This window comes from Pseudoliparis swirei, chromosome 19, assembly GCF_029220125.1.
Source record: "Pseudoliparis swirei isolate HS2019 ecotype Mariana Trench chromosome 19, NWPU_hadal_v1, whole genome shotgun sequence".
Taxonomy (NCBI): Eukaryota; Metazoa; Chordata; class Actinopteri; order Perciformes; family Liparidae; genus Pseudoliparis; species Pseudoliparis swirei.
The window spans coordinates 10,757,660-11,046,017 of NC_079406.1; the positions used below are offsets into that span (position 1 = coordinate 10,757,660).

At 41.4% G+C, this 288,358-nt stretch overlaps 8 protein-coding genes and 2 long non-coding RNA genes across 26 annotated transcripts; 7 read left to right on the top strand and 3 right to left on the bottom strand.

Moving 5' to 3' along the window:
• Positions 1 to 7,103: 7,103 nt before the first annotated feature.
• On the top strand, positions 7,104 to 38,924 carry LOC130210140 (F-BAR and double SH3 domains protein 1-like). The gene is made up of 21 exons (XM_056440129.1): positions 7,104 to 7,124; positions 12,242 to 12,339; positions 12,485 to 12,530; positions 13,715 to 13,788; positions 14,803 to 14,947; positions 15,086 to 15,222; positions 22,434 to 22,497; positions 25,749 to 25,877; positions 26,621 to 26,743; positions 28,429 to 28,524; positions 28,801 to 28,917; positions 29,132 to 29,236; positions 30,335 to 30,490; positions 31,018 to 31,143; positions 31,750 to 31,833; positions 33,309 to 33,453; positions 37,049 to 37,149; positions 38,037 to 38,144; positions 38,351 to 38,501; positions 38,635 to 38,690; positions 38,874 to 38,924. The coding sequence occupies exons 1-21, from the start codon at positions 7,104 to 7,106 to the stop codon at positions 38,922 to 38,924; spliced, it is 2,133 nt and encodes a 710-aa protein (XP_056296104.1).
• Positions 38,925 to 43,374: 4,450 nt separating this feature from the next.
• Positions 43,375 to 47,049, bottom strand: LOC130209449 (uncharacterized). 2 transcript variants are annotated; one of them, XR_008834613.1, is made up of 4 exons: positions 46,740 to 47,049; positions 46,335 to 46,497; positions 44,909 to 44,997; positions 43,375 to 43,931 (listed from the first exon to the last, which is right to left on the bottom strand). It is a non-coding gene; the product is annotated as an uncharacterized LOC130209449 (long non-coding RNA). The 2 variants fall into 2 exon arrangements; XR_008834612.1 differs by lacking the exon at positions 43,375 to 43,931 and adding an exon at positions 44,242 to 44,325.
• Positions 47,050 to 59,026: 11,977 nt separating this feature from the next.
• On the bottom strand, positions 59,027 to 86,939 carry rell2 (RELT like 2). Of its 3 annotated transcripts, none has more exons than XM_056439093.1 (6): positions 86,901 to 86,939; positions 70,422 to 70,494; positions 68,412 to 68,474; positions 68,075 to 68,129; positions 67,122 to 67,298; positions 59,027 to 67,040 (listed from the first exon to the last, which is right to left on the bottom strand). In XM_056439093.1, the coding sequence occupies exons 2-6, from the start codon at positions 70,465 to 70,467 to the stop codon at positions 65,375 to 65,377; spliced, it is 2,007 nt and encodes a 668-aa protein (XP_056295068.1). In that variant the 5' UTR covers positions 70,468 to 70,494; positions 86,901 to 86,939; the 3' UTR covers positions 59,027 to 65,374. The 3 variants fall into 3 exon arrangements, with proteins under 3 accessions (XP_056295068.1, XP_056295067.1, XP_056295069.1); XM_056439092.1 differs by lacking the exon at positions 86,901 to 86,939 and adding an exon at positions 74,540 to 74,581 and having other exon boundaries at positions 70,422 to 70,631; XM_056439094.1 differs by lacking the exon at positions 86,901 to 86,939 and having other exon boundaries at positions 66,952 to 67,040; positions 67,122 to 67,207; positions 70,422 to 70,868.
• An 877-nt stretch (positions 86,940 to 87,816) lies between these two features.
• On the top strand, positions 87,817 to 108,897 carry trappc11 (trafficking protein particle complex subunit 11). 2 transcript variants are annotated; one of them, XM_056439161.1, is made up of 30 exons: positions 87,817 to 88,153; positions 88,717 to 88,945; positions 90,362 to 90,531; positions 91,282 to 91,352; positions 91,630 to 91,744; positions 92,103 to 92,202; positions 92,297 to 92,370; positions 92,800 to 92,896; positions 93,274 to 93,407; positions 93,928 to 94,069; positions 94,548 to 94,638; positions 94,753 to 94,832; positions 95,389 to 95,467; positions 98,981 to 99,035; positions 99,354 to 99,499; positions 100,071 to 100,132; positions 100,323 to 100,455; positions 100,801 to 100,931; positions 101,504 to 101,629; positions 101,816 to 102,009; positions 102,148 to 102,296; positions 102,404 to 102,525; positions 103,225 to 103,344; positions 103,697 to 103,762; positions 104,027 to 104,183; positions 104,269 to 104,380; positions 105,452 to 105,543; positions 105,702 to 105,835; positions 108,065 to 108,232; positions 108,490 to 108,897. In XM_056439161.1, the coding sequence occupies exons 2-30, from the start codon at positions 88,739 to 88,741 to the stop codon at positions 108,532 to 108,534; spliced, it is 3,372 nt and encodes a 1,123-aa protein (XP_056295136.1). In that variant the 5' UTR covers positions 87,817 to 88,153; positions 88,717 to 88,738; the 3' UTR covers positions 108,535 to 108,897. The 2 variants fall into 2 exon arrangements, with proteins under 2 accessions (XP_056295136.1, XP_056295137.1); XM_056439162.1 differs by having other exon boundaries at positions 91,288 to 91,352.
• A 1,474-nt stretch (positions 108,898 to 110,371) lies between these two features.
• On the top strand, positions 110,372 to 122,787 carry spdl1 (spindle apparatus coiled-coil protein 1). 4 transcript variants are annotated; one of them, XM_056440117.1, is made up of 14 exons: positions 110,372 to 110,453; positions 111,334 to 111,533; positions 111,869 to 112,045; positions 113,065 to 113,259; positions 113,387 to 113,536; positions 114,545 to 114,643; positions 115,512 to 115,622; positions 115,714 to 115,854; positions 116,099 to 116,205; positions 117,350 to 117,470; positions 118,259 to 118,325; positions 118,474 to 118,659; positions 119,544 to 119,613; positions 122,459 to 122,787. In XM_056440117.1, the coding sequence occupies exons 2-14, from the start codon at positions 111,372 to 111,374 to the stop codon at positions 122,604 to 122,606; spliced, it is 1,734 nt and encodes a 577-aa protein (XP_056296092.1). In that variant the 5' UTR covers positions 110,372 to 110,453; positions 111,334 to 111,371; the 3' UTR covers positions 122,607 to 122,787. The 4 variants fall into 4 exon arrangements, with proteins under 4 accessions (XP_056296092.1, XP_056296095.1, XP_056296093.1 ...); XM_056440120.1 differs by having other exon boundaries at positions 115,714 to 115,848; XM_056440118.1 differs by lacking the exon at positions 110,372 to 110,453 and adding an exon at positions 110,490 to 110,842.
• Positions 122,788 to 128,698: 5,911 nt separating this feature from the next.
• On the top strand, positions 128,699 to 135,550 carry sil1 (SIL1 nucleotide exchange factor). Its single transcript, XM_056439556.1, has 11 exons — positions 128,699 to 128,928; positions 129,229 to 129,367; positions 129,444 to 129,549; positions 129,721 to 129,814; positions 130,980 to 131,066; positions 131,489 to 131,584; positions 131,684 to 131,805; positions 132,074 to 132,170; positions 132,275 to 132,439; positions 133,703 to 133,879; positions 135,093 to 135,550. The coding sequence occupies exons 1-11, from the start codon at positions 128,842 to 128,844 to the stop codon at positions 135,288 to 135,290; spliced, it is 1,368 nt and encodes a 455-aa protein (XP_056295531.1). The 5' UTR covers positions 128,699 to 128,841; the 3' UTR covers positions 135,291 to 135,550.
• Positions 135,551 to 136,088: 538 nt separating this feature from the next.
• Positions 136,089 to 141,204, top strand: LOC130209745 (UV-stimulated scaffold protein A-like). 2 transcript variants are annotated; one of them, XM_056439558.1, is made up of 6 exons: positions 136,090 to 136,192; positions 136,510 to 136,597; positions 137,298 to 137,425; positions 138,653 to 138,806; positions 139,353 to 139,529; positions 140,747 to 141,204. In XM_056439558.1, the coding sequence occupies exons 3-6, from the start codon at positions 137,310 to 137,312 to the stop codon at positions 140,942 to 140,944; spliced, it is 645 nt and encodes a 214-aa protein (XP_056295533.1). In that variant the 5' UTR covers positions 136,090 to 136,192; positions 136,510 to 136,597; positions 137,298 to 137,309; the 3' UTR covers positions 140,945 to 141,204. The 2 variants fall into 2 exon arrangements, with proteins under 2 accessions (XP_056295532.1, XP_056295533.1); XM_056439557.1 differs by lacking the exon at positions 136,510 to 136,597 and having other exon boundaries at positions 136,089 to 136,192.
• A 508-nt stretch (positions 141,205 to 141,712) lies between these two features.
• Positions 141,713 to 184,623, top strand: uvssa (UV-stimulated scaffold protein A). 7 transcript variants are annotated; one of them, XM_056439144.1, is made up of 16 exons: positions 141,715 to 141,844; positions 142,162 to 142,249; positions 142,948 to 143,075; positions 144,305 to 144,458; positions 144,840 to 145,016; positions 146,005 to 146,125; positions 146,338 to 146,703; positions 148,065 to 148,174; positions 149,601 to 149,729; positions 165,735 to 165,855; positions 170,041 to 170,239; positions 171,516 to 171,647; positions 174,464 to 174,647; positions 174,740 to 174,851; positions 183,062 to 183,236; positions 183,515 to 184,623. In XM_056439144.1, the coding sequence occupies exons 3-16, from the start codon at positions 142,960 to 142,962 to the stop codon at positions 183,606 to 183,608; spliced, it is 2,190 nt and encodes a 729-aa protein (XP_056295119.1). In that variant the 5' UTR covers positions 141,715 to 141,844; positions 142,162 to 142,249; positions 142,948 to 142,959; the 3' UTR covers positions 183,609 to 184,623. The 7 variants fall into 7 exon arrangements, with proteins under 7 accessions (XP_056295124.1, XP_056295119.1, XP_056295120.1 ...); XM_056439145.1 differs by lacking the exon at positions 142,162 to 142,249 and having other exon boundaries at positions 142,931 to 143,075; XM_056439143.1 differs by lacking the exon at positions 142,162 to 142,249.
• Positions 184,624 to 202,875: 18,252 nt separating this feature from the next.
• nkx1.2lb (NK1 transcription factor related 2-like,b) lies at positions 202,876 to 209,261 on the bottom strand. Its single transcript, XM_056439984.1, has 3 exons — positions 209,001 to 209,261; positions 207,213 to 207,429; positions 202,876 to 203,606 (listed from the first exon to the last, which is right to left on the bottom strand). The coding sequence occupies exons 1-3, from the start codon at positions 209,259 to 209,261 to the stop codon at positions 202,876 to 202,878; spliced, it is 1,209 nt and encodes a 402-aa protein (XP_056295959.1).
• Positions 209,262 to 246,995: 37,734 nt separating this feature from the next.
• LOC130209762 (uncharacterized) lies at positions 246,996 to 249,033 on the top strand. 3 transcript variants are annotated; one of them, XR_008834690.1, is made up of 5 exons: positions 247,001 to 247,121; positions 248,033 to 248,091; positions 248,170 to 248,273; positions 248,410 to 248,505; positions 248,645 to 249,033. It is a non-coding gene; the product is annotated as an uncharacterized LOC130209762 (long non-coding RNA). The 3 variants fall into 3 exon arrangements; XR_008834689.1 differs by having other exon boundaries at positions 246,996 to 247,121; positions 248,170 to 248,505; XR_008834691.1 differs by lacking the exon at positions 247,001 to 247,121 and adding an exon at positions 247,164 to 247,310 and having other exon boundaries at positions 248,170 to 248,505.
• Positions 249,034 to 288,358: the final 39,325 nt, after the last annotated feature.

Genomic DNA, 288,358 nt, shown 5'->3' on the forward strand with positions numbered 1-288,358 from the left:
CACTCTGGGCGCTTTAACTTCTCATTCACCCATTCTTTATTCTAATGGGAGTGGCTACCATGTAATGTGCCACCTGCCCATCAGGACTAACTAACATTCATACTCTGCAGGAACTGCGGGAACTTGGGGGTTAAGTCGGAGCCAGAGATTGACCACCGATCGCCGAAAGGACGACACGAACCCTGAGTTGACAATTATGATCTAAGCACAGGGCTTTCCCAGCTCTAGAGCTTATGGCAAACACACACGTTTTTTTTGGCACACCTGAAGCTAATGTGAAAACCCTGCCGTGGATAAACTGGCTGGATGAAAACATAACTTCAGTTTTATCCACAGATTTAAAAATGGACGAGGAGGAAATCTCTGGTTTGCTTTCCTATGTGCAGTGACGGCCAAGTCTTCACAGAGGGAAGGAAATGCCGTGACAGTCATACACAGTCAGATCTCACTGATATGTGGCTAGCAACATCACACACATGCTGCATCACTCTTGCCACCATGTCAGGATCCTGTTGAGTAAAGATCCTCTTGTGTGGGAGCATCGAACCATGGACACAGTGTAGGGATTCCCCAAATGTTTGGAAATGTCACATCCTGATGTGTTAAAAGCTGCAAACCTGCTGCCCATCCTTTGACAAAGCATTAGGAGAAGGTCCAGGCTTGTACAACAGGATGCAGGACAAGATTTAGAAAACTAATACAGATGTAGACAAAAATAATTGGCTGGACCTTTACATTGACCTAGTCTGGACCAGAAACACAGGTCAAGTCCAAAAACATTCGAATAATAATAATAGCATTTTCATTGTGAGCAAGGAGTTCTGTAGTCATCCTGACAACTCTATTAGCTATAGTTGGGTCTTCTTCCTCCTCTACAAATATGCTGCCTCTACTGCTGCTGCCTTTATTCATCTCTTTTCATCCGGCATCCTCTAAATGCAGAGGCATGCACGAGTTCAGCAGCAATTTGAGGGACTTGGGAAAGAGCGTGCAGGTAAGGTGGCATAATTCTGATTAGATATTGCATGTTTCTTACCTTCCATACAGGCCAGGGAATAAACCGTCCTTAAATGTTTTTTTATGATCTCCAGCTCATTTAATGACTGACAGTAAGTAATCAGATGTTAACAATGAATAAATTGGACCACAAGCATGCAAAAGAAAACATTTAAAGTAATCTTTTATCTTTTAATTTTCCACTTCTCTACATTAACAGGTGTTACATCACTCCACTGATTTAGTAATTTCCCTTTTTACTTGATGTTTATTTAATATGATACATTAGTGCAGTATTGATTATATTAGGTAGTATTTTTTGGGTATTGTGTGGTGTGTGTGTGTGTGAGCTTCGTGGTGAATCTAGACTAAGCAATCAAAAGCAGTGGGGTGATGGTAAAAGTTCCCCTTGTAATATCATTGACAAACACTGAAGACTGTTTCCAGGGATGTAAGATGTACCCTTCTCACTTCATTAGGCAACTTACGTCATATAGGCAACATGGATAACTGATAATGTTGTGGGTAATAGATAAGTGATTAAACATGTGCAAGCAGCTTATTACTTGCTGCTGCTGGGACTTCATCTTTTGACCAAATTGATGATGATTGTGTTTCTTTAACTTTATTTATTGTTTGGATTGACAGAACTGTTCTGAGAACTGCAGCTCGATTCACATTACTGTAAGTATATTATGATGTTCTGCATTTCTTTTCTTTGCCATAATCTGTTTCTTTTCTAACTCTGACTCACAAAACTCTGCCACTCGCTCTTTTTTGCATCCTTACTCTTTGCCCTGCCATAAATCGAAGACGATACTCTGAGTCTTCACCGATTGTTTTCACTTCGAACTATTGTTCATCATTAATTTTGCCTTTTACTCCTGAGAATACAATGGCACTCTGTATTATGCGTTTAAAAATGCTCTATTCTACAGTGTTCACACACATTGTTAGCACCAAGCATTTACCACTTCCTCTTCACTTTGCTATTATCTGATCTGAATCCTTTTCAGTTATTCCTGCATCGCTTTGTTGTCTTGTAAATGCAATATTTTTCTAATCCTTTTTTACATGTGTGTTAGAGCTAATTAATGCATTTCTTTCATAAGTCTTGATCCAACTCCCTACATGTGCATTTAACATTCAAGTAAATTAATGCATTTGTAGTGTAGTAACTCTTAAACTAAGATAAGTTATAGTGTTAAATAAAAATGCTAATTTTAAATTATAGAAGGAATTGATAACAACAAACAAGGCACATCAGGCTGGTTGAATGAACTGGAATTAATATTTGGTCAAATGTTTACCCAATCCCTTTATATTATCTCCTCAGGATGGAACCTGCAATTGTTTGAACCTCACCGAGTTTAAAGAGGTGAGTAATGTTTTTTTGTTTGTTCGAGTATAAGAGAGAGAGAGAGAGAGAGAGAGAGAGAGAGCTGATTGTTATTATTAACATTAGATGACCTATTATATCATTGATATTTGTTTATATGTATTACATAAAAACAAAGTTATGAAACAGACAGCGCTTTTATTTACTGGATGTTTGGGGTGAGGCTTTACCAGTTTTAGAAAATGTAGATACAAGCTTTTTGAGCCATAGAGAGATTGACCACCGTGATTACTATAAGTAATTACTGGTATTGCTGTAAGCATTTTTCCTATGTGTTAACTGTCTTGACATTTTAGAAAATGTAATAGAGAAAGTCAGATGGAAACAATTTAAATCTTAAACTCTGAGCATCCAGCAAAGAGATAACCCATAAAACATGTTTAATTTACTTCAGCTCAAAGACAGGAAGCAGATAAGAACCTCTCAGAAGTCCTTTCGGCAGTGTGTGATTAACCAGCCTTAACCAGTGTGTGAAATACATCATTGAGGACCTTGATTGACGCTTGAGACCCCCTATAAGCCTTAATTGCCTCCAATCATCAGATAATATGTGTCACATGCAATTGCCACTAAAATGTATGAAAGCATACCCAGCAATTTTCATAATTCCAAATGCTAAATTATTTATTTACAAATATGAACAGCGAGATGTTCTGCCGTATATGACCCAGCCTGCCAGAGCTGCAACAGTGCCCAATTTGGAATCAATATGGACAACTTAAAATTAATGTGACATGTATATATTTACTTTCACAATCAAACATTTTATCTGGAAGGGACTTGTCCAAATAGATTGTGGCTATCAAATGGCTCTCGAATCAAATTAATAGGCGATATATGTGGGCGTTCATGTGTTCTGAAGTTTCTATGTCTGCCCTCTGGAAAGGAATGTGCCTCTCCTGGTTATGCTATCAAAGCCCTGCAGTCCCTGCACAAAAGTATTTCCCATCAGGAAGCCATAAAGCATCTTATCAGGGCACTGACAAAGTGGAAAACCTTTTCACAGTGTTGGGTAAGTGATCATGGTTGAGAATTGTATCTGCGTGTAAATATAACAACACAAGTGTTTGAATGGCTGGGAATGTGAATGAAGTCTTGATGGGCAGGTGGTACCTTGCATGGTAGCCCTGTCATCAGTGTATGGATGTGTATGAATGTGTGAATGATAGCATGAAGTGTAAAGCACCTGTAAAGTTTGGTTTACATTTTGTACTTCCTTGTCATTTGCAAGTGCCTTCATAATTTCCAGATATTCATTTGGTAAAAGTAAATGGACTTGCAATACAAATGCAATTCCATTTACCATTTCCATTGGCTATTAAATCTATCAAATCGTTCATGTACTATAAACCTGTCAATGTTTAAATAAAAAAATAAGAATAGCAATAGAGTGGTGAGACTGAAGCATACTGTAAATGTCCACTAAAAACCAAAAAATTAACTGAAGGGTTGCAAAATGAATTAACATTAATATCCATGTAATTTCTCCTTTCAGGAAAATATGACCTTATGTTCGTTGCCTGTGAACCTCTCACCAAAAAACCTTCATAAGAAACTGGAACACCTGGCACAACTGAAAAGCTCAAGTAAATAACCTCAGTTCACCACAGATCTGCGGTGACCTGTGCACCTGTTTCTTCAGTAATCATCATTCTAATTAATTTACATTCAGCAATGACATATATTCTGCAGTCATCAGTGTGATCACTGTATGTATAGTGGTCTGACTTTCTTAAAGTATTTTATTCAAGCTGGTTACGGAACAGATATTCTCACTATTTTTAAAGCATAATTTGGAATAAGAATGCACAGTTATTTTGGTAGATTTTCATTCATATAAAAAGCTAGGTAAAGAAAGACCCACATTTTTTTAAAAGTGAGAAACACGTGTTGGACAGGTTTGACAATATTAGTAACATTCAATTGATTTAAAAAAAGCTTGCCATGTATTTTTTTTAGGTTTTTACTCAGTTGCCCAGATGGATCAGAATGAGTACCCTGGTTTCCTAAAATTATGTTTCCATAAAAAAAAATGCATTGCCAGTTAAATTTTTTCGAAGGATCCCTATTTTCCACCAGATTATATTTGTTTTTGACGTACAAAATACATTTCTAATCACAAAAAGGATGTTGGGTGGATGGATAGAAACACAAGATAACTGTTGGTGTCTCAATAAAATTTGACTTATCTTTATTCATATCTTAACTTAGATAATATACCAAACATACATATTTCATAACATTGTAGGAAAAGAGTGTGGTTAATGTTTATTTGACGACTTGAGTCAACGTGAATGACAAAATAGTCCCCTTAACTCGCATGACTCAAGTGACTAACGACACTAATAACGTCCGTGACTTACGACCAATATAAAAAAATATTAACGTTTATTTATTTTAATTTTTTAGATATTCAAAGTCGAGTCTCAGTGGTCTTAAACATTGAAACAACTGAGCTGAATCAGATAGTAGGTAAAGTCAAATGAGTACATAATTAAATGAAATATATCTTATATGTAAGAATTGATCGCGATCAATTCACCTCATGAATATGCATCATACATTTGACTAAGTCCTCTTAGTGTGCTGCATTATTAATATTTAGATGTATGACAATAGTAGGTTTGTAAATTACTAATTGTTTTTCGACAATATTGATGCTGACCATGAAATACAATGTATGTTTGCAAATGTATTGTTTTGTATTATTTATGGTATTTATTATTAATTTATCGTTGTTTGGCATACGTCAATTGATTTAGCTTTTCATTATTTGTCTCCATATGGGTGTGGAAAAACAACAGTTGAAATTCCGATAGTAAATAATGTTAAAGATTGAACAGTGATGTACACAGATCCTTGTTATTAGATTATACCACCATCCCACCTAAATAACCAGGTCCTTGTTTTTAGGTTCTTATGTAACTTTTTATTTAATTTGTTTGTGTATCACTTTGTCAACTCTTACTTAGTGCCGCAACAATAAAATTATTATTGTCATTAATCCAGTATGTTGGTCCTTTGTTATATTCCTTAACTATATATATATATATATATATATATATATATATATACAGGACTGTCTCAGAAAATTAGAATATTGTGATAAAGTTCTTTATTTTCTGTAATGCAATTAAAAAAACAAAAATGTCATGCATTCTGGATTCATTACAAATCAACTGAAATATTGCAAGCCTTTTATTCTTATAATATTGCTGATTATGGCTTACAGCTTAAGAAAACTCTAAAATCCTGTCCCATAAAATTTTAATATTTCCTCAGACCAAGTAAAAAAAAAGATTTATAACAGCTGAGTGTTTGTCAAGGCTCAGGAAACCCTTGCAGGTGTTTCGAGTTAATTAGACAATTCAAGTGATTTGTTTAATACCCTACTAGTATACTTTTTCATGATATTCTAATATTTAGAGATAGGATATTTGAGTTTTCTTAAGCTGTAAGCCATAATCAGCAATATTAAAAGAATAAAAGGCTTGCAATATTTCAGTTGATTTGTAATGAATCCAGAATGCATGACATTTTTGTTTTTTTAATTGCATTACAGAAAATAAAGAACTTCATCACAATATTCTAATTTTCTGAGACAGTCCTGTATGTAGGAGACTATTACAGTTGATCTCCGAAGAGAATGTATGCAATTAGTTATGATAATAATTGAATGGAAGTGATCATTCTGATGGAGACTGCAGCGTATAGAGGGCTGCAGGAATGATTTACCTTGTCAATGGGGGTTTTAAAGGTTTTTTTTAACATCCTGTCAAGTGGCTAAATGAGACCACAACATTTCATCACACCATCCACAGTATATAACCTCCACAGCCTTGTTATTGAGTATACTTGTGCTTATGAGACTGTGGTGTAGTTTGTTTCTTGCCAACATTAGCTTTTTACTTTTGCTGATTGCATTATGCTTAGTAAATCCTCACAGTGGTGAAAAGGGTTTAAGAATTATAAACGTTTTTGTCAGAGAGCTTTTTTTCTGTAAAAACCTAGTATACAATTGGCTTTTTGTCAAGGGAATCAGTGTGTTGCTAAATTTCGGGGTTGACCTATCAACCCAAATACCTTTTCTTGTTAGGCGTCTCTCCTAGTTAACATATCAAGTGGGCGTAAAGCCGATGGAGGTGGTTGGGGTGGATGTACCGGTCCAATAAACACAGGACTGTTGTTTGTGTCTAAAGTCAACAATAACAAATAACTTAACTGACGACACATAAGTTAATGAACAAATGTACTTACTTTTTATTTTTATTTTTAAACCTAATTAAGATTTTGTTTGCCTAAATCTAACCAAACTTTGAATGTTTAAACGTTAACCTTGGGTTAAGTGACGGTTGAAACAGCTCAACTGCATCATAAACAACAGTGACATCAGTTGCTTCTGTCCATACGGGTAGAGGGATCCTCCTCTGTTGCTCTCCTGAAGGTGTCTTCCCTTTTTCAAACGTCAAAGCTTTATGATCAAGAACACTTTGTGGCTTTGTGACTTGTTCTATTGTTTAATGATGTAGCCACTGATCTCTGTTGCCCTCTGTAGGCGTTCTCAAAGACAGCACCAGAGAGAGAGAGACAAAGAGAGAGAGAGAGACAGAGAGAGAGAGAGAGAGAGAGAGAATATGTGCAAATACTGAGGAAGTAGCAGTAATGTAACATCAACAGAGAGAAAAAGGGAGACTATCAGCAACCAGCTATGCAGCCACCACCCAGAAAGGTAAGGTACCATAGACTACTGGGCAAGAAGAGTTAATATTTATGTTTAGAGTGTGACACTATGTGTCTCTATACTACTTTAATCTCTGCTTCTCTGGCACACCGTCCTTTTAAAGTTAATAACTTTCCCTTTAATACTTAGACAACAAAATATGCATTTTACATAGCGTTCTTCCAAGAGATCATACTGTTTTCAATAGTGGATGCATTTTCTGTAAAAGCATCTGTCTGCAAGTATTAAAAAGATTTTTTGTGAATGCCAATAACAGAACCGAAACTTGAAGTATTTTTTACATGTTCTAAATAAATGCTAAACAAGCTAAACGTGACATTACATCTCGCACACTAGTTGGAGTTGGACTTATATTAGAATTAAGATGACTCCTATGAAAGCAATTACTGTCTCTGTAAGCCATACCTAATTTTACAATTTATGGTTGGCAACATTTGTCATTTTGCTTTAATTTCTGACTTTGATAGAGATTAAGTGTGTTACTGGTAAAATGGAAAAGGGAACAATTACAATTCCAGCAGCACAACAGTAATTTTCAAAAACCTTTACCATAAACCTTTTTAGCAATGATTTTTTTATGTTGTTTGGAAAGCTTTATGATTGTTATTACCTCTTAAGAAATTACGAATTGTTACTCTTAAAAACTACATTTGAATATCATATAAATGAACACCTAACACTAGTTGACATAATTTTTTTAAAATTAAAGATAACTTCAATATTTCAAATGATGAAAGAAGAAGACAAATGTTCTTAGGATGTGACTGTGAATATGTTAAGAACGCCTAGGTTGGCCTTTGATTTACAAACTTCTACCATCAGCAAATTTAATGTTGTCATGAAGTCTTACGGTTGTTTCGAATGAAGAGCCTATCTAATGGCTGTTTAATCACATCTGTAGAATAAAAAGGTGTGGTCATAATATGAACTTAAGTGGGTGGGTTATTGTTTGTTCTCAAATGTAATTTTAAGAATTTAGTCCTGGTAGGTATTAGAAAAAAGTGTGTGTTAAGAGGTTGTCTCTGGAGTTTTGGGCTGTGTCCGAAATTCCATATATAATAGTTTTCAGAATGTTCATAATAGTTAAATTTTTTGTTTGAAGGCCATGGAGAAAAACAGTAAGGGCCTGTGTCCACATATCATCTTTTTCTGACAGAAGCTGTAGTTCTACAGCTACCCTCCGAACACTTTTACAAATATTTCTATTTTCTATTTCAATGTCTCAAGGATTCAAGGATCATTAATTTCCATTATGCAACACAGGGATGCAGAGTGATACAACAAACACATAAAAAACTAAACAAAAACAGTGGTACTATCTGGAAAACATTTTCATCATCCATCCATCCCTCCATTATCAGCCACTATCAGAAAGGTCCTACATTTTCACCAAGACTGTCCGGTGCAGCGCCTGTTTTCCTGCTGCAGCCGCACCAATCCGCCTGTCGATCTCCTGCTCCAAGTTGCCCTCATTTGCGAACAAGACCCCAAGATGCTTGAACTCCTGAGCTTGCGGTAGGCACTCCTTCCCCACGTGGATGGAGCAATCCACCGGTTTCTGGCAGAGCACCATGGCCTCAGATTTGAAGGCGATGACTCTTATTCAATTCAGTTCAATTCAATTTATTTGTATAGCACATTTTCACAAATTACAAATTTGTATTAGAGTGCTTTACAATCTGTACATATAGACATCCCAGTCCCAAAACCTCACATCGGATCAGAAAAAACTCCCAAACAACACACGGGGAAAAAAGGGAAGAAACCTTCAGGAGAGCAACAGAGGAGGATCCCTCTCCAGGATGGACAGGTGCAATCGATGTAATGTGTACAGAAGGAATCATTACACACAAATTAAAACACAGTAACAACAGTGTATGAATAGTTGGTAGTAGGCATATTCCACGATCCAGACCTCGATGATCCAATTCAATTCAGTTCATTTGTATAGCCCAATTTCACAAATTATAAATTTGTCTCGGAGTGCTTTACAATCTGTACACATAGACATCCCTGCCCCAAAACCTCGAATCGGATCAGGAAAAACTCCCAAATAACCCTTCAGGGGGAAAAAAAGGGAAGAAACCTTCAGGAGAGCAACAGAGGAGGATCCCTCTCCAGGATGGACAGGTGAAATAGATGTAATGTGTACAGAAGGACAGATTTAGAGTTAAAATACATTCAATGAATGTGACAGAGTGTATGGATAGTTCATAGTAGGCATATTCCACGATGGAGACCTCCACGATCCATCAGGCAGATGGAGGTAGAGAGGCGGAGTGGACTGAGTCTTAACAGTGGGCGGAGTCTCAACAGTGGGCGGAGTCTCAACAGGACAGTGGCGTAGTCATGAGCAGGAATTCCACGACCCAGACCTCGATGATCCATCAGGCAGATAGGATTTATGCCGTCTCATAGGGTCCGATGACCTTATTAGACGTGAAGTCAAAAGGACTCCGGGAAGAAAGCAGAGTTAGTAATGTATGATTGAGAGATGAAAATTCATCCCTAAGGAGAGAAAAAAAGAGGAGATAGGTGCTCAGTGCATCCTAAAACGTCCCCCGGCAGCTATAAGCCTATAGCAGCATATCAAGGGGCTGGACCAGGGCAAACTTGATTCAGCCCTAACTATAAGCTCTGTCAAAGAGGAAAGTCTTAAGTCTACTCTTAAACGAGGTGACTCTGCCTCCCGGACTGAAATTGGAAGCTGGTTCCATAAAAGAGGAGCTTGATAACTAAAGGCTCTGGCTCCCATTCTACTTTTTAAGACTCTAGGAACTACAAGTAGTCCCGCATTTAGTGAGCGTAGCTCTCTAGTGGGGCAATATGGTACTACAAGCTCCTTAAGATATGATGGTGCATCACCAATCAAGGCTTATAGGATCTATGACATCTCATAGGGTCCATCGAACCCTATGAGACGTGAAGTCAAAAGGACTCCGGGGAGAAAGCAGAGTTAGTATTGTGCAATAGAAAGCTGAAAATTCATCCACAAGGAGGGAGAAAAGAAGAGAGAGGTGCTCAGTGTATCCTAAACGTCCCCCAGCAGTCTATAAGCCTATAGCAGCATATCAAGGGGCTGGACCAGGGCAAACCTGATTCAGCCCTAACTATATGCCCGCCGCTCGGCTACAAAACGCCACAGTGAATGCCGGAGGTCACGGTCCAAAGAGGCCAACAGGACCATATCAGAGAGACAATCCTGAGATCCCCGAACCTGATGTTCTCTGCCTCCCAGCTGCGCCCAGATATCCGTTCCGTGAAAGTCACCCCATACTACCGCAGTACCCACTACAAAAACGGCAAAGGGACCCGGTCGAAAGCCTTCTCCAAGTCTACAAATGTAGACTGGTTGGGCAAACTCCCAGGACTCCTCCAGTAGTCTTGCAAGGGTAAAGAGCTGGTTCCCTGTTCCACAACCAAGACGAAAACCGCACTGCTCCTCTTGAATCTGAGGTGAGCACACTCTCCGCGCCCCCCGTTTGAAGATGGGAACTATCACCCCGGTCTGCCAGTCCATGGGCACTGTTCCTGACATTGAAAAGGCAAGTCAGGGCTTCCGCATCTCAGGGCAGATGACCTTCCGACCACAGCTCCTAGTGGCCGCGTCCACAATAGAGGCTTTGAACATGGTCCTCCCGGATTCTGCCCTTGAGAAGTTCTTCCGGAGGTGGGAGTTGAAGACCTCCCGAATAGGATACTCCGCCTGACATTCCCAGTTCACCTTCACTACACGTTTGGGCTTGCCATGTCTTCTAGTCGGCTCCCCCGCCATCTGATCCAACTCAGATGGCGGGGTGATGATACAATTACAAAGTCAATCATTGATCTCCATTCTAAGGTATTCTGGTACCAGGTACACTTTTTTGTCACCTTATGTTCCAACATAGTGTTTGTTACGGACAAATAATCAATAGCGCGACACCGCTCGGGTTCAGATTGGGCAAGCCGTTCCTCCCAATCACTCCCCGCTTGATTTTCTCTGTCATTGCCCACGGAAGCATTACAGTTTCCAAGGAGGACTATGGAGTTGGCGGGCGGCACCCTTTCCAGGACCCCACTCACCGACTCCAAGAAGGCCGGATACTCCGAACTGCTGTTTGGTGCATAAGCAAAAACAACAGTCAGAGCCTTACTCACCGCAATCCATTGGTGCTCCGAAGCAAGCTCCAACACAGCAGCGCTCAGACGAGGGCCTGGACAACTCCAGAAATGGATAGAGTCCAACCCTTCTCCAGGAGCTTGGCTCCAGAGTCAGTGCTGTTCGTGGACTTGAGCCCAACTATATCTAGCTGGTGCCGGCCACCACCTGCACCAGCTCTGGCTCTTTTCCCGCTAGCGAGGTCACGTTCCAGGTCCCTATGCTGCCAGCAATCAGTTCCTCCAGGCCCCCTGCCCGGCCTGCCACCGGGTCTACATAGCACCGAACCCCATTTCTTGTCCCTGCTATAAGCTATAAGCGCATTATTTCTCCATAATAGTCAAAGAGTGTTTCTTCAATTCATGAAATGATTTGATCATGTATTTGACTAACTACTGTTCTGTAGAACAGTAGGTGTGAAACAGTATAACGGCAAAAAGATTACTGACTTAACAGTGTTGTTTGATAACAAATCTTGACTGATGGCTAGTAATGGGGGAAGTCTAATAGAATATACATTGAATAATTATTTTACTTTTAAGGAGGAGTAGTAACAGGAAATAAGTTATAGTTTATAAGTCCTACATTCAAAATGTTTATAAAGTACATAAAAATATACTTAAAGTACCAAAAACAAAATACTTAGTATGTGTGTACGTATGTTTGTATGTGTGTGTCTGTGCTTGTATGCATGTGCATGTGTGCGTGTGTATGTGCGTTTGTGTGCGTGTATATCTGTGTGTGTGCTTGCCTGCCGTGCATGTGAATGTGCTTGCGTGCGTGCGTGTGTGCATTTGTACATGCTTGCGTGTGTGTACATGTGTGTGCTTGCCTGCGTGTACTTGTGTGTGTGTGTGTGTGCGTGTGTGCGTGCTTGCCTGCGTGTGTATGTGCGTGTGTGTGCGTGCGTGCGTCCCTGTGTGTGTGCTTGCGTCTGTGTGTATGTGTGTATGTGTACGTGCAGGTAAAGGAGAGCCAACAGGTGAAACTGCTGTTCTCAGAGCAGCTCAGCAAATTACAGACAAAACAGCATCAGGACACAGAACTGCTGGAGGAGATCAGGTACGATGTTTACCAGACTATGGAAATCTGCATGAAATCCTCCCATTGTGCAACAGAGGGTCATATGCAAAAAGATAGATGGAGAGTGAGATCATGTCAAATGGCATGTCTGTTGATGCTCTCTGTTGTGTCCCTGTTCCCTAAGGACTTTCAGTAAGCAGCGAGCAGCTATAGAGAAAGAGTATGGTCAGGTGAGTACACATAAGCTATTCTAGTACACTATTAGTCCTATTACTGGAACTTTTTCTTTTCTACTGGAAATGCTCATGCTTTATTGATTTGAGATCCCATATCAGAGCCTGAGTGCTGTGTTGTTGTTTGTTTCCCTTCTCACTTAGTGTGTGTGTTTGTATCTCTTAATAGAGATTTTTCTCTATTTTTGTATTTTTGTTGTGAAGTAACTTGGTGGACTACAACCCCATTAAAGAAATTTACAAGTACAAGTGATCTCATCGTTTAGATGTGATAAAAGTGATCCCATATTTTACATTCAATCTCTTAGCTGGCGTACCAAGTTCTTACCTTCTCATGAAATCTCTAAAGAGAGCTTCATGTCTTGTTTGCACAATGGTGAAGAATGTTCCATATATGTGTGTTTGAACATCTGGTGTGTTTTACCAATCTGGTAATTACAAAAATCTGATTACACACGAACATTGTGGGTATTAGCCTTCCTTTTGGGGATGCATGTCCCGATGACATAATAATTCTACTTTAGGGTGAAGACTTTTTGGTTTAAGTTTAGGGTAAGGAAAGGCTACGGTTAAGGTTAGGGTAAGTGTCAGGATTAACCTGGAAATGGTTATGGTTTTGATTAGGATAAGTCGATAAGAAATTAATGTAACTAAATGTACATGTCCCCAAATGTCATGTGTGTGTGTGTGTGTGTGTTTGTGTGTGTTTGTGTGTGTGTGTGTGTGTGTAGCCAACTCTAGCTTTGCAGGAAATATAAACACAATCTCCTGATCACAGTTGTTGAATTCCTGCCGCCTGAAATGACAGCTGAAAGGTTTTGATTTTTGGTTATAAATCAAAGATTTTGTGATGGTGTGCAGCTCCAAAAATCTTGAACATAAATCATGGCCAATTTCAATATGAGAATAGCAAGTCAAAGAAGTAACAACATATACAAATAACGCAATGTACACAGCTTCATGCAAGTTTAGAGACGAAGAGGTCAGAATGAAATACCGAGAACCAAAGACACAAGACCTTTCTAGTTGATGAATGTAAATACAGAATAATGCAAGGCATTGTGGGAACATCATCATGAGCTTAATGAACACCTTTTATGAGAAAGACCAAAAGTAGCGCCTTCGTAGTTATATTTTCCAGTCGTTTCTTGAGGTGATCTGGTGGTAAACTGCATTTTCAGGCTCTTCAGAGATTAGCAGTCCAGTCCCAGAAAAGAGACTGGCAAAGAGGAAATACAGATGCTATCACATCTGGGTAACAACAAAACACACACACACACACACACACACACACACACACACACACACACACACACACACACACACACACACACACACACACATACTGTGCCCAGCCTTCTCAACTGCTTTCTGTTTAATTTTTTTGAAGATTACTTTATTTACCGAAACCAACAACTAGACTGATTGTTTTTAAGTCATTTTCAGTAAGTATGGAACATTGTTGTTGTGGAAATATAGCATGCATCTCTTCCACTGCAATGCATTACTGTCAGAGAACATGCATTGATTAGCCAGATGCTAATATTGTACAATATTGAAACCAGGCATAATTGTGATTGCCAAAGTCATTTTTAGACACACAAACTATAAGGAATCATTAAAAAAACACACTTGAAAAGTGAAAGTTATGACCCCTTTGATTGTCGGCTTATGCCAGAGAAAAGAAAGTGGGTTGTAGCAAAGGTCCTTGCCTTTAGAAAGAAGGCGAGACATCGACGTCCGCGGGGAGTGAAAGAGGTTAAGATGATAATGCATGATAGCCTCTGGTAATCGACTGTGACAAACTATTAGGCACTGAGTCAATATATTTTCATATATTTGGACACCTTGAAGGACATTCTCGAAGCCCTACAAGAGTCTAGGACAATAACACTAGAGAAGGTTGTGTTTCATATGCGAGCACAAAACAAATAACTGAACACACCTGCATGACCTAAATACTTTTCTTTGTTGCAGGTCAAACTTATTAAAGGATGGTCACAGCCATATATTTTGCCTTCATGCTGGTCAAGTGGCAATTGGATACATGAGCAGGAATATGTCCATTATGGCTATTTACATTATAATAACTAAGGAACATAATACAGGCATGTCTCTCCATTGCAGATATTAGTACCAGTATTGATCATATTCACATATATTTACAGGGAGGTGATTAGATTTGCACTGACACTGACTGAGCTTTTAGAAATAACTTTAAAGTCCATTTAATCAGCGAATGTCAGTTCATTTCTGTGTGTGTTTTCAGAAGTGTGTTTGGTGTGTGGCGGTCAGTGGTAGATGTTACAGCTCAGTCTGCAGCATTACGACTAGCTGCTGCAGAGGAATACCGAAAGCTGATTGGACAAGCATCCAGAAGTCATCGCAATGCAAAGGACGTCCGAACTAAGAAAGTGAGGGAGCTGCAGATAGTAAACCAGTATACAAATACTTACTGACACACTACACTTAGCCATCAGTGTCTACCAAAGGACACTGATGGCTGAATGGATATTTGTTGTTGTTTGTGCATTTGTGTGTGTACGTGTAAGGGCCTGGAGCAGCTCCAAAGGGTACAAGGGGAAGTGGTGGATGCTTTGCAGGAGCTCCACGGGATCAAGAAGAGCTACCACCAACTCAGTCATAATGCCAATGTTGCCAGAGAGAAAGCTGCTGATGCCCAGACCAGGTAAACCAAACACATGCAAAAGATCAGTGGCTTCATTTAAAGGGGTAATAGACACATTTCGTAGCCTCCCTCCTACTCCCCTTAACGTTTCTGAGTATTATTATTAATATTGGTTCCTTTTTCCCTGTTCGTCGGGACTTTCAACATGCACAGGCTGCTTCTCCCTCGCTGCAACCAACACAACCTATGAAGGTAGAAATACACCAAATCCATATGTGGAGCTGGCCGCAAGTTCTATGATGAATACGACCCGGGGTGTTGTCTGACCATTCACCGTATAAGAATTTGCACAATCCTTACTCAACCTCAACTTCATGCAAATTAAGTTCTTACAATTTAAAAAGTCTGCACAAAAAAAAGCCCTGCCAACCTGCCGGAGCAAAACTGAAAGGCAAACAATGACAGAGCAGGAGTAGTTCACAGTTGTTTTATTAGTACAGAACCAAGGGTTGGAATGGTAAGGCTCAGAGTTTGGCTGGACAGGACGTGGGAGAAGAGTGTGTCGGGTAGGTCAGAGAGAATCCGGAACACATAGTTACCAATGGAAGCACGAAGAAAACATTTAAAAAAGGTAAACAAAGAGGACACTAAATTACATTTACACAACAACTTTAAGGATTAAAGATGGGACATGAAAACACATGAAATCAGAAGAATGCAAGCATCACATTTATTCATCAAACATTTAGTTTTGTTATTGAATACAAATCAGGCCTAACAATCAGTTGAGGACTGAGGTGAAAAGCTGAGGTAGAACAACTGTGGGGCTTGATGAGTGGATGGGTTGCATGTATGCCGGTTAATTGGCAGCAGGAGGGCAGGGAGAGTGCCCAGGCAGACAGACAGACACAAACCAACACACAAACAAACACACACACACACACACACACGATAAAACGGATATGAGGAGGAAAGGCACAGCAGAGATCATGACAAATTGAGCATTTACAGTATTTTCCCCTGAGATCACATCTCATGGCAGACATAATTGTATAGGGAAAGTAAGGCCTATAAGGAAGCAATCTGAAAGCAGATGGTGTCAATATGTTAAAGCTATTACATTGTGTAATCAATATTTACTTCATGATAATACATTTAGCAAATAATGTGTCTTTTGCAACTTTAAGAAGAGGCACATCCATACACACATAAGCAATATATGAGACAGTGTTATGGCGTCAGATTTATGTCATATGTTGCAAGCATGATAAAACATGCTCATGGGCAAATTATATTTTTTCATACAAGCATATATTGACTGCCACTCGCTTAATAGTGGAACACTTGGTGGATGAAAGCAGCAGGAGGTTGGTGCTCAAAAGCAGTCAAAGTTCATGGACAATGTTAAAATGACTGATGTTGAATATTATCTGCCCATTATTGTTTTTGTTGCTGCTGTTTACATTCCATATGATGCAAATTATAAAAATGCTCTACAGGAATGTACTGTTGTTTTTGTTTTGTTCATCATTTGTGTTTGTTGTGTTACAGATAGGCTACACCTGAGTTTCATTGTGCATCCCTATGTTGCATAATGACAATAAAGGATCCTTGAGTCCCCTTAAAAAAATAGAGAAAGTCTACGTGGCAATTTGTTATAAAGTGATAAACTGAACATCAAATTGGCTACTTATTGGAATTAAATTCCGTTAGTGTGATCTAATTAGCTCTATACCAAAACATTAACATCTGAATAGCCACAACTTCCTTGTGAAGTGTGTTCTCACTTCTATTTTAGAAGCATTACTTTGCTTTGCACATATTGTGAATCTTAATGGTTACTTTCTCGCATTAAATCCTCCAAACTAATTTTGTAACAACGAAGAGTTCAAAAACAGTTCTTTGGAAGAAAAAGAGGCAGTTTATACAGTTAATATGCTTATAATTAGTACATGTGATCAAAAGATGAAAAGTAAGTCATGTAATTCAGGCCTGACCAGGGCCACACTGCCTGTGTTGGGAGCAGCACATGTTCAGTTTATTTTGTATAGCCCAATATCGCAAATTACAAATTTGCCTCAGAGGGCTTTACAATCTGTACACATACGACATCCCTGTCCCAGGACCTCACATCGGATCAGGAAAAACTCCCAAAAAATAGAAAAAAACCTTTCACAGGGAAAAAAGGGAAGAAACCTTCAGGAGAGCAACAGAGGAGGATCCCTCTCCCCGGATGGACAGAAGCAATATATGTCATGTGTACAGAAGGAATCATTTCAAAGTTACAACACATTCAATGAGTATGACAGAGTGTATGAATAGTTTGTGGTAGGCATGGACCACGATCCAGACCTCCATGATTCATCAGGTAGATCGAGGTAGAGAGGAGGAGTGGGCAGGGCATCAGTAGGGCCATGGCATCAGACCCAGTCAGGTCCAATGGACCCTATGAGATGTGAAGTCACAAGGACTCCGGGGAGGAAGCAGAGTTAATAATATGCAAGATTGTGACAGGTGTCAAGCCATCACTGGTAGGTTCTCCTTGTCAGCACCAATGAATGAGTAGTCGGAGGGATACTTGGTAATATCTTTTATTACTTCCGACCCCAGACAGTGTCTCTGCTCGGCACTCTCCCATCTTCCTCCTGTCCAGCTCCTTTATGCAGACAAAGCCTCGCAGATACACAAACACAGATTGTCATCAGCTGGTCTGATTGTCATCAGACCAGCTGATGACAATCAGACACCGTTCCCTGAACCACACCCCCGCTCCACCCACTCTGCAGCCGAGCTTAAACACACCCCGCTGCCACATACCTCCACCGCCCGACTTCGGCCGGGGCAACATCCGGCCTAACCTACTCCCCCTCCCCCCCATGAGAGCGGGAGAGGAAGTCGGCCACGACCATCTGTGTCCCCGGCCTATGGATCACCTTGAAATTAAAAGGCTGTAAAGCCAGATACCACCGAGTGATTCGGGCGTTGGTATCTTTCATGCGGTGGAGCCATTGGAGCGGGCGTGGTCCGACCAGAGGGTGAATGAGCGTCCCAGGAGGTAGTAGCGCAGGGAGTCGACCGCCCACCGGATGGCGAGGCACTCCTTCTCCACCGTGCTGTACCTGCCTCCCTCTCCGACAGCTTGCGGCTGATGTACAGCACGGGCGGTCAAACCCTCTACCTGCTGGGACAAAACGGCCCCCAGCCCTCTGTTCGACGCATCAGTCTGCAGAGTAAAAGGGAGAGAGAAGTTAGGTGTGTGAAGGAGTGGTTCCCCACAGAGAGCTTGCTTTACCTCCTCAAACACCAACTGGCACCGCTCCGTCCACTGGACCGGATCTGAGGCACCTTTCCGGGTCAGGTCAGTCAAGGGGCTGGTCAGCTCCGCAAAGTTCGGGATGAACTGCCTGTAATAGCCCGCCAGCCCCAAAAACTGCCTCACCTCTTTTTTAGTCTTGGGCCGCGGGCAGGCTGCGATGGCGGCGGTCTTGTCCACCTGAGGGCGCACCTGCCCGGCGCCCAAGTGGTACCCCAGATACCGTACCTCCCTCCGTCCAACTGCACACTTCCCCGGGTTGGCCGTGGCCCGCCTGCCTCAGGGACTCCAGCACGCGACCACCCGCTGCACATGCTCCGCCCAGGTGGTGCTGTGTATGATCACATCATCCAGGTAGGCGGCAGCATATGCAGCGTCGGACGCAGCACCCGTCCATGAGGCGTTGAAAGGTGGCTGGGGCTCCGAACAACCCAAAGGGAAGCGTGGTGAATTGGTATAACCCAAACGGAGTGGAGAAGGCCGTTTTTTCCTTAGACTCTGGCGACAGAGGAATCTGCCAGTAGCCCTTGGTTAAATCCAGTGTCGTAAAGAAACACGCAGTGCCCAGTCGGTCCAGGAGCTCATCGACCCGGGGCATTGGGTAAGCATCGAACCGTGACACATCGTTCACCCTGCGATAGTCCACGCAGAACCGAATAGACCCATCCTTCTTGACCACAAGAACAATGGGGCTACACCAGACACTGTGGGACTCTTCTATTACCCCCATCTCCAGCATTGCAGCCAATTCCCGCTGAACCACCTTTCTCTTGTGTTCAGGTAACCTGTAGGGTCGTAAACGCACCGTCACGCCCGGAGGAGTCTCAATCTCATGCTCTATGAGGTTTGTGCATCCTGGAAGGAGAGAGAACACATCAGCAAACTGCTTCTGCAACCGGGCAATGTCTGTTTTCTGGGTCCCGGAGAGACGGTCTTCACAAAGGAGCGAGGCCGGATTGGTGGATTTTGGGACCTCAGGCCCCAGCTCCTCTCTCTCAGATACCGAGGACACCAGAGAAACAGACTCCGCCTCCCTCCATGCTTTTAGGAGGTTGAGGTGGTAAATCTGTGTAGCTCCGCCCCTATCAGAACGCACCACCTCATAGTCGACATCCCCCACTCGCCGTGTGACCACAAAGGACCCTTGCCACTTGGCGAGGAGTTTAGAGCTGGAAGAAGGAAGCAATACAAGTACCTTCTCTCCCGGTGTGAATTGTCTCAGCCTGGCACCTCTGTTGTACAGCCGCTGCTGACGCTCCTGGGCCTGGAGCAAATTCTCACGTGACAGCTGACCTAGTGTGTGGAGCTTTGCTCGCAGGTCCAGGACGTGTTGGATCTCGTTTTTACTGGTGCTCGGCCCCTCCTCCCAGTTTTCTTTAATGAGGTCGAGCACCCCCCGTGGAGTCCTGCCGAACAAAAGTTCAAAGAGAGAAAATCCCGTGGAGGCCTGGGGAACCTCCCGTACTGCAAACAACAGAGAGTCAAGCCATTTATCCCAATTACGTTCATCGTCATTAATAAATTTACGGATCATGGACTTCAAAGTCTTATTCAGACGCTCCACCAGACCGTCTGTCTGTGGGTGGTACACACTGGTCCGAATAGACTTGATGCCCAGTAAACCGTAAAGTTCTCAGTGTTCTTGACATGAAATGGGTGCCCTGGTCAGTCAGAATCTCTTTCGGGATTCCGACTCGGGAGATGACCTGAAACAGCGCCTGCGCGACACTCTTTGCAGAAATGTTGCGCAAGGGCACCGCCTCTGGGTATCGTGTTGCGTAATCCACGAAGACTAACACAAAGCGATATCCGCGTGCACTCCGGTGAAATGGCCCGATGAGGTCCATAGCGATTCGCTCAAATGGAACCTCCATTAATGGCAGAGGGCGCAAAGGTGCCCTCGGAATGGCCGGAGGGTTTACCAATTGACACTCCGGGCAGGACGCACACCCACGGCGCACATCCGCCCGGATGCCCGGCCAATAAAATCGGGTCATTATCCGGTCCAGAGTTTTATCATATCCCATGTTACCAGCCTGGAAAACCATTTCCCGGCGGCTCTTCGGCACCAGCAACTGGGTGCTTTCCTGCCCTGTGTGAGTGTCACGGCTCACTCTGTACAGTCTGTCCCTGATCAATGTGAAGTGCGGATATGTCTGCGCTGCGTCAGGGCGCACCAGCTGACCATCAATTCGTATCACTTGGTCAAAGGCTGAGCGTAGAGTATCATCCCGAGACTGCTCGAGTGGAAAATCTTCCATGGAGTGAAACTCGGGAGCCGGAGGAGTCTCCCTAGGAGGCTCCGCCGGTTCCCCCTCCCCGTCTGCAGTGTCGGACAACCTCGCGTCACCGCTGAGCACGGCGCACACACCGCATGACCCTGTCTGCCGTGAACGCACCCCCGCAGCCTTCCCCATTAACTTGTCAAAGCCCGGCCAATCGGTTCCCAAGGGACTACCTGTGGGTTGGGAAGGGTGCCGGTGTTTGCTGGGGCCTGTATGGGTCGCGTCAGTGGCCGCGTCGGCCTGGCTGGAGCCAGTGAGCTGTCGCTGTCCACCTGCCCGCCGGGGTGCACCGCCAGGTGATCCTCCGCCAGTGCAATGGCGGCCTCCAGCGACGTGGGGCCGTGACAGCGGACCCACTCTGCTGTTCCGGTCGGCAGCCCCTCCACGAACTGCTCCCTGACGACCTTCTCCACCGCCGCCTGCGCCCCTCCGGAGTTCCCGGGCTGTAGCCATCTGGTGGCGGCGTCCTTCAGCTGGTGTGCGTAGGCAAACGGCCGGTCTTTGGGTCCCAGCGTTGCCTCCCGGAACCTCCGCTGGTGGTCCTGCGGAGTCAGTCCCAGCCGATCAATGACGGTTTTACGCACAGCCGTGTAATTGTGCCGCGCTGTCGGGGACAGCGACAGCGCCGCTGTCTGCGCCTCCCCGGTGAGAAGAGGCAGTAGACGGACCGCCCACTCCCCCGCCGGCCAGCCACACGCCTCCGCCATCACCTCAAACGTTTCCAGAAACGATTGAACGTCATCTGCCTGAGTCATCTTCGAGACCTCCACCCCCGCCCAGGGTGGAGGGTTTGGTGGAGCCGCAGCTGTCCGGGCGGCGAGCCGCTCCAGGGCTTCCGTCTGCCTCTCTGCCTGGGCCAGGAGTGCCCCCAAGAGTTGCCGGTTTGCCTCTGTCTGGTCCCGTTGAAAAGCTGCCATCCCCTCCAGCATCTGCCCCAGCACCATCAATAGCTGGGTCGGCAGATCTGAGTGTTGCCGGCTGCTCTCCATGTGCTTTTCCAAAAAAAAACAATTCTTTTTTTTTTCTCCAAAAAAAACCCCTCCACGTTTGGCTCCAGATTGGCTCCAGTGTGACAGGTGTCAAGCCGTCACTGGTAGGTTCTCCTTGTCAGCACCAATGAATGAGTAGTCGGAGGGATACTTGGTAATATCTTTTATTACTTCCGACCCCAGACAGTGTCTCTGCTCGGCACTCTCCCATCTTCCTCCTGTCCAGCTCCTTTATGGAGACAAAGCCTCGCAGATACACAAACACAGATTGTCATCAGACCAGCTGATGACAATCAGACACCGTTCCCTGAACCACACCCCCGCTCCACCCACTCTGCAGCCGAGCTTAAACACACCCCGCTGCCACAAAGATGAAAATTCATCCACAAGTAGAGAGAGAAGAGGCGATAGGTGCTCAGTGTATCCTAAAATGTCCCCCAGCAACCTATAAGCCTATAAGCCACATGTGCATTGCGGAACCTTATGCTTTTTATTTCGACACCTAAATCAACATGTTAGATCATCCAGAGGTTGTGTGTCTCTTCTAGAGATGTAAGGTTTATTTTCTTTGCAAAAGTAGACAGTCTCAGATAGTGTGGCAACACTATGTATTGTGTCATTGTATTGTATTTTATTTTATTTACATCTTACATGTCATCAATATGTTTTGATTGTGTCTTCCAGAGCCAGAAAGAGTGAACATGGGATTTTCCACTTTAAAACAGGAATACATAAGATGACCACGAAGGTATGAATCTAAAACTAACTATGTTATAATAGTTGTACTTCATAACAGAAATGAGCTACATAACTACTACGATAAGACCATACTGTGCCTTTGGTCCCTAAATGGAAGTTTCAGTCATAACATTTATTTCAATTACATTTTTCAATTCAAAATATCGGTAGGGGGGGCATCAGCAGGGCCTTGGCAGGAGGCTAGGGCCAACGGGTAGGAGGCATCACGAAGGAGGTGGGACCAATGAGGCCAGGCCTTTGAGGCAGGAGGCACAAAGAAGGAGGCAAGGCCATTGGGAAGGAGGCCAGGCCCAGGCCAGGGCTGGATGCAGGAAGCAGGGGCAAGGATTCAGGACCCAGGAGCCCGGACCAGCTTCAGACACAACCAGGTCCAATGGTCCCTATGAGGCGAGAAGTCACAAAGACCCCGGGGAAGAAGTAGAGTTAGTAATGTGCAATGAAGAGCCTTGAATTCGTCCATAAGGAGAGTGAGACGAGGAGAGAGCGTCTCCTAAAACATCCTCCAGCAACCTATAAGCCTATAGCAGCATATCTAGGGGCTGTGTCTGACCCCCAGACTGAAAGTGGAAAATGGTTCCATAAAAGAGGAGCTTGATAACTGAAGGCTTTGGCTCCCATCCTCATCCTACTTTTTAGGATTGTAGGAACCAAAAGTAGTTCCGTATTTAGTGAGTGCAGCTCTCTCGTGGGGCAATATGGTACTACAAGCTCCTTAAGATATGATTTCTCACCAATTAAGGCTTTCTAGGTGAGGAGAATAATTTCAAATGTGATTATTGATTTTACAGGGAGCCAGTGCAGAGCAGCTAATAAAGGGGAAATGTGATCTATTTTCTTAATTTGTGAGAGTACACAGGCTGCAGCATTCTGGATTAACTGGCTGGATTTAAGAGATTTATTAGATCAGCCGGATGAAAAGGTATTTGCAGTAATCTGGTCTAGAAGTAACAAACGTGTCCAGTTTTTCTGCATCTTTTTCAGACAAGATGTGCCTGATTTTTTAAATGTTACGTCGTAGATGAAAACATGCAGACCTTGAGATTTGCTTCACGTGGGAGTTAAAGGACAAGTCCTGATCAAAGAGGTAATGCTGAGATGTTCTAAGGTGTTTTTGCCAGGGCAATGCAAACTACAGAAATTACATCATCAAATAATTGATCTCTGAGGTGTTCAGGGATGAGTAAAATAACTTCAGTTTTGTCTGAGTTTAACATCAGGAAGTTGCAGGTCATCCATGTTTTTATGTCTTTAAGACATGCTTGGATTTTAGTGAGCTGGTTGGACTCCTCTGGTTTCATTGATAGATATAATTGAGTATTATCTGCAGAACAATGAAAGTTTATGGAGTGTTTCCTGATAATATTGCCAAAAGGAAGCATTGCTAAGGTAAATAAAATTGGTCCAAGCACAGAACCTTGTGGAACTCCATGACTGACGTTGGTGGTCATCGAGGCTTCATCGTTTAAAAAAACAAATTGAAATAAGATTTAAGTGCGGTAACTGAAATGCCAATTGACTGATCCCGTCTCTGTAATAGGATGTCATGGTCAATGGTGTTGAACGCAGCAGTAAGGTCTAAAAAAAATAATACAGAGATGAGTCCTTTATCAGCACGAAGGTCTAACAAAACAAGTACAGAGATGAGTCCTTATATGATGCAATTAGGAGGTCATTGGTTATATTCACCTGTGCTGTCTATATGCTGTGGTGTTTTCTAAATCCTGACTGAAACTCCTCAAATAAACTATTATGACGTAGAAAGTCACACATCTGATTTCCGACTACTTTCTCAACGATCTTAGAGAGGAAGGGAAAGTTAGAGATCGGTCTGTAATTAGCCCACACTAATGATGCTCAGATGTGCACCGCTGCTGTGATTTTTGAAATTCCCCCACTGTGGGACAAATAAAGGAATATCATATCATATCATATCAACACCTCTGGATCAAGAGTGGGCTTCTTCATGAGACATTTAATTACAGCTACTTTGAACATTCAACTCAACCTAATCCATATATGAGTCCAGTCAACTTTATTTATACAGTATAGCCAAAAAATCACAAATTTGATAATATGAGGTGAACTAGAAATATTCCCTTGCTGGCAGATATACATGGCTATGAGTAAGCAGTCTTACTCACATTTAAGACAACTTGATTTTAAGCTATGTTTATTTTCAATTAGTTTTGCCTCTTTAAATACAGTCAGATCATCATGAGCACAATATTTTATTTGTATATAATGCAAGGCTGTTTAATTTATGAAGGATTGTTCAAAAACAGGGTGCAACTACAGGGCCCCCTCAACTTGTTGTCCAGCTAAATAAAGCTTGAGTCATAGAAAAACATTAAAACAATCTTACCAAACATGTTCAGCTTCTAACATAATAGCAAGCAGAGTTGCTTGTGTCCACCTGATTAATGTAAGTCCACTATTTTCCTCCTTTTCATTTATTTTCGTTTTAGTTTCTAGTTTGGTTTCCTCTGTCAGCTGAAGTAAATAGGAAATATCTGTCTCTTTAGCTGCAAAATGCTCCACTATATGCCGCTGCTACTTTCTGCTGTTTGGAGCTGAGCAGGTAGTGCAAACTGGATTTATCTTCAGTTTACTTGAATCCCTGGCGACAGGGTTAATGATAATGCAGCGGTCACACTGTAGAGTGACATTTGCTCGTCCACAAGAGATACTGTAGATGAGGGCCTGAAGTTTGGTGACAGACAATTTGTGAGTGTAGCTGAACTGGTGTAGCTGCAAGCTAGCATTTTTTGTTTTTTGTTAAAGAAGAAGTCAAACTGTCTGCACAACATTGATATTTTGTTAAGCAGTTTTTACACCAACAGAGGAAAGAAAATTGAATGATACAACACAACAAACAAGTTATCTGTTGTCTCAAGCATAAGCACAGCTGATAATTATCCTTTAAAATGCTGGTGTGCCTTAAAGACAAAACATTTAACAAACAAAAAATACATTTGGTATCAGGGACGGATATGTTTAAATTATTCTGCAGCTTCTTACACTACCCTTACCAAAGTGTAGTGTACACATACTGTAGTGTACACTTACCCAAGTGTAGTGTAATAACCTATAATTAAATAGTCTTAAAACGAAGGGAAGTTGTCATAAATGCATTACAGTAATGGAAGTGGTCTATTTTGTCTATATTTGATCCTATTTTAATGTTAAAGTTTGTCATGTTGGTTGCATGTTTCACTTGAAAAAAAAGCAATGTGTGTACAGCTCAGTTCCAGGTTAAGAGAGTGCGACAACCGCTTGACTGAAGTTCGTAATGAGTATCTGCTGACGTTATCAGCAGTCAACGGCCAGTATCAACACTACTACACTGATGACTTGCCACATATTATGAAGGTAACGCAAGCCCCCCCCCCCCACACACACACACAAAAGGAATCTCAAACCAGTTTGAGTTGTGTATCTGATAAAACAGTGACCACGACATTTCCTGACATGTTTTCTCTGTGCAGTCGACAAAACACAGACTCTTCCCTGATTCACTCAATATATACATTTCCAGCCTTTACTCCTAAAAATGTTATTCCCACACACAATACTGCATTTCTCGGGGGAAATGTATCTCCCAATTAGGGAGACGGTCCTGGTCTCCCAGGAGACAGCCGTTTGTGTCCCATGTGAAACCAAGTAAAAATTGGCCTATTTCAATTTAAGTCTGTAGCTTAATTTAAATAACGTAACATACTTATTTTATGATGAATTATTTTATTTTTACTAAACCTAACCAACTAGATTTGTTGCATTTTTGTTTTGTTTTAAGTTACGTTAACCTGGTAGGAGAAAATAGGTTTCCATAGAAATGTAATTGAGAATCCAGTTGTATAGGAAGCTAATTTTATCGAAGACGGTTAACATTTCTGTTGCCAAAATCAAATTGCTGTCATAATCTCTTCTTTTTTGACATTAAATAACATTTTAAATAAAAAAATACCATAGCTATCGTCATAATAAGCTGTTACTCACTAACGAAAAGTTCACAGGTGAGGCCTCCAAAATGTTATTCAGTCACACTTTGTTAGATAAGTTTTGACAATTTGAAATAATGAAAACTGAAACTTGTATTATTTTTCTCTCATCAGCAAATGGACGGTGATGATTACGATGATTTAAGGAGCCATTTTACCCTGCTGTGTGGAACAGAGATGGACACCTGTCTGGCTGTACACAAACTATACAGTACAGTATGGGAGAGTGTTGCTAAGGTATGTGTTTATATGTGCAGACAGCATTCTGTATCCAGTATAGCCATCGGTATTCATGTCATAACGGAGATATCGTATCTACCAGTTTCATTAACTAAAGCGCTGACAATCATATTTGGAGGTTATGGATTGCAGTTAGTCCACCTAAGGTGATGGATGGATGGATGGGTCAAGTAAACACAGGATATTCACCCAGGAGTCCGCTGTATGTGTGTCTTATGTGAAATCAAATATCATTGACTCATGTTTCTTAAACTTACCATACGCATGATTGGAAGCATTTCTATTGCCTCTTCAAGGCCTTCGATCGGGACTGCATGATCAGCTGTAACTGTAGTATGAGCGCATTGCAGGCCAATGTAAGAAATATGACGTGATAAAATGATACAACTGGCATAAAAACAAATATAAAGTGCATGAAAATACAACCCACCATTACGGCGAGTTACTGGGAGCCCTGAGCTTGTTTCTCTGCAACGAGCCGGTCATATCTCGGGGTAGCATATCCAGTCTACTCCGTAACTTAGTTTTGGTCGCTGTAAATGTAGAAAAACTGCTTCATAAAGAAAGGATGTTGGAAATGGAAGCAGGATTTTTCAGTGCTTTTTTGCCAATCTCAGGATATTCTGCCTTGATTTTAAACAAGAACACCGGCAGTATTGAAACTTACTTTTAAAGCCATCTTCAGTCACTCATTGTTGCTAGCTTGTGGGTTTACGGATGTATCCGGTCATTTTTCAAAATAAAACATCTTTCTGACCTTGGTAATCGATGAAAAAAAAATTCTTTCTTTTTGTAATGATACAAACATAAACTAGAAATTACTTCCGCTTATTTTTACACAGCAATAGTTTACAGCTATGTTAATGGTCTGAATATCAAATTTAAAAGACGTAAAACAAAATTGTTATAATGTTTTGCTAAACCTACCAAGTGTTTCCCTCGGAATTTAATTTATAATGCAGTTTATTTGTTTGGGTACAAAGAAATGTAGGAGATGGGGTTGTTAACAGTGGCCCCTGTGAAACCGACACAAGATATTTCTCACCTTGTTTCTTAAACGACGGGGGTTACAGCAAGGTTAAAATATTGGGAAAAAGCAGGATTGCAGAAAGGTGGAAATAAAAAAATAATTATCCACGGGAGACTTTTTTTTATGTCAGGGTAATAAGAGATACAATAAAAGTTGGGATATATTGTTAGTGTTCATGGGAAAGAATGGGGCTTAGAGAGGCTTACTGGTTTCTAGATAAAAGGAACAAAAGTTTACATGAGAAAATGTAACACGTACACAAAATGTCTCAACTAATGTAGCAACTTAGTGATATCTGAGGAACATCCTCTCATAAGTTGATCCCTTCAACATGTGATTGGGTGGAAAGCATTTAACACCTAGGTATTTAGCTTTTTGATGTTACAAGAGTGGCACAGATGGAAACACTGGGTTTTTGTCCACCCACACCCAATGACAGAGTGCAATTTGGTATCCAGTTTGGTTTGAAACTATGTCTGATATGTGTTGTTTTGTTTGATTGAGGTGCACCCACAGACCTTTCCTATATTGTCAGAGCAAACATTTTGAAACCTCTCGAACAAATTCTGAATATGTTTATCTTAAAAAGTATAGAGTATGAGGAATTGTTTTGTTTTTCCTGGTAAACATTGATTGGTTGCTGTATTGCCAGGTGACCAGAGAAAGAAACGTTCTGCAGTTTCTCCAAGAATCTATCTTCTTCAGCAAAATCCCCGAATTCACCTTCCAGCCAGCTTCACATGACAAGGTGTGCTCAAATGTTTGTGTGAAGGAACTCCGGGGGGACTCATTTAGATATTGGAAGGAATTGACGAGAATGTTTATCATTAAGCCTAAACAATAAATAGGCATGTCTTCAGGAGTATGTAATATGTATGTATATAATAACTTTATAATACAAGGGAGTCCAGTGTAAGAAAACCTTTGTTATTAATAATGTATAAAGGGGCAAAGTATTGACTTGTACTGGATGACACACAGAAAGCTTAGGAATTAATAATATGTTTGTCCCTTTTTTGTGCAGGTGTCTTCTCTACAGGAGGTTTGTGCTTCAGAAGCAAAGGGCTGGCTGGTGAAGGAGGCCAAGAAATGGGCTACAAAAGCTGCTAAAGACTACAAGATCATCACCCATGGAGAAAGGGTGAGATTTTGATTCGAAAGTAAGGAAGCCAAGATACTCCTGAGCTAATAAATGCTTGATGCAGTGGCCCTCAGAATGTTTTCTTCTGGAAATAGAGTTTTTATATTATTATTATTATTATTATTACTGAATTCATGTATTATGGGCAGGCCATAAAAGAGTAAAGCTTTTATGGCCAGATAATTGTTTATCTCTGTCTTTCTTTCTCTGTCAGGCTCTACAGATGTTAGAGAGACGGTTGAAGCTCTTATCAGGGGAGACGGGATTCAGTGTGGAGCAGAAAATAGCAGAGGTGCAGGACAGTGTCAGGAAAGCCAAGGTATAAAAATAATAATACAAAATGTGTGAGTTAGTCACAATAATGTCCTGGCAGAAAATTATTCTATTTAAGGCAAACAAACAGGACTTTCACCCTGGAGATCGCTTGTAAAATGTGAAATTGCAACCTGAATGTTTTGTAAACCTTTCTCTGATAATGACAATTACCTCTGTTTATCTGTTAGAACAGAATCCTTAACCAGTGTGATCAAATACATTTCCCCATTCATTGCATTTCATTTAGCTGACACTTTTACTCAAAACAACTTACAATAAGTGCATTCAAACATTGGACTACTAACGAAAGTTATGTATGTAACTATGTGTCTATGAATCCTGGATGACTGCAAGAGGTGGTGCTAGCACTGGATATGTTTTCCGTCTCGCTCACGAGCACTCTGCTAGCTATAACAGCAGCAATGTTATCGAGGTAAATGTACACACCATCAGTATCGACTTAACCTCACTAGCGTCCCACCAGTTAGCCTGATCGGGACACTCTGCTCACTGAAAGTTGGTCGCAACCGTATAGCAATACAGCTACACTGAGCGGACACGCTCTTGTTAGTGCTCCACTCGATTAGCAGGAGCGAGAGCGCTCTGCCAACCGTGGAATCTGCTGTCATAGAAAACAATGTTATTCTATCTCCCCCGTTGACGCTTCACAGTGTTAAGGTGGCCAACCTGGTGAAGACCGGGGATTGGTGTGTCCTCCAGTTCGGCTCGATCGTTCGGTCTGAACATAGAAAACGCACCGTCTCTTTCCTAAGATACAGCTTGTTGCAACCTTTGGAGGGCGAGAGACCCGCAACTCCGACCAGTGGTCAGAGATTATGAAATGTTTAGGTTTATACAAATCCTGTGTACTACACAACTATATATTAGTAGATGGCACTCTTATAGCAACTGGCTCTGGATAGGGCCATTTGTATTTTTGCGTTGGCCAACGTAGTTCTTCTAAATATACCAGAAGAATTAAGGAAAATAAAGAGTTCATAAAGTGATTTGACAATTTAAAAAAGTAAGAACAAAAACCTTGATTCTGTCTGTGTGTGTGATGGTCTGATTGATTGTGTGTTTCGTTTTCTTTCTGTCACAGCTCAGCAAGGTGAAGGCAGAAGCCCGTCTGACTTTGATGTCGAACAGCGTCACAGGAATTGAGCTCTGGCTTCACAACGCCATGAACCAGGCAGAAGAGGAGCTGGAGAGAGAGAGACACCTCAGTGAACAGAGGAAGTCTACTGAGGACTTTTCAGTATGTTAACCCACATAGAATCATGAATGTACTCAGAAAGCTAATCACTAGTGTTTTTAATCGAATGTTACTCAAACTGCAAGAAATAGAGTATTTGTTGGGAATTATTTTCAGGAGTGAAGTAGCAGGACGTTTTATGTGGGATTGAGTCAACACAAACAAAGTGTGTGTTCCAAAATGGAGCTCTATGGAATAAAGAAAAATTAAATATGAGGCTTTGATACACACACACAGTCCAGTTGATAGGGTACATACATACACTCTTATTAAGACCTGTTAATAGGAAAAATATAGTATTTCACCCAGACATGTCCTTTAAAAGTCAAATTTGTCAAGAACTGACACAGCCATGGAGAGATAAAAACATTCTATTTATTCAAAATGTTTTATTCCATTGCTCAGTGAGGTGGGCTTTGGGTCTCTGATGTAAAATAAAAATAACAAAGAAGGGTAACATTGGAGGGTGAACCATATTGAGAAAAAATATGTGAGATACCTCGCCGAAAGTTTTCATTGTCTTTTTTTAGGAGGATGAGTTTGAGCTGACTGAATTTGAGGACTACGATGAGAATGGAGACATCTTTGCAGATCCAGTGTCAGCATCTGGAGTTTGTATTTACCCTGTAGCCTGCAGAGTGGTCTATGGCTATCAGGTAGATATCAATGAAATATTCACTTGTGCAGTTAAGAGGTGGTTTAGCTCTGCAAAAGAAAAAAAGCATCTCTAATCTTAAGGTCAGGGCTTCACATAGTCCCATTCAGAACTCACTCTCACTGCTTTTTAAATGAACAAAACCACGCAATTCTCAAATATGTCAACATGACAACTTGACACCTCTCTTTTCCCTGTGGTCATGACTATATGTAAAAGTAAAGTGAAGTTATAGGCTAGAACATTTTGAGAAATCAACAAGGTCGAAGAAGAGGAAGTCAAAATCCCTCATCTGCCTACAGTTTTAAAATCCTGCTTTGTAGTTTGATCTGTGGCAATAGGTCATACATCTGGTGATATAGAAACAGTATATCTGATGTTGTTAAAATATTAAAGGTCATCCTATTATACACAGAGTTGACCTTCTCTGTAATCAGGTTAAGCTGTTGGAAAAGATACAGAATCTTGTATTATGAGAAAATCTTTTTTTTTTATACAAATTGAACTGTAGTTGTATTTAGTGGACAGTGTTTCCGTGTATATATAATGCTGCAGCTGTGAGATGTTTGAAGAATTCTTGATGACTAAAGAATGTTACTTCCTGTAGGCCAGCCAGTCAGATGAGCTGTCAATTGTGGAAGGGGAGGAGCTTCAAGTAATTGAGGATGGAGACATGGAGGACTGGCTGAAGGTAGTTTGGTAGTTTGGGTTGGTTATATTGCAATCTTATATGTCATATGTAAAGGATCCTCCTGCTGGGGGCGGCTGTAGCTCAGTGGGGTAAGGGGGTCGTCCTGCAACCCCAAGGTTGTCGGTTCGATCCCGGCTTTCCTCTTTAGTTGCAAGTCGAAGTGTCCTTGAGCAAGGCACTGAACCCCCAGTTGCTTCCTGGGCGCATCACTGCAGCCCACTGCTCCTTAATAACTAAGGATGGGTTAAATGCAGAGAACTAATTTCCCCTTGGGGATTAATAAAGTATATATCTGTATATATCTTATCATCTGTCAGATACATCTATAAGTACACCTCTCTCAGCTCTGTCTTTCGCTCACATAGCTTTTCCTACCAAAGCTATGCTGATGGCACCCAACTGATCCTATCGTTTCCCCAATCTGAAACACAGGTAGCAACACAAATCTCTGCCTGTCTGACTGAAATCTGTCAGTGGATGTCTGCACACTACCTGAAAGTCAACCCTGCCCTGACAAGACTGAACTACTTTTCCTTCCAGGGAAAAGCTCTCCCAACCATGACCTGACTCCCACTTTCAACAACTCCATGTCAGCCCCGACCCCAACTGCCAGGAAGCTCGGTTTGACACTCGACAGTCAAATCTCCCTATCTGCCAACATAACTGCAACAACAAGTTCCTGGACAGGTCGCCAGTCCAGGGTGTACAGACAACCATTCATTCTCACATTCACACCTACGGGCAATTTAGAAATCAATTAACCTGAGCTGCAGGTCTTTGGACTATGGCGACAGAGCTATCAAACTTAATTTCACATAATCCTTAAGCACTAAACACTGCTAATGGACTCAACATTTACTGTAACAGGATATTGTACACCCAGGATAATGTAAACCCATGACTTTAAAACCTGCTGCGCCTCAGCATCTGCCTCTTTATCCTTGTTTCTTTGACCTCTTCCCCTCTGCCGCCACTTCCAAAGCGAAGGTCAGCTCTATTCTGTCGCGTCTAATCTCCACGCAGTGGATCTCTGACCAACGTTTAGTCTGCTCTCCACCTTGAGCCAGAGCTCCGACTGCGGGTTGAAGGCAGCAGTATATTCAGATCTGGATCTATTCGCAGTGGGGTGGTTGCTGTGGGAGGCCGCACTGGATTCTAAGCTGATGGGCTTCTGGTGAACCTGGAAGATTTTGTATGATTTGCCGTGGAATCGGATCCGCTGCCGCTGATGATTTAGGTTTAGGAATAAGGAGTGACTATACAGAAATAAATATACTCTTGCTGATGATCTCATGCATTTATCTAGATCTTAATATAGAGCCATCAGTATTCAATTTAGAATATTTAATGTCATAACCGGTTAAAAGCTCCTTTCATTAAATATAATACATTCTGTAGTTTTTATTTAATTAATTAAAGAGTGCATGTTTTCCAGTGTCTCATCTTTATCTCTATTTGGTCATGTCTCTGTCCAGGTGTGTAACTCCTGTGGTCAGGTGGGGTATGTTCCTGAACGTTATGTGCAGTTACTGTGTCTACCGGCAGAGGATACCACTCAACTAAACAGTTCTTTCAGCGCCAACTCATCCACCGGGGATAAAGATAGGGCACGGAGCAGAGGTCAGTCTTTAGTATGTGTTATTTACTGTACTGGTGAATGTGTCCAGTACTTATATATGGTATTTGAAACACAGTCTCGCGTAAGCATGTAATGCAGAGTGGCTCAAATTGGCTGCCAGTGTTTGACCCCCGAACATGACATGAAATGCAATTATCCACAATCTATACTTTTGATAGATTACATTTCATACACTAGGTCAGTGGTTCTCAAATGGGGGTACATGTACCCCTGGAGCTACACAAAGGCACTCCAAGGGGTAGGTGAGATTTCTTTTGAATATATTTAGGGTCCTCGTGACGACTTCGTCGTAGAGGAACCTATTGTTTTTCAAGGAATTATTTTTCTCTTGCAGCGAAAGTGTTTTTGGGGCCTTTATCATATCCCATACGTTATCAAATTTAACATGCATATCAGGACTGGTGAAAAATTAGATATTTTAGAGTTCTCGCATTTGGGTATAAAATAATTGCGATAGCGCCCCCTTGCAGTAGAAAGGCTGCCTTTTTTGAAAACTATGACCGATTATTCTAAAATTTGGTTTACAGGTTCAGTTGGACCTGCTCTACAAATAAGTTAATTGTGGCCATCAAATGCGCCTACTTAGATTTCCTGCCATTTTGAATTTTGTAAAAAATATATATATATACTTTTCTCCAAAACACTTTGTCCGATTCATATGAAAATAGATGTCCGTGGTTCATTATTGGTTCAATGACATCGTATCATTTTTTGGGGCCTTTTTCATGTTTTGAGCAGTTGTAAAACAGTCAACTCCTCCTAGAGCTTGTACCCGATTCATTCCAAACTTGGCCAGTATGATCTTAACCCTTGTGTTGCCTTCGGGTCATTTTGACCCGATTCAATATTTAACCCTCCTGTCGCCTTTGGGTCAATTTGACCCGATTCAATGTTTAATGTCGGTGTTCTTTCGGGAGTCAACAAACAAACATAAAGTACCTCACACTTAAACTTGGAAAACAATATTAATTCTAATAATTTTCTGGAGATTTTAATAGCTGGGGTCATATTGACCTCAAGGGTAAAATATGTTAGTACATATAAAGGTAACAGGAGGGTTAAACATTGAATCGGGTCATATTGACCCGAAGGCGACAGGAGGGTGAAACATTGAATCGGGTCAAATTGACCCGAAGGCAACACAAGGGTTAAGACCTTTGCAGTGAAAAATCTTTGAAAGATTTAAAAAATATTAAATTATGTGCGGTGGGTCGAACGGCAAAAAACACCATTCGCCATAAAAATGTAAGTTGATGTAACTCGCTCATACATTACATAATCGCCTCCATATTTCTCATATATCATGACATACTGAGCCTGAAGACATCCATATGCTAATTTTGAAATGTTGTCATAGCGCCACATAGTGGCAAGAGGAAGTTACATGTTTTCTAATTGTATACCCTTCTCCTCACAGATTATTCAGATCCCTCTCAAAATATGCCAGAATAGATTTAAGACCTTGATAATGCTTCCCTGTGAAGTGTGGCAAGTCGTAGCATCGGCTAAATTTGATCCTTCGCCGTGAACAAATAAACAATGTAACATGCTCGAAACGTGACTAAACTTGGCACACACATTTAAAGTCAAATATGTAGTGCCCTGATATGATTTGAATGCTTCAGAATGGCATTATGGCTCGATAGCGCCCCCTAAATGAATTTCCGTTCAAAAGCCCACGTTGTTTGCCCGCAATGACTAATTGACTCAAAATGTAGCATACATATCCGCTTAAACCTGCTCTACAAAAAATATCATTATGACCATAAGCTACGTCTACTTAGATTCTCCGCCATTTCTTATTTCGTAAAAAACACATCCTTTGCAATTCATACACAACTTGTTATGGTTCATTATTGGTTCAATGCCATCAAAATCTTTAAAAGATTATTGATATCTAATTGTGTTCAGAGGATATGGTCCAATGAACATCTACCGGTTGTGGTCTAATATGTAAAGACTCCTTACTTCCAAATTACATGGCCTATCCTCATTAAATGTCTAGTTTATGTCTTCATGGCATCCTTAAACGTACCCTATTTTGTTCATAATATTTGAACATTAGGGGGCGCTACAATAAATCGCTCAACTCCTCCTAGACATTAAACCCGATTCATACCAAAGTCGGGCAGTATGGTCTTGAGACCTTTGCCGTGAAAAATCTTTGAAAGATTTTAAACATATTAAACTATGTGCGATCTCAAGACCGGCAAAGAAACACCATTCGCCATGAAAATGCAAGTTTATGTTACTCTGCCATACATTATCTAATCTGCTCCATATTTCTCATATGTCATGACATACTGACACTGAAGACATTCATATGCTAATTTTGAATTCTAGTCATAGCGCCACCGAGTGGCCAAAGCAAATCAGCCTAAAACGCATCGGATTCACATGTAATTCACATGACGTGGTCTAGACTTTACGTAGATACACATGATGCATGTATATGTTCGCATTATCACAGCGCCACCTCTTGGCTCAGCTGGACTTTGTTGAATCTAGCCCAGACTTGTCATGCTTCTTACAAGTCATGGCCTGTCAACAAGTCAACAAGCATATTTTCACTCGGAGTCAAAGCGCCACCGACTTGCACACTAAAATCAGTGTCGCATGACAAACGGTAAGACGCCGGGGGAGGCCGGCGTCCGGCCAGCACCCCTGACTTGCGAAGGAGGAACAAGGACCCGCACATCGCTGCTTGCAGCTTTTATTTAAATTAGCATTCGTTCAAAAATCTTTTAAAAGTAAGTGTAAGTTCAGAAACTGATTTTTATATATTCTATATTAAGTCAGACACTGATAGCACAGCGCTGTGTATTACATCTGTTTTTCAACCAAAAATGTTGTCCTCTGGTTAGGGGGTGGATTCCGGAAAAAAGGTTGAGAACCACAGCACTAGGTTACTGCTCTAAACTGGGCGTCCCTATGTCATGTTAGGAATTCCAACTTGTGGCAAACAACTAGTTGCATGTCATTTCACAACCAGTGGCACCTCTGCAGTGTTGCAGAAATAACGTTCTATCGTCAGTGCTGTTCGTTAAAGTGAACTATTTTGGTGGACAACTCTGCAGATTAATGTTCGAGTGAGATGTGAGCATTTCCCCCAGCCCTCTATCTGGCTCTCTAAACTGATGTGATGTGCACGAAGAATTGATTCAATAAAGTAATATCATGTGTGTGTGTCAGGTGTGTCCCTGACTAAGGATTCACATCGTCAAATCGGATTGGTCAAGTCTTGCCAAATGTCCAAATGTTTACAACTGTTTAATCATAGTTTTATTTTGTTTTCGGCTCATTGAATAAATGTGCTTACATTTTACTTTTGCTTATATTTTTCCATTTCTATAAATACATGTAGAATATCTTTACACTTCAATAAGCAAGAATCAAATGCAAAGACAGTTATTTAACAATATGTCTGGGAGTAGTTACATTTATACAGTGTTACAGTTACAACCGGCCCTTTGAGGGCAGCCATGATACTGATGTGGCCCCTAATCTAATAGTTAACTTCTCGGGTTCACCCCTAGTCTGTGTAAATAATCAACTTTCACTTAAATCTTGTGTTAGGTGTAGCCAGAGCTCTGTACTCCTACCAGGCCCAGAGTGCAGAGGAGCTTTCCTTCCAGGAGGGGACACTAATTCACCTGATTTGCTGTCAACACGCAGAGGTGTGTATTATCCGTATTAATTAATTATCTTTGCAGACTTCAAAATGTCACATTCCATCGCTCTCGGGTAAATTGTTAAGTCGTAAAATGATGTATTAAGCTAATCCAGATTTACTTAGGCGCTCTGTGGCTGTAGTAGCCTATGGCTCGACTTTCATCAGTCTCAGCTTGATGCCAGTATTGTGGCTTACCTTAGGCTAACTACACTTACATGTTTTCTTTTAAAAACTCTGTAAAAAAAAATGCATCTCACATGACCATTCACGTACACTTTGCCTGACGTTGGAAACAGGAGGCATGTTTTTTACACACTGAGGTTCCTTTAGTTGCAGAATATACAGCGGAGGAAAAACGGTAATGTTGAAGAGAGGGACCAGAGATTTATTTGCTTGGAACGACGACGAGGTCAAACTGTTGATGCTTGATGAATCAGGGAAGGTCCCGTCGGGAATGCTAAGACCCAATCAAGTGATATTGAAATTCACAACACCCCTCAACTGCTGAACAATTTTATGCTTAAACAAAAGTAGCTGGGTGTAAAAGTTCATTCTAGATCTTTGGCACAACCGTTTAAAAACATTATTACCTTAAGGTCCACTTACTATCTTTTTCCAGAGGTCTCAACCACACCTCATCATCTCCACCAGCAATCAGAGGCTGTTCTCAGTCATCATAACACAGAAGCATGATAACTAAGAAATCAAATTGGTGATCACGGCCATGAGATGTTGATTAAAGTTCTAAAAAAGCTAGTATTTGTAGAAAGAATAGATGGGCTCATGAGTTAGTGCTGGAATTGTTCTTACTTGGAACAATCCATTTGTTCTATTCTTTCTTTTTGTTTGTGTATCTTACTAAATTGTATACATGAATGTTTTGTTTTGCAGGTGGATGATGGGTTTTGGGAGGGAGAGTTGAATGGACAGATCGGTCTCTTCCCATCGTTGGTGGTGGAGCTTGTTCATAATGAAGGGGAGGTGGAGAATAAGGAGGAGGTGAGACTGTATTTTCCTGATTCATGGTCCTGTAATCCTGTAAATCATGACTTTTGTAGATGATATTACAAAAATCACTTAATGCTAAAAGTTGTATACCACTTACCCTCTGACATTTGCCCAACTCCACTAATTTCTGTTTATTTTATTTTTTGATTGTATATATATATATATATATATATATATACTTTAATTATTTTCTCCAGCCTCTCCCACCTACTTCCACGGCTCCTTCCTCTCCCTCCTTCCCACTCCCTTCCAACCCTGGCTGTAGTTTAGCTCTTAGTGCTACTCCCCCTGGCTGGGTAGGGAACAAACAGCAGGTCTTTACCCCAAGGCTCCCAGACAACTCAATTGGTGAGTTGGGTCATACTCCAGCCAGAGAGTAGTGTTTGTCGCTTCATGTGCTTCATTTCTAATGTCAGTTGTTCCTAAACTAAATGTGTTAGTTAAATGTTAAAGGCTGTCAGTCTGTGTGTTGTCCCATCAGACCATGCGGACAGCAACCGCAATTCTCCAGACTTCTCCAGCAGTCGACTAAGACCGGTATGTGCTCTTTAGAAAAAGAAGAAGAAAAAAAATCCTCTGTATTTATGCATATTGTTTGGGGAACAAGTAAATGGAGAAATGAGGATTGGGCAATGTTGGGTCTAATTGTATTAATTATCTTTGAACTGACAGTGAAACATGATAATCTTCACATTTGTGTCTTCACTCTGTACTGTTTAGTGTCGAGCTCCTCCTCCTCCTCCATCACAGAAGCCTTCACCTCAATCTTGAGGCAAAGACTGGAGTATATTGTTATATATGAAGTGTATGGTCCAAAGAAACACTGCTTTTGAGATGTTTATTGTTGTTGTTTATTTGTTTGCTTTTGTATTTCTTAGGTTTTCCCACTGGTCAACTTTGTCGTAATGTGATGTGAATTTACAGCAGATAGCATTCGATTCCATTATCCATACCGCTTATACTCATTAGGGTTGCGGGGCACTGGAGCCGATCCCAGCTGGCATAAAGCGAAGGCAGGGTTCACCCTGGACAGGCCGCCAGTCCATCCAGGGCACATATAGAGAGATAGACAACTCACATTCACACCTATGGGCAATTTAGAGATCAATTGTGGGAGGAAGCTGGAGAACCCAGAGGGAACCCATGCTGCCATGGGGAGAACATGCTCCACACAGAAGGACAGCCCAGACTGGGAATTGAACCCACGGCCCTCTTGCTGTGAGGTGAGAGTGCTAGCCACTACACCACAGTGCCACCCAGCAGAGAGAATAATCAATGATAAGTCACAGAGAACAGTGGAACTTAGAATTAACAGTAGAACAAAGTGTATAGCTGCTTACCGTAAATATTCAGTGTAAGTGAAATAACATTAACATTTATGTCAGAGAGGTTATGAAAACATTTTAGCATACAAGAAAAGTCTGGTAGCATCACAGGCAACTTTTACTTTTTATGAAACGAAAGTACAAACAAATTAATAACTTTATATAAATGCCGGGGCGATTTCTTGAAAAGAAAATTCACAGTCTGGGATGTGTCAATGATTAGCAACAACATTGAATTGCATACAGTAGCATTAACTCTAGTGGCAAATTATGCACAATGGTTAAAAATGTTAAACAATATTAGCTTTTCTTTGTAAATACTTTGTAAATGTATCTTCATATCTTGTGGCTTTCGATTAATTGCTTTAACACAATCTGAAGGAATATATAAAGAAAGTGAAGAAAACATTCATCAAGACTTAATAGTCTTTTCCTACATGAAAACTAATATACTCTATCAAATTGTGTCTTCAATTACATTGAATTTGTATTCAATGTGGGTATAGTCATGACTTTACCCAAAGTTTGTATTCCATCTCTATGTAGTTAATAGTATTATTTTGCATTTTAGTCTAATTAACCATTTAACCTTTTGCAAAACATAATTTCTATGTCAATTTGTATTACTGTTTTGTAGATTACTTCATATATTTTTATTTAATTAAAATAATGGTGCATCATACCAATATGTTATATGTTACCATGTGGGTGTAATATAATTTTTCTTTTCTTCCTGTATCAATGGCCTGTATCATGTCGTGATGTCATCAAGCTCAACAAGACCTACAACAGACGCTCGCAGTGGTTTGAAAAACATACTTATGGTATTTATTGTATTAGAGTAAATTGTGATACATCTGCATATTTACAAGTGTCTCACACCACCAGCATTTGGAGTATACTGTACATATGTTCCAGGCCGGGCTAGTGAGAATAAATTCTATATCCAAAAATAAAACGTTAACCCCCTGATTTTATGACGCTGGTTGATCAAATCTGGGAATTTGAAGTGATTATAGAATATGGAGCAAACTCAGTTTAGAGGTTTTTAGCTTTTTAGTGGTGCTTCAATTTGAGTATAGTTCAATAGTTGCTGATCTTTGTAATGCTTTGACATACAGTCAGGTCCATAAATATTTGGACATTGACACAATTTTCATAGTTTTGGCTCTGTACACCACCACAATGGATTTTGAATGAAACACTCAAGATGTGCTTTAAGTGCAGACTTTCAACATTAATTTGAGGGTCTTTACATCCATATCAGGTGAACGGTGTAGGAATTACAACACATTTTATACGTGGACCCTCCTTTTTAAGGGATCAAAAGTAATTGGACAAACTAACATAATTATCATTCAAAATCCATTGTGGTGGTGTACAGAGCCAAAATGCTGAAAATTGTGTCAATGTCCAAATATTTATGGACCTGACTGTAATTGAAACTTTGTGTTGCTGCCCCAGCAACAGCATATATTGCAAATTACCTAAATGTGTTTCTTATTGTTCCCATTATTTAAAAAAATTGAGTAAAACAAAAATAGTTTGTATTTCCATGTCGTAGATGCCTAGAAAGTGGAGCTTTTGGTTGAACTGGATTTTGTTCCCTTGTCAGTATTCATACATGTATACTGTTGTTGGTGTGGCTGATTGTGACTGCCTGGAACCTATGATGGAAGCACAAATCATTTCATCATTGTGAAAAGGTTACAACTACCAAAAATAACAGCAACAGTGGATATAGTAGAATAATGATGATAATACAATATGTAATGGTATTGGCAATAGTAATTGCAATGCAACTATTTATAATAATAATAATGATAATACATAATGATAAGGTGTTGGACAGGACCAGGGTCCAGCTAAAATAACGATCCATGTAAACCTGTGAGGAGAGAAAGCACAAAGACTCTGGAGAAGGAGCAAAGTTAGTAATGTGCTCCTTCTCCAGGAGCTCATTACTAACTTTAAGTCAAGACATTACTAATAGAGACATGTATTCGTCCATTATAGTTAATTCAATTCTATTCAGTTTATTTGTATAGCCCAATTTCACAAATTACAAATTTGTCTCGGAGTGCTTTACAATCTGTACACATAGACATCCCTGCCACAAAACCTCACATCGGACCAGGAAAAACTCCCAAATAACCCTTCAGGGGGAGAAAAAAGGGAAGAAACCTTCAGAAGAGCAACAGAGGAGGATCCCTCTCCAGGATGGACAGGTGCAATAGATGTAATGTGTACAGAAGGACAGATTTAGAGTTAAAATACATTCAATGAATATGACAGAGTGTATGAATAGTTCATAGTAGGCATATTCCACGATGGAGACCTCCACGATCCATCAGGCAGATGGCGGTGGGGAGGAGGAGTGGGCGGAGTCTCAATAGTGGGCGGAGTCTCAACAGGATAGTGGCGTAGTCAGTAGCAGGAATTCCAAGACCCAGACCTCGATGATCCATCAGGCAGATAGGATCAATGTCGTCTCATAGGGTCCGATGACCCCATGAGACGTGAAGTCACAAGGACTCCGGGGAGAAAGCAGGGTTAGTAATGTGTGATGGAGAGATGAAAATTCATCCCTTAGGAGAGAAAAGAGGAGATAGGTGCTCAGTGCATCCTAAAACGTCCCCCGGCAGCTATAAGCCTATAGCAGCATATCAAGGGGCTGGACCAGGGCAAACCTGATTCAGCCCTAACTATAAGCTCTGTCAAAGAGGAAAGTCTTAAGTCTACTCTTAAATGAGGTGACTGTGTCTGCCTCCCGGACTGAAATTGGAAGCTGGTTCCATAAAAGAGGAGCTTGATAACTAAAGGCTCTGACTCCCATTCTACTTTTTAAGTCTCTAGGAACTACAAGTAGTCCCGCATTTAGTGAGCGCAGCTCTCTAGTGGGGCAATATGGTACTACAAGCTCCTTAAGATATGATGGTGCATCACCAATCAAGGCTTTGTACGTTAAGAGAAGAATTTTAAAAGTGATTCTTGATTTTACTGGGAGCCAGTGCAGAGCAGCTAGTGCAGGAGTGATGTGATCTCTTTTCTTAGTTTTAGTGAGAATACGAGCTGCAGCATTCTGGATCAACTGCACTGTAAAATGTAATAAGTTAACTTTACTTGAAAAAGGTGAGGAAACCGATTGCCTCAAATTTTCTAAGTAAAGTAGCTCAATAATTTTAAGTTCTTAAAACTAAAAATAAATGAGTTTTGGCAACTGATGTAATTGGAGTAAACATAAGTTCAGTCAACTCATAATATGTCATTTCAGACAACTTAAAAGATATGAGTGAAGGTAACTTAAAAATCTTTAATCATGTAATAAGTTGACTTCACTTGAAAAAGGTGAGGAAACCGATTGCCTCAAAATTTCTAAGTAAAATAGCTCAATAACTTTAAGTTCTTAAAACTAAAAATAAATGAGTTTCGGCAACTGATGTAATTGGAGTAAACATAAATTAAGTCAACTCATAATCTGTCAGTTCAGACAACTTAAAAGATTCGAGTGAAGGTAACTTAAAAATCTTTAAGTATGTAATAAGTTGACTTTACTTGAAAAAGGTGAGGAAACCGATTGCCTCAACATTTCTAAGTAAAGTAGCTCAATAATTTTAAGTTCTTAAAGCTAAAAGAAACTAAGTTTAGGCAACTCATGTAATTGCAGTAAACATTAGTATAGTTAACTTAACAATTATTAGTTACTAGGTTAACTTAAAAAAGACAACTTAAAAGATCAAAGTTATATTAAGCAAACAGTACTAATAAGAACTAGTTAACTTTACTAGTCAATGAGATCCCATTACTTAGAAATAGTGAGGAAACCGATTGCCTTAAAATGATCAAGTAAGCTGAACTAAAAACTGTAAGTTGTTGAAACAAAAGTAGGAGAACAGTTACAATGGAAGACGTTTATTTAGAAGAAAAACACATGTTTTAAAACTCAAACAACGTGCCTAAAACGCTGAACATGTTGCCAGATTAGGTTTTGTAACGCAGAAATATGATGAACACAGCGTTTTCGGCATTTGCTAAATTTCACGACAGAAAAACAACAAAAACAGACATTTTCTAGAAAAGAGTTCAATTGGAGATAGAAGGGTGAAGTTCTCGGGCCTGACTGCACATCATGAACACAGTCCCTTATGGCATCAGTAGATTTTTGAATGATTGTATTTTAGGGTTTTTGGTCCAAGTGAGAAGCACTCTATGAATAAATTCAGAAGGTGTTCCTCACTAGTTGAGGATACTCCAAATTCAGGGGTAAATAAGTCCGAAGAGTAGCCACACGGCACGGGGAAGATTATCACGGTCACCATCACGACTGCTCCTCCCAAAACGATGGCAGTAGCTGTAGACTCCAGGTCCAGCGATTGAGGAGAGGCCACGATGTCTTCAGCACCGTCAGGGTCCCAATGGAGGTGTGGGACACGTCCAGAAGGTCATCAGAGTCCTAATAACAAGAGCAGCATAAAAAACACAATTACATGTCAAATTTCACGTTGCATTTCTATGGTAGAACACACAATGGTTACTTGGATTCTGATATTATTAGATAATCAAGTGAAAGATGCTCAGGAGTGAGTGCGATGATTAATTCATTGATCATGTGATTCACTGAATGATTGCAAAAGCTAATAATAAAGAATATGAATTATCATATTTACAAATAGGGATATTTGAATGGAACAACAATAATAGAGCAAATGTAAACAACAGAATGTAGAAGGGCCTGAGAACAGGTCGATGCAGTTGCATCACAACACGCCCCGATCAGGACCCGTTGGTGGCTTCTGCTGTGTTTTCATAGGGTCAAGTCGAAGCTTCACGCCATCCTAAACTCACACCTTCAATAAAGAAAGACCAAAGTTTAATACGTGGGCAACCAACCATATTCGTGGTAAACATCCACATTTCTTTGTCACTGCTGCTTCTGGGAAATGTGCTCCTACCACAGGAGGCTGAACAGGTACCTACCATCTTCAGCCATCACACCTGCATCATATTGGCTGCTCCTGAACCTCCTGTGGCAGTAGAGCGAGCATATTGCCCAAAAGCAACAAAGAAATAGCGATGTTACAAGTGAAAACCCATTTTTGGTAACAGGAGATATTAGTAGAACCCCTCTACCATCATGCAAACATGTGAAGGTGTACAGATGCCCATTTAGGTGTGATATGATTTGTAATTTTTTATTTTGAAGGCCTTTGGGTTTTGAATGGGGCGACTAGAGAGCTGCAACTGGACCCGACTGGAAAGACGGGAGATCCCACTAAAAGGGCCCCAATCAGGGATAAGTGAATCAAAAAGTATAGAAGCACTGATTGGAAGAGAAGTAGCCAATACCAAAAGATTAACAGGCAGAACACATGAGATATATTGGGCATCCTGTGGTGTGGAATTAAATAATTTTGACTAAAGTCGACTTACAAATTCTTGAAGAAGTCTGCGTTGTCATCTCCAAGGATGACGGGAGAGCCACGGAGGACTGCTGTTCACCTCCCAGTCACATCTGTACTCTAAAAAAACATTTAAAACACACACAATTCACAAGTGTTAAAGGACAATCATTTGACAGCTCTGCATCATACCTGCAAACTCATGAGGGGTGAAAAAGGTGACAACGGGGGGGGGGGGGGGGTGCAGGTGATTTTTTTTCTTTTGTCACCACACCACATCCACGTTGTTTGAAGCCTCAAAGCTTTTAGAACCACAACTACAGTCATTTTATTGTTCTGACCACAAATCTAAATAATGATAATAAACAGTTTAAGAACAAAAGGTTCTCCGCTCTGACTCAGCCCTATAATGATAGTAATAACAAATATACATTGTCATTATATATAATATGGTTAAAGTCATTCATGAACCAACTTCCTTTTTTTTGCCTGAACAGTCCTCATGGACTTCTCCTTGAATCTGTTCTGTCTCTACCTGTTTGTCACGATACTCATATTATAACTTCTATACATATTACATACCTGCCATAAATATCATGATACCCGATACCAGAATTCAATACACCATACAAACAATATGGTACCATAATTACGAGACTGGTATATTTATCTATAATAGTAATAAATAAAACATCTGTATGGTTCACTTTTTACCAACTTTTTCAACACTTAACAAATGACAGTAATATGAGTATTCATACAGCCAGATATGAATGAAACTACATGGTTCCATCATAGCATTGATGATCCACTATGAGGCCGTTAGTCTCTGACCAGATGATACACAGTTCATCAGGATGAGCAGCTGGAGAGTTACACAACTTTACAGACTGAAACATTTCACTTCTGGCATCTTTTTATTCTTTAAGCCGAAGTCGGTCTCTAAAGCTGCGCCACTTCTCTCGCTGTGAGCTGCGCAGTGTGCGCAGACAGCTCGGCACGGAGCAGCGCGTGCGCTCTGATCGCTCTCTTAATGAAGTATTGATACTAAAAATATGCTAAATCACATCGTGTTTAACGTACGGGTACTTTGTTAGCATCGCTACACCGTGCAGCGTGACAGGAGTAGATGTAGCGGGCTAACATTCAAGCTAACCTGAACCCCCAAACGCTGTGGACATCTGAACGCTGATTGGCCGAGACGCGACACGTCCCATCAAAGATGTTTTATTGCGAAGAGCAACACTTCACACTTTTCTCCGCGTCTCACTGCAATCTCAACGGCAGCGGGCCAGGTGACCCCCCCCCCCCAAAAAAAAAACTCTTCGGATGACCTATTTTGAGTTCAAAACGGTGAATTTCACCGAAAGGTGACAAGTTTGCAGGTATGCTGCATGCAATGCTGTGACACTACTTTATTAACCACATAAAGAAAAATGACTGCTTGAGAAACTTACCCCAGGTGTGACTTGTTGCAGATATTCAAGTTTCTGTCCGACACTTTCCCCCTCTGGGTTTTGAACTTCTCCAGGAAGCGAGGAGTGTATTTGTCGAGATCTTTGAAGAACTCTGATTGCAACTCAGATTTTTGCTTGATAAGCGACAGAACTCAGCCAGAATCTAACGGAAAGAGAAATAAATTAATATTTAGTCATATTAGACCTACAGTATACACATTACAACATACTACATCACACTGGGCAGAAAACTAGTGGCTTCTAGATTGAACAGATTACATCAGCTCCCCTCATCGTTCCTTCATGGTCGTCACAGGAGACACTCTGTGTGAAGACATGGACTCAATCTGGCAACGCTTCCATGTGTTATGCAGTAGTGTGTAGAAGAAAATAAGCAATACTTACAATTCATTGCCAGGTTTTTCAAAGCCTACAAAAGAAACAACAAAAGCAATTAGTCAAACTGCAAATAACTCCTCGTCAAGATGCATTTTTACGGCTAAAAAGCCATCAGTTTAATGGAAGATTTCACAGACAAATATGATTACAAATGCTTATCCTAGATATAGATAGATAGATAGATTGAAGTCATAAATAGTCTGTAGGGAGGTTGGCAGGGAGCTTAGTTTCAAACTTGCTATTGGTTATAATGGATGTCATTTCCATTAAATATCACAAAATAAGAAATGATGTTCAAGTAAAAAATAAAAAAACGTTGTACCACATTCGCTGTGGCCGAGAAGTTCTCCATCATACGGTTGTGGTTGAATTATTCCTCGTTACTGTAGTGTTATGGAATAATAGGGTTTTGAGCCCGTTGTATCTCCAAGTATCTTTTTTAGCTTAACAATACATAACACCGTGACTGACTGGATTCGGGTAACTCCAAGAGCGGGCCGCCGACTGTACACGCCCCCCCTCTGATCACACATGCCTTCGTATCACTCCGCATGTCTATAAAGTAGTACCATTACATTATAGTTACATTGAACCTGACATTGCATTCACTCTTAACTCAGTGACAGTAGCGTTGTGTGACGTAGTGCTGCGTTAATGCACACGAGTGAGACAGCCACGACGATGTCCGCCATTAACATTGTGACTTGTTTGTTTTGACGGTCGAGCTAGCTTACATTAAACGCTTCGTAAAGTTAACATTCAACTACGAATATACATATGAACAATATGGCGAAGATACGACGATGTTTACTAAGGACATGAACGGCAAAACGTTATTGAGACGCTGAAACTTACCTTAAAGTAACTCGCACACCTGCACTGCCTTCTCGCTGCCGCCAATCCGTCTCCGCCAAAGAACGTCTTCAGTGGTCGACTGCGCATGCGTATTCGAGCCGAGTGCTGCCGAGTGCGGCCGAGTTTCTTCCGAGTCCGCCTCACTCATTTTTTTAAAGTAAAGCTAACTTGAGATAATAAGTTTAATAACTTTACTCACCAAAAAGTGTTCTTTACTAAGTTTCTTAAAGTAAGGTCAACAAAGTAAGCAGAAATGAGTAAAGTGGTTATCGAGGCGTCATCGTTTACAAATACAAACTGAGATCGATCTGATAAATAGGATTTAAACCAACTTAGTGCCGTGCCTGAAATGCCAATCGACTGCTCCAGTCTCTGTAATAGGATGTCATGGTCAATGGTGTCGAATGCAGCACTAAGGTCTAACAAAACCAGCACAGAGAGGAGTCCTTTATCTGATGCCATTAGGAGGTCATTTGTTATTTCACCAGTGCTGTCTCGGTGCTGTGGTGTTTTCTAAATCCTGACTGAAACTCCTCAAATAAACAATTATGATGTAGAAAGTCACACAACTGATTTGCGACCACTTTCTCAAGGATCTTCGAGAGGAAGGGGAGGTTATAGATCGGTCTGTAGTTAGCCAACACCTCTGGATCCAGAGTGGGCTTCTTCAGGAGCGGTTTAATGACAGCTACTTTGAAGGAATGTGGTACGTGGCCTGTTAGCAGAGACACATTGATAATATCTAATAGAGAGCTGCCAATTAAAGGCAAAACGTCTTTCAGCAGCCTTGTCGGGATGGGGTCCAAGAGACAGGTAGACGGGTTAGAAGTAGAAACCGTTGAAGATAATTGGTCACGGTTGATGGGAGAAAAGCCCTCCAAATATACACCAGGGCATACAGCGGTTTCCAAGGCCATTCCACTTGAGGACAGATTGGCACTGGTTAAGGGCAAGAGATTATTAATCTTGTCCCTAATAGTTAAAATCTTTTCATTAAAGAAGTTCATAAAGTCATTACCACTGAGGTTTATAGGAATACTCGGCTCCACAGAGCTGTGACTCTCTGTCAGCCTGGCTACAGTGCTGAAGAGAAACCTGGGGTTGTTCTTATTTTTCACTATTACTGATGAGCAGTGGTGTATAGTAACGAAGTAGAAGTACTTCGTTACTTTACTTAAGTAGTTTTTTTGGGTATCTGTACTTTATTTTACTACTTATATTTCTGTTTACTTTTACTTTTACTTCACTACATTTTGCAATGAAAACTTGTACTTTCACTCCGATACATTTCCCCTGAAACAGTATCGTTACTCGTTACTACGGAAAAAAATAATCATGAGAAACATCGGGGACTGTTGTGGAACACACCGCAGCGCACCTGAACGCAGCACATCGGGGACTGTTGTGGAACACACCGCAGCGCACCTGAACGCAGCACGAGCACCAGGTTGGGGATCAGTGGTCCTTGCCGCCTGTTTTCTCTTCCCAGTGATGCCCAGGATGCTAGCGAGCGGCTACAGATACGACTCGTTTCATGTGGAGCAGCAATGGAAGCTACTCGAACAACCACGGGGACCAAGATCAACGTCCGTGGCCATATTTGGGCGAACTCTTTTCTTTTGTCGGAGTGAAAGTTTCTTCCTACGGATGAAGTGCCTCTTATGCCGACCGAAAGCTACGGAGATACTGGCCTTCAACAACTCACCAACCTCAGGAAACACATTGAGGTAAATTAAGATTAATCCCATGAGCCGCAACGTTAATGTTTAGTCATCATAAACCTGTTAAGATATCTAGCAGTGTTGTCCTCAGGATTGTAGTAAGTTATATCTTTGGCAGGAGAGGGGGGGGCAGGTGTCTGATTGTCCTACGCATGTTGTACGTTAGGCTAACGTTCGCTAGCTATCGTCAATTAAATGAGACAATTAGCAGGGCTCTCAAGTTTTGAAGACAGGCAAGCGTGACATTTCCATCAGCACCCGATGCTCACCTGTGCGCGCATCGCAGCTGAGCGTTGCGCGCGCTGTCATCGAGCCGAGAAGAGTTGTTGACTGGGGGGGGGGACGGACGGACTGACTGTTGTTGTGTTTAACTACAGAGATACAAGTACATATTCACAAATCAACTCTGGATGCACGGACAGTGCATGAAACTAAATGTATGAACCTCAAATTAAAACAAACTATTTTGTACAAAACTGTTGGTTGGGGTCATGACATGTTAGGAAGTGTTATTAATTCTATCATGTCTGTAATACTCTCACTTTATTTCAGGAATGGACTACATCAAGCAGCACATGGAAGAACCCTCCCTGCAGCTAGGTGATGCCACCAGGTCCAGTTCATCTGATGAAGAGGACTTCTTCTTCGTCATCTCAAGCCATGACAGCAGCAAACAGCTGGATGGAGACGTGGATCACTTTGACTTGCTGAAATGCTTCCCAACTGTGTGCTGCTGTCTGTGAAGCTAGACACACTCTACCTGCACCATCAGGGCCTGTGAAGCTAGACACACTCTACCTGCACCACCAGGGCCTGTGAAGCTAGACACACTCTACCTGCATCAGGGCCTGTGAAGCTAGACACACTCCACCTGCACCAGGGCCTGTGAAGCTAGACACACTCCACCTGCATCAGGGCCTGTGAAGCTAGACACACTCTACCTGCACCACCAGGGCCTGTGAAGCTAGACACACTCTACCTGCACCACCAGGGCCTGTGAAGCTAGACACACTCCACCTGCACCAGGGCCTGTGACGCTAGACACACTCTACCTGCACCACCAGGGCCTGTGAAGCTAGACACACTCTACCTGCATCAGGGCCTGTGAAGCTAGACACACTCTACCTGCACCAGGGCCTGTGAAGCTAGACACACTCTACCTGCATCAGGGCCTGTGAAGCTAGACACACTCTACCTGCACCAGGGCCTGTGAAGCTAGACACACTCTACCTGCACCAGGGCCTGTGAAGCTAGACACACTCTACCTGCATCAGGGCCTGTGAAGCTAGACACACTCCACCTGCACCAGGGCCTGTGAAGCTAGACACACTCTACCTGCACCAGGGTCTGTGAAGCTAGACACACTCTACCTGCATCAGGGCCTGTGAAGCTAGACACACTCTACCTGCATCAGGGCCTGTGAAGCTAGACACACTCTACCTGCACCATCAGGGCCTGAGAAGCTAGACACACTCTACCTGCATCAGGGCCTGTGAAGCTAGACACACTCTACCTGCATCAGGGCCTGTGAAGCTAGACACACTCTACCTGCATCAGGGCCTGTGAAGCTAGACACACTCTACCTGCATCAGGGCCTGTGAAGCTAGACACACTCTACCTGCACCATCAGGGCCTGTGAAGCTAGACACACTCTACCTGCATCAGGGTCTGTGAAGCTAGACACACTCTACCTGCACCATGTGAACGGCTCTTCAGCATCGCAGGACTCGTCTTCAGCCCCAGAAGAGCGACACTGACATCTGTCCATTTTGAAAATCAACTTCTTTTGAAGATGAGCAATACATTTTTCACTTTAAAGTGATGATTCTGGTTGTTACTTTTGGTTCTGCTTTTTTCTGTGTTAATCGTGTTTTTATATTTTAGTAATTTCATTGTATTCATATATTGCTAAGTTCATCCTAGCTCATACTCCTTGTTCATGGCGGCGACAGCACCCAAACAAATAAACTTCATAATTCTCAAAATTCTGACCTTGTTTTTTTATTAACATTTACTTTTACTTTTACTTTCAATACTTAAGTACATTTAATATCAGAAAATTACTTTTGATACTTAAGTACAAAAAAAATCAGATACTTTAATACTTTTACTCAAGTAGTATTCTCATAGGTGACTTTTACTTTTACTTGAGTAATTTTCCAGTCAAGTATCTTTACTTTTACTCAAGTATGACTTTAGGGTACTTTATACACCACTGCTGATGAGTAATAGGCTGCTCTGGCATTACGGAGGGCCTTCTTATAAGTTTTAAGACTATCTCGCCAAACTAAGCGGGATTCTTCCAGATGAGTTGAACGCCATATGCTTTCAACATTTCGTGACGTCTGCTTCAGTTTGCGGGTCTGAGGGTTATACCAGGGAGCAAACCTCCTCTTCCTCACTGTCTTCTTCTTCAGAGGGGCTATCGAGTCCAGTGTCATTCTCAGTGAGCCTGTGGCACTATCAACAAGATGATCAATCTGGGACGGACTAAAGTTAGACCAGGAGTCCTCTGTTATATTGAGACGTGGTATCGAATCAAATGCAGAAGGAATCGCTTCTTTAAATTTAGCTACAGCACTGTCAGTCAGTGCGTTTACATGATGGTATAATTCGAATCTTGCTTTAGTCGGACTATGCTATCTTTTGGGGGATCTGCTGTTATCCCAATATACATGGCAGTGAGTAATTCGAATCATTGGCCGAAAGCATGTCATATCCGATACGATAGGCGGCGCTGTTTTCATTACAACTCGTGGTGATAGCCATTTCCGCTTGACCTCTTCACCACCACCAACAACAAAATTTCGAGAAAGATGGCGAACAGAGAGCGGTGACTACATCCCTCTACTATTCTTCCATGGTGTTAATAGGAGTACAGCGAATGCAAATGGCGCTATTGGCTGAGTTGATAACGGAGAGAAGACGCCGTCGCCGAAGGTACACGGAGAATTTAATTTATCGTCTCTTTCGACTTCCGGGTCACGACATGGGAGGGAGGAGGGCGGCGGGATCTCGAGCATGCGCAAAGACGCAAAGTCCAGTTCCGAATCGAATTCAGAGTTACATGCCGCGAGAGTCGAATTATCAACTGGATCGGACCGAGCTATCCAGGGGTGTTAATCGGACCGAAGTCGGACCGCACATAGTCCGACGAAGGTGTTTACATGAAACGGATAATTCGATTTCAGTCCGACTAAGCCAGTTTTTCGATTGCATGTAAACGCACTGAATTAGACATCTGGTGTAGAAACTTTTGACTAACGGTGTACACTCCGGTAGTATACATTCAAAAGTTATGAGGTTGTGGTCTGACAGAAGAGGATTCTGTGGGAAGACCTTCAAATGCTCAATGTCAACGCCATAAGTAAGAACAAGATCAAGCGTATGGCCAAAGCTGTGAGTGGGTTTCTGTACTCTCTGACAGAAGCCAATCGAGTCCAACAATGAGATGAATGCAGCACCTAGGCAATCATTATCAACATCCACATGGATATTAAAATCTCCTACAATAATAACTTTATCAGTTTTAAGAACCAAACTTGATATAAATTCTGAAAATTCAGATATAAACTCTGTATATGGACCTGGTGGCCGGTACAGAATCACAAATAGAATTGGCTGTAGTGTTTTCCAGGTTGGATGTGAAAGACTAAGAACAAGGCTTTCAAATGAGTTGTTGTGTAATTTAGGTTTAGGATTAATTAATAGGCTCGAGTCAAAGATGGCTGCTACTCCACCTCCTCGACCGGTGCCTCGAGGAATGTGAGTATTAATATGACTTGGAGGAGTCGATTCATTTAAGCAGACATATTCTTCATGGCTCAGCCAGGTTTCAGTTGGACAACATAAATCAATGTGATTATCTGATATTAAATCATTTAGTAACACAGCTTTAGATGACAGAGATCTAATATTTAGGAGACCACATTTAATAGTCCTGTTTTGTTGCACTGCGGAAATAATGGTGTTAACTTGTATAAGGTTATTGTGTACGACTCCTCTTCTGCTTTCTTTTGATAGAATTAATTTAAGTTTAAGTGGCCGTGGGACAGACACAGTCTCTATGGAGCTCTGGGAGGGACTGGGTGAGAGGGGACGGAGGCCCCGGGGGAGGGATGTGCTATGGGGGACACTGGGTGACAGGGGCGTGGGGCTACTCTGTTTCTGCTTTATGACATTAACCCTGCGTTGTCACAGATATGGCTGTCCGTTGATCAACTTGGTTATGTTTGCAGAAACGAGACGCGCTCCGTCCAACGTGGGATGGATGCCGTCTCTCTTCATCAGATCAGGCTTTCCCCAGAAAGTCTTCCAGTTGTCTACGTAGCCCACATTATTCGCTGGGCTGTCTCAGGTTTGCCCTGGTCCTAGCCCTTAGATAGGCTGCTGGGGGATATTTTAGAATGCACTGAGTTTCTCTCTCTCTCTCTTTATGGACAAATTCACATCTCTTCATTGCAAATACTTCTTCCCCGGAGTTTTTGTGCCTTCACAGGGTCCATTGGATCTGGCTGTGCCTGGATCCAGTGCTGGCTCCTGGCCCTTGACTCATTGCCCCTACTTCCTACATACTGGCCCTGGCCTGGCCTCCTTCCTCATTAGCCATGCCTCGTAATTGGGCCCACCTCCTTTGTGATGCCTCGTGGCCCTTCCTCCTGCCATGGCCCTGCTGATGGCCCTCCTCTTTACCTCCTTCTGTTTATATGGATCATGGTCCTTGCCTACTCCTTATTATTAATAAATTCTGTCATATTCATTGAATGTGTTGTAACTCTCTAACGCTTTTAAAAAACATTATTTATTGATATACTGACATGTTGTGTTTAAGATACAGAATTAACGAACCCAATACTTACTTAAAACAAAATCTTTTAAACCAAGGTAATTAAAGCCTTTTTTTTTTTTTTTACAATGGATTGATTTTGCGCTCTCCAAACGGTTTCTTTAGGGGTCAACCCGCCAACAAGGCCAACATAGGTGACCTGAAAGACAAAATAAATGTAAAAAAAGGCAAACCCCAAAATAATTACCAATGATAAATTCCGATAGTGTCAGTGACTTATTTTCTCACATCCTTCTAAATAATAAAAAAACACATTAACTAATAACAAAGGGCACAAGGACAAAAATACTTTTTGGGGAATGATATTAACACGGAGAAACGCTCCAATGCATATGACATCCAAAAAGTCCACATTTGTCACCTAAACTTGGTAAGACTTGACAAAAGTAGAGAAATATTGGCTTAAAGTGTATCTCCATGTATGTGGAGTTATTTGTAAAGCTCAGAAGTCATGTTGGAATACTAAAATACAATAAGTCACAAACTAAAGGGTCATATATAATTTTAAAAGGATCACTGGCAAGCCTCAATAGTAGTAGTCATGAAAGAAGACATATACATCATAGTCTCATAAGGTCTCGACATGCAAAATCTTACTCTACCAATTTCTCTTCAAAATCTGCATCCACAGATACGTTTGTCTCCACCTCCACAAAGTTCTTCAAGAGTCCAATCCTGAAACATCGGACAGTTCTGCTGCACTGGTCTGGCTCTGCAGCTGGAGAAGTATGACTTTGCTGCTCCTTAATGATTTAATTGATCCTGTGTCAGGATCTCACGATGCAATGCTAAAAAATAGATTGCAACACAAAACTTTGTGGCTCTATTATTTTTGAGATACTGTACAACATATACTTAATGAAAAGAAAAAGAAAAAAGAAAGGACAGCGTATACTGTGTCCCCAACCAATTACTGCCAACTCTGTTGTGTGTGTGTGTATGTGTGTGTTTGTGTGTGTGTGTGTTGATGGACAGTTGTTTAAGTGAGTTCAGCGTCATCTACTGGTCTTTTCTTTGGTTGCAGTTAAAGGGTACGACTACTACGACTATACTTCTACTTCTACTACTACTACTACTTCTACTACTATACTTCTACTTCTACTTCCACTGCTACTACGTCTACTATGTCTACTACTACTACTACTACTAATACTACTAGTGCTGTGAAAAATAACGCGTTAACTCAGTTAATTCAATTACAGGTTTAACTAGTTTTTTTTTTTTTACGCATTTAACGCATGCGCAGAATGAGCTTCCAATCCGTCTGTTGTTGGTCGTCGGGACGAAAAAAAAGTCACTTGCAAAATGAGCTTCCAATCCACCACTTCAATCTGAACTCTGTCCGCTCTCATGCAGACGGTATGTTCATCGGTAATGATCCTTCCGCAGGTTCACCTACGGAAACCTTGTTACGACTTTTACTTCCTGTAGATCAGGGGTCTCAACACGTCGATCGCGACCTGCCAGTCGATCGCGGCGTAGTGTTGGTAGCCCCCTGACATGTTCTCTATAGCACGTCTTTGTTCTTTTATTAAACTAAACGTCTGTTGTTGATCGTATCTCCACAGCAGCATGTCATCTCTGTCTCTTCGCGTTGCGTTAACACTTATCGATCTCCGTCTGGCGCGCCACAGAGCTCCGTGCGCGCGCATCGGGACCGAGCAAAAAAAAAGTCACTTGTCAATCTATAGCCCTTTAAATAAATAAAAAAGTTGATATTTCTTATGTTTGACACAGTGAAAAACACCCTGGGGTCAAATTGACCCCAAAGAACACCGACATTAAACATTGAATGGGGTCAAATTGATCCGAAAGGTAACAGGAGGGTTAAACATTCTGTTTAGGATGAAGATGTATTTATGTTCCATATGGAAGAAAACTGCTAAATAACTGCTGAGTTGCAGCACCATTGTATAGAAGAATGTATAAATGTATATATCCGTCTTTTGTCATAAATCTCTATGTTCTCACAAAATATACCGAGAATATCGGTAATATGTGATTAATCATGATTAATCCACAAAAACCTGTGATTAACCCGATTAAAATTTTTAATCGTTTCACAGCCCTAAATACTACTAATACTTTTACTATCATTGAGGTAAACAACTTTGTATTATAACAGTGCACTGATTTGTGGCTTGTGGCAGCGGGGTGTGTTTAGGCTTGGCTGCAGAGTGGGTGGAGCGGGGGTGTGGTTCAGGGAACGGTGTCTGATTGTCATCAGCTGGACGAATTGGTAAGCAGTCCAGCTGATGACAATCTGTGTTTGTGTATCTGCGAGGCTGTCTCTATAAAGGAGCTGGACAGACTGAAGACGAGAGTGGAGAGAAGAGACACAGTCTGCGGTCCGAACACAATAAAAGTTATTCCTGCATATCACTCTGGCTGCTCATTCCGTGGTGCTTATCGGGGGAACCTACTGCTGACGGCTAGAAACCTGTCAGATGGCTTCATGTACTTTTATCATGTCTGTCTTGTGGTCTGTGTTGATTGTAATGTGAGTCAAGATGAATGCCTCACTTTCCAAGGGTACAAATAAAGTAACCTGAACCTACTACTACTGAGGTCTATAGCAATACACTGCTCCACAGAGCTACTTCTACTTCTACTACTCCTACTAGGCCTACTACTGGAATACACAGCTCCACAGAGCTGCTACTACTTAAACTACTACATTACATCAAGCTAACACATTTATCCAAATTGACTTCATATATAAATGTAATCATAGCCTACACCCTGGACACAGCTACGGAGTGCGATTCAGGGTAAAGTGTCTGGCTCAAGGACACATCGACTCTGGCTAGGGATCAAGCCGCCGATGCTCCGATTGAAGGACGGACCTGCTAACCACTGACCCACAGTCACCACTACTACTAAGGTCTTTAAAAATACATGATTTGTTATACATTGTTATTTTTGTCTTTATCAGATCAACACACACACAACAAAATATCAAATATATGTTGATGTGGGAAATTGATTTGTAATTACTCTCTTTTGTTCAGTGTCTGGATCTGCTGGGATGCAGACAGACAGAGAGACAGAGCGACAGGCAGGCAGAGACAGGCAGAGTGAGAGAGACATACAGACAGAGAGAGACAGGCAGAGAGACTGAGAGACAGACAGACAGGCAGAGAGAGAGAGAGACAGATTCCTCGTCCTCAGTTAATGTTGATTGTATTTTCATCTTTTAATTGCAACGTTATTTTCTTTTTTCTTATTTTTTTTGCAGAAAAAACAAACAATATCTGACATTAAAGCGGTAAATAAATGGGGTATAATCTAAGAATGTAAAGTCCTACATTTATAGGAATAGTAGGCTAGAACTTTTATTTTTTCTTATATTATTAAATCCTAAATTTACAAGAAATGGAAAAGGCGTCAGCTGTTAGCTGCTATCGTTATCCTTTAGCGGTTAGAGTTAGTGTTAGCTTCTACCGTTAGTTGCTAGTGTTAGGCTTTAGCGGCTAGTGTTAGCCTTTAGCTGCTTCAGTTAGTTGCTATAGTGAGCTCCTAGCTGTTAGCTCCCCAGCAGGTCCAGACAGACTGAACAAAAGAGATTTTTCTCTACTATTGATGAGTAATAGGACAAGTTTTGGTGACTGCATGCAAACGACAGGACAGACATTGGACATATACTGTGACTTGTGTCCACTATGAATGTGCTGGTTATTGAAGAGAGGAAAATCAAGTCTCACAGGTCTGTGTTGAATTATATGGCTACTGATAGCTGCAGCATTATGACTGATCATATTTTTCATATATATGTTTCTATATTTGCAATGCAATAACATAAATGATTTAGACAATTGAACCGACAGTGGCTCAGTGGTAGAGCAGGGTCGTCCTTCAATCTGTGGATCAGCGATTAAATCCCCGGCTCCACCAGTCCATGTAGAAGTGTCCTTGGGCCAGACACTTAATCCCTAATTCCAAATCCCAAATATGTTGATGACACAGCAGTCTATGGATGGATTTTCTGTGGTGATGAAGGTGAATGATAGACCTGTGGATATGTCATGTGTTTGGTGACCAGAAGGGGGTGCCCTAGACTATTATAATCACACTTTGAAACATCCATCAAGTACATTTCAAAACATTAACGGGTCATGAACCTATCAAAATGTATTTCCAGAGTAGTGTTTTATAATTTATTGGAGAAGAGAAAAAAGTTCAAACAGCCCAACAAAATATTTGGAGGCAAAAGAACGACATGCATTGAAAATGAAATTGGGTCAGCAGTCTCTCCGCATCATGGTTGCTTTCCCATGAAGGACAGGAAATGATGCTGAGACCTGACCTGAATCCTTTGAACTTTGTCTGATAAACTCCTTCTGTTCTAGGTGTCTGGAGAAGGAGGATCCAGAGCTGAAGGTCTGGGTGTACTGGACTTGGCTGCAAATCTTAACAAATGAAGATTCCCTTCTACACTGTAATAAAAATCAATGTGGTTCAACTTAAAAACATAAGTAGAATTGCTGCCTTAGACTTTCTAGTGTAGTCAAATTGGATTTACAATTTGATACAACTCATGATCGTTAGTTCACTTTAGGTTTCGATTGCTCTCTGTAAGTTCACTTGACTGTATAGTACAACTTAGTTCAACTTAGCAATCTAAGTTCAAAATATATATAACTTATCATCATGCATTCTGTTCACTTGTCCAAATAAGTAATGTCAACTTAGCAATGAAAGTTAAAAATACATATAACTTAACATCATGCATTCTGTTCACTTGTCTAAATAAGTAATGTCAATTCTTATATAAGTTAGAAGGAAGTTGACATTACTTTCCTAGTTAATGTGACTTCAAAGTATGCATCATTTCAAATGAAATTTTAGTTATAAGAAACACCATGTTTTGTGGCAAACAAATCATATTTATTGCATTAAAACAAAGTTTACATAAAAACATGTAGGTCCCCAACAACTTCCACACTGTGGTTAAACAGAATATTAATAAAAAGTTCAGACTCGGAGAAAAACCTTAGAAGTCAATGTAAACAGTAAAGAAATCAGTAGAAACAAATGTGTCCAACTTTCAGGATTTCATGGCATCTTGTCATGTGTTGTCAAAGCGAGAGCGAGGACCAAATGCCAACACTACTTCCTAACCAATATTTAATCCTGAATTACAGGTAACACAGGATAACAAACACGAACCAAACGGTACGACGCCGAACTGGGGTATGATACAAACAGGGTTTAAATACACAGGCAAGGTGAAGGTGATTGGACAACGGGGAACGAGACACAGGTGGACACAGTGAGGGCGGGACCAGCAATCACACAGAAGGAAACAATCAGGACCAGGGCAGACAATCACAGGGAGACAGATGACATAAGGACTTCAAAATAAGACACAAAACGAGACAGAAACTCCAGGTCATGACACATCTGGCAAGGAACTAACTCTCCACTCGAAACATGTATATACTATAATATTCTAATTTATTGAATAAAAGACTACTCGTGAATGTGTTGAAGTGAGAATGTGCTTAACATGTAAATGTATGAAAAACCCAGAACATTCAGAACAATTTGAACAGGAACAAGACAGGATTTAGCTAACCGTCAGTCCTTTGTTTACACTTTGTAGGCTACCTGAGATGTTTGTTTCTCAGTCGATGTACTCGGGCAGAGGCTTGGTCTGCTGGTTTGATTTTAATCACCACTCGCTGGAGAAACTCAAAGGAATAGTTCATGTCTGATGGATACTCAAGATTCACACAGTAGGCCTACATAATTCCCATAAGCATGGCAAAGCTGCTTGGAATATCTTTTAAATTGTGGAGCACAATAGTCTCTGCAATGTTGAAAACTGTGCGTGGAAATGCATCTTGTGCATTTCCACTCACAGTTTCTGGCCCACTTTCATAGCCGATTAGAAGGCCGACTTGCATCCCCTTCATCGCTGAACTGACGTACTGCGGAGGGTCCGGGTCACATTTGTGATCCGGCTGTCAAAAACGTATTGATCCGCTTCGTGGTTTAGGTTAGTTTGCCGTCTGGTTTTTACATTGATGCAGCGGAGCAGACAGACAGCGCGCGTTTTGCGACGTGGTACGGCCCGATTATACATAACTTTAAGACTCAATACAATTTAAATGGATTAGTTGACATTTTATAATTTAATGGGGGTCCAATGGAAATGCAATCGCTTGTAAATTCTCAAGTGGCCGTTTGAGGAACAGCAGTTTTTGATAACCATAATTATAACTCACAGTATTAAGTTCAATTGACTTCTTGAAAATTAAAATGTATTGAACTGGCTTAAAAACCTGAGTTGGACAACCGAAAACTTAAACAACTTTAGTTGTAATTGTATAAATCATAATGATAAGTTGAAGTAAATTACAGAACGATGTTATCATGACTTATTGTTCAAATCCTTTTTTACAGTGTAGGGTTTGATGTCACCATTGTGTTAACATTCTTAATGTTAAAGATGAGTTTACTAAAAATCTATAAATTAACTACTTTTTTATTTATTACCATAACCTAATTGTTTTCTGTGAAGGAAATGTCCTTCACTTTTAAGATTTGGTTAAATTTCAGAGGCAGATACCTCAAAACCTGAGCAGCCATAAAACCAAAACTATCTGCATGACCAACCAAGTAATTGTAGGCGATACAATTCAATTAAATTCAATTCAATTCAGTTTATTTGTATAGCCCAATTTCACAAATTATAAATTTGTCTCGGAGTGCTTTACAATCTGTACACATAGACATCCCTGTCTCAAAACCTCACATCGGATCAGGAAAAACTCCCAAATAACCCTTCAGGGGGGAAAAAAGGGAAGAAACCTTCAGGAGAGCAACAGAGGAGGATCCCTCTCCCTGGATGGACAGATGCAACAGATGTCATGTGTACAGAAGGAATCATTACAGAGTTAAAACTCATTGAATGAATATGACAGAGTGTATGAATAGTTCATAGTAGGCATATTCCACGATGGAGACCTCCACGATCCATCAGGCAGATGGAGGTAGAGAGGAGGAGTGGGCGGAGTCTCAACAGGGCAGTGGCGTAGTTGGTAGACACTATTATATATAGATACACTATTGTAAAATAAAATTGTTCCTTTTTTATTTTGAGTTCAACATTACAATATTCACCATTGTTATAAGGCAACACTCTTAAAGTTTTGAGAATAACTTTGAAATATCTATGGACAAAGGTTGTACTGTAACAAAATAACGCCATCACCAACAACAACAACAGTGCAACAAAAAAGGAGAATTAAATGTGGACTCTTAAATATTAGATATCTGTCAGCTAAAGCTGTATTAGTACATTATTTAATATCAGACAGTCATATTGTTTTATTTTGTCCAATTTAAACCTGCTGATTCGTGAAGTGTATGTAAGCCTAAATAAATTAACACTACCAAGATCATTATTATTATACAATTTCACTGTTGCTGTTATTGTTGGTAGTCATAACTTTTTTATCATGACTACTCTCATTAGATGAATCATTTGTCATATTCAATGAATGTGTTGTAACTCTGTTTTGTTGTTCATTCTAGACACATGACATATATTGCTTCTTTGCTCTCCTGAAGGTTTCTTAACTTTTTCTCCCCGATAAAGTTTTTTTTTGTGGGTGTCTGTGTGGAAATGTGGGGGAGGGAGGGATGAACTGAATGTGTGACATAGCAGTATCTGTTTTCTCCCTTTGTATTGTATTCCAAACAAACACTTAAGGAACTGAATGTGTGACATATCAATACTTCACATTATTGCTTTAATAGTTGTTTCTTTGTCTTATCCTTAATTGCCATAATATTAAGGCAAAGCTAACCATTATAGGAGGCTGCTTTTTTCTTCTTCATTTATCAGAGTGGTTTTGAAGCCAATTTATGTCATGACATTTTATGAAAAACATTTGTTAAAAACATGGATCTTTTTTTGTAATTTTAGCTAACATTTCTAAGGACAATGATTGTGCTTGTATGATCTACAGCAGTACAATTTATGAGCAGTCAAACAAAACCTGAATCTTGTGAAAACTAATGGGATGTAATTACAATTCTTCAGACATTCTTAATTAAACCACGGTTATTTTTAACCACAAACACTATGGATCAAGCCTTTCTATTGTTATAATGACCATGTTATTGTTATAGTTTTGTATTTAGAGTAGAGACGCAGTACAGGTGAAGTTGTGGATAGTTTATGTATAACATCATACCCCTGTAAGTATGAGTATGATTCTGCGTTACAAGTTATAATTGAAAATACATATCATACTTGAAAATATCTAATTCTTAAGTTTCACAGCTTTAAGGACAGCAGAGTTTATTATGTGTAAGAGTCAGGTCTCTGCAGTCTGAGAGCTTATTTCACATATGGGGCTGATCCACTGTATTGCATTGACATGTACTTGACATCCATCACTTTTTATCATTGTTTTTGGACTATCCTGACTTAATTCATGTTGAACACATTACATTCATGAGAAGAGAAATGTATTGTGAATAACAAGCAGAACAAAAACTTTTTCTGATTGTGAATACATTTTATAAACTACTGTAACTGGAGTGACAGGTATACAGTAATTGCAGTGTATTTACCAATGGACATGTCTGATTAGACTTGTATAAGATCATACTACTACAGGCGTATTGTTGTGACTACTCTCTATGGTTACATCAATGACTGCTGACTTGATCTGTTGTGGTAATAAGAAAAGAAAGCACTTGTCCACCACCGAATAAGATTCCTGTTCAAAACAACCAGTAGTGGTGGGAAACCAATGAGAGATCAAGTCCTTATTTCTTCACGAGCACTAACTTGTGGGAATCTGTACAGGTGGGGGTGAATCTGTGGGGCCATTGTGAACATCCATAAGTGTATACTCTCATAGGCAACACAGTTTCACTAATACCAACACTTGGTCAGTGGATGCTTTAAACCAGTGGTCGCCAACCCGTCGATCGCGATCGACCGGTCGATCTCGGAGACGTTCCCTGTCGATCTCCAAAATAAAATGAAAATAAATTCAGAAACACATTGGTCCTTGTTTTCGAACATTTTCTGAAGTGTCTTCTGAAATGTTTTCTTTCTGACTGGAAGATTGACGTCAGAAAACATCTCCGCCTGATTCATGAACGCCTGAAAACGGGTTCGCTTACACAGCCGTGTTGTCAGCTGTGCTCCTGAAAGAGGGGAACGTACCACTACAGGTGGGACGCAGGGGGAAATGCAGAAAGACCTTGATTTCACATATTACACAAGCTCAAAGTACACCGACATAAAACTAAGTCATCAATAAATAAATGTTGAAATGCCTGTACCTTCGTGTACATGTTTACGTTACGACATTAACAGGTTACGCCTGCGCATGCGCGACAGCCGAGATTCTTGGCGACTTGCCAGGTCTTACCTCGGTGAGTTGGGCTTTTCTGCGGTTGTCCTTCAAAACAAAAGCTCAACATTGAGGTTTTTTTTCTTGTCTGATAGAGCAATCTGGTTTACTTGAAAGTGATTGCAATTGCATTTATTCTATTATTTGAAAAGGGACAGATGCAGGAGTCACAAATGGTGATTCTCATATTTATTATTATGATAATTATTTAAATCTGAGGATGTCTGTTGAGTTGATGTGAATGTAATCACCAACGGTCTGAGTTCAGAATCAATCCCAGATGAGAAAACTTCCATGAATACCAAATTTGCCCCGAAAAACTCGTCAGTGGAGTTGAGAAAATCACCAAATCAAAGACCAGGAGCTGGATTACTGACACAGCTGACAGACGGCCTCAGACTGGCTGTCTGTGATTATGAACTAACTACAAGCTCACAGACAGAGTTCAGTCACAGCATCACACTGACTTGAGTCACATGGCTTGATGGCATTGTGATGAGAGCTGAACTTACATGAGTTGCACTGACTGATCATGTTGTCAGTGTTGTGCTGTAACTGGATTGGATTACATTTATTGTCATTGCTAGAGTACAGGTACAGAGGCAACGAAATATAAATAAATACAACATTTATATTGGTAGTTCATCCAGCTGCTCATTGCAAATGTGTTTTTTCTTGTTCATATTGTGTGCGGTTAACAAATATCTTACTTGTTATATTACACTTAAATTCTGTGTTCCTGGTCCCATCAATTTGAACGCTGGACCCAAATGACAATTAGGCCAAATAAAAAGTTGTAAGTCCAGTCTGGACCGTCGTTTTCTCTCAACGCCTCAATAGGTAGATCTTGCCGGTCATGAAGGCGGAGGTCAGGGATCTTGGGCTCAAAAAGGTTGGTGACCACTGCTTTAAACTGTGATGCTCTAGTTACCCCTCTAGCATAAGTTGTGGAAGCTTTTCTATTTCTTCTTGTTACATGCCGTTTTTTAAGTTTACTTTAGGCAACTCAAAATAAGTAAAATAAATAATAATTAAAACAATTTGTAATGCTTGTTAACTCACTTATTGACTTCACTAACAGCATTTGTGAGTTAACACACTGACTATGTGTTGGTAGTTGTAAGGGAGATTGGTTGACATGGTCCCGCTAAATTTAGAGAAAAACAGGTTTTTTACCCGACCATATACTGCACAATAAAAGCTACTACAATATTGGGGCATATTGCATATTTACAAAACTGAGACATCTCCACTGTTTCTTCTGTGTGCCTGTGCTGTAAGTCTTGATTTACAATTAGCAGGATCAATAGATGAGATTAGGGGTGGCCAGCCCTTAGCACATCTATACATCAATAATTAGTCATGATTGTTTCCAATCAATTAATTAATTAATCAGACAGCTCTGTTTAAAGATTCAAATGTAATCAGGCCATAAATTAAGCACCTATCAGCCAACTGTGATCATTATTTAGTCAAAGGAAAGCTCCTCCGTAATCTGCCGGTAAAATCAATTATAAAATCTAAAACACAAAAGCATGGTCTGCAAAAAAGGTTAACTATGATGTAAAGTATGTGTTATTTGTGATGAAAAGGCTAAAACATGCAACCTCCATTATATTGTGGAAGATAATCTGATGTTTTTCAACGAGTCAACCAGCTAGTCAGTTAACCAGCCAGTCCAGTTTTGTTGCAACACATTCGCTGCTGTGGTTACATAATTAAAGGCATGTTCATAATGACTTTATTTGATTATTTTTACATTTCCTGCCACTCTTTACTTCTTTCTGAATGCTCAAATATCTCCATATGAGACTCCACCTATCATTCCTGTTTTGACTAAATTGTCAACATCTTCTCCAACTCCTCCTCCACCTTCTCTACTTCTTCCACCTGTATCACTTTGCAGTCCCTAATATCTTCCATCTCCACCATATCATCCTTCTCTTGGCTCACCCTTGGTTTAACCTCTGCTCTAGGAGTCTCTTCACATTGACTTTCACAATGTCCAACACCGGAAACATAAATCTCATCTCCTTGACCAATAGCTGGATTAATTCCTGCTTTTTCTGATTCAACCCCGAGTTCAGAAGTTGCGCCTCTCTGTTCATTTATTGAAGTCAAGGATATTTCCTGCTCCATCATGGTAACTGAAAACTCTCTCTTGCTGTCAGGGCTGGCTTTGATGATGGTCACACTGTTTATTCTGCTTCCTATAGGTGAGGAGAGGGACAGTGGACTGGAAGGTGACAGAGGCAAACTGCTCAGTCTTTTTTCAGTGGGAGAGTAAAGGGCAGAACCTTTCGAAGGTCCCTCAACTGGTGAAAGTATAACTGTTTTCAGAAGTCCTACTCTCGATATTTCAGTTTCTTCTTTTGTCTTCAGGGTTCTGGCTCCTTCTAGCTCTTGTTCATTTAAATAAACTGTATCCCCTCTGTTCATAGATGCTACAGACATCACACTTCCTGACTTCAAAGTCAGACGAGGTGAACTTATAAAGGAGAGGTTTTGGTCAGCTGGAGAAGAAGAGGGGGTTTGTGGTGAAACTGGCATTGTGTCAAGTTTGGAGCTAGCAGTAAGAGCAGGTAAATGAATTGGCGCTTGTAATGGACTTGCACTTTTTTCAAAGGATGAAGATAGAACAGGGGTCTGGCTAGACATCACTGTGCCTGATGGGAGTTTGGGGCTTGAGGAAAAGGCTGTTTTTCCAGCCTCTGATTGTGTATTTCTTGAGCTTAGTTTGGGGCTTGGTGTGACTCCCACCGTTGAGATGAGCATTTTTAATGAAGAAGATGAAGAAGGGGTCTTGATTGGTAAGCTTATTAAATCTAAGCTTGCACCAAAACTTGATTCCAGATCTGGGCTGAAGCTTGGGTCACAGGGAGTTTCAGTAACTGAAAAACCTGGACTTGAACAGGGTTCAAGTTGACCAATAGGAATGAGAGGAGTGGATCCAGGAATGGGGGCAATGGATGTAGAGGTCTGGAACGGACCGGGATCATATGCTTCCTCCATTTTTAACACCTTATCCTCAACAACATCTCTTTGTTTTTCTGTTGTCTTCAATGAATGTTCAGATAAAGCAGGAGATGGAATGAGAAGAGAGCCCGGGGCAGAAGGCTTGGTTTCAGGTTTGATACCAGGTTTAGTATCACTTCCGTTGACTTCAATGTTCTCTGCCGGCAACAGTTCCTCCAGCACTACAGGTTGCTGCTGAATAGCGAATCTAATACATCCGGTCTCCCTTCCGGTCCCTTCTCTTACTTTCATGCCAACGGGGTCGCTGCCCCGCCTTAACCCAAAGATGGTTACACTCTTCCTGCGTTTCCCCACGTTCACAGTTGAGCCCTCTGAAGGCGATTGGACATCCTTGAACATGCTTCTTAGATTGTACCCGCCTTCCTTCTGTTCCTCGCTGTCCTTGGATTGGTCCAGCTGGTCTCCTGAACTGACCAATGGATTAGGACCTCCGTGGAGCTTCTTATCAGTGTGCGTCACCCGGAATCTAAAAGGTTTTGGTACAATCAGGATTAAATATTTCTGCCACTCTATCCAAACTTAATGCTTAAGTGGTTGCATTTACTACCTGCCAACAGAGAAGACAGTCTGCTCTCCCGGTCGTTGTTTAAAGCGGGTGGGTCGACTTTGTCTTCGGCCCTTTTTAGATCGGACCTGAGCACAGAGGTGACAGGAGTTGTGGTCGGAGCCTGAGTGGACTGTGTGGTGATGGGGAGGAATACCACCAACAGACTCCTTACGCAACCTGGACATCAACATTATTATTAGTATTACCATGAACATTATTCTTATTCTAGCATATGTGTATAGTATGTAATGTGTCTAGTCTAAAGCTAGAATTATACTTCTCCGCGCTGCATGCAAGCGAATAAGCGGTAGAGGGACTGTATAGCGCTTTTCTAGACATTCACACACTGATGGGAGGAGCTACCATGTGAGGTGCCACCTGCCCATAAGGACTAACTAACCATAGGCACAGCTACAAGAGCAATTGGAGGTTAAGTGTCTTGCCCAAGGACACATCGACATGGGCTAGCGGAACCAGGGATTGAACCACGGATTCACTGATTTTAAGGAGGACCCCGCTCAAAACTGAGCCACAATTGCCCAGTGTTATCAGGCAAATCGTGTTTGGCAATGTTAAACAATTTAAGTTAGATATTGCAATTGGTTTCATTTGTCAGAATATTAACAGTGATGATGACAAGGCAAAATCAGATTACAATTACAATTGTTCCCCCTTGACATTGTTGTGAGGCATAAGTTAACACAAGTTGAATGCTGTTTTCAAAATGATGGATTATATTGCATATAGTATTCAGATAAAGGAAACCGTGTGATTGCTCAGTGACATTCAAGCTACTTATGTTGGAAAATACATTGTTCACGTTCATTTTAGGAGATCCCAGGATTTGTGGAGCATGAGGCTAAAACATAAAAAAGTTGTGTCCTTGTGACATTACCATGCAGTTAACAGACATACAATGTATCACACTAAAACAGGTTGTTGGATGAACTTACCTTGGGTCATGTTGCACATGGTTTCCAAACATTTCATTGAATGCTTCCATGTTAGCTGGAGGAAACAACAGAAAGAACCAATGAAAGTCAAGTAATGGTAGATACATACTGATATCCTCTGATCAGAATAAAGTTGCAGGGCAAATGCATTATCTAATGCAGGGTGTGTGTATCATTTTCATTCATCGCATGTATCATTCCCAAAACAGGATCTGGATACAGATAACAGAATAGCAGCAATGTAGTAAAAAGATGAATGTTGATGAATTATAATTGAACATGAAGTAAATTAAACGATATTCAATCCAAACTACTATTCAGCAAATTCTTTGGTCACCTTCATTTTCAATAATGCATTTGAGGATCTGCTCCACTGTGTCCTGGTTCTCCTCATCCTCCTCTGAAACACAGCAGAACAACAAACAGATTAAACTCTCAGCCTTTACATTTTGCAGTCCCTTTAGCCAAACACCATGCCTAAACTGTCGACTTCACAGCAAAGAGACAAAAGGTTGGAGCTAGCCCTCAGTTCAATGGTGTATTGGTCAGTGTGGTAAGTATTACTAAAAATAGTCTGCTCAGAGTATGATGATCAGTACTATAAAATAGATATTATGCCATTCAGAAAAGTCCAAGTTCTACTATCTTTAACTGTGTAAGCATATGTGTTTTTGTGTATAAAAGTGTGTGAATCCTCATACAGTTGTATGTGAGTGAGTTTATGTTTGACTAAATCAGTTTGTGTGAGAGCACTTGTGATAGAGACTTTAAAGAAGACCACAAAGTGTTGTGAGTGTTTGTGTATTGAGTGTTGTAGATGAAAAAAGACCAGGAGAGAGAGAGAAAGAGATCAAGAGAGAGAGAGAGAAAGAGAAAGAGGTGGCACTGCAACCCTGAACTTAGACATAAACCGCAAGAGGTGTGCGTGAATACAAAAATGTAAAACTGGAGAGACAACAAAGAATTTTGTTGGAAAGGGCCGATGACGATTTTAAATTGAAGTAAGGATAAGAAGCCTTGTTTATGATCAAAGTACAAACCGGTGATGGGACAACAGTGCTTTTACGTCAGGTCCTGCTCCTCAGATGCCCCGTCGGGAATGGTGGTTGTTGAGTAAAAATATAACTCTTATTTCAATGGTATATTACAGCTCAAATAATCTATATTCATCACACTTTTGGTGCCAGGTAGTTTTTTTGGTTTTGTTTTCCACTGCATCATCTTCATAACGGCACAGACACATATTGGCTGTGTCTACTACCGGACACTTGAGCACTTGGAGCACTGCCTTTCAGTGCTTAGGGCGCCACACTGACAAAACCAGCAGCATTCAGTGCACTGAAAGTACCCGGATGGCGCACTGCAAACGGGCAAAAAATGTAGTGTAAAACGATGGACACTACTCGCCCTAAACGGCCGCCATCTTGGCTATGTAGCGGAAGAGGAGGAGCCCTTTCGCCAGCTTTTCATTTTATTTCTAAAACAATGGCGGACGAGATGGCTACGGAAGCACAAGCGGTAGACCACACACCCACATGGGGTGGAGAAAGGGGTAAACAAGGGACAAAAAGAGGGCAAGAATTGCATTCATTTTGTCAGTTTAAGTTTCGAGGGTATCGCAAGCATATTTGCGTACGTCACTCCCGGCTTAATTTCGCGGGTGCCGTGAACAGATTTGCGTCCGTCACTTCCGCCAAATGGTTAACATAAGTGTTCCATTTGATACAGCACTTATCAGCCACGCAGTGCACTACAGATGTCAGTGCACTGTATTGCAGTGTACTTCGTAAAGTGTCCGGTAGTAGACACAGCCATTGTCTTCTTGCGCTTGGCAACCAAAGAGTCTGCACCTAATCAATTGACCATGGCTGGTTTTCTGGGATGTCACTTTTAAAATATTTCGATCAAGTAAATAAATATGTATGTAGCTATTGTAGGTGGCCTTGCTTTTTGAAAATGGCAGGTGTCCCCAGTATTGGCTCAGCTCGCATAGAACCTCTACCAAAGTGATACAAATAAAGTACTACGGTACTTCCCAAAATGTTTGTTAATGGAAAACCAAAAAAGGGAAAGCCAGTATTTTGTTTGACCATGTTATCAATACCGTATTTGTATTTTAGTGCACCCTCACTGCCTAGTAAATGCCCATTCCTTTCAACACGCAGACTTTCTGCTATAAATGTGTGGTCTTCAAGTCCTTTATAACCCTGATGACACTACAGTACTTCTACAGAGCCCACAAACAGTATGCACAGGCTGAATAGCACTCCCCAAGACTAGTAAATTGAATGAAATCTGTTGAGTGTCATTTAAGTACTTGTTACCTCCTTGTCTATTCTCAACCCACCGTCTACGTTTCCTTCAAGCTTCTTCTCCTCCTTTTCATCGTCCATGTCTCCAGTGCGGAAGCGGTAGCCCTTCTTCTTCAGCAGGTGGCAGACGAGGAAGCCGAGCAGTCCGGTTAGGAAGAAGAGGAAGACCACCACAAAGATTATGTAGGGCGGGGGATGATCCACCACCTCAGATGCTTCTAATTCCGTCATAATGTAGGTTTGGTCTGAGTCATGAAGAGAGAAAGATTAGATTTAATAATTTCCTGGTACTTTCAGAGTTTCAATTATTAAAGTGAGAACATGTTGTTGAGGTGGCACAGTTTTAATTGGTTCTCAGTCGTTTAAGAGGATTTTTAGGATTTAAATAAATAAAATAATGAGAGCAAATACCACATAACATATCAAATATAGTGCATCAACTCTTTCTCAACAAAGCAAACAAAAAAATATTAAGCGAGTGTAAAAACTGAGGTTTTATCAAATTATATAGTTTACATACAGCAGTTCCAGTGTTCAAATACATGAATGGAAATGTGATGGAGAGTTTGTATGAGGATAATAAAGAAAATTTAAGCTAGTGGTAACACCTGAGTCAACTGAGACAATGTATGAGTTTTAAAAAAACATAGAGGCTTCGTGGTTGGTTCAAACCATCAACACGCCTTCTGTTGCAGACTGGTCAACAAGAGTAGGTCTAGGAAACAGAGAAAGGGAGGAAGAGCTCCATATAAAGTGAGCCTTCAGATATTAAAAAGAAAAGAATGTAAAAAAGAGAGGTTCCAGCCTGCCTGCCCTCCATCCTGGACTTGTAAACCTCCAGAGTCAAGAAACGGGCTGTACAAATCATACAAGCTGTTCCAACTCCTCCTCTCTGGGTGCTACAGACCCCTGTACGCCAAAACCAACAGACACAGGAACAGCTTCTTTCCACTGGCTGTTACTCTAATGAAATTTTAGGATACACTGAGCTCCTCTTTTCTCTTCTCTCTCTCCTTATGGATGAACTTACATCTCTTAGATAGGAGAATGTTGATGTACTACAGTGGGAACACCTCACGTGTGTCAGACACGTAGCGACCATAGGGAAGGCATTCCTAAAAAACGCCCATCTAACGATGGAGCACCAGACTGTTGTACATTCCACTCACGGAGTATTGCCGTTTCTACAGTCAAATGCCTTAAGCCTTTTGACAAAGACACACATATATGTTGAGGCCTCAGCTAAAAACATGGCAACACAGATGGGCAATGGGGAGGAGCATGTATGTGTAGAGGCAATGGACCATGAAATTAAATTGCACCAGACATTAGAAAGAGCCAGAGAAAGAACCACTGATTGACCCAGATAACACCTACTACTGCGACAGACACAGACACTAGACCGAGAGATAGTGGCGTCTTATGCGGTAGTGAGAAGAGCACCTAAGGGCTGGGAGATAGTAAGAACAGGCATAGCTCCACAACCAGCTTCAGCACAAACAGCAGAATTAACAGCAAGCAGAACACATAGACCTGTGCCATTAAGACGAAAAGGTTTTGTGACCAGTAACGGTTCCCCAGTAAAACACTTACAACCTTTGTTGGACCTTTATCATGCCCTAAAAGAACCCAAACAAGTAGCAGTGATGAAGTGCAAAGGACATCAGACATATGCCTCCGAGATAGTGAAGGGGAACAATGCAGCAAACCAAGCAGCTGTCTTAGCTGCTTGGTTTGCTGCATTGTTCCCGGATGATGCCGGATGATTCAGGAAACAGAAGAACCAGAGAAGGATAGATTAGACTCAGACCACATCAGAAGATTGCAAGAACAGGCAGTACCAACAGAGGAACAGGCTTGGATAGAAAAGGGAGCGAGAAAAGATGAGGAAGGGATATGGAGAAACTATAAAAGAAAAGTAGTTATGTTGAATATGTTGTGTCAGGAAGCACATAGCAGAGATTTTACAGACATGGGAATTGATGGTATTTGTTGGTATGTGTGGATCCATTCTCTCGATGGGTCCCCACAAAGTCAGAGCGGGCAGCAGTTGTAATAAGGGAACTCATACCCCGATGTTGCACTCCAGAAGTAATAAGATCAGACAGTGACTCACATTTCTCGAATACAGAACTATAAGAAATAGAGACAACATTTGGTATCACTCGTAAGTATGGAGTATACCATCCGGCGTCTCAGGGACTAGTAGAAAGGGCAAATAGGACCATAAAAGAGGGACTAGGGAAAGTATGAGCATACACTAAATTTAACTGGATTGAGGCTCTCCCAATTGTACTATATGGAATTAGGTCAAGTTAGGAATAAGTCCCTATGAAGTACTTACGGGTAGGAAAATGCCATGTCCACTGACCTCTACCTTGCCGACCACAGTGAGTCAGTTGCAACACCAGCATATGGAAATATCAGATTACATGAGGAAGTTGAACAATGCTGTCATGAGTATCTCTCAACAGGTAACAGAGATCCTGTTCGAAGGAAAAGAAGGGGAGGGTGCTTCTGTGGAAGTGGATGACTGGATACTGAGGAAAGTAGCCAGATTCAACTGGCCGGCTCCCTGCTGGGAATGACCGTATAAGGTTGCACTGTGGAAAGTTGTGGTTGAAAGAAGATAAAATAAGTAATTGGATACACAAGTCGCATTGTGCTCGAGCTCTAACCCCAAAAGACAGAACATTAGCCCAAGTCAGGAGTGATTTAAAAGAGCTGGACCAGGAGGCAAGAGCCTCAGAGAAAAAGGAGAATGTTTCTGAAGACAAGGAAGAGTCAAGGTATAACAAGCAAGAAGGGCATAGCCAAATGAAAAAAATAAGATTAAGAAAGACAGACTCTAGTTTTAATACCAGCAAGGGAAACAGGGCCTATCCAATAAACGTACAAGTTAACACCAAACTCAAAAATGAGTTGTTAGCCATCCTAGCACTGGTAATGATAGTAGATCTAGGATTAGGAATACTCAGGACCCTGTTATAGTGAAAACTGCAATAGGGTGTAACACACGAGTCAATTTATTTGTCCTCCTAACCATAAGTCTTTCAGAAGGTGGGAACTCAAACTGAAGAACTTAGACTAGCCAGAAAATAAAATCATAACGTCCTCGAACAAGCACCAAGTCTTCCATGCAAAGAGTAAAAATAAGCAGGGTCTGGGTCTCAGGCTTTCTGATCTGCCCCCCCCCCCTTTTCTCACAGGAGGGGGACCCTTGTCCCTCTCTGATTGTAACAACACGATGTGTGTGTGTGTGTGTGTGTGTGTGTGTGTGTGTGTGTGTGTGTGTGTGTGTGTGTGTGTGTGTGTGTGTGTTGCGTTTGTGTGAGGCGCAGTAGCTAAACTGAGAGGCAGACATAATATTTCTTATCAGGCAAATTCTTCAGCTTCTACGTGCTGTTTATTCTGAGGTTTGACGGGCCCTGGACAGGACAGTCCCTTGAATAATTCAGATTAATATTTAACAACACGCACACACGGAAAAGGCTTCTGTGATAGGGTGATTTTATACTGTTTTCGATTGTACCATACTATGCGCTTGGAGGATTATCCACTAGAATGAGAGGGTTACAAATACATAGGGATAACGGTGTCTAGTACGAGGGTTATATGAAGATCCTGGATATAGGTGGGTTTTTAGTTTAGCTTTTTATACAAGCTTTTAGGCTGTTAGAGATTTCCACTCTGTTAAATAGGACACACACATATAGTAACAAAGTGCTAAAGCTCAGTGTAGCTCAGTGGGGAGAGTGGTTGCGTGTCAAAGTCTCCAATAGCAACTCACTGAACCCCCAGTTGCTCCATGCCCGCTTCACTGCAGCCCACTGCTCCTTAATAACTAAGGATGGGTTAAATGCAGAGATTTCATATATGTATAGAACTATATGTAATATGCTCAAGTTTACTTTACATAATAAATTATGTAAAAGGGGGATTGATAAGATAATCCTTTTATCCTTATATTCTTGTGTTCTTGTCAGGTTACTCAAGTTCAGAATAACAACTAACGTAGCAGCTGTAATTTGTGTCTGGGAAAAGTCACTGGGGAATGTTGGGTTGTCTGCTTCTCAAGAATAGATGTGTGCCTTGTACCACAACAGTCATGTATGTTATTGGTATGGTATATTGATACGACAAAAGTACGGACCATTCTTGTGAGAAGAGGTGAGGAGATGGAATGCGCCGCCTCCTTGACAGCTGCACAATTGCACATTACTAACTCTATTTCCTCCCCGGAGTCTTTGTGCCTTCTCGTCTAATACGATCCATTGAACCTGGCTGTGTCTGAAGCTGGTCCTGAGTCCTGACTCCTTGCCCCTGCTTCCTGCATCCAGCCTCTGGCCTGGGCCTGGCCTCCTTCCCAATGGCCCTGCCTCCTTCTTTGTGCCTCCTGCCTCAAGGGCCTGGCCTCATTGGTCCAGCCTCTTTTGCGATGCCCCCTGCCTGGTGTTCCAGCCTCCTGCCATGGCCCTGCTGATGGCAGGAGGCTGGAACACCGGTTAGAAAACTTATGAGCTCAACTGTTACACTGTTTATGAACAGAGAATGGCACAACACAGCTTAAAAGCTACAATATCTTCCTTTATTTTGGTCGCTCCCTGATGTCTGCCAGGCTCACAAGATGAGAGGTAATTGACAAATAATCTATTTCCTCGCTTTTGTCAAAACAGCTTCAAAAACAAAATGAAAAAGCTAGGTTGAACACATGTGCCATTCTCTTTGTTGTAGGTCTCCTCAGGAAAGTCTGCAGAAATGCAAATGCACAGGAGAATTTATAAAGGTCTCAAATGTCTGCGAAAGAGCATTCAAACACAGTGGGACAGAACTAAAAGCTCTATCCTATTTGTATTCACACCAAACCTGCATCGGTCAATTTCAGTGTGCCAGCTCGTTTGTGACAGTTTGATTAAATACAAATGGGTTTAAGAATGTACACATGATAATAATAATAATAATAATAATAATAATAATAATATATTCCATTTGTAAGGCACTCTTCATCCAAGAAACTCAGAGTGCCACAGAGCCAGTACATAGTTAAAACTATAACAAAAAACGAATATTTGAAACAATCAAAAGTCAACTAAAAGTGACTATTGGATGAAGATATTATTAAGTAAAAATATAAGGTTTTATTATTACTTCACTTCATGGCTTTGAAACAAAATGTAATTTTAAGTAATATTAAGTAAATAATGCATATTCCAAAGTAAAAACATTTTTTTTAAAGGTCCAGGTATTGCCTCAGCAATGTAATATTGGCTTATATCTGGGCAAACACTGTACAACACATTAAATTCCCCCCCAAAAAGCCAGTAGTCTGCTTAACGAAAGAAAGGTGAACAGATAAAAGAAGCATCAATAGATGCCACAAAGTGCATGACATGCACACTGTATACTGTATACAATATATTGTCATGGTGTACGTACTTTAAAGACCTTTTTTTAAATATGCAATTTGTGTAATTTTGCTACAGCTATAAACTCTCCTTGCAATGCACAGGCTTTGCAACACACAGAAATCGTGTAGCCTCTGTGTTTATGCCTGCTAGTTGTCAAATAGATAGTTCTTCTTACCAAGTTTCTGCCGATCAACGGTGGACACATCCGAACATGTGAAAGTCAATGTGGAGTGGCAAACACAGAAAACAAGCTATTGAGATTTGGTTGATAAACAATGTAAAAATGTGTGCATTGGATAAGAAGCTCCCCCGCCCCCACCCCCACCCCCACACCCTGCACAGTGGTTCCCCTTAGCCCCACCTTTTCTGTCTATACACAGAGGCCTAGAGTCAGTGTGTGAGAAGAAAAATATTAAATAGGGGAATTTCTCCTCAGGTACTGTACATATTAAATATATTTATATATATGGTTAACATATGTATATCATTATGTGTATACGACACAAAACAGAACATATACAGGCTAGAGACTTTGAGTTTACATATAGCAGCTTATCAGTGTTGCCCTCCCACTGGCTTATCAGTTTCCCTGTGAGGTCAGTTTTCTGACGTAATGTTATACACACCCGTTCACACACATACACACACACGCACACAACCGCACACACGTTTGTCAGCATTTTCTCCCTCAGAAATGTTTTAGGGTGGTTAAGCATTGATAGTAGGCTTATATTCTGCGAATATGACCAAGTTGATCACCGGACTTAATCCATGACAACCCAGGGTTCAGATCAGGAACGGGGAGCAGAGTTGTAGTTTAACACCCTTCTCTGCTCTTCCATTCGAGCAGTTACCCACCCATGACTCTAGAGTAGAGACTGTGTCTGTCCCACGGCCACTTCAATTAAATAAATCAAAAGTAAGCAGAAGAGGAGTCGTACACAATAACCTTATACAAGTTAACACCATTATTTCAGCAGTGCAACAAAACAGGTCTATTAAATGTGGTCTCCTAAATATTCGATCTCTGTCATCTAAAGCTGTGTTACTAAATGATTTAATATCAGATAATCACATTGATTTATGTTGCCTAACAGAAACCTGGCTGAGCCATGAAGAATATGTCTGCCTAAATGAATCGACTCCTCCAAGTCATATTAATACTCACATTCCTCGAGGCACCGGTCGAGGAGGTGGAGTAGCAGCCATCTTTGAATCGAGCCTATTAATTAATCCTCAACCAAAATTACACTACACCTCATTTGAAAGCCTTGTTCTTAGTCTTTCACATCCAACCTGGAAAACACTACAGCCAATTCGATTTGTGATTCTGTACCGGCCACCAGGTCCATATTCAGAGTTTATATCTGAATTCTCAGAATTTATATCAAGTTTGGTTCTTAAAACTGATAAAGTTATTATTGTTGGAGATTTTAATATCCATGTGGATGTTGATAATGATTGCCTTAGTGCTGCATTCATCTCCTTGTTGGACTCGATTGGCTTCTGTCAGAGAGTACAGAAACCCACTCACAGCTTTGGCCACACGCTTGATCTTGTTCTTACTTATGGCATTGACATTGAGCATTTGAACGTCTTCCCACAGAATCCTCTTCTGTCAGACCACAACCTCATAACTTGTGAATTTATACTACCGGAGTGTACTCCGTTAGTCAAAAGTTTCTACACCAGATGTCTAACTGACAGTGCTGTAGCTAAATTTAAAGAAGCGATTCCTTCTGTATTTGATTCGATACCACGTCTCAATATAACAGAGGACTCCTGGTCTAACTTTAGTCCGTCCCAGATTGATCATCTTGTTGACAGTGCCACAGGCTCTCTGAGAATGACACTGGACTCGATAGCCCCTCTGAAGAAGAAGACAGTGAGGAAGAGGAGGTTTGCTCCCTGGTATAACCCTCAGACCCGCAAACTGAAGCAAACGTCATGAAAGCTTGAACGCATATGGCGTTCAACTAATCTCGAAGAATCCCGCTTAGTTTGGCGAGATAGTCTTAAAACATATAAGAAGGACCTCCGTAATGCCAGAGCAGCCTATTACTCATCAGTAATAGAAAAAAATAAGAACAACCCCAGGTTTCTCTTCAGCACTGTAGCCAGGCTGACAGAGAGTCACAGCTCTGTGGAGCCGAGCATTCCTATAAACCTCAGTGGTAATGACTTTATGAACTTCTTTAATGAAAAGATTTTAACTATTAGGGACAAGATTAATATTCTCTTGCCCATAACCAGTGCCAATCTGTCCTCAAGTGGAATGGCCTTGGAAACCGCTGTATGCCCTGGTGTATATTTGGAGGGCTTTTCTCCTATCAACCGTGACCAATTATCTTCAACGGTTTCTACTTCGAACACGTCTACCTGTCTCTTGGACCCCATCCCGACGAGGCTGCTTAAAGACGTTTTGCCTTTAATTGGCGGCTCTCTATTAGATATTATCAATGTGTCTCTGCTAACAGGCCATGTACCACACTCCTTCAAAGTGGCTGTTATTAAACCTCTCCTGAAGAAGCCCACTCTGGATCCAGAGGTGTTGGCTAACTACAGACCGATCTCTAACCTCCCCTTCCTCTCCAAGATCCTTGAGAAAGTGGTCGCAAATCAGTTGTGCGACTTTCTACATCATAATAGTTTATTTGAGAAATTTCAATCAGGATTTAGAAAACACCACAGCACCGAGACAGCACTGGTGAAAATTACAAATGACCTCTTAATGGCGGCAGATAAAGGACTCATCTCTGTCCTGGTTTTGTTAGACCTTAGTGCTGCATTCGACACCATTAACCATGACATCCTGTTACAGAGACTGGAGCAGTCGATTGGCATTTCAGGCACGGCACTAATTTGGTTTAAATCCTATTTATCAGATCGATCTCAGTTTGTATTTGTAAACGATGACGCCTCGATAACCACCAACATTAATCACGGAGTTCCACAAGGTTCTGTGCTTGGACCAATTTTATTTACTTTATACATGCTTCCTTTGGGCAATATTATCAGGAAACACTCCATAAACTTTCATTGTTATGCAGATGATACTCAACTATATTTATCGATAAAACCAGAGGAGAGCAACCAACTCAGTAAAATTCAAGCATGTTTTAAAGACATAAAAACATGGATGACCTGCAACTTCTTGATGTTAAACTCAGACAAAACCGAAGTAATTTTAATCGGCCCTGATCACCTCAGAGATCAATTATCTGGTGATGTGGTTTCTGTAGACGGCATTCCCCTAGCATCCAACACCACTGTAAAGAATCTTGGCGTTATCTTTGATCGGGACTTGTCCTTTAACTCCCACGTAAAGCAAATCTCAAGGACTGCATTCTTTCATCTACGTAATATTTCAAAAATCAGGCACATCTTGTCTCAAAAAGATGCAGAAAATTGGTTCACGCGTTCGTTACTTGAGACTGGATTACTGCAACTCCTTATTATCAGGCTGCTCTAATAAATCTCTTAGGTCCCTCCAGTTGATCCAGAATGCTGCAGCTCGTGTTCTCACTAAAACTAAGAAAAGAGATCACATCACTCCTGCACTAGCTGCTCTGCACTGGCTCCCAGTAAAATCAAGAATCACTTTTAAAATTCTTCTCTTAACGTACAAAGCCTTGATTGGTGATGCACCGTCATATCTTAAGGAGCTTGTAGTACCATATTGCCCCACTAGAGAGCTACGCTCACTAAATGCGGGACTACTTGTAGTTCCTAGAGTCTTAAAAAGTAGAATGGGAGCCAGAGCCTTTAGTTATCAAGCTCCTCTTTTATGGAACCAGCTTCCAATTTCAGTCCGGGAGGCAGACGCAGTCACCTCGTTTAAGAGTAGACTTAAGACTTTCCTCTTTGACAGAGCTTATAGTTAGGGCTGAATCAGGTTTGCCCTGGTCCAGCCCCTTGATATGCTGCTATAGGCTTATAGCTGCCGGGGGACGTTTTAGGATGCACTGAGTACCTATCTCCTCTTTTTTCTCCCCTTAAGGATGAATTTTCATCTCTCAATCACACGTTACTAACTCTGCTTTCTCCCCGGAGTCCTTTTGACTTCACGTCTCATGGGGTCATCGGACCCTATGAGACGGCATAGATCCTATCTGCCTGATGGATCATCGAGGTCTGGGTCGTGGAATTCCTGCTCCTGACTACGCCACTGTCCTGTTGAGACTCCGCCCACTGTTGAGACTCCGCCTCCTCCTCCCCACCGCCATCTGCCTGATGGATCGTGGAGGTCTCCATCGTGGAATATGCCTACTATGAACTATTCATACACTCTGTCACATTCATTGAATGTATTTTAACTCTAAATCTGTCCTTCTGTACACATTACATCTATTGCATCTGTCCATCCTGGAGAGGGATCCTCCTCTGTTGCTCTCCTGCAGGTTTCTTCCCTTTTTTCCCCCTGAAGGGTTATTTGGGAGTTTTTCCTGGTCCGATGTGAGGTTTTGGGGCAGGGATGTCTATGTGTACAGATTGTAAAGCACTCCGAGACAAATTTGTAATTTGTGAAATTGGGCTATACAAATAAACTGAATTGAATTGAATTATATACTCAATCATTAGCACTCACCACTGAATATCTTCAAAACAATTAATTTTTACATCACCGTCTTTGTGAAATCCAGATAAATGTTTAATTCACAGCAGAGTGGTATAATGATGATGAATACATTAAATCCAATGCTCAGCTCCATGTATTCACAGTGTAGTTGGTCTGTAGCAACTAACATAATGTTTGACATGGTACTGTACACAAAAGTACATCTTTTTTCTATTACCTATTCTTAATCTAGATTGTGTTGGTGGGAGTTGCATAGTTTTATAGATACCTGTTAAGAAAACAGAAGACAAAGCAACAATGACTGAGACCATGCAGACAACGGTCCATACATAGCCATGCTATCGTTGTACAGCTACTAGAGACAACAATTTACCGTGAAAATGAACATGTCCAACTTCAATTAAATTCAGTTTATATAGCCCAAAATCACACATTAAAGATGTGCCTCAGTGGGCTTTCATCTGGCCATTGTCCAGGCTGTCCAGACCCTGGCCATGGGATTGGTTACGGAGGTCCAGGCCAAGACATATGAGGCAGAAGAAGAGGCAGAGGATGACGTTGCAGATTACGGGCCCACCAATAGGCAGAGATGAGCCCTATCTCTGCCACCAGAGAGGCCATTGGGCTGCTGAGTGTCCACAGAGGAGTGACTGACACTCCTGAGGAGCACAAAGACAACTTATGTCTGACGGACCCCACAAGCCTTCCAGGGAAAGGCTCTCCCACCCACAACCTGACTACCCACGACCTGACTACAACTTTCAACATCATCCGCTTCAAAACATTGGTTCTTGCGTGCCGTGCTACGAACGGATCGAGCCCCGTCTACATCCAGGATGTGGTCAAGCCTTCCAGCCCACTCCGTTCACTCCACTCGGCATCAGCCAATCGACTTGTGTCTCCATTTCTTCGAGCTAATCACTTGACAAAATCAAGATTGTTTGCTGTCCTGACACCTCAGTGGTGGAACAAACTCCCCACTGACATCAGAACAGCAGAAAGTCTCTACATCTTCTGCCGGAAACTAAAAACACATCTTTTCCAACTATATCTTGAATAAAAACAGATTTGCACTTCAGTGGCACTTGAATAGCACCTACTTATGATATTTTTGTACTTTGGCTTTATGAAATGTTACTTTCTTGATTTTTGTTGTTCTGAGTTTGTACTCATGGTTGAATGCACTTATTGTAAGTCCCTTTGGATAAAAGTGTCTGCTAAATGATATGTAAAGAGGGGGCATGCCGAGAGAGAGGGAGACATCCTCCTGCAAAATGGAAGAGATTACATACATACACAGCATATGAGATTACATACATACGCAGCATATGTAATAAAGAAAAGCTTGCTCCACTAACTGCACCACACACACATAGACCCACGGCTGAACAGCTGAAACTGATACAGGATGCAATCACACATTTAGAATAGGCATCAAAGTCAGTTGCAGGAACATCTACAAAATAACCACTCTGTGTTTTAGAAGATTACTAGAAACTATTTTGATAGTAGTGGGATTTGAAATTGTTTTCCTTCAAGATTCAGGAGCCATACACTCAGTTGTAGGAACAACAGATTTGCCTCACCCTAAACTTAGTGGGCAATGTGTCTATTCTGTTGTAACCTCAGGGTTGACATTAAAGGACAAATTCACGGTTCCACTCACGTTTCCACTGTACACAAACATAAGGAGCTCTTTCCAGCAAGAACAAAGCATGCATTTGTGTCCTCATACGTCTGTCTTGAAAACTCATTGGGCAGAGACTTGATGCTGACATTAGGCATCAGTTTGATTTCCACACCAGGTGGTTTAAAAGTCGTATACACACTCCCACCAACATGACCCTGGTCCAACATAGCCCTTCACACTTATCCCCATTCCAGTGGCTCAGGAGATGAGAAATCCCTGTGCCTTTGTCGGGCCTAAGGCAGATCACATGAACCTCACATATATGGACTGCACAGAACACGTGTCTCGAAACAGAGATTTTTAATTTTCCATGATTATACTCTTCACATGTGTTGGTCTCATCAGAGATGTGCAGCTTCTGTAATCCTCAGACACTCAAGAACAGCTGCTCGAGGTGGAGTCTGGGACTTGAACAAGTAGTTGTCCAAGTGTCAGACTGATCACAGGGAAGCAACAGGTGATCTTCAGGTGATGAATTCAGCGCGCACAGGTATTTACAAGAAACCATTCCATACTCGCACAGATGTGTGCCAGGAAGCCTTACGCTCTTTGGATTTGTCTGATGTTCACAAGCCACACGCTGCCTCACTTCTCCCTGACGCCTCCAGTTTTCTGGAATTTTCTCTTCTCTCTGGGCGATGGGTGAATATGACGTAGGCCTCATTAGAAAGTCACAGCCTTATTTCGGCCTGCTCCTCGTTTTTGGCTTTGCCAACATCACTATCTACTTAAACAATAAGCTATTGGTGGCATAACTCCTGTGTTTAACTCGTAATCATCCCTTGCAATAACTCACCTGTAGCAGGAACTACACACGCTTATTCGTCAACTTTCAATAAACGTCTCCAAAAAACATCTTGTCTAGAGTGTATTATAATAAAGGCACAGGCAGAGACAACATAGGATCTATGCCGTCTCATAGGGTCATCGGACCCTATGAGACGGCATAGATCCTATCTGCCTGATGGATCATCGAGGTCTGGGTCATGGAATTCCTGCTCCTGACTACGCCACTGTCCTGTTGAGACTCCGCCCACTCCTCCTCTCTACCTCCATCTGCCTGATGGATCGTGGAGGTCTCCTTCGTGGAATATGCCTACTATGAACTATTCATACACTCTGTCATATTCATTGAATGTATTTTAACTCTAAATCTGTCCTTCTGTACACATTACATCTATTGCACCTGTCCATCCTGGAGAGGGATCCTCCTCTGTTGCTCTCCTGAAGGTTTCTTCCCTTTTTTCCCCCTGAAGGGTTATTTGGGAGTTTTTCCTGATCCGATGTGAGGTTTTGTGGCAGGGATGTCTATGTGTACAGATTGTAAAGCACTCCGAGACTAATTTGTAATTTGTGAAATTGGGCTATACAAATAAACTGAATTGAATACCATGGATGTGAAAGAATAGTGGAAACACATGCCCAGGCTCTCTCCCTGACACACACTTGCAACTTAAAGAGGCACAGTGTCACGGCGCTATTAGAGTGGACCCAAAAGCACGACTCAGACAGGAGTAACAAAGAATACTGTCGTTGGTTGGAAACAGGCTGGGTCAAAACCGGGAGATCAGTTGAAGAAGCAAACAAGTCCAAAAAGGGACAGGGCAGAGAATCAGAGGTCAGGGCAGGCAGGCAGGGTCAGAACAGGCAGGTCAGGAATATACTCTAATAACGCTGGAGAACTTGGCACGAAAACACAAGACAATCTGGCAGAGGACAAGTGGAAGTGAGGGAGCTAAATAGTGAGGGACTAATGAGGGGATGGGCTGCAGGTGAGAAGGGCGTGAGGACCAGGTGAAGGGAATGAGGGACTAACGAGGGAGTGATCAGAGGCAGGTGAGGGGAGTTGGATTGACGAGATGGTGTGACAGGATGAAAACAACTATTACAAAAAGGAAGGCGTGGAGCTAAACTGTTACACACAGAGCTAAAAGAAGCCGAGAGATGACTCAGCATCATCATCATGACCTTGATCGCCTCCCAGTGGCGTGTGTGTGTGTGTGTGTGTCTGTGTCTTTGTGTCTGTGTCTTTGTGTCTGTGTGTCTGTGCAGTGTTTTACGGCAGCATTGCGTTGCTCAGCATATACAGTGAAGGAGGGACGGGAATGTTGGTGTGTGTGTGTGTGTGTGTGTGTGTGTGTGTGTGTGTGTGTGTGTGTGTGTGTGTGTGTGTGTGTGTGTGTGTGTGTGTGTGTGTGTGTGTGTGTGTGAATATCATTACGTCAGAGAACTGACATCTCAGGGATCTAAAACAGTTTGTAAGCATGTTCACACAGAGGACACACGGTGGGGTTGCTGCACCTTTTATCTGAACACCATTGGCTGTGGTGATGCAGTTAAGCCATACCAGTGAATGTTTTAAAGGACATGAGAGATGTGGAGTGCGTGTTGGAATTAGTCAAATCTAGAGTGAGCTAACTACACGGAATTACCACTGACACTGACTGAGTTATCTGTTAGCGGTGGAGTTATCCCTGGTTACTGAGAGGACCGTTGTCAGGTCAGGTGCCACTCCATTATCCATGTTGCTTTATTATTGTTATTCTGCTGTTCATTTAGTCCTCAGTGGCATGAGAAAGGCACTGTACAAATCAGACAAATGGGAGGTGACCTTTGTTCGATCACCTCCTGTATGTCTAAGGAAGGCTGCTGCTATAAATGAAGATTTCTACTCTATGCTTCCCTTTGTGCTTCTGACATTACTTACTTAATGGGAATTGCAATAAAGAATATCATGACTAACCATAACCATGCTTACAATTTTTGGGGACAAAATGAATCCATAGTTGTGTCTAACTCACAAACAAAAGCATATATATATATAGACTCCAACTACCCCTTTAACCCTTGTGTTGCCTTAGGGTCATTTTGACCCTAAGGCAACACAAGGGTTAAATATTTGTATGAATCCGTCACACTTTATGAGAGTAAATCCCTGTCTTCCCTTGTTTGTGTGAATCCTATACAGTCCAAACCCCATGCAAATAATTCAAACATTCATACATTTCACATTAACTGCAAAAATAAGATTCCATTGTATTTGTTTTCTTTCTTGTCCAGATTTTTCCTCATCTTCCGCTCAATGCATGCAAGTGGAATATATTCCAGACAGCAAGCCTCCACACACCCATGTTTAAATAGGAATAAGCAGGTATGATGAATGAATGTATTCATCTTCTGTAATAAATAGGCTAGTAATTATGTATTCAGTTTTAATGGTCAAATACATTTATAGCGCAAACCTAAAAAATGTACCCAATCAAATGGTTAAGAACCTTGTCATCCTAAAAATGTGCAAACTAACTGCAGATGTGAATGAATAATTACACAGATAGAATATCCCATTAAGTGACAATCTCTTGGATTTTTATTTAAATAAATGTATGTTATAAGTATACTGTTATAATTACAATGGTGAAATTATTCTAATATTTATATATTTGCAGTATTACAAACTGTGTGTAGTGACATACACGGACAAAATGATGTATCACACCTTTTCTCCATCACACAAACAAAATTAAACAATGCACACAATGTCTGGAAAATAGCATTTCCGTCTGGACATTTGTTTCGATTCCAGAATGCTAACATTTTGTTTTCACTCAACAATAGAAATGTTAAATCAACCAGGACTCACATCTTACCACTTTGAAGGAAACATGTGTTAGCAATATATCTTGTATGTGTTATTCTCTTCTCCTTCCTAAACATGGGACACATAACTTCTCTATTTAAAACACCACTTGTATGAACATTACACTAGATTGTATGAACAGTAATCAGTTATTACTGTTGACAGAAATAGTAAGCCTTCTCCCCATGGCTTACGGCCGACACATTGGGCGGCTGTATAGCTCAGTGAGGGGGTTGTCCTGCAACCCCAAGGTCGTCGAGTCGAACCCCGCTCTCCCCATTAGTTGCAATTCGAAGTGTACATAAGCAAATCACTGAACCCATGCAGTTACTCCGCGGGCGCATCACTGCAGCCCACTGCTCCTTAATAACTAAGGATGGGTTAAATGCAGAGAATACATTTCGTTGCCTGTTTACCTGTAGGGCTACTCTGTGCAATGACAATGAGTCCAATCCAATGAACTACATCAACATCATCAGTGCCATCTGATATGACTACTTCACGTGTGAGACAGCTACTTTGCGCTTTTTCCCACGACTGAAGCCGACTCGTCCAGGAGCGTTCTTGAACGGTCCTACTTTAGTTCTCCGCCCCTCTGCACCAGCCGCTCCTTTACGACGGCTGGACTGGCCTATTAGTTGGAGCTCACACTGGAGCGCTAGGTTACACACACACACACACACACACACACACACACACACACGCGCACACACACACACACACACACACACACACACACACACACACACACACACACACACATTAAATGAACCACCATATCCACGGAGTCTACCTTTAGCATAGCACGGTTGGAAGCTGAGAGCATGCCAACATTTCTAAAGTTTACGTTCGTAAACGTTGATATTTGTAGATTGATTCAAATAAAGCCGAATTGATTCTCCATGCATTCCTGACACACATTGGGTTTGCATATATTCCGTTCTTCGTTTCACTGCATCGTCCTCATCATCATCATCGTCAGCGACCTTCTCCTTATCAATAACAGCTGGACCAGCGTCATCTCCATCTCCTCAGGCACACTGCCACGGTCACCTGTCACCCCCAACACTATAAAGCACACAGCGAGCCCTTATCTGAGCCCTGAAGGTGACATATGCTACTGAATGAGTCAGTAAGCTAGACTTAGACAACTGGTCCTGAGACACTACAAAACAGAGACATCTAGCCAGGATACTCCACCTTCAGTCAGACAAGCTCCGGTGTTCCAGTTGCTGAGACGCAATCCCATGGCTGGAGCCGACTCCGCGTCCTCTGCGCGGAGAAAGAGGACGGGGGCAGAATGGTAGGAGGCTGGGAGGCATCTGTCTGTCTGCTCCACGGGTACTCATGCTGCACATTTCAATGCAACCTGTATGTATCCAGATAGTCAGCTGAGCTCCACGCAGCTTCACATGGACTGAACTATGCGGCCAAATTACCTATAACCCACCCATCCAAGTAGCCTATGTTCGCAGACCACAACGTATTTTACGATGTACCGATAACTAATATTGATTGTAGCCTACATATAGTGAAAAATAACCATTGCTTTTCTGATGATCAGCTTCATTAAATGACTTATTGTTTTTAGAAAAATATAACCAGAGCCACACTAAATTCCTCCCAGTCCCAGGGTAGGCTACAACATTTCCACCCACATATTCATTTCATTCAATACATAAACAAATACAATGTTCCCATATTCTGCTGTTTTAGACCGAATTAAATATGTTCTGTCTTTGTTTCATCAAGTGGAAGCTCCGTCCAACCAGGAATATACACAGGTTACATTTAAAAACAGTGTGTCTGTAGCCCACTGTGTGATGGTGATAGATTGTTTTAAGACGTTGAAGAGACAGGATTATCATTATTAATTCTAATTATTTTCATCATCATTATTATGATTCGTTGATACAATAAAGTATTCAATTAAATTAAATTCAGTTTATTTGTATAGCCCATTTTCACAAATTACAAATTTGTCTCAGAGTGCTTTACAATCTATGTAATCATTGTCAAATTGTTTTTAAATAACGTTAGTATTTTATTTTGAAAAGTCGAACCAGGATGTCTTTCAAGTTCCGCCACTGGTAGCTAACTGGCTAGCTAGGCTGTTATTGCTTCAGCAAGAGCTGCTAAATTCGTTATTTATCGTTCTGTCGACTTTGACTTTTCGGCGAGCAGCCTTCGGCCGGTAACCGGCGCTGAGCCGTGGCTAACACATGACTAGGCAGCTGGACCTAAAAAAACATTGACGAATTGACAAATGTGCGAGTTGGATTCGCAACCTCACCCACTATACTAGCTAGCTTTATCTGTTCAGCTAACGCTAAGCTCTATCGACGCCTCCTCTGGTCTACACACAGCCTATGACGTGCAGCTAACTTAGCACATCCAACCAAGCTAGCAGTACCTAACAACGTTACCCCTTCACACGAAGTAATGCCACCGAGGTATGTTCTTGTTTATTGTAATGTCATCTAACGTAGCTAATTACTTCATCAGTGCAAGTAGCGTTAGCAGTTAGGTTATCTCACTTCCGCTTTCGTCTTGACGGTTACGAATTAACTTTCATAGCAAATCATTTTGTCACCTGTGTCTTAAATTTACGTTACAATAAATGTGTGTACAAATGAGTTTTCCTCGTCAACAGTCGAGCTTTAGTCTGTTGGAAGTAAGGTGGAAAAAAACCTAACGTTCCTACGCGTTAGCTGCAAGTCTTGTGACCTGCAGGCTGATGTCCATAAAGGCTGTCTGTTCTAGCTTGGTGCTTCGATGAGGATTATATATGAAATACCCCTCACGAAATAAAAACATTTTGTCAATAAATGTTATTTAGTGGAACACCTTGTTCAGTTTGGCTGCAAAATGTCTGAACAGAAAATTCATAGATTTATATAAAAGCATTATTTTTAACCTCGCTGTACTCTGGTATATGCTAGAGTAAAATAATCCATGGAAATGTGTTTCCCTGAAAGATGTTTCTGTTGCAGTGATGTTGCTCTGTCCTGTGCAGGTGAATCCACTGTTAAACCAACATGATGGCAGGTTCCCAGTGGGATCTTCCTCCAGAGCTTTGTTGTCGCCCCATGGCCTTTGTTGCTCTAACTGGTCTGGATGTAGTGTACAATGCTGTGCATCGGGCCATTTGGGATGCCTTCTGCGCCAACCGGCGAGCAGACCGAGTGCCTATCTCTTTCAAAGTCCTTCCAGGAGACCATGAATACCCCAAATGTCGCACAAAGGTAAGCATTGGCTAGAGCAGTGGTTCTCAAACTGTGGGGCACAACCCTCAAGTGGGGCGCTGATATATTACAAAAGTACATGTACATTTTTACGTTACGGCGTTAACAGGTTACGCTTGCGATCGCGACGTCACAAATGGTGCACAGACCATTGCAGGGAAAAGGAAGGGCTTGCACGTGCTGATCAAGAGTCTCTCTCCAAATGTGCAATGGACACAGTCATACACAGAAAAGCGCTAGATGTACCGTGAACCAAGGTTTTGACCGATGCTATTGGCGTGGTCAATTTCATAAAAATAAGGTTCCGAAAGCACCACTGTTTTCACTCTGTGAGGAGATGGACGCCTTCAGCTCGTTCACACGAAGCTCGATGGCTCTCACGAGGAAACGTGTTGTCGCTAATCTTTGAGCTCAGAGACATTAAATATCCGTCATATGATGTCATATATCATACAGGACATTATAATACAATTGAAATTTTACACATATTATCCATGCACATATTATTCTGAAAAGAGTAGGTGGACTCTGTTTATCATTTATTTTATCTTTGTAATGTTACTTATGTATATACTTTTTGGAGTCAAATGTATTAATTCAATTATAATTATTAAGTTTGCTGATGAATAATTTCTGATGAAATTGGCCTATCTTAGTGACCTATTTGGAAAGCTGAATGAATTAAATCTTCATTTTCAAGGCAAAGAGCAGCACCATCCTCAGCTGCAGACCAGATCAGGTTTCACTGAAGCTGAGATGTGGGTCAGGTGACTCGCTCAAGTGAATATTGATTCCTTTGAGGGAATTTAAACTAATAGGGATGCAACTTGATGGCTCACACATATCTGCACTCATTTTGTTTTGCACATTATTGTTTTGGAAAGATATTTAGTCTAAAACTCTTTAATGCCAAATATTTGAACTTGTTTTGTTTAGTTTTTCCCAGGTTGCACTTATTGTTATTATCTTGAAAAGATATCCAGTGCAAAACATGTTAATTGCAGCCACAATAAGCTATTTGCCAAATATTATTTATTTTTTGCACAAATTTATTAAAAACATTTTTGTCTGATGGACTAATTTGGTTTAATTAAAAGTGATTGCAATTTTCTTTATTCTATTATTTGAAAAAGCACACATGGAGTCACATAAAGTTGTTATTTCAATACAAATTCAGCGTGGACCATTTAGTTACAATTTTGTTAGTGTTGGGCCACGGACATTTTCCTTCCGAAGTGGGGCGCGACAATGAGTTTTAGAAGCACTGGACTAGAGAGATCTAGAAGTTCATCAACAATGGAAAAACATATAATCGCAAAAAGAGTTGTGAAGGCTTTATTTGAGGTCAGTGTTGCAATCAATGCAGTAAGTATACTTTTTTTTAAAAAGTGGTGTATCCTCTCTCTTCCTGTCTAGCGAACATCCTATGAGTGGTACATCCCCAAAGGCATCCTGAAAACAAGTTGGATGAATAAACATCTGAACCTGGTTCCAGCTCTGGTTGTTCTTTTCTACGAACTGGACTGGGACGACCCACAATGGAAAGAGAAACAATCTGAATGTGCAACTAAAGTGGAGATTGTCAGGTGGGACTCCATGTTTTTTTTACCTTCAGAAAGTTAATCGAATTGAGAAAATATTGGGGGCTAGCAGCAAAAAAGAAGGTGGATGCTTTAGGTTGAATTTTGAACTGGCTATATTTGGTCTATTTGAACTGTTGTGTGTGGGGGGTTGCTGTGATGTTTTTTTTTTTCATCAGATACTATGTTGTCATGGATATTCAGCATTTGTCTTTCAGATCAACTTCCGTTATCCATTTAAAAAAATTAAGTTTACAAAAAATGATGAAACACTAAATAAATACTTGGTCATGCATCTCTGCTTGTGTCACTTATGTTGCATAGTTCAAATTGTGCTTAACTTAAAATACAACATCTTTATGCTACACAAGAAACACAAGACTTTATGTTATACTAGAAACTCAACAGTCATTTATGTAACGGAAGAAACGCAACACTCTTATGCAACACTTTTATGCTACACAAGAAACGCAACACTTCTTCATGCTACACAAGAAACTCAGGTCTGGCTGGGGAGTTGGAAGTAGTTGGTGATCGTCTCAAGGCCCGCTTCACTTAATCTAGCCAATGCACTTCCTTTTCTGATAGTGATGATGAGTGTATGTCTACCATAACCTCGTCCATACGTGATGTAGCACAAAGGTGCAAAGACTACAAATAAAAAAATAAAAAGAATTGTTCAAGGGAGCTGCTGCTGCTGAATGCACCACCGACTCAGACTTTCATCTCCAGTCATAGTGTTGTGTTTGCCCTCAGGACCAGTCTTCAGGGCAGGAACACCAAGGTGGCTGTGGTTCTCATCCAGAAGAAAACTCCTCTACCCCCAGGTAAAGTCATCTAATGAATTGTATTTAAGTTCTGCATATGTGTCTTATATCACCTCTCTTTCTGCTTTACAACATTGTGTTGTACGCACAAGGGTTCTGTGTCCACTGGAAAACCCAAACTAATTTATTTAAAACTACAACATTTTGAATGGTCAACAAAGCTAGCGTTAGACATTAGGCTGCATCTTTAAACTGTTAAACTCAACCTAAGCCAATGACTGTCTGTTTCCTCTTTATTTTTCCTGCCAGAACATGACTTATTTTCTTGTTTGTACAGGAGAGGACCTGGTAGCATCAGAGAGAGCAGCTACTCTTTGTAATGCCTGTGATCTGTCTGGAAAGAGTCTCTTTGTACTGCCACACACCGACCACTTAGTGGGCTACATTATAAGGTAGTTCATTCACTTATGTAATATAGATCAGACAAAATGATACATATCCATGTAGATAGCTATTTTGCAATTCATAAACTAATTGTCCAAATGGCATTGACCATTTGGCACTCCAATTCAAGTTTGTGTTTTTATTACATGAGGCCTTTAGTCTATTCATTGTGATGCAATTTGGCATACACTTGCCACATGGTGGAAATGCATTCTTATTAATATTGTGACATTGAAGTCTCTTTCAATGTAGTGCATTCTTCTCACCAAAATAAAATAAATGCTTGTCAAATATGTGCAGAAAATAAATATTTGAAATCTCTTCCAAACATTATGTGTTTATTAAACAGAATTTATAATTCTGTAGGTTGGAGAATGCTTTCTACGAACATGCTCAGACTTCCTACTACACTGAGATCCGTCGAGTCAAATCGCATAAAGAGTTCCTTAACAAGACAACACATCAGGTAGGATGGGGTTCATGCATGCAAACACACAAACACACATACTCTTAAGTGGCGTATCCTCACACTGTCTTCTTCCTCTCTCTGATGTTCCTAGCTGCTGTTTGTCAGACACCAGTTTAAGATTGCCTTCTTCAGTGAGCTGAAACAGGACACCCAGAATGCTCTCAAGTAAGTCTGAGCCTATAGACTCATAATGGAAACCATGATACTCTCTTGTTTGTTGTCTGCTCCTTGCAGGACTATGAGACATAATATTTTCAACAGTGTTTTCCATCAGCAGATTGAAGTGAACAATAAGTGTAAGATCTCATGAAAAATGTATTGCATTAACAAATGTCTGGTAATGGGGACATTCTTATTGCCTATTACTATTGTCATAATTAGAGGTGACCAACTACTGTCTCTCAAAGACCAGAAGACGCCTATCTAATACCATGACATTAAATCTTGTCGTTTCGCAACCTGAAGAAATAATTGAATTGGCGGCTTCTTACCGAAGCATTCAATATGAATGGCTGCTGGTAGTATAGATACATGTAGACCTAAATGTTGTATTCTAGGCGTTTCTCTTATTTTGTAAGTTTGTTTGTTCCGTAGGTACTACAGAACTGCATACAGTCTCGTTCATGAGCTCAGGGCCCATGAGACCAACATGCTGGAAATCAAAACTATGGCAGGATTCATCAACTATAAGGTACATTTACATTTGTCTGTTTGTAGTGCTCTGATCACACACCTGTGACAAGATATCTCAAAGTGTAGGCACTGCTTGTCAGCCAGAAGTGTACACAGATGAGATTCTGAGTTACTCTGTGTTCAGCAAAAAACTTGCAGGAATTTGTTTGATAAAATTGAGTTCAACTTAGGGGGCTTATCAACTGATAATTAAAATCATCAGTGTTAAAGGGATGGTTCAGATTTTTAGAAATGGGGTTGTATGAGGTACTTGGAAAGTGTACTACCTACAGTATATGCACCTAAATAATCAATTACACTTTTAGTGTACACTTTACCTTCGAACTGTCATTTCTCTCTCCTAACTTTCTTAATGTCTCTTTCTTTCCTCTTTAGATCTGTCGTCTGTGTTTCCAGCATAACACTCCTCTCGATGCTATCGCCCAGTTTAGGAAGCACATTGACCTTTGTAAAAAGAAGATCGGCAGTGCTGAACTGGCATTTGAGCACTCTGCATGGATGTCTAAACAGTAAGATACACACTATTTATCACACCCTGTGTTTAAATGGACTGTCTGTACTTGTATAGTGCTTTTGCTCTTGAACTCTACATGTCGTCATTCACCAATTCATACAATCATGGGAGGGACTACCATGCAAGGTGCCTTCTGCCCATCAGCATTATCTATAGTGTAGGCACAGCAAGGGGAGCAATTTGGATTCAACTGCATTCCAGTTGCTAGAGCAGTGTATTATTCTCCTCGCGTTGGATTGAGGCGACGGGACTGTAGTGTGCTTTACCTAGCTAGTTCTTGTCTCATTTGTGGTCTGATTAACACTAAGTATAAATATTGATATTTTAAAAACCGTTGCAAGGGAACGCACATGTTTCTCAAGAGAATGCAAAAGTATTTTATCTTTTTTATTTATTTATCTTTGTTACTTCTCCCCTGTTAGTGCTCTAGTTATTAGTCATTTTTGTACCGATCTTTATGCATGATGAAGGCAGACTTGTACATCTAATGTATAATGTAATTTGCTTCTTCATAGGTTCCAGTCGTTTGGTGAGCTGTTTGATGAAGCGATAAAGTTGGGTCTGACAGCCATCCAGACCCAGAACCCTGGTTTCTACTACCAACAAGCTGCCTGTTATAGCCAGGACAGGAAACAACTGGCACAGCAGCTTTGTCAGGTGATAAAGCTGCAGCTACTGTTACTACTTCTCGAAGGATCATGTTGAAAATCAAAGAGGTGTATACCTGATGCAAACAGCCAGCCTTCATAGAGAGGGAAAGACACGATAACGTTAAGATACAGTCTCTACTGGAAGACATTCATAGTGTTGCTCTTGGTTGTTAACATGAAGAGTGACAGAAATAGTTGTGTAAAGAATTAAACACAATTTCTGTTGTTTTAAAAGTAAGTGCTTGAGGCTGCAAGTTTTAAGATTTAATCTCAATAAATTCTTCAAGAATTAAGGTGCAAAAAAAGAAATCCAATATTATTTTTACAATTCTACAAGAATTAAGGTGCAAAAAAAGAAAGCCAATAATATTCACCACCTTAAACCTGAATGAATAAAACGTTATATAATAATAATAATTATGTACCATCTTTCCCATAAAACACCAGTTAATTATTTATTTGGATTGACTGGTTGGTTGTTCTAGGCTGGAGCATCTCCCTCTTCTGAACCAGGGGACACCCATACTGGGGGACTGGACTTCTATGGCCAGAGACCATGGAGACAAGGCCACCAGAGTATGTTCTCACACACATGACACCCACAGGCCATTAATGATGATACATTAAGTGTATCTGACAGTATTAGAGCTGTATGGGTAAAACATGGCTTCTGTACTGTTGCATTTACAGGTATTGATCCTCCAGATGCAGAGAAAGAGAAGACTGGGATTCTGGCCCTGCAGATCAAAGAGAGAGATGTTCCACATTCTGTAAGATTTCACAGCTGTAGTCAAATTGTAGCAGTTAGAGATCTCAAAAACACGAGTTCTTTAAAGTATATGTAATTATAGCATCTTTCAAATTATTCCAATGTTTTTTGTTTGTAGAAAAGAAGACAATCCCAGTGAAAATGTGTGCAGTTTCTGTGTAATGGTCTGCATTACCATCAGCCACTGTCTTTTTTGTTGTTGCCATGACTGGAGGGTGGCACATTGCAGATATTTCTAATTCTAAACAGTGGCTTTAATTTTTTAACCCACGCTTGAAATATTGTTGTTGTTGTTTGGATGTGTGTTTACATACTGAGCAACAGCAGAGTAAATATTGGTCAGTTTTGTAGAGTGCTTTTAAGCTAGGAAAGTTTCACAGTAGCATTGTTTTCAATTGTGAGAAATGGAAGTTCTCAGTACCTTCAACACAAAATGTTCCACAGTTTTCAGAATGATACACCTCCTGCTGTCAAATATTAATCTAACACGCAGCAAAGCCCCATATAAAAAAAGTACTGCTTTACTGAACCATGCCTCTCTGTATTTGCCCCAACAGGAGCTGATAATAGCACTTCTCAGTAATGCTGTTGCTCAGTTTAAGAAATACAAATGCCCTCGAATGAAGAGTCACCTCAGTGAGTATCGTCGTGCTCTTTTAATATCCACAGGTCCTTTTATGCCTCCACTCTGGCTACAGGGGTTTCCAAAGGATGCTACAGCAAAATTAGAAATTTTGGTTTGAATTATTATTGAAGGCACAATATGTTATTCTTCTGGTTAGTATTTTAAAGTGAGTAGAATTATTGATGCCTTCTCTTTTTCCGGCCTTGTGCATACGTAGATGTAAACACCTGCACTCACCAGGTAGACTTTTTTGAGGCTTAAGTGTACCACTTAGGATATGAAAGTTGTCGTAGTTATGTGAGGAGAGATCCTTAACCCTTGTGTTGCCTTAGGGTCATTTCGACCCGAATCAATATTACACCCTCCCCCCGCCTTTGGGTCATTTTGACCCGATTCAATGTTTAACCCTCCTGTTACCTTTATATTTACTAGCATATTTTACCCTTTGGGTTCAATTTGACGCCAGCAATTAAAACCTCCAGAAAATTATTAGAATTAATATTGTTTTCCAAGTTTAAGTGTGAGGCACTTTATGTTTGTTTGTTGACTACCGAAAGAACACCGACATTAAACATTGAATGGGGTCAAATTAATCCTCAGGCGGGGGGAGGGTGTAATATTGATTGGGGTCAAAATGACCCTAAGGCAACACAAGGGTTAAATAATCCTTCTGGTCAGTTATGTCACCAAGCGTCACGTTGTTCTATGCCATGATTAAGGTAAGACTCCAACCTGAGTTGCAGCTTGTTTTGGAGACATGTTAATGAGGGCTTTTAAGACAAGGCTTGAGAGAGACCAGGATCAGCCTTCTAGATTACTTGACAGTGATATCTGCTGAAGGAACCATATGTGGCCTTAATAATAATAATAATAATAATCATTTATTTTATTTAGCGCTTCTCAAGTGACCCGAAGTCGCTTTACAGAGGCCAGAGTCATACACACATACAGTCATCCCGGTGGTGGTACGCTACATCAGTAGCCACAGCTGCCCTGGGGCAGACTGACGGAAGCGTGGCAGCCAATCAGCGCCTACGGCCCCTCCGACCACCACCAACATTCATTCACATCCATACAAACCGGGGTGAGGCTGCGGTGCATGTCTTTATGATGGTGGGGGAAACCGGAGTACCCGGAGGAAACCCACGCAGACACGAGGAGAACATGCAAACTCCACACAGAAAGGACCTGGAACGACCGGGACGACCGGGATTCGAACCCAGAGCCTTCTTGCTGTGAGGCGACAGTGCTAACCACTGAGCCACCGTGCTGCCTTATCAAGACGCAAGCCAGCTTTTATTTAGGTCATATTGTCCACGAGCCATAATTTATTTATTAATATTTTAGAAATACTGTGGTATATTTTGTATTATTTATTTACTCGTAGAGAATGTGATGACCTTTCACCTCAGTCATGGAAAGTTTCTGGTAATGTCTTCGTAAAAATGTGTATGATTAGCAACAACATTACTTTTGATGCATTGCTCTTTCACAGCAGCATTAACCCTAGTGCAGGGGTCACCAACCTTTATGAAACCGAGAGCTACTTCAAGGGTGCAAAATAATACGAAGGGCTACTTGTTTGATATAAACTTCCGAATAACTAATTTGCACAGATCCACTTTTAATAATGAGTCGCCATACTCCACGTGGTTTGATGAAAGCTGAAGCTTTTATTCAATTCAGTTTGTTTTTTATAGCCCAATATTACAAATGTGCCTCAGATGGCTTTACAATCTGTACACATACAACATCCCTGTCCAAGGACCTCACATCGGATCAGGAAAAACTCCCCAAAAAATGGAAAACACCCTTTGACAGGGAAAAATGGGAAGAAACCTTCAGGAGAGCAACATAGGAGGATCCCTCTCCAGATGCAATAGACGTCATGTGTACGTAAGGAATTAGTACAGCAGAGTAACAACACATTAGATGAGTATGACAGAGTGTATGAATAGTTGGTAGTAGGCATGGACCACGATCCAGACCCAGGAGTGGGCGGGGCATCAGCAGGGCCATGGCATCAGACCCAGTCAATGGACCCTATGAGATGTGAAGTCATAAGGACTCTGTGGAGGAAGCAGAGTTAATAATGTGCATTGGTGAGATGTAAATTCATCCATAAGTAGAGAGAGAAGAGGAGATGGATGCTCAGCGTATCTTAAAACGTCCCCCAGCAGCCTATACGCCTATAGCAGCATATCGAGGGGCTGGACCCTAGATATGCTGAGACCTGATTCAGCCCTCATTTTAAGCGCTATCAAAGAGGAAAGTCTTAAGTCTACTCTTAAATGAGGTGACTGTGTCTGCCTCCCCGACTGAAGGTGGAAGCTGGTTCCATAAAAGAAGAGCTTGATAACTGAAGGCTCTGGCTCCAATCCAACTTTTTAAGACTAAGAACCACAAGCAGCCCGACATTTAGTGAGCGCAGCTCTAATGGGGCAATATGGTACTACGGTCTTTTGATTCTACTGACCAACATTGTAAACTGATCTAATTAAGAACATAGATTTTGCCGAAAACACGTACAGTAATTCTAAACATTTTAAGAACAATAGGTCCCCTGCTCCGACTGTCAGTGTTCGGGCCCTAATGATAATAAGCAGCATGGCTATCTTTGCAAGCGCCCCCAGATATCCATTGTTAGAGACTGAATTTCAGGGTTATAGTGATATTTTCTGCTCATTTGGACACCATCACTGAGATAAAGATGAACTAGTTCAGTGTCAACTATACCATTCAATGGAAAACAATATAATAATAATATATATTAATGCAAAGAATAGAGAGACGTTGATAGTTATTTCTTTTATTTCTAATTCTCTCGTTCACACTCGCTCACTGGAGACAGTTTCTAAGTTTCCCATTCATTTGCCTCAAGTAAACCTAAATGTAAGCAGCTAACAATCGGTAAGAACTACTGATATTATATATTTATATAGCCACACTCTAACTACCTGGACTTACAGGTCACTCCGTGCATCATTTACTTTGAGCTAACCTCATTGGCTGTAATCCTGACTCTTTGAGAGCGACATTGCTTGCAGAGGGAGAAAGGCAGCGCAGCAGCCTCTCCAAAGTCCTAGTGCCCCGGGATAATGGCCATTTTTTTGTTTTGTTTTTTTGACGGAGCTTTATGTTGACTATTTGTAGAACATGGCTTGCTGGCAACTCACGTGGTCCCTGTGGGCGACAAGGCGCCCGCAGGCACCGTGTTAGCTACCTCTGCCCTAGTGGAAACCACAACGTTGAAATCAGCGCTACAGTTTGAAAGGCGATATAATAGAATGCATGATGTTATGCTGAAATGGCCTTTTGATGAAACATTTTGGTTGTAGTGGGCACATTTTTGTCATTAAGGTGCTGGGTGTCTGTTTTTAGGATCTGAGGTTTAACCTAAAAAATGTAATCAAACAAAACTGATAGTGCCAGAATGTATTCCATATGCATTAACACAGCCAGCTTTACTTTTTATGTTTTACCTCGTCTCACACCCTATTTGTCTAATTTTGTCTCCTTTGCAGTGGTGCAGATGGGAGAGGAATACTACTATGCTAAAGACTACACCAAAGCCCTTAAGTAAGTCTAAATGCATGCTGCAAAATGACAATCACACTGCTCCAAAAGGTCTTGGGGTAACCTGAAAGGGATAGTTCACATGAACTTGGTTATTACAGTTTGCCATGAAAAAGAAAATACTCACTTTTTGTGTTCATTCACAGTTTGTATCTTGAAAACATGGCATATACACCCTCTTTGTGGAAATTGGATGCGAATGAGCGATGAGCCCGTCTTGAGTGGCCAAAATCTATTTTCCAAATGACACTATTCACATTTGGAGTTAGTGAGATTGTTTGTAAAACAATATATGAGTATTTGTATGTGTTTTCCGATCAGGCTGTTGGACTATGTGATGTGCGACTATCGCACAGAGCGATGGTGGGGCCTCCTGACTGCCATATTGACCACCGCTCTGCGCTGTGCTTATCTGATGGCCAGTGTTAAAGACTACATCATATACTGCATGGAGCTGCTGGGCAGAGGTAAGAAAGAAGGCTAAACTGAGCGGTTATAAGCCAATCCATGTTGTTTACCTTTGGCATGAAGGTTGGCATTAAGATTTTTTTTTTTTTTTATCAATACAAACTGTCTATTTTACCTACAGTTGATAGATTTCTGTGGTATTTAGATTTTTTTTGCATTCCAAGTATGGCATTAAATGTGGACAACATGGCTTTAAGTTACAATGAAATGTCCATTTGATACAACAATAATTCATCATGATGTTTGAATTATTGGTTTACGCTAAACTTCTCAAAAGTGAGACCACTCATATGTGATGGTTAGTTGAACCTGACACTAAGACTCAAAACAACAATTAATCAAGTAGAACAAGTAAACTACAAAACACAACAAGTAATTGGTCCTGTAAAACTTTTATTTTGATAAATGGAAGAACTTGTTCTGTTCTAGGTTTTTGGCCAAATGCTTCTTCCAGTCTGTTCCTTACCTGTTTCCAAAGTTGATATCCTAAGATTTATAAATAAATAATTTCACCACAAAATCAAACAGTTATATGGTAGAATATATCATTTTTGAGTCCTTGTCTTCTAGCTTCAACCTTGAAGGAGGAACACAAGTTGAGGATTGAGAAGAATCTCATCCAAGTCCTGATGGTGAGTAGAAGGATAGCAGCCGGCTCAACACAACATGCAAATCAAGTATCCATTCAGGAAATATCAAAGAACTAAGCCATGTCAGAATGTTACTTTATGCACTGACGAAATGATTTCAATGCAATACATAAAAGCATAATTTTACATTGAATTTTATTCATACATACTTTAATTATCTTTCTGTTTTTAGAATGAGGTCCCTGACGCTGAGCCGGAGTGTGATCCATCCTCTGACGTTGCAGCCAGGTCGCTGTGGAACGACCGCATGGCTTTGGCTGGTTCAAATGAGCTTACTATAGAAGTGCAGGACTACATCACATTCAGTGAGCAATACACAATCACTCAAAGATTCACACTTAAAACTAAATGTTATTCTCCTCAATGTTGGTGTATATGAAGAATAATTATACCAGTTCTGCCAGTAAAAGAACAGATATTGATTTAAAGCTGAATAGAATTTCATACTTCAAACAATTAGATGGTTTTTGTTTTCTTCTTTCTGGGCAATTGGAATTAAGCCGCCCTCAAGCATTAAAAACTGAGGTTGATAATGAATATCCGAAAGCAAAGTTCTGTGGGGAACACTAGAACAAGCACTCAGTACTGTAATATGATTTAGATATGTCTTAAGAGTATTTGAAAATGTTCTTTCTCTCGCTCCCCCCTAGTTCAGTGTAAGGCCAAGTTCCAGTGTCCCAGTTTCCATGTTGATCAGCCCATTCAACTCCAGGTCTTCCTCCGTGCCGACGGTCCTCATCCTGTATCTTTCAAAAAGCTGGCTGTCAGCCTCAGTAACCAGGTACTCTCCACACAAATGTAATTCAAGGCAGAACATATTGCTTGTTGAATTTTCACGACAAAAACAAGACATAATAACTTTTTAATATATATTTAGTTATGCTTGAATCCAATAATAGATCCAACTCTGATTTCCATCAGTTATTTTTTTGTTTGTTTCAACGAGATAGGCTTTTATGATGTAATTATCCATCATCAGTGGTTAACCTGCAGTAGCACACCTGGAGAAGTACCAGGACATGAGCAAATGAATGTACTGCTGTGGATAAGGGAAACGGCAAACATATTTTAGACACCTGAAAATTAAATATCATTACATTACATTACATGTCATTTAGCAGACGGTTTTATCCAAAGCGACTTACAATAAGTGCATTCAACCTAGAGTACAAACTAAGAACAACAACAATACAGATATCGGTTGAAGTGTACTCTTCTCTCAAACATGAGCATGTTCAAAGGGTTAGGAAATGGGCCTGTGACATAGGCAGTCTATGTCACAGGCCCATTTCCTAACCCTTTGTTCTTTTAAATGTTAAAAAAGTTAAAGTTTGTGTGTGTGTGTGTGTGTAGGAGTACAACCAGTGGTGTGTGGTAGAGTCTGCCGGTCAGGAGAGTATGAGCCTTTTGCCGGGAAAAACTAAAAGCCACAACTTCAGCTTTGTAGCGAAGACCGACGACGTTGGCAAGAAGATTGAGGTGAGGTGGAATGCGGGAGACAGAAAGAAGAAAAAAAAATTCACACTCATCAGATCAGGAACCACCCCCCCCTCACCCCCCAAAGAAAATATTATGGCTAGAGGTGTCAAGCAGGACCCAGGCGACAGGGCCCCGGAGGCGGTGCCGATGGTCACTGACTTTATGTTTGTTGTTATGCACCTTTAGCTGACCGGTATTGAGCTGATGCTGGGCAGTGACAGTGGCCGCTGTGTGTTTCTGAACTGGAGAGGGGCGGGTGGAGATGCAGCCTCTACCCATGAAGCCTTGCAGGCTAGCAGGTCATCACGACAATGGGGACGGGAGGTGGAGGCACGTAAAGAGCTGGACTGGGACAGCTTGACCATGCAGCAAAGTACCATGTAAGGCTTTGTTCAGGCACAGTACAACGCCAGTATTCCTGGAAAGTTATTATATCATTTGTCACTTTCTACAACATCAGATCTTTTCTCAACAGAAGTTTGAAGTGTTTGTGTGTTTGCTCCTGTTTTGTTGTTTAGGATCATCTCCAGAGTCCCAAAGATCTCTGTTCAGCTTCGCCACCAGCCTCCTGCACTAAACAATGAAATGTACTGCATCAATCTCACTATCCAATCACAGGAGGCTGTCGTTGCAAAGGGTGTCAAACTGACAGCTGGCCTTAAACCAGGTACACTGAAACTAAAACTTCTCAAGTAGTGAACCTCATTTAAAATGTATGGCATAATTTCTGTGTTTAGTTTATGATTTTGTGTTTGTCTTGGTTTATCTGTCCAGGCCAGGATGCCAATCTAGGCCAGACCACGCACGTGTCCCTCGATGGCTCAAAGGTTTGTGATGACACTGCACCTGCTTTGCTCCCTGACGTTCCTCTAGGAGATCTGAAACCAGGAGAAAAGGTACCCACAAACACACACACATTCAAAAAGAACCATTATGCCACCCTAAGGACATGTTGGGCCTTTTTTATTATTATTATTTGTCATTATTATTATTTTATAATTCAGGCTATGTTGATGCATAGTTTGGAAGTTCAACACTGATATTATACAAACATTCTGAAGTCATAACCTATCCTATTTATTGTTTTGAGTGAATTTTTCCATATTTATTTATTTAGGTAAGATTACTTTGATTTATAATGTATATATGGTCTGTAAAGGAGTGGTGCAGTAATGATAGATTTTTATTGGCCAATCACGGAGGTTATCATCATGTTTTTTTTCTCTGGATTTTGAATGAGTCCAGCAAATAAGCAATGAGTTAAATACAAGTTTATGTCATTTTTGTTGAATATTTGCCTTTAAAAAAAATCCACTATTGGTCAACCCGGACTTCAGTCAACATTTCCGTACGGTTGCGATGTCACAATTATACAATATTTAGACAATTTTAACTGTTTCCCAGTTTGTTTCCTGGTTTCCAGTGTATGTAAACGACATCAGCTGAAGCGGAAAGCCAAGTGGGAGTTTCTCTCTAGAGAAACTTGTGTAACAAAATGTTCTGCACTGTATATTTCTTATATATACACCTGCCTCACGTTCTCCACAGTCAATATTAGTTATTGTTGGATTGGATGTGCGTGTGTTTTTCTGCAGTTGGAGAGATGCGTATATGTGAATTGCGTGTCAACTGGATCAAGGGTGTTCCTGTTTCATGTGGCCTACAGCATCGACACCACAGTGGAAGGACGTCGGATTGTCTGCAAATGTCATAAGGTAGAGAAGCTCATCTGACCTGCAGGCAGAGCTGATAGTTGGCACAGATTTGTGTATGTTATAAATAGTAAATGGACCTGCATTTGTACAGCACTTTTCTAGTCTTCTGACCACTCAGAGCACTTTAAAGCTACATGACTTAATTCAACCATTCAAACACTGAAGGGAGGAGCTAAGGTTCCACCTGCACATCAGCGGAAACTAACATGCACACATCCATTCATACACTGTAGGCTACGGGAGCAATTTGGGGTTAAGTGTCTTACCCGAGACAGGTTGTCTCACGCATGTTTCAATTACACATGCTTGGAGCTTTTTTCATTTGGTTTACTCTTCACTTGTTGTCTTTCAGGATGAGACGGTTACCATAGAAACAGTGGTCCCATTTGAGGTGTCTGTCAAGTTTGTATCCACCAAGGTCTGTAGCTGGTACTTTTATTTGTTTATCAACAAAGCAGGTGTGCCAGAGGGCTTTTAGTTTGTAAAAAATGTTATATACTAATGCAGTTTGCTGCCACAAACACTTTGGCATTGACTATTGAACCAGTGACTATGTAGTTTGAAACGGGCAGAGAATATATCTTTTGACAAATAGTATTTTTTAGTGATTCTCTTCAGTGAGAACTAACAGAAAAATATGAGTTATCGATGAGAGTTATAATCATGATTGTTATGATTTTAGTTTGAGCCACTGGACCAGGTGGCGGTGGACATCCCCTTCCTGTTGATGACAGACATCCTGTCATTGTCACCATGGCCTCTTCTGCTGGCCTCTTCTTCTCTGGAGCTGATTACGATGAGCACAAACACACAACAGCTGCAGTCACAGCTACAGGAAGGTACCTGAGCATTTACAATCAAAGCTGTAAAAAAAAAAAAAAAAAAAGATTATAAATCCAATGACGACAATGTTTGTGTGATCAGTCATTTTGCAGACAGACGAGTGTGCCAGTGAGTGTTTCTGTCTCCGGTGTCCAGCGCTGGCCAACAGCAATAACACTGTAGCTACAGGACAGTACCTGATATCATGGAGGAGGTATGTACATGCACATAAATTCAAGAGTGGTCATCAGTGGCTTTGAAGAAAAATTCTGCGTCTTTTTATGTGGATGTCTCATCGGTGTTGATGATAAAGTGTGTGTGTCAGAAAATTAGATTTTACAGATGCAAAATCTGTTTATCCTGCATTCAGCAGCGCCATTTGACACAGTTGGATGCAAGGTATAGCTACAGGCTGCTTTATTCGCTTGTATTGCAAAGCAGAGGTAGGTATCCCAAAATATGAGTCTCTGTGTGTCATAAGCCATTTGACAGTGTTTTGGCTGACTCAGATATTAAGCTGTATTTCTTTGAGTATACAGGGGGGGGGGGGGTGCTAGTGGGAGTGTGCTCACCTGTGCACGCGCACATGTCTGCGCATCAGAGCTCTGCGGCGCGCGAGACGGAGAGCAGAGAAGTGTTAACGTGACACGTAGAGACAGAAATGACATGCTGTTGTGTAGAGACGATCAATAACAGACGGCTGTTTAGTTTGTTTAATAAAAGAACAAAGACGTCTTTAAGAAAAGGGACTTTAAATTACTTCTGCTGTAATCTGGCGCTATAGAGAAAATTACAGGCTGGCGGGCGGAGATTTCAGGGGGGCGTGCCGCCACCATTATAGAATGGTAGGGGAAACGCTGAATAGTAATAAGATACTTATAATCGTGTAAGAATACTGTTAAAGTTACTACAAGGAACTTTTAACTGGTTATCAAAAAGTGTCAGTTTCAGACTGATATCGCCTACATGAGTAAACCAGACCATGAGCAAGCTATTTCTATCGAGTTATTCTTAATGATTGTCAACGGTGCCATTGTGTCTGATTCCGATCGAAATCAGATGAAATGATGCAGGTTTACCAGAAACATAAAAACGCAATACGAAATAGTCACATAAGTATTTAGTGTTGATAGTATCAAATGCTGGGACACGGATATCGTGCCTAGAACATTTTGCTTCAATTGACTACAATTAACATCAATACTGATTGGACATCCACATAAAAGGTGTCGCATTCAAAAAATGTTATTAATAATTTACATTTATTTTTTACTCTGTTCTGCAGAAAGTCCTCCAGTGCCAACAGTCCTTTCATCCAAACTGTCATCACTCTACCTCATGTCATCCTGGAGTCTGTTCCTCTTTACATCCACGCTGGTTAGTCACGTGAATACAGGCATAATATACACTGTAAACTTATCGCTCTGATCTTAAAAGGGTTAATAAGTTTGCACACACTGCATATATTTTCTATATTGTCCTTTTTCGTGTTATATGTTATCATTTTATTTATACATATCTTTGTTTTGGTGAAGAGCTCCCATCATACGGGCGAGTCCGGGAGTCTCTTTCAGTTCGCTACCACATCGAAAACAGAACGTCTCTGGTGCAGGAGGTGGTGATGGCTGTTGAACCGTCTGATGCCTTCATGTTCTCTGGACTCAAACAGGTACATTTCTGCTCATAAAACAAGCAACCAGAATTCACTTTGAAGCAGACCAAGATAAGACTGTTAGCATGAAATGAAAAGATCCATTTAAGAGAAGCAGACCTGGAAAAACAAATGGAAAAATAATTTGACGCCACACTTATTCCACATTTCCACCAATGAAATATGAGTAGAAACTCTGGAAACAGACACCGAATTTGGAATTTTAAAATTAAAAGTTCATTATTTGAGAATAGTAAAAAAAAAAAAAATGTTTAGTTCAATTCAATTCAGTTTATTATAGCCCATTTTCACAAATTACTAATTTGTCTCAGAGTGCTTTACAATCTGTACATATAGACATCCCAGTCCCAGAACCTCACATCGGATCAGGAAAAACTCCCAAATAACTCTTCACGGGGAAAAAAGGGAAGAAACCTTTAGGAGAGCAACAGAGGAGGATCCCTCTCCAGGATGGACAGGTGTTATATATGCCATGTGTACAGACGGAATCATTATACACAAATTAAAACACAGTAACAACACAATCAATGAATATGACAGTGTATGAATAGTTCGCAGTAGGCATATTCCATGATATAGACCTCCACGGTCCATCAGGCAGATGGAGGTAGAGAGGTAGAGAGGAGGAGTGGGCGGAGTCTCAACAGGGCCATGGCATAGTTGGTAGTAGGCATATTCCACGATCCAGAACCTCGATGATCCATCAGGCAGATAGGATCTATGACCGAACCGATGGACCCTATGAGACGTGAAGTCAAAAGAACTCCGGGGAGGAAGCAGATTTAGTAATCTGCAATAGAGAGATGAAAATTCATCCATAAGGAGAGAGAAAAGAAGAGATAGGTGCTCAGTGTATCCTAAAACTTCCCCCAGCAGCCTATAAGCCTATCACAGCATATCAAGTGGCTGGACCAGGGCAAACCTGATTCAGCCCTAACTATAAGCTTTGTCAAAGAGGAAAGTCTTGAGTCTACTCTTAAACGAGGTGACTGTGTCTGCCTCCCGGACTGAAGGTGAAGCTGGTTCCCTAAAAGAGGAACTTGATAACTGAAGGCTCTGGCTCCCATCCTACTTTTTAAGACTCTAGGGACCACAAGTAGCCCCGCATTTAGTGAGCGTAGCTCTAGTGGGGCAATATGGTAATACAAGCTCCTTAAGATATGATGGAGCGTCACCAATCAAGGCTTTGTACGTTAAGAGAAGACTTTTAAAAGTGATTCTTTATTTTACAGGGAGTCAGTGCAGAGCAGCTAGTGCAGGAGTGATGTGATCTCTTTTCTTAGTTTTAGTGAGAACACGAGCTGCAGCATTCTGGATCAACTGGAGGGACCTCAGAGACTTATTAGAGCAGCCTGATAATAAGGAGTTGCAATGCCAATTGACTGATCCAGTCTCTGTAATCGGATGTCATGGTCAATGGTGTCGAATGCAGCTCTAAGGTCTAACAAGACCAGTACAGAGATGAGTCCTTTATCTGATGCCATTAGGAGGTCATTTGTTATTTCCCCAGTGCTGTCTCGGTGCTGTGGTGTTTTCTAAATCCTGACTGAATCTCCTCAAATAAACTATTATGATGTAGAAAGTCACACAACTGATTTGCGACCACTTTCTCAAGGATCTTGGAGAGAAAGGGGAGGTTAGAGATCCGTCTGTAGTTAGCCAACACCTCTGGATCCAGAGTGGGCTTCTTCAGGAGAGGTTTAATGACAGTTGCTTTAAAGGAATGTGCCTGATGGCCTGTTATCAAAGACAAATTGATAATATCTAATAGAGAGCTGCCAATTAAAGGCAGAACGTCTTTAAGCAGACTCGTCGGGATGTCCAAGAGACAGGTAGACGTGTTAGAAGTAGAAACCGTTGAAGATAATTGGTCAAGGTTGAAGGAAGAAAAGCCATCCAAATATAGTTGGGTTCAGATTCCCATCAAGTTTGGTTCAGTTCATGAAGAACCAGAATCTAGCCAGTGGAGTTTGTTCAGCTCATACAAGGGAAAACAATTTAATGTTTATCATGTCAATAAATGTGTGAACAGCATCTCTAAAAAAAAAGTTGTATACTTCTCTGTTTAAGTGTCATGAAGAAAGTTGTACTGTATAGATTGCTCCATTTTATAAATAGAGTCTTCTATATAACTTTTGTATATACATTTTTTATCAAACAATGCTGACAGTTGTTGTACTATTACTTTTGAACTGTTACAAACTTGTATTCATTGCGCATGTGCAGGTACGTCTGCGTATCCTTCCGGACTCAGAGCAGCAGATGCTGTATAACTATTACCCTCTGATGGCTGGGTACCAAACATTACCACAGCTCAACATCAGCCTGCCCCGCTGCCTGACCACCAACACACACACACTGAGACGCTTCCTGCCCCAACGCATCTTTGTCAAGGTGATTCAGCTGCACCACTGCATCATTGCTCTCTGAATGTGTGAACATGTTCTGGAGGGTATACTGTGGTCAGTGGTTAGCAGGTCCATCTTTCAATCAGTGGATCACCGCCCTAGTCGATGTGTTCTTGAGCTAGACACTTAACCCTGAATTGATCCCTGTAGCTGTTCTACGTTGTATGATTGTAAGTCACTTTGAATAAAAGTGTCAGCTAAACGTAATGTAATATTCAGCGTGCTCTTTCCTTTTCCCCTCAGCCTCAGGGTCGACAGCTGGATGAGGCCTCAATTGCTGCAGCTTGAGAAGAACAGATAAACTGCTTACTGTAAATATGAGAGCAAAGCAACATTGTGTGGATTGTTCTAGATGTATGGCACTATTAACCTGTGACAATATTAACACAAGTTGTTTGTTTTACATTGTTCTATAAAAACACACCAGGAAAACCATGGGTTTCCAAAAAATCAGGAGGAAATTGTTTCTGTTCAGTCAGTGTGATGACTTAATGAGCACGATGGTTGGCGAATGAATTGATAAACTAATGTTCATTTAACAATTAAAATCACGTATGGATTTGATGGAAGCAAAGTTGAAATTTGGGTTGAGTGTAATAAATAAAAATCTAATGTATTGAAAGTTTAAATAAATGGAAGTAATGTAAACTAGTTGTGTTTATGTTCTTGTCCTTTATGTTCTTGACTGTTGGCAGTGTTTAAGTCTACTCTTTTTCCACTGCTCGTGTGACAAGATGTAAACACACTTCCATGCACCACAGAAATGTCAACGTTACCTTCAGCAGTATTTGCCTGCACACGCTGCATGCTGTTATTGGCAGGGGTTAAACAACCATGCAAAATAATACGAAAAGAGAAAATACATTAAGGCAGGATATGCTGAAACAGAGCTGGCAACACACTAATGGTGGGTCAGAAGTGAAGCTAGAGTGGGATTGTTTATGTATAAGTCCAAAAATTGTAAATGTGTGCATATAATAACTTTTTCAAGTTTAGAATGTAACCATATGTTCTGCTGTGTAATAGTGAGCAGCCACATACACTACCAACATTGCCATGTTACTGTTTGTGTACGCTTTAAATATATACACTGTGTTGTGCACAAACATTTTTTTATTTGTGTGTCTTTGTATTGTTTTATGTAATACAAATTAATAAGAAAATGTTCATTGTTTTAATAAGATGTTAAACAGAACTTAATTAATGTGGACTGCAAAATCCAAACTAAAATGTTAGCAATGAGGCTAGAAGCTATCCTACCACAATTAATACATTCTGATCAAGTAGGATTCATAAAGGGAATGTCATCCGCAGACAACGCCAGACGTCTGCTACGTCTTCTACAGCTTAATCAGGGGTAAACCACTCATCAGTGGCGTCCCTAGGCTAAAACATCCGGGGCTTTTTTAATTAGCCCCGAATGTTAATTTTTTTTTAAAGAAAAGATTTGGCACACAAGTGGTTAACACCTCCAGGTCGCACGTGAGGTCATTCACCCAAAACAGCGGAGTCAGGCTGGCAGCAGGCGCACGTAACAGCAAGCTGCTGTCAGAGTGTTTCTATGTCTAAAAATTTCGCTGCTTCACTCTTCTGGGCTAAACCCAGCGCCGCCGCTCCCATAACGCACACTACGCGCTGCGCGTAGGGCACCAAGTCCTGAGGGGGCACCACAAAATAGGCAACTAAAAAAATCCTCATAGTTATAATAATTATAATGCCGATATTATTTCAGTCTAGAAATATTAGGCGCCTTTTAGGCATGTGTATCACAAAACGGGCAGAACAAGAGAGATGTTTAATCGCTCAGCACCCCCCCCCCCCTGAGGGCACCAACATGGCGAGCAGCTGCACTGGCTAAGCCCCAGATGTATCAAAATCCTAGAGACGCCCCTGACCACTCCCACAGCTGCCTTCTCCTCGGATGCTCACAAAGCATTTGATAGGGTGGAGTGGAACTTCTTGCGATATGCCTTGAAACGATTTTGGTTTGGGGATCATTTGTTAAATGTATATTTTGTATTTTAAATTCCTTTTTCTGAAATAGGCACACACTAACCACAAAACATTAGACATGTTCTGTTAAGAAGACAGCGCCACTTGCTGGGCCAATCAGGGTTAACTAACTCTCGTTGAAGCGAGATACGCATCGCGATAGTTCAGAGGAGCTGAATTCAAACCTGAAGCGGTTTCACCTGATCGGTGATAAGGTAACGTTGGGCGACTCGGTTATATTCATAGGCATTTATAGCCATAGTCGTTACCAATTACATCCACGCTTTCTATAGCTACTTAGTTAGTCGCCCTTCTCTTGTGAACAGTGTTGTGTCTGATGAAAAACGAGCCGGTAAGTAACGTTCGTTCAAGCGCCATTTTTGAAATGGTTAACGTTAGCTAATGTTATACCGTAACGTTAGAGTTCGAGTTACGTAACGTTAGCTGACGTGACACAAAGCTGCCGGTGTCGATGTGTGTCCTAATGTCAGTGCTGTCGAAGAGTCGGTGACCATTTATCTACAACGGCTGATATCGTAAAACTTGATCGTGCTATGTTAATATCGTGCATTTACTAGGTAGCGTTAAGTTGATGCACACTTCGGTATGTGTGTGCTGCAGACCTGCACATACATTGATATGATATAGTATGTGTATCATTTCAACAACACATGCGTATACACGTTGAATAACGTTCACGTTACTCCAAATAAAAAATAAATATAGATGCACCCTGAAACCAAACCACCAACATTAATCTGTAGCAGTCGAAGGGATATTTTCCCCTGGTCTCTACAAAAATACAAGTATATGATCAAGGAGAGACAAAACACAGACACAACAGGAATACAGTGAACATTAAAAATTAAATATTAAACTGAGCTGAATAAATGTCAAATAAAACATACTCTAAAATGTGTGTGTGTGTATATATATATATATATATGTATGTATGTATATGTATGTGTATATATATATATATATGTGTATCTATATATAGATACATATATATGTATATATATATACATATATATATATTCCACAATCCATTTGCCGTCATTCCCTTTAATTTATGAAGCATGTGCTGGGTTGCAGAGAGCAGTGCTCTGGAACATTAGGAAGGTTTTACAAACATGGCAGCAGAAGAGGAGATTCAGCAACTGAAGAGCCAGCTGAGGGAGAGAGATGAGCAGGTCCATCAGGCTGCCCAAGCTGGTTTGGATCTCCTCAACCAGCAGATGGAAATGCAGAACAGACTGGATGAACAGAGAGTGGAGATGACCAATGCTCTGGAGGTATAATACCCGCACCACAGAGGCTCAACTGAGCCAAATCACAAAAAACATTACACTTCATGGTAATGAACCTGAAGTGGATAATATAACATTATTATCCACTTCTGCTGGTTTGACTTATGCTTTCTTCAAGTACCAATCAAATAACTAACCTTAAAATGACTGGGCACTAAATGAGTTACAACTGGTTCCAGTCCTTTAGACTGGTGTGCTCAATTATTTTTCCACATTAGCACACACATTTTCACTCAAATGCTTGCACTGTAGAGCCATAGGGAGGTCTGTGGATTATTCAGAATTATTTCAAACTTTTACACCTGTTTTATTTGTCAAAGGCCCTCGAGCAAGAAAAGTACTCCCTTCAGAAGGAAGTGGAGTTAAAGACTCGGATGCTTGACTCACTGCAATCAGACCACGACTGTATGAAGAGCCAGCAGAGCCAGCAGCTTGAGGATCAACAAGTACATCTGGAGAGGAGCCACAGCACAGCACTCAATGAGCTCAACAAGAAGGTACACCAAGCTACAAGGGTTAGGGTTAGGGTCATGGTCTTTTCTTCTCTGGTCTTGGCAAAAAACAAAACCCTCAAAGGCTTTTCCAGTGCAGACATTATTAAATGTTGTCGAACGAAAAGCACAACACCGGTGTTGCTGATAACATGATGATGGTTTACTGGCCCATTTGACTATAGTAGAGCTACAGTTAGTATGCCGAAAAGAAGGCCAAGATAACTATAATGAGGCAGATTTGTAGAAAGTCTGAATTTATGCTTTGACAGGTCTGTCAGCGAGACAAAGAACCAAGCACTCTTAAGATGCTTGTTTTCTGAATAGACTGGATCGATCAGTACCAGGCGTCTTCTGTGGGGAGCTCATATGTGTGCTTTATGTGCTCGTTCCAGTGGTTCCCATAGTGTTTTGAGACTGGTGGTCCAGGGTGGACCTCTGACACTATTGTGGTGCAAGGGCATGCTCCATCTTAAGATAAAAGGGTACATTGTAATGTTAAAGCATTAATCTGGTGCAATTTATGATAACTTTGTGCTGTTAACATTTTAACAGCACAAAGTTAGGTACAATTCTGAGGTACTTTGAGTGTAATTTTACTTGAGTATTTCAATTTCTTGTTATTTTATACTACGGATCTTCTACATCTTAGTGGGAAAAATGATATGTTTAACCTCACCACTAATTTTCCAGTATTAGTTACTAGTTAGGCTACTTTGCAGATAGAGACTCTTACTAGAAAATATAAATGAGCTAATAAACTATGATTCATTAAGTAGTTTATATTTCAAATGTAGAACTATTTGTAATTGTAACTGGACATTTTAAAATTATCCTAGTAAATAATTTTGGTTGCAGCACACCACTGCAGAATACCTAACTGTTGAATAATGAAAAGAAAATGTCTGTTAATTATGATCATGGTGGGCTAAAATAGACTGGCTGGCCACAACAGTCTAGGTAATGAATGGTAAACACTGTTCCCTACAGTTTTGCTTATCCTCTTTTGCTGTACGTTGTCCCAGATGCGGAGTTTGCAGTCCGCCCTGGACGAATCTCATCTGAATGAGCAGCAGCTGAAACACAAACTTGAGGTGCAGACTGAGACTCTGAAAAACAAGATGGAGGAGCTACAAGCTTTAAATGAGCACACCCAGAGCTCCATGACATCTGAGATGATAGAGGTGCAGATGAAGATCATGGAGCTGGAGAACTATAAAGTGAGCATAGCGGAAAACAAGGTGTATCTGTAGGTAATCCTAATCTTACTTTCCAATCCTAATGTTCTACATGGAATCCTTGCTTAGTCACTTTGTTGAAGTTGTATTAATGAGTCCTGTCTACCAGGTGGAGTTGGAGCAGACACTGCAGGAATCTCAGTACAAAGAGCAGCAGCTGGAGCTGAGCAGTAGCAGCCTACAGCGCCACCTGGAGCAAATCACTGAGGAAAAAGAGGAGCGAGAGAAGGAGGCTGTTTCCTGTTTTAATGCATTAGAGGTAAACATACCTCCATCCCCTTTGCTCTTTTGTGCTCGTGTGCACTTTAATATGCATCAGTTTTTATCAACACAGACCAATGAAGAACATTGACTAGTTAAACTGCCAGTGGTCAATACTTAATGTATAAAGTGATGTTAGACCTCAGGACATCCCTGGATGTAATAGCTACCTCATCATGGTCATCACTTCAGTTGCTGGAGAGGAAACAAGGACAAGCAAAACATTCTGTACTCTCCCACTGCACTTCGAAGCACGTTGCAGAATCACATCTGTTATAGGGCGATATGTTTTCTGAAAGATACAATATATGTATATATTTTCTCTCAAATAACATTGATAAAACTGTTTGTTTGACAGACTGACTGACATATTAAATGAATGTCAAATCACGTTCACAGGCTTTTATAACCCATAATGCCTGCTATATACATGTACCACAAAACAACATGGAGGCTTGTTTGATCATTATTTTCAAAGTGGAAGTTGGCATATTCCATCATTGTTTCCAAACTCAACATGTTTGGTGCTTCCCTCCTTTCGCTCCCTCCCTGTTCCCCAAACACACAAACACACGCTTCTGTCACTCGCCCGGGAGAGCAGTCTGGATAGGCGGAGAGCGAGAAAAGCAAAAGGCCGAAAACAAGACTCATGCAGGCCCTGAAAGAATTTGTACTGAATGTCTGCGTATTTAGTTGACTACATCTTACGTAGAACAATACCCTGAGTATATTCTGTTTATCGCCCACTTCTGATCTGCTATAAATCCCTAATGAAAATAAGAAAAGGGGAAGCTAACATTTATTTGACACTAGGTTGAAGATGAGCGGTTGCCTACAGCTCTGTGACAATCTGCCATGAGCTGAGCTGGACGGCTGTGCTTGTGTGCAATCAGACAGAAGCTGCTCTTTTCACAACGTGACATGATCTCTAATTCATCCATTACTCATTGAGCCTGTGAATACACTGTCTGGATGTTTCACACTATTTGCGGCTCCGTCTCCGCAGAAATCTCGTGAGGCGAACCGAGACCTCCAGATCCAGTTGGACCACGTTTTCCAGCAGGCCCAGGATCCCAACAGCAAAGGGAACTCTCTGTTTGCAGAGGTAAAAACCATACTGCGCTACCAACGCTAAAACAGCATGAAAGGCTTTTGCTGACATAGAAAAATAACTCGCTTGAAGCGGGGGCTGACTATGGCTCAGTGGTGAGCATAGTCGTTATTCAATCAGGGTCGTTGGTTCGGTCCCCGGCTCCAGTAGTCCAGTCAATGTGTTCTTGGGCAAGATACTTAACCCCAAATTGATATGTAGCTTAGCCTATGGTGTGTGAATGTCCTGATGGGCAGGTGGCACCTTACATGGTAGCTCCTCCCATCAGTGTATAAATGATTGCACTGCTATGTGGCGGAACGGACAACTCTCCAGCTTTGAAAGGTTTGTCTGTCTCTGAATTTTCATTGTAGTCAATTAAATATTCTCCACATTCTGTTTTATTTAACGAATGAGGAGTCTGAATCCGACTGAAATTAGGTCATGCTAATGTTACCAGTTTATGCTGTGTCAGACATCATGTTATGTTATTGTAATGTGATTTGCAAATGTAGTAAATAACTTTTTGTGCACAGGGGCAGCAGCAAAACAAAATCAATATTTTCACCGCTGTATCTGGCCATCTAAACCACAAAACAGTCATTGTACCTCCCGTAATACAGGAGTTGCTGGTCAGCCGGTGCCTCGATTGGTTTGTTTTTATTATTATGCGTCTTTGGTGTTTTACATTTTTTTACACAACCGCACTACAAAATATCAGCACTATCTTTTGATAGTAATTTAAACTCTTAAACCCTGTCTCAACATTTCCAAATTGACAAATATACTCAACAGTATAAAGTTACAGGTAAACTCTTTTAAAATTGTATTATTATGAATTTCAAAGAAATCAGTGTGCAACATGTTATTTTGTCTCCTGCAGTTGGAGGATAAGCGTGTTCAGATGGAGAGACAGCTCATCAGTATGAAGGTCCAGTATCTGTCGCTGCAGAAACAAAACACCTTCAGCAAACAGCAGCTGCAGCGCATGAAGGTACCGCATGTTGTGGAGGGCAGTCGCACTAATACAGGAGCTATGGATATGTCCTGTAGAATGACTGAGTGGATGTGCATGTGTTGTGCAGGTCCAGGTAGCCACTCTGATACAGCTTCACGGTTCCAGGGCTGATCCTGCGCAGCTGGAGAGACTCCAGTCCATGCTCTCAGAGAAAAATGGAGAGATCCAAAATCTCCTGACTAAACTGCAGAGACTTGAGAAGGTGGAGGTGTGTGCTTAAAACTGAGACTGCTTATAGACCATCAGTGAAAATGTACAGATGCTGTGCAAAAATATAGTAATGAAGAATAATTTTTTTTCGGTATTTCAGTTTATCAACAACAATGTCTCTTGTAGTAATGTTAACACAAATTATGTTGGATATAATCTGTTATCTGAACGCTTAATGATGGATTAGTATGCAAGTATCAGTTTTATTATTATTACATATTATTATGTTTATGTGTGTGTAGATGATGTTGAAGTCTCAGCCAGCCAATCCTGCTCCAGCAGAAAGTGGCGACGTCCAAGATGAGACCTACTACACTGACCTGCTCAAAATGAAGCTCAACAACACTGTGTGAGTTTATCCCGTCATTTAGTTTGCTTTGTTACAACTATGATTTAACTGTTATGTAGCAGCAATAGCATTTCAATCTACCAAACCATTCGATGCTTGAAGACCACTGTAGTCTTGTAAATGTTAGTGGTGCAATAATCAGAAAACTTGGATCAGCATAAAAGTAAAAAGGATCACGTTTTTTTATTACCCACCAATACTAATTGTCGATCATTAGTAGTTTCAATGATGTATTATAAGCTGCTTAGAGGTAGTGTAAGCGGGTCATAAATTCCTTTCTTTGTGGTTCCCTCATCCTGCTCCTCCGTTCCTACTGATGGTGATAGGAGAGCCACAATCAAACGATTTCAATCTAAGTAGCCTAAGCCTCCACGCCCAACCTCTAACACAATGGGAGGATTTCAACCACGACCCCTTGTAACTCCTCTGTTTTTATAACAAGGGGTCGAGGTAAAAAACACAAATAGGATTGGCCTTACGACATTGGAAGTCTCCTGCTACTTCTTAAATTGAACTGCTCACAAGATTCCGATCACAGTTGGAATATGTCATTTTTTTGCTAAACTTATATGTGTACGGCTGCGTTCACACCAAAAGCGTTGTGAATATTCGTCGGAGCATCTAACGCCCTCGTGTTTGGGTTCATAACATCACCTGTAGACTCACACAGCGTGGTGAATTTCACCGACAATGTCTGAATAACTGCTTCCAGCGCTACGAGAGCAGCAGCAGACGGTTAGATTCACCAACGGCGAAGCGTTTCAACGCTGATTGGCTCAATTCACCTCAAACACGCCCAGCGAAAATTCACATCTATCACAACCACTCGCATCTGTACGTTGATTTTGCATAGGATCTACTCGCACAAACAATTGGCAACGCTTTTGGTGTGAACGCACCTTTAAGAGATGGCAAGATGGCGGTATTGATATCATAACGGGGATTTCTAAATACCCTTGTATACCATAATACCTCAAGTGGTTTAAAACTGCCATGATACAAAACTATCTGGTGGCACGGAATACACTTGTATAAAAGAGCTGGTTGTTTCCACACATTCAGTCAGGTCAGTCATTCATTAGTCACAGAGTAAAACACATATACTCACAGTTGCATGTGGTCTTTGGTATCTTTTGTTTGTCAGTAAGGATGCAGAGCGTCTGGGGGATGAGCTTTCCCTGCAGAGGATGAAATCTTTGTCAGAGAGCCAGAGAGCTTTAGAGCTGGAGAGGAAACTCTTCTCATCTGAACGGCTCCTCAAAAAGGTAACTGCTCACTTACCAATGCAACTGGGCACAAGTAACGTCCAATAGATATTGATACAATAACACAATTATGCAAAAAAAGTCATCTATGGAAGTGAGAAAATAACATTATGTTGATGATTTGAACTGTTTACTCAAGTTTTGCAAGAATAATCTGTAAATTCTTTAAAACAAATTCAGGTCTAATAAGTATTTCTAGTTTTTTGTTTTTTTAAGTTCCCTTTTATCTTATTTTATATCTTATTTGTCATGATTATTGTGTATTTGGTGCAATAATAGTCATTTTGGCCGTAAAAAGGGAGGAATGCGCCACTTCCTCATGTTCTAAATAGGACTACAACATGAATATGAATGTCAACATTTTAGATGACACTTGAATTACCGTACAGGTTTCTTTACCGCTTGACTCTGGGCTTTCGTAGTCTGAAGAAGAAAAGTGCAAAGAGATGGCACAGATTTCAAAAAGGAGGGAGGGTACTGAAGGTCACTGAACTGTGAGCAATGTTATAAGTCATCAGCAGCACAGTTTTGTTTACCCGTCTGTTCTGTCTAGCAAGCCTACAAAAAGTACGGATTTCTGCTTGCCAGTTCTATCACTAAATACACAAAGATCCATGATATATTGCAAAACACAACAATGGAAATGTCAGAAGTAATAATGCCCATCCACTTCTTCAGCTCTAAGCAGTAGTTAGTGACTATGGTAGCTTTTACCAATAATACACTGCTTATGAGATGCAAAAACAACATTGAGTTACAGAAACACTTATTTCTGTTCCCATTTACAGACTCAGAGTGACAAGATTAAACTGCAACTACGAGTAGAAGACCTACAACACAAGTATGAGCCGGAAGGTAATGAAATGAACACTGAACTCATTCATGACTTATCTGTCTCTGGTATTCTGGATAGAACTTTGAGGACTGGCTGCTTGTAATGACATGGATGCTGCTACATGTTGTGTCATTGGATCACTGTAACTCTTGCAATATTTGTCTCTAGATATAAAAAATAATCTGATCCTGAAGAGAAAGAAAGAGAAGTTCCCTGTTGACATGTTACCCTGCTCTGAGAAACCAACACCTGACGAGGGAGAGCAAGTCCTTGCTGTGAAGATGGGTGTCACAACGACTGCACATCCTGAAGCGGGTACTTCTCATACAGCTGAGGCAGTGAGCTCCACACAAGGTGTGTTCACTGCAGTTGCTCTTCATAACGAAGACACATTGATATGGGGTTGTACGCGGTACTTAACCGTAGTCAGTGTATCTCCACCATATCTAGCACTCAAAACTCCACCAGTTAACAGAAACAGACAGCAGTACCAGCACAATGTACAGCTCTAGACGGGGGAAGCAACTAAATGAGTTGTAGCCACCTAAATTCAATTCTGATTATTCTATACAGTCCAATATCACAAATTTGCCTCAGAGGGCTTTACAATCTACACGTACGACATCCCTGTGACAGGACTTTCACAGGGGAAAATGTGAAGAAACCTTCAGGAGAGCAACAGAGGAGGATCCCTCTCCCCGGATGGACAGAAGCAATAGATGTCATGTGTACAAAATGAACAGCATTACAGAGTTACAACACATTCAATGAATATGACAAATGTGCTGTTTGTCAGGGCAATGCCACCTACAGAAACCACGTCACCAGATAATTGATCTCTGAGGTGTTCAGGGCCGAGTAAAATAACTTCAGTTTTATCTGAGTTTAACATCAAGAAGTTGCAGGTCAGACCGCCACTTAGAGGTTAGTTGTAGCAAGTCGCATTAAGCCAGCACTGGGGGTCACAATGGGTCTAGTCTGTGTAGCAGTTGCAACAGAAGGTTTGAGATCGGACCCCCACCGCTGGGGTGTGCTCTGGCTCAGTCTATAATGAGATGAGTCGTGGCTAGCTGGTTAGCATGCTCATTTCAGTAGATATCCCTGCAATACAATGTCTTAGACTTAACACTAACACTTAAACCACTTCACATTATCTTCATAATGTTGGTATATTTTGTTTTAAATTATGTGATGTGGTAGCACCGTTAATAACTTTACCGTTTTGTGTTTTGTATCAGAGCCCGAGCCTCGGCCTGCAAAGTGTGTGAAGATCAGTGGAGACGAGCCTGTAGTGATCCCCATCCCCAGGTAGTGTGTCTGCCATGTTGTGGCTTATAAAATGTTCAGAACACAAGGAATAAGTTCACAGAAATCATACTTGGCACTGTTTATTTGAATGATAGCTATTTGATGGAATATTCATTAACATCTGGATTTCCAAACTGAAAGCACAACAAATTAAAGGCTAATGGAATATCAAATGTATCATTTAAATGCCGCTACTGAACATGTAAGACACAAGTTACTGACGATGGAAACACGTTCTTCATTTGGCAGCTTTGAAGATATGAATGGTGGAAGCAAAGAGACATTCACAAGCCAGAAAGGCACCCTGTGTATCACAACACCCATGTACTCTTGCATGGGTGTCCTCGTGTGCATGCATGATCAAACTGAACTTCAGGATGGGTATCGTTAGGATTTTATCAACTTTTCTAGTCTTATCGTTGGTTCTAAACTATTCGGTTCTTTATTGGTACTCATATTGCTTCTTTTGCATTACAAAGTAATTGCTTTTTAATACATTGTATAAACAGGCATGAGAATCCCTCACCTTTCGGCGAAATTTGCCGTTTTGAAACCAAAATAGGTGACTTACGTGAATCGTGTAGATCCGAAGAGTTTTTGTTTTGGGCTGTCAATTGGCCGGTCGGCGTTTATGAGATTGGAGTGGGACGCGGAGAAAGTGTGAAGTGTTGCTCTTCGCAATAAAACATCTTTGATGGGACGTGTCGCGTCTCGGCCAATCAGCGTCAAGATGTCTTCAGCGTTTAGTGGTTTAGGTTAGCTTGAATGTTAGACGCTACTTCTGCTGCTGTCGCGCTGCACGGTGGAGCGATGCTAACAAAGTACCCGTACGTTAAGAGCGATGTGATTTAGCATATTTTTAGTCTCAATACTTCATTAAAAGAGCGATCAGAGCGCGCGCTGCTCCGTGTCAAGCTGTTTGCACGCGCAGCGCAGCGCTCACAGCGAGGGGCGTTAAGTGGCGGAATTTTCGGCTTTAAAAATAAAAAAGATGCCAGAAGTGAAATGTTTAAGTTCAGTCTGTAAAGTTCTGTAACTCTACAGCTGCTCTTCCTGATGAACTCTGTATCCTCTGGTCAGAGACTAACGGCCTCATAGTGATAATCATTGATCAATGCTATGACGGCTCCATGTAGTTTCATTAATATCTTGCTGTATTAATACTAATATTACTGCTATTTGTTAAGTGTTGAAAAAGTTGGTAAAAAGTGAACCATACAGATATTTTATTTATTACTATTATAGATAAATATACCAGTATCGTATTTATGGTATACTGTTTTTATGGTATTGTATCATGATATTTATGGCAGGTATGGTATAGAAGATCGTGACAACCAGGTAGAGGCAGAACAGACTCGAGGAACAGACTCATGGCTCAGCAGAGCACAAGACTTGAAGACTTGTTCACGCCAACAACAACAAAAGGAAGTTGGTTCATGAATGACCATATTATACACAATATTATTATAGTATTATAGGGCCCGATCACTGACTTGGTGTCAGAATGGAGGGCCTATAGATTATCATACAACGTCCAACATCGATGTTCGTGGAAGTCACCATTAGCACCCCCCCCCCCCCCCCGCGCGCCTATCCTCCTCACCTTTTTCACCCCTGACCCGTTTTCATGCCTGATAAAGAATAATTGATTTGAAACAACAGCAAAACCGCCATCCGTCCATCCGTCCATCCCTCCATTATCAGCCGCTTATCTGGGGTCAGCAGGCCGTCACAGATTTCCCTCTTTCCAGCTCATTCTGGGGGATCTTGAGGCGTGCCAGGCCAGCTGGGAGATGTAATCCCTACAGCGTGTCCTGGTTCTTCCCCGGGTTCTCCTCCCACTATATAAACGCAATAATAACTCACTGGAAACAAATTTTAAATGTGAATGAAATGAAAAATATTTATGAATGAATTTAAGAAAAACACAGATTTTAGTCCCTCCTCCTGTCCTGCCTCTGCTGATGTGATTCACTGCCTGCAGGTAGAAAAGGTTTCAATCATTTTAAGATAAGAAAGAAATGTAAACTTTCATTGATCCCACAGTGGGTAAAGCCTTCTCTGCATTTAACACATCCTTAGTTATTAAGGAGCAGTGGGCCGCAGTGAAGTGTCTGAGGAGCAACTGGGGGTTTAGTGTCTTGCTCAAGGACACCAACAGATACTGGTCAAACTAAACAGTGGGATTACTAACTTAGAGCAAAAACACTTTTCTAAGTTACCATGTTTATTTTCAATTCAATTTATTTTGTTTAGCCAAAAATCGTAAATGACAAATGATCCTCAGAGGGCTATACAATCTGTACACGTACGACATCCCTGACCTTTGACCTCACATCGGATCAGGAAACAGGGAAGAAACCTTCGGGAGAGCAACACAGGAGGATCCCTCCATGAGGACGGACAGAAGTACAAAACATGTTAGGTGTACAGAATGAACAAAATAAACGCTTTAATTGTATTACATTTCCAGTGAGAAACGTATCTTCACTCCTCTTGTTTCACGTCAGTGTCTCTGCTCTGCTGTTTGCTGACTTCCTCCATGTGTGTGCTTTTGTGGTTTTATATGGAGAAATAGCTGAGGTGAGGCTGCAGCGCGATAATAAATTACACCAAAACATTCAAAAGTACAGTTATCAATACTCCAGTCTTTACATTTAGCACCACTGCCCATTGAATATTGGGTTATGGTACCCATCTCTAGACACATTAGGGAAAACGCAGCTCTATAAATGTACTAGCGTTCTAAAAGTCCTCAGGGAACCTTGACATTTACAAGCATGTCATTGGTCAGGCATATGTGTTGAGTGATGGGTTTGTGTATTTGTGATCCGGCCCTCAGCTTTCCTGTGTTTGACCATAACGACGTGGGAAGCGAGGAGAACCCGCAGCAGAACAAGAGAGAGGAGAAAAGAAGGAAACAAAGAACAGTGGAGATGATCCACGTCAACTCTCACAGCAGTATGGAGAGCCAGTGTGCGCAGCAGTAGTTTGTGTGCGTGTGTCTCTCCCTGTGTCCCAGTGTGTGTGTGTGGGGGGGGGTTGCCTTCATTCAAATATTTCTATATTTTACACAATTCTCTTTTTTTTCCTGTGACTTCACTGTATGTCTCCTCTTTACTGTCAATATATTTAAATCTTGTAGTATTAAAATATTTGCATTATACAGTATTCTGTGTTCAATCTTTTCCAAAACCGAAACATTTCCTATTGACTCCAATCCCCTGTTTAATATTGCAATAACAAGAGTGCTCTTAAAAATTACCTTAAATAAGTGATATGATAATTTGTAGTCTGTGCTACTTGCAATTTATTATTTTGAAACATATGATATAACTTATATCTGTTACCCACTCAATTCAATACAATTCAAGTGCAGCATTTTGCAAAAGTTTTCACCCCTCTTATATTACAAACTGGGATTACAATAGAATTATATTTGGACCTTGGCTCAGTGGTGAGCCAGGTTATGCTTCAAATTGTTGTGATGTAATTTCCCCTGTTTGCTCTTAAGCCTCTGTTAAGATCTGATGCCACATATCCAGTTGGGTTGGGGTCAGCCAACAGACTGCAGACCCTCCTCGCCTGTTGTAGCGCCTACCCTCTAGGAGGCGCTGCAGAGCCCTGTACGCCAAAGCAAACATATACAAGAACAGTTTCTTCCCACAGGCAGTTCAATTAACTCAGTCATACAATATGTACATACATACCAACATAAATTGTACACACAGTACATGCAACAATTAATAAACTGTTCATAATCATCCAGTATATTTTTCTTTGCACAATTTGTATCTTTTACAACTTCCAGAACACTTGATACTTATTGTATATTGTTCTCTGTCCAGCTTTGTTGTCCTTGTCCCTAGCTGTTTTTAATTTGTTAGAGATGCAACAATTATTTCTGTTCAGCATACTTAACTGAAAGAATACAATTTATTGTGATCAGGCTTTCAATCTAGAGTTCTGGCTTTGAAATTAAAGTTTTTACCAATTTTCACTCATATATACATGTTGTATGTGAATATGGTATTATCATGGTTTTCTGTGCAAAAAAAGAATATGCATCAAAATCAACAGTGTTGCTTATAATTGACATACCCAAGACTGTTAATTAAATGTTCAGGGAATTACTCTTTTAAACAGTGGTGCAATGCAAAACTGGTCATGTGATGAATTGTTTTGAATATTTGTAAATGTAGGGAGAGAGAATATTAATTATAAGTCTAATTGAATAACTAGTTACAGGCATGCAACAACTTTCCTAATTTGTATGTAAAATGTGGTATTATTGACACATCACAATGATGAGATGTATAGCCGCATGTCATCATTCAAGCGCTGGTTGTCGAGGTGGTGGGCAGCAAACTATGTGGGCTACGTAGATAACTGGCAGACCTTCTGGGGAAAAGCTGATCTGATGAGGAGAGATGGCGTTCTTCCCGCTTTGGATGGAGTGGGTCTCATTTCTGCAAATATGACCAAGTTGATTGAACTTGGTCATATTTGCAGAAATGAGACAACCCAGAGTTCAGATCAGGAAGAAGCAGAGTTGTAGTCTTACACCCTTTTCTGCACTTCCATTCAAGCAGTTACCCAATCACAACTCTAGAGACTGCGTCTGTTCGAAGGCCACTTTAATTAATTAAATCAAAAGTAACCAGAAGAGAAGTTATACAAAATGACCTCATAAAGGTTCAGCAGTGCAACAAAATAGGATAATTAAATGTGGACTCTTGAAACTCATTTGAAAGCCTTTTTCTTGTTTTTTGAAATCCAACCTGGAAAACAATACAGCCAATTGTATGTGTTAGTGTACTGGGTAACAGGTCCGTATTCTGAATTTCAGTTTGTATCAAGTTTAGTCCTTAAAACTGACAGTTATTATTTGTAGGAGATTTTAATATTCATGTAGATGTTGATAAAAAAAATGGCTTCAGTGCTGAATTGATCTCATTATTCATACCTGCAAACTTGTCACCTTTCGGTGAAATTCGCTGTTTTGAAATAAAAATAGGTCATCCACGTAAATCGTGTAAATCCGAAGAGTTTTTGTTTTGGGGTGGGGGGTCAACTGGCCGGACGGCGTTTATGAGATTGGAGTGAGACACGAAGATGTGGTGATCTTCGCAATAAAATATATTAAATGGGACGTGTCGAGTTCTTGTAATCTTTAAGAACTTCTTCTTTTCTAACTTCTAGCTTTTCCGTCACGAAAAACAGGCTCCTCCCCGTCACAAAAAACAGGCTCCTCCTCCGTGACGAAAAACAGGCTCCGCCCCCGTCATAAAAAGCAGGCCCCGCCCCTTCACTAAAAACAGGCTCCTCCCCCGTCACATCGAACAGACTCCGCCCCCGTTATGAAGTGGGAGCTGAACGTCAGCTCCATCACCAAGAAGGCCCATCAGAGGATGTTCTTCCTGAGGCAGCTGAGGAAATTCAACCTGCCAGGGAGAATGATGGTACAATTCTACACGGCCATCGTTGAGTCCATCATCTGCTCCTCCATCACCGTCTGGCACCCTGCAGCCACAGCCAAAGACAAGTGCAGGCTGCAGAGCATCATCCGCTCGGCCCAGAGGGTTATTGGCTGCAATCTGCCTTTCCTCCAGGTCCTGTTCACTTCCAGGTCACTGAAGCGGGCCAGAAAGATTGTCGCTGACCCCTCCCACCCTGGACACTCCCTGTTCGAGTCCCTCCCCTCTGGGAGGAGGCTGCGGTCCATCAGGACAAAGACCTCCCGCCACACCAAAAGTTTTTTCCCGTCGGCAGTCGGGCTCATCAATGGAGCCCGGGACTGACTGACTGTCACCCCCAGGACTATCACCTCTTCTTCCACCTTCCTCCTCCTCCTTCTTCCTCCCACTCCTCCTCCCTCCTCCTTCTTCTTCCCTCCTGGAGGCCTCCTCCACACACGTCACTTTAACATGCACTTTAACTTGAGGCCTCCTCCACACACATGCCACTTTATTTACATGCACTTTAATTAAACACTTAAACACACGCCACGTGTAACATACACTTTTAACTAAAACACACCACTTGAAGCACACACCCAAACACTTTCACATTATTTGTTGTCTTTCTGTCGTGTTGATTGTTGTTTGTTTGTCATGTCCAAATGTTGCACCTTCCGCCAAAAAAAAATCCTCGTTTGTGTAAACATTCCTGGCAATAAAACTGTTTCTGATTCTGATTCTGATTCTGAAAAACAGGCTCCATCCGTCACAAAAAACAGGCTCCTCCCCCGTCACAAAAAACAGAGGGGAATGACTTTCATATTTCAAATGTTTCACATTTTTGAACTTTAATGTTATTTTTAATTCATCAGATCCTATGGAGAACATCTTCATATTTTCAGCAAATTCAGCTATTTAATATTTGTAATGTTCACATAGCCTTCACCTATAACTGTATGTTTTCTAATATTTTTTATCTTTTCAAATTTTCAAATGATTTATTTTTTTATGGAATAAATAATGAATGGGATCCAATGGTGGAAATCTTCAAATCTGCTTAAACTTGTTGAACTAAGCTTACAATATTGGCATACATTCAGCTAAAGAAACATTTCCACCTTTAAAATTTTGACAAAATTGTTAGCTTTAACTTTATAATTTAGCTTCTTTTGTCCCCGTTTTAGTTGTATGTGTTTTTCCGCTCCTCCTGGAGTTTTCAATGGGTATGTGTGGGGAAGTCTAGAGCTGTGACATCATTGCATTAGGATTAAGCGGGATCTTTTTTTGTGCTATCATCACAACGGCCGCAATTCTTACTCTTTAGGCATACTTTTCATCTTGTGCTTGTCGTAGACATGTGACTATGGAATCCAACAGTTTCCCAGATTTTTCGAGAGAAGCCTTAACGAGGGGAGAACTCCACCTTTCTGCTCAGTCATCTCCATTGAAAATCTGACCAAATTGCAACTTTTTTAAAGCAAACAGGAAAACTTTCTGAACTGCGATTAAACTCATTTATATACCCAAAAAATATTTAAGGACATGTAAACGTTCACAAAAGCCTTGAGCATCTCCTAATGTAGACACCTTTAGGATCAGAGTTATGGTTATCTGTCAAATCCAAAGGTTTCGACAGGTTACTTTCGTCAGATTCAGAGCTGTCTGCCTCGCAGTCACACAAGTGTTTCATGTTAGGCTAATCAGTGGCGGATCTCACACACACTCTTGTTTATGATACATTGCAAGCCACACACACAGACCAACGTTTGTGCGCGCGTGTGTGGCCGCGTGCGCGTGTGTGTCTTTAAATGGAGAGATATCAGAGGAGAACCAGCTTCAGAGTTTCTCAGGTCACATTTAAGCCACAAACTCAACAAACATATCAGCGCGTTCGGCTGAATCTTTCCTTTCTATTGATTCTACTTTTTTTGGGTGATTTCATCATGTTTTTTTTACAGGGTTTAACAAATGCTTTTGTAGAAATCCACTCAGTGTTTAGATCTTGTCTATCCTTCACCATGGTTTCTCCCTCTCTTTAAAAAAAAAAATCTTTCTCCTGTCTCTCAATTTATTTATTTATTTTTCTCTCTGGTTCTCATATCTGACTTTTCCCCCTCTCTCATGGATTGTGATTCATATCTTTGAATATTGAGATTATAAAGTTGTGCTTATCTTTTCCAGTTATACATTTCCACTCAACACTTTCAGCATGAAGTTTCCCTTTTTTCATATGTTCAGTTGTTTGAAGCTATTTTCAGCCTATTTTCAGCTGTTGGCAGCTATTTTCAGCTATTTTGTTTCATATTTCAGCTATTTTCATCTGTTTCCAGACATTTTCAGCTATTTTCAGACATTTTCAGCTATTTTCAGAATTGTCTTTTTTATATTTCAGCTTCAAGCTTTCAGATGTTAGCATTTCAACGCATTTTCAGCACGAAATGCATTTTCTAGTATCATTTGTTCAGTGTTGAAAAAGTTGTACAGTTGTTTTATTTATTACTATTATAGATAAATTTACCAGTATCGTATTTATGGTATCATATTGTTTTTAAGGTATTGTACCGGGTATCATGATATTTATGGCAGGTATGGTATAGAAGATCGTGACACCCAGGTAGAGGCAGAACAAACTCAAGGAACAGACTCATGGCTCAGCAGAGACTTGAAGACTTGTTCAGGCCCCAAAAAAGGAAGTTGTATCACAAATGACTTTAACCATATTATATATATAATGACAATACATATTTGTTATTACTATTGTTTGGCCTATAGGGCCTGATCACTGACTTAGTCAGAGCGGAGGACCTTTTGTTCTTTAAATGTTTATTATTATTATTTAGATTTGTGGTCAGAACAATCAAATGACCTCATGAGTTTGCAGGTATGACTATTAGACTTGACTGGCTTCTGTCAGAGAGTACAGCAACCCACTCACTGCTTACACTCTCAACTTTGTTCTTACATATGGCATTAACACAACACATTTAATAGTCTTTCCTCAGAACCCTCTTCTGTCAGACCATTACCTAATAACTTGCAACATCTTACAACTGGAGTGTAGACCATTAGACAAAGGTTTCTACACCAGATGTCTAACTGACAGTACTGTAGCTGAACTTTAAAAAATGGTTCCTTCTGCATTTAATTCAATACCATGTCTCAAAGAGGACTCCTGTTTTAACTTTAGTCCGTCCCAGACTGATCATCTTGTCGATAGTGTTACAGGCTCACTGAGAATGACACTAGACTCAAGTACCATATTACCTCACTCGGGAGCTTATAGCACCATATTGCCCTACCAGAAAGCTTTGCTTAATGAATGCAGGGCTAATTTGTGGTTCCATGAGTCTTACAAAGTAGGATGGGAGCCAGAGCCTTCAGTTAATTTTTAGGCAATACAAAATAAATAATTGAATTGAATTGAAGCCAGAGCCTTCAGTTAGTTTTTAGGCTATAAAAAATAAATGTAATGTAATTGAATTGAATAGTGTCTCATTACCACTCCAGACCAGCTGGTGGCAGCAGTGTTCGCTTTTTACTGCTTAAACAGTTTTCAAACGAAGAAGATGAAGACTCACGTGGACCAATGAAAGCATAGGAGACAGTGAATTTGGATGACAGCGCTGTCTCACAGTGTATTCACAAGAGTCGATGCTAAAAGGAAAAGGAAAATAAAAGGAGTTATATTTTGTTAATGTAACTACACAGAAGAAGGGAGTCCGGCCTGCTGACAGTGAGAGTACCAGTCTGTCCTGTTTCAGTCACCATGAAGCTGACTTCTATTTCTGCTGCTGGAGCCGCGCTTCTCTTGTTGCTGTGTTGCTGTCAGATAGCGAGCATTGTTGGACACAAGGTGAGTTTATTGTATAATCCAGATATTGTTCATGCCATACGTTACGTTATGTTTGCGATGGGGACAGAGCATGGAATACGTGTTGGCCACTGGACGGGGTACATAATACATGATGGGATGATGTAATGGCAGGTAAGATTTCAAACACTGAGAAGGAAGTTGGGTCTAATGCACTCAATTTCCCAACAACTATTATACAAACATGCATAATGAATATATTCTTATTCAATACAAATGGTGTTTTTGTGTCGGTATCAAAACTTCTAGAAAGTGGTGATGTTTTTTTCTGTGTTTATGCAGTCTGACAGTGCATTAACTGTGGTGAAGAATGCAGAAGGGAGGGAGAGAGGAGGTACTGACGAAGAAGCAGAGGTGACTGATGATGAAGGAGATTTAGAGGTGGTCCAACCTACTGAGGACTGGCAAACGCTCAAACCAGGTAATGTACTTCAGGGTGTACTGTTACTGGTCATAGTCAAACATACTTCTGTTTTAGACTTACTGTGTGTCTGCAGGCCAGGCAGTGCCAGCAGGTTCCCATGTGAGGCTGAATCTGCAGACGGGTCAAAGGGAGGTCAGACTGGGAGAAGAGCAGCTTAAATATTGGACACAAGAACACAGGTATGGGTCCAAAAAACAACCCGTTCTTTAAGATCAAGTTACTTCAGTAATTAGTTTATTTCACTGATTTCAGACTTTGTAGATGGAGCAGTGACTGCAGCCTTAAGTCGTCTTGCTTCGAGCGAGACAATATCGTATTATTCTATCTTCAGCAAAGGTCTGTCTTTGCAGAGAGACAGAAGGGATCCAGTCCACCATCAGTCCTGATGAACTTAAACGGGCCATGAAGAAGATGGAGGAACTGAACCCAGAACGCAAAGACACAGTACAGCATATTCCACATTAGATTAAAGGGATAGTTTGTATTTTTTTAAAGGGGGGTTGTATGAGGTCTTTATTCATAGTCGGTGTATTACTTCCAGTAGATAGTTTGGAGAAACAGACTGGAGCAAAGCAACGTTCAGCTGTAGACGGGGCAAAACGTATTTCAGCCACAGAAAGAAATCAATACCAGTTCAAGTGTACGCTATACATTTAGAATATTTCCCCCTTTTTCCTTGCTGCAGACATTCCTTTCCAACAGGTAACTAAGACAGTTACAACCATCTGTGCTCTCTTCAAAGCCAAAGACTGCTTTGACAAAACCAATAATTTGACCTTGCATAACAGGAGTTATAGGGATATCGCTGCCTAGAATGGTTGGTTAGTTAGTCAGTTTTTTGGCCTGTCATTTTGGTGTTTCAATTTAATTTTCAATTCATTTCAGTTTATTCTGTATAGCCCAATATCACAAATTACGAATTTGCCTCAGAGGGCTATACAATCTGTACACATACAACATCCCTGTTCCAGGACCTTTCATTGGATCAGGAAAAACTCCCAAGAAATAGAAAAAACCCTTTCACAGGGAAAAAAGGGAATACACCTTGAAAGAGAGCAACAGAGGAGGATCCCTCTCCCTGAATGGACAGAAGCAACAGCTCTCATGTTTACAGACTGAACAGCGTTAAACACATTCAATTAATATAACACAAATTATTAATAATGAGTAGGCATGGATCACGATCCAGATTTCCACAATCCATGAAACAGAAACGGATTTAACAGTCACACAATAACACTAACTAACTAACCGATCAAGGCAGCGGGAGCCCGGCAACTGTTTTGCAAGGCAAAATGAGTGTTTTTGTGAAAAGAGTCTGGTGGCTTTGAAGAGAGCATAGAGAACAGCTGTAGTTCCTCGTCATGGCGGTCTGAGCTCAAGGTGAAGCCGTGAACATGTTTGTTGCATCCACATAAACTGATATTCATTCAGCATTTCTTTTTTACGGTGGCTATAATACAGTTAATTGTTTTTTTCTATGCTGGTGCTCCTGTATATTTCTCGAAATATCTACTAAAATATTATTTACCTCTTTTATTAATAACTAAAACAACACATGACACTTACTCTGTGCTGTATGTCTCCTCACTTTGCTATGTGTCCGTAGGACTCTGTGGCATCCAAGTATCGTCCAATGGACGAGTTAAAGAGAGACATGGCTCAGCTCGACCTGCTGATTGAGACGGATGTTCAGGTACGTGCTAGTAGTCTTAGGTATAAGAACTGTCATATTACTTGTAAGTGAAAACATTTGTAGTTGCAGCAGGTGTAATCAATCAAAAATAATAGTAGTGCTAGTATCGTCATAAGATATGGTATAGTTTCAATCATGCACTTGAGCCTTTAACACGTTTTATTGCTGACATGATGACAAAGCCACATTTCAGTGGAGAGGGCAAGTTGTCCTTTATACATTTGACCTTTTCACAGTGGTCAGAAAGCAGCTCGACTTCCATGTTGGTAAGCTGTGGGAACGCACTTCTTCTTGCAGCTGCTTCACAGTAAAATACATTAATTCTAAGAGCAGATTGTGTTTTTTTTACTGTGAAGCCGCTGCAAGAAAAGTTAAAATCAACTGTCGTCAATATTGTACTTGTTTGTTTTGGTGGTGTGTAGATAATGAAGCGCCTGCTGGACCAGTTCAACAGCAGCAACTCGACCACAGAGCAGAAGCTGAGCATCCTGCTGGAGCTGGAGTATCTGGTGCATCAGGTACCAGAACACACAACTGTTCATACAAACCTACTCGTTTGCCTACAGATGTGTTCTGAGATGGAAGCTGCTAACTTTGCCTGCATGTTTGTGTGTTAGGTGGATAACGGTCAGACCCTGTGTTCAATGCGGGGTCTCCAACTCATTCTAGAAGGTCTGAACAGCACCGACATCAGATTGCAGGAAAGCTCTGCCTTTGTTCTGGGATCTGCTTTGTCAAGGTACAAATGTCTGTGTTCAGATAAGATCTGATTGATGTGTTGAATATCAAACTAACTAAGCTGCATCCTTACACGGCACCTGTCCAATATCAAACAACATCAAAATACTTCTCCAAGTGTAGTAGTAGTAGCTCCCCATTTGTATGAGCGGGTGCTTAACTTCACTGTGTCCTCTGGTTTAAAATGCATACTTGTGTCTTTGTGTGCACTCAATCAATATCACTGTCGGTGGTAGCTAACGGTTGCTAACAGAGCTTCTGTCCTGCAGTAACCCGGTGGTTCAGGTGACGGCGGTGGAGAGTGGGGCTCTGCAGACGCTCCTAACCATACTGGCCACTGCACAGCCACTCAGGGTGAAAAAGAAGGTACTGAACACAAACCTGCATCACAATTTCGGGTTGAGAAGGTGTATATTCAATGCATGCAATTCAGGTGCAATGTTTTCTGTGTGTGATTGTCCTCCTGTCAGGTTCTATTTGCAGTGGCCTCCCTCTTGCGTAACTTCCCATACGCACAGCGCCACTTCTTGTCACATGGAGGGCTGCAGGTCCTATCTGAGCTGTTCAGGGCAGATGGAGGTGGAGTTCTGCGTACACGCATTGTCACCATGTTGTATGACATGATCAACGAGAAGGTACAGCAAACAAACTGTAGAGGCAATTTTTGTCCACCTTTTTTGGTCACTTAAGTGTATTGAGTCACTGGTGTTGGGGACAGCAATCAGCTATTCAGTAGTTTAGTTTTGTGAATGGAAGAAGAGGGAGTCTGTTTTTTGCTGACTACTATTTAACGCTTTCCATCATCTTTGTATGCTGTTGTGGAAGTCGTTAAAATGTTTTGAATGTGGGGTAGCCAGCCCAAGTGATTGTTTGGCCTCTGCAAATACATTTATAAAACGCCGCCACTGGATTTGGGAATTATTGACGACCAGCATCCCCATGTTAAGGTGCGTTCACACCAAAAGTGAAGCGATTTTTTTTCGACCGGGCGGCGTGTTTGGGGCGACGCATTTACAGCGGCGTGTTTTCAGCGGCGCAATTTTCGCCCTAGTTGAAATATTTCAACTTTGAATCTCGCAACTCGGGCCAATCAGCTGTTGAGTTGCTCCGCACGTCATCGCTGTCCCGCCGCTGTTGAATCAGAACAAGACGGACAATAATGTGATGAACACAATAACAGCGTTTAGATGTTCCGCTCTCGTAGCGCTGGAAGCGGAAGTCTTTCAGATGTAACAGTAACTTCATCGGTGAAAGTGACCGAGCTGTGTGAGCCTACTGGTGATGTCATGAACCCAAACACGAGGGCGTTAGTGTGTGGGATGTCCACAACAAATATAAAGCAGAACTAGTGGTTAGTTATTCCGTGGTGGATGAAGGAAATGGGTCTTTACGGAGACGAGACACGGAGACGAGACACGGAGACGAGACACGGAGATAAGCCCCGCCCCTCGCGGAGCGTCTCGACGCTTATGGCGTGAACACGGCAGATGGTCGAGCGAGAAACGCACGCGGTTTGGGCGACGCAAAAAATCGCTTCGCTTTTGGTGTGAACGCACCTTTAGTCACTCCTCCTCAGCCTCTCATGACTATTTTTTTGTTTCAGATGTACAAACTGTATTTCAGAATCAGAATCAGAAACAGTTTTATTGCCAGGAATGTTTACACAAACGAGGAATTTTTTTTGGTGGAAGGTGCAACATTTGGACATGACAAAACAAACAACAATCAACACGACAGAAAGACAACAAATAATGTGAAAGTGTTTGGGTGTGTGCTTCAAGTGGTGTGTTTTAGTTGGAGTTAAAATCTCCCCCAGGTTAATTTGTCTCAAGGCAGTTTTCTGGCTTAGACTTTAAGGATGTAACATGACTTCTAGCTGGTGTTTCCTGCTCCACCAGGAACTGATCTCTCAGGCTGGTCTGGACCTGGACCTGGACCTGGTGATGGATGCCTCCCATGAGGAGCGGGTGCATCAGTACTCTAAGGTGTCCCTGCAGGTGGATCTGCTGGAGAAGGGCTGGTGCAATCTGGTCCCACAGCTGCTGGAGTCCACTGAGCATGACTACAGAGAGAAGGTGCAGACTTAGATTTTTTAAAAGATGATGATGATAAACAAATTATAAGCAGCTTTAATTCTAATTCTACATGACCCAGATATGCATTAAGGAAACACAGAATGGCTATACATATATATATACTGTAAATTTCAGCATATAAGCACCTTTTATATAATAAATCTTTTTCACACGCTTTGGGACTGCGGCTTTTACAACGATGCGGCTAATTTGACCAATAAAAATGATCAAACAGGTCACAGTGGACCAATAAAACTGTTTTGGCAAACTAAGGGCTCGATCACACCAGACACGACTCAAAAATATGTGTCGCTAGCAAAACCATTGTTTTCCGATGGTACTGCCTTTCATGCACATCTTTTTAAATGCTGCGCGGCACGTTTTTTTCGCGTTTTTAGGCGCACATAAAAGTTTTAGTATTCTCAACTTTAAGCGAGAGGCGCGACGACACACAGCTCATCAATGTCACACTCGGCCGAGGCAGCCAATCGGATTAAGCAAGAGGCGGGTTTTCCTTCCTGTTTTCCCGACAAGACACTCATATTAGTAGTATTTAATTACGAAGAGCTTTATAATTCTAAATCGAAACACTACTCCAACTGACTCCTTCACAGCCAGAAGTACTACTGAAAGCGCTCGCCATCGAGACACATTGAGACATAAAAACCCAAGACATTTTTAAAGCGTCTCTGCTTTTAAAATTCATGTCTGGTGTTATCGCGCCCTAAGGCTGTTGAATTCGAGATTGAAGAAGAGGACTTCAAAGGGTTTAGTGCACAGGAGGACGAAGGTGAGAGTGATCAATGACTTTTGCTGGTAGGTTCCAATATTTTCGCAGAGAAAATGTGTGCTGTTCAATTCCGATACTGAAGAAAACAACTTTAGTACTGTTAAAAGCACTGTTCTGAAAAAAAGCATTTGTGTTATGTATGTAGTTGTGGCTGTTAACGGCATTTATTTAATTACAAGTTTTAAAAAATCTTTCCTGTAACATCTTGTCACGTTAATATCTCATGTGGCTTATAGACAAGTGCGGCTTATTTCCGTACAACTTCTTTTTTCTTTAAGAAATGTGCAGGTGCGGCCTATGATGTTATGATTGCATAGGTGCGCTCTATAGTCCAGAATTGACATTATATGTATGTATGTGTATATATCTATCTATATATATATATGAAATGAGCTTGTTCTAAGTGTCTGTTTTTTCTCCCAGGCTCTGCGAGCTTTGTTGGCGATGGCTCCGATGTGTTTGGATCAGTACCGCTCAGACAGCTCTCTGCTGGGCTCTCTGCTCTATCTCAGAGACCAGTACCAGGAAATGGTCCAGTCAGAAATGATTGTAGGAGAGGAGAACAGCTACTTTGAAGAGATTGTAGAACTTATAAATGCTCTACAAGTCCAAATTAAATAATGAGATACCTGCACAATGCAGAGAGAGAGAGACTTTGGACTGAGGGGATGGCATCACCACTCTTCAAACTCATGGTAACTACAGAAGGCCAAACAGTCTACTGCATACAACTCAAGGACATTGGATGCACCTTTAGTACATACATGTTGGGCTGGCCCTGTCGATGGTGGATTCATTGGTGAGTCGGTATGAGCTTGAGCTGCCCCATTTGAATGGAACCTTTTTTGGATGCTGGTGGCATGAGAATAAAGTTTTTTTTTTTGATATGTGTGGTCATTATTAGAGTAGGAATGATGGTGTATGTCTGGATTTTCTGTAGAGTTACCTTCAAATTCAACCAGGAATTCTAGTGTTAAAAGTGACTTACCTATATGCACTTTTACATGAATGCGCTGTCCTGTGTTCAATGTCAGAACTGCATTTTATTAGCTTCGGTGCTGATTCCAATACCTTGAAATGCCATTAGACACAAGAGCTAATTATGGTTCCAACCCAACAGCACTGTCCATGGACATCATGTTAGATTGTAATTTGGTACCACCATACTACAGTACAGGCCGCAATAAACTACAACTTTTAAAAGTGGATTAACAGATAAAACAAAAAGCGGAATTAGTATTCATTGCATTAGATTGCAGACTATACGATGTTATGATTGCATAAACGCCCTTCGTATGTATTTGGTCCACGCGCAGTTCTGCGGGTGTGGCCTTATCGATGCTTTTATTCTGAAAAGTCGAACCGGTAGTACAATAAGCTAACGGACATATGTGTGTTTCTAGGCAGATAACATGCTACATACAATGTTGTTACCTTAATCACGGGGCTGAAGAGCAGACGTTAATGTAATGTCGCTTGTCATAAATGGATTACGAGTTACCTTGATCACGTGGCGCTAAGAGGTATTGAGTTCCGTTAAGTTACAGACTAGCTAATAAGTGGTAAATGACGATGACAAGCTGTGTTTACATTTGTTAGCATTGTAGCAGATAGCAAAGTTCAGGATGGACAGAACATAACAATTACAACACATTTAATGCGTACAACATAAATGATTCATATGAGAGGAGTATACATCTCTAGTTAGGTAATATGGTACTATACACTCTCTATTGAGGTAATATGGTATTATGAGCTCTTTAGTGGGGTAATATGGCACTCTGAGCTCTACTACTATTACTACCACTGCTACTATGACTACCACTACTGATGTCTATAGGAATACACGGTTCCACAGAGCTACTACGACTACTGCTGCTGCTGCTGCTGCTACTACTGCTACTACTACTACTACCACTACTACTGAGGTATATCGGAACACAGGCTCCATAGAGCCGTGTCTCTCTGTCAGCCTGGCTCCAGTGCTAAAGAGAAACCTAGAGTTGTTCTTATTTTTCTCTTTTACTGATGAGTTATAGGATGCTCTGGCATTACGGAGGGCCTTCATATATGTTTTAAGACTATCTCACCAAACTATCAAGATTCTTTTAAAGTGGTGGAACCAGCTTTCACAATGTTGGCTTTAATATGTGGGTCTGAGGGTTATACCAGCGTGAACTTCCATTGTTTTATTATCTTCTTCTTCAGGGGGGCTATTGAGTCTAGTGTCATTCTCAGTGAGCTTCTAGCACTATAGACAAGATGATCAATCTGGGACGGACTAAAGTTAGAACAGGAGTCCTGTTATATTGAGACGTGGAATTGAATTAAAGCAGATGGGAGGACACCTTCTGTAATCCATTTACTATTATTTGTTTTAATATTATGTGACAACCTTCACTACCCATCAGAGATATTGATACAGTATAAGTTAAGTATTTGATGTAAACATTTTTAGGAATACAACACTTCCATATTATTTTGTGTAGTTGATTGTGTTTTTACCAGGGTTCACATCCCACTTTTCAGTTTTGCTGATGTTTAGATATTTGTCTTGTTGAATGGTTTGGCTGGAGAACTTCTCGCTCTGTAATTTCCTTTCAGTCAGTAGTATATCCCTCTGCACAGGTGTGTTAAAGAATGGTGATGGAATTGCCTCAGAGGGACAGGTTGTCAGAGCTGGTGGAGCAGCTTACCACATCAGGAGAACCCCAGCTCAACCAGGACAGGATGAAGGAAATCAAGAAGATCTGCAAGTATGGCACTAATTTAAGATACATTTTCACCCATAGAGATAATCCAGGCATAAATTACCGCGTATACCATTTAGTGCTTGGCGTAAGCAAGTTTACAGGTGGTTTTATTTACTAGCTCGTCCTAGTAAACCAACATTATTAGTGCATTAAAACAGAGTACATATTTTTAATTCTGAATCTGAGCACACTTTTGCTCTGGGCCCCTTTACAGGTTAATCCGGCGATGCAAAGATATCATTACATTTTTGATGATCAAAATGTTCTCCATAGTCAGTGAAACATACATACATAAACATACATGGATAATTTTTTTTTACCCGAACCAAACTGAGACAATACGAAGCCCCAAGTAGGTTAGGAAAAACATTGTAAGAATTTGTGAAGAAAGAAATGGTAAATTCTCTGAGATTAAAGTAATAAATCAAAGCGAATTTTTTTTTTAACAAAGGTATCGTTGGATTGTGGTTTTGTCTGGACTCTGGTCCTGTCTGACACCTTCTGACTATATCCACTGCTGCTGTCATGTTTGGTCATTGTAACTGTTTTCAACATGCCTACTACTCTGATTATATGAATAATTTCTGTCATATGTAGAATGACCTGTACCTCTGTTACGTTGTTCATTCTGTACACATGATATCATCTATTGCTTATGTCCTTCCCTTTTTTTCCATTAAGGTTTTTTTGGGGGGAGTTTTTCCCTCTGCATGTGTACAGATTAGAAAGCCTTCTGAGGTAAATTTATGATTTGGGGCAATACAAAATAAATTGAATGGGTTTACCTCCGGGTTCTCCGGCTTCCTCCCACAGCCCAAAGACATGCAGGTTGATTGGGCTCTTAAATTGGCCGTAGGTGTGAATCTGAGCTTGAATGGTTGTCCTTCTCTATATGAGCCCTTGTGATAGACTGGAGACGTATTCAAGGGAACCCTGCCTTCACACAATATCAGCTGGGATCGGCTCCAGCGCCCCAAAAAAGGATAAGCGGTTTGGATAATGGACTGGAATGGATAGTAGTACAAATAGTAGTACTGACCATAATAGTGTATCAGTAATAATAATAATGTTTTCTTTTTACCTAAAATTGCCTTTATCCCCGGCAATCGTGATATTCATGGTAAGTTAGAATTGACATGATTATAAGAACACAAATATATTCATACATGTTGTATAGAACTTAAAAATAAATAAAAACATTGTTAACTCTGTGTATTTCATTCCTCCCAGAGTGTCTAATGACTGCATAGACCACGTGTACCACTCGGTGATCGCTCAGCTCAACCAAGAACATGCTGAGGTCCGACTGTCTGCCTTCCAGATAGCCAGTGAGCTCTTTTCCAGATCACACCACTTTAGAATGCTGCTGGTGGACAACTTCCAGGTACTGGCATCATGTTGACCGATAGCTCATCTCTGGTATTATTTTTCTGTAACACCACAGCATCCATTTGTACAGGTTAATACATATTTGGTCAGAGAAAGAGCGCAGACTTCATTTTGCTTTTTGCTTATGGCGTGAACACGGCAGATGGTCGAGCGAGAAACGCACGCGGTTTGGGCGACGCAAAAAATCGCTTCGCTTTTGGTGTGAACGCACCTTTAGTCACTCCTCTGACTATTTTTTTGTTTCAGATGTACAAACTGTATTTCAGAATCAGAATCAGAAACAGTTTTATTGCCAGGAATGTTTACACAAACGAGGAATTTTTTTTGGTGGAAGGTGCAACATTTGGACATGACAAAACAAACAACAATCAACACGACAGAAAGACAACAAATAATGTGAAAGTGTTTGGGTGTGTGCTTCAAGTGGTGTGTTTATCTAGGAGTTAAAATCTCCCCCAGGTTAATTTGTCTCAAGGCAGTTTTCTGGCTTAGACTTTAAGGATGTAACATGACTTCTAGCTGGTGTTTCCTGCTCCACCAGGAACTGATCTCTCAGGCTGGTCTGGACCTGGACCTGGACCTGGTGATGGATGCCTCCCATGAGGAGCGGGTGCATCAGTACTCTAAGGTGTCCCTGCAGGTGGATCTGCTGGAGAAGGGCTGGTGCAATCTGGTCCCACAGCTGCTGGAGTCCACTGAGCATGACTACAGAGAGAAGGTGCAGACTTAGATTTTTTTTTAAAGATGATGATGATAAACAAATTATAAGCAGCTTTAATTCTAATTCTACATGACCCAGATATGCATTAAGGAAACACAGAATGGCTATACATATATATATACTGTAAATTTCAGCATATAAGCACCTTTTATATAATAAATCTTTTTCACACGCTTTGGGACTGCGGCTTTTACAACGATGCGGCTAATTTGACCAATAAAAATGATCAAACAGGTCACAGTGGACCAATAAAACTGTTTTGGCAAACTAAGGGCTCGATCACACCAGACACGACTCAAAAATATGTGTCGCTAGCAAAACCATTGTTTTCCGATGGTACTGCCTTTCATGCACATCTTTTTAAATGCTGCGCGGCACGTTTTTTTCGCGTTTTAGGCGCACATAAAAGTTTTAGTATTCTCAACTTTAAGCGAGAGGCGCGACGACACACAGCTCATCAATGTCACACTCGGCCGAGGCAGCCAATCGGATTAAGCAAGAGGCGGGTTTTCCTTCCTGTTTTCCCGACAAGACACTCATATTAGTAGTATTTAATTACGAAGAGCTTTATAATTCTAAATCGAAACACTACTCCAACTGACTCCTTCACAGCCAGAAGTACTACTGAAAGCGCTCGCCATCGAGACACATTGAGACATAAAAACCCAAGACATTTTTAAAGCGTCTCTGCTTTTAAAATTCATGTCTGGTGTTATCGCGCCCTAAGGCTGTTGAATTCCGAGATTGAAGAAGAGGACTTCAAAGGGTTTAGTGCACAGGAGGACGAAGGTGAGAGTGATCAATGACTTTTGCTGGTAGGTTCCAATATTTTCGCAGAGAAAATGTGTGCTGTTCAATTCCGATACTGAAGAAAACAACTTTAGTACTGTTAAAAGCACTGTTCTGAAAAAAAGCATTTGTGTTATGTATGTAGTTGTGGCTGTTAACGGCATTTATTTAATTACAAGTTTTAAAAAATCTTTCCTGTAACATCTTGTCACGTTAATATCTCATGTGGCTTATAGACAAGTGCGGCTTATTTCCGTACAACTTCTTTTTTCTTTAAGAAATGTGCAGGTGCGGCCTATGATGTTATGATTGCATAGGTGCGCTCTATAGTCCAGAATTGACATTATATGTATGTATGTGTATATATCTATCTATATATATATATATGAAATGAGCTTGTTCTAAGTGTCTGTTTTTTCTCCCAGGCTCTGCGAGCTTTGTTGGCGATGGCTCCGATGTGTTTGGATCAGTACCGCTCAGACAGCTCTCTGCTGGGCTCTCTGCTCTATCTCAGAGACCAGTACCAGGAAATGGTCCAGTCAGAAATGATTGTAGGAGAGGAGAACAGCTACTTTGAAGAGATTGTAGAACTTATAAATGCTCTACAAGTCCAAATTAAATAATGAGATACCTGCACAATGCAGAGAGAGAGAGACTTTGGACTGAGGGGATGGCATCACCACTCTTCAAACTCATGGTAACTACAGAAGGCCAAACAGTCTACTGCATACAACTCAAGGACATTGGATGCACCTTTAGTACATACATGTTGGGCTGGCCCTGTCGATGGTGGATTCATTGGTGAGTCGGTATGAGCTTGAGCTGCCCCATTTGAATGGAACCTTTTTTGGATGCTGGTGGCATGAGAATAAAGTTTTTTTTTTTGATATGTGTGGTCATTATTAGAGTAGGAATGATGGTGTATGTCTGGATTTTCTGTAGAGTTACCTTCAAATTCAACCAGGAATTCTAGTGTTAAAAGTGACTTACCTATATGCACTTTTACATGAATGCGCTGTCCTGTGTTCAATGTCAGAACTGCATTTTATTAGCTTCGTGCTGATTCCAATACCTTGAAATGCCATTAGACACAAGAGCTAATTATGGTTCCAACCCAACAGCACTGTCCATGGACATCATGTTAGATTGTAATTTGGTACCACCATACTACAGTACAGGCCGCAATAAACTACAACTTTTAAAAGTGGATTAACAGATAAAACAAAAGCGGAATTAGTATTCATTGCATTAGATTGCAGACTATACGATGTTATGATTGCATAAACGCCCTTCGTATGTATTTGGTCCACGCGCAGTTCTGCGGGTGTGGCCTTATCGATGCTTTTATTCTGAAAAGTCGAACCGGTAGTACAATAAGCTAACGGACATATGTGTGTTTCTAGGCAGATAACATGCTACATACAATGTTGTTACCTTAATCACGGGGCTGAAGAGCAGACGTTAATGTAATGTCGCTTGTCATAAATGGATTACGAGTTACCTTGATCACGTGGCGCTAAGAGGTATTGAGTTCCGTTAAGTTACAGACTAGCTAATAAGTGGTAAATGACGATGACAAGCTGTGTTTACATTTGTTAGCATTGTAGCAGATAGCAAAGTTCAGGATGGACAGAACATAACAATTACAACACATTTAATGCGTACAACATAAATGATTCATATGAGAGGAGTATACATCTCTAGTTAGGTAATATGGTACTATACACTCTCTATTGAGGTAATATGGTATTATGAGCTCTTTAGTGGGGTAATATGGCACTCTGAGCTCTACTACTATTACTACCACTGCTACTATGACTACCACTACTGATGTCTATAGGAATACACGGTTCCACAGAGCTACTACGACTACTGCTGCTGCTGCTGCTACTACTACTGCTACTACTACTACTACCACTACTACTGAGGTATATCGGAACACAGGCTCCATAGAGCCGTGTCTCTCTGTCAGCCTGGCTCCAGTGCTAAAGAGAAACCTAGAGTTGTTCTTATTTTTCTCTTTTACTGATGAGTTATAGGATGCTCTGGCATTACGGAGGGCCTTCATATATGTTTTAAGACTATCTCACCAAACTATCAAGATTCTTTTAAAGTGGTGGAACCAGCTTTCACAATGTTGGCTTTAATATGTGGGTCTGAGGGTTATACCAGCGTGAACTTCCATTGTTTTATTATCTTCTTCTTCAGGGGGGCTATTGAGTCTAGTGTCATTCTCAGTGAGCTTCTAGCACTATAGACAAGATGATCAATCTGGGACGGACTAAAGTTAGAACAGGAGTCCTGTTATATTGAGACGTGGAATTGAATTAAAGCAGATGGAGGACACCTTCTGTAATCCATTTACTATTATTTGTTTTAATATTATGTGACAACCTTCACTACCCATCAGAGATATTGATACAGTATAAGTTAAGTATTTGATGTAAACATTTTAGGAATACAACACTTCCATATTATTTTGTGTAGTTGATTGTGTTTTTACCAGGGTTCACATCCCACTTTTCAGTTTTGCTGATGTTTAGATATTTGTCTTGTTGAATGGTTTGGCTGGAGAACTTCTCGCTCTGTAATTTCCTTTCAGTCAGTAGTATATCCCTCTGCACAGGTGTGTTAAAGAATGGTGATGGAATTGCCTCAGAGGGACAGGTTGTCAGAGCTGGTGGAGCAGCTTACCACATCAGGAGAACCCCAGCTCAACCAGGACAGGATGAAGGAAATCAAGAAGATCTGCAAGTATGGCACTAATTTAAGATACATTTTCACCCATAGAGATAATCCAGGCATAAATTACCGCGTATACCATTTAGTGCTTGGCGTAAGCAAGTTTACAGGTGGTTTTATTTACTAGCTCGTCCTAGTAAACCAACATTATTAGTGCATTAAAACAGAGTACATATTTTTAATTCTGAATCTGAGCACACTTTTGCTCTGGGCCCCTTTACAGGTTAATCCGGCGATGCAAAGATATCATTACATTTTTGATGATCAAAATGTTCTCCATAGTCAGTGAAACATACATACATAAACATACATGGATAATTTTTTTTTACCCGAACCAAACTGAGACAATACGAAGCCCCAAGTAGGTTAGGAAAAACATTGTAAGAATTTGTGAAGAAAGAAATGGTAAATTCTCTGAGATTAAAGTAATAAATCAAAGCGAATTTTTTTTTTTAACAAAGGTATCGTTGGATTGTGGTTTTGTCTGGACTCTGGTCCTGTCTGACACCTTCTGACTATATCCACTGCTGCTGTCATGTTTGGTCATTGTAACTGTTTTCAACATGCCTACTACTCTGATTATATGAATAATTTCTGTCATATGTAGAATGACCTGTACCTCTGTTACGTTGTTCATTCTGTACACATGATATCATCTATTGCTTATGTCCTTCCCTTTTTTTTCCATTAAGGTTTTTTTGGGGGGAGTTTTTCCCTCTGCATGTGTACAGATTAGAAAGCCTTCTGAGGTAAATTTATGATTTGGGGCAATACAAAATAAATTGAATGGGTTTACCTCCGGGTTCTCCGGCTTCCTCCCACAGCCCAAAGACATGCAGGTTGATTGGGCTCTTAAATTGGCCGTAGGTGTGAATCTGAGCTTGAATGGTTGTCCTTCTCTATATGAGCCCTTGTGATAGACTGGAGACGTATTCAAGGGAACCCTGCCTTCACACAATATCAGCTGGGATCGGCTCCAGCGCCCCAAAAAAGGATAAGCGGTTTGGATAATGGACTGGAATGGATAGTAGTACAAATAGTAGTACTGACCATAATAGTGTATCAGTAATAATAATAATGTTTTCTTTTTACCTAAAATTGCCTTTATCCCCGGCAATCGTGATATTCATGGTAAGTTAGAATTGACATGATTATAAGAACACAAATATATTCATACATGTTGTATAGAACTTAAAAATAAATAAAAACATTGTTAACTCTGTGTATTTCATTCCTCCCAGAGTGTCTAATGACTGCATAGACCACGTGTACCACTCGGTGATCGCTCAGCTCAACCAAGAACATGCTGAGGTCCGACTGTCTGCCTTCCAGATAGCCAGTGAGCTCTTTTCCAGATCACACCACTTTAGAATGCTGCTGGTGGACAACTTCCAGGTACTGGCATCATGTTGACCGATAGCTCATCTCTGGTATTATTTTTCTGTAACACCACAGCATCCATTTGTACAGGTTAATACATATTTGGTCAGAGAAAGAGCGCAGACTTCATTTTGCTTTAAGCAAGTGTAACCTGTCAACCTACCATAGGCTACTCTGGTCTTTTCATTCCCAGTCAGTTATCTAAATAAATGTTTTTCTGTGTAACCTGGAGAGTTCAAATACAATTATAATCTACATTTATAAACATATATACTGAATTGTATCCATGTATTATTGAAATAGTAGATCAGTTGTTGCAAATATGTCTTCAAGTGTGTCATGTTCCCATCCTCTGTTTTCTCCTCCTTGTGTCTCTCCCTCATCCGTCTTCTGTAGGAATTCCTGGAGTTGACGGTAGAGACTGACTCGGAGCAGCCCCTTCCCCCTCCTAAGGAAGTAGCCAGAAGACTTAGGTCACTGGCCATCCAGACGGTCCAATCATGGCAGACCTCTTATGGGGCAGCTTATAAGAAGTTAGCACTGGGCTACCACTTTCTCAAACAGGTTAAGAAGGTGAGCAGGATAGAACTGCACCTTTAATTCTTTTGTTGTGGCTGAACAAACTGCTTAATATTAGTTGAAGATAAATACCCAAACTCTAATTACATTGATATTGACACCATAATGGAAAAACGCTTTTGAAGTGTGTCACAATTTAGCTGTAATATTTTGCCTATGAAGCTTATTTTAATATTTCTGTATCTTTTTTTCTCAATCAGAAAGGTCTCATTGAGATAAAATATACTGTAAACAGGCACAAATAAGCTCACAATGATCAAACTTACCAAAACACAAGAGAAAAACCCCTCATAAAGGAACCGTAGGCTAAAATAAGAAACAATATTATTCTGTAAAAAGCACTGCATTTCATGCATCAAAATCAACGTAATTGCTATTCATTGACATATCCAAGACCGAAAAAAATAATCTGCCCACGGATTGTTTGTGTCTTTTTTTGTTTTGTATCTGTTTTTCTTTCATTGATCTCAACGGTTCTCAACATTGGACACCTGAGCCGGCGGCTCATAGCTAACGGTGCTAGCAGCGCTAACAGTACAAACTATGGAAAACTTGCTGACAGAGCTAACGATGTTTACCTGAGGGGGAACCGGAGGGTGGGTGGCACCCTGTCGCGATGACACTGTCAGTAGGGAAGACTTTATCAGCTGAAATTGCTGTTTGAAAACAGTGCAGAGCAGTGGCTGTGAGCCAGCCACATGACCCAAATCACTGCCTATAGCTCTGAAAGATCATTTGGCATGCAGATGAGAAGGTACTTGATCATTTAAAAAAAACTCCCTTGCATTCTCAGTATATGACATTGGTTAAGCTATTGGCACACATGCCTAACGTTACTGACCCCTGCACTCTATGATGTGAACATGCTCAATGAAGTATCAGTCCTTCTATCTATTTGAATGGTGTCTAACACAATTATTCACATGTCCCATGTTGTGTGTGTGATCCACCTGTGAGTGATGTGTTGCATCCACGTTTTCAGGTGGACTTCCAGGATGCTGAGGCCAGGACACAAGCAGAGAGGAGGAGGGAGGAGGAGAGACAAAGGAAAATGGAAATTATTTACAAGGAGAGAGTGGAGGCAGCCTCAAAAGACATGGATGGTAAACACCACATTAGTCATCAAAACGATTGAAAGTGATAATAATAACAATAACTGATTCTTTATGATCTGAAATGGACAAAATTGACAGTTCAGTGCATTCTAAAATCCAATGTGATCCCATGAAGATCTAAGATGAACGTTCTTTTGTTTGTCAGTTTTCCAACTGAAGCAAAGCTTTAATATGAGATTTATATATTGTTTCTTTGTCAGAGTCATACCAGGAAATTGAGGCAACATTGACAGAGATGGAATCCTGCATGAGCCTGCTTTTCCCAGAGTTTGACATGATCGACATCCAGAACACCAAGAGCAGCCCTCCCAGCTCCCAATCAGCCAATGAATGTCCATCAGTTGAGGAACCTCCCTGCTGCAGCAAAGACCTGAAGAAGGAGCAGAGCAAAGAAGAAAAGAAAAGCAATTGGGAGAGAATGAAGGAAGAGGAGGGTAAAAGAAAAGCGGAAGAGTCGGAGGAGAGTAGTGAAGAAGAGGACGGGGAGACTCTTGATGAAGACTTGTTTATTCGGAACTCTGGGCTCATCTCTCACGCCTACAGTCTGGATCTGAACTTCAGTTTTGGTGGGTGCAGCTCAATATACACTAGCACACTAGGGGGGGGGGGGGGGGGAACGACATAAGAATACACACATGCTAAACATTTCAAATGCATCGCATACTATGACTCCCAAAACTATCAAAGTTGATTTAACAGTCTCATAGTCTAACAATTTAACATCTTACTTCATTCCTTTTTTTTCAAAATATTATTTCATTTAATACATTAAATCAGGTGTTCCTAATGAATTGACAACTCAGTGTATATTTATAGACCATTATACATGGGGCTGAGTATCAAACCACATTTAATACTATATTTCTTTGAAATGTATTACCTAAATTTAGCACCAAATGTAACAAAAATAATAATTTAAAAACGTTACCAAGGTTTGGAGTATCGCTGTGTCCGAAAAAAACTTTAAGATTTAATTGAATTGAATTCTGTTTTGTTTTTTTATAGCCCAGAAACACAAATGACAAATTTGCCTCGGAGGGCTTTACAATCTGTACACATACGACATCCCTGTCCCAGGACCTTACATCGGATCAGAAAAAAATGCATGCAAACTAACTGCAAGAAGTAGAGTTAATAATGTGCAATGAAGAGACATGAATTCATCTAGAAAGAGAGAGAAGAGGAGAGAGGAGCTCAGTGTATCCTAAAATGTCACCCAGCAATGATGAGATGTATAGCCCCATGTCATCATTCCAGATGAATTTTGTATCTCAGTTCCAAAGTGTGCAACATAGCGCAAAAGCTCTGATTCTTAATTACTTAGTAGGGGCGCAAATCCTTTGTAGGGGCGATCAGCGGTTCGAGCCCCGGCTCTCCTAGTCCATGTCAATTTCTCCTTCGGAAAAACACTTAACCCCAAAAATGCCTCCCATAGCTGTGCGGTGTGTGTGATTGTTGTGTGAATGTTTGTTAGTCCTAATGGGCATCTTGCATTGTAGCTCCTTCCATCATTGTATAAATGGTTGTAAATGGGTTGTTGCAACTGGAACTGTTAACGGTGGTTCTCAGCTAAAGACAGCCAAAATGAAACAAATGAAACAAATAATACATTTAACAGCCAAAAATAACACCGGTGAGACACACATTTTTATTCATGTTATGTGAGTATTGATACAGAAATCCAAACATTGTCAAGCCCTGTATATATGCCAGTTTGTCATGGACACTAGTACCATGAAGCTGTTTAGAATTTGGAATACAAAGCATGCAGCCAGTGTCAACACCACTATGCTAACAAAGTAGGTGATTGTTAGCAAGAGGTTATCTTGTTTATGTCCAAGCTTAGCTTATTATGTGGTGTCAGTGTAGGAATTAAATACTTTATTCTGAACTTATCATTGAAATGTTCCTGTTCTTTTCCTTACAGGTCTCCGTGTGAAGGAGACAGAGGATAATGAGGCAGTGGTTTCCACGGTGAAAGACCTCCATAGGTTAATAACAAACAAACACCTACCTGCTCTGCAGGGCTGGGTTCAGGTTAGTACAAACACACAGGGTTCAAATATGTAGTTGTGTGATGCATTTTTTAATTAAAGCAGGTGGATATAATCTTGTTATATACAAGATGAGTACAAATTCACACCCTGATGGGAGTGGCAAAGGTGCCACCTGCCCATCAGGACTAACTAACATTTAAGCACCGTAGCCAAAACTACGGGAGCAATTTGGGGTTAAGTGTCTTGCCCAAACACATCGACATGGGATAGCGGAGCCGGGGATCAAACCGCCGATCCACCGATTGAAGGACGACCCTACTCTACCACTGAACCACAGACAACTTATACAGTAGTTACTAATGCTAATATTATACCACTCCTTCTTTTACTCTGCTGCTTTTAATACTGCTGCCAATTGTGCTACTACTACTTTTATGCACTGTTTCCAATCAGAATTGCACCCAGCGTGAGACTTGTTAAAATGTTAAAATATTTTACGTTTATTATGAAACAGTTGCAGAACAACGGGCCACCAAGTTCAACGAGGTCCATTTAGAGAGAAATTCCTCAAGCAAAGTTCCAGAACATCCCAATAATGTCTAGCTTGCCCTTTGATTTAGTTCCATATATATTGAAGTAACTTAACAGCTGTATTAACATCTGTATGTAGTCAACAACTGACTGTCATTTAGAATAAAGAAAGTTCAATTGAACAATATCTCAACAATATTTATTCTCAGATTTCAATTGGAGGAATTATATATATAATAATACACACAATAAAAAAAAAAAGATCTCACATTTCAAGTAAAAATAAGTACTGAATTAAAAAATATCAGAAAGCTTTTAAAAAAAAATCTGGTGAAAATAACGTACCACAAAAAGTGGCACGATATTGTATTTTTCTCATGTATAAGAGAAAATTCTGTGCAGTGACTTTATTTGTGGTTATTAAAATCACTTGTTTCAAGTTTATTTTCTCTGCCTTCGAATCGGTACGTTTGCTTAAAAGATTAGTTTTTTCTCATAGTGTTGCTTCATATTGCCGCTTTTATTGATCGTCACGGTCTCTGAACATTTGCGACATAGTGCTTTTGAACTGCCTTTGGGATGAATTAACATAAAACAGTCTGTACATTCTTGGTTAAAGGCTGTGCCATCTCATGCCATGTGAAGCAACTTCTCAGTATATGTTTAGAGAGTTATTATTAATTATTAATTATGTATCAGTTTTAGTTCTGTGTCCAGATACAAGACCCTTGGTCTAGGCCCCTAATGGGATACAGTGTGTTATCACTTTAGATGCTTTTGGTATAAACCTCCGCAATGTCCAATATCTTTTTCTTTTGTCTTGTCTTATTTTTCCCGAGTTGCCACTCTTAACTTTATTCATTGACTGTTTGTCTGACTGTCTGACTGACTGTCGGTCTGCCTGCCTGACTGTCTGTGTCTGTCTGTCTGTGCAGATCTTCACCAAGTCAGGTGCTGAGCAGCAGCTGTTAAGGAGAGCGCTGGATCTGAAAAGCTCTTTAGAAGCTACCCTACAGAAACACCAAGAGCTTCACATTGATTACAAGACCAGGGTCCGCAAAGTGGTGAGTGACACACAATAATACATTCTTACAGGTGGTTGAGCTGATTCAAGTATAGCACATTTACTTTGAAACAAGTCAGTAATGGCTCATTGCATCCTGTCAAATGTCTAAAACTCTTGAGAACCGGTAGTTGTCAAATAAAGAGTAAAGGTTAGGTCATTGCATTTTTGTATTTCAGTTATGAAGGGAAATCACTCAGGGTTAATGGTCTAGGGAAAAAAAATACTTTTAGCACTGATCTTTTACTCATGTTTACATTTTCAATACAAGGCAGATGATTTAGCTACATTTACAGTATATATTTAGCTTGTATGGAGCTTGGCCAGCAGATGGCAGGATCCCACTACAAAGCAACATCAATGTCACTATAGATGGTACAGATGTTCCATTTACAGAAGAGTGAGTTAGTTTGAAAGAACAGCTATAGTTCTTTCAAACTGGGTCCCTCTCTCTCCTATCTCTATCTGATTCCATCAGTCTGGATAAACACAAAGGCTGAGCGACCACCACAAAGTATCACTGGCTTCTCATTCTCCTCTTAATTCCGCCACAGTGGAACAGTGATTGTTAAACGATAACATATATTGAAATACGTACTAATACTAAGTACTATTGCAAATGTTGCTTTGTATTTGGAGAGAGACATGTACAAGTTCTAAAGAGGTTTAGCATATTGTGATTCCTATCTTTTAAAGGGATTTCTTCATTAGTATTATAGCTCCCTTCAAGAATATTGTTTTTTATTACATTTGGAAAAGGACATTTTGGACCAATTGGACATTTCCAGTCCAATTTGTAACTTTCTCTTTTTTTTTCAGACGTTTGTCCTCTCTTACTGCTTTGAAGTCAGACAAGTCAGAGAGTCTTTATAATGAGGAAAACTGATGAAAGGCAAGTTCACAATTAAGTTACATTACATTTCATGTAGCTTTTATTCAAATTGACTTACAAAAGATAGAAATCACAAGATGCTACTGAGCCGTCACGAGACATCTTGAAATATGAAATATAGCCTGATTCATATTTAAAATTAAGTGTTTAGACTGAAATATCTTGTGAAAATGTGTTTATTTGCTTTCACTGTTGTTATTCTCTATTCATTTGCATAGCTCTAAAAAAAAGCGTCCTCTTCCTTTTTTCTTGTTCGTTCCTGTATTTCTCCCAGAGGGAAGTTTGATAGAGATAGAGAGTGGGCAGATGTAAATATTAATAGTAAAGACATTTGGGAGAGGTGAGATAGCAAGGCACAGCCATAATGCATAATGCATCAGAGACAGGGAGAAGCAATTGGGGAGCAAGGGGGAAGATGTACCCATTCATTCCCTTCACTACCACTAATGTGCCCCATGGCTTGACAGCTGATGTATCTATCTGGCTGCCTCTATATCTAGCTTAGCATCGTCATTCTGCTGTAATGTTAGTCGGCACAAAATGGAGGCACAAACTACCCAGAGCTTGTAGAGCTTGACATTTAGGAAAGCCTTTCATTTAAACTAAATTGCTTATTTGAGAGGGTTTAATTGGTGCCGAAATGTCTGTGTTTAAGAGATGGGGTACCTGCTGCATACTTATAGTACTAAAATGATTTGTTTTTTAAGTTGAAGGAAGAGAAATAGATAGCAACTTTAATTTTTATGTTTCAAAGGACCAATGAACGCAAACTTTATGGCTTTATGTGTTAAAAAAAAAAAACTGCATAAAAGTTGTAGTGCGTGAATCCATCTTTAGCAGAACAGAGAGGTGGAGTGACAGTGACAGAGCGCCAGCCGTCTCACTCTGCCTGGTTATCACTGTCAGGGACTAGTCTGCTGCACCAGCAGGCCCAGCACTGTGATAACCACACAACTTACAGCCCCTTTATCATAATTAGCTTTTCCTTTTTAGCCTTAAAAGGCCTTCCATTACTGGGTCCTTCTCTATCAGGCCACTGACAAACCACACGATTGGTTTCACTCTCAATGGGCCTTTCAATATAGTCTCCCATAGCGGTAGAACTGGAGAGAGAGAGACACGCGTTATGGAGGTAGATAAAGAGGCTGGTTTATTTAATGAGAGAATTAAACAGAGGTGAGTAAAGAATCAATGCCTCTCATCTACATGAAGAAGCATCGAAATAAAGTTGAAAGACTTCAAAATAGAAATGCACAAAGCCATTTTGTTCTTGTTTTTTTCATGAAAGACAGTTCAGTTCATAGGCTCTGGATATTTGAATATGACATAAAACTGGTGAATAAGCTGCTGATAGTCTTAGTTCCAATCTAATGTCAAATAAATGCAAATCATGTCGTCATTAGGTGTGCATCAATAACAATATTGGGCTAATACTGACTCAAAAAATTAGATTGCGTATCAGTGACAGCTGGGCCAATCTATTCGAAAAAAATATTTTTGTATATATAAAAATATCATTTATTAGAATAGATTGGCCTACTTTAAGTTTTTAAGCAAATCGTAGCTGGATCAAAAAGGTTTACACTTAAATAGTCATTCCTATTACTGCTTGTGTACCATATATTATTTTATTATTAAATAACAAATAAGTATATTTTGTCTAACAAATCAGGAAAGGGATTTTTAAGTCACGCCTGATGTTGCCTAACACATTAAAGAATGATCCCATTCACTTCCCCACTGGGAGGCATGCCTCTTATCAATGAAACATTGGTATTGAATGAGTGGTCGGTCGATACCCAAAGCCTAAATGTCGGTCTTGGGTCTGAGAAAGTCGGATCGGTGTCATCCTAGTTGTAATTGAGTCAGTAGCAGTAGCTAGGTAGAGCTATGCTACACTGTGACTTATACTTATACTTCAGCCAGGCCTTCGTTAAATTATACCATGTCGTGGCTGATCTAAGCCACGGCTGTAAGTGATGGCTGTGCCTTAATGGAGCACACCATTTTGACACCTTCTACTTCTGGCATGTTGCTAACATCCCGAAGAACATTAGATGATTCTGGTTGCCCCACACAGAACCTTTCAGCCTCTGGCCAACATCAGTCAGCTGCTGATGGAGTCTGAATGGTTTGGGTTAGTAAATATGGAGTTACCTACCATACACAATTCAATCCACCGTTTGCGCTTCAATTACATAGGGTTGTAAGAAGTGACGATGCAGGTTCCTCAAGCTTCAGCTGGACTAGATGTTGTTGCTTTGAGCATTTTTATATGTATGTACTGTATCAACATTGTATTGTAAGCCATCCCTCTGTAACAACTGTTTTCAAAAGGTGTGAGTACAATAATCTTGATATTTTTGCTATCAGGTGTCAGTCTTTCCGTTCATCACGTTTTACCTTCAGAACATTTCAGGTCCCTTTCTAGTAGGAATGAGCCAATAGTTCTCTGCTGATACTGATTTTCAACTCTGGGTTATCTTTTCCCAAAATGTATAATCTGTTCAAAGTTTTTTCTGTGTTGAAGATACCATAAGACCAATGATTGCTGTGATGACACAAGTTGAATAAACTGTATTTAAATTGGATAATTTTGAGCAAAACCAATCCAGCAGATTGGCACAGTTACCCACAGTTAGGCCCGTGGCTGCTGCTTAACTGTGTATATGACAGCATTCCGGACACACGCTCCCTTGATCCACCGAGATTGGGTAACAACATGAATGCCTTAGCTGTTCAAAGTCCTACTTTTTCAACTTTATGACTAGGCTTCCCTTTCCATTCAAATATCGAAACCAGCAGATTTAATGACCACTTCGTGTGCTCATAATAGTAGCAGGGATTGGTGGCACTGGCTCACATGATACAAACTGTTGTTTTGCCAGTGTCCAAGTCTCAAGCTGCCTTTTTTCATTCTCACACAATTAATTCCTGTACTACAGTTTTTTGTGGACAAATGTTTTAAAGTGTGCGCCATTGTCCTCATCTGTTTGATCTCTCACATCTTGTGCCTCTCAATGACGACAAGCCTTTGTCTGCCAGCCATAGATACTTTTGGCTTTACACCAGGGTTAAATTGTATAAACCTGCCTGCCATGGCGGCATGTAAACAAAAAGGGAATTTAACAAACAATTAAATAGGTCGGTGAAAAAGTCAACTAAATTTTCAGTGTCGTCAATCAGTGCGGGTGACAGGAACATGGCGAATCTGCACCTGATGGCATAGTGTTGTTACGCAGTAGCTTATGCGGCTGCTTTCAGGTAAAAGATAGCCACATCTCCTGTATCTTCTTAATCCGAGTGATGTCCATCTTCCTCTACTTCTTCTGTGTGTTTAGTGACGAATCACATTCACAAACCAACTTTGAAGGCGCATACTACCATCCACTGTCTCAGAGTGTGTAGTCTATTGTATGAAAGTGAGAATGTGTACTGGAAACGTTTGAAGTATACTAAGACCTAACATAGAAAAACAGTTGTATCTTACAGAAAGTGATTCTCTAATAACACTTTTCACAGTATCAGGAAATGGACAGCTCTCAGAGAGCTTTCTCAAGCCCTCACTGGATGACTGAATATGTTTGAAAGGAGTTCTCAGCTTGAGCTATGACAAGGAGAATCCCATATGCATCCATCGAGTGCTGCAAACTGAAAACACGGGCCTGTGTTTAGCAAAGGATAAGAAATGCAGACTTATTTGAACATATCTGTTTTTAAGAGTGTATTCAGTCACTCTGGGCTCCATTCATACAGGTCCAGGCCTTGTTTACTGCTGATAACCCATCTTATCACAGCACAATGGATGTGGTTGCCTGTTTCTCACTGGAGATAAACAAAGAAAAACTATCCGTCTATTTCTTTCTTCCAATCCTACTTCCTTTTCATTTGCACATTCATTCTCCGAATGTGTCTCATTCTCTCAGTTGTGCGCAAGTAATATTTTTCTCTTGCTCTCTTTGCCACTATTTCTTTGTTTATCTTCAAGAAGTAATTGCGAGTAGTACATTATTTTAAAAAAGGGTGTGGAAGAAAAGCTTTCAAAAATGTAGTAACATTTTTGATAAAAACATTCCATTCCATTATCTGAACCGCTTATCCTGTTTCGGATCGCGGGGCGCTGGATCCGATCCCAGCTGACATTGGCGAAGGCAGGTTTCACCTGGGCAGGTCTCCAGTCCATCGCAGGGCTCATATAGAGACAGGCAACTACGGGCAATTTAGAGTCCAATTAACCTGAGCTGCATGTCTTTGGAATGTGGGAGGAAACTCACTCTGACACGGGGGGAACATGCAAACTCCACACAGAAGGACCGCTCAGATCGGGAACAGAACCCGGGCCCTCTTGCTGTGAGGCGATAGTGCTAGCCACTACACCACCATGCAGCCCTCTATAAATATCTATTTTTTTTATTGATTCTAATCTCTTTTAAAAAGCAGGTAAAACATGTAATACATGTTTTCAAATTTAACCTCATGAATTGTTAGTTATAAAAGTAAAGGTCTAACCATGCAGGCTGCGAACATTTTTTTTAATGCAATGATTATCTGACAAGTTGGGCACAAGCCAGCATCACAACATTAAAATCTATCCATATTCTCCATAAACAAGCTCTAAAAAAGTCACCATCACTGCAATATCCTCATCAAGCACCATATCTTGAGTTGGGAGAACCTTATTACATTCACTAATGTGTGTCTGGTTTTTAAAATGTTACATGGTATGGGTCCGCCTCCACTGAGTGATATAATTAAACAATGCACTCTAAGTGGCAGACACACTAAATCTGCTTCAAGAGGTGATTGTATCATCTCACATAGGTCTCTTTTAGTAAATCAGTATTTTTTGTGAATTCAGCTAACTCGTGGAATGCTCTTCCATCACACATACGCAAAAAAAACACATACAAAACATTCCAACATAGCCTTATAGCTTGTGGACAATCAGGTGTGCACACATTAATGTACCGTCTGTCCTGCTTGCTTGTTTGGTGTATATGTTCATTTTTCTTGTTCAGTGTTGATGTATGTTATGTGCTTCAGTGATGGTGTGCATTGTCTCTGTAAATAAACAATTTATTAAACAATTAGCTTTGTGCAACACCTTTGATTAGATGCTTTTACATTGTGTCTTAGCCATAAGGAAAACTTATGAATAAGTCATGCTGTAGGCCCATATCAGTCATAAGTGACCAACTGTGCCGAGAAACAAATCATTGATGAATATGGAGTTGATCTGATTATCTGGATCACCATTGCTGTTTGACAAAACCTTGTTAAGTGAATCAAGGATCGTCGACACATGAGCAATCAGTGAGCCACACGCATGAGTTCCATGCATACACATTTTTCATTTGGGGGGATTGTGTCCGATCACATGAACTATTAGAAGAATAGTGCCTGGAAGTCATGCTTTTTATTGTTAAAATGATTGTTGACAATTGTTGAAACGTGGAAATTCTTTTTCTGAACTAGTGCAATTTATTTAATGCCATGTCATCGTGTTTCAGACTGACATTATTGTTATTCAGCTCCCTTTTGACAAATCACCCAAACATATTAACTTTCCAGATGATATAATCCTTTTATTGATATGTACTACATGATAAAAACATGTGAAATAGAAGCGCTACTATAAAGTATGTGGACAGAAATTTGAATACAACAAAATGAGAATAAAATACAAAAGAGAACTGTTCTTACTGCTGACAGGGTTTGATGATCAGGAGTAATGTATTTGTTGTTGAGTTTCATTTGATGGTATTTTCATTAGACCACTCAGGAGAGTGTTTGGCTTAACAACACAGGAGAAGTTGAATTTAGGAGGCTTTGCAAAAAGTTTTTAGGGGTTTTATTACAAAACGCAGTGTTTCCTCAATGAATTCCATGCACTGAGCTCAATAGAGTTAGTGTCATGTGGCTCACATTAGTTGATGGACTTGAGCATTCCTGCTGTTGGAGTAAAATGTAGTAAATCATTGTGGACACAGTCCAGTTCCATCAGGGGTCTCTAATAAAGTAAAAGGAGATGGTTTCCAAATTGGAACTGATGGATCCACAGGGACTCACATGGTGTGTGTGTGGAGGCTTGATTGCTGATTATACTTGAGATCTCTGGACCGATCTCAAATCACTGAACACAGGGCCAAGCTGCACTACCGAGCTCCCAGGGGTATTCGAAGGGCCCCTGTACCTTTTCGGGAAATTTCAGGTGTCCTCCCAGAGCTTTCAGAGGGCCTCAGTAAAATGAAGAATAGCACTGTGTAATTTCACTTTGGCAGGAGGCGAGAATGTAAAATAATGACTGTTTTGATCACAGATTGAGACAGGATGAGAGAGGGAACTGAAGTAGACAGCTGAGTAAAAGCTCGTTGACAGGGAAAGGTTTGGGGAGCTCTGGGCTGGCTAATAGAGCTGCCAGCCTAGGTTAGTAAAATAAAGATGTCACCCTATACATCATATGAGCTGACTGCTCCCCAGAGACCAAGAGTAGGTCTATGCCTCTGTGTTTGGGGGTGTTGGGACTGGAAGAGTATAATGGGGTCAAGCAGCGGAGAAGAAGCTATGGAGCAAGCGGGAGGGGAGTGGAAAGCTTTTTTCTCATTAGCGTGGGATCCCATGGGATCATTTCTGGGTAGTAATGAACAGGCGCGCAAGGTGGTAATAGAGATGTGGGATTTTGTGGAAAATCAAGCCTTGAATGGGTCAGACTTCACTTGAAGCTTTAGGCCTAATTATTGATGAAATCAATTAGTGGCAATGGACTTTCTTCAGCAGAAGATAGGAACAGTGCAATAAAACAGTGGTACAGATGAAAACCGAGCCATAGAAACAAGGGCAGGAAGTTGGTGCTGTCATGTATACAAGAGATAAAACTAGATGTCCAAACCCTGCAGTTAGGATGATCAGCATGCATATTGCAAATTAATCCGAATGGGCACAATGGCCAAATGTCAAGTGTATATAAAAAGTGTGCTTATCGTTTGGACTTTTTGATAACAGTGCTGATTAAATACACTTTCTTTTTAATATCTTTCTTTAAAAAGTTTATTTTACAACCCCTTTTTCCATTTTACAAAGTAGGCCGAATGTAAATGCTGTCTTCACACGTGCATCTGTATGAGTAGCATATAGTATAAGAAGCATCAGCCAATACTCCATATCACAGCATTTGTAGCCTTAGCTAGTTTGCAACTCCAGTTTTCTGGCACTGATTTCCTCCTAAATTATTATCAAACAAACCTTAAAAAAATTACTTCATGGGATTGTTTAGGTTTTGCATTATGTGAAGTTTAATGCGAATTTGAATTAGGGCTATTGGAAAGATAGTTTGGGCCAGTAGATCCTTGACATAATTCCCTGAGGGTCCAGTGACAAATAACTTTATGGTTTGATACTGCATTGTTTTTACCCAACATTTTTTAAATGTTTGTGATCCAAAAGAATGATCTCATCAAGGAAAAGACGCTAATCAGCTTTTGGTAAAGTTTTTAATACAGGCATATTTTGCTCTGTACCAAAAGATTATTGAGGCACAGTAGAATCCACACACAGGCTTGTGTCGTTATAACAATTTTATTTTGTCTTCATCTTTTAAGATCTAGTAAGAATATTTAGCAAAGTAGCAAAGATGCATATGTTTCAGTGCACATACAAGATCATCTAGCAACTGCGCAGTGTCACTGGTCCTCAGTGAAAACTTAACTTTTCATGTGTGTGTGTGTGTGTGTGTGTGAGAGAAAGGAAGGGTGTGTGTGTGTTTGTGTTTGTTTGTGTGAGGTAGAGTGTGTGTGTGCCTGTGTGCATGCGTGCAATCTACAGGACTGTCTCAGAAAATTAGAATATTGTGATAAAGTTCTTTATTTTCTGTAATGCAATTAAAAAAACAAAAATGTCATGCATTCTGGATTCATTACAAATCAACTGAAATATTGCAAGCCTTTTATTCTTTTAATATTGCTGATTATGGCTTACAGCTTAAGAAAACTCTAAAATCCTATCTCATAAAATTTTAATATTTCCTCAGACCAAGTTAAAAAAAAGATTTATAACAGCTGAGTGTTTGTCAAGGCTCAGGAAACCCTTGCAGGTGTTTCGAGTTAATTAGACAATTCAAGTGATTTGTTTAATACCCTACTAGTATACTTTTTCATGATATTCTAATATTTAGAGATAGGATATTTGAGTTTTCTTAAACTGTAAACCATAATCAGCAATAAATCAGAATAAAAGGCTTGCAATATTTCAGTTGATTTGTAATGAATCCAGAATGCATGACATTTTTGTTTTTTTAATTGCATTACAGAAAATAAAGAACTTCATCACAATATTCTAATTTTCTGAGACAGTCCTGTATATGTGTGATATGCTCACGAAGATGTGTGTTTAGAAATGCATTAGTATATAATGTGTTCATTAAGCTAACTGTTTGTCACTTGCTCTCTTCATGGAAATGTCTTTGGATAACGTGCACATGCATCGTGTCGCCAGGTGGAGAGCTGTATTAACCTGTCAGGGTAGACAATGGAGACGTCTCTTAAGGCTTTTCCCCCCTCCTTGTGTCCTCTCCTCCTTCCTCCCTTCTCCCCCTTCCTTCACTTCCATCTCCTCTCACTATGTGTGTATCACACACTCGCACATGACCTGCCCACCTGACTTATGGCTGTGCAATAATAATTTGCCAGACCTTGGCAGGCTGAGTGTACATTAGCATATAAATAGCAGATGCACTGAGTGCCCATCACAGTCGACTACATTAAATTTTTGGTTTATAAGATTAAATGGGTTTTTAAACGCAGCGCCATCAAACTTGCCAAGAGACAAATGAAGTCAGGGGAGCAGTTGTTCGAGGTGGGGCCCTCACATCATTTTCTATAATGGATAAGAGTCTTATTTAAGAGGGGGATGCTATTTCACCTGTGGAAGCAGCAACATAATCTACTTTCTATCCTGTTTAGATCTAGAGTTCTTCTTTTTGCAGTATATGGACACCCAAACACTTCACCCAGATATGAAAAATACTAATACGATACCAGCATCCACTTTTCTGTTTTCAGGCTTTCTGAGCTTTTACCTAGCTGCAGGTAGTTGCTCTCGTTCAGACACAAGAGCATTAGTGTAGGTGTGGGGGAACAAATATATACTGCATAGTATCACGAAATTATGCTTGGTAATAATTGTATCGATACATCGTGTCTACGATGTATGAATGCAAGTTGCTTTGGAGAAAAGCGGCAGGTAAATGTAATGTAAATATCTTTGGTGATTCTTTCATTAAGACACGTTGTTTGTGTGTGCGGTTAAATCTCTTCATGTGCCAATCACTTTACACGTGTGTTTTTTGTTGATAGCCGATGCCATAAAGTACCTTAAATCAGCTGTCATGGGAGTCATGTGAACAGCAGATTTATTACACAGTTAATCATCATTATCATAGTATGAAAAAAAAGTTTTATCAACCTAGATTAGTTAAAAATGTGCGATCAGGAGGTCAGCATTAATGCTTTCTAGTGGCTAGGCATATTGATACATGTGAACAACCAATCCGGGTTGAAATCATCAGGAGACGAAGAGAGGAGTGAACTTGACCAATTTAACTTCCTAATCATTTGAACTGTGTGTTTATGCAAATCACCACAATAGCTGACTTTAAAAATAAGTAAATGCGTGATAATAAATAATAAATGTGTATATAGACTGAAGTGAAATGAACCGAGTCAAATCTTTGTCTTGTTAGATAAAACGGATGTTTTCAAACTGCATAATATGCAAATACAAATAGGTAATAAATAGCTAGGTTTACTCTTGCAATACTCAGCATATTGCAATATTGCCAAATCACAATAGTTTTGTGACTTGGGTATCGTGATAATATTGTAACGTGATTCCCAAACCCCTACATTAGTGAGGTCCAATACTGATGTTGGGTAATAAGGTCGGGGTCATAGGCCACGTCCACACGACTACGTTAATATTTAAAAACGCAGATCCTTTGATATGCTTACACTAGAGTGGAGAGAGGTTTAGAGATCCGATAGAAGGGGAGTTTGGAAACAATGACGTAGACACCACGATCGCTACTTGATTGGGTCTTAGCAGTCCTGACGTGACCTTCCCTGATTGGTCACGACCCTATCACATGACTCTGAGCCACACTTAGACCTTGGGTACATCCCAAGTCTAAGACAACCCAGGGTTCAGATCAGGAACCCAGGGTTCAGATCAGAAACCCAGGATTCATATCAGGAACCGGGAGCAGAGTTGTAGTCTTACAGTACATCCTTCTCTGCTCTTCCATTCGAGCAGTTACCCACCCACATCTCTCGAGTAGAGACTGTGTCTGTCCCACGGCCACTTCAATTAAATAAATCAAAAGTATGCAGAAGAGGAGTCGTACAAAATAACCTTATACAAGTTAACACCATTATTTCAGCAGTGCAACAAAATAGGACTATTAAATGTGGACTCCTAAATATTAGATTCTCCCTGTGGGAGGGTTGTTTGGGAGTTTTTCCTAATCCGATGTGAGGTTTTGGGACAGGGATGTATATATGTACAGATTGTAAAGCACTCTGAGACAAATTTGTAATTTGTAAAAATGGGCTATACAAATAAACTGAATTGAATTGAAACTGAATTATTCATCTTTTCATCGCTCCTCGCTTGAACTAAATGTTGTTCCCAAGCTCTTAGACGAATAGTCCTTTTTGGTGAGGAAGGTTCCTCACAAAGTGAAATGACCCGAAAGCATCTAAGTGGCCGCCATGATAAGTGCTGGTCGAATTCTCTAAATGCAAAGGAAAGGAGCTTCGATGCTTCCTTCCTTAGCTCCTTTAGCATAGGAAACACTGGACCTTCTTTTTTGTTCAAGAGAATAAAAGATCATGGCCGAGAAACGCAGAACATGTAAACAAGGTGTTTCATAAACTATTGATCAGATTATAATCAGCATATAACAACATAACAACATAAAGGGATATGATATATTTGTACATATTTAATTGTTTTTCATGTTTGAAACTGAACAATAAGGCAGTTTAGTCGCTTTGTACTCTGTGTCAATCCCTTGGTTTCACTTTTATATCGTCTCGTTTATATTCCAACCTCGTTATTAAAGTAATACTAACCGTGTTGTTTATGTTGTCTACATAAGACAATGCCGTAAGAACACGGACCAAGTATCTAAGAGACGCTTTTTTGTAGTCTATCTTCAGAACATTGTAGTTTCACCGCTGCATGCGTCTGCGTTAGGAGGTCATTCTTTGACTATTCGACCCCACCCTAAGTCTGCACTGAGGAGCAAGGATCCATGAACGAGGAGTTACGAGTGCGGGCTTCCAGGAAGTGTTTAAATTGTTCATCAGTTCTTTAAATTAAACTCAAGTTATATATTAGATTTGTTTTCTGATTCAGCATTTGGTTAAAATATATGTTTATTCCATGTTTGAACAACAAAAAGACCACAAACATCTTCTGAAAAGAATAGTCTTTTCTTGATCTGCTATTTCCCTCAATAACTTTTGTTATGGATCAAATTAAAGTCAGAGAGAGCTAGAGAGAGGAAACACTTTTTACATATGTTATCATCATTTCTATTCAGTCACGTGAGGGTGATCATTCCTGAGTGGCAGGTTTGATGAGTTATACAATTTAAGTTTCACCTGAAAAATTAAACCTAAAACTAATTCCAGTACTGAAGAGAAACCATAATCATATTGTGCGTTATTTTATAATGATGTCACAATCAGAATTTAAAAACATACTGACCAAATAATTAATAAATAAGACAAACGCATTCCGCTGCTATTCTGCTCTTTTCTGGAAATATTTGTATTTCTCTCTGGGCTTTTTTGTCATGTTCAAAGTTATCAGTTTAGTCTTTTTCCTATAACAGTGACACATGGCCTGCTTTATCTAAACCATAACTTCTAATTTGTCTTGTGAATCTCAGGTTTGAGTTAAAGAAGCAGTTTTATCTCCTGTGTGGAAACTCTGCAATACTGTGTGATTTTCTCCTTGTGTGTGTCCTGGAGAATAAACCAAAGCGCTGTTAAAATGCAAAGCAGCCCCCTATGCAGCCATGTTGGGGAATAGAAGCCATATTTTAGCCGCGCTCCTCGTCAGCAAAATGTTTCTGGAGGAAAGCTAATTCTACTGTGAGACTTACAGCTCTGCCAGGCGGGCCGACAGCACTCGATGCTATCAGGATTAAATTAAGGTGAATTAGAGACAAAGAGGCAGAAAAAGGGGGGAAAGGGATGATGTTAGGGCAGGATTTCCTCCAGCTGGGTGATCACTTCTGAGTCTTAGGTCATTGATCAGAGCAGAATAAACCAACCAGGATTAAAGTAGACAAGCACAAAACCTATAGAGACTATATCTGTGTGTATACGTGGGCTGTGTGTGAATCCATTGTGCGGTGAGGATGAATACGTGTAGCAGTGGAGTAATGGAGAAAGTTTGGTTTGGTGTTTAAAATGTTACACTTCTGTTTAACCGCATTTTCTCCACTTTTATTTGAGGAATAAATAAAATCAAGTCTCAGTAACTTACATTTTCAGGTTACCCGGTTGTTTCTTAGATTGAAAGGATAATTTGTAGTAAAACAGCTCAGCATCCAACCTTTTGCTTTCTGCAGCATTGTATTTTCACATAGATGGACGGCACTTAATTCTACTGTGAAAAAAAGAAGAATATATATATATATATATATATATATATATACATGACCCCCTTCTTCTTTTGCCAATATTATAATGTTTACAGTTAAGGCAGAATAAACACGATTTTCCTTTAAAAACGTCCTATAAGAACGATGTATAGACTCAAATACAAAAAGAATCCCAAGAATCTGCATTTTCCTATGTTGCTGTGTTCAGGACTTTTCTTGGCATTAGCATCTACAAAAAAAGACTTTACACTTTACAATGGTCAAGTCTTTCCTATCGTCGACAGATTGTTCAATCAGGTCCTGACACTGACGCAGTCCTTTGTACTGAAACCTGAATTTTCTTTACGTGGTTGAAAATATTATTTTTGTGACCAATTTATTAAACCATCAATTAACAGAGTTTACAACATTCAAACCAATATTACAAACACCTTTGTATTAGTCTTTAAAATAATTTGTGAGGTTGAAGACAATATTTATCTTCACTCATTGCCATCTTCTTCCTTTATGTTTAATATCAACTCTTGTTTTATCATTTCATCTCTCATCCTCTCAGACCACCCACCATTTTTTCAATCGTGGCTGCATTAAAAACAGCTAATTTGACTTTAATTATTTAATTTGTTAACTTATTAGGGAGCAGTGTAATATGAAGTGTTTTAATTGATCTCTGTGTGTTGAATTAAGATGTGTGTTCAAGGTTGTGATGTGGTTAACTGACTGTGTGTGTGTGTGTGTGTGTGTGTGTGTGTGTGTGTGCGTGTGTGCGCGCGCGCGTGTGCGTGCTGGCGTGCATGTGTTTGCTTAAGGAATCATCTCAGGGCTCATTATCTGTAAACTAATTCAAACATTCTAATTGGAAGTTATCAGCAGTAACAGAACAGCCTTTACATTGCTCATCCTGACACACACACACACACACACTCACACTCTATTATTGTGCACTAATGAAAAGGAGCCCTTTGGGAATAAGGGGTTAGTTTCACGTTAGGTTTTACTGCTCCTCATAATGCTGATCACTGTGATTATTATGCTGCTAGACTGGAGTGTGTGTCTGTGTCCTCAGCTGTTAAAGACATAGCAGTCACAACCCCCCCTCCACACACACACACACACACACACACACACACACACACACACACACACACACACACACACACACACACATATCTGTGTTATGGAAATGACCCCTATGTGTATGGAGTGTCTGCATTAAAGGCCAGCCAATAGTGAACAACCTCACCAGGAAATTTAAAAACATAAATTCTGCTTTGCGCTGATAGCAGCTCATTACACACACATAAATATACACATACATGTAGACACACAGTCATTTACTTCCCTTGCTCCCCTAAGCCAAGGAGATCCCACAACCCTAAGGAGGAGAGTGAAGGAATGTCTCACCATTTCAGTGCAGGAATGAGTCCTAAAAATCGGTAGCGATTGGCACCGGTTCCCTTATCTCAAATTCAGTCTATTTTGTAATGTATTTTTTAATTAGATGCCTGAATGAAGGCCCTACTCATGACTTTTGAAGTTTATACATGTTTAAAAAAAAGGCATTGGTATAGTTTGTTTATAGCTGAAGGTTAGCATTTTACATTTGGTGTTTGCATCCATGCTTTAAAAATGATATCACAGCTGTTAATTTGTTATTGTTAATATAATCTTGCTTAACGAACGTGTAAGTATCATAAATGTTTGTTTGCCTCAGACCTTATCTTGTGCCATGAACCCCCACTGTTTTTTTACTCAATCCCACATACACCATCCTGTACTCATGAGGACACTAAATGTGAATTAATCCGCAGGTCTCTTTATGAAGACACCTTGCACAATTTGGCATAAGAAAACTAGGATGGGGTGACCGTTCATGATGTTGACCCGCCCATGAGTCACTTCAGAGCTGTATCCTGGAGTCCAACCCAGTTTTCCATCAGCCATTCTTTATCTTTTCTGATTGTCTGCTTAGCAGGATATTCCAGTTTGGGCTCTTTTTGTTGTGTACAACTTTGATCTTTCCCAGTATTCTATAGTACCTGGAGATAGTTCTGTTCTGGATTACGACTGTTTCTTTGCACTGCCTCATTCTTATTAATATGGAACATATTGTGAAGAGGTGACATTAGGCTCAACAAATAAGTAACAGCTTTAATGTTACTTGAGTTAATAACTACCATTAGTGATATCGATAATCTCAACCAATTTCCTCAACAGTTTTCTTAAACATTTTACAAAAAGTAAAAAATATTTCAACATGTGTTGAATGACTATTTAAATGTAAAACCATCTACACACTTATATATATATATATATAATATATAATGTATATATTCTATATAACCTTCTTTACAAGGTAATTGTTGTACATTTCTGCACGTTTAAAATGTGTTTATTTTTATATTAACGACATCTAAACCTGACCTACTCTTCCCCATATGAAGGCTGCCTCAGACGGAGAGAATGATGATGATGATGATGATGATGATGATGATGACTTCTATGAGGTTCCAGAGAAAGAGGGATATGAGCCCCACATTCCAGAGCATCTACGAGCTGAATATGGTATGAGTTTAACTACACACACACTCACGCACAAACAGACACACCTCAAACCTACAGACACGTGCATAAATAGTGAGGTTAAGCTACAAAAGAAGACTTGCTGCTGCCCTAATCTTTTAAGTTTCACTCACACACTCTACAACCAAACACACACACTCAGACACACTTCAAAGAACCAGCCTTGAGCAGCTGGTAATATGCAGGTGAAGAGCTTTTTAAATAGGTTTATTTATACAGCCATGGTCGTGTGTGTGTGTGTGCGTGTGTGTGTGTGTGTGTGTGTGTGTGCGTGTGCGTGCGTGCATGCCAAGTTTCTACACTATATTAATAGATTTGGATAAATTTATGCTATTCCATAGTCCAATATTCACTCTTTATTCTCGGATTTGTTCTCCATAAACTCCTGGGGGAAACATCTGCCTCTTCAGCTGCTAAATGCTGCACTGTGTTTGTATGCTGTGTGGTATTGAGCAGGTAGTGGACGCTGGGCTTATCAGAGCATCCTGCTGCTGCTGGAAAGACACAACCAAATCAGATGGGTGAAACCAAAACAATGATCTGAACGATGCTTACATTCCATGTAGAGCTGACGGGAGTTGGTGATAGTTTCAGTGGTTTCGTCCTTAAAAGAGAGTGAACCCTTTAGCATTAAACACAGCCATTTAAGAGATTGTTCATGTACAAATATTCATCACTGAATAAATGCCTACTGAGCATAATCAGATCACAGTAGGGCGATAGTGGGTCTGCCTGCTCTCACGTGCTTCTGACTGCTAACTATGTGTTTTTGTCTGATTTGGAATGCAGCACAGCGTTTTAATGGAGACAGATCATCTCTTTTCCCCAAGCATTTTCCCTGTATGTATTTGATGGATATTGTCTTGTCAACACATCCATTTACCTTCACACACACACACACACACACACACACACACGCACGCACACACACACACACACACACACAGTCACAGTCATCACTAGCTACATATGAACAGCTGTAGTATTGTTCCTTCTTGCACCGGGGTTGCATTGGACTTGTATGGATCATATCTAGCCTCCAGGTATCACATCAGGTTAAAGGTTACATTTTCAGGTCATTAACCAACTGCCTGCTCATCTTATTGCAGCATCGTCAGCTATATAGCAACATGTTTCTTTCTAAATATTAGATGGGATTTGAATGCTGTTTGTATCATTATCAGCAGCTGCGTGCGAGCTCCAGGCAACAGTAAGCATTAAACTGTCACAATGCTGCTCCGTCAGCCATATTCAAGTTTGTCATCATCACTCATATAGATTCATATGTGAACTTCAGTGTCTTTCATGTATGTTTGTGTGTCTGTATTGATGCGTCTGTGTTAATGGCACCGCAATTGTAAATGTTGCAGACAGTACTGTTATTGCTAGGTCAAGCAATATTGTTGTGGCTGAGAGGTGGCCTTTGACTCCTGGCCAGTACTCCTCACCAGCCTCGTGAGTCATTTACACTGAGCCTCTACTTTACTTGTGAGCCCATCCCTCTCTACTCCCACCTCCCTCCAATACTAATCAATTAAGCGCTAACGTAATTGGATTGTATTTGATATGCCCAAAACAGCTGTGTGTGTGTGTGTGTGTGTGTCTGTGTCTGTTTGTGCGTGCGTGTGTATGTGTGTGCGTGACTGTGTGTGTGTGCTTGCGTGTGTGTGTGTGTCTGTGTGTGTGTGTGTGTGTCAGGGGGATTAGTGGGCTAGGTAATGATCTACAGGGGCCATTCCAAATTAACAATGCAACCTCTTTAATGAGCCCCTATTAGCTCTGCACTTAGATTTTAGCCCCCACACACAAACATGCACAGCCACACCAGCGACTAAGCAAAAAGAACCATGCATACTTCTGCTTGTTTGATGGGTTTTATTCTCCCGTCTTTACATCTACACACTGTTGGCGGTTTAACCCCCCCAGCAAGACACTGGCAAGCTCTGAATACATCCGGTGTATAACTGTGAGTAAATGGAAATTTGTTTGCTCCGATTCAAGGTGGCTCCTTATCGGGTAAGTCTGAAAGGGTTGTAGTAGTGTGAACTGGGTCTCAGCAGTCATGACGTGTCCTTCCCTGGTTTGTCACGCCGAAACTAACAGCCTTGATTATCGATGGACTACCAGATTAATTCAACATGGATAACGGATTACAGATGTTGCTGATCTTGTTGTCTATACTATCAGTTCTAAATTCTGCATTTTATCATTTTACTTGTGCTGATATGAGGAGGAAGCAGCTGCTATTGGAGCGAAACCAGCAGCTGGTTCTTCCAGCGTTGTCAATGGCGCTCCCACTCTTCTCACATTCTACTGCTCCGAAATTTCTTAGGATGGATTAAATGCAGAGGTCACTGCCTTTTTTGGGACAAACCCCTTACTTGTATTAGTGCATGCTGCTATTTTGTTATGTTATTAATGTCTGAAGAGAACTTAGGGTTTATTATGAACTACGGGAGCTCAGGAAAGTGGTTGCAGATTCGTACCGTAATTTGCAATAATTGATCATAACAATCTTATTGCTCAGCTCTAATTGAAAGCGATCTTTATGAAATTAGTTGGCTCAATTCAATTCAGTTCTCTTTCACTTTCTATTGCTCTCTGTCTGACTTTGTCTCTTTTCATGTCAGCTAGTAGATCACATTTCTAATTTCTCTACATTTCCTCTCCTCTTTCTTTTCTTCTCATTTCTTCCAGTGTTCATTCATTCAGAGAAATCCTGGCTCTGATTCCCCTCCTATTTCCTCTCTTTTTCTATCTATATCTCTTCCTCTCTTTCTTCCCCTCTGTCCTGTTCTGTCATTCTGATTATCAGTCCTCTTATCCCTCTCTCTGCTGTCAGGACACTATCTCTCTCTTTCTCAAATTAACATTTTAATTATAGGCCCTGCTTAACCCGTGAAAATCAATACCACTTTTTGCCTTTCCCCATTCGCTTTCTCCCTCACTCTCTTTCCCTCAAACCCCAAACCCCTCTTTTCTCTCTCTTTCTCTAACAACCCCCTCACACAGACACACACGCACACACACACAACTATTCACATTTCCTCCCATTGATTTGTGTCTTAACATCCACAACATCCATACAAACCTTTGAAAAGAGCAGATTGAGTCGGTATTTCAGCATCCTAAAAAAGATTGTGCTAACTGGCAATCATTGACTATTAAAATATTTGGTTCTGATATATATATATTTTTTTTACTTTTACTTAAAAAATTGAACAGTGGAAGTTCAAGTTACTGTCAAGAAATTATGTAGGGTAATGTACAGGGCCATAACCAGGGACATACTGAGTTCAGGAGCCAAGAGCTGTAAATAATGATTATTTTGGATTAATCTGCAGATAATTATCTTGATTGTCGATGGTCTGTTCATCGGCAGAAAACAGTGAAACATCTTTTGTTTTGTCTGATAAACACTCCAAAACCGAAACTATTAAAACGACTATAATGTAAGACCGAGAAAAGCAACACATTCTCACTTTTTTATTCGCCATAAATGGATTATCAAAATAGTTTTAGTTTAACTCTCTCGATCAACTAAACAATTAATCGACTATCAGAAATGTGTGACAGGAAACACATTTTAAAAACTAAATTCCAAGCAGGTGTAAATAATACCTTGACTCTCAACCTGATTACAGTGCTAAAACCAACACTGTCAGCTGTGATAATAATGAAACAATAAACAATGAAAATGTTTGTCAATTAAGTTTCTGTCAATCAAAAAAATCCATTAATCAAGTAAACGGCCTTAGCGCAGCATGAATTAACTGAAACAATTTATGTTTTTCATGATTTTCAGCGTGTGTGTGTGTGTGTCCTGCTCAGTCCCCAGACACCCTGGTTACCCCAGTGTTTGACCACACACACAGAAGCAACGGAAAATTACTTTTATAAATTCATTCTTTCAACTCTATTAAGATTTAAATGGGTCAATATGACATTACGATAAACAGCCAAAAGTACAATTTATAGAAATGCTTGTCATACATATTTTCATGACTTTCATGATTATTGGATTTGATGGAGCATGTGTTGTGTAGGTGATATTGATTTACACTTTGCTTCAGGCCTTTTAGAAGAGTAACAACAGGCCAACAAAGTGTGTCCCATTACACCACAGTGTTCAGTACCATCCTAACTTCCTCCGTTCTCTGTCGGCAGGTCTGGATCCAGCTCCTTCTACTTCAACACCACCAATCACAAAGAATCCTCCTGCTCCTCGACCTCTGTGCTCCTCCTCCTTTTCCTCTTCTTCCTCCAGGCGGCTGAAGCGTCTTACAGAGGAGGAGCAGGATCCAACATGTGCAGCTGCCACACTGCGTCACCTCAAACAGAACCTCCCTGTGCTCCCACTATCCAGGTACACTGACTGACATTTCCTAGCACTCTAGCTTTCCCCTCTCTCATCTTCCTTCCCCCTCTCACACATTCTCTTCTCAATTCACCTCCTCCAGTTGGACTGGACACCTGCATTCTCACACCAGAAATGTACATTCACCGTGTTATTTTCAACTGTTGGTATTGAAACATTAACACCTTTCCTGAGAGCAGTGTCTACTAAGATCACAATAGTTTCAAAAGAGATATTGTTCTACTTTGGTTGTAAATTTCAATTTAAAGCCAGCAATAATTTGCCACTATAATGGCCTTAATCCCAATGCCTTGTGTTATTTGGACAAGTATCAGACATCCCTATCCATTAAGGATTACACTATTGACCTTATTCTTTGCATGAACTATAATAGGGTGAATGCGCATTGGATCATTTTGTGTTCTTACTTCTGTTTTAGGGTGGATGTGGCGACGCAAAAAAAAGTAATCATACTGCCGCTCTACAACGAAAATAAGAACAGCATTTTATTCAATGTGCAAGCACTATTAGAATGCTAGAATATTTTCACCGCTTAACCTTGCCGACAGCCCTTTCTGATGGGGAACTGAAGCCCTTATATCCATCGAAGCTCTCTTCAAAGCCACAACTGTGACAAAAACAATCATTTTACCTCGCAGGATATGGGATAGGATATTACTTTATTCATCCCCAGGGGGAAATTTAATGAAGTAGCAGCAAACATGTTTACATATATACAGTAAAGTAAAATAGCAGGGCAGGACATATTACATTTACATTCAATAATTTAAATAATAAAGGAAATTAAAATGTAAAAATAAAAATGAAAGTGGGAGTTGCTAGTAAACGCTGTGTCGATCAGTTAGGTATTTGGGGTTCGGAACTAACCCGTTATGCCACCAAAGTTAGTTCGTCAACTTCACAGCTAGATGCCACATATACTTTAACCCTCAATGGAGTAATCTTGTTGTGAGTTGTTAATATTGATGATACCGATTTCTATAGCATCTTTTAAGATATCATTAGAGATTTGCCATATGCCCCATTATGTGGCTGGGTAAACTGGGGATGTTCTGCCAGTCACTTCAAACAGTTTTGTTTTGGGTTTATTTCGAAACCAGCACTATTTCAATTCAACACATCAGCATTATTTGATTCCATAAGTGCTTTATAGATATTCTGACAGTATATACATACGAGTTTCCATCACATGTGACAGACTCTAAGTTGAATTTGTTTGTGCATGAAGTTGGTTTAACTCTCCCTCCACTGGTCTCTCCTCCAGCAGCAGCTCTTCAGGTCCCAGTTCATCTCAGTCCAGCTCAGACCAGAAGGCTATCGATGCTCCTGTGGTTCCATTTGGTTTGGACCTGTACTACTGGGGCCAGGAACAGCCCAACGCTGGCAAGATCATCAAGTAATGATGCACGCATGCTTGCAAACACTCAAGAAAAAGCAGGTGTAACGTTAATAAAACATCGGCATGGCATTTCTTTATTAGAATGTCTGGATAAATGTCAGTGCATATTGTTCACTTCAGTGTTTAATGCACGTAGAAAATCAATATCCCTCAAAACGTTCACTACATTATTGTGCATAATAAATCAAATATATATATATTTGGTGTATGGAATCAAATATCAAAGTTACTTGTATCTACAGTGCTGTGAAAAATAACGCGTTAACGCGTTATGATTAAATTACAGGATTAATTAGTTTTTTTAACGCATTTAACGCATGCGCAGAATGAGCTTCCAATATACCTCGGCTCTCGGTCTCGCGCGCCGCAGAGGTCCGATGCTGGCGTGTGCGCGCACATCGGGACGGAAAACCGTCAACAACTCTTCTCGGCTCGCGCGCGGCAGAGCTCCGATGCCGGCGCGCCGCGATGCGTGCGCACTGGGTGAGCACACTCTCACTAGCACCCCCCCCCCCCCCCCCCTCGTAGGTGGACATCTCCCGGTACTCACCTGAGTAACTCACTGAAAAAGTTATGTGCACCCCTGTGTATAAATGTATATATATCCGTCTTTTGTCATAAATTTTTATGTTCTCACAAAATATACCGAGAATATCGTTAATATGTGATTAATCATGATTAATGCACAGAAACCTGTGATTAATTTGATTAAAATGTGTCATCGTTTCACAGCCCTAATATATATATATATATATATATATTGTAAAGTATTTTTTACATTTCATTCAATTCATTAAAATATGGAGGAACTGAGAGAAGAAAACTAAAAGCAATTAATTTCGAAGTATGTTTGCTCTCCTGTATTCATGACTTAAGAACAAGTGAAACAATATTTTAGAGGGTTCTATTGTAATAATATGTTTGACCACTAGAGGCTGCAGTGCACCATTACCCTTGTTCTAAACAGGACTACAAGTATTCATGTCTTCTTCCAGGAGAGTTTGGATATTTCCATGCACTAGATATAGAGTGTTAACAAGTTAAGTAAATTAATAGTCAACAGAAGGAAAACATGAATATTTGTAGTCCTATTGCAGCAAATTTCACAGCCGCTGCATCAAACACTTGTTCTTAATGATCATAAACATAAAACATTTACCTGACAAGACATTCTTTTTCAGTTGTTTTCAAAGATGGAACAAATTCACTAAACGAAAACTTAACTTTATTTAATGAAAGCTTTTCCTGGCCAAATCTTTTTTCAAAACAGGAGATGAAACACACTTGCTTAATAGTTTTTTCTCACTTCATAAATGAAACTTAAAGGGTCTTAGACAGGGGCGGCTTGTCCATAAGGGCGATTGGGGCGACACACTGCCTCGGGGGAAAAGAAAAAAGAAAAGAAAAAAGTCGCATTCTACCACTAGACGTCTGCTCTGCCTCTGTATGTCATTGTCCAATCAGGTAACAGTCATTCAGTCAGCCTAAAGTCGTGCTTCAAATGGCCCCGCCCCTTCTGGGGCGACTTTGGGCGAAATGAAAATCGCCCCAGACCTCTCCCATTGACTCCAATGTTAAACCATTTTTTTCACAAAACAGAGCTCTCAATGCATTCTCTATGGCTTCCGGGAGGACTCGCCCCTCCAGGTCTTGTCATCAGTAATCGACGTAAAAGCGTCTCAGTACGTCATACAGCTTCGACAGAGGCGTATTCAGTGGAGATGGCCAGTGCTCAGGCCAACAGCAGCGATTCAATTCTTTCTTTGAAAGAGACTCCTTTCGATCGGCGTAACAATGAAGACACATTGGCAACAATATAAGTCGGACCTCCTAGAGCAGCGGTCGCCAACACGTCGATCGCGATCGACCGGTAGATCTCGGAGACGTTCGCTGTCACTCCAAAATAAAATGAAAATAAAATCAGAAACACATTGTTCCTCATTCTCGAACATTTTCTAAAGTGTCTTCTGAAACGTTTTCTTCCTGACGATCGACGTCAGAAAAGATCTCCGCCTGATTTTAATGAACGCCTGTAAACGGGTTCTCTGACAGCCGTGTTGTCAGCTGTGCTCCTGAAAGAGGAACGTGGCGACAGGTGAGGCGCAGAAATGCAGAAAGACCTTTATTGATAACTTCACATGTTACACAAGGTCAAAGTACAAAGACATAAAACTAAGTCATCAATAAATAAATGTTGAGATGCCTGTACCTTAGTGTAAATGTTTACGTTACGACATTAACAAGTTGCGCCTGCGCATGCGCGACAGCCGAGATTATTGGCGACTTGCCAGGTTTTACCTCCGTGAGTTTGGCTTTTCTGGTGTTGCCCTTCAAAACAAAAGCTCAACATTGAGCTTTTTTCTTGTCTGGTGGAGCAATCTGGTTTACTTGAAAGTGATTACAATTGCATGTATTCTATTATTTGAAAAAGCTCAGATGCAGGAGTCACAAATGGGGATCTGATATTTATTATTGTTCTAATTATTTAAATCTTGTTGAAAAAAATCACCAAATCAAAGACCAGGAGCTGGATCACTGACAGCAGCTAACAGACGGCCTCAGACTGTCTGTGCTTATGAACTAACTACAAGCTCACAGGCAGAGTTCAGTCACAGCCGTCACACTGACTGGAGTCACATGACTTGATGGCATTGTGACGAAGCTACACATAGACAGCTGTCTGAAGGTCTGTGGTTTTGGGTTAATCATTATCAAAAAAATTGCCCCCCCTGAGAATTTTTTCAGGAGCCGCCACTGGTCTTAGATGCAGGTTTCTGAAACCTACTGATAACCTGTGGTCCCATGTCTTGTAGAATGTCCTCTCAGCATCAGTTCTGGGTTCCCGTTGATGTGGTAGAGGAGGTGGAGAACAAGGAGCTCCTGGCAGAGAGCAGGAGTAGATGCATCTCCTTCCCTGGGAGCTTCACTCCTGTCAACCATTACTGCAGTGCTCCACTGGGCAACGGAAAGCTGTGTCAGAGACAGGACCGCCTCAAGGTGTCAGGAAGAAAACCAAGTGATTTACAAGACTTCATGTTTGTTTGTTTTCCTGTCTGTTAGTTTTTGAACTTTGACTCTTTGTCCTTCAGTGTCCTTTCCATGGTACCATCATTCCCAGAAATCAGGAGGGGCAACCCTGCAGACAAGAGGATCGACTGAGAGAGGAGCAGGAAAAGTGGAGGAAAAGGGAGGAGCAGCCTGGTGAGGAGTCACAAACACACATGCACTCACATATTTGTAAAATAAATCTCCCTTAGACCATTTAAGTCATAGTTGTTTGGCTAAACCTTTTTTACAATGTCAACAAATTAAATGAAAAATTAAAATACATACAAGTCACAAGCAAGTTTGTGGTCACAAGTTGCATAACATAGTCTTATACTGCAGATGCCAAACAGACTTTAAGCACTGCAGTGGGTATCCTACTGTTGGGTAAACAAGTGTCCAAAAGTCAAATAAGAACAGGGAAAAATAATTTGAAATCACTTTAGACTTCAGCCAGTTTTTTATTGCGCCTGTGTCAACTTTTAAAGTATTTCTTATTTCACGAACCGGTCCACACGTCTATGACAACAAATTGGGATACACACAAGCAAGTAGTTAACAGAAAGGGTATTTAACTTAGCATGACATAACTAAGGTAGAATAACCAGTGGCGTGTGTAGTCAGTAGTTTCAGTGGTGGAGGCATGAGTGGGAAGTGTGTGTGATCTGTTGTATAGTGTCGGGTCAAACCAGACTCTCCTCCAGACAGCCAAACAGCTTTTTAAACGCAGCACTGGCACACACGACTCAGGTGTTCTCAGTGCTGTTGATTACCTCAGCTGTTTCCACTCTCCTGATGACCCTTGGCCATGCCCACCTGCAGGGACACGAGCCAGTGGCAGAGAGGGTCGTCACACTTGTGTGCGGGGACATCTTTATTGTGCTTAGTCTTCAATGGTGATTTATTGACTTTAGGACATTGATTGACAGCACATGAGTTTCTTTCACATATGCTGACCCTCATGTAGCCACATTGCAATGATCCATGTTTCATTACGACACATGCTGACTTGACATTGGCAATGAGATAAGAATTGTTGAATATTTAAATTTACACTCACCAGTTCAATTCAATGCAATTCAGTTTATTTTGTATAGCCCATTATCACAAAATACAAATGTGCCTCGGAGGGCTTTACAATCTGTACACATACGGCATCCCTGTCCGAGGACCTCACATCGGATCAGGAAAAACTCCCCAGAGATAGAAAAAACCCTTTCACAGGGAAAAAAGGGAAGAAACCTTCAGGAGAGAAACAAAGGAGGATCCCTTAAAATTCTTCTCCTCACCTACAAAGTCTTGATTGGTGATGCTCCATCATATCTTTTAAGAGCTTGTTGTACCATATTGCCCCACTAGAGAGCTGCGCTCACTAAATGCGAGGCTACTTATGGTTCCTAGAGTCCTAAAAAGTAGGATTGGAGCCAGAGCCTTCAGTTATCAAGCTCCTCTTTTATGGAACCAGCTTCCACTTTTAGTCCGGGGGGAAGACACAGTCACCTCATTTAAGAGTAGACTGAAGACTTTCCTCTTTAATAGCGCTTATGGTTAGGGCTGTCTCAGGTTTGCCCTGGTCCAGCCCCTAGATATGTTGCTATAGGTTTATAGGCTGCTGGCGGACGTTTTAACCACAAGGTACGCGGTTCGATCCACACTCTCGCCATAGTTGCATGTTGAAGTGTCTTTGAGCAAGACACTTAACCCCCAGATGCTCTGCGGGCACTTCACTGCTTCTTGATAACTAAGGATGGGTCACATGCAGAGAATAATTTGCCCACGGGGAAAAATAAAAGTGTACATTTCTTTCTTTTCTTTCCTCACCTGGTTACGGGAAAAGTTGGGGGGTGGGGTGCTGTGGGTTGTTGGAGTGGGGGTTGTTTGCTATGACGAGTTTGGAGTGGAGCCGAGTGTCGTGGAAAGGAGGAGCAATCCAGAGAGGGTGCAGATGATGGGGGTTGCAGCAGCAGAGAGGTCTATACATCCAAATACAGCAGTCTTTGGTTTACTGTTGTAAAGCCAAAGACTGTTGTATTTGGATGTATTGAACACCATAAGTAATATAGTGAAATATATGGTTTCGTACATGAGAAAAGTCAAATGGCACAGATGGTGCTCAAATAAGCCCAAATGCACATTTTAGAGACCTTGCCTAAATTCCCTTTACTAAAACTCTCTAACTATTGTTCTGCTTTACTTTTTCCAAGTCAAACTTTGCAGAGACTGTTCACAAGTTGTGCCATCATATTGGTGATGTTAGTCCTTTCAAAAGATAATCATCAAAAGATAATCATCCTGAAAGTGCTTCTTTTTTTTTTAGGCGGACTTGAAACTTCTATTTTTGCTGTGTTTCATCTATATTTACTCTTAACCAGTAACATATATATACTACAATTTACACATCTGAACAAAAGCTTACATATGTTGCCTTTATTATAACACCACCATTATTCAAATAGCTTGTGTGGTTGCAAAGCTACACCCTTTTTAGTTTGGGTATGTTATTTCGAACAGAAACCTAAAAAATCGAGTGGTTGGTACATGAGAAAAGTCATTGAGAGCCTCTTCGGCTCCATCAGACCATCGTCTAACTGTGGGTGTCACAGTTGGCTGCCCGTGCACAAGAGGTTTGTACACAAGCAGGAGGTCCAGCTGGCTGTGGTTAGATCTGAATGTAGGCAGAGTGGATGACGGAGGTGCATTTTTGGACTCCTTAGAGAGAAGGAGGAGGGCATTGGGGTGTTGAATTTTTCGCTTCGCTCCATTCATGCGCCATTCGCATTATTCGCGCCACCCGGCGAAAAATTGCATCATTCGCATCTGTGTGATAAACAACAGATAGACCACGGCACACGGCAATCATTAGATCATATCTTCTAAATGCAATGCGATATGAATAATTATATTAACAATTACAACTCATTCAGTTGCATATGTGTGTCAAAATTAAAATCAACGGACATACAGGTGAGGGGGCTGGCACTAGCAAGCATTTCTTTCATACCTGAGCATGGCACCCATAAAATATATTTTCTTACCAGTAAAAAATGCAAAACCCATTTTGTGAGTTTTTGAGTCTGGTAAATCCCCCAAAAAGTTAATTCATTTGTTGGAAGAATAAGAATAATAAACAATACAGTTTTAATAGGGCCTTCGCGGCTTGACGTTGTCTTAGCTCAAGCCCTTTTTAGGGCCTGAGCTAAGACAACTAAAAAGCTAACAACCAGGCAAGAATCCGTGAGTTTGCTCACTTTTTTGTCAGCTTACTTGCTTTTTCTGGAGATTTCATCCACATCGGTTCACTTGGTTAGCAACCTAAAAACGAGGAGAAATGTGGTTGAAAGCAATGGATTTAAAAAAAAAATTGTCAAAAAAGCATAAACTGTTTTTAGCCATTCTTCAACTATCTCCAGAAATTATGTTGATGTAGATTGTCTTTGTGCACTAGTGGCTTGTGCCCTAAAAGGAAATCAGAAGTCAGCTATTCTGTGTGTGTGTTTGTTTGTGTGTGTGTGTGTGTGTGTGTGTGTGCGTGCGTGCGCAGTGTGGCCATGGCAGGCAGTCCAGTGAGTTGTGAAATAGCATCTTTTGTTACCAACTACACTATCGATCCATGAGTCAATCTCACACCTAGACAAATACACACACACAAGCACACACACATCAATCTCACAGTAGGGGGGTGGGGGGCCAGTCTGAATAAGTTGATGGACCATTGGCTTCAGATCCCTACACTATTCAGTCACACAAATAACACTCACATATATGTGGACAGAGAGGTGAAACAGGCAGTGAGGAAAAATCTTGTGTGTTATGGCTCGTTCACTCTCCAAGACTTTACCCAAGATTGTTGTTGGAGCTCCCGAGATAAATTCCGAGATGAGAGGCAAATGTGTCCGCACTGTGTGAACTGTTCAAAGATACAAGGCAAGAGGCTCCCAAGTGTTTTGCAGATGCTTTTCAGACGCACTTGAGATCACTGGGTGCTATGTGTTGTATTTGCAATGTTTTGACAAAAGTGGCTGCACAAAATGACCCAAGTATTTGTATCAAAGTGGAAAAATCGGCGCTAAGAACAGTCTTGCAGACCCCATTGAATACAATCGGCACTGTTGGTGGGTGGGAAGTTGGTGAGGGATCTGGTCCGTGATGCTAAACTAGTGACTCATTGTACTCCTTCTAGAGTCGCGATGGGGATAGCATGAAGCTTTTCACTGACAGATGAAGAGAAGTAGGTGATGATGTCAGCAAAGGCAACACATGGCTGTCGTGCAGAGGAAAGTGACCATTACAAATTAAAAGAAAAAGGGAAAAATACAAACTTCAATGGCTCTTATAAGCACCTGGACCAGGTTATCGCACTGACATTAAGGTTGTTTATTAATAAGAGTAAATGTTATCAACTGATAATTAAATGTGTACACAACGTGTGTCTTAGTGTGTTATTCTGTGGTACTTTAGTTCTAAGAATGTAGCACAAAGTGTGTTGAGTGTGTTTGGATTCAGTGTCCTTATAGTAGCCGTCTAAGTGATAGTGTGATCTCTGAAAATTAAAATGTAATTCCACAATATTCCATTTTGCATTTTCACATCCTCGTATGGCCGTTCTATGACCATATTAAAAGGAAAATAGAACAACTGTTTGACATGCTGTGACAGTACAGGCTGCTATCCTGTCATCAGTACTTCTAAATAGTTTGACTGCTGTTTCTTGACTTCTTCTGTGGCACTAAGGCTGTCGAAATGGACAACGAGAATCTTAGAGGTACGACCGACACAACCACAGGATGTTTTCCTAGAGTTTTTCTTTTATGTTGGTTATTCACCTTTTGATCCAACTCTAACATACAGACATGCAGCTGACTGACACACAAGGAGGAAAGGAATATATGCTCTCTTTCTTTCTCTCTCTCTTTCTTTTTCTCCCTCCCCCCCCTCTCTCTCTCTCTCACACACACGTCCTTGTGCTTAGTGATGCGTAGCTGAGAGATGTCTGAACAAACCAAAGACCCCAGTTGCCTTAGTGGATGTGTGTGAGGCCTCGTTCCTCCTGCCCTTGCACACACACACACACACACACACACACACACACACACACACACACACACACACACACACACACACGCACACGCACACACACACAGACCCCAGCTGGAAGAGCTAAGAGGTGTTGACAGAGAAAAGAGCCCTGCTGCAACACTGATTACATTCAGAAGTCTCTCTCTCTCTCTCACTCTCTCTCTCTTTCTCTCTCTTCTTACATTTTCCTTTCTTTACACTTTCCTATGTTCTTTATTTATTTTCTGTTATTTGTATTCTCTATTTTCTTTCTTTCACAAACTTCTTTAAGATGCCAACAACAAATTGATAGAGGACACACACACACAATGTACATGCAGCTGCTCCTCTTTTAGCAGGAATGATTATCCTAAATAATCCAGCTGCTTTTCAATTACCCATATGGGTGTGTGTGTAATTAGGCATAGTTGAAGGTCCAGTCAAAGCCAGGGTCCCCCCCCCCCCCCCCCCACACACACACACACACACACACACAGCTTCTTCAGTCAGGCCATCAGGCTGCTGAACAAGGACTGAGACCCTCATTAACACTACACACCAGAACATATTCTGTGAATATCTATGGCCATGGTGTATATTTTATTACATTGTTTATATATATATATATTGTTTATATATATTGTATGTATATACATATATATATATATATAGTCTCAAAAAAGCGTATATTTTATTACATTGTTTTATATATATATATTGTCATGATGTATATTCTATTACACTGTTTTATATATATATTGTTAATACTTTCTTCTTTTTTGTGTGTGGATATTGTATAGTTTATTCTCATTCTTATTCTTTTTTTAGTCTGCTACTGCTGTCGGGTGTTTTGCACATAAGAATTTCACGAACCGATTATACTTGTATAAAAGGGGATGTGACAATAAAAACTTGAAACTTGAAACTTGACACACACACATACACCACACACTGAAAATATCAGCACAAAGCTAGGGTCAGTGTGTTGACAGAGTGGAGAGCCAGGCTTCAATCCCATCACAATCACAGTGTAATTACTTTGCATTATTGCAGGTTTATCTCTAATTCCACTGCATTACGTCATTAACTAGAAGTGTCTCGTTGTTTAGACAGTCATTACTCTGTATCACACATGCTTTTACTTTATCATCCAGAATTATGACATTACACTTTTTATTAGCACCAGCATTGAATCCAAATGAACCTGCAGGACATGGTGTTTACTATTGTGAAACTATGCAGGATGGACTAATTTGTGTTATCCACTGTAATTACACCGTGACACTTTTCATTCATCTAGCTTTTTAAGTTTCAGTCTATAGTCGTAGCAGTAAGAGAAAGGAGCTGTTTGAACTGAAAGGACTTCATTGAACGCATATCATCTAAACTGACATTAAGTGAAGTTGGTACTTTTGGAATAGATTTAATCCAAATACTCACTTGCGAATATTTCCCATTAACACTATTCATGCTCTCTGCGATGGGACGGTTGTTCCACTCTGATTCCATGGCCCTGCTGATGCCCCGTCCACTCCTCCTCTCTACCTCCATCTGCCTGATGGATTGTGGATGTCTGGATCGTGGTCCATGCCTACTACGAACTGTCATATTCATTGAATGTGTTGTAACTCTGTAATGATTCCTTCTGTACACATGACATCTATTGCTTCTGTCCACCCGGGGAGGGGGATCCTCCTCTGTTGCTCTCCTGAAGGGTTCTTCCCTTTTTTCCCTGTGGAAGGGTTTTTTCTATTTCTTGGGAGTTTTTCCTGATCCGATGTGAGGTCCCCGTATGTGTACAGACTGTAAAGCCCTTTGAGGCAAATGTTTAATTTTTATATCGGGCTATACAAAATAAACTGAATTGAATTGAATATCATATGACCACGTCAAAAAATATTGTGTCCAATTGTGGGAATTTATTTTATATTTTATACTTTGGTCTTTCAGGTTCTTTTCTTATAAGATGAGGTTATTTTAAATAATCTATTTACTTTTTTTGGTCAAAACAGATTCAATAACAAAACAAAATGTGTTATTGTCTCATCTTCAATCCTTAATGCTGTTGTGTAAATGTAATTTGCTAAATTGAACACCCACGTGTCATCCTCTTTGTTTACTTAGTTTTTTTGTCTCCATGCTTCCATTGGAAACTGCTTGTTTAACATATGATCAGAATCCTAAAACATTCATTAAATGCCCAACAATTATGTTAACAAGGTGGAGACTAGACCTGAAACAAGTGGTTTTAATAACAACACATAATGTCCCTGCACATAAATATATCTTATTAGAATATGAGAAGAATACATTATCATGGCTCTTTTTAGTGACATTACTTCACATGTGAATTAACTGAATTTGAAGAAAAATTCAGTTCAGTTAATTTTACTAAAATGAAGTACTTTATTTTAAGATGCATATCTTTTATAAAGCTTTCTGTTATGTATGATATTTTTTAATTCAGTCCTTATTTTACTTAAAACAAAAGATTTTTTTATTATGAGACTATGTATTATAGTATAATTAGATATAATTCAACCAGTTAAATTTGAAAACTGACAATTAATATAGTGACTGACTGTTACTATAGTTTAATATTAAAATATTGAAATTTCTATATCTGAAGTGACAGGCAGTCGGTCAGGTGTTGACTTCTTAATACAACTGTTAAGTTACTTCAATATATATGGAACTAAATCAAAGGGTAAGCTCGATATTATTGAGATGTTCTGGACCTTTGTTTGAGGAAATTCTCTCTAAATGGACCTCGTTGAATTTTAATTGAATGCCCCTGGTCTAGGGCTTTTATTGTGAAAGGTAAGAAAGGTAGTGTGGATCTGGAATGCATGCGCTGCCTTTGTCAAGGTTAAATTAAATTCAGTTTATTTTGTATTGCCCAAAATTCACAAATTACAAATTTGCCTCAGAGGGCTTTACAATCTGTACACATAAGACATCCAGTCGATCAGGTCGCTTTTTGGCCGCATAATATTAGCGTGCTTTGTAAAAGTTGACAAATATATACTGTTAGTAAATGTACTTTCAATTGCAAATTAATTATACGAAAAAACATGCCCACGTGTGTAAAGGGATGTATCAAGTATTGTAGCACCGGCTGATCATATCACATGCTAGGCTGGGTAAAGTGACCAAGATGGGCAGGTGTGATCAAGCGTTCCAACATGAGAGCCATTGAGCGTCTACATTTTAGATTATGTTCTTGTGAAATTGTAAAATGTAGATGTAGAAGATATATTCTTATCTCTTAATAGAAGATACTTTCTTATCTCTTTTTCTCTCTGTTGTAGACTGGCGCGATGCAGAGCTGATGCGAGACATCGAGGCAACAACAGGGGAAAACCTGGGTTCCGACAGAGTGGGTAAAAAAGGGAAAGGAAAGAAGAAGAAGTACCCCAACCTCAGCGACCTGAAGCAGAGTGCAAACACGGCCCGCTCGAGGCTGGAGAAAAAAGTCTTCAACAAGTACGTCACTTTCTTACTGCTCGAGTATTTTCTTATTGAGAAAGTTTCCGCAGTGCTCAGACCGTGTATTGTTTGCTGTGCGGTTTGAGATGCACAGAGCATGCATACAGTTACATAAAGATTTAGATGTACAGTCTGTGGCTTTCTGTATGATCCCATAACTATATCATGTTTTACCATCAGTAAAGTTTAATCAGATTTATTTTTCTTGATTCTCTCTCAAATTCATCTTCTCATTTCCTGTCTGCCTCTCATCCTCTCCGTTCTTTCCTTTCCAGGAGCAGCATGCGCAGAATAGCTGAAGTTATGGCTAAAGCTGACAAGAGAAAACATGAAAAGTTCTCCAACCAATTTAACTATGCCCTCCAGTGATCTCCATCCAGCTAGATGCTGGATATATACCACTAAGTCAAATAAATTCATGTTTGACCCGGTCGGTATCCAGCGAACGAAAAACCGTGAGGCTACCATTATAATCACAATTGTATTTATTTAAATAATACGACAAACCCAGTGTCCCCGGCAGTCCAAGAGTTCCTTTATTAAACTCAAATAGTCCGATGAAAAATAAATCCCCATGGCCAAAAATAATAATATTAAAAGGTGAAAGCGTGGCGAGAAGGCGCTGTTCAGTAATCTGTAGAACCTACGCTATCTCTCCACAGTCCGTTTTGATGGTGGGTCTTTCTCGCAGTAGTCCAGTGAAGTTTCCCAATGATATAACCCACACAGTTTTATTTATATAGTCGTCTGAAAATCCTGCTCTTTGAGTCCACTAAACGCAGACTGTCTGTGTGCTCCATACTCTCCTCTATGCCACTTCGCTCCTGCCCCATTTTATACAAGTGAGGAAGATCAAAATAATAGTGACAATAATTTAAAGTCCCTATTCATAACCTACATTGCAGGCCACTGATAACACTTACAAGTACAGCACTTTAAATATGCAAAGGAAAATAAACACAAACATGTTCCCAATTCATACTTGCCAAACATAAAGATAGACTTTGTCAATCATTACAGCCATATATGTGCAGCTTCTTGATGAACGAGAGTCAGGTAATGGGGAAATTATCTAATTGACCACATTTTTGTGTCTTGTTTTGTCTTATTTTGAAGTCTCTGTCTCGTGCCATCTGTTTCCCTGCATTTCCTGTCCTTGTGATTGTCTGCTCTGTTCCAGATTTTTTCCTTCTGTATAATTGCTAGCCCCCCCTCACCTGTATCTCATTCCCCAGTGTCCAATCACCTGCACCTTTCCTGTGTATTTAAACCCCGTTTTTTCATTCCCCAGTGTTTCTACCATTTAGTCGTGTTTGTCCTACTGTTTAGTTCACTTGTGTAACCTGTTTTGAGCTAAAGGATTAAATCTTTCTGTTGAAACGTTTCTGGCATTTGGGTCCAATCTCTCTCTGGCTACGACATCCTGACAGCAGCTCGATATTACCTTTATATTAGCCAAATCAATGTTCATTATGTATACATGATAACTGACTAAATATGTACTCATGTTTTCCCCGAGTATTTTGTAGTCTGTTGGGATTGTGTTTTTTGAAGATTAAAAAAAATTAGAACTTTCTATATTTGAAGTGACAGGCAGTCGGTCAGGTGTTGTCTACATAACATTAATACAACTGTTAAGTTACTTCAATATATATGGAACTAAATCAAGGGGCAAGCTAGATATCATTGACATGTTCTGGACCTTTGTTTGAGGAAATTCTCTCTAAATGGACCTCGCTGAATTTTAATTGAATGCCCCTGGTCTAGGGCTTTTATTGTGAAAGGTAGTGTGTATCTGGAATGCATGCGCTGCCTTTGTCAAGGTTCAATTCAATTTAGTTTATTTAGTATAGCCCAAATTTCACAAATTACAATTTTGCCTCAGAGGGCTTTACAATCTGTACACATATGACATCCGGTCGATCAGGTCGCTTTTTGGTCGCATACTATTAGCGTGCTTTGTAAAAGTTGACAAATATATACTGTTAGTCAATGTATTTTCAATTGCAAATTAAGATTGAGAAGGAGGCCAGGTTTAGGGAAGGAGGCCAGGTCTAGGCCAGGGGCTGGATGAAGGAAGCTGGGGCAAGGAGTCAGGACCCAGTAGCCAGGATCACCTTCAGACTCCAGCCAGGTCCAATCGACATGAGTTGTCATGTTTTTTAAATCTTTACTTGCACAAGAAGGTCTATGTTTTAAATTAATACATAAGAAAGATATGATAATTAATATAAGGATATTATGAAGAATGTATTAGGAAAATATAGAAGCAGTTAGTGAATAGCATGATAGACTAACCAATGAGATGTTGTGCACCGACAGAGATGCTAGAGAGGTTCATGTCATTTATGTTCGCTTTCTCTCATTCCAGGCTTCCTGATTGTTTTCACCTGTCATCACACCTGTCTCCTATGCTCATCAGTGTCAGCCCCGCCCCTGATTGGTCCCACCTGTGTCTTGTCACCATGTGCTTAAATGCCCCTGTCTCCCAGGGTTCCTTGTCAGTTCGTCTTGTCTTTTGCCATGATCAGGTCGGGTTATTTTGTGCTCTTGAAAGTTTTGATCCCTCACTACGTGAGCGCTTTCATTTGCTCACTGCAGAACTGAAAAATAAAGTACTGACAAATACTGTATCTCTGTCTCCGGGGTCGTGCGATTGGGTCCTACTTCCTAAGTGTCTGAGTTCGTAACAGAACGAACTGACCACATTATGGACCCAGCCGACCCAAGAACGCTCACGCCGCTCTGTCGGTACAGGGCGTGACGATTTTTCATCACGAGGAAAAACTGGACAAAGTCAGCCGGAAATACAAGAGCTGAGACGACGCCAGGGCGGGGTTCAGGAAGAATTATCTACACAGATGGAACAACTGGTTGCCCAAATGAATAATTTTTCACTCAACAGCCTGCTCCTCCGGTGACGTCATCCACAGCTGAGAATTTGCCTGTCAATACTCCAGCTGACGACCCAGGTCAGGCTGTTTCCTCCCGTTACGGCTGGCTCTTCCGGAGAGATTTTCCGGAGACTCTTCAATTGCAGAGCCTTTCTGGTACAGTGTGATCTGCATTTTCAACACAATCCAGCAGCTCTTTTATCTGAGCATGGTAAAGTGGCGTTTATTGTGTCTCATTTAACGGGAAGAGCTGCAGCCTGGGCTACTGCAGAATGGTCTAGAGACACCGAACTATGTTACTCATTGGCCGATTTCATAGAGACTATGAGGCGCATTTTGACCACTCATCGCCTGCTACGGAGGCCAGCAGAAGACTGTTTCAAATACGTCAGCTCAACCGTCAGGTGGTTGATTATGCCATCGAGTTTCGTACAGCAGCAGCGGACAGCGGATGGAATGTTCCGGCTCTTCGTGGCGCCTTCATGATAGGACTTTCGGAACCGATAAAGGACCAGCTGGCTCCACTGGAGACACCCGGGATCTGGAATCCTCATCGCTGTGGCCATCCGGATCGATAACCGTCTTCGAAAGAGAGAGGAGCGTCGGCGCAACCGAGATGTTATTCCCAGCTTCCAGAATTCGCCTCGGAGGGTCGCGCCGCCAGCGGAGGATTTCAGCTCATGTTACCGGACCACCAGAGGACTACACTTGCGAATGACTCCGGTGAACCCATGCAGCTTGGAAGAACCAGACTTACTCTGGAGGAGAGGCAGCGCCGTCTCACGGAGGGTTGCTGTTTCTACTGCGGCCAGCCGGGTCATCAACTCGCTTCATGCCGGGAAAGATCGTGCTCACCAGTCAAAAGGAGGCGCTGGTGAGCAAGTTTCCGCAGACTTCCCTCCTCGACCTGTTACTCAGGTAGACATTTGTATTAACAATCAGACCATTGACCAGGGTGTGTTAATAGACTCAGGGGCTGACGAAAGCCTTATAGACTGGGGCCTAGTCAAACAGCTAAAAATAAAGACTGTCCCGCTATCTCATCCTGTTAGTGCCAGTGCCTTAGACGGCCGCTTGTTGTTCACAGTTACCCATTGCACTGAGCCCATACGGATTACTATAAATAAGGACCATACCGAGAGCATGCAATTTCATATTTTTGAGTCGACTCAGTACCCGATTATTTTGGGGTTTCCTTGGCTGAAGATCCACAATCCTCACATAGACTGGCCTTCAGGGAAAGTTAAGGAATGGGGAGAGGATTGTAAGGGCAGGTGTAAACTTTCGCAACCTGTTAAGGCACCAACAGACTCTAGTAGGATCATTATAGATCACCCTGACTATCCTGATCTACAGAAGGTACCTTCCTGTTACCATGATTTAAAGAAGCTTTTAACAAGTCTAAAGCCTTGTCGCTACCTCCTCACCGAGATTTTGACTGTCCCATTGATCTCATACCGAGCCCCCATTCCCAAGGGAGACTTTACTCGATTTCGAGACCTGAGAGAACAGCAATGGATGAATACATCTCCTCTTCACTCAAATCAGGGATTATCCGTCCTTCATCGTCTCCAGCCGGGGATTCTTTGTGGGAAAGAAAGACGGGTCTCTGAGACCTTGCATAGACTACAGTCCACTAAATGACATTACGGTGAAGAACCGCTATCCTCTGCCACTCATGTCATCTGCTTTTGAACTGCTTCAACGTCCAAGATATTCACCAAGTTGGATTTAAGAAATGCATATCACTTGGTTAGAATAAGAAAAGGGGATGAGTGGAAGACTGGATTCAACACTCAGAATGGTCACTATGAGTACTTGGTAATGCCTTTTGGTCTGTGCAATGCACCGGCTGTTTTTCAAGCTTTGGTGAATGAGGTTTTGCGGGAATTCTTGAATATTTCAGTGTTTGTGTATCTGGATGACATACTGAGTTTCTCCCCAGACGCTAAATCTCATGTTAACCATGTCCGCCAAGTTTTGCAGAAACTACTGGATAATCAGCTATATGTCAAGGCAGAGAAGTGCGAGTTCCACACAGAAGAGGTGTCTTTCTTAGGATACATAGTCTCACCTAATCATATCCAAATGGATCCTGCGAAAGTCAGTGCAGTATCCCAGTGGCCCACACCAGACTCCAGGAAAAGGTTCAGCAGTTCCTAGGATTTGCTAACTTCTATAGGAAGTTTATTAGGAATTTCAGTTCTGTTGCTGCTCCTCTGCATGTTCTGACTTCTCCTAAGGTTCCCTTCAAGTGGACCCCCCAGGCGGATCTTGCTTTCCAACTTCTCAGAGATAGATTCACATCAGCTCCCATACTCACCATTCCAGATCCCCAGCGCCAGTTTATGGTCGAGGTGGATGCTTCCAATGAGGGAATTGGAGGAGTACTGTCTCAACGTTCTGCAGAAGACAACAAGATGCATCCATGTGCTTACCTGTCGCGGAAGTTGACAACGGCAGAGCGGAATTATGACGTGGGAAACAAGGAATTGTTAGCTGTAAAAGCTGCCCTCGAGGAATGGAGACACTGGCTAGAGGGTGCAGAGCAACCGTTTTAGTCTGGACAGATCACAAGAATCTAGAATATATAAGAAAGGCTAAGCGTCTCAACTCCCGTCAGGCCAGGTGGACACTTTTCTTTAGTAGATTCAACTTCACACTCTCTTTTCGTCCCGGGTCTCAGAATCAAAAACCCGATGCTTTGTCTCGTCTTTACGATCCCGAACCACTTGCGGTAGAGCCCAAGACCATCCTTCCACTTAACCGTGTGATCGGAGCCTTTTCCTGGCAAGTGGAGTCAGCCGTTAAAGAGGCAAATGTCATGAATCCAGCACCTAGCGAGTGTCCCAACAATCTGCTGTTTGTTCCTGAGGCTCTTCACTCCAAGGTCATCCACTGGGCTCACTCATCTGTGCTTTCGTGCCATCCGGGAGTAGCAAGAACAATGTTCAGGATTCAACAACGGTTCTGGTGGCCATCCATGAAGAAAAATGTGGCAGAGTATGTAGCGGCTTGTCCGGTGTGTGCGTGTAATAAGACCTCATCTCAAGTTAAGATGGGCTTGCTCCAGCCGCTGCCGATTCCCCAACGTCCTTGGTCACACATTTCGATGGATTTTGTGACAGGATTTCCTTCATCCAGAGGCAAGACTACGGTTCTAACGGTGGTTGATCGATTTTCAAAGATGGCTCACTTCATCCCATTGACCAAGCTTCCCTCTGCCAAAGTCACCGCAGAGGTCATGATGAATCACGTATTCAGGATCCATGGATTCCCTAATGACATTGTTTCCGACAGGGGTCCACAATTCATTTCCGCTTTCTGGAAAGAGTTTTGTCGACTCATAGGTGCCACCGTCAGCCTGTCATCAGGATATCACCCTCAGTCAAATGGACAGTCGGAGCGTCTGAACCAAGAACTAGAGACTACGCTCGTTGTCTCGTCTCCCGGAACCAGACCACCTGGGTGACCACCTCACATGGGTCGAGGTTGCCCACAATACCCTTCCTCGGCCACAGGTCTCTCTCCATTCCATTGTGTCAATGGTTTCCAGCCTCCACTTTTCCCTAACAACGAAGAAGAGGTGATGGTTCCATCGGCACATGCCATGATCAGGCGTTGTCGCAGAGTTTGGGCTGGTGCTCGCCAGTCTCTTCTCCAGTTCAGCTCGGATGAAGGCTGTTGCAGACGTTCATCGCAGGGTCGCTCCCTCCTACAGTCCAGGCCAAAGGTTTGGCTCTCTACCAAGGACTTACCACTCCATGTCGCCTCAAGGAAACTGGCTCCGAGATTTGTGGGTCCGTTTCCAGTGTCCAGAGTCATCAACCCGGCGTACGCTTGCAACTCCCAGGACCTTGAGAGTGCACCCAACGTTTCACGTTAGTAAAATCAAGCCGGTGTGTGAGCACACTTATTCCCGCCAGCCCCTCCACCGCCCCAGTTCTTTGAAGGGGTGAGGTTTACAAGGTCCGTAAGCTACTGGAGGTCCGTAATAGGGAGGGCAAGCAATTCCTGGTAGACTGGAAGGGTTACGGTCCTGAGGCTAGAAGCTGGGTAGCTGCTTCATTTATCGTAGACAAGACTCTTATCCACGACTTTTACAATCAGCCTGGGCCATCAGGAGTTGGCCCTAGAGGGGGGGGTACTGTTGTGCACCGACAGAGATGCTAGAGAGGTTCATGTCATTTATGTTCGCTTTCTCTCATTCCAGGCTTCCTGATTGTTTTCACCTGTCATCACACCTGTCTCCTATGCTCATCAGTGTCAGCCCGCCCCTGATTGGTCCCACCTGTGTCTTGTCACCATGTGCTTAAATGCCCCTGTCTCCCAGGGTTCCTTGTCAGTTCGTCTTGTCTTTTGCCATGATCAGGTCTGGTTATTTTGTGCTCTTGAAAAGTTTTTGATCCCTCACTACGTGAGCGCTTTCATTTTGCTCACTGCAGAACTGAAAAAATAAAGTACTTACAAATACTTTATCTCTGTCTCCCGGGTCGTGCAATTGGGTCCTACTTCCTAAGTGTCTGAGTTCGTAACAGACCTACTTCCTAAGTGTCTGAGTCCGTAACATGAGAGGCTTTAAGCCCAGCCAGTGGGAAGTACATAACCCATCGTGACCTTTATGTCGCGATATTGTCCTCTCATGTGGATACGACAGACAGTTAACTCTTAGCAGAGAGTTGCTTTTAGCCTGTGGCCTCCTAGCCATGTGAGCGCGCCCAGCTGCGACAACATGTAAGCTGTTCATTATTTTTGTCATTAAATATTTTTTATTATACACGATTGGATTTTTAACTGCTGTACATCCGCCGCGAGTCGTTCACGGTTTTCTGAACCTAACAGGACCCTATGAGGCAAGAAGGCACAAAGATTCCGGGGAAGAAGTAGAGTTAGTAATGTGCAATGAAGAGACGAGAGAAAAGAGGAGAGAGGAGCTCAGTGTATCCTAAAATGTCACCCAGCAGCCTATTAGTTTATAGCAGCATATCTAGGGGCTGGACCAGGGCAAACTTGAGCCAGCCCTAACTATAAGCGCGATTAAATAGGTAAGTCTACTCTTAAATGTGGTGACTGTGTCTTCCCCCGGACTGAAAGTGGAAGCTGGTTCCATAAAAGAAGAGCTTGATAACTGAAGGCTCTCGCTCCTATTCTACTGTTTAGGACTCTATGGAATCACAACTAGGCCTGCATATAGTAAGTGCAAAGTCCCGATCAAAGATAACACCAAGATTCTTTTCAGTGGTGTTAGATGGCAGGGCAATGCCATCGACAGAAACCACATCACCAGACAATTTATCTCTGAGGTGTTCAGGGCCGAGTAAAATAACTTCAGTTTTTTCTGAGTTTAACATCAGGAAGTACAGGTCATCCAGTTTTTATGTCTCTAAGACAAAGAATTTAGCAAGCTATTTGGTCTCTTGTGGCTGGACCGATAGTTATAATTGAGTAGTATCTGCATAACAATGAAAGTGTATGGAGTGTCTCCTGATAATATTGCCCAAAGCGAGCATATATAAGGTAAATAAAATTGGTCCAAGCACAGAACCTTGTGGAACTCCATGATTAACATTAGTGGTTATCGAGGCATCATCGTTTACAAATACAAATTGAGATTGATCTGATAAATAGGATTTAAACCAACTTAGTGCGGTACCTTTAATTCTAATTGACTGATCCAGTCTCTGTAATAGGATGTCATGGTTAATGGTGTCGAACGCAGCACTAAGGTCCAACAAAACAGGTACAGAGATGAGTTCTTTATGTGATGCAATTAGGAGGTCATTTGTAATTTTCACCAGTGCTGTCTCTGTGCTGTGGAGGAGGAGTGGGCGGAGCATCAACAGAGCTAGCCGGGTCCGATGGACCCTATGAGACGTGAAGTCAAAAGGACTCAGAGGAGGAAGCAGAGTTAGTAATGTGCAATAGAGAGATGAAAATTCATCCATAAGGAGAGAGAAAAGAGGATATAGGTGCTCAGTGTATCCTAAAACGTCCCCCAGCAGCCTATATAAGCGGTGACTATGGGTCAGTGGTTAGCAGGTCCGTCTTTCAATCCCCGCCCCAGTCGATGTGTCCTTGAGCAAGACGCTTAACCCTGAATTGCTCCCTGTAGCTGCGTGTATGATTGTAACAGGATTGTAAAATAGGATTGTGGATAAAAGCATCAGCGACATGACATGTATAAGCCTATAGCAGCATATCAATGGACTGGACCAGGGCAAACCTGATTCAGCCCTGTCAAAGAGGAAAGTCTTAAGTCTACTCTTAAATGAGGTGACTGTGTTTGCCTCCCCGACTGAAGGTGGTTCCATAAAAGAGGAGCTTGATAACTGAAAGCACTAAGGTCTAACAAGAGCATTACAGAGAGGAGTCCTTTATCTGCTGCCATTAGGAGGTCATTTGTAATTTTCACCAGTGCTGTCTCTGTACTGTGGTGTTTTCTAAATCCTGACTGAAACGCCTCAAATAAACTATTATGATGTAGAAAGTCACACAACTGATTTGCAACTACTTTCTCAAGGATCAAAAGAGTTGTAGTCCAATAGGCTTGAGTCAAAGATGGCTGCTATTCAACCTCTTCGGTCGGTGCCTCGAGGAATGTGAGTCTTAATATAACTTAGTGGAGTTGATTAATTTAGGCTGACATTCTTCATGATTTAGCCTTTCTTTATGACTCAGGCAGGTTTCAGTAAGACAAAATAAATCAATGTGATTATTAAATAATGTACTAATCCAGCTTTTGATTCAATTCAGTTTATTTTGTATAGCCCAACATCACAAATTTCAAATTTGCCTCAAAAGGCTTTACAATCTGTACACATACGACATCCCTGTCCTAGGACCTCACATCGATGATAGAGATCTAACGTTTAAGAGTCCAAATTTAATTATGCTGTTTTGTTGCACTGCTGAATTAGTGGCGTTAAGTTATTAAGAGTTTATTTTGTATTTTTGTAATATCCCTGTTCCCTGTTCTTCTCTGCATCTGACCCATTCTTAGTTATTAAGGAGCAGTGGGCTGCATTGTAGCTGACGGGGAGCAGTGTCTTGCTCAAGGACACTTGTGGTTGCCGGAGGACCACTCTCCCCACTGAGCTACAGTCAACCCCCAGGGAGTCTTCCTGAACCAATGCGAGGTCCCGGGACAGAGATGTTTACTCTTCTGGTTACTTTTTATTGATCATGTTGATTGTGACTTTAATTTATTTAACCTCAAAGTAAAGGTTTTGTTCATTGAGATCAGATCATTAAATCAATTCAATTTATTTTGTACAGCCCAAAATTACAAATTAACCTTAGAGGGCTTTACATTCTGTACACACACATAAAACATCTCTGTCCCGGGACCTCGCACCGGTTCAGGAAGACTCCCTCCCCAAAAAAATGTTCCGGACACAAAAAGGGAAGAAACTTTGCAACACGGGAGGATCCCTCAATCAGGATAGACAGAAGTACAATACATGTCATGTGTACAGAATGAACAATGTAACAGAGTTACAACACATTCAATGCATATGACAATTCTGTTCTGTTTTAGGACTAGGTCTGACAATCCCTGGTTGATTTGCACTCCTGAGATGTGAAGTGGGTTGACGCAGACTTGCAAGGTGTTTCTGGGTAAGGGTCATGGTGCTGTCTGTGGGACAAAAGGGTTAAAAGCCTCATTGGAGTCATCAGGTGGGCACCCTCCATCTCCGGTGTTTCGATGATAGGCCCACAACACCTCCAGAGGGCTCATCGGCAACACCTGGAGTCCCAGATGTGCCCCCCTCTGCTTCAACCCTTCTGCGCCACAGATGCTATTTTGGGGCCCAGGTGGCGTCTCTCCTCTTCACCCACAGCCACCGGCTTGCCCATTCAGCAGCCCTTGAGAGGGCTTTGATGGCTTGGCGTTGGGCTTGGCCTCGAATTCCCAAATCCCTAAGCAGCCTGGTAGTTGTCTTACCCACAAAGCCTCTGCAGCCGACTTCCACTGGGAAAACTTTGGCTTTCCAGCCACGTTGCTCAGCATCAGCTGCCAGCTTAGCGTACTTTAAGGCTCTTTCGTTCGTAGGCCTACAGCGTCCTCCCAGGGCACAGTCAGCTCTACGATGTACACCTTCTTAGTTGAGGAGGACCAGAGCACGAGGTCTGGTCTGAGGTTCGTAGTGGCGATCTCTGGTGGAAAGTAGAGCCTTGGACTCAGATCCACCACGAGCCTCCAGTCTCGCGCTGCTCCCAGCTGACCGAGGTCTGATGTTGTATTGGCCTTGGTCTTGGTTGGCTTTGCACCTTCACAGATGAAACCTCTTGTATGACGGGATGATGGAGGTAGGGCATTGATGGTCGTTTGTCTGGTCTCCAGCATAGCTGCAAGGCACTTCAGCACTTGGTTGTGCCGCCAGGTGTAACGGCCTTGAGTCAGGCCTGTCTTGCAGCCAACCAGGATGTGTTTAAGGTTTGCTGGAGACGGGCAGAGTGGGCACGTTGGGTCTTCTCCGTACTATTGTTGAAGGTTACTGGAAGATGGCAAGACATCATACGTTGCTCATAAGATGAAGCTGGTGTGAAATGCTTCCATACTCCACAGTTCCTTCCAAGAGAACTTCCTTCTCTCAACTCCCTCCCACCTCATCCACTGTCCCTGTTTCGATTGGGAGACAGCCTTTGCGCACCTTGTTGCCTGCTCTTGCCGGCGCACCTCCTCAACGACCAGACCTCTGCGCTGAGATGGAGCTGCCTTGTGCCAAGATGGTCTGCACTCTCCGAGGCCAACGCCTCCTCTCACCTGTTGCACAAAGCCAACTATGTCACGATGCCTTAGGTCTGCCTTTGCCTGCTGTGTAGCTGCACTTGCGGTCCATTTCCTTCCGGTCGCCAGAGTAGGAGCTGTTTGGGCTACAAATGGGTCATGGGATTCTGTTAGTGTCATTTCCAGCCTTACTTTGGAGCACTTGAACTCCTCTGTAAGACTGGACACAGGCAGCTCCAGAATGCCTCTTCCATACAGCCCTATGTTGCTGAAGCACCTAGGAAGACCCAGCCACTTTCTGGCAAACAAGCTGATAAACCTCTCCAGTTTTTCAACCTTGGAGATAGGGACCTCATAGATGGTAAGAGGCCACATAAGCCGGGGTAGAAGACCGAATTGAAGGCACCAGAGCTTTAACCTGCCAGGAAGCAGGGACTTGTCGATACTCTCGAGACCGCAGATTGTGTCCTGCCTAAGCTGGTCCACTTGATCTTTGTCCTTGAGGTTGGCATCATACCAGCGCCCTAAGCTCTTCACTGGCTTCTCTGATACTGTTGGTATGGGTTTGTAACAGGACCGTGTCCGTTACCCGTGGGTTTCCCCCTCCAGCACCAAGGATCAGCCAAGCACCACGAGGTTTTGCTCAAAGACATGTTTATTTTCGGCAACACACACACCGAGCAGACCGCAAAACATGCGCCTCTGCTCCCTCCTCCCGCTCCACTCTCCACTGGGAGCTTTTGTAAGAGTGGCCTCGGCTGCTGACTGATTGCCAATCACCAGCAGCCGAGGCCAAATTAGAGACAGCTGCCACACTCCCCACCACCAGATTTAGGCCGGGGCTCCATCCGGCCTAACCTACTCCCCCCCCCCCCCATGAGAGCTTGGGCGGAGGAGGGGGCTCTGGGGGACCGGGCTCGGCAGGAGGGGGCTCTGGGGGACCGGGCTCAGGACGTGGGGGCTCTGGGGTCGACCGGGACGGGGGAACGGGGCGCTGAAGCCAGCCGAGATGGGGACGGGCCCCGGGGATCAGGGATCGGTAGCGGCGTCGGGTCCCGGGGAACCAGGGTCGGCCTTCCGCCGACGGGTCCCGGGGAACATGGGTCGTCGGCAGCGCCGCCGGGTCCTGGGGCTCGGAGGTCGGCGGCTCCGACGTGTCCTGGACCTCGGAGGTCGGCGGCTCCGACGGCTCGGAGGTCGGCAGCTCCGACGGCTCCTGGACCTCGGAGGTCGGCAGCTCCGACGGGTGCTGGGGCTCGGGGGTCGACAGCTCCGACGGTCCTGGGGCTCGACAGCTCCGACGGGTCCTGGACCTCGGAGGTCGGCAGCTCCGACAGGTCCAGGGGCTCGGGGCTCGGCAGCTCCGACGGATCCTGGACCTCGGGGGTCGGCAGCTCCGACGGGTCCTGGGGAACGGGAGTTGGCCGCAGCGCCGGTGGGCAGTGGAGGGTCTCGAGGAACAGGCGGTTCTCCTCCGCCTGTGCCCGCCCCATCTCCTCTATTCTGGCCAGCATCTGGCCCAAGCTGCTCATCAGCTCCTCTTCCTGGTCTGCCTCCATCCCTTTCAGGCACTGGGTTCCAAGGGGCCCCACGTTGGGCTCCAGTGTAACAGGACCGTGTCCGTTACCCGTGGGTTTCCCCCTCCAGCACCAAGGATCAGCCAAGCACCACGAGGTTTTGCTCAAAGACATGTTTATTTTGGCAACACACACACCGAGCAGACCGCAAAACAAGCGCCTCTGCTCCCTCCTCCCGCTCCACTCTCCACTGGGAGCTTTTATAAGAGTGGCCTCGGCTGCTGACTGATTGCCAATCACCAGCAGCCGAGGCCAAATTAGAGACAGCTGCCACAGGGTTCCTCGCCGATGAAAAAGCACTGCTCTGACAGCTTGTCCTTGACGACTGATATGCTCCTGGATTTGCTTGGCTTTATCTTCATCCGGGCCCACTCGATGTTCTCCTGGAGTTTTTTCAGCAGTCGTCTTGTGCATGGCATGGTTGTTGTGAGTGTGGTCATGTCATCCATGTACGCTCTGATGGGAGGGAGTCAAAGACCAGCTTTGAGTTGCTGACCTCCTACCACCCATCAGGAGGCTCGGATGATGACCTCCATTGCCATGGTGAAGGCCAGAGGGGAGATGGTGCATCCTGCCATGATCCCTATATCCAAACACTGCCATGCTGTGGTGTACTCCTCAGTTGTGAGGCATAACTGGACGTCCTGGAAATAGGATTTGACAAGAGTGGTGATAGCCTGTGGGATGCTGAACAGGTCAAACGCAGTCCACAAGAGACTATGAGGAACAGAACCAAAGGTGTTGGCGAGGTCCAAGAACACGACATGGAGATCTCTTCCCTCCTTTTTGGCAGCTTGGATTTGATGCCATATCATGTTTGTATGCTCCAAGCAACCAGAAAAGCAACCAGAAAAGCAGAAATTATTCATAAATGAGAGGAGTAGTCATGATGAAAAAGTTACGACTACCAAAAATAACAGCAAAAGCGGATATAGTATAACAATAACGGTAATAAAAGTAGTAATGGTATTGGCAATACGAATAGCAATGCAACTAATAATAATAATAGTGGCAGTAAGTGTCAGCAGGACCAGGGCCTAGATCAAATCACAATCCATGTAAGGAGAGAAAGCACAGTTTCATTATGTGCACTAATAGGACATGAATTTATACAGAAGGAGATAGAGAAGAGGAGAGAGGAGCTCAGTGTATCCTAACTATGAAAGAGGAAAGCCTGAAGTCTACTTGTAAATGTGGTGACTCTGTCTGACCCCTGGACTAAAAATGGAAGCTGGTTCAATAAAAGAGGAGCTTGATAACTGAAGGCTCCCTTCCATCTTACTTTTTAACCCTCTGGAGTTGATGGACTTGATGGAGTTTATTGAGTTGATGGAGCCGGTGTTTCGGCGATACTTTGATTCCTATCTTTGCAATAAAACAGCACAGAAATATGGTTTGGATGTTGCCATAATTTGTAGACGTTCTACTTCTGTGTCCTTCTTCTCACAAGATCATACGTGATTCACACAGCGAACCAAGAGCTTGGACGTGCCGTTTGATGTTTGTGTCAACCTCTACCCTTCAATGTAATTTGTGGAATCGTGTGTCCGTCAATAAGTTTGTGAAACTAACCAATGAACACGTAGGAAATCACTAAGGACCTACCCATCTTACACTTCAGAAAAACACTGCAGTTTTCAGTCAGTAAATACTTACTGTAGTTTTTATTCATAGGATATATTCTGTTCTTCTTTGGAAAACTGTTCTTGAAAAACAGACATAAATATATAATAAATATTTGATTTGGAAAACACAAACGGTTGTAATATTTTATTTTTTATTAGCATACATTCATGCTTGATCTGTAGTATGAAGTCATTTCTCAGTCCCATTTTGTATCAGTCCCTCTCAAATTTGGTGAAAGCAGAATGACAAGCAACCCTTTTACTTAAAAAATATTTGGTTTTAGACATTTATTACATGTATCTACTATTGTATTTGTATATTCCACCACTTTTGTGAATCGTAGCCTTTGGTAAACCAATCCAGAACCAAAACAGTTTGTCCACATGAGTAAAGGTATGTTTTCACAAGAGATTTAAAGAATTTTAATATATTTGACTTACATTTTTCAGCTTTAGGGGCAAATGACCTCTTTACACTGTGCCTAAAGACAATGGTGATTCATTATATAGATAGCTGAGATTGTTCAATTCCGGACGTATAACACATATGTATGAATCAAATACAAGTGCCTTTTAAAAGGTGAATTTAAATAATTATGTAAAATCGAAAAAAAAGACCATGGACCCCTGAAGGTAGTGAGCGCAGCTCTCTATTGGTTTAATATGGTACTCTGAGCTCTTTAGTGGGGTAATATGGTACTATGAGCTCTCTAGTGGGGTAATATTGTACTCTTTAAGATGTGACGGTGCCTGACCAATTAAGGATTTTCAGGTGAGGAAAAGGATTTAAAATAAATTACGCTGGATATTGAGACTTTACAGTGAGTGAATAAAACTGATGTTCTGTTAGCTGTCAATGGGTAATCTGATCACTGTAAAGTGAACAGAATGCTGTTGGGATGCTGATTATAGCCATAATCAGGCCATAATATTATTGTAGGCCAACCAGAAAGTTAGCATCACACTGGTTCCCTCAGCAAAAAGTGAATGGATTTTTACACAGAAACTAAGCTCTGTGGCACACACATTTATGATACATGGTTTTGTTCAGCCAGATCATCTTTAACAGATGAACACCACTCACTCTGATGTTTTTTTTGAGTCCTGAAAAGTAAAAAGCTAACATTAAGCTATAAAGTATAAACAAATAACACCACGGTTTGACTCGTGTGCTCGTTTGATAGTTTTATTTAGCCACCTTTGTTAAGCCTTGTCTGAGACCGGAAAAGAAATGTGTATGTCTACAACAGCATTTTAGTCCTTTGTTTGTGTTGAACCATACCTTATTTCAGGCATTTAACCAAATAACTATTCAAAAAACACATTGACTTTTAGACGAGGGAACCAGAAGTCGAAGAAATGCTGACTCATATTCAGGTATTAGGACTCATTATCGCAGCAATCAAAGCACAGTTAGTTCCACTAAATGCACATAAAAGAAAAAAGGTCAAAATCAAAGAAGCAGAGACTGAGGCTGTATCCACACTAATACCTTTAAAAATCAAAAATGATCTCCATCCACAGGGAAACCTTACATCACATGACCATTCACGTAAATGGACTGTACATGTACATATCTTATTTAGTCTTCTGACCACTCAAAGTACATAAACACTACTTGTCATCTTTCACCCGTTCACACCCATTCACACACGATAGACACAGCCTGCAGGAACAAATGTCTTGCTCAAGGACACATCGACATGGATTAGTGGAGCCGGGTATCGACTCGCTGATCCTCTGCCGAACATGCTCTACTAACTCTTCAGTTTTAAACCTGATTCCCCAAACGCCTCCACTGACAAAATTACTGATTCATATTAGTCACAGTTTGGTCATTTACACAGAGATGAACAACACACCACTAACTCTGGTGCAACACATTTCATTTATATTTGTACACCTGTCCTGACGTGCTACCTGTCTTCTTTTTTTTGTTGTTGCTTGGAATGACAACGAGGTCAAACTGTTGCGATGGTGTCATGTGATAGGGGCGTGATAGGGGCGTGACAAATAGGGAAAGGACACATCGGGAATACTAATCCCAATCCCAATCAAGTAGCGAACGTGTTGTCTACATCATTGTTTCAAAACTTCTCAGTTAAACCCTTTCCACACGAGGACGTAATCCCAGAGTTTTCAGTGCTTTTAAACTCTGGACTAATGTGGGCGCTCAGTGTACACGTAGCAAAATATATGCCTTTTAAAATGGAAACGTAGTAGTATGTCCACACTATATACCTTATCCGGATATCCTGACTATTGTTTGGATCAATTTCCCAAAACACTGGAACCTACATTTCCCATTACGTATCAAATAACTTATTTTCATTAGACTCCCCCTACTTGGAAGACACCCACGTTGTATATATTCCATGCCTTTCGGCTTGTAGCGGGCGATCTCCTTTAAATGTGTAGTTATCAAGCCCAAACTGGGATGAACCTGATGCCATCACTATGACACCATCCGGGTTATTTCCTCTCACCTGGCAAAACTCTTCCAGAGCCCCGTGATGCATGATCAAACTTGTTATAGTGGATGATTAAAGTTCTATAACGAGAAGTGGATACAGGTCTCGATCCTAATTGTTGGATCGAGGCCTTGTTAATTTGTATGAAAGTTGCTCAGTGGTGCATATAAAATTACCTCGATCCTTTGCATCTACGGGTTATGTAGAGCAAGCACCACATGGAGTCGAAACACTTTAAACTATGTTACATTTTGTTCATGTCATACTACTAGTGCTACTAATTGACAGCTGTGACAGTACAAGCTTTACAGCATATGGATGTATATAAGACCAAAACATGTATAAATTACAGCCAAACTATCCATTATTACAGCAAGCAGGATGCCGGCAGAACCGGATGTCATATGAGCCCAGGTTGCAATCTCAGGTTCTGAAAAGTGAAGAAAATGTGGAAGTGCATTCAGTTGCCCTTTTTGTTGACACAATCAGGGGGTGATTCCTCAGGTTCCAATTGTAACCAATAAAATAAAAGTCGATGAGAAAATGATTACTTCTCACTTGATCCTCAGTAAACATTATAAACATGAGTTTATGGTCTCAATCTCTCGTTTCAAGTCTTCAATGTAGCATGATGTTAATTTAGAAAATGGTGGTCCATTTAGATTAAAATACACCAAACAATCTGGGTGTTTTAAGGCTTGTGATTGGCAGGTTGCTACCATGGCGTTGTCTGTTTTTGTCTCAGAGTCTTTACAATTCATGAAAGTTAATTGTAGCATTTTGGTATCTTATTCAGCGTTCGGTTGTACTTAGCTCCTGTCCGTTCTGGTATGCAAAAAACAAGTGCTGAACTCGAGACTCCAATAGTGTGATAATTTTCTGACTAAACTCTCCTGCAGTCAACTTGCATATAGGTGCAATGGAGAAAGAAGAATGGTGGCAATAATAAGAAGATATATCTAGGTTAATCTATTTTTAGCCTCTTTAAAAAAATATGCTTATCATGAGTCTAAATATATTAGGGAATGCAATCCTGAATCAGTTGAGGGCTTTTTTCAGACCGCTAATTTATTGCTGTTTGGGTTGATACTAACATTTCTGCAAGCTGCTATTTTAACTATATGTCATCAATTTGTTAGTACGCTAACATGCCACAATGAAGATGATAAAGCCAAAGCATTTACCATCTTAAATCACTGTCATTGTAAGCGTGTTATTATGTTGACGTTAGCATTTAGCTCAAAGCTCTGCTGTGTTAAAGTGCAGCCTCACTAGCATAGCTGTAGATTTTTAAGCTCCTTAACGCTACAAAGAAACCCACTTATTGGCTTCTATCCTTCATGGGAAAGGTTGGCATTCATTCCCAGGACAAATGACTCTGCAGTAATCACAGGTATTTATCAGCTTCAGCTCCGATTGGCAGTGGTGGAAACATGACAACCGGGTGAACGAGCAAATTTAAGCGTCTTTTTCAGCGCTATCTTTGTTATCTCGGCCACAGGTTATGTCTCAGTCCAAGCAGTGTTCAAATATTGTTCCAGATTAGTCTGCAGCATGTAAGATGGATATACAAAAATACATTTCACTGCTTTTTACCCTTTACTTACCCATTTTCCAGCACGTTTGGCACGTTGAACGTGACACCCACACAAAAAAAGGCAAACTCATTGACTTGGAATGGGAAAGTCTGTTGCCTACGAGTGTTTCGTTTTAAAACACTGCACATACTCGCTGATTTTGGTGGTCGGACTGTTGGAACAAACCAACAGTGTTTGAACCCAGGAGCTGTGAGGAGACAGGGACACCATGCTGACCTGTTCAATTAGAATGAGTTCACCGGGCTAATTTTACAGTTTAATTGTCATTATTTTAATATCAAAGGACGATATCATGTTGCGCTGAGGATTCAGTACATCCAAGGATTTTATGGAAACTGTGAACAAAATTAAATAAATAACAGAAATGAAAACAATCACAGCTGGAGTTACACGGTACTGACAATAGATTAAGCCATTCCTTAAGTCATAAATAAACATTCAATATTCATACAGAGTTGTTTTTTTTAAACAAAGAAATCAACTATTTGTCTATTACTTAGTTTAAAACAGCATTCGGAATAGGTAGCTAGAACATAGATTTATATACAGTTTCTGGCAGATTCTATTCAAAGAATCCGTTGAAATTAAAGCCTTCAAATGTTGGTATTAAAAAGGGAAGCAGAGCACTGACAGTCTGTCTGTGGAAACATTTCAATCTCCCTGGCCTCAGTGTGTTTTTGAGGGTGAGTCTGTCTGGTGTGTGTGTGTGTGTGTGTGTGTGTGTGTGTGTTTGTTGGTCTCTACAGGTGTGTGCTGTAGAAGGCAGGTGCAGCGTAGCTCTGTGTCCCCAGCATGAAAGGGGACAGGACGTGGCTGGCAGTGAGGAAAGGCAGCTGAACAAGGCTGCCGGTGGGGGGGTGATGGTGCCCGGCGTAGCCAGCGTGCATGGCCAGGTGCCCACTGATTGGAGGGGACGTGCTGAGAGGGCTAAGGCCTCCCAGGCCTCCTCCCAAACCTCCTCCTCCTCCTGTGCCGGTGGGGGCGGAGGTGTCTGCTCCGGGGTTCTGTTTCTTCCACTTGGTACGACGGTTCTGGAACCATATCTTTACCTGGGTCTCGGTGAGGGAGAGTGACAGGGCCAGGTTGAGCCGCTCGCAAACTGACAGGTAGCGCGTTGACTTGAACTTGTTCTCCAGCGCCACCAGCTGCTCATACGTGAAGGCAGTCCGGGCTCGACGGGGCTTCCCCGACTTGGAGTCCGAGCCAGAGCGCTTCCTCTTTGGTTTGCCCTGCGTTTCCTGTCCCCCGTTGGCCTGGACATCGGCGAGCTGGCCTGTGGGGCCTCCACCAGGGCTCTTGGTTTCTCTGCCATGGTCCTGGATGCTGTGCTGGCCCAGATCTCTGTCTCCGCTACTGGGCAGTGCTGAGCTGCTCTCCTCACTGCTGTAGGGCCCGTCTGGAGCCTCTGAATCTGGGGTCCCAGATCTGTGATAGTCATCCTCATCGTGGCTTCTGTATACAAAGCCTTCCTCTGGAAATACACATACAACAAAGACAATATCAAATTAACATCCACTACATAAGTGTATCTAACCAGTGCAAAGCATTTTTTCATATATGTAATAATTAGTGCTGTGAAATCTGTGTCTAATTTAATATATGTATGAACTTACACTTACATTATTTGTTATTGAATATTTATTAAATAACAATTTGTAAAGGATTTTTTAATGGATGCTCATTTTCACATACCGCTGGAGTGCCTTCCCGTACCCCCATTTGAGACCCACGGCAATATACATAGTTTAACAGTATTAAGCAAGAATAATCATGTGTGTGTGTGTGTTTGTGTGTCTGTGTGTGCAGTCCCTCCAATGGCTAGTTTCTGACAGCCTCAAGACACACATGTTGAAGTAAAAATGATCCGATGACTTTGTAAATATAAAAAATGCTCCCGAACCCCGGGCTCTATTAATCCACCAGGGGCCCCTGGGCCACTTTGGATGCATGCGTGCATTAGCTGTTGCCTTGTGCTTCAGAAACTGAACCATTACCCAGCCCCAGGTTTGTATTGTGTCACTCATTTTGGTACCAGGTTTTGGTCATTTAATTAATCACAAATATGTGAATATGCACCATGACACGATCATATTAACTGAAATAATGACAGTATTTAATCCAAACCTTTTGTAAAACACAGGGCCTTTATCATTTTAGTTCATATTGTGTTTTAGTGCTGTTTATTACCAAATACATGTGCAATAAACACAGTGATCAGGATGCCTGAGGTGTGAGTGTTTCCCAGTTGGTAATCCAGTCTTGCTTTATCCCACCTTTGTTTGTATGATCCAGTGTGCAATATATGACAACTATGTACTAGATAAAATGTAAGATTTAAGGAATGTGGTTAATTGAAAAGAAAAAGACAACACACAATTACAAAACAGTAATACAAATGTCAACAATAATCAGCCACAATAAAAGTCACTGAGGCCTATAATCTCTGAATGACTATGATATGAATAATAATTGAAACGCTGATCAAACTTTCAAAGGAGTTCCAGAGGAACTAATCACATCATTAGTCAAAGTGCTAAGTAAAAATGTAATTCTCTATGAGTTGTTATCAGCCAAACATGTGGGGATCATAGGAGCAGTAATCTAAATTAACATGTGGCTTTGCTCAGCATGTGGAAGCCTTCATGGTGCAAACATTTTCAGCTGAAATACTGGAATACTGTTTTGATTTATTTATCAAAGAAAATACATCACATGAGTAAACATGGAGGAAACACATTATTTTATTTTTTTGTATATTATCAAACAAATTCTAATCACTGTCAATGTGAAATTCAATCATTGTAAACAGATTACTTTAAAGCAACTTTAGGGCCACTGAGGTTTTGGGGAGGCCAGGGCCGTTGCCTGCTGTGCCATGTAGTAATCCAGACAAGTTATCCTGTCTGAAGTGTTAAAATAATTTAATTAAAATAAAGAAAATCCTACAAATATAACATACTGGACATTTTGCAATGTTGCCAAATGTTCTTCATTAAATCTGTGACTTTCAACATTCTGTTTCTATCACCAACAAAATACATTCGTTCTCCTCTTAAAATCCATTGTGAGCATGTGGCATACTTTAGAACTAAAATAAACTGGGAAAAGTATAGAAACACAAAGAAAAGACAATTACATACCACTTTTTTTGTATGAGAAGAAAAGTCTAGATTTGTTTAACCATATTAGTAAATTAGCAGATATTCCTTTTTTGGCTGCTGACAAATTTGAATTATTTGCCCACAGGAAAAAGTAACACATCATGATAATCCAGGCTGATAATGAAATTCCATTTGTTGGTCAAGTTCAAAATGAATATGTATTATTTGAATCAACCTGATTAGTTAATGAATTATATTATCATCTGATTATCTATCTAATCTAATCTAATTATTAGTAATTGGTAATAATGGTAATTGGAGTAATTAGGAATTTAGAAAACAGACAATTATCTAAATTTGATTGTATATGTTTACAATAAGGACCTTTATATTCAATTTTAAATAGTAAAACATGTGTTTACTATTATTCCCTCCAGTCTAGTAATGTGAATGAAAACTATTTAAATACAAATGAACATGTATTTGATAAGATTTGAGTTATTTGTAAAGAGCTATGGTCACAAAGTCCCACGTGCCCTAATGTAATTATCCTGCAGGTAGGTCTCAGGGCACATGATCTCAAATCAAATAGGATAGATAGACCGACTAGAACCTTTTGAACATTGGTTGGAAACAGAAAACATAAAGGCTACTTTCCAATGAAGAAAACAATTCTGTGGATTTTTCACAGTCTGTCATGCTCTTACAACTGTTTTTTAAACAGACCAATCAATAATACCAATGCACACTGCATGCACGGCCAATTACCTCAGGCCTTCACTCTTTTTTAACTGAGCATCAATAAAGACATAATTTGTTTCTATTATTTTGTGTTCGTTGACAGAGAGCTAGGCCTAACAGAAACAGACTTCTTCTGTTTTTTATTTTCGAATATTTCTGATTTGTGGTTCCTGATTCAAGAAGAGATGTTGGTTGGTTACCATATACCTTTAATATCAGGTTTCTTTTGATTGTAGGGGGGGGGGGGGGGGGCAATATTAATGCGCTACATTTGTTAAAAAGAAAGTTGGAAAATAGACTATGATGCGCCCTGAATAGCGAGTTATATACAAACAGTCTGAAGTGCGTATAGGTTAAGGTATAGCAGCAGCCTGCTGTTTTCAGGCGATTTAATGAAGATAACCAGCGTACGGCCGTGCGTAACGGCACTGCGCAATGACTGTCCTCCATAAAGTCCGTCTAATATTTGAGCTTAAATAACCTTTCGAAAAGAGCCACAGCTTCGGCGTGCGCGCGTTTTAGGAGCACTGGTAGTTAACTGCTCATGGAAAACTAATCAAAATAGTGACTCTTGTTGTGTCTCCATGTTTCATAGGGATATAGGGATTTTAGACAAATATTTCGATGAAAAAAAAAATATTAATTGAATTGAGGAGGAAAAAATAAAATAACTCCGTATTTAGACTGTTCTGAAAACCAGTAAATAAAGAGACATAGGCCCACACACTGAAAAGTAAAACCATTGTCCATGCAGCACATTGGATACATGCAACATAAAAAATGGTAAATGGGTGAACAAAGTCTACACACAAAAATATCCTCAAAAGAAAGACAAAAACGGATCCCAGCCTACAGCCCATATAAGACTGCTACATTGCGGAGGAATACGAGAGCTGCAAGTTTGAACAAAGAAGAAAGAAGGAATTCTTTGATCTTTTTGACTAAAAGACCAAATAATTTCTTTTTGCTACGGATGAACAGTTTTTAGACACAATTAAAATAAGAATAAATACTGACTTGGGAATGATAAATAAACCATAGATCAATAATAAGAAAAAAGAAAATGTTGTTTTTTTAAAGTGAAAAAAAGTTGAATACTAGCACTTGGTTCAGCAAACTGAAGTGATCGTTTAAAGTCCGATTGACGGAGAAAAGAACGGGGCACTATTTTAAGGAAAACAAACAACATTAACAGGGATTAGGGAGCCTGGCTTCAAAGGTGCATTCAGACTTACTGCTCTGGTATTCCTCCGCACCGTAGCAGCCTTTGCTGGGTTCCAGGCTGGCCTCGCACTCCCCAGTTCCCCCTCTCCGGTTCTCCGCTCCGTACGCGTTCAGCTCCCGCTCACCTCCGTGGCTCGCGTGCTGCTGCTGTCGTCGGCTGCTCGTGAACTTGTTGGGGTCCAGAATGTCCAGTACGGAGAAAGAGGTGGTCCGGTGCCCGGTAGGGCCCTGGAAAATAACACATTGGAATTATTCATTCACAGTATACATTTCAGCCAGAAGCTCCATTTTCTGTTTAAGCGTCTTGTGTTTCTTCCTCGGCCCGACATTTGTTTCCTTGCACGGGTTATGCATTCATTCATACACATATCGGCGATTGTTCATCATTTACAACACTCGCCAAAACTATTTAAATCAAAACTAAATATAACAATAACAATTACAAAAATATAATAGTTGTAATAAATATTCATGAAATAGTCTCGTATCTTTAAACATAGCATTAAAGTATTGAAGAAAACTGACCTGAAGGCAGACAAACATCAGTGTGAACAGAACACATCAAAACCAATAAAAGGGACTTTTAACGGTCTTCATTTATAAGCAAACTCCCACATCCTGAGCACAAATCCACTATTTCCTACATCCAATACAGCGGTCAATAGGGTATCAGGAGGTGAAAGAATCAATCCCATCTTTATTGTACACGTCTTGTGTGTGGACAAAAAAGAAGTAAACTTTTAGTTTGATTATTTCTGGATGAAAATAACTGTAACAAGTTTAGAGTTTAATCCAAACATTCATTTATGATTTCCATAAGGTCCCCAATACGCATATCATTTACATCCGTATATGTGTACACCGTGTTTACGATTGATGTGATATAAATATATATGGAATTAAGAGCCTTCCGATTTATGTCAAGCCAAAAAGGTGGCCAACTGTATAAGGCAGATAAAAGATGCGGTATCTCAGTGTGGCTTTCTGCCGCACTACTTCCTGGTTAGGATAACTCATTTATTAATGAAGCCAGTCTGAAGCATGTCCACATGAATAATCCCACATTAATAACATTATAATTCGCTCTTTGAATAATCCGAGGGAGCATGCGGGAAGGACCCTGAGTCATATTAACATCTGATAATAAGAATAATCCGACAATACCTCGATCAGAGCTACGATTAAGATATTCTATTTAGGATACGGAAGAATTTATAAAACGAAAGTGAAATGTAATATAATGACATGGGCCTCTATTTGAGGGATTTCTCGAGAACTACACTTTTTTTTTTATGAAACATATTTTTATACAAATAGTTTATGGAGTTTTTGGTTGTCTAAAAAAAATCCAATTGAAGAGAAATAGAAAGATTGGGTTGTAAATGGTATTCAGATTAAATCACATAATTCCGGGAAATTTTTTAGATTCGAGCGCAAAAAAAAACACAACAAAGTTTGCAGTAAGAAGTCAATTTCCCTGTGATCTTTTTCTAAAAACGAATTTGATGGTATCTCTATGTGTTTCGTTTATTTGTATTGTTTCGAAATACATTAGCGCAGCAAATTGGCTGTTAATTGTACTTCTATGTCTTCATTATTCCCTGCCATCGGACAACCACAACTTCACAACATAGGCCTACAACACGGAACTACCATCAATATCATCATCATCCTCATAGAAATAAAAACAGACACACAAATAAAGACTTTAAAATGATTTTCTCATTCACTATGTGCTGCTTCATTTACTACCACCCACCCTCTCCACGAATCTGACAAGTTTGGTCCCATGCATCTACCTGCTGTGCTGGGGCTAACACCGGGTTAGTCGGTGGAGTTTCCAAGTGGTTCTCCACGGCCTGAGCATCTCTGCTTCCCGCTACAGTGTTGGAAAAGAGCCGCTTCTCTCCGGCAGCACCTCTGTTCAGCATGTCTCCGTTGTCCGGGCTCACCACGGTTTGGACCCCGTCACCGCCGGGTGCCGGTAGCGCTCTGTCCCGACTCATCACGGGCTGGACCGTGTCCGCTCCGGGCTCCGTTACCGCTCTGTCCCGGTTCATCGCTTTAATCTCCGTGTCCCATATATTAAGATTCCGATTTTAAAAGCAGGAGTGGTTCAAAATGGAAAAAAATTACTCAGACCAAACCGTTTAAAGGGACTAGGCTATGATATTCATGAAAAAACAATAACTTGCCCCCACAGACCGGTTCATGAGTCCCATCAACATCCGGTGTGAGATGATGTGCAGCCTGTTAAAGTTCCCCATAGGTGAGAGTCTGGGCAGATGAAGGGCTTTAACTGGATCCCATCAAACTTTAAACTTCATCTCTCTGACTTCTTCTCTCCGGCTCCTTCCCCTTCATCCTCCGCAATCACTGTGGTAACAACGTCTCCGGTGATCTAATGTCTGTCTGTCTTGTACGGCGCTGTTATCCCGTGTTGGCACACACACATAAATAGAGATCGGCGTCCCGACCTCCAGCCTCCTGCGCTCCGTCTGGTCACCGGTGGGTGCGCGTGGAAGCTTGACAGGAGTTGAAGGCGGGGGGGACGCTGATCTATCTCTCTAATAGTTCAAACTAGCTCTCTCTATCTCTCTCTCTCTCTCTCTCTCTCTCTCTCTCTCTCCATTAGTTAAGCGAAGCCACCTCTCCCCCTCTCTCGCGCTCTCCTCCAGCTCATGCAGCTCTCAGCTCCTTTTGGGTTGTTTAGCTCCCCCCTCGAGGACCCGCTTTCACACACTCCCATGTGCGCGCGCGCGACCACTTCCCTCTTTATGTATGCATTCCTCTTCAACTCTACGGGTTATAATTGGCTACAAATGAATCCCACTTCCACTAATAGTCTATTTCTCGGGCCAGTTCGCCATCCGAGCACGAGGAGAACCAGAGAGCGGGAGAGCTGGCTCTTCCTCCCCGTTTACCAGCGACCACACGAGGTGCTTTAGTATGTACAGGGAAGTCTTCAGGGAAATGTTAGCAACTTGTAGGCTAGCCTGTAGCAGGACATTAACACCGTCGTGGCCGTGCAGCTGATGTGTGATCATGTGTCGACTCACTCAGCTACTTGTCCTCACATGAAAGACGCCCTTATCTTTAATGCAGATTCCAGGGTATAGGCCTCTCCTCAAAACTCAATTACAGCCTGAATAAAGCCGGTAATGTCCCTGCTGCAGTGAAATATTGATTCCTAATCCTTGACAGTCATTACTATGCCAGAAAATAATAGACCACAGAATTGGATTTTGATTTAACACACAACGTGTTTATTCTAATGATTGGAACTTAATATTCCGTCGCCTCACATGTTCAGCCACAGAGGAGAGGGCTAGTGATGGAGGCTCTGACGCCACTTTTTATATTGTTATGAAAGAAATTAGAAAAAGAAAGAGGGGTGATGAGACATCTTTCCTGTCCTCCCCAGCCCTAATACACAAGGTCAGCTTCATGTAATTGCCTTGCTCAATGATCCTTAGGAAGAAGAAATTAAAAGTTGAGCAAAATAATGACTGAAACAATGAGACATGATTAGCCAATCAGAAAGCTACAGACATTACAGCGGCACTTTGATCTACTTCCTGCTTCCGCTTTATGTTTAGTCAATATATTAAGCAGATTTTAAAATATCACAGCAGCTTTTTTACCGTGGGAAATATTAGCATTTTAACTATGGTGGAAGAAAACTACAAAGCACTACCAATATACACTGCAACAGGGAAATTAAACAAAAGAAGTAATTCAATATAAAACATTTTTTTCAGAGGCAGAAGCTACAGCAAGACTAATAGTAATATTAAAAAGAACAATAATAATATACCACAACTAATTTTAATTACAAGAATATTGCCAATAAGCTCAAATGAATGACATATAAACACTTTAAAATAATATTATATAATTATAAATACTACATATATTACAAATACTGTTAAGTATACAACATTGAAAATATACAGTATAATGGCCAATAATGGGTTATTGACTTAATAAAATGTAAAGTGTGGATCCGCGAAATATTCTCCATTAGCAGTCGTTTATGCCTCTTTCTTATAGTTCTGAGAACACTCGCTCCTCAATTATTGTACCACAGTACCACATATACACACACACACATACACACACACATGCACACACACACACACACACATGCACGCAACCACAAACACGCGCACCCTCACACACACACACACACACACACACACACAATCACATTAAAATGATTCTCCTCACCTACAAAGCCTTGATTGGTGATGCACCAAATATCTAAAGGAGCTTGTACCGTATTGCCCCAGAGAGCTGCACTCACTAAATGTGGGGCTACTTGGGGAGGTCCTAAAAAGTAGGATGGGAGCCAGAGCCTTCAGTTATCAAGCTCCTTTTTTATGGAACCATCTTCCACTTTCAGTCCGGGAGGCAGACACAGTCACATCATTTAAGAGTAGACTTAAGACTGTTCCTCTTGAATAGTCTTATAGTTAGGGCAGTCTCAGATTTGCCCTGGTCCGGCAAATAGATATGCTGCTACAGGCTTATAGGCTACTCGGGGACGTTTTAGGATACACTGAGCTCCTCTTCAAGCTCTCTTTATGGATGCATTTGCATCTCTCCATTGCACATTGCTAACTCTGCTTCATCACCGAAATCTTTGTGACTTCACGTTTCATAGGGTCCATTGGATCTGGCTGTGTCTGATGCCTCCTGCCTGCTGGGCTGGTCTCCTGCCATGGCCCTGCTGATGCCCCCCCCCCCCCCCTACCTCCTTCTGTTTCATGGATTGTGGAGGTCTAGATCGTGCATGCCTACTAATCATTCATACATTTATGTCATATTCATTAAATGTGCATGAACTCTGTAATGCTGTTCATCCTATACACATAATATATATATTGCTTCCTGGAGAGGGAGCCTCCTCTGTGGCTCTCCTGAAGGGTTCTTCCCATATTCCCCGTGAAAGTTTGTTTTTATTTTGGGAGTTTTTCCTGATCTGATGTAAGCTCCAGGGACAGGGATGTAAAGTCCTTTGAGGCAAATTTGTAATTTGTGATATTGGGCTATGTAAAATAAACATAATTGAATTGAACACACAACACACACATACACACACACAAACACACACAAACACACTCACACACACACACACATGCAGTGGCAGTCCCGGTTCCCACAGTCATGTGTGTGTGTGATTGAGCCTGTGTGTGTCTTGTGTCTATAATTATTCTAATGAAGGTTAACGAGCTCTGCTCAGCCTCCTCTTTATTAAATTAATCTCAGACAGTAATGAATCATAATTACTATAATTAGCAGCTTGAGCTGCCTGATCTCACACTGGTGGCTGGTCAGAGTGAGGTGGTGATACAGAGGCTTCAACCTTCATCTCATCGCTTTGCCGTCTTCACTGTCTCTGTCTCTGATTGGTCCACACTGAACATTTATTTAACCAGTGTCTTATTGTTGAGTGTCCACTACTGATATGATGCACTTTACATTATTTGTGTTATTGCATAATGATCAACGGTTCATTAAATGGCTTATGAGACACAATTCTCCGTATTATTGCTATTTCATGCTTTAATCTAATAACTAAAAAAACGTATTTGATACATGTACTCGGTCATATTTTAATACATGCACAGTGTATACAACATACACTTGTTGTGTTTTTGTGAAAAGATTGCTTTGGTAATGATAGTATTTTGCTTGTATTTATATATATATATATATATATATATATATATATATATATATATATACATATTTTCCTCAAGAAAGGCTTTGTACTATACTTGCATTTGATATAAAAGTTACAGCTGAAGTCCCTCGATCTAAATGTTGTTTGTGAGTGAATATATTTGTTTTAATTAAAAGCATATTGAAAGCTGACACAAAATGTTTGCTATCAACACAACTACAAAACTTACATCTGTCCAAAACCACTGGCTTTTAAAACCAGTAAGGTCTTTTCTATTATTGAACATATATTTGAAAGTATTTTCCTATCTCTGACTCTATTCTTGTCTTCCTCATGTTTTCATCTGTCTCACTGCTTCCTCCATCCCTCCTGTTTTTCTATTTTGTGTATTTTTAAGGTTCTGTATTTTAGATTAGCCTTCCTCCTCTTCCCCATTACAGAAGTAATAGCCCCCCATCCTCCACTTAACACACACACACACACACACACACACACACACACACACACACACACACACACACACACACACACACACACACACACACACACAGAGAGAGAGAGATACTATCTGACCTAAAGAATTAATTAAATATGATAGCTGATTAAAAATAGCATAACTAATAGTGTAATATCTCAAGCTGTCGTCTTTAATAGTCAACATTGTGTGTGTGTCTTATCTGCTACAGACAGACGCTCTCACTATTGATTCCTGTTCATTTCAGTTGTCAGGCAGACCACTCAGCTCATCTGGAATCATTAAACTCTACTGTCTGCCTGTCTCTGTCTCCCGTTAAGTCTCTCTATCTGTCTCTCTCTCTCTGTGTCTCAGTCTTTCCTTACTTTTCATCAATTTTTTCCTCATTTCAATTCCAGCTCTTTTAAAAAAATGTACTCGAGTGAAACATTGTAGCAGCATTTTAACCAGGTAATATTACACCAGCTGACGAGGATAAGGATATCTCCTTCCTCCACAAACTATTAAAAACACATAAATGAGCCAGGCTGGTGTACAGTGACCAGCTCTTTTGGGAATTAACTGAGCCTTTTAAAAATGAAGTTACCAAGTGTTAATTGCATTTAATAGTTTTTGGACAACAATAGAGCTTTTTAACACAGAGAGAAAATGTATTTGGCTTTGGATACACACACACAATACTTGCTAGTATAAAAGATATTCAATGTTAGTTTTAGCTTGCACATGGAATTTGATGGCAATAAGAAAAACAGCCCTATCGTTGTTACTTATTAGTTATATAAGATAAAATACATGGCCCAAAACATTTCACTCTTAATTTGGCTCTCTCTTCATCTCTGTTAGTTAAAAAGTATTGTAAAACTGCAGGGATCAACTCAGAGAAACACATTTATTTCCCGTAACAATAAAATCCCCCTCCTCTCTGCTGTTACTACCCTTGTGCTCTAAGTATTCAGTCAGAGGCCTTACGAGAAGGCATGTGGGTGTTTGCTTTATTCCCAGTGAGAGCCCTGACTCCTCTGACTAGGCTATTCAATCAAAGGACTTATATGTGAATAATCACAGATGGAAAATTACACACTGGATGTGTGGTCTAGAGCTAAATATGACACGTTTCATTATACATCAAATGTTGATGGGGCAAGTGACTTCATCAGAGATGAGGTCCAAATCAATGTGGATTTAAAATTTTATTTCATGAACTCAAAGAACTATCCGGTATAACTAGACTTTTCTCACTTGTTATCTATTTTACTTCAGAAAGTTTTTCTCAGTTAACTTAGGAGAGTTAAATTAAGTTAAGTTGAATGAGAAGAGGAAAGGGATGGATGGTGGATAGGTGGATGGATTAATGCCTCCGCCTGACTGATTTTAATATTAAGATCCAAACTAAACTGGTTGCCAACATTAAATTTCATTTCATTTAGCTGACTTTAGCAAGTTATATTCATACACAGAGCTACGGGGAGCAATTTGAGGATAAGTGACTTGCTCAAGGACACATCAAAATGGGCTAGCAGAGCTGGGGATCGAACAGCCGATCCTCTGATTGAAGGACAGACCTGCTAACCACTGGGCCACAGTCACCCACATTAATGTTTTTAATATTTCAAAACAATGCCTCAGTGTGGTTCTGGTTGATCAAACATGGCATTCAAACTGCTGACCATTGCACTGTGCTTATTTACACACACACACACACACACACACACACACACACACACACACACACACACACACACACACACACACACACACACACACACACACACACACACACACACACACACACACACACACACACACACACACACAGAGCAAGAAAGAGAGATGACCAGTAGATCAATATTTATGAGCTATCATGCTCCTGACAAAGCAGGGAATTATGGCAGCCAATTGGAAAAATCTAAAACTCACAAATGCCTTCATATTGTCTGATAATTGCTTAATCATTCATCAGCTTTTCCAGCATTGCTATATACCACTCGCATAATTCTGTCTGCATCAAGTAAAACATTGGTTGAACTGAAGTCGCTGTTTGACTTCATCTTAGAGTAAAATGTTGGTGAGTGGTTTACATTTCTCAAGTATTCAATCATGGAAGCTCAATAAAGTAATGCTTCCACTTTTGAAATAATCACATTTGTAGAATAAAAAGTCCCATCCTGAGGAGCTGTAGCTTATTGATACCAGACCTACTTATTATAGCATTGTGAAAAGACATGTAAACTCTTGACATTAGTTATGACGTAAACTGAAGACTGGAAGCTATACAAGATTGAAGTTCATTCATAAGTAAAGAGAGAAGAGGAGATAGGTGCTCAGTGTATCCTAAAACGTCCCCCAGCAGCCTATAAGCCTATAGCAGCATATCTAGGGGCTGGAACAGGAAAAACTTGATTCAGACTTAACTAGAAGCACTATTAAAGAGGAAAGTCTTAAGTCTACTCTTAATTGAGTTGACTGTGTCAGTCTCCCGGACTGAAAGTGGAAGCTGGTTCCATAAAAGAGGAGCTTGATAACTGCAGGATCTGGCTCCCATCCTACTTTTTAATAGTAGTGACGAAAAATAACAATACAGGACTCTCTCGAGGCCCTGTAATTGGAATGAGTACACTTTAAATTCTTTAGGAACCACAAGTACCACACGTAGCCCCGCATTTAGTGAGCATAGCTCTCTAGTGGGGCTATATGGTACTACAAGCTCCTTAAGATATGATGGTGCATCACCAATCAAGGCTTTGTAGGTGAGGAGAAGAATTTTAAATGTGATTCTTGATTTCAAAGGGAGCCAGTGCAGAGCAGCTAATACAGGCGTGATGTGATCTCTTAGTACACAAGCTGCAGCATTCTGGATTAACAGGAGGGATTTAAGATACTTATTACAGCAGCCTGTTAATAAGGAATTGCAGTAATCTAGTCTAGAAGTAACGAACCAGTTTTTCTGCATCTTTTTGAGACAAGCTGTGCCTGATTTTTTAAATGTTACACAGATGAAAAATGCAGTCCAGATTTGCTTCATGTGGGAGTTAAAGGACAAGTCCCGATAGCCGAGATTCTTTCCAGTGGTAATGGATGCCAGGGCAATGCCATCTACCGAAACCACATCACCAGATAATTGATCTGAGGTGTTTTGGGCCGAGTAGAATAACTTCAGTTTTGTCTGAGTCATCAGGAAGTTGCAGGTCATTTCTGTTTTTATGTCTTTAAGACATGTTTGAAGTTTAGTGAGCTGGTTGGCTCTTCTGGTTTGATATATATATATATATATATATATATATATATATATATATATATATATATATATATATAATTGAGTATCATCTACATAACAATGAAGGTTTATAGTGTTTCCTGATAATATTGCCCAAGGGGAGCATATATAAGGTAAATAAAATTGGTCCAAGCATAGAACCTTGTGGAACTCCCTGATTAACATTGGTGGTCATCGAGGCTTCATATTTTAAAAATAGAAATTGAGATTGATCTGATAAATAGGATTTAAACCAACTTAGTGGGGTACCTGAAATGCAAATCGAGCATGAAAGTATGTGTGTGCAACTGTATATTAGACCACAGCGTATCTGAAAGTCAGCACCATGGACAGCACCCTCTCCACTGTCGTGGTGAAACTTTTCTGCCCTGTAATGCTGATTACTGATACTGGTTTAAGTATAATTATGATGATATAAGTATCATTGATGATTTTTACTGAAGGTCCTGTGCATTACCTCGTGCACACTGAAATGTACTTTAACCCTTTTGGCATGTCAGCTTCTCATATGAGTAGAGGAGTAGAGGAATTTAACTTAAAAAGTGTTATAAATGTTATACATCTTGTCAGCTATATATATGAGTTAATTAATTCTCATTTTTATCAAAGGTATATTTATGTTTGAAATAATAATATGTTCAACTACTAAATCAACAGAGATGATAATTCCTTAAAGTTTCATAAAAACTGAGCAAACTCTATGAACTGATCACGAATGTGCTATATTCAATTCAATTCAGTTTATTTGTATAGCCCAATTTCACAAATTACAAATTTGTCTCGGAGTGCTTTACAATCTGTACACATAGACATCCCTGCCCCAAAACCTCGCATCGGACCAGGAAAAACTCCCAAATAACCCTTCAGGGGAGAAAAAAAGGGAAGAAACCTTCAGGAGAGCAACAGAGGAGGATCCCTCTCCAGGATGGACAGGTGCAATAGATGTAATGTGTACAGAAGGACAGATTTAGTGTTAAAATACATTCAATGAATATGACAGAGTGTATGAATAGTTCATAGTAGGCATATTCCACGATGGAGACCTCCACGATCCATCAGGCAGATGGCGGTGGGGAGGAGGAGTGGGCGGAGTCTCAACAGTGGGCGGAGTCTCAACAGGGCAGTGGCGTAGTCAGTAGCAGGAATTCCACGACCCAGACCTCAATGATCCATCGGGCAGATAGGATCTATGTCGTCTCATAGGGTCCGATGACCCCATGAGACGTGAAGTCAAAAGGACTCCGGAGAGAAAGCAGAGTTAGTAACGTGTGATTGAGAGATTTAAGAGTAGACTTAAGACTTTCCTCTTTGGCAGAGCTTATAGTTAGGGCTGAATCAGGTTTGCCCTGGTCCAGCCCATAGATATGCTGCTATAGGCTTATAGACTGCTGGGGGACGTTTTAGGATGCACTGAGCTCCTATCTCCTCTACTCTCTCTCCTTTACGTCTCTTCATTACACATTACCGTATACTTACTCTACTTCTTCTCTGGAGTCTTTGAGCCTTCTCGCCTCATAGGGTCCATTGGACCCGGCTGTTTCTGAAGCTGGTCCTGGCTCCTGACTCCTTGCCCCTGCTTTCTGCATCCAGCCCCTGGCCTGGGCCTGGCCTCTTTCCCAATGGCCCTGCCTCCTTTTTTGAGCCTCCTTTCCCAAGGGACCTGGCCAAAGTGGTCCGGCCTCCTTTGCGATGCCTCCCGCCGGGTGAGCCGGCAAGATGTGCCTGACCACCTTTCTCTTTTTTGAGAACGCCATGTGAAGTATCTTTTCTGACTACTTTTTTCTCTCTTCCCATATTTCACGTGCATGTTTATCTCACTCGAGTTGATAGCATCATGTGAGGTTTTTTACAATGCATATAATTGATCGCTGTGTTTCCTGGACCGCTGAAAGAGTGCCATAAAGGCTAGAATAGTTGCACCGGTTATAATATATATTTTAACATGGTTACAAGATTAGAGGTCTCCACCCATGCTATGTCATGGAAGACAGCAACAACTTTCCCAACACAACCTGTTATAATAAAGAAAAATAAACAATTCTGTGTAAGATGTGGTGGATAAAATGTTTCAAATTGGGTGCTTCCACAAAATATATATATAGAGTGTATTAAACTTTTCCGTTGTGTTATATTAGGCTTAAATTACATCTACAAAGATGATTGAGAGGGCACACACAGCTCTCTCCCTGAGACAAGGTTCAACAACGCCAAACACAGATAGACACAGCGGGCTTGTGCTGGTCCAGTATTAACCGGAAGAGAGGAGACTGCAGAGCGAGGACCGAGAGGCTTAGACGAAATAACGATAAGAGAGAGACAAGGGGGGAGACGTCAGCAAGAAACCTCCACATTCATTAAAGTAAACGGCTTGAACTGGGACAGGGGTTAAACTGAGTGATGAGAACTAATATGTAACGAGGGAGTGGACGGAGGCGGCACATGCATTGAGTAAGATGGTATAAATATTATGTCAATATGTTTGTTCGGGAGTTGGGAAAGACAGATGTGAAGGGAGGTTGATGTCTTCACTACCGGACCCAGCTCAGGTTTATTTGTGAAACTGTTGGTTACAAATAAATCTATGTGAATTGAACTCTGATCCAAACTCTCTGTGTCCTGTGGGTGTTTGATTACTGAGGTCCAGAGAGCGAGTATCCTGTGGCATCTCACCAGCAGTCAGATAGGACAGAGAAACAAGTGTATATGCATCAGGTTAAGAGATTATTCAGAGTGGACCAAGAAGAAAGAAATCCAGCCACAACAAAGATCAGCACAAACACCCTTCAACATTGTAAAAAGAAAAAAGGCCAGGGGTATTATGTAACATCAAACATTTACTCTGTTTTAATTGAGCTCTTAGCCTACTCACTTTCACTATTTGGTAATTTATCGTTTGTTCTCGAAGAAATAATTCCAATATTCACTTTTTAATTATTATGATTGTGCATAGAAACATGTTGTAATTGTTTTATAACCTTTTATTTTGTAATACATGAAGTTATGAGGTGAGTTAAATCATAATTCTAGGAGAAATACAATCTGAAATTCTAGGAGATTAAAGTCATAACCTTTCAAGAAAAAAAAAAGTTAGATCGCTTCACATCTTTGGACCAACCTCATCACACTACAGACACTACCGCTTGTCATGTATTATGTGTGCAGTAAGTGACCTAATAATATAGCAGTCTGATTATCAATAAGGTAATACTTGTTTTTTTAGAATAAGTATATAATCATTGGTATCAGGATTTTGAAGAGACATTGCCGTGAATAAAGCAAAAAATACTGGACAACAGTTTGCAGTTTAATTAGCTGAAGGAATGTGAGTGGAGAGAAGGTTTCCCTCTCTGTGTCCTTATAAATGTTGTCAAGTGGCCAGCTATGACCTGATAGCTCAAAGGTGTGTGTGTGTGTGTGTGTTGTGTGTGTGTGTGTCTCTCCTCCCAGCAGTAAAGCGTATTTTATTGGAGTTAACACTAAGGTCAAATAAAGCAGATTTATTTCTACGGATTACTAGCACTCTGCTAGCCAGTCCATAAAACAGAAACCAATCACTGCCCCCCCCCCCCCCCCACACACACACACTAACACGCACACATTCACACTGAAGGACTGTGCAGTGAAGATATCACTGCTGTTGTATAAAAGACCCAGTCTGAGAATAAGGTGTTATGTATTTTAGCCCTGAAGATCAACAAAAACCTAAAAGACTTTCAGGTTTTTTAAGCTGGACACCAGCTCCCATCACTCTACTCTTTGTACTGGTGCACTGGCATTAACGTCCATTTGCCAATCATGTTATGTCTATTTTATGGTGTATTTCATTGCAATACTACTGTATGTACAGTTGAGTTTACTTTTACTCTGATACTATGTGCAGAAGCAGACATATAATAAACACATTGTTACAACCTGTCCCAATTTAATACCAACACGCCAAATTGTTTTTTTGTTGTCTGAGGGATATTAGTAGAAATTACTGAATTAAATGCAAAATACAAGCAACATTAATTTGGGTGGAACATTTTCAACATCTTTGTTGTTGCTTGTTTCCTCCAGCAGGTGGATTCAATTCACTGTATTTTGTATAGCCCAATATCACAAATTACAAATTTGCCTAAAAGGGCTTTACAATACGATCCTAAAACCTCTCATTGGATCAGGAAAAAAAGGGAAGAACCCTTCAGGAGAGCAACAGAGGAGGATCCCTCTCCCCGGATGGACAGAAGCAATAGATGTCATGTGTACAGAATGAACAGCGTGACATAATTTCAACACATTTAATGAATAGGACAAACATGTATGATTAATTATTAGGCATGGACCACGATCCAGATTTCAACAAACCATGAAACAGAAGGAGGAAGAGAGGAGAGGGGGGGCAGGGCACATCAGCAGGGCCATGGCAGGAGGCAGGGCCAAAGAGGCCGGAGACTAGCCCACCAGGCATGAGGTATCACGAAAGAGGCCAGACCAATGAGGTCAGCCTTTAAGCCAGGAGGCACAGATAAGGAGGCTGGGCCATTGGGAAGGAGGCTAAGTCCAGGCCAGAGGCTGGATGCAGGAAGCAGGGACAAGGACCCAGGACAAGCTTCAGACACAGCCAGGTCCAATGACTTGAAGTGACACAGATTTCGGGAAGGAAGTGAGTAATGTGCAATGGAGAGATGCAAATCCATCCATAAGAGGAGAGAGGAGCTCAGTGTATCCTAAAACATTCCCCAGCAGCCCTTACGTCTATAGTGGCATATCTAGTGGCTGGACCAGGACAAAACCTGATTCAGCCCTAACTCTAAGCACATCCTACTTTTTAAGACTCTAGGAACCACAAGTAGACCCGCATTTAGTGGGCACAGCTCTCTAGTGGGGCAATATGGTACTACAAGCTCCTTAAGATATGATGGTGCATCACCAATCAAGGCTTTGTAGGTAAGGAGAAGAATTTTAAATGTGATTATTGATGGTACAGCCAGTTCAGAGCAGCTAGTATAAGAGTAATGTGATCACTTTTCTTAGTTGTTGTGAGTACACAAGTTGCAGCATTCTGGATTAACTGGAGGGATTTAAGAGATTTATTTGAGCAGCCTGATAATTAGGAATTGCAGTAATCTAGTCTAGAATTAACAAACCTGTGAACCAGTTTTTTTGTATCTTTTTGAGACACAGAACTGATCTGCGACTACTTTCTCAAGGATCTTAGAGAGGAAAGGAAGGTTAGAGATCGGTCTGTAGCCAACACCTAAGAGTGGGCTTCTTCAGGAGAGGTTTAACTACAGTTACTTTAAAGGAATGTGGTATTTAGTTTGCGGGTCTGAGGGCTATACCAGGGAGCAAACCTCCTCCGCCTCACCATCCTCTTCTTGAGAGGGGCTATCGAGTCTAGATGATCAATCTGGGACGGACTAAAGTCAGCACAGGAGTCCTCTGTTACATTGCGACGTGGTATTGAATCAAATGCAGATGGAATCGCTTCTTTAAATTTAGCCACAGTACTGTCAGTTAAACATCGGGTGTAGAAACTCTTTTGACTAATGGTGTACAATCCAGTCGTAGAAACTCCAAAGTTATGATATTATGGTCTGACAGAAGAGGGTTATGTTGGAAGACCTCCGAAAGCTCATTGTCAATGCCACATACAAGAACACGGTCAGAATGTCTGAATATGGACTTAGTTGCCGGTACAGTATAACAAATAGAATTTGCTGTAATGTTTTCCAGGTTAGATGTGAAAGACTAAGAACAAATGAGTAGTAGTTTAATTTATGTTCAGGATTCATTAATAGGCTTGAGTCAAAGATGGCTGCTACTCCACCTACTCGGTCGGTGCCGAAATGTGAGTATTAATATGACTTGGAGGAGTTGATTCATTTAGGCTGACATATTCTTCATGACTCAGCCAGGTTTCAGTAAGACACAATAAATCAATGTGATGTCTGATATAAAATCATTTACTAATACAGCTTTAGATGACAGAGATATCATAATTAGGAGTCCACATTTAATTCTCCTGTTTTGCTCCACTGCTGAAATAGTGCTGTTAGCCTTTATAAAGTTATTTTGCAAATCTTGACTCATCTTCTGGTTACTTTTGATTTAATTAATTGTAGTTACCGTGGGACAGACAGTCTCTATAGAGACTAACAGCACGAATGGGTAACAGCTCGAATGGAAGTGCAGAAAAGGGTGTAAGACTACAACTCTGCTTCTGCTTCCTGATCTGAACCCTGGGTTGTCATGGATAAAGTTTGTTAATCAACTTGGTCATATTTGCAGAAATGAGACCCGCTCCATCCAAAGTAGGATGAAATCCAAAGTCTTTCCTCATTAGATCAGGTTTCCCCCAGAAAGTATTTCAGTTATTTACGTAGCCCACATTGTTTGCTGGACACCACCTCGACAACCAGTGGTTGAATGACGACATATCATCATTGACCATATTGGGGCGAGTGCCAGAGAGAATTACGGAGTCCGACATAAGTACACACATAAGTACACACAGATTACACATTTTAGCGACCTCCGACCGGAGTAGTCGGGAGTCATTACCGTAGGCGTGTATTACAATCTTACCGTATTTACTTTGATCTTAGCCAGCAGTTTTAAACAAGATTCAACGTCGCCGCTCTAGACCCTGGAATGCTTTTAACTATGGTCCGTGGCTTCGCTGTCTTCACATTTCTGACTTTGGAGCTGCCGGTATGTTTCTTAGTGGGGAAAACCTGTTAGAAACGTTAAGAGGTTGGTGGTGCACAGTGCGCTTCTGTTTCGACTTATTATTCCTTTGAACAGTTACCCAGCCACCCGGCTGCTCGGGGGCTGCCGGGAAATAGCTAACAAAAGCTATGTCAGGTTGGCCCGCACCGGCTATCGGTGCGTGCCAGCCGTGCATCTAACCCACTGAGAACATGCCTCCAACCTAGCAAATGAACTACACCTATTGAATTTACCGTTATCATTAAGGGAGGCAGAGGAATAGCTATATATATGTATATTGAGCAAAAGGGAGCGGGAGGGGGAGAGAAGGAAGCCATTGCTAGCTGCAAATGAGGATCTATCCATAACAAAATCGGTCTGACATTACTTTTCTCTGTCAAAGAATAAGAAGAATGAGAAAGGTTAATGGGAAAATGAAGTCGTTATTTCACAGTTGTTTCACAGTTTTTTCACAGTTGTTTAAAGTTAAATGACTCTGAAGAAAGAGAGTTTGAAAAGGGTAAAACTGTTTGTACCTTTTAAAACAGGATTTAGTTTTGATGCTGGCTGCCACTTGAGGGGAATGTGAGTGTAAACCTGACAGAACCAAATAAAGCGCAGATAATTCTATTTAACAAACGTAGGCCTAAGCCAGACATAACTGACTTAACTGATAGCCACCACTATTGTTACAGACTGAACAAGGAACTAAATAAATTTCCAAATGCAGACAAACACAATTATGCACACACAAATCTTTATTTGCGGTCTTTGCTGCGGTCCAAACCAACATTCTGCATCATTATTCAGCAGCAGTAAATTGAAAGCTACATCAATCACCATCATACATATGTGCAGTGTCACTATCATTTGATGCTAAAAATGGTGTATTTCATTATCCTTCTAGTGATAACACAGAGCAATATGCAGAATGTGCAATTTACACCCAGCCTAAAAATCACATTCCTGCAGAAATGCCATATCACGCCAATGGGAGGAAGATTTTCAATTCAATTCAGTTTATTTTGTATAGCCCATTCTCACAAATTACAAATTTGCCTTAGAGGGCTTTACAATCTGTAAACATAGACATCCCTGTCCCAGAACCTCACATCGGATCAGGAAAAACTCCCAAACAACCCCTTCACGGGAGAAAAGGGAAGAAACCTTCAGGAGAGCAACAGAGGATGAATTGGTGCAATAGATGCCATGTGTACAGAAGGACACATTGGAGTTAAAACACATTCAATGAATATGACAGGGTGTATGAAGATGACAACTAAATGAGAAAAATAATTATCATTTAGCAATAACACATCATGGCAATACAATGCAATTGAAGCTCTGCCGTCTACACTTCAGCAACACTTCAGCAACTGCAAAGTTTTGCAGTCTTTTTCTTTGTTTTATTATCATTGTGAGAACATATAGGTGCACACACACTCACACACATACACATTCACACACACACACACACACACACACAGACACACACACATACACACATGCACAGCTGTCAAGTGTAACATTAGAGCTTCAGGCAGAGAAATGTGGCATGTGTGCAGCAGCAGAAAAAAAAGCAAATAAAGCAAATAATGTTATCAGTAATTTAACAGCAGGCTGATATAGCCTATTGATCTGTCCACTGGAATCTTTTATCTCCACAACACAATGTATCCACTATGCGGTTTATGACCCCACCACCACACACTCATAGTAAAACACAAGCCATGGGTCTTGGAGCACACACTAAAAGACACACTGACCACACACGCACAAATATGAACACACTAAAAAAAGGCATTGTAAGGAAACTAAGCTTGTTCATGGCCCTGAGCTGTAAGTGACAGTGTTTTCATTATTATTATTCTTTTTATTATTATTATTATAATATAAGTTAGATATTTTTAATTTACCAAAAGCTATAGCTAATACTTATAAAAAAGATTCATTTAAATATATACTTAATAGCATGACAAATAATCAGCATATGGCTTGATTTGTTTTTACATTAGCCTGGGGCTGGCAATACAGTGTCCTGTACATGTAACATGAAAGTAAGACTGTGTTCAAAAAGTGATGACTGAACAAACATTATAGTGTTACTACTCAACCTGCAGAAACTATCATGTATGTCCCTACGGGAAACTCTTATCCAAGATAAGGGCATTGTTTTTAACACTTTGATAAAACATAAAAATAAAAAGACACGTATGCTTTTTAATTACTTGTTGACAATGCTATGATGTTTCCTAAATTGTATGAAAAGTCAACAATTGACATTTCAGGGAGGTGGGGACTTCTTCTTTATAGCTCAACAAATAGTTATTCTGTCATCACCCAGCTGTAGGAAAACAACACGTTTAACTCTGGGTTTTTAGTTCTTCGGGCTTCACTTCTTACCGATGTTATAATATATTGAACGCATAACCTGCTCCGGAGCACATGGATCTGAACATGGTGTCAGTGAAGTTCTCTGCTGTTCACTGACTCTCTCTGCGTTTCTAAATAGGCGTAATTGTGCATACTTTTCTTAACTTGTGGACTCGTGAAACGTCATCAGTCGCATCCCAGTACATGTTCCAATTCAAAGTTCGCTTCTCGCAAAGCACGGTCAAAATGCCCGGATGTGACTTGATCCTCCCACTTTCCGGAGGATGCATCAGAGGAGACTTGTGCGTACTCTGGCCAGCTGATATCACAGAATGCATTTCACCAGCAACTGGAAACAATAGCGGAGGAGAAAATAAACTACTAACAGATTACTTTTTATATATACTACTGTTGTTGAGTCACGGAATGTCATTTTACGATGTTTTCAGGTTCTCATCTGAAAACATCGTAAAATGACATTCCGTGAGTTAGTAGTTTAAAAATCAAATCTGTGGTCGGTTTGTTTTGATTCAGCCTAATAAAGATCTGCGCCGTAGATTTGAAGTTCTGCTCGCGGGACCACTGAGCTCCGCAGCGCCGGGCGGTCAGCGCGCAGTGTGGCCGCCAGTGGCGGTTCGTCCATAGGGGGCGCTAGGGCGCCGCCCCTCTTAAAATTTTGAAATGAAAAAAAAAAGAAGAAAAAAAAATACATCCTGTCAAAAAACATTATATGCCAAATCATTTAAGCATTTAGCGCGTCAACACGGTATATTGATGCGCTAAATGTGTGTGGGAGACCGTCAGCCTGTCAACAACCACTTAAGTTAATGTGAAAAAATTAGGGCTGTCAGCGTTAACGCGTTAATCTATGCGATTAATTTGGCCGCCTTAACGCACTAAAATATTTTAACTCAATTAAAAGAGCTGCAGACAAGTGTAAAGCACGAATCTTGCCGCAGTTATCTAGCTAAGAGCATGGAGCTAACTCGCTAACAGCATGAAGCTAACCCTGTTTGCAGAGCAGCAGAAGGAGACCGAACTGGCATCGAAAACACAACGAAGGAGTTCTGAAAAACAGACACATTCCCTCAAGAATAATGGAAACAGGCTGGTTACAGACATGATTGACTTTAACCAGAGAGTTATTGAGACGTTTGCCAACTTTAAAGAGAGGAGGCTACTTTTACAGTAGTGGGTCTGCTCTGTCAAACACCCAATGTAACATGTGATCTCTTTCTGACTCTATTCTGCTCTGAACCTCTTTCATGTGAGGGTGAAACTCTTTTATTTTGCAAACCTCTGAAACCCAACCCAATGTTCCTTAAAGCTGCTCTGAACCTCATGCCCAAAGTTACAGTGTGTTGATAGTTGTTATTGGACAGTGTTGAGCACGGTGTTTTCTTGAAATAAAGCGTTGTTTTTTTACAATATTCTACTCAAAACCTCTTTTCTTCTCATTGTTGAGTGCTATTTAAACTGCGCCCCCCCCCCCAAAAATCATTCAAAATAAAATAATTATATTTAAAGAATAATGAAAAAAGCAGGGTTGTCACATTTTTTCTACTGTAAAAAATTATTTACAGTGAATAATTAGAGTAAACTCAGGAGCAAGAACAGCTGATGTGGTGACGTCATCAAGTAAGCTACTGTTCCATTTGCAGAAAGACCATCCTCCCGTTGTCCAGTCCTCCTGTCCTCCGGAGTCTGGACTCCCAAGACCAGACTACCAAGTCCAGACTCCAAAAGAACACAAGTCTGTACTCAGTGTACTTTGAATTGAGAAACGCCGTCTCTCTCCTTGTCTGTAGAGTTCCTGTTTGTTTTGCCTGCCTCTAGTGCCAAGCCACGGAACTCACGATGCGACCAGCCTGCCTCCGACGTCGAGCCACGGAACTCACTTCGTAATCTGCCTGCCTCTGTGTCGGACCTCCCGACAAATACAAATAAATGCAACACCTGATTTTTAAGGTTTTTGCTCGAAATAACATACCCAAACTAAAAAGGGTGTAGCTCTGCAACCACACAAGCTATTTGAATAATGTTGATGTTATAATAAAGACAACACATGTGAGCTTTTGTTTACATGTGTAAATATTATTATATATGTTACTGGTTAAGAGTAAATAAAGATGAAACCTCTATGAAAATATAAGTTTCAGGTTTGACTAGAAAAAAATTCACTTTCAGAATGAATATATCCTGGATGGATGCACAGCAAAGGCCTTAAATCATCCATATACTAACACAACTTGTGAGCAGTCTCTCTGCAAAGTATGAGAAAAAATCAAGCAGAACAATATTTGGAGAGTTTTCAGCAAAGATAATTTAGGCGAGGTCTCTCAAATGTGCATTTAGGCACATCTGTGCCATTTGACTTTTCTCATGTACCAAACCATATATTTCACTTTCACTTTTACTTTTGGTGTTCAATACATCAGTCTGTGGCTTTAAAACAGTAAACCAAAGATAAAAGAACAATAAAACAAAGTGGTGCTGTGCGTGTAAAGCTGGGTTTTGGATCTGTCGCGCAGCTGTTGCGTATGCAGATATCTTTTTTTACGATAGCACGGAGCTACGAAAGGTTCTGAGTGGGCCGACTCCTGACAAAATTATGATTATGATATTTTAATTATTATTTCAGTTGGTGTTTGAGGTGTGTTGAAATGGCTTACTGATTCTTATAGCCCAAGTTGTCTTCTTTAATTTGATGTACAACACCAATATATTTGCTCATGTTTATAGTGTTTTAAAAACCTGTTAAGCCCCACAGCCCCCAAACCCCCTAACCCTAACCCTCTCTATGCCCCCCCCCCCATACTTTCGCTATGTCTCTTTATTTATCTCTTTTTCTCATGTCTGAATGTTCCCTCTCTCATTTCTTGGATTGTGTTTCATATCTTTGAATATATAGATGATAAAGTTTTGCTTATCTTTTCCAGTTATATATTTCCACTTAATATTTCTGTGCTTCAACACTTTCAGCAGGAAGTTTCCCTTTTTGATATGTTAAACTGTTCTAAGCTACTTTCAGCCTATTTCAGCTCTTGGCAGCTATTTTCAGCTATGTCCAGCTATTTTCTTTTATATTGAAGCTATTTTCAGACATTTTTTCTATATATTTCAGCTTCAAGCTTTCAGATATTAGCATTCCAACGCATTTTCAGCAGGAAATGCATTTTCTAGTTCTCAATACTATTGTTGTTGAGTCACGGAATGTAAGAGAAGTTAGTAATTTAAAAATCTAATCTGTGGACGGTTTGTTTATGATTCAGCCTAATAAAGATATGCGATGTAGATTTGAGGTTCAGCTCGCGGGACCAGTGAGCTCCTCAGCGCCGGACGGTCACTGCTGTGTGGCCGCAGAGAACAGCCTGATCTCGGCAGGACTTTTTTAAATGCTCCGCTGGCTCTGATGTCTCCGTAGCGGTTACACACAAGATAAAATAATTGGATTTTGGAGGATCTAACGAGCACAAAGAGTTTATTATTTATTCACAGATAATGTTAAATCAGTTTGACTGAGGGTTAAGATTCATAAATTAAATTATTTTTTATCTTTAACATTGAACTATAGCGGTGTCTTTTTACTTTTGACCGAATTGTTTGCCATTACATATAGAAATATATATGTATGTATATATAACATATTTATTATATATATTTATACACACACATTTATATATAAACTATATATATATATTGTTTCTTAAATATATAGTTTATATATAAATATGTGTGTATATATATATAATAAATATGTTATATATATTTGTGTGTGTATTATATATACAAATATATACACACAAATATATATATATATAACATATTTATTATATATATATACACATATTTATATATAAATTATATATTTAAGAAACAATATATATATATATGTAGTTTTATTCCTTATTTTTACACAAAATATCTACAATTATATACTGTATGTTTGATTATTTTATTTTGAATTTTGTGTATATAAATAAATAACTATATATATCCACACACACAATTCAAAATAAAATGATTACATTTAAAGGATAATGAAAAAAGCAGGGTTGTCAAATTTTGTTTGATTGTAAAAAAATATTTACATTGAATAATTGAATAAACTTCTGAGCAAGACCAGCGGATGTCACCAGACACAGTCACCTCATTTAAGAGTAGACTTTCCTCTTTGACAGAGCTTATAGTTAGGGCTGAATCAGGTTTGCCCTGGTCCAGCCCCTTGATATGCTGCTATAGGCTTATAGCTGCCGGGGGACGTTTTAGGATGCACTGAGCACCTATCTCCTTTTTTTTCTCTCTCCTTAGGGATGAATTTTCATCTCTCAATCACACGTTACTAACTCTGCTTTCTCCCCGGAGTCCTTTTGACTTCACGTCTCATGGGGTCATCGGACCCTATGAGAAGACATAGATCCTATCTGCTGATGGATCATCGAGGTCTGGGTCGTGGAATTCCTGCTACCGACCACGCCACTGCCCTGTTGAGACTCCGCCCACTGTTGAGACTCCGCCCACTGTTGAGACTCCGCCCACTCCTCCTCTCTACCTCCATCTGCCTGATGGATCGTGGAGGTCTCCATCGTGGAATATGCCTACTATGAACTATTTATACACTGTCATATTCATTGAATGTATTTTAACTCTAAATCTGTCCTTCTGTACACATTACATCTATTGCACCTGTCCATCCTGGAGAGGGATCCTCCTCTGTTGCTCTTCTGAAGGTTTCTTCCCTTTTTTTTTCCCCCTGAAGGGTTATTTGGGAGTTTTTCCTGATCCGATGTGAGGTTTTGTAATTCGTGAAATTGGGCTATATAAATAAACTGAATTGAAAATTGAATGTAGTGACATCAATTCAGCTGCTGTTCCAATCGCAGAAAGACCATCCTGCGTCCTCCCGTCCTTTGGAATCTTGACTCCCCGGACCAAATACTCAAGTCCAAACTCCAAAAGAACACAAGTCTGTACTCAGTGTACTTGGAATTAATAAATGGCTACACACTCATCAGCCTCCTCTCTGCTATATTCATCCGTTCTATCCATCATAGAATAAACGACAAGCATTGTAGTTAAAATGCCCAATAAATCCATGTTCATCAGCACAGTGCAGCAATTACATCTCCTTTATGGCAGCCCTGTTGCCAGCACCAGCCACAAACCTTTTGTTAATTAAGATCATCCCATTAAGACATTAATTAACAATTAGCATAAACATAATTAGTGAATGCTGACATTTGGCGCACTCCATTGTTGAAATAATTTCTAGAAATTGCCCTCAGAGAGGTTTTTGTCAGAGGGGGATAATGGCACCACTTTGTCACACACATACACACAAACACTGCTAGCAAGCTAATTGTCATGAAGTGTGTCTATGTGTGTGAGAGAGTGAAGGGAGAGAGAGAGAGAGCGAGAAAGAAAGTCGGAGTGACATGGAAGATATACACAGCTATACAATACACAATACTAAACATGAAAGCCTTTCTAAATGAAATATTCGTCCTTCATCCTTTTCCTCTCACTATTCATGAGCTCATGATATAATAATATAATGAAATCCATCCATTCATCCATTCTCATCCACTTAGTCCGGGGTCAAGCTGACCCAGACTTCCCGCTCACCCGCAACATTTTCCAGCTCATTCAGGGGGATCCTCAGGCGTTCCCAGGCCAGCCGGGAGATATAATCCCTCCAATGTGTCCTGGGTCTTCCCCGGCGTCTCCTCCCAGTTGGACGTGCCTGGAGAACCTTTAAAGGGAGGCATCAGATGCCCGAACCACTTTAACTGACCTCTTTCGACGCAAAGTAGTAGCTTCTTGACTCCAAGCTCCCTCCTGATGTCCGAGCTCCATACCCTACCTCTAAGGCTGAGCCCGGCCAACCTACGGAGGAAACTAATTTCAGCCGCTTGTATTTGTGACGCAAAGTTCGTGACCATAGGTGAGGGTTGGAACAAAGACTGACCAGTAAATTGAGAGATTCGCCATTCGGCTCAGCTCCTTCACCAATTCCCACCGATCCACCTTTTCGATCTTCCGCTCCATCTAACCCTCACACGTGAACAAGACCCCGAGATACTTGAACTCCTTCGCTTGGGGTAGGCACTCTGTCCCCACCTGGGGGGAGCAATCCACCGATTTCCGGCAGAGCTCCGTGGCCTCAGATTTGGAGGTGCTGACTCATCCCCGCCGCTTCACACTCGGCTGCAAAATGCCCCAGTAAATGCCGGAGGTCATGGTCCGAGGATGCCAACAGGACCACATCATCTGCAAACAGCAGAGAGACGATGCCGAGACCCCCACAACTGACCTGCGACTAGATATCCTGTCAATGAAAATCACAAACAGGATTGGTGATAAAGGGCAGCCTTGGCAGAGGCCAACACCCACTGTGAACATGCCTGACTTAATGCCAAGAATGCAAACAAAGCTTTTACTGCAGGCGTACAGAGACCGGATAGCCCGTAGCAACAATTCCAGAACCCCATTTTCCCGCAGCATCCATTACAATAACCCCAGAGGGACCTGGTCGAAAGCCTTCTCCAAGTCCACAAAGCACATGTAGACTGGTTAGGCAAACTTCCAGGACCCCTCGAGTATTTGCGCGAGGGTAAAGCGCTGGTCCACAGTTCCACGACCGGGATGGACATGCACTGCTGGTTTTGAATCTGAGGTTCGACCAACGGTCGGAGCCTCCTTTCCACCCTGGCATAAACTTTCCCCGGGAGGCTGAGTAGTGTGATACCACGATAGTTCGAGTCGGCTATGGAGTCGGAAGGTGGCGCCCTTTCCAGGAGCCCTCCTACCGACTCCAAGAAGGCTGGTTACTCTAAACTGCGGTTTGGTGCATAAGCACAAACCACAGTCAGAACCTTACTCCCAGCAACCCGAAGGTGCAGGGAGGTGACCCTCTCGTTCTCCGGGGAAAACTACAACTCAACAGCGCTCAGCCGTGTCAGGTTCTTGTCACGGGGTGAGGCTCAGGCACAGAGAAACAGGCTGGACTCAATATGAATAACAAAAAAGGCGCTCTTTAATGAGGCAAAAGTTTACAAAAAAAACAACAAGGTCCAAAAAGGGGCAGGCAGAGAATCCAGGTTCAGGGCAGGCAAAGGACACAGAACTATAGACGACAATCCAACAGGAAACAAAGGAAAGACTGACACAATATATAGGGGGGGAAACAGGTGGACGACATCAGACAGTAACGAGACAAGAGTGGCTGAGGGCAGGTGCAGGGAATTAAACAATTAAGACAGAGAAGACACGGAACACAGGAGAAACAGAACAGGGTGTTACAAGCCGGGGGCTTGTGAGTAGCTGTATCTCTGCAACCACTTGGGCTATTTGAATATTCCTTAGAATGATGCAGTTTAAAGGCTTAAAGCTCTCCTAAATCCTTGTACACTATGTGAACATTAAGCAGAACAAAGTTAGAGAGGTTTTAGTACAGAGTTCAGGCGAGATCTACAAAATGGACATTTTGGCACATTTTGTATTTAAATGTTCTCATGTACCAAACCATATAATGCAATTGAATGTTACTTATGGTGTTCAATATACAGTATTTTTTAACTTTCGTTTTTTTAATGAATATTTTTTAATTTTCCCATAAAAAACAATTGTGTACGGCTCTAGCTATGCCCCGGCATGGGTCAATTTCCGAAAACGATATATTTTTGGAAATATCAGAGCCAGTAGAATTGAGGGCTTTCAACTAACACTAGATTGACAGCACTGGAATACAGCAATAGAATCCTGAAAGGTGTCGCGATTTGTGAAATGTAAAATCTGATAGGCTGAAAGTAACGTCCCTACACTTGGTCGCATGTTACCTATGCATGGCCAGGAGGAGTTGAATGAGGCATAGGGTATAGTGGGACATATATCAGTGTGGATTTACTGGTACAAAATGGGATTTGATTGTCCTAATCCACAAAGGTAAGAAGAATTTGCTGATTGTAAAAGGATAAAGAGATTCATGTTGCTGTGTTCTTTGGCTCATATCTCGCTGATGCTTTGGTATAGATGGATTCGGAAGATATTTGCGAAATCAGTGTGGAATTCTTTTTAAATGGCTGACTGATTCTTGTAGCCCAAGCTCTGTTGTTTAATTCACAATATATATATATATATATTTGCTTGTTTTTTATATCAATACAGTCCCAAGACCCCCTAGGGTGCCCAAGGCTTCTAAAAGAAGCTATAGCGTAAGTTCAGTCAGAAGACCAGAGTCTTGCAAGCTTGTCATTTATTTCTATACATCTGCCAATCACCTCTTATGCATGCTCACTCATTATTTACTTGTTGTCATTGTTCCGGGCTGTCAATGACGACACAACCTTTGTAGATCAGCTGATCTCCTCTACCCATTAAGTACAACAAAACAATGACATGGTTAGCCAACTGTGCCCAACATCTTGCTGCTGTCTAATTTAAATATGACTGTCTCTCTACCTTCAGTTCATTAATTATCCTTTCTTTATTTGACTGATCTCTCCTGATTGAAATACGTGATTGCAAGTAATAACTTATGCAAAAGATAGGAGTAGATAATAGATCCAGATGAGCAGGTCTTGAGATTTAGGCTTTTACGGGACTGTGACAAGCAACCACAGCGAAGGAGCATGTTTCTTTACGGACTGTTGGAAGCCGTGAAGGACGAACTGGCCAGCTCCAATAAGCCCGCTTCACTGGAGGACCTGATACAACTCATGATCGGGCTGGATAATCCGTCACTGTAGGAGGGTGTGGAAAGAGACCCGGGCCGATCTTCTCCATACGGCGGACCAGAATAAGCGTCTGGCAGATCGCCGCCGCGTTCCTGCTCCTTGCTACCAGGTCGGTCAAAATGTGAAGGACATTCCGCCCGGGAAGTTGTCCCCCTGTTTCATTGGCCCATTTGAGGTCCAGGCCATTATCAATCCGTCTGCGGTTCATCTGAAACTCCCCTCATCCTTGAACGTCCACCCAACATTCCACGTGTCGCTGATCAAACCAGTGTACACCAGTGCCCTGTACCCTCCGGCCTTACCCCCCATCGCCCGCCCGACTTATTGATGTGGGCCCCGATTATTCAAGAGACCTTTGGATGCTCGCCGGCGGGGCTTCCTTGTTAACTGGGAGGGATACGGTCCAGAGGAACGCTCACTGGTGCCCCGTTCGAGGAATGTTGACCCCACTCTAATCCAGGATTTTCACTGGCTTCATTCAATTCAGTTTCAATTCAGTTTATTTTGTATAGCCCATTCTTACAAATTACAAATTTGCCTCAGAGGGCTTTACAATCGGTACACATAGACATCCCTGTACCAGAACCTCACATCGGATCAGGAAAAACTCCTAAACAACCCTATCACACGTATAAAAAAAAAAGGGAAGAAACCTTCAGGAGAGCAACAGAAGAGGATCCCTCTCCAGGATGGACATGTGACATAAATGGCATGTGTACAGAAGGACACATTAGAGTTAAAACACATTCAATGAATATGACAGATTGTATGAATAGTTGGTAGTAGGCATGGACCACGATCCAGACCTCAGTGATCCATCAGGCAGATGGAGGTAGAGAGGAGTAGTGGGTGGAGCATCAGCAGGGCCATGGCATCAGACACAGCCAGGTCCAATGGACCCTATGAGACGTGAAGTCAAAAGGACTCCGGGAGGAAGCAGAGTAAGTAATGTGCAATAGAGAGATAACAATTCATCCATAAGGAGAGAGAGAAGAGGAGATAGGTGCTCAGTGTATCCTAAAATTTCCCCCATCAGCCTATACGCCTATAGCAGCATATCTAGGGGCTGAATCAGGGCAAACCTGATTTAGCCCTAACTATAAGCACTGTCAAAGAGGAAAGTCTTAAGTCTACTTTTAAATGAGGTGACTGTGTCTTCTTCCCACACTGAAGGTGGAAGCTGGTTCCATAAAAGAGGAGCTTGATAATTGAAGGCTCTGGCTCCCATCATACTTCTTAAGACTCTCGGAACTACAAGTAGCCCCGCATTTAGTGAGCGCAGCTCTCTAGTGGGGCAATATGGTACTACAAGCTCCTTGAGATATGATGGTGTGTCACCAATAAAGACATTTTAGGTTAAGAGAAGAATTTTAAAAGTGATTCTTGATTTTTCAGGGAGCCAGTGCATAGCAGCTAATGCATGAGTAATGTGATCTCTTTTCTTAGTTTTAGTAAGTAAACGAGCTGCACCAATTTCGATCAACTGGAGGAACCTAAGAGACTTATTAGAGCAGCCTTATAATAAGGCATTGCACGTATCTAGTCTGGAAGTAACAAACTCATGAACCAGCTTTTCGGCATCTTTTTTAGACAAGATGTGCCTGATTTTTTAAAATATTACGTAGATAAAAGACTGCAATCTGTGAGATTTGCTGTATTTGATAGTATAAGGTACATACAATTGGTCCAGAGTGGGCTTCTTCAGGAAAGGTTTAATTACAGATACTTTTAAAGGCATGTGGTACATGGCTTGTTAGCAAAGACACATTGATAATATCTAATAGAGAGCTGCCAATTAAAGGCAGAACGTCTTTAACCCTTGTGTTGCCTTAGGGTCATTTTGACCCGAATCAATATTACACCCTCCCCCCGCCTTTGGGTCATTTTGACCCGATTCAATGTTTCACCCTCCTGTAACCTTTATATTTACTAACATATTTTACCCTTTGGGTTCAATTTGACGCCAGCAATTAAAACCTCCAGAAAATTATTAGAATTAATATTGTTTTCCAAGTTTAAGTGTGAGGCACTTTATGTTTGTTTGTTGACTACCGAAAGAACACCGACATTAAACATTGAATGGGGTCAAATTAATCCTAAGGCGGGGGGAGGGTGTAATATTGATTCGGGTCAAAATGACCCTAAGGCAACACAAGGGTTAAGCAGGTCTATGGATGGGGTCCAAGAGTTAGAATTAGAATTGATGGGAGAAAAGCCATCCAAATATACACCAGGGAATACAGCTTCAGGACAGATTGGCACTGGTTGAGGGCAAGAGCTCATCAATCTTGCTTCTAATAGTTAAAATATGTTCATTAAAGAAGTTTATGAAGTCATTACTACTGAGGTCTATAGGAATAGACAATTCCACAGAGCCATATATATATATATATACTCTTTGTCAGACTGGCTACAGTGCTAAAGAGAAACCTGGGGTTGTTATTATTGTTCTCTATTACTGATGAGTAATAGTCTGCCCTGGCATTACGGAGGGCCTTCTTATATGTTATATCTATCTCACCAAACTAAGCGGGATTCTTTCAGATTAGTAGAAGGACATATGCTTTCAAGCTGTCGTGTTATTTGTTTTAGTTTGCAAGTCTGAGGGTTATACCAGGGAGCAAACCTCCTCTGCCTCACCGGCTTCTTCTTCAGATAGGCTATCGAGTCCAATGTCAATCTCAGTAAGCTTGTGGCACTATCGGCAAGATCATCAATCTAGGACAGACTAAAGTTAGACCAGAAGTCCTCTGTTATATTGAGACGTGGTATTGAATCAAATGCAGAAGGAATCGCTTCTTTTAATTTAGCTACAGCACTGTCAGTTAGATATCTGGTGTAGAAACTTTTGTCTAATGGTGTACACTCCGGTAGTATGAACTCAAAAGTTATAAGGTTGTGGTCTGACAGAAGAGGGTTCTGTTCAAATGCTCAATGTCAATGCCATATGTAAGAACAAGATCAAGGGTGTGGCCAAAGCAGTGAGTGGGTTTCTGTACTCTCTGACAGAAGACAATCAAGTCCAACAATGAGATGAATGCAGCACTAAGGCAATAAGGCAGAGATGTTTAAATAATGGGTCAAAATAAAGGGGCTATTACAATGTTGTTTATACTATTTGATAAGTATCAAAGCAGGGATTGTTAGGATGTAATCGTCTATTACGAATGGATTATTGTGGTATATTGGATCGAACACTCGGTGCTCGATTGTATTTGACTGTAACCACTATAGAGTTCGGTGATAGTTTGTTCCTGCCTGTGAGTGGTGTGATTTTCCCGCGAGTAAAAGATCTAACTTGTGCTGCATCCTCGTCTCCGTGCATTTGTATCTAACAGTGATTTAGATAACCCACGAATAGTATACAACTATAACAGTGACTTTATACATAGAGCATACGTGTCAAACTCATGGCCCGCGGGCCAAATGTGGCCCGCCACGTCATTTTATGTGGCCCGCGACGGCATGAAATAAATATGATGCCTTTTCTTAAAAAAGGGAGGAAAAAAATCTTGTGCTTTTATTTTGAAGGTCATTTTTTTTGCAGCGGACTGCGGTCTGTTCATGCTCCTTCATGCTGCGTTCACGCCAGAGGAGAGGCGAACCCTTGCGTTGCTTTACTAAATGTACTCGCGTGAGTTCAGTCGCCGGACTATTTGTCCCGTTTTCTTCACTCGCGCTTGAAGCGCCGGAGAGGGGGCGTGGCTTATCGTGGCATATAACAGTTCGTTACCACCGTCCACCACGGAAGAAATACACACTCTTTGTTCTGTTGAGAAAGTCCCACACACGTCGGACCATCAAGCCCTCGAGTCTGGGTTAATAATATAAATATTACATATTATATTATCCGTAGCCGCACGCAGCTTCTCCAGGAGCTGCGTCTGGATGACGGCCGCTTCCAGACGATCAATATCCTCCGGAGGTTCTGATTCAACGGTATGACGTCAGTGACGTCACGCGGAGCATTTGAACAGTCTCACGTACTTTTACCGCCCGAGTTTAAAAAATCAGCCCGAATGAGGCGCATTTTTCGCGTCCTGTCTTTCACGCGCCCGGCGGACATCCAGGCGCGCGTGCGTGTGTGTGACCACATTGACTTTGTATTAACAAACATCCCCAGTTCCCCCATTATGAATTCCTCCATCAGGTCTATGTCAGTGGTCACTAAGGTTGAAGTGAGTGCTGCTTCATGTTGTTCAGTATTTATAATATAGTCAGAAGAAAAGTTAATGTTGAATATGTGAATCTTTTTTAATTACCCTTGTTTAATTTATTTAGAGTTTATGTATAAAAGCTGCTCCTCAAGACTCTGACTTGTAGAGCAGCTTTATGTGTCATAGGTTCAGTGAATGAGACATGAATTACATCTTTTGAGGCTTTTTAAAACCAGACTTTTTTATTTCATGTTTATGCATGAAAGCACTGTTTAGACATGTTTTAAAGTCTGAAGTTACTGAGTCGTAATGTATGTTGTATTACCTTGTGTCCTTAAGATTAACTTGTTGGTTCATAATTGACTGTAAAAGGGAATATTACTAAATAATTTTGTTGTGCATATTGTGATATTCTGAACTCTCAGGTTCAAACTGCAACATCTTTTCATTAAATACATTTGAGAAGTTAAAAATCTCCCTCGATTTAGGTCTCAGCTTGTCATGCAGGGGTGATAGTGCATCCCAAAGCCAGACCAGTAGTGAACCACAGCCCCAGACCAGTGGAGAACCACTGACCAGACCAGTGGAGAACCACTACCCAGACCAGTGGAGAACCACTGCCCAGACCAGTGGAGAACCACTACCCAGACCAGTGGAGAACCACCTGTCTCAACTGTGACAAAGCTTTTAACAAAGTTAATGTAATAATGTTTGTTTGATCTTTGATAAAGTAATGTGGGTAAAAATAAATAAAATGAAATTAAATAGATTTATTTTATAATATTAAATACATTTGCATATATAGTTATACATTTATATAAGTACACCTAAATAAAGAATAAACAAATGCAAAGACAGTTATTTAACAATATGTTCTGGAGTAGTTAGAATTATCCCGTGTTCGTGACAACCGGCCCTTTGAGGGCAGCCATGAGGTGGATGTGGCCCTCGGTGAAAATGAGTTTGACACCCCTGACATAGAGCATAAAGACACAACATGGTGTCAGAAGATGGAGTTACGGAATAATTCGAGGACGGTATTGTAAAAGTTAGCTTAAAAATATGAAATAAAAGTGCTAGCACGTGCGAACATGGAGCAGTTCAAGCCGCCACCACCGCTGATACTTACCGGGAATATAGCTGAAAACTGGAGAAGATGGAGAACAACGTTTTAAGCTGTATATGACCGCTTCAGGTGCGTTGGATAAGGAAGAAACGGTTAAAATAGCCATTCTGCTCCACACTGTCGGCGAGGAGGCACTGGAAGTGTATAACACACTCACCATCATCCCAGATGGAGATGAAGAAACAATGGAGGAAGTTCTCCAAGTCTTCACGGACTACTGCAGCCCTCAAAAGAACGTGGTTTTCGAATGCCATCAATTCTGGTCACACACGATGTCAGCAGGAATATCGGTGGACAGATTCATCACAGAGCTACGCCAGAAGAGCAAAGACTGTGAGTTTGGCAGAAATGAAGACAACATGATTAGGGATAAATTAGTGTTTAGCATAAACGATATTCGTCTGAAGGAGAGACTGTTGCGTGATAATGAGCTCACTTTGCACAGAGCCATGGACACGTGCAGATCAGCAGAGCTAGCTAAGTCACAAATACAAGCGATGCAGACAGGTTGTCCAAGACACCTCAGTAGATGCTTTAAGGAAGGCAACAGGGCAAACGCGCATGGGCAGCTGGGACAAGAGCAAAACAAGCAGCAAGAGGCATGTAACAACAACTGTCTGCCATAAATGTGGAAACAAGCATGAGCCTCGTCAATGCCCAGCTTATGGTGCAGTGTGCCATAAATGTGGTAAGAACAATCATTTCTCTAAGGTATGTAGAGCTGGCACTGAGAGAAGCAGCAACTACAAGACAAAGACAATAAATAATTTGGAGAGTGAAGTTGACTTCTTATACACAGGCATGATTGGAAAATACAAAAAGAAAGCAGTTCACCAAGCTAAAGACACTGTATGGCATGAAACAGCCACAGTCAGAGGCGTAGCGATTAATTTTAAGCTGGACACAGGCGCCGATGCAAATGTGATTCCCATGCACATGTACAGGAAGCTACCATGTCCCATTCAGCTACGGCCCACACTCAAAAAAGTGGGACTGAGCTCAATTAATATTTACTCAAGTTTCAAGTTTCAAGTTTCAAGTCTTTTATTGTCAGATACACAGAATGACACAGGGTCAGACTGGGCACTGAAATTCTTAGGACAAGGCCCCACACAACAACTATCATAGCCGAACATAATATAACATGACATACACACTGTACAAGAACTCTGAACATAATACTAACATATAATACACATAACTAAACTACAGACAAATGGGAGTAGCAGGTAGTGAAAGCAGGTAGTGCAATAGAAAGTGTAGTGTAAGTACAGGCTGAAAGTGACAGTGTATGTAAAGTGACGAGTGTAAAGTGTCGAGTGCAAAAGTGTCGAGTGCAAAAGTGTCGATCGTGTGTCAGTGTCCATTGAGCAGCCTGATGGCTCTCGGAAGAAACTGTTCTCCAGTCTCTGTGTGCGAGACCCGGATGCTACGGTACCGCCTTCCAGAAGGCAGCGGGTGAACAGGCTGAAGGCTGGATGATGGCAGTCCTTAGGATCCTGCCAGTCTTCCTGAGGCATCGTGTACGGTATGTGTCCTGCAGGGCTGGGAGCTCCCTACCGATGATGAACTCCGCAGTCCTGACCACACGACGTAGGGCCTTGCGGTCCTTGGCTGTGCAGCTCCCATACCACACTGTGATGCACCCAGTCAGGATGCTTTCTATTGTGCATCTGTAGAAATTGGTGAGGATGACTGAATCCATGCCAAACTTCTTCAGTCTCCTCAGGAAGAAGAGGCGCTCCGGGCGCTTTGACCACCTTGTCTGTGTGAGCAGACCAGGTGAGGTCGTTGCTGATGTTGACCCCGAGGAACCTGAAGCAGCTGACCATTTCCACTGCAGAACCGTTGATATACAGGGGTGCGTGCTCCTCCACCTGCCGTCTCCTAAAGTCCACAATCATCTCCTTTGTCTTGCTGATGTTGAGAGAGGCTATTATCCTGACACCATGTAGTCAGGGTAGCAACCTCCTCTCTGTAGGCTGACTCATCATTGCCAGTGATGAGGCCCACAATGGTTGTGTCATCAGCAAACTTGACAATGAGGTTGGAGCTGTGCGTAGCTACACAGTCATGTGTGAACAAGGAGAACAGGAGGGGGCTGAGTACACAGCCCTGGGGGTGCCTGTGTTGGTGATGACTGTAGATGAGGTGCGGTCACCGATTCTCACCACCTGTGGCCTCCCGTCAGGAAGTCGAAGACCCATTTGCATAGGGAGGTGCTTAGTCCCAGGTCCACGAGCTTGAGACGAGTCTGAGGGATGATGGTATTGAATGCTGAACTGTAGTCAATGAACAGCATCCTCACATATGTATTCCCTTTGTCCAGGTGGGTGAGGGCGGTGCGTGGTCAGGGCTATGGCATCGCTCAGACCGGTTGGACCGGTATGCAAACCGCATCGGGTCCAGGGTGGGAGGCAGCAAGGAGCAGATGAATGATTTGACCAGCCGCTCAAAGCACTTCATGATCACAGAGGTCAGTGCTACCGGGCGGTAGTCATTCAAGCAGGTGACCTTGGTGATCTTGGGCACAGGGACGATGGTGGTCCGTTTGAAGCATGTGGGGAGTACAGACAGGCTGAGGGAGAGGTTGAAGATGTCGCTGAAGACCCCCGCTAGCTGGTCAGCGCAACCCCTGAGGGCCCTACCTGATATGCCAGGTGCCTTGCGAGGGTTGATCTTATTGAAGCAGCGCCTCACCTCTGCTACAGTTATAGTAGGCACACCACTGGTTGGGCCTTCAGGTAGCTCCGCTGCAGGGGGGTCACTGTCCCTCTCAAAACGAGCGAAAAAAGCATTCAGCTCGTCTGGAAGAAGGACAGAGGACTGGGTCTCACTGCAGCCCCTCCCCTTGTAGTCTGTAATGGCTCTTAATCCACTCCACATGCGCCTGGGGTCAGAGCCATGGTAGCTAGACTCCACCTTGCTCCTGTATGTCCTCTTTGCAGCTTTGATGGCCCTCAAAAGGTCGTATCTGGACTTCCTGTACTGATCAGGATCCCCGGAGTTAAAGGCAGCAGACCGGGCTCTAAGGTGGGTCCGGACCGCGGCGTCAACCCAGGGCTTCTGATTAGGGAAAGACCGGACAGTCTTCTTCGGGACGATGTCCTCAATGCAATATTGAATGTAACTGGAAACAGTGTCTGTGTACTCATTAATGTCCCCGTCTGCTGCTTCCCGAAACATCAGCCAGTCAATAAATACTAGTAACCTTTACATAAAAAATATGTGTGTGTGGAGTTTGGCATATTATTATGTTGATTTAATACAATTTGAATTATTTATCAATTGCATTTTACTCATTTTTGTTTGAATAATATCAGCTCAAAATCATTGAGTAGAATTTAATCATATTTTATGAGTAAAGTCAACAATGTCGAAAAATTAATAAATTCTACTCAATGGAAACTCTTCAGTTTTAAACGCCGTACACTTCCGCCCGAGGAATTTGCGCCATACCTGACTTTCCGGTACACAAAGCTGGATTTATTCTTAGCAAACTAGGTTACCGGTAACTTACTCTGAACGGCAAACCTGCTCCGGTTCAGGGTAGCTTTCAGGATTGATTAAATAAAATTATATTCAAAACTCGGTGAAATTACAGACATTATCTGTAAATTAACAACCCAACTGTTAATTTAAGTATTATGCTAATAATACAAAATAACATTTTTTGCCCATTTTTGTAAAGATAAATGACTATTATTAATACAGTCATTTTTACAGTTTTCTTAAATGACATACAAATTCACTTTTTTTCATTACAATAAACATATTGCAGTTTTTTTAAGAGTACAAAGTAGAAGAAATAATGATAAGTTTTGATACTTGTTCTTTAGAGGAGCATTATAGGGCGACCGTGAGTATTTGCTGTTGTGTCCAGTGTCCAATATTTGTAATCAGAACTGATAATGAATGAATTAAAATAAATTCTGAAACACTAACATCTTTTTAAACACACACATGCATACACACATACACACACACACAAACACACTACTCTGCCAACTGACCCTTAACCTCCTATTTGTCTTACATATTATATTTACCGAAATATAATACATTGAGGTCATGGGGTGAAATCGCCTCCAAAATCTTGACGAGGAAAATCCTTAAAACCAGTCTTTTAGTTAATTTTTCCACCAACTCAGATATGTGGATCCTCTTCAGATTTAAAGAGGGACATCTGAATATGAATACCCAAAAGTTTGGGACTGATAGCTGCAAGTTAAGGGTCCCCAAAAAGCAGTGGCGGGCCGTCAGGGCCAGCAAGGCCTTCTCTGCTGGCCTAAACATCATCAGAATATATATTTTTTTCTAAATATATTTGCCCACAAATATGTATTCAATTATTTCCCAGAGTAAGAGTTATTCTCTTAATTTCATAGCGTTCCTCTTGGTTGCGCTGCTGCCAGCGTCAGGTTGAGATTTGGAGGGCTGGTCTTTATGTTAGATCTTTTATCCAATCATATTCAGCCATCGTGTTGCCAGGGGCTAACATCTGCCCTTAGGCCTTCAGAATCAACATTGCGGCGCTGGTAGCTTCAAGTGAATGGGAATGACGATGTTGTGTCAACCAATCAGCTTTAGAGTTGGCTCCTGTAGGCCTTCTCAGGCCCCGAACCGGCACAGGAGCAGCTAGCAGGCGTGGTGCTGCACGCCTTTGATTGGATTACCAATATTGAGAGGCGGGTCCTATGGGCAGGTATATGCAGAACCTCAGAACTAGGAAACTGAATTTGATAAACGAAATAATTCGCGTACTACTAAGCTGTTTGTTCAACCCACAATGGCGGAAGGAGGAGAATATATCGATTTGGTCGAGGATATAATTATAACGCCATTCTGAACGAACTTTAAGACCGATGCCGACGCTACAAAGCCCGTCACAGGCGGGACAGGGGTTCGTTCGCCACTTTCAAAGTTCCAACTACGAGCGCTACCAATGGCTCAGACTCCGAGAAGCTCTGCTGGGGATGCCTGTTGCAAGTGATCGATTTGGTGTTGGGAGCCACACTGGCTTTGCAAACTTGAGTTGTCTAACCGAGGCAGCAACGAGACACCAAAGTACGACTCGGCACCTACAAGCAACGGTGCTTTGAAAACTTTTGGGGACACGGAGCGGATCTACAGATCAACGAACAAGCGGCAACGGAGCTGCACAATGAACAGGTGAAGAACAACAGGGACATATTGAAAAGACTCATTAATTGTGTCATGTGTTTGGGTAAACAGGAACTTTCATCTTCATCATATTTATATCGATGTATGTGTGTGTATTTAATACACACATACATCGATATAAATATACATATACGTGTACGATACGATTATCTGAATTCTCAGTGTAACTGAGGGTTTTACGTTACTTAATAACACAAGAAACACGACAACTTTATCTTTTTCCGTCTGCTCCTTAACAATAAAAGCCCCGCACCGGAACACTGGTGAACTAATATCTTACATTAGGTTGTTCAGCTGTAGTAAGACGGCATTGAAGGCCTAGATAGAAAATGCACGGCCCGCCACTGCCAAAAAGGTCCAAAGGGTCAAATTGGGCCTTATTCTCTTATAATCGCATATTTTTTGACAAGTGCAAAAATTGTCATAATCTCCTTAATATTAGTCCTGGATATCCAAGATTGAACACAAACACTCAAGACAGGGCCTACAATAAGGTGATGGGGTGAAATTTCCCCCAAAACACCCACAATAGTTAATTGGCTGTCTGAAATCCAGGACTTGAAGAGGGGCTTTGTAAATCTGAGGCCCTGTTAAGAGTTTGGGCTGATTTAGCTTCTTTTTCTCAACATGTCAGAGCTTAGCTTTCTTTTCCAGGTTGTAACTACTCCCAAATGGGGCCCAACCGGCTGGCAATATCTAGCACTTAGTATCCCTGCTTGGTAGTGGTTTAAAAACCGAGAAGACAAAAAATGCACTCCTTCAAAGGTTCACAAGTCCTCAAATGTTTGTAATATATGACAAATCTCAGTTATGATGTTCTACCAGTCTGTTGGACCGGTGCTCTGGACTTCTCCGTACTCTGCTGGGGGAGCAGCATTGTAACTGGAGAAAACCAACCGACTCACTAAACTGGTGTGGAAGGCCGGCTCCATCATTGGCAAAGAGGACTATCCGGAACAGGCGGAGAGGAGGACATGAAGAAATGTTTGTCCATATTGGAGAACCGGACCACCCTCTCCACCACCTACTGCAGGGACAGCGGAGCACGTTCTCCAACAGACTGCTTTAGCTCTGCTTCACAAGGACAAACAGGAGAACATTCCTGATACAGGAGAACATTCTTGATAGAGGAGAAACTTCCAGATACAGGAGAACCTTCCTGGCAACTATTAGACTTTACAATAAATCACCTCTGGCCAGATCCTCCTCAAATTGAACAACATCAATGAACATTGCACCACTTTCACTTTATATACACTTAGATACACTGTATTTACTTTCATTTTTATTTTATTTTTTATTTCCTTTATTATTTAACTTCTTAAATGTAATATATCCTGTCCTACTATTTTATTGTATTATTCTAAGAATCTAGTTCAGGGGTCCCCAAACTTTTTCCTGTGAGGGCCACATAACGTTTGCCTTGTCTGATGGAGGGCCAGCCGGGGGGGTGCTAGTGAGAAGTGAGTGTGCTCACCTGTGCGCACATCACGGCTGAGTGGTGCGCGCATCACTCACGCCGCTGTGAGCTGCTGCAGACAGCATTTAACGGAGCAGCGTGCGCTCTGATCGCTCTTTTAATGAAGTATCGATTCTAAAAATATGCTAAATCACATCGTTTTAACGTCGGGTACTTTGTTAGTATCGCTACACCGTGCAGCGTGACGGCAGCAGATGTAGTGGGCTAACATCCAAGCTAACCTAACTTCCCAAACGCTGTGGACATCTGAACGCTGATTGGCTGAGACGCGACACGTCCCATCAAAGATGTTCTATTGCGAAGAGCAACACTCCACATTTTCTCCGCGTCTCACTGCAATCTCAACGGCAGCGGGCCAGGTGAAAAAAATAATAAATCGGAACGCGTCTCTGGTTTTGTTCAGGGGGCCGGTCCAAATGGGGAGGCGGGCCGGATGCGGCCCGCGGGCCGGAGTTTGGGGACCACTGATCTAGTTACTAGAGAAGAAAACAGCACAGACAGAGACAGACAGACAGCCCGTCCAACAGAGAGAGAGAGAGAGAGTTCAAAGGAGAGGCCAGGTGCAGTGATCAGGCTGATCACAGCAATCAACACAAGAAAAGCAGATTGAACTGTTGAACCCGGTTTCGCGCCACTTCTCCGGAGTTTGAGCTGCGCGCTGCTCTCCTGCTTCAGTGACTCACGAAACGCCACAGAGGGAACGACAGCCTCCTGACATGACAGCTCTTCTTGAGGTAAGAATGCCAACTTAATTTAATTTCAGAGAGTAACGTTGTATTGAACGAGCAACGTTAGTGACACTTTGAGGTTTCTACTCGGCTCTCTGGTGAGGAGTTGAGCTAGCCTCGTGTGAGCTAGCGGGTAGCTACTTTTGTATTCGAGGCATGGTGTTCTGCATTTCTGTGTCGCCTTGGGCGTCAAGAGTAAGTTAACTTAGCTATCTGATGGTTAAGTGTCTTCACGTTTCTTTAACATCGTCGATGTAACGTAGGTTGTCGGTTTCTGTGTTGAACGAGCTAACATTAGCTTACTTTACACATGTTAGCTGAGGTAATGTTTAGCTAACGCTCGTGTTATAGGTTCATTAGTGGCAGGTGGGTTAAGACACCTGAGGGGTCACGTGCTACACACTTCATCTAATAACCACGATTTTATTGAAGTGCTTTGAAACTGGTTCCACGCAGACATGTATAGATAGACAAGTTCACATATACCGGAGCGGTCAGTCCGGATAGTCACGTGACCAGACACGTTATTGTACGTGTCTGGTCACGTGACGTCGGGACTCTGTTCACGTGACCGCTTTATACTGCGCTGTGTCATATGCTGTGGGGACTGCTGTTCACGTGACACTCTTAACTTGATGCTGTTGACGTGGTCGGGACTCTGTTCACTTGACTGTTGTTAACATGACGCTTATAACTGCGCTATGGCGGGACATGACAGCTCACAGCTCCTCAGAAGCTCCGTGAGCTGTCCAGTGAGGGGATGGTTTCATGTTCAAATCTTCATTTACTGTCCACATTATCAGATGAGGACGTCACCAAAGAGTGTCCTTTGAGTCAATGTTTACATTTATGTACAGATAATTAAGAACAATTAGTTAATTGTAAAATGCTAATTATTTTCTCCTGCCACCTTTCAGACATTATAATCCAACTTGGATGGAACAACTTCGTGACCTTAATGACACCCAGCAACACGGTGAGATTATAATCCATTTAAATGCCAGAAGCAAGCAATTATTTGTTTTTAAGATGTTTTTTTCTTTATTTGTGTTAGAGCTAGAGAGACACACAAGCACCACAGGGGAGGATCTGCAGCAAAGGGCCCACCGGAAATCAAACCTTGGCCGCCATGATGACGACAACATGGGGCACTTGAGTGTGAATCTAGCCTTTTCATTTTTATTTACAACATTAGCATTGAAAAGAGCAAAAGTTGATGCTTGAGATGATTTTTTTTACTGAAGAGGATGTACGTCTTCCCCTTGTCCTTTATCCCCTTACTCTTTCTTTTTAGGTGTGATTACGACTACCAGCATGAACCTCAACACCTTCTTTGCTGTTCCACTAGTGTGACCCATGATCGGATACAAGTTGTCAAGGATAAACGGGAGTAAGTTGTTTTAAGTTCAGTGTCTTAATTTAACAACAGAATAAATTGTTATTGTTCAAACCACCTAGTCATGTTGTAAATGCTATTTAAAGTTATATTATTGTTAATCTTTTCTATTTTGTCTTTTTTCTGGCTGTAGAGAGAATCATGTCAGCCCACAGACAACCGGTTGACCTGTGAGTCTTCAAGCAGTAATGATGACTACGCCTGCCTTAAATTCCAGTTTCCTGGACATCATGTCGGCATGAGATTCTGTCCCCACCTGTCTTCAGTCTGGACCCAATGAGTTTTTTTTTTTTACAGTGCGTTTACAGTCACATGGTTTATTTCGAGGCTTTGTCTGAGTTTCAGTGCTGCAGTTATTTACCATTCAGGGTTGTTCAGAAACATCCAATTTGTCATACTAATTTGAAGGGCTTGCTGCTGTGATTCTTTTGTGTACACCAGGATTTCTTTGTATTTTGGCATTTTACACAAATGTTTTTGAAAGATGGTCAACAAAGTTGCACAAATAAATGTTTACATGCTGTTATCCTAAATGTGGTAATTTGTTAACTGCTCCTCAGTAAATTCTTGCAAAAAGAAGGCATGATATTAAGTAGATTCTACATAAAAAAAATATGGCAACAAAGTGACAATCAATAACTTTACATAGATTTTAAGTCATGTGGTACCAATTATAAGTTGATTTGAAAAATTAATTTATGTAAAGATAAATAATAATTTCAGTTTAAATGTGTTGAATTCAGTAACATTCTTCCAAGTTATGAGTTGATGTAACTTATTTTATTTATTGAATCCAAATCATTCTTATCCAGATATTTAGAAAAATAGCATAGTTTTCACCCATACAATTAGTAAATATAAATCAGTATTATCCAGATATTTACTAAATTGAAATCAATTTTATCCACATAATTAGTAAATCTAAATTACTGTTTGACAGCTATTTGGTATATCTAAATTACTTTTTTTTGGAATACCTAGTAAATATTAATCATTTTCACACATAAAATTAGTAAATATAAATCGGTATTATCCAGATATTTAGTAAATATAAATCAATTTCATCCACATAATTAGTAAATCTAAATTACTTTTTCACAGCTATTTGGTATATCTAAATTACTTTCTTTTGAATACCTAGTAAATATTAATCATTTCCCCTGTATAATTGATTTGGATTTACTCAACATTTGCCATATTATTAGTAAATCCAAAATATTTGTATTTAATAATTTGTTTAAATTTGCTTAATTAAATCAATAGTTTTTAATCAAAGATGAAGTATTAAATTCTATTCAATTATATTAATTGTCACTTGTTGCCTTAATTTTATTGAGTAGACAATGGTCAAACTTTTCTGAGTGCACAGAGACTGTCCTAATTACATTTGGTGGAGCCCGCCTACCCACAGATGGTATTGCATCTCTAGAATGCAGGACTACTAAACATAAAGCTATGCTGGACTTTCATGTGTCAAGCCGGGCCGACAAGCCGATTCTGGGTGGAGATGCATGTGAGGAGCTGCAGCTGGTGAGAAGAGTTGAGGCACTCACAGCAAGATCCCCGCAACCAGGAAAAGCTCCAGCGACCAAAGAAGATGTGCTACAAAGGTATGCAGAGGTCTTCACAGGATTGGGCGAGTTCCCTGGTGTTCATCACATACACATTGACCCCAGCGTCACGCCTGTGATACATGCATGCAGAAATGTGCCCCTCTCCATCATGGATTCACTGAGAGAGACACTCAAAGACTTACAGAACAGAAAAGTGATAACCCCTGTCAATGAACCGACAGAATGGGTGAACAGTCTTGCTGCCACAAAGAAAAATAACGGTGCGCTAAGGGTGTGTTTGGATCCTTGCAACCTGAATGAGGCAGTTAAGCGTCAGCACTATTCCATTCCTACACCGGAAGACGTGCGCAGCAGATTAGCAGGAAAATCCATCTTCTCCATCCTAGATGAGAAGGATGGATACTGGCAGATCAAGCTAGATGAGCCATTGTCTAAGCTATGCACCTTCAATACGCCGTGGGGCCGGTTCCGCTTCCTCAGACTCCCATTCGGGATCAGGTCTGCCAGCGAAGTGTTCCAACAGAAGAACTGCGAGACCTTCGGCGACATCCCAGGTGTGTATGTCATAGCAGACGACATCATCGCAGCGTCATCAGAGCAGGAGCATGATGACATCCTACAGAAAGTGTTGGAGAGAGCAAAGACTGCACATGTGAAGTTTAACAAAGACAAGATCCAGTTCAAAATTGACACAGTAAAGTATATGGGACACATCATCACGGCAGCAGGACAGAGGGCTGACGTCACAAAGATCAAAGCAATTGTCGATATGCCAACCCCAGAAGACAAACAAAGTCTCCAACGTCTGCTGGGAATGACAAAATTCCTGGCACAGTACATACCAAATGAAGCCTCACTCACAGCACCCCTCAGACAGCTGCTTAAGAAGGATGTAGCGTGGCAGTGGCGCCCACACCACAGCTCAGCACTACAGACACTGAAGTCCACCCTCACACAAGCTCCAGTGCTGAGGTACTATGATCACAAGCAGCCGCTGACTCTACAAGCTGATTCCTCAAAAGACGGACTGGGAGCCTGCCTGCTGCAGGATGGCCGCCCAGTGTGCTATGCCTCACGAGCACTCACCGACACAGAAAAGAGGTACGCGTAGATAGAGAAAGAGATGCCGGCCATAGTGTTTGCTGCTAAGAGATTCCAACAGTATGTATATGGCAGACCAGTAACTGTGCAGTCCGATCATAAGCCTCTGGAGGTCATCGTGCACAAGCCGCTGAGCAAAGCACCTGCGCGGCTGCAAGGAATGTTTCTACAACTGCAGAGGTATGATCTACACGTAACATACACACCAGGCAAGCACATGTACATTGCCGACACACTCTCACGCGCCACTGCAAGCAGAGAAGGTGAAAAAATTGACGAGAACCCCTGTGAAGAGAGAGTTGTGTATGCCTTGGAGGCCACCGATTCCTTGAGCGAGGGAACGCTCAGCCAACTGAAAAAGGCAAATGCAGCAGATAGCGTGTTACAAGCTGTGTGAGAAACACAAGAATGGCTGGCCCATGAAAAAGAAAAGTCTGGACAGGAAACTACACTGCTACTGGTCAGTCAAGGACAGTATAAGCATTGAGAATGACATTGTCATGGTCGGAGACAAAATCATCATACCCCAGAGCTTCAGGAGCACGATTTTGGAGAAGCTGCATCTTGCTCACCAAGGAGTGCAGCGCACAAAAGCCAAAGCAAGAAAATCGCTCTACTGGCCTGGCATGGCACGAGACATCGAGGCAATGGTGGAGAAGTGCATGCAGTGCCAGCAGCTACAGCCCAAACACCAGGCTGAGCCACTCATACCACATCAGATTCCAGAACTGCCATGGATGAAAGTCGGAGCCTACATCTTCGAGCTACATGGTCAATCATATCTGTAGTTAGTTGATTACCTGACCAAATATCCTGAAGTGCTTAACCTGTCTGATAAAACAGCCTGTGATCCAGAAAATGAAGTCTGTTTTTGCCAGGCACGGGATTCCTAGGGAGATAGTGAGTGATCATGTCCCATTTGCCCATTTGTTATGAGATGAAATATTTCGCAGCTTCATGGGAATTCAAACTCACACACTCCAGCCCAGGTTTTCCCTCTTCAAATGGAATGGCTGAGAGAGCCAGAAAGACTGTAAAACATGCGCTGAAGAAGGCAACGCAGACCGGCACCGACCCACATCTGGTGTTGCTGTCACTGTGGAACACACCGGTGACAGGACTGAATGAGTCGCCTGCACAGATGTTGATGGGAAGAGTTCTATGGAGCACACTTCCGCGTTCCAGTGCCGTGCTGACACAGTCAGTCCCACAGCATCTTCACAGCAAAATACAGAACCTACAGTTCCGCCAAAAGCAACACTATGAGCAACGTGCAAAACCTCTGCCAGTGTTGACCTCAGGAGACACCGTACACATGCACACGCGGCGCGGCTGGGAGCCTGCTGTTGTCATCCGACAGCGAGATGAACCACGCTCCTACACTGTGCAGACACCGGCAGGTAGGACGCAAAGGAGTAACCGGCGACATCTGAGGAAGATACACCCGAGTCTGTTTTATAGACACTGACCGTGATGAACAGTTGGACTCAGAGGTACAACCCTCTCAAGCGCCTGTGTCAGTGGACTCACCACCACGTGATCTGCCACCACACAACCCTCCTCCTGTGACTACAGGCAGTACACCCACATGCTACACAAGGAGCGGCAGAGCGGTTAGACCCCCTGCCAGATTCAATGACTGATTTCAGGAATGTCTTATTTACTCATTCAAATGTGTTTTTCTTTTTTTTTTTAAAGAAAAGAAAAGAGAGAGAGAAAGAGAATGAGGAATGTTTAACCTGAAATGTTTCAAGAGTGTTGAATGTTCTAAATGCTTAAATGTTTCTACAGAATGCTTAGCAGGAAAGTGGTTTGGAAATGTTTATTGAATGGTGGCTCAGTGGTTAGCACTGTCGCCTCACAGCAAGAAGGCTCTGGGTTCGAATCCCGGTCGTCCCGGTCGTCCCAGGTCCTTCCTGTGTGGAGTTTGCATATTCTCCTCGTGTCTGCGTGGGTTTACTCCGGGTACTCCGGTTTCCCCCACCGTCATAAAGACATGCACCGCAGCCTCACCCCGGTTCGTATGGATGTGAATGAATGTTGGTGGTGATCGGAGGGGCCGTAGGCGCTGATTGGCTGCCTCGCTTCCGTCAGTCTGCCCCAGGGCAGCTGTGGCTACTGATGTAGCTTACCACCACCGGTATGGCTTTGTGTGTGTATGACTACTGGACTCTGGACTCTGTAAGCGACTTCGGGTATTTAGAGAAGCGCTATATAAAATTGAAGGTTATTATTATTATTATGTATCAACCATTGAAGTATGCAAGTAGAAAAGACAAGTTTAATGTTGATGCCATAGCGTTAATGGTAAGTAAAGAGTTAACTTTTGAGGTAACTGATATGTATGCCACTTCTCAGTCGGAAAAGAGGGATGTGGTATATTGGATCGAGCACTCGGTGCTCGATTGTATTTGACTGTCACCACTACAGAGTTCGGTGATAGTTTGAGTGGTGTGATTTTCCCGCGTGAAAAAGATCTAACTTGTGCTGCATCCTCGTCTCCGTGCATTTGTATCTAACAGTGATTTAGATAACCCACGAATAGTATACAACTATAACAGTGACTTTATACATAGAGCATAAAGACACAACAATTATGAAGCATAAGGGAACGACTGTTTTCTCTATGCAAATGATAAATGTAAATGGCAAGGGTTAATGTTGTATGTATGTTGCATGAGAATGAATTTTAGTCTAGAATTTCAGACCCCGGTTGAAGTCTGTGACGTTACTTTAATCCAGAAAGTACCATACTAGACTTTTATTGTGAAGGAACTTTTTTAGTCTGCTGACCGGAAGTGATGCCACAGCGACGTTTAACCTCTTCATGTTGTTGTTGTGTTAGCCTAGCGAACCGGAAAGCATCCCCGATCTGAATTTGAAAGGACTAATCTTTGAGAACAGTAATTGGCTGTTGGAAACCAATATAAAGTCTGTGCAGGTAAACTTCCGGTCTCTTGTTCCGGTCCCTTTGTCGCGCAGGCCTGCTCTCCGGTGTTTACAGGGGGAGGAGACTGTGAGGCACAGATCGGAGTGGAGCCACAATCGCGAGCCTTGTTTGTTTGTTTAAACTTCTTGCCATTAAATATTGTTAAACTTAATTCACTGCATCCGGAACCTGATTTCCATCGTCTGCGAAGTGCCCAGTATAAGAACCCTTTAATAGAGTCAACAACAATGAAGCGTCTCAACGCTGATTGGCTTTCGCAACTCAGCGACTACAGGAGAGGGCGGGCTAACTAACGTAGCTGTCTGAGCTTCGATGGTGCGGAGCCGTGCATCTAACCCACTTAGAACTGCCTCCAACCTAGCAAATTAACTACACTTGTTGCATTTATTGTGATCATTAATGTAGGCAGAGGGATAACTATACATGAGACACACTGAGTAAGAGGGAGCGGGAGGGGGAGAAGAAGAAAGTAATGCTCGCTTCTAAATTGGCAACCGGAAGAGGTGCAATAGCTTCCCGGAAGAATGAGATGATTCGTTCAGGAGCAGTCATTACACATCAATCGCGTGAATTGCCTCCGCTATTCATCCGGACAAGATGGGCAGGTCGCCAGGAGGCTCCCGTTCACGGGGGAGGGGGTACTGTCAGGATCCCTGTCCGACCCATCGTGTGTTTACCTCTGTTTCCCAAGTCTCCTTTCCTCATCTGTCTGTAATCCCCCTCTTTATTTTATTTTTGAAGTGCACTCATTGTGTGTGTGTTCATAGTCCTACCTCCAGACGCTGCCCATGACCACACCCGCGAGCGGTGCTCCGCTGCGGCTTGTTAAACTCGTCATCAGCTGTATTTCAACTGACGTCGTGATCTGCTGTGCTTTTTTGTCGGACCTCGGGATCCACACCACCTCCACATTCTAAAATAAATAACATTATTGATTCTGTCTCCTGTGGTCTTTTATTGGATCCTAACCGCATGCTCCCATGACAGTATGCCCATAATCTCTCACTGGTCTAACTTTACATGCTAGGTTCCTCCTCATGTGTTTGGCCAATTAGTATTGGGCCACCTGCTAATATCACTATTATAGCATATATCTGGAAAGGCAATTTTTATAGGTTTTTCCTGCAAACTTAGATGGTCTTTGCAATATTTGCTAATAATCTTGCATTACATTACATGTCATTTAGCAGACGCTTTTATCCAAAGCGACTTCCAATAAGTGCATTTCAACCTAGAGTATAAACCAAGAACAACAAGAACACAGGAAGCAACACTTCCTCAACTCAGTCGAACCACAAAAGCACCACAATAAGTGCCATCCCAGTGCCACTGAAGTGCAAATCTGTGTTTTAATCCAGATATAGTCGGAAAAGATGTGTTTTCAGTCTCAGGCGGAAGATGTAGAGACTTTCTGCTGTCCTGATGTCAGTGGGGAGCTCGTTCCACCACTGAGGAGCCAGGACAGCAAACAGTCTGGATTTCGAGTGATTAGCTCGAGGTGCAGGAGGCACAAGACGATTGGCTGTTGCCGAGCGGAGCGAACTTGCCGGGGTGTACGGTGTGACCATATCCCGGATGTAGACGGGGCCCGATCCGTTTAGAGCACGGTACGCCAGAACCAGTGTTTTGAAGCGGATGCGGGCAGCCACCGGTAACCAGTGGAGAGATCGAAGGAGCGGAGTGGTGTGGGTGAACTTGGCCAGATAAGCTACTGCACTTCTGTTGCCGAACTCTCTTACTTAAGTCATCATTGTTTACAAACTATAAAAGAGTCTATTGATCACTTAAGCAAACAATACAGTTTAAAAAAGAGGTACAACTGTGAAAAGTGTGATAATAATGAATAATAAATAAACAATATGTGATAAGCCAAGATATTTCCAAAGATCCATCAGCGTTGCTTGTGGTCTTTAAACATCCTGCACCTATAGGGTCTCCGACAGCACTTGTTTAATCCAGCTACAAAGCTGCAATACTTCCTCCAGCTCTGTCGGTTCAAGTCAAATCATGTTTTCATCACAAACGAACCGTACCAGAATTGGTTCATAAAATACAACAAATAGAACCGTATGGAGATGTTGTTGAAGAAGGGGTCTCGGTCTGGTTGTTTTTGTCCGTGCCAGAGTGTGATTGCTGTGTTCACAACTGTACAAACAAACCACCACAAGAGGGTAAGTGTTCCAGGGTCAGCCAGTGGTTTTGTTCTAGATGATCAAGTGACCACAAACTACTTCATGCCAGGGTTGTTTTTGTGTGTGAAATGCATCACTTCCTGTACACCGCACCAGTGTTCTCACAAAAAGGCCTCCGAGCACAATTCCACAGCTGCCATACTGTCAGTAAAATAATGCATGTTACTGTAATTCACTCGGTGACACAAAATGGTGCAAATGAGAGTAAAGACTTCATTCAAACAGCCGTCAGCACTGGCTAAGGCCTTCAGACAGAAAACCAGCTGATTGATACCGACATCTCATCCCCCACCCACCTACCCTCGCCCCCTCGCACGCACGCCAAACGCACGCACACTGACCTGTCTCTTATCATCTTCTCTCCTCTCCAATGGGAAGCAGTCTTTTGAAAATTAACTTTGAGAAGTCTGGAAGAGACATACAATTCATTACATACAACTCTGTCAACCACAACACTATTCGAAAGAGAATGAGGAGGGGGAGGGAGGAGTTTCGAGATTGTGTGTGTGTGTGTGTGTGTTGCACTGACAGCCATCCCACAGAAGCTCTTACTGTATGTTTGGCCAAGGTGTGTGCGTGTGTGTGTGTGTTTGTGCGTGCGTGTGTGTTGCCATCTTCAGAGGCTTTGATAAATGTTTCTATTTGGTGGTGTGTTTCAGGCTGTGCGTGATGGATGAATAGAAAGCAGCTACTAATATGTGGGTTGGGACTAAACACCGCGACACTGTTATCACCTACACCCATCCCACTATTAACACATCAGCCATACATACACAGTACAAGAGGCCACCACACTGTTTATGCTTAAGAGACAATATTATTCCTCCAATTATCTTAATTTTTTAGACTTCGATATCCGTATTTTTAGATTCACACTGCTGATGGTTACTTACCCATGATGTTGTTCGTGAGAGAATTATAGCTTTGATTATTGAGTTTTTCCACCAAAATATATATTTCTATCTGCTTTGTGTTAGGATGCCCGAGTGTTCTCTGAGTTATTATATTAGTGACACAAATGTCTGTTCTTTGACTTGCCAAACTGAGAATTATACTAGTAAAATCACAGTGTCACAGAACAGAGTTTATAAATAGAGCCAAATTACATTCTTTGAAAACTCAATATTTTTTCGTTGTTGAATCAACCAGGCTACCGACTTGATTCAAGACGGGGTTAGGCGTTCCTGCGCTGGCGAAGCATCCATCTCTTCGTGCTGGGATTAACCAGTCCTCTTCAGGAAGCGGACAAGACGTGCGGTTTGAGAGGCTCAATGATGACGGGAGCAACATTTTACGGGGGAGAGTTGTTGCCAGAATCTAGCCACCTGAATTCTTAATTTTAAAGAATTCAACACAGATTTCAAACGGTTGAATTTATTTTAAATTTAGAATTAAACCAGTCGAAAACACACATATTAAATAGTTGAGTTCACTTGTGTTTAAAAGATAAGATAAGATAATCCTTTATTAGTCCCTCTTTTAATGAGGGCTTAAATCATACGTATCTAGCAACATGGTCCTGGTCCGTCCGACTGACGTCAATATAATTCGTCTTTGACTTGCCAAACTGAGAATGATTCTAGTACTCTGAAACATCTGCTGTATGTTATCATAGTGAGTTGATGTAAAAATAATCAGAGATTTAAGTCATACTCATGTTACAATTCCAGTCAGGCTTTGCAGTACATTCACCACAGGAAGGACTGTTCTGACATGTATATTATTTAGGAAGATTATATCAAACGATGAGCCTTCATATCTCTAGCCATCAGATAGCTTTCAGTTGCCAATAGGTTGGCAACCTTTGATGTAGAGTAATTAAACATCTTTATGTTTAATCTTTTCAGGTTGTTCATCTCTATTTAGGGTTACATATTTAGAAATATTACCATCTGGTGTTTCCTAATGAGTCTTCCAAAATGCAGGTACATTATATATAGAGTTTACTATATACTATTAGCAGCACTGTAGAGAAGTGTTGCTCAATATTGTTGCTGTTGTGTATATTCAAAAGGTATTTGTGTTTATCTTGGGGCACATCTCCAGGTACACAAAGTCTCTGTGACCTTCTACTTCTTCCCCTGTCGTCCTCTCTCATCCCCTCACCCCACACTAACAGAGACTTCACTGTCAACACCAGGCTTTATGATCACTGACACTAGCAGGTTTGGGTTATAACTGCAAATAGCTGCTTTTAAGTATCACTGCTTTTCTTTTGCATTTGACCGTGTGTTTCCAGTTTCTTTGCAAAGAGTCCTTCACAGTGAAAGCAGTGGAATTTGAAGATAGTGAAAATTGTCTGTTAGTCGCATTGCTTCATTGTAGCTGGACCTTCAGTGTCAGTCTGAGGAGACTATTGATTTTAATTAGTGTCTGCCCACAGGGAGCTGCTTGATGATTGGAGAATAGGATGTCCTCAAAACTATGATAAAAATCACACACGTACACACACACATACACACACACACACACGCACACACATACACACATACACACAAACAGAGCTAATTATTAGGTTTAATCAGCGGTGGAATGCCTGTAGGTCCTGTCCAAGGTGCTTAGAGGTGGAAGGAAACAGAGAGCGACAGACAGAGTGAGAGCAGAGACACTAATTGTCAGGCGAAAACCTCTTAAGTCCAGTTTGGTGGTTTGCTGGACCTGGCCTTTGATAAAACAATGTACACCTTGATATAAGTGTTTTATTGAAGCATATACTGTAAAGCTTCTTAAATATATCTCTATAATGACAGTCTCAAATACTGACCAGCATGAAGAATAAGGCAGTGTTAACTTCATTAAACAAAACTTTGATGACAAATATTATTAGATGACTTTTTCTTCAACAATAATTAAGACAATGATTAATTTATTACAAGAAACGTAATATTTCTAGCCAAATATTCCCTGAATTCAGTTGTAAACTAAACCAGTAAAACAGCATCCTTGGCTGTCCAAAAATGCAAAGTACTCATTGTGAATATAAAATCCAACAATAGGGCGAACATCCTAAATATACCCAATGCCCCCCAAAAAAACATTATGAATGTAAGATGAAAAAATAAGTTTAGTTTTGTTAGAGTTTAGAGAACTGTTATTATTGGAGAGAACAGGTGGGCAGAATAACAATAGAGTGGCGGGGTTTAAGTGCCCGGATATCGTCATGAAGGCACCTGGGTGCTGCGTCTGTAGTCTCGCTGAGTGTATCAAGCGCTACCTTGGTGAGGCAGGAAACATGATGAACAATTCAACGTCCAGACCACACACATGTTCTTTTTTCGTAATATAACCAGGCAACACTGTCTTCTACAAAATTATTATTTTGTGGGGGGTGCTGTATGGGATGCCGGACTCATTGCAATGGGCTATCCGGTCTCTGTACGCCTGCAGTAAGCTGTTTCGCATTCTCGGAATTAAGTCAGACACGTTCCTAGTGGGTGTTGGCCTCCGCCAGTGGTGCCCTTTATCACCGGTCCTGTTTGTGATTTCCATGGACAGGATATCTAGACGGAGCCGGGGTGTGGGGAAGGTCAGGTTTGGGGGTCTCAGGATCGCCTCCCTGCTGTTTGCAGATGATGTGGTCCTTTTGGCCTACTCAGACCATGACCTCTGCCATTCACTAGGGCGTTTTGAAGCCGAGTGTAAAGCGGCAGAGATGAGAGTCAGCACCTCCAAATCTGAGGCCATGGTGCTCTGCCGGAAACCGGTGGATTGCTCCCTCCAGGTGGGGACAGAGTGCCTGCCCCAAGCGAAGGAGTTCAAGTATCTCAGGGTCTTGTTAATGAGCGAGGGTAAGATGGAGCTGGAGATCAACAGGCGGATTGATGCGTCTGCAGCAGCAAATCAGGCACTGCACCGGACCGCCTTGGTGAAGAGGGAGCTGAGCCGGAATGCAAAGCTCTCTCAAACTATCGTGGTATCACATTGAAGTGAGTTCCCTCCGTAGGGTGGCCGGGCTCAGCCTCAGACATAGGGCAAGGAGCTCGAACATCAGGAGGGAACTTGGAGTTGAGCCGCTACTCCTTCGCGTCGTCAGCTGAGGTGGATTCAATTCAATTCAATTCAATTCAGTTTATTTGTATAGCCCAATTTCACAAATTACAAATTTGTCTATCTGTACACATAGACATCCCTGCCCAAAACCTCACATCGGGCCAGGCAAAACTCCCGAATAACCCTTCAGGGGGAAAAAGGAAGAAACCTGGAGGAGAGCAACAGAGGGATCCTCTCCTAGGATGGACAGATGCAATAGATGTAATGTGTACAGAAGGACAGATTTAGAGTTAAAATACATTCAATGAATATGACAGAGTGTATGAATAGTTCATAGTAGGCATATTCCACGATGGAGACCACCACGATCCATCAGGCAGATGGCGGTGGGGAGGAGGGGGAAGAGTCTCAACAGGACAGTGGCGTAGTCATGAGAGGAATTCCACCCACCCCAGACGATCCATCAGGCAGATAGGATCTATGCCGTCTCAGGGGTCCGATGACCCCGGGGGCGTAAAGTCAAAGGACTTCCGGGGAGAAAGCAGAGTTAGTAGCGTGTTAGATTTCTATGCTGCCTCATAGGTCCCGGGACCCCAGACGAAAGTCAAAAAAAGGACCGGGGGGAGAAAGAGAGTTTAGTACGTTGAGAGATGAAAATTCATCCTTAAGGAGAAAAAAAGAGGATGGTACTCAGTGCATCCTAAAAACGTCCCCGGCAGCTATAAGCCTATATAGTTATATCAAAGGGCTGGACCAGGGCAAACCTGTTTCAGCCCTCACTATAAGCTCTCTCTAAGAGGGAGGTGTTAAGTCTACTCTTAAACAGTGTGTGTCTGCCTCCCGGACTGAAATTGGGCTGGTTCCATATAAAAAGGAGAGCTAAACTAGGCCCATTCTACTTTTAAGACTCTAGGAACTACAAGTAGTCCCGCATTTAGTGATGTAGCCTCTAGTGAGCAATATGGTACGACAAGCTCCTAAGATATGATGGAGCATCACCAATCAAGGCTTTGTAGGTTAAGAGAAGAATTTTAAAAGTGATTCTTGATTTTACTGGGAGCCAGTGCAGAGCAGCTAGTGCAGGAGTGATGTGATCTCTTTTCTTAGTTTTAGTGAGAACACGAGCTGCAGCATTCTGGATCAACTGGAGGACCTAAGATTTATTAGAGCAGCCTGCTAATAAGGAGTTGCAGTAATCCAGTCTCGAAGTAACGAACGCGTGAACCAATTTTTCTGCATCTTTTTGAGATCAAGCATCTAATTCCGATGCCTCCTGGACACCTTCCATTAGAGGTTTTCCAGGCACGTCCAACTGGGAGGAGACCACGGGGAAGAACCATGACACGCTGGAGGGATTATATCTCCCATCTTGCTTTGGGATCCCCCAGAGTGAGCTAGAAAGTGTTGCGGGTAAGAGGGAAGTCTGGGTCAGATTGCTGGGTCTGCTGCCACCGTGACCCAACCCCGGATTAAGTGGATGAAAATGGATGGATGGATGGACATTAACTTTAGTGACCTGAACCAGCAGTTGTAAATATAATTCAATGTTGTCTGCTCTGACCCTCTAAGGCCCCTGGTTTCGCTAACTTAACATTTATCAGAATAGTTGCTGATAACCAGAGGTTTCTCAGCGGGTGTGCCACTGAGTAGGGACAACCTGTTAGAAATGTGAAGTGGTTGGTGGTGAACCGTGCATAGACTTATCGTTCTTTCGGTAAGTTCCCCAACCTTCCGGCTGCTCGGGGGTTACCGAGGGACGGCAAGTAGAAGCTACGTCTGGTCGGTCGCACCGGCTACAGGGGGGTGCTGACTAACTAATGTATACAGGGCTCTCAAGTTTTGAAGACAGGCAAGCGTGAGATTTCCATCAGCACCCGATACAGCTGACCGTTGCGCGCGCCGGCATCGAGCCAAAAAGAGTTGTCGGGGGGGGGGGGGGGGGGGGGGGTGCTAGTGACTATTTCTACTCCGAGAAAAGTTGTTGACGGGGGGGGTGCTAGTGACTATTTTTTTGCTCCATCCCAATGCGCGCAGACCGGCGTCGGAGCTCTGCAGCGGAACAATCGATCGGTGTATTGAGCACCCATGCATTCAAGCATTAAATAGCCGAGAGGTTTTTTCAGCGTGAGGAATTCGATGTGTGGCGGGAGTGCGTGAGATGAGACCGAAATGCGTGAGTCTCATGCTCAATGCGTGAGACTTGAGAGCCCTGTGTATATGACTGATCTTCTATGGTGCGGAGCCTTGCTTTTAACTCATTAGGCCTTGCCTCCAGCCTACCAGATAAACTACACGTTACATGTATCATTCTCCTTAGGGAGTGAGAACAATGGCTAAACATGTAACACACCAAGCAAGAGCCAAACACACCATTGCTAGATGCTAAGCTAAGGTATGGTAGTTGACGTTAGCAGAACTAAACAACATGTAAAAAACTGTTGGATTAAGTAATAAGTCGCTAAAAAAAAGGAGAGTGCAACTAGTTTAAATGTACAGCCGCTTGTACTGACAAATATCATACATATATATACCTATATCAACTTGGTTTAGCCGGAGCTGCAAAGTACGCTGTCAGTTAATAGAGACACTGGCAACAGGAAGTGAGACCACATGCTTACCGCAGCACGCCTTATGATAAGAGAAAGTTACAAAACAGGAGAGATTAGAGGTCTCTGTCTTTCTTGAGCCTGTTTCAATCCTACACTTCTTTCATTTCATTTGAGCACCCTTCTTCCTGCCATCATTTATTTTTTGTTCTTTCCAAACTGTTTACAGTTTCATGGTGTTCTGATAATCCTACTCCAACCACTCTCCCTCTTGCCGTCTCTCCTATTCAGGGTAAAACTGTGGGGATTTGTTTCTATGTTATATTAGTGTAACTGGTCATAGTGTGTGTGTGTGTGTGTGTGTGTGTGTGTAATATCCTCATCCAATCAGAGTACGGGATAGACCAGATCACTGTCGCTACACAATTACAGTCAAATGTCAATTTCATGGAGGCAATATTGAGGAGATTAACACTCACCCACAGTTTCACTCACACATAGTCTGACACGTACACAAACATGGGAACACACACACACAGACAGCAAAATAATGGGAAGACAAACACTGATAAAAACACACCTACACACAAACACACGCCAGAGATGGAGGAATGTTAATGTTCGGCCTGAGGAAAGGTGAAAGTGAAGGTGACTGAATGCTGTCCAGGCTAATGGAAAGCTAGCCAACCTTAACCTTATCACTGAAAATCACCTGCACACAACAAAATGGCCACTAAACACACCTCATCATACACACCTCAGCATACTGTAATTCACATCCAATGTCCTGGATACAGCTGTCAGACTGTTCTGGGGCATCTCCACATTTAGCTTCCTGTTGATTCACTCACTCTGACGTCTAATAACAGGCTTCAGTTTTCAGACCTACTCATTGACCTGGGATAAAAGAGGTCTGGATCAAGGTCCATGCTATACCAACTATTCATACACTCTGTCATACTCATTGAATTTGTTGTAACTCTGTAACAGGGACGTGTGGTCAGGGGAGGCAGGTGAGGCAGAGCCTCACCTGTCATCATGAGTAAAAAAAGTAAAAAAATAAAGTAATAATAATAATAATGATAACATCAAATATATATTAATATATATATATATATATATGTCCACCGATCTTTATGTTTGACTAATTTAGAACATTTTATAGTCGAAATTTCTTGATGAAACGAGTGTGAGGCAGCGACGAGTCGAGCCTCACCTCTGATTGCGCAATCCGGCACAAGCTGGGTTGATGCAATTGGCCCGTGCGGGTTGCCGTATCTCTGCATGTCGCCAATATAATGTTTGCAGATATGTTTATTTGCCCTGATTTTCTACAGTCTGGCTAAGGTCTTTAACCATTACAGTTTAATGTTTGTAAGTGACATATTTAGTTTTGCTGATGGTAAATAAAACCGCAGTGAAAAGGAGCAGGGTGAGGCAGATAATACTCTGCCTCACTGAAGGGGGCGCACGTGAGCCAACGCGTACTTGTTGCTGCTTCTTCTACGCAGAGGCGCCAGGCGATTCAAGTCCATTTGTTTTTGCCAACATGGAAGAGGATTATATATCTAAGCTTAAACATGTCTCAAAACTGGACTTTCAGTCAAAAGTGGATGTGATTAACACAGTTAGACCAACGCCGGAGCTAAAAGGTTTGCTTCAAACTTTTTCTTACCTTTACGTATCTGTAATATGTACTGTGCACGTGTGTGCGCGTGTTTGTTCAATTCAATTCAATTCAGTTTATTTGTATAGCCCAATTTCACAAATTACAAATTTGTCTCGGAGTGATTTACAATCTGTACACATAGACATCCCTGCCCCAAAACCTCGCATCGGACCAGGAAAAACTCCCAAATAACCCTTCAGGGGGAAAAAAAAGGGAAGAAACCTTCAGGAGAGCAACAGAGGAGGATCCCTCTCCAGGATGGACAGGTGCAATAGATGTAATGCGTACAGAAGGACAGATTTAGAGTTAAAATACATTCAATGAATATGACAGAGTGTATGAATAGTTCATAGTAGGCATATTCCATGATGGAGACCTCCACGATCCATCAGGCAGATGGCGGTGGGGAGGAGGAGTGGGCGGAGTCTCAACAGTGGGCGGAGTCTCAACAGGACAGTGGCGTAGTCAGGAGCAGGAATTCCATGACCCAGACCTCGATGATCCATCAGGCAGATAGGATCTATGCCGTCTCATAGGGTCCGATGACCCCATGAGACGTGAAGTCAAAAGGACTCCGGGGAGAAAGCAGAGTTAGTAACGTGTGATTGAGAGATGAAAATTCATCCTTAAGGAGAGAAAAAAGAGGAGATAGGTGCTCAGTGCATCCTAAAACGTCCCCCGGCAGCTAAAAGCCCATAGCAGCATATCAAGGGGCTGGACCAGGGCAAACCTGATTCAGCCCGAACTATAAGCTCTGTCAAAGAGGAAAGTCTTAAGTCTACTCTTAAATGAGGTGACTGTGTCTGCCTCCCGGACTGAAATTGGAAGCTGGTTCCATAAAAGAGGAGCTTGATAACTAAAGGCTCTGGCTCCCATTCTAATTTTTAAGACTCTAGGAACTACAAGTAGTCCCGCATTTAGTGAGCGCAGCTCTCTAGTGGGGCAATATGGTACTACAAGCTCCTTGAGATATGATGGTGCAGGCTTTGTACGTTAAGAGAAGAATTTTAAAAGTGATTCTTGATTTTACTGGGAGCCAGTGCAGAGCAGCTAGTGCAGGAGTGATGTGATCTCTTTTCTTAGTTTTAGTGAGAATACGAGCTGCAGCATTCTGGATCAACTGGAGGGACCTAAGAGACTTATTAGAGCAGCCTGTTGTGTGAAGAATGCTGATGAGACATGAAATAACCAGTAGCCAATTGAATAAGCTACCCTTTTGGGTTTATATATTTGTAAATCTGACACTAAAGGAGTCAGTGCCTCACCAACCATGAACCTCACCGCACGTCACTGCTCTGTAATGATTCCTTCCCTTTTTTCCCTGTGAACTTTTTTTTTCTGTGTGTTGATCCGTTGTGAGGTCCTGGAGACAGGGATGTCGTGTATTTCTACAGATTGTATAGCCCACTGGGGCAAATTTGTTATTTGTGATTTTGGGCTGTACAAAATAAACTGAAATAAAGCGTGGTTATCAGACACATACAGTGAGTGAATAGAAAAAAAACTTTCACGGTGGGGGAAAAGGGAAGAAACCTTCAGGAGGGCAACAGAGGAGGATCCCTCTCCCCGAATGGACAGATGCATTAGATGTCATGTGTACAGATTAACAGAGTTACATAGTTACAACACATTTAATGAATAGGACAGAAATGAATTTGTAACGACCCAAATGCACCCTCGACTCTAGGGATCCTTCGAACTTATATTCCACACTCTGGAAACGGCAGGCAGAGTATCAACAGGACGAAGGGCTGGTAGGTTCTCGGGGAGTCGGACTAGCGGGTTAACCAGGGACAGGCAGGGTCGGTAACAGGAAATCCGTCTAGAAACAAGTGCTGGAGAGTCTGGCATAGAAAAGGAAGAACAATCGGGCAAGGTGTGTGTGTGAGGCAGGAGACTATATAGGGATTTGATTAGTGATCAAAGACAGGTGTGTGAACAGGTGAAGGAAGTCAGACTGACGAGGTGGGAGTGACTGAACCACAGAGTGAGGAGCTGAACTGTGACAACAGGTGTGTGAACAGGTGAAGAGAGTTAAACTGACGACGGGGAGTGAGGAGGGTGTGGAGCTGAAACTGTGACAGAATTAGTAGTAGGCATGGACCACGATCAAGACCTCCTCAATCCATGAAACAGAAGGAAGAAGAGAGGCGAGGGGGGTCGGGGCGCATCAGAAGGGCCATGGCAGGATGCAGGGCCAATGAGGCAGGAGGTCCGCCCACCAGGCATGAGGCATCGTGAAAGAGGCCTGACCAATTAGGCCAGGCCGTTGAGGCAGGAGGCACAGAGAAGGAGGCTGGACCTGTACGAGACGCGATGGGCTTTAAACTAACTCCAATGTAAACCTATTCACGTCAATATATCCATATGAATATAGCATAGTATTAGTACTAGTATACTAGTACTAGTCTGGCATGATTTTTCCGTGCAATAATAGCTCAAGTATAGATATGAAATAGTTAACTACATAATATTGTTAACAGTCTGTTATCATTTCAAAATAAAAAGTAACAACATTTAATTCATTGTCTTTTTTTTCTCTTTAGGTAGACGAAAGGGAGACCATCTAAGTTTTACCCCAGCCAATGTGACGATGTGACAATTATGGATTCAATTCAATTGAGCCCAATTTCACAAATTACAAATTACAATCTGTACACATAGACATCCCTGCCCCAAAACCTCACATCGGATCAAGGGGGGCGCAAGTAGAGGGGGCGCAAGTAGATCAAATTTTTTTTAAAGCTTGCAGAAATTAGCTAACATTAGCCACAATAAGCTACTGGTCATGTGAAAAATGTGTGTCCAAAATGAAAGAAATTAAGTAATAAATGACTTAAGAAAGTAGATATAAGAAAAAAGGTCAGGTGTTGTCCATGTGCAGTGAGTCAGTGGGCAGCGGACTGCAGGCTTCAGTTACATCTGCTCCACATCTTGTCTACTGCCCACAGTCTTAAATCTACAACATTCTGTTAAGCACAGCTTTGCTAACCTCAGACAGCCACCTCTGTGGCGTCGCTATCACTCACTGTGTGTGTACGTGTGTGTGTGTGTGTGTGTGTGAGACCAGACCATACTCCAGATAACCTGATGTTATTGATGCTCAAGACCACAGAGCCACTGCTATCTACATGTGCTCCATAAAATGCACACACACACACACACACACACACACACACACACACACACACACACACACACACACACACACACACACACACACACACACACACACACACACACACACACACACAGTGAGGCCAGCAGCTTGTTGGATAGCCTATTCTCCTCTCCTCTCTTCGACATCCTTCCTTTTCTCATTGTTTTTACATTTTGATCCCTATTTTCCTCACTTGTCACCCCTTTCCTTTATATATTTCTCTATTTTCTCTGCTTTTTCAACCATAGATATGTTGTTCCCACAAATGTTTCCCCTCCTCTTCTTCCTTACATTCTTTCCTCACTCATTACTCCTCCGCACCTGAACTATTCTCACAATATATTTTTCTTCTTGTTCCTCCTCTTCTCTATCCCTCTGGCTTTACTCCCCCGCTTCCTCTTTTCTCTGTCTCTCCTGCCCATTTATCTTAATCTGTGCTCTCCTTAACCACTTCTTATCAGAAGTGGCGGTCGTTCTCCATCCTAAATGCACCGCTCCAGATTTTAATTTTCCTCAGATTAATGTCCTCCTCTCCTCTCCTCCCTTAATGCCATTCAGCTTTCAGCTATCTGGCTTTCTGATGTCTATCAGCACACACACACATACAAATACACACACAAACACACACACACACACACACACACAACACACACAACACACACACACATGCAACTAGCAGGCAGGTAAATCGTTAAACTGACTGAACCCAACTAACAAAAACCATAAAATAAAATCCAACGAAGATTATAATATTAGGTAAAGGCAGATTCAGGCTTGGTGCTGTCAGGTGCTACAGTCCCAAAAATGTCAATCAGATATAAAATGTGTGATTAATTAATGTTTTTTACTGTATCAGCATATTGTTTCAGGGACACTGAAGCAAAAAGATGAAGCTCAAAGTACTTTTCGATATATATATATATTTTAATGCAATACATTGAAACAAAGACAAATAGATAGTACAATTAAAGAATAAATATAAGGTATATGATACAATATCATAAATAAATAATAAATACTATGTTAAACAAAACAGAACAATAAAAACAATTTAGAATAAAGGACATTAATTTAAAAGAATTAGAATGACATTAATTGTATGCCAATAATAAATAAATAGGTTTTCATTGTTTTACAAACCTGTCCATCCTTATTCCCAAACATCAACGCTCAATGATGATGATGATGATGATGATGATAATGATGATGATGATGATGATGATGATGGTAACATCTCTCTCTTTTCATTATAGCATCCACTTAAATTAATGAGATTATTTCAACATGTTCCCTTTAAACTGCACTTGTCACTATCATTCACAATGAAAGTGTGAAATATCATGTGGAATGGGTAATGCGTAATGAAAAACTCACCATATTCTTCTCACAAGCCAATCATATCATTCTGGAGTATGGCTTAAAGAGACTATGCAGAGCGCTTAAGATCGAGGGTGAATATAGGTATTTTCAGACAGCCAATATGAGAAAACATTAAAGCTTTAAACATGTTCTTGTAGAAACCCAAAATACAAGTATGAACCTGAAAATTTTAATAATATGTGCCTTTTAAATGATATGTAAAGTTAAGTGACCCATTACACTTTGACAGTGAGCCAGCATGAACAATACCAGAACCCTGAAACAGAAATGGCTAAATTTAATTCTGCCATCATTTATTTTATTATTTAGACAGGTGCTTTTCCTACTGTGACATGTAGAAATGTGTGATAAAGACTGTTGCGATTCATCAACACGTCAACAATATGTCAACAATAAGTCATGGCAAAGTGAGATGATCACCTGAGTAGGCCTGTGTGAACAACGGCAACAAAACAAGACCAGTCTTTTTATTTAAAAACCTACAAACGTAATGACCAAAGCAATCTGCAGCCGTGAGTTAAGTCTCTCCTTATTAAGTCAGTAGGCCACAGTCATTATTTATATCACTGTTGTGTACATTTCTTTCTTACAGCATTTATGGGGGTGAATACATGTCTCTTTGAGTGTGGTTGCACACTGTTGATTATGTAATGCTACAGTATTGATGGACTGTCACCAGGTTGCAGTTTTAGTGACTTCGTTTTGCAACAATACCTGATTTAGCTCTCAGACTGTGAATGAATTGTAAGATCTAATAGTAGTGTGAAACTACACAACATTGGCATAGGTTGCCATTCTTATAAATAATCTGTTTTTTGGTCTCCACCAACTCCTGAGGGAAATCAGCTGCAGTTGGGTTCATCAAGAAAGCCCAGGACCCTCAATGACTCGGAAACTTACATCCTCTGCCAAATTCCTTGTATATGTAACTTAATTGGCAATAAACAGTTCTGATTCTGATTCTGAAATATATCTGTTGCTGCTAAATGCTCCGCTTGGTTCACCAATCTCTGAGAGTGTGACAACATATACTGAGCAAAAAACACACACAGGCTGTGAGAGTCAAAAAAACAGGAATGCTGACTAGGAGACTGGTGTTCAAGACCGATGTTTGTGAAGTTTAGTTAGTGATTTTTGTGACGTGTTTTCCGTACTTTTTGACTACATTTTATCTAGTTTTTGTACTTATTTTAAGTTGAAATGTGATTTTTTTTCCAAACAATATTGAAGTGTTTATTTTTTAATTCACAATGTTAACCACGGGTTTACTGGAACCATAAGGTAATATTCAGATGGGGGTTTGTATTGAGCCTGGATGTGTCATAGAAAGAGAAGATTACTGGCTAGTTTTAATTTCACGATTTGTGGGTAGTCAGGTACTCCAAATCCGGTCAGAGGGCAACTATTAAACATACAGTACATCATTGAGTCACTATTCCTTCATTACCATGAACACACACACACACACACACACACACACAAACACACTGTAGTTACCCTTTACTGCATGCCCCATCCTGCTGCCACAAACACTTGCTAAAGCCTCAATTGTAGATTAATCCGCCGCAGATAGTAGTCTCCAACAAATGCAGAATGTTCTCCTGTTCTTTTGATAAAAATAACAGTGTCTTAGATATTATTAATATATAAATGTAATATTTAAAAAAAATAAAACTATATATTTGTAAGCTGAATAGTTAATGTATTTCTTAGGTGTCTGGAGGTTCTTCTCCTGGCACTTTTTTGGTTAAACCATCTCTATTAGTCTATTTTGATGCTGGTTGGCTCTCTTATTAAAAGTACAAAAATAAATATCATTGTGAATTTATTTATTGAGTTTTTGATTGAACAATACTATATGTTTGCAAATAGGATATGTTTTATTAATCTTTATTTAATTGCTCTAATATATTTGATCACATTTTTAAAAAACATACATTGACATTGGCAATGATGAAATACAAATATTTCTTTACTAAATGATTCTGTTATAAATTGTCCTCAGTTGAACCATTACTTTTGTAACAATGTTACTGTATAATTACATGTAGGTATAATTATTTAAAGTATCGTAGCAGCAAATGTCGCAGCAATACATTCTAATTAAGTTGGAGGCTGATGAAAAGCAGCAATACAATTAGCTGACAATCACTATTAGGAGAGTCAATTATTACACATTAGTAAGCCAAGACACACCCACACCCCCACACAAACACACACACACACGCACCACACACACACACACACACCAACACCCCCCCACACACACAGATATATATTGTATGTGAACGAATGCAGTGCAGGAAGGCTTCTCTGTTTCTCTCTACTTTTCTTAACACAAACACACACACACACACACACGCACACAGATATCCCAGCCCTCTATAATTATTTTAATGGAATTTTCTCTATATTCAGCCAGAGCTTGTTGCTTTAATAACACCATTAGAACCTGAATATAACCTCAATATATTACTGCCTGATATCGCTTTGCAGCCCGCCGCTGCGCTCTGTGTGTGTGCGTGTTTGTGCATGTTGGGGTTAATAAGCTGCTGTGTGTTTTAGAAGAAGCACTTGGCCCCGCTGCTCTCTTTTTGTCTCTGGGCATAGTGCGGCCACAGAGAGAGCGCTGACAGTGGCAGAATAGCCTCTGGAGAATTAAACACCGGTCATTGTTTTCCATTAGCTAACTCTCCTCTGCGTTACCTAACCTTGTCTCCTCATTTTACATTGAAATGAAATTGGCTGGGGAAATGTGAATAAATGTATGTCCGTCACAGAAAAAACACACCCTTCCTTTTATCTGGGCTACATATTAAGGCGCTTCCCAGCAGCGCGATCTTTTCTCCAGAAAAATGTTTAATTCCCTTAAACATGAGAATGAATTAGCACAGATCTGCATCTCAATGGGAGCGGCTGGTTGCTGTGGCCTATCATTACAGCCTCTATGGGCCCTATCACAAACACCCACCCTCCCATCACAGCGCTATAACTGCCGAGGATGTGAGGAAAAGCCAATCGTTGTTGAACTAAATCAGCATATAAAAGAGTTTAGAGTAGAAAACACTCGCCGAACTGGCAAGTGAAGCTACAAGGTTTCCACTGGACAGTTGTATAATGCAATCATAGGAGTTGTTAACTCTCTGGAAATAGCTTTACTCTCATATCATAAATTGTCCACATCAGCTCTAATTACTCTAAATTACATTTATTTTGTATAGCCCAAAATCACAAATTACAAATCATCCCAAGAGGGCTTTACAATCTGTACACATCCAGTCATACAACATCCTCTGCCCTGGGGCCTCACATCAGTTCTTGAAAATCTCCCCCCCCATAAAACCATTAATTAAGAAGAGAAAAGGGTAGAAACCTTCGGTAGAGCAACAGAGGATCCCTATATCTTTATTTTTAATAACAATACTTTCCACTATGTTAGCTTTATCTTTGCTGAATGGAATTGTGTCATTTAATGTAGGATATAGGGCTTAAAACAGTGAGTCGATGAACAGAAAATGAATCAGTAACTATTTTGACAATAAACGTTTTAAAAAAAATAATAATAATTTGAAAACTTTTCGGAGATAGAAGAAAATACATTCTACAACCATGGGCAGTGGGACAATGTTAGCTATCAATCAAACTATTAATCAAATGGACTGCAGTATCACCAATGAATAAGGTAATTGTTAGTTACAGGCTTTGTAGGACTATGATTAATTGTATTAATTTATTTGCTCATTTGTATCTGTTACGGCCGCACACTATAGCAAAAAACGAATATTTCCCCAAATGTAATTAAATCATACTCTTGCCACACGAGAGGGGGCAGAGTTATGACTGGAAAACCGCAGCGAGTTAAAAAATAAATGGGTATTTTTTGTTATCTCACTTGCATTCACTAATGTATCTGCTCTCCCCATTTGTGTGGCAGCCGGTTCGTCAGCTACCCGGCCAAGGTGTTCTCACTCCCAAGTCGTCAAACAAGGCAACTTGGTCAGTGTCCCTATACGCGTCAAAATATGTGCTCCTCCAGCGTCAGTTTTGGACATGCTTAGCTGCTTCTGGTCCTAATAATTAATGATGACAGGAGGAAGTCAGAAAATGTTGTATATATATCGTGATGAATCCAAAAGGTCTGGGTGGAAGATTGGGTCTAACAAACACCTTATTTTATGTGAAACTGAAATATTGTAACTTACATCATGTATGTAAAGTACTTAACCTACACATATGGTATTTATCATTTAAATTTAACCCGAACCATGAATTTGATCTAAACCAGTAGCGTAACATACCTAAATTATGTAGGGTTGAAGTGTATCGGAATACCCTGCACATTGAATGATGAGACTAAAGGGCTGTTACAAAGTGACTCCAAGGGGTCCGTTATGTGACAAGTTGGGGGTGGGATCTTGTTTATATGGCAGGGATGTCTTATATTTTTTTCTTTATGAAAATTAAAGAACATGTGCACATTTTGAAAGATCAATTCTAAAACATGAAATAATCATATTTTAATGAAAGTAAATGTTGTCCCAAAATACAACATTGTTTTGATATCTATACATATATTTTTAGAATGTGTAAAATGGTGGTCCTCAAGAGAGTACGGTTCACTGAGAGACATAGTTTAAATTCCAGAATTAAACAGCACTTTTAAGAACACTGTGCTATTTCTATCCAGATCTTTTCCATGCTATTACAATATAATTACAGCTGCCAGTTCTGCAGCTGTATTTTAACAACCGGGCTGTCATTTTGAATCAGAATTTATTCTAAAATGCCTGCCTGCTTAAATATAGGTTAGATTAAAGGAGACAAATTAGAGGAAAATGTTAAACCAGAGTAGAAAATAATAAAGTTATTCATCGGTGAGTTGTCAGTGTTGATCATCTCCTTTAACTGCAGTTTTATTGTCCCAATTCATTATCACGGCAATCATCCCACTCCCTCACTCTAGTCAAAACACATTATCTACCTGGAATGACATTATCACTGTCTACTTCAATGACATTACCGTGTCAATTTGACTGAGAGGCGTGCAACCAATCCAATGCATGGCTGCATCCCAAGGAGCCTCTGACAGCCAATCAGTTGTCAGAGCCACAGATGTCTCCTCCTCTTAAGGTGCGTTCTCACCAAAAGCAAAGAGATTTTTCGCGTCGCCCAAAACGCGTGAGTTTACTCGCTCGACCATTCACCGTGTTCAAGCCATAAGCATCGAGACGCTCCGCGAGGGGCGGGGCTTATCTCTGTGTCTCCGTAAAGACCGTTATCTCCTTCATCCACCAGAATAACTAACCACTAGTTCTGCTTTGTATTCATGTTTGGGTTCATGACATCACCCGTAGGCTCACTCAGCTCGGTCACTTTCACCGATGAAGTTACTATTAAGCCTGAAAGACTTCCGCCTCCAGCGCTACGAGAGCGAACTCAAGAGCTGATTGGCCGAGTTGCGAGATGACCGCCTCAAAGTTGAAATATTTCAACTCGGGGCGAAAATTGCGGCGCTGAAAACACGTCGGCCACATCGCGTCGCCCCAAACGCGCCGCCCGGGATAATATCGCATCTATCGTAGCCACATGCGTCTATACGTTGACTTTTCATGGGATTTGGTCGCGCGAAAAAATTGTTTTGCTTTTGGTGTGAACGCACCTATAGGCTGATGAGCCAGTCAGTAGTCAGAACCTGAACACAGGTTAGCTCAACACAGGCCGAGAAGACAGCTGAGTACCATCAAACTTCATATTCAAATGTTTACTTGAAAATACATTACACCCATACATCTATTTTCAACCGCTTATTCCGGGGTGGCTGACCCAGACTTCCCTCTCACCCGCAAAATTTTTCAGCTCATTCTGTGGGATCCCGAGGCGTTCACAGGCCAGCCGGGAGATGTAATCCCTCCAGCGTGTCCTGGGTCTTCCCCGGGGCCTCCTCCCAGTTGGACGTGTCTGGAAAACTTCTAACGGGAGGCGTCCAGGAGGCATCCGAATCAGATGCCCGAACCACCTCAGCTGACTCCTTTCGATGCAAAGGAGTAGTGGCTCGACTCCAAGCTCCCTCCTGATGTCCGAGCTCTGTACCCTATCTCTAAGGCTGAGCCTGGCCAGCCTACGGAAGAAACTAATTTTGGCTGCTTGTTTTCGCAACCTTGTTCTTTCGGTCACTATCCAAAGTTCGTGATCATAGGTGAGGGTTGGAACGTAGACCGACCAGTAAATTGAGAACTTTGCCTTTCGGCTCAGCTCTCTCTTCACCAAGACGGACCGGTATAGCGCCTGTTTTACTGCTGCAGCCGCACCGATCTGCCTGTCAATCTCCCGCTCCATCTTACCCTCACTCGTGAACAAGACCCCGAGATACTTGAACTCCTTGGCTTGGGTCAGGCACTCCATCCCCACCCGGAGGGAGCAATCCACCGGTTTCCGGCAGAGCACCATGGCCTCAGATTTGGAGGTGTTGACTCTCATCGATGCCGCTTCACACTCTGCTGCAAAACACCCCAGTGAGTGCCGGAGGTCATGGTCTGAGGATGCTAACAGGACCACATCATCTGCAAACAACAGAGAGGCGATCCCGAGACCCCCAAACCTGACCTGCTCCACCCCCAGGCTGCGCCTAGATATCCTGTCCGTGAAAATCACAAACAGGACCGGTTATAAAGGGCAGCCCTGGCGGAGACCAACACCCACCGGGAACGTGTCTGACTTAATGCCGAGGATGCGAACACAGCTCCTACTGCAGGCGTACAGAGACCGGATAGCCCGTAGCAACGGGTCCAGAACCCCATACCCCTGCAGCATCCCCCACAATAACCCCAGAGGGACCCGGTCGAAAGGCTTCTCCAAGTCCACAAAGCACATGTAGACTGGTTGGGCAAACTCCCAGGACCCCTCAATGATTCTTGCGAGGGTGAAGAGGTGGTCCACAGTTACAGGACTGCTGGTCTTGAATCAAAGGTTCGACCAACGGTCGGAGCCTCCTTTCCAGCACCTTGGCATAAACTTTCCCCGGAAGGCTGAGAAGTGTGATACCACGATAGTTCTAGCACACTCTCTGGTCCCTCTTTTTGAAAATGGGAACCTGCTAGTCCAAGGGCACTGTTCCTGACCCCCACGCGACATTGAAGAGGCGTGTCAACCAAGACAGCAAAACAATGTCCAGCGCCTTCAGCATCTCAGGGCGGATCTCATCCACCCCCGGCACCATGCCACCAAGGAGCTTTTTAACAACCGTAGCGACTTCTGCCAGGAATATTGGTGTGACCCCCCCCCCAAGTCTACAGGCACTGCCCCCTTTAAAAGGGGACATTCAATTCAATTCAGTTTAGATGAGAATGGCATACATCTGTTGAACTCAATCTGTAAAACAAAGCAAATAAGCTTCCCGAAATTATCCCGAAAATATTATGTGGTGGTAAAATGCTCATTGGTTATCTAATGTCAATGTAAAATGTCTTAGCTTCTGGTTGCTCCTCCTTACTTTTCGTAAAACCAGCTTTTTCTCCTTTGACTACTTCCACAATACAAAAGGGAGTGTAATGAGTTAAAATGGTATTTTATTTTACTGCTGAATCTCCCACATATGGGTTTCATGTGATGAAATAAAAAGTATTACACATTTACTTTATACATGTGTCATAGAGAAAGATAGAGATGCAAGAATAGTGAAACAAGAATTCAATTATTAAAGGGTAAATGTATTTAAGTCCTGCTCTGTGAAAATGTCCCATCAGCTGCCTGCTGACTTCAGCAAGCTGATCTCTGACTAATGTCAAGCTCAGTGGGTGGTGTAATCTGGAAAAGATTAACACGTTGTTATGATCATAATTCATTGTGTTGTGCACCGACAGATATGCTAGAGAGGTTCATGTCATTTATGTTCGCTTTCTCTCATTCCAGGCTTCCTGATTGTTTTCACCTGTCATCACACCTGTCTCCTATGCTCATCAGTGTCAGCCCCGCCCCTGATTGGTCCCACCTGTGTCTTGTTACCATGTGCTTAAATTCCCCTGTCTCCCAGTGTTCCTTGTCAGTTCGTCTGGTCTTTTGCCATGATCAGGTCGGGTTATGTTGTGCTCTTGAAAAGTTTTTGATCCCTCACTACGTGAGCGCTTTCATTTTGTTCACTGCAGAACCGAAAAATAAAGTACTTACAAATACTTTATCTCTGTCTCCCGGTCGCAATTGGGTCCTACTTCCTAAGTAACAGAACGAACTGACCACATTATGGACCCAGCCGACCCAAGAACGCTTCACGCCGCTCTGTCGGTACAGGGCGTGACGATTTTTCATCACGAGGAAAACTGGACAAAGTCAGCCGGGAAATACAAGAGCTGAGAGGACGCCAGGCCGGGGTTCAGGAAGAATTATCTACACAGATGCAACAACTGGTTGCCCAAATGAATAATTTTTTCACTCATCAACAGACTGCTCCTCTGGTGAGGTCATCCACAGCTGAGAATTTGCCTGTCAATACTCCAGCTGTCGACCCAGGTCAGGCTGTTTCCTACCCGCTACTGCTGGCTCTTCCGGTGAGATATTCCGGAGACTCTTCGAATTGCAGAGCCTTTCTGGTACAGTGTGATCTGCATTTTCAACACAACCCAGCAGCCTTTTTATCTGAGCATGGTAAAGTGGCGTGTATTGTGTCTCATTTACCAGAAGAGCTGCAGCCTGGGCTACTGCAGAATGGTCTAGAGACACCGAACTATGTTACTCATTGGCCGATTTCATAGAGACTATGAGGCGCATTTTTGACCACTCATCGCCTGCTACGGAGGCCAGCAGAAGACTGTTTCAAATACGTCAGCTCAACCGTCAGGTGGTTGATTATGCCATCGAGTTTCGTACAGCAGCAGCGGACAGCGGATGGAATGTTCCGGCTCTTCGTGACGCCTTCATGACAGGACTTTCGAAACCGATAAAGGACCAGCTGGCTCCACTGGAGACACCCCGGGATCTGGAATCCTCATCGCTGTGGCCATCCGGATCGATAACCGTCTTCGAAAGAGAGAGGAGCGTCGACGCAACCGAGATGTTATTCCCAGCTTCCAGAATTCGCCTCGAGGGTCGCGCGCCAGCGGAGGATTTCCAGCTCATGTTACCGGACCATCAGAGGACTACACCTCCGAATGACTCCGGTGAACCCATGCAGCTTGGAAGAACCAGGCTTTCTGGAGGAGAGGCAGCGCCGTCTACGGAGGGTTGCTGTTTCTACTGCGGCCAGCCGGTCATCAACTCGCTTCATGCCCGGGAAAGATCGTGCTCACCAGTCAAAAGGAGGGCGCTGGTGAGCAAGTTTCCGGAGACTTCCCTCCTCGACCTGTTACTCAGGTAGACATTTGTATTAACAATCAGACCATTGACCAGGGTGTGTTAATAGACTCAGGGGCTGACGAAAGCCTTATAGACTGGGGCCTAGTCAAACAGCTAAAAATAAAACCTGTCCCGCTATCTCATCCTGTTAGTGCCAGTGCCTTAGACGGCCGCTTGTTGTTCACAGTTACCCATTGCACTGAGCCCATACGGATTACTATAAATAAGGACCATACCGAGAGCATGCAATTTCATATTTTTGAGTCGACTCAGCACCCGATTATTTTGGGGTTTCCTTGGCTGAAGATCCACAATCCTCACATAGACTGGCCTTCAGGAAAGTTATAGACTGGGGAGAGGATTGTAAGGGCAGGTGTAAACTGCAACCTGTTAATGCACCAACAGACTCTAGTAGGATCATTATAGATCACCCTGACTATCCTGATCTACACAAGGTACCTTCCTGTTACCATGATTTAAAAGAAGCGTTTAACAAGTCTAAAGCCTTGTCGCTACCTCCTCACCGAGATTTTGACTGTCCCATTGATCTCTTACTCGGAGCCCCCATTCCCAAGGGAGACTTTACTCGATTTCGAGACCTGAGAGAACAGCAATGGATGAATACATCTCCTCTTCACTCAAATCAGGGATTATCCGTCCTTCATCGTCTCCAGCCGGAGCGGGATTCTTTTTTGTGGGAAAGAAAGACGGGTCTCTGAGACCTTGCATAGACTACAGTCCACTAAATGACATTACGGTGAAGAACCGCTATCCTCTGCCACTCATGTCATCTGCTTTTGAACTGCTTCAACGGCCAAGATATTCACCAAGTTGGATTTAAGAAATGCATATCACTTGGTTAGAATAAAACAAGGTGATGAGTGGAAGACTGGATTCAACACTCAGAATGGTCACTATGAGTACTTGGTAATGTCTTTTGGACTGTGCAATGCACCGGCTGTTTTTCAAGCTTTTGTGAATGAGGTTTTATGAATTCTTGAATATTTCAGTGTTTGTGTATCTGGATGACATACTGATTTTCTCCCAGACGCTAAATCTCATGTTAACCATGTCCGCCAAGTTTTGCAGAAACTACTGGATAATCAGCTATATGTCAAGGCAGAGAAGTGCGAGTTCCACACAGAAGAGGTGTCTTTCTTAGGATACATAGTCTCACCTAATCATATCCAAATGGATCCTGCGAAAGTCAGTGCAGTATCCCAGTGGCCCACACCAGACTCCAGGAAAAAGGTTCAGCAGTTCCTAGGATTTGCTAACTTCTATAGGAAGTTTATTAGGAATTTCAGTTCTGTTGCTGCTCCTCTGCATGTTCTGACTTCTCCTAAGGTTCCCTTCAAGTGGACCCCCCAGGCGGATCTTGCTTTCAAACTTCTCAGAGATAGATTCACATCAGCTCCCATACTCACCATTCCAGATCCCCAGCGCCAGTTTATGGTCGAGGTGGATGCTTCCAATGAGGGAATTGGAGGAGTACTGTCTCAACGTTCTGCAGAAGACAACAAGATGCATCCATGTGCTTACCTGTCGCGGAAGTTGACAACGGCAGAGCGGAATTATGACGTGGGAAACAAGGAATTGTTAGCTGTAAAAGCTGCCCTCGAGGAATGGAGACACTGGCTAGAGGGTGCAGAGCAACCGTTTTTAGTCTGGACAGATCACAAGAATCTAGAATATATAAGAAAGGCTAAGCGTCTCAACTCCCGTCAGGCCAGGTGGACACTTTTCTTTAGTAGATTCAACTTCACACTCTCTTTTCGTCCCGGGTCTCAGAATCAAAAACCCGATGCTTTGTCTCGTCTTTACGATCCCGAACCACTTGCGGTAGAGCCCAAGACCATCCTTCCACTTAACCGGTGATCGGAGCCTTTTCCTGGCAAGTGGAGTCAGACGTTAAAGAGGCAAATGTCATGAATCCAGCGCCTAGCGAGTGTCCCAACAATCTGCTGTTTGTTCCTGAGGCTCTTCACCCAAGGTCATCCACTGGGCTCACTCATCTGTGCTTTCGTGCCATCCGGGAGTAGCAAGAACAATGTTCAGGATTCAACAACGTTTCTGGTGGCCATCCATGAAGACAAATGTGGCCGAGTATGTAGCGGCTTGTCCGGTGTGTGCGTGTAATAAGACCTCATCTCAAGTTAAGATGGGCTTGCTCCAGCCGCTGCCGATTCCCCATCGTCCTTGGTCACACATTTCGATGGATTTTGTGACAGGATTTCCTCATCCAGAGGCAAGACTACGGTTCTAACAGTGGTTGATCGATTTTCAAAGATGGCTCACTTCATCCCATTGACCAAGCTTCCTCTGCCAAAGTCACCGCAGAGGTCATGATGAATCACGATTCAGGATCCATGGATTCCTAATGACATTGTTTCCGACAGGGGTCCACAATTCATTTCCGCCTTCTGGAAAGAGTTTTGTCGACTCATAGGTGCCACCGTCAGCCTGTCATCAGGATATCACCCTCAGTCAAATGGACAGTCGGAGCGTCTGAACCAAGAACTAGAGACTACGCTGCGTTGTCTCGTCTCCCAGAACCAGACCACCTGGAGTGACCACCTCACATGGGTCGAGGTTGCCCACAATACCCTTCCTACGGCGGCCACAGGTCTCTCTCCATTCCATTGTGTCAATGGTTTCCAGCCTCCACTTTTCCCTAACAACGAGGAAGAGGTGATGGTTCCATCGGCACATGCCATGATCAGACGTTGTCGCAGAGTTTGGGCTGGTGCTCGCCAGTCTCTTCTCCAGTTCAGCTCGGATGAAGGCTGTTGCGGACGCTCATCGCAGGGTCGCTCCTCCTACAGTCCAGGCCAAAAGGTTTGGCTCTCTACCAAAGACTTACCACTCCATGTCGCCTCAAAGAAACTGGCTCCGAGATTTGTGGGTCCGTTTCCAGTGTCCAGAGTCATCAACCCGGCGTCGGTACGCTTGCAACTCCCCAGGACCTTGAGAGTGCACCCAACGTTTCACGTTAGTAGAATCAAGCCGGTGTGTGAGAGCACACTTGTTCCCGCCTCCAAGCCCCCTCCACCGCCCCAGTTCTTTGAAGGGGGTGACGTTTACAAGGTCCGTAAGCTACTGGAGGTCCGTAATAGGGGGAGGGGCAAGCAATTCCTGGTAGACTGGAAGGGTTACGGTCCTGAGGCTAGAAGCTGGATAGCTGCTTCATTTATCGTAGACAAGACTCTTATCCACGACTTTTACAATCAGCCTGGGCCATCAGGAGTTGGCCCTAGAGGGGGGGGTACTGTTGTGCACCGACAGATATGCTAGAGAGGTTCATGTCATTTATGTTCGCTTTCTCTCATTCCAGGCTTCCTGATTGTTTTCACCTGTCATCACACCTGTCTCCTATGCTCATCAGTGTCAGCCCGCCCTGATTGGTCCCACCTGTGTCTTGTTACCATGTGCTTAAATTCCCTGTCTCCCAGTGTTCCTTGTCAGTTCGTCTGGTCTTTTGCCATGATCAGGTCGGGTTATGTTGTGCTCTTGAAAAGTTTTTGATCCCTCACTACGTGAGCGCTTTCATTTTGTTCACTGCAGAACCGAAAAATAAAGTACTTACAAATACTTTATCTCTGTCTCCCGGGTCGTGCAATTGGGTCCTACTTCCTAAGTGTCTGAGCTCGTAACACATTGTTAGCGTAAAGTATCATCTCAGATAGTGTACTGCTGGTGGGTTGCAAATCTCTAAACTAGTTAAATAGCCAAGTTGTTTTATTTAAGATGCTGACCATGCAGGGCGTATTTTTTTCATTTAGCTTAAAATCATCACAATTTACCTTAAAAAGTGTGGCAATGACTGAGCCACTAGTGTTTCCAAAGTACAGGGCACCAGAAAACCTCCCTACAAACTGCGATGTGGCTGTTGGCAGCAGGTATGTAATAATGAGCCAGTGTGGTTAAGCCTGACTAGCATTCTGATAAGGCACAATTTTAGGTCAGGGCCAGTTTTGCTTTCAATTCAATTCAGATTATTTTATATGGCCCATTATCACAAATGACAAATTTGCATCAGAGGGCTTTACAATCTGTACATATCAACATACCTATCCCAGGACCTCACATCGGATCAGGAAAAACTCCCAGAAAATAGAAAAAAACCTTTCACAGGGAAAAAAGGGAAGAAACCTTCAGGAGAGCAACAGAGGAGGATCCCTCTCCCCGGATGGACAGATGCAATAGATGTCATGTGTACAGAAGGAATCATTGCAGAGTTACAACAAATTCAATGAGTATGACAGAGTGTATGAATAGTTGGTAGTAGGCATGGACCACGATCCAGACCTCTATGATCCATCAGGCAGATGGAGGTAGAGAGGAGGAGTGGGCGGGGCATCAGCAGGGCCATGGCTACAGACCCTATAAGACGTGAAGTTAAAAGGACTCCGGATAGGAAGCAGAGTTAATTATGTGCAATGGAGAGATGAAAAATCATCCATAAGTAGAGAAAGAAGAAGAGACAAGTGGTCAGTGTATCGGTCTGAAATCCCTTCTGACCTTCACAAGAAAATAGTCACTGTGCCAATAACCCTTTTTTTGTTTGATGAGAAGTAAACCATTATAAACCGCCTCATGAAGGGTTTATTGTTTTCTGAGTTATTTGATTGTTTAGCATTTTCCTTATTGGTTCTGATGTATACCTTTTATGTGTATTGTTTGAATACATATAGATATTTTATACTACTTCTGACTTTATTTGAAGGTTAAAGGAAGTGCACATTTTTAATGTTAAAATCTGAACTTTGTAATTGTCATTGCAGATCTCACAGACAGATCGTATTTTTATAAAAGTTGAAAGTTGATTGGACCGCTATGAGACTAACTCCTCTTAAGGTGGTAGTAGAGTGGTGATAGTTCTGATTTTAATTACAGTTTTTCGTTTGCTAAGCGACAGTGGGCAACTGGAGTCACATGTGCAAAACTCTAACGACAGTCTGCACAGCAACAGTTCCTATGGATAAACTCTGATTTGTTTTCATTGCTTGAACACAGTTTTCAAAACTCTAACATATCCCATGACTTTAACCACAACCTGCAACACTGTGGATGTACAGCACTTTATTCAAATGCTAACACACTGCTGTCAAATATGAACCACATTCAAAACAGATACATTTCAGCCTGGTGCTTTCAAACACTGCTGGTTGCAATTTCAGCTGAAGGCTAAGCCAAGGTGTCTTATTTAGACTTGTTAGTGAACACACACATATATATATATATATATATATTACAGTATATATAGGTAGAGCTCAGAAAGACTCATTTGGAAATGGAACTTGGAAGATACTGGGTTTGTGGGAGGGAGAAGGGTGGCAGGAGAGAGGATCGTGGAGGAAGACAAGGCTGTTATTCAGATGAAATAAGGCTCCCATATAGACCATGTGACATAATGCCATGAACCAATGGTCACCACCCACGCTGACCAAATGTCTCTTTTGGAAGCCATGCGTGCAGTTATGAGACCCCAGATCCCAAGAAGGACTATGAGGATGGATAAGGAGCCCTCAAGTTCTTCTCCAGGTGCATATGAAGACATTAGATGAATCTTGGTATTATGTGGCCTGATGCCTGGGGAGAGGCAGGATTAGCCTCAGTATTTATTCGAATTACAGGCACTGTACTTTTTAGTTTCTGCTTTTTTCTCATTGGCCAATTCCGTAAATTACTGCAGACTATTAAACAAACTGCTGTTTTTCATTTACCCAGAATTGTTATGTTCTAAAAATCATAAATCATGTGAAAGAATGTCACTCTTTTTCTTTGAAGAAAATATTACTTTATTTGAAATCCCGCAAATTGTTCAAACTGTAAGATGAAAAGTTAGTATTTTCTGTTTTGGTGTTTGATACTGGTATTTTTCTCTCAGTGTGTTCTGGTGACAGTGTATTATCTCAGTGAGGCTGTACAGAGTGTTTAGCTGCACTAGTGTGTTTTGAATAACCTCTTGAAGTTGTGTTGCTTGGAATAGTTTTGCAGGTGATGTGAACTGTTTGGCTCAGGTGACTGTTGGTAGTGCAGACTGTAGAGTTTTGCACATGTGACTCAAGTTGCCCACTGTAGCAAGCGAAAAAAGCATAATGGCTGTCCTCGAAAGAAAATAAAGGAGAGTCACCAGAAGTAGATCTTTCACAGCCCAGTTCCTTATACAGGGATCCGTTACAACGCATATTGCTGTCATAATACGCAGGCGAACAGCATATACAATCATAATAAATAAGACTGAGGACGCTTTTCCAATTCATAACAGCATTGTAGAACAGAGAGACAACACACCACGGCAAGATCGTTGATTAGGAGCGTATTTGCAATCACATTAAATAAGCGTAATCTTGAGAGAAATATGTTTTGATCCGTAACTGCAAATTACGTTTTAGTTCTAAGAAACGTAATTTTTGTGATACAGGGTTGTCCTGGGACAGGGATCGTATGTATAGATTATAAAGCCCTCTGAGAGCTAATTGCCATTGTAATGTGGGCTAAACAAAACAAACTGAATTGAACTGAATCACGGGGTAATATGATCTCTTTTCTTAGTTTTTGTGAGTACGAGCTGCAGCATTCAGGATTGCCTGGAGGGACTCAAGAGACTTAATGTCCCGGGCAGTCTGATAATAAGGGTTGCAATAATCAGGTCAGAAGTAACACACATAAAACAGATTGTCACCATCTTTTGGAACAGATATGCGATTTTTTTTTAATGTTCACGGAGATAATAAAATAGAATCCGAGAGTTTTTCTTGTTTTACGTATGGGTTAAGACAATTCCTGAAAAAAATACTTGGCAAGATTCTTTCTGGTGGTGTTGGGTACAGAACTGACAGGCGTACCTTGGCATCTTCTACTAACTCTTATCTAATAATTTTAACTTGTTTAAACTCATTTCTGATCTCTGTGCTAACAACATTTGTTGGGCAGGCCTGAAAGCCAATCGACTAATACAGTCTCTGTAATAGGATGTCATGGTCAATAGTGTTGAATGCAGCACTAAGGTCTAACACAACAAGTACAGAGATGAGTCCTTGATCTGATGCTATTAGAAGGTCATTTGTAATTTTCACCAGTGCAGTCTCGGTGCTGTGGTGTTTTCTAAATCCTCACTGAAACTCCTCAAATAAACTATTATGATGTAGAAAATCACACAACTGGTTTGCGACTACTTTCTCAAGGATCTTAGTGAGGAAGGGGAGGTTAGAGATCGGTCTGTAGTTAGCCAACACCTCTGGATCTAGAGTGGGCTTCTTCAGGAGAGGTTTGATTACAGCTACTTTGAAGGAATGTGGAACATGGCCTGTTATCAAAGACACATTGATAATATCTAATAGAGAGCTGCCAATTAAAGGCAGAACGTCTTTAAGCAGCCCGTCGGGATGGACTCCAAGAGACAGGTAGACGGGTTAGAAGTAGAAACCGTTGAAGACAGTTGGTCTAGGTTGAAGGGATAAAAAACATCCAAATATACATCAGGGCATATAGCGGTTTCCAAGGCCACTCCACTTGAGGACAGATTGGCACTGATTGAGGGCAAGAGATTATTAATCTTGGCTCTAATAGTTAGAATCTTTTCATGAAAGAAAGTCATGAAGTCATTACTACTAAGGTATTTAGGAATACACGGATCCACAGAGCTGTGACTCTCTTTCAGCCTGGCTACAGTGCTAAAGAGAAACCCGGGGTTGTTCTTATTTTTCTCTATTACTGATAAGTAATAGGTTGCTCTGGCATTACGGAGGGCCTTCTTATATGTTTTAAGACTATCTCGCCAAACTAAGCGGGATTCTTCCAGATTAGTTGAACGCCATATGCTTTCAAGCTTTCGTGATGTTTGCTTTAGTTCGCGGGTCTGAGGGTTATACCAGGGAGCAAACCTCCTCTGCCTCACTGTCTTCTTCAGAGGGGCTATCGAGTTCAGTGTCATTCTCAGTGAGCCTGTGGCACTATCAACAAGATGATCTGGGACGGACTAAAGTTAGACCAGGAGTCCTCTGTTATATTGAGACATGGTGTTGAATCAAATGCAGAAGGAATCGCTTCTTTAAATTTAGCTACAGCACTGTCAGTTAGACATCAGGCGTAGAACTTTTGACTAACTGTGTACACTCCGGTAGTATAAACTCAAAAGTATGAGGTAAAGGTCTGACGGAAGAGGCTTCTGTGGGAAGACCTTGAAATGGTCAATGTCAATGCCACATGTAAGAACAAGGTTGAGGGTGTGGCCAAAGCAGTAAGTGGGTTTCTGTACTCTCTGACAGAAAGCAGGGCCATGGTAGGAGGCCGGCCCACCAGACAGGAGGCATCAGACACAGCCAGATCCAATGGACCCTATGAGATGTGAAGTCACAAAGGCTCCAGTAGTAGAAGTAGAGTTAGTACTTTGTGATGGATAGAGAGAAGAGGAGACAGGTGCTCAGGGTATCCTAAAACGTCCCCCAGCAGACTATAAGCCTATATATAGTAGCATATATAGGGGCTGGACCAGGGCAAACCTGATTTTGCAGGGCCAATTCACTCAACACTGCAAATCAATACAGATATAGAAAACACTAGATAATAATGAAACAAATTAAAGAGACTGCATGATGGATAGTCAGTGGTGTTTAGTAACGAAGTAGAAATACTTTGTTACTTTACTTAAGTAGTTTTTTAGAATATCTGTACTTTACTTTACTATTTATATTTCTGTGTACTTTCACCTTTACTTCAAAAAATGTTACAACGAAAACTGATACTTTTATTCAAATACATTTCCCCTGAAACCTTCATTACTCGCTACAAAATCATGTGTCCGCAAGCTGTCTGTGAAGCTGAACACCGTTACCTGACTCAGCGGTCTGTGAACGGCTATTTAGCATCGCAGGACTCGTCTTCAGCGCAAGAAGAGCGAGACTGAATTATTGCAATTTTGAAAACAAACTTCTTTCGAAGATGACCAGGACATTTGTCAGTTTCAAGTAATTATTTTTGTTGTTACCTTTGGTGCTGCTAATCATGTTTTTATATTTGAGAAATGTTGTGGATGATCAGATCGAGTTATGATCGCCCAATTGCAGATTCAACTTGAACAAAACCTTTGTGTTCAAATCAGGCCCAGAGTTGTCCTTTCTCAAAACGCTGACCTGATGCATCAAGTTGATATTTTTCGCTGAACATAATAGTATGCATTTGCCCTCTACATCCTCTAGTCGAAGTGAGCATACTTATAAACGCACTGTTACAACTCCTTCATAGTGTCATATTGCTTTTCTGAGAATTATGATGACAAGTGTAACCCACTGATTGGCTCATTAAGGCAAATAATATAATTGGCCAATCCAGGACCAGAGTGTTGATAAATATCCGGGTTAAGGAAGGTCACTTCCTGTTTGATTGCGGAACCGGACAGCATGTGTGAACTACTTGGATGGTTTATTTTTCATTATAAATATATGTGTATGCTATTAAATACCAAATAACAGTAAAACCCTTTAAAACTTTACTATTTGATTTGGTGTTTTTTCCCACAACAATTGAGCTCCGTAGCCGAACCTGGTGACTAGTCCATAAACTTTTATTACAATTATTAAAATAGAGCCACAGGTAACATAAGTCTATAGTAGATGCAAAAGTATATTTATTAACAATATATTATGTTGAACATTGTTGCTCCTGGATAGATCACCGCCAACCCAATTATGTTCAACACAACTCCTTGTCCTTGGTCATGGTGGCCACAGCACTTAAAAGAATAAACTTCAGAATTCTCAAAATTCTGAACCGTACCATTTACTTTTACGCTCAATACTTAAGTACAGTAATTATCAGACAATTTAAAGCTTTTACACAACTAGAATTCTCATAGGTGACTTTTATTGGAGTCATTTTCCAGTAAGGTATCTTTACTTTTACTCAAGTATGTTTTTTGTGTACTTTATACACCACTGAGGATATTAGATATCTGGAG

What these genes read in the sequence shown, in the direction of transcription:
- LOC130210140 (XM_056440129.1), top strand. Translation starts at nt 7,104, where the DNA reads ATGCAGCCACCACCCAGAAAG. An exon ending in ACATGGAGGACTGGCTGAAG is followed by an intron (nt 31,834 to 33,308) that starts GTAGTTTGGTAG and finishes GTCTCTGTCCAG; the next exon opens with GTGTGTAACTCCTGTGGTCA. An exon ending in GCTCCCAGACAACTCAATTG is followed by an intron (nt 38,502 to 38,634) that starts GTGAGTTGGGTC and finishes TTGTCCCATCAG; the next exon opens with ACCATGCGGACAGCAACCGC.
- rell2 (XM_056439092.1), bottom strand. Translation starts at nt 70,617, where the DNA reads ATGACGGAATTAGAAGCATCTGAGGTGGTGGATCATCCCCCGCCCTAC. An exon ending in GCTTGAAGGAAACGTAGACG is followed by an intron (nt 68,475 to 70,421) that starts GTGGGTTGAGAA and finishes GCTGTGTTTCAG; the next exon opens with AGGAGGATGAGGAGAACCAG. An exon ending in CATGTGCAACATGACCCAAG is followed by an intron (nt 67,299 to 68,074) that starts GTAAGTTCATCC and finishes GTTGATGTCCAG; the next exon opens with GTTGCGTAAGGAGTCTGTTG.
- trappc11 (XM_056439161.1), top strand. Translation starts at nt 88,739, where the DNA reads ATGATGGCAGGTTCCCAGTGGGATCTTCCTCCAGAGCTTTGTTGTCGC. An exon ending in ATGGAGACAAGGCCACCAGA is followed by an intron (nt 94,639 to 94,752) that starts GTATGTTCTCAC and finishes TTGCATTTACAG; the next exon opens with GTATTGATCCTCCAGATGCA. An exon ending in ATCTCATCCAAGTCCTGATG is followed by an intron (nt 100,133 to 100,322) that starts GTGAGTAGAAGG and finishes TTCTGTTTTTAG; the next exon opens with AATGAGGTCCCTGACGCTGA.
- spdl1 (XM_056440117.1), top strand. Translation starts at nt 111,372, where the DNA reads ATGGCAGCAGAAGAGGAGATTCAGCAACTGAAGAGCCAGCTGAGGGAG. An exon ending in AGCAGCTGCAGCGCATGAAG is followed by an intron (nt 115,623 to 115,713) that starts GTACCGCATGTT and finishes TGTGTTGTGCAG; the next exon opens with GTCCAGGTAGCCACTCTGAT. An exon ending in CTGAACGGCTCCTCAAAAAG is followed by an intron (nt 117,471 to 118,258) that starts GTAACTGCTCAC and finishes TCCCATTTACAG; the next exon opens with ACTCAGAGTGACAAGATTAA.
- sil1 (XM_056439556.1), top strand. Translation starts at nt 128,842, where the DNA reads ATGAAGCTGACTTCTATTTCTGCTGCTGGAGCCGCGCTTCTCTTGTTG. An exon ending in ACCCAGAACGCAAAGACACA is followed by an intron (nt 129,815 to 130,979) that starts GTACAGCATATT and finishes ATGTGTCCGTAG; the next exon opens with GACTCTGTGGCATCCAAGTA. An exon ending in CTGGGATCTGCTTTGTCAAG is followed by an intron (nt 131,806 to 132,073) that starts GTACAAATGTCT and finishes TCTGTCCTGCAG; the next exon opens with TAACCCGGTGGTTCAGGTGA.
- LOC130209745 (XM_056439557.1), top strand. Translation starts at nt 137,310, where the DNA reads ATGGTGATGGAATTGCCTCAGAGGGACAGGTTGTCAGAGCTGGTGGAG. An exon ending in GAAATCAAGAAGATCTGCAA is followed by an intron (nt 137,426 to 138,652) that starts GTATGGCACTAA and finishes CATTCCTCCCAG; the next exon opens with AGTGTCTAATGACTGCATAG. An exon ending in TGCTGGTGGACAACTTCCAG is followed by an intron (nt 138,807 to 139,352) that starts GTACTGGCATCA and finishes CTGCTCCACCAG; the next exon opens with GAACTGATCTCTCAGGCTGG.
- uvssa (XM_056439144.1), top strand. Translation starts at nt 142,960, where the DNA reads ATGGTGATGGAATTGCCTCAGAGGGACAGGTTGTCAGAGCTGGTGGAG. An exon ending in TGCTGGTGGACAACTTCCAG is followed by an intron (nt 144,459 to 144,839) that starts GTACTGGCATCA and finishes CGTCTTCTGTAG; the next exon opens with GAATTCCTGGAGTTGACGGT. An exon ending in AGCCTCAAAAGACATGGATG is followed by an intron (nt 146,126 to 146,337) that starts GTAAACACCACA and finishes TTTCTTTGTCAG; the next exon opens with AGTCATACCAGGAAATTGAG.
- nkx1.2lb (XM_056439984.1), bottom strand. Translation starts at nt 209,261, where the DNA reads ATGAACCGGGACAGAGCGGTAACGGAGCCCGGAGCGGACACGGTCCAG. An exon ending in TGTTAGCCCCAGCACAGCAG is followed by an intron (nt 207,430 to 209,000) that starts GTAGATGCATGG and finishes GTTATTTTCCAG; the next exon opens with GGCCCTACCGGGCACCGGAC. An exon ending in TGCGGAGGAATACCAGAGCA is followed by an intron (nt 203,607 to 207,212) that starts GTAAGTCTGAAT and finishes GTGTATTTCCAG; the next exon opens with AGGAAGGCTTTGTATACAGA.